This window comes from Rhinichthys klamathensis, unplaced genomic scaffold (assembly GCF_029890125.1).
Source record: "Rhinichthys klamathensis goyatoka isolate OS25496 unplaced genomic scaffold, OSU_Roscu_1.1 h1tg000783l_1, whole genome shotgun sequence".
Classification (NCBI taxonomy): Eukaryota; Metazoa; Chordata; class Actinopteri; order Cypriniformes; family Leuciscidae; genus Rhinichthys; species Rhinichthys klamathensis.
Window position 1 is genome coordinate 122,301 of NW_026607180.1, and position 288,358 is coordinate 410,658.

A 288,358-nucleotide genomic window follows, 5' to 3' on the forward strand; every position below is an offset into this window, starting at 1 on the left:
GGATAGCCTACCAGAAGATCTTGGATCAATGGGGACCGAACCTAGTGTAACTATCGAAGTGTTATTGGGATGCAGCAATAAGACTTTGACCTCAAAAGGCAAATAAGTGGTTCAACCCCAGAAAGGCTTTTGAGGAAAGGGTGAGGCAATTACAAGGAGACCTTGGAAAGGCGAACCCACTGCTTTTCTGCGCATGAGGTGTCGTGTCCCTACACAGTCATACCTGGAAAAAGGAAAACCCACGTAGTAAACGATATGAATCCACAACCAAATCAAAACTATACTGGCTCGGCCGTCGCCCAGTTAATCAAGGACCGCGGTGGTTGGTTAACCAATCTGCCAGCCACTGACAAGTATGCTAAGACTGGAAAATCCAAGAAGAACAAATATTTCTCCGTAGCCACTCACAACGTGAGAACGCTGAACGACACATATAACAAAGAAACCGACGTATGGATTACGCACAAAGTTGAAAGAATGATAGCACACTGCGAGAGGCGTAACATCGATATCGTTGCCATTCAAGAGCACCGTCTCAAAACATCCGACACGGTGGGTTACATTCACTACAAGCAAAATCATACCTGGACCCAGGCACATTCAAATTCATCTGGTAAATGTCACGGTGTCGCGATTTTGTACAACAACTTGATAGCTCAACCAATCGGCTCAATCACAGTTAAGTCCGAACGTTTGTTAGCGATACATTTGAAAGGGAATCCAAAGGTATGCTTAGTCTCAGTATACGCCCCAACAGATGATACCAACGACGACGTGAAAGATGCATTTTACAACGATCTCACTGAACTCATCGAGACTATTCCCCCACACACTATAACCGTCCTTGCAGGAGACTTTAATGCAAGAATCGGGAGAGACAGTCATATCTCAAATCCAAGAGTTGTCGGCAACCACTGCTATCATTCAGAATCAAACGACAATGGATTGAGGATGATCAGCATGTGTGAAATGGCGAGTCTACGCCCCGCCAACTCATGGTTTCCAAACAGACCGACCAGACTACGCACTTACAAAAGTCCAAAAAGCTAATTTTACCAGCTAGACCACATTTTATTCAGCACAAAGTGGTGGACTTCTGTCAAAAACTGTCGTGCATATAATACCTGCAACGTCGGCTCTGACCATAAAATTGTGTGCGCCAAGTTCGAGCTCTGCCTACGAAAATCGAAAGTTAAACCGGACAAGAGAAGCGCTTTCAACGTTGAAAAACTGAAAGACCCAGAACTGAAAAACGCGTTCAATGTGGAGGTTCGGAATCGATTTGAAGCACTCTTCGATGAAACAGCACGCCTAGACCCACCGGAATCCATAAAACAGCGAACCAACGCATTAGACTCTGCTCTTGTCGGAGCCTGTGAGAAAATTCTGGAGAAAAGGCCGAAATCCAAACAACCAAGCTGGATTAGCCCCAACACCATCAAGCTAATCAACAAAGAAGGAGATCTCAAGGCAAGATACAAGCACACACAAATTTCAAAAGACAAAGAAGAATGGCGTGAAAAGCAAAAAGAGGTTTCGAAAGCATTCGATATGGACAACGAGGCACATACCAAGTCTAAACTCGATGCCCTAGAGCAAGCAGTCAGCAAACACGAACATCGCAAAGTTTGGAAGCTTATCCATGACATCAGTGAAAAGCCCAAAGATGCTTCCTCTAGCAAAGTCAGAATGCTCAATGGTGACATTCCAATTTCAAACGATGATCTTTTAAAAGAATGGGCACACTACTTCTCAACACTCCTGAACAACAAGAGTTCCAAAATCAACCCGAACAACCGCCCACTTCCAACAGGGACATCCCAGGTATAAAATTGGGTAAAATAACAAGAGCAGAAATTGAGGACGCCATCACTACAATCAACCTTAACAAAACACCCGGCCCAGATTATGCCATGACAGCTGAAGTACTAAAAGACGGAGGTGAATTCGTGGTAAATCAACTACACAACATCTGCCAGTTGGTCTACGAACATCTCACAGCACCAACACAATGGACATCAAGCTTGATAAAGCCAATACCGAAGAAAGGTAACCCACAGCTCATGACGAACTATCGAGGAATCAGCCCAATGTCCATAGCAGTCAAAGTCTACAACGGAGTAATTCTCAATCGCATAAGAGGCCCGGTCGACAAACTGCTTAGAAACAACCGAGCAGGTTTCAGAACAGGCCGGGGATGTGCTCAACAGATCCACATCCTCCGTAGGATCATGGATGGAGCATGCGCACAAGACATCCCAATGTATACTACCTTTATCGACTTCAAGAAAGCGTTTGACTCAATTGATCGAGAGATGATGTTTGCCATCCCACGTCATTACGGAATTCCATTGGAAATTGTAAACGCAATCAGAACCATATATGACAAGTCGACAAGCCAAGTATACGTTGGAGGAGAGCGTTCAAAGTCCTTTGCAATCACAACAGGAGTTTTACAAGGAGACGTCCTTGCGCCGTACCTATTCATAATTGTCATCGACTATGTTTCAAAGCAGTCAGCAGGCGATTTCGGTTACCTAACACACAAGGGTACCCCAGCCCGATCGGAAAACGCACGGCCACAACGATCTTGTGCCAAAAAGAGAAAAGAGACAACAATCGAACGAAAACTCAATGACCTCGCATTCGCAGACGACATAGCGCTTCTCGAGAATGATCCAACCCGAGCACAACAACAGCTAACAGTAATGCAGCAAAATGCTTCTGCCGTCGGTCTCGAGATAAGCATTGAAAAAACCGTTCAAGTCCAACTAACCCTAACCCTAACCCATAAAGACCAATCTGTCAATTGATGGAAAGCCAAGTACTTGGGATCATACATAGTGTCGACCGAAAAAGATGTCAACAACCGTATAGCTTTAGCTTGGGTCGCATTCACGAAACTCAAGACCATTTTGAGATCGCCCAAGCGGCATGTAAAGTTCAAGATGCGCCTATTCCATGCATCGTGCATATCAGTGCTTCTTTACGGATGCGAATCATGGGCGCTCACTCAAGCCCTTGAAGAAAAGCTAAACATCTTTGCTAGAAAGTGCTACCGAATCATGCTGGGAATCAACCAAGCAGAGTCTCACATGACAAATGAACAACTATACAGCACGACAGGTCAACAGCTAATTAGTGACATCATCAGGAGAAGGCAGCACCAGTTCATCAGACACTGCCTTCGCATGGGAAACAATGAACTAGCGCAGATATATGTTCTTTACAAGTCGGAAGTCGCATCGAACCGGGGTGGTAGACCAAGAATATCATACAGGGATTACGTTTATCGGCACTACGAACATCTAGACCTAGATAAAGAACGACTGCACGAAGAGCTGACCAGCATGTCAAAAGAAAGAGGACTGTGGAGAAATATCGTCGCGCCTAAAAAGCCCGCCCGGTGATGTGATGATATTGTAGTGGCAATTTTAATGATATTCATTGATCTTTAGTAAAATATAGATGATTCAAAGAATGTCACATGTGTGTCTCACTTGTAGTGAGAGAAGATTCTGTTTATGTACCTGGGGAGGCAGAAGAGGGAGACACTCCAGAGAACAGACGAACAAGGACCTCTGACCTAGATGTCAGAAGGCCATTTTGGGTGCAGGGGGGCTTATTGGGCCAACTAGTGACGTCTATGGAAAACTACTGGGAGGAAGGCTCTGGGGGGAAGAAGGCCTTGAAACTAAGATAAAAGCTAGTTCAGTCTGTCTGGGGGGGGTGTCACTCTTCTGCACAGGGTAACAACTGTGTATTAGACTGCTCCTATTCTTGCAAGAATAAATTCTTCTATTTTATATAATTTGACTCTGAGTGTCTCTTACGCAGTGATGTTTGTTTGAGATGAACTTTTGCCACAACAGTTTTGGTGTCAGAAGTGATATTCCTTGGACGTGCCTCCTGGACCTGAGATCGGACGGTGTTTGGCCACCTGGACTAAGTAAGTTCCAGCTCTACCTCGTAAACTTGAGAGAGAGGGGCCGACCGATATCAGGGCCGGGAGAATCGACCACTGGAATCTAAAGAACCCGCAGGTGGCAACAGAAGCATCTCTGGTAAGAGACAGTTCAATTTATTTTCTTTTGGGTAAGTTAATTAAATTCAGTTTAATTGGGGAGAAGAGTGAAATTGAACCATATTGGCTGAAGGCTGTTTCTGTGGTACGTAATCTGAGATTAATTGAGATCTATATAGATCAAGAAATTTCAAACAGATACGAGGGAAATATCTGAGATTAATTGAGGTCTGTAACAGAACAAGAAATTTCAAGCAGATAAATAATCTGGGATTAAGTGAGAACTGTAACAGATCAAGAGATTTCAAACAGATAGGTACCCTGAAAATTAGTTGTTCCACGACGGAGCAAATTGTTTTTAGGTACTGAGGCTAATTAGGGGGAACCAGAATTTTTTTGGTAAACCATAATTAGGAGGGCACTAATAGTGCAACCCGACTGATTTGGGTTAAAAGAAAAGAATCAGATTTGTTGGGGACGCCTAACAGATTAAAGAAAACGCGCGTTGAAGATAAATCCACAGAGAACAGAGAAGCAGCCAGTATGGGGATGTCTCAAAAGCAAGCTTGCGAAATTTGATACACCGGTTTTCTGTAGAACTAGGAAAGTATGGGGGGAAATGTATATTTTAGATATTGGAAAAAACTGAGAAAATACCATGATTTTCCCAGGGAGGGAACACTGAGCACAAATAGACTAAGAGTGTGCGAGAATCAGTGGAACAGGGCAGCGGGACAAAAGGTTGTTGTGGCTGCGTTCAACATGTGTGTAAAAAATGTGAACAGATAATGGATTGTTCAGTTGAAGATAAAATGTCGAACTGCCAGGAGAAATAATGTTTTTTTTACTTCTTTATCCAGTAAATGGATGCATGACATTAGATGTCTATAGAACTTAAATTTATATGACAAGGATTGAAGTAGCAAGAAGCAATAAGGCTGTCTGTGTGAAATAGAGGGAACTGTGATATGAAGACTTGGTGGAAGAGGGAAGTGAAAAAACAAAAAAGGTTGGTGTGTGAGACATGTGTGTGTGGGGATTGTTCAAACAATCATGTACTGGTTAGATAATGAAGGAACTGGCATGTTTGAGAAAAGAAAGGAGAGGATAATGAAGGAACTGGCATGTAGGGAAAAGAAAGGAGAAATATAGTAGAAAACTATATGTGATGAAAATAGATAACAATATACATGACGTGTCTTTGTGCCCTCGATGTCGACCAATTCGACTATCGCGGGTGCAAAGGCACACGATTATATGATGCTGCCTCAGATCGGAGAGACGTTCGCGGGCTTTCTCTCCCCTGGGATCGCATTATCACATGCATTTTCAGCGGGTCAGGCTGGTACTGCGCTGTGCACCATGGCTGTGTTACAGGCATACTAGGCTGATTTTATGAAAGATTTAAACAGCCTGTCATTCAGACCGTGTTTGCTTGTCTGATTGATATTTGGCTGTATTTATTGCTGATGAATTAAATGAGAAATCAGATATTCAATGCAATATATCAAATCCTTGTATTAATATATTGTCTGGCTGTTCTTTGGTCACATTTAATTCTGAGGAATTAAATATTGAAAAATCCATCTAAAATGATGGATTTTGGGAGTACCGCCTCCGAGCACTTCTCTCATTATGATAAAGCGTGTGAGAGGTTACTCGAGGTGGTGACTCATGCTGCGGCCAGATTACAGCTAAACTGCCCTCCTTGAGGATCTCCATGACGTTAACTTGTGCATGGGGAAAACCTTATTCTTCGTGCATCTTTGTGCCCTCAACGTCAATCTATTAGACTATTGTGGGTGCAGGGGCATGTGGTTCACGATGATGCGCCAGTCCGAAGAGACGCTCGCGGGCTCTCTCTTCTCTGGGGCTCACATTATTTAAGGAGTCAGTACTCCCCAGTACTAGTCGTGTATAATAACATCCACGCCGGTGGGGGTCAGACTGGCTAATATGGCAGTGTTGCAGGCATATCAGGCTGATCTGATTAAAAAAAAGGGGGGCTCAAAGCAGAGTATGGCAAGTTGCGTACCCCCTCGTAAAGACTGGGGACCAGCTCGTCGCGCTCAACAGCCCTTTCGAAACCACTGTAACATCCTTGCCACCTCTGGTGATTCAGGGGGCAGCGGTTTCCAGCGAAATGTTGAATGTTCTTTTGTTTCCTGTTATCGCCCAGGACAAAAAACATTCAACATTCCCCTAACAGGAAGTATTAAAGAGACTTTGGCAGCGTAAAAGCTACTGCCGGGTATCTCTTTTTGTGACCTAAAGACAGTAAAAAAAGAGTTGCCCTCCTCGTTTCAACGGTGTGGTTCCCACTACCGTGAAACAGGAATAGGCGCATATGCTGTCACAAAAAATGGGGGACTGCATCCGTTTTTAGATCTTTTAGGCTGTTCCGTTAAAACGCTCAAGTTCAAGGTGCTAACTACAAGAAGATCGTGTTGTAAATTCAACATCGCGTTTGGATCTTCACGGTCGATCTTAAAAGACGCATATTTTCATATAGAAATATTGCCACAACACTGGAAGTTCCTGATGTTTGGTTTGGGGGGCGAAGCTTACCAATTCCGGGTCCTTCCATTCGACCTAGCCATGTTACATAGACGATTGGCTGATACTGGCCCAGTCTCAAGAGCTTGCGCTTCGACATCTAGATCGATCCCCGCTCATCTTCTCTATATGGGGCTGAGTTGCAACGCCAAGAAAAGCGTTCACTCTCCTCCCCAGAGGGTAACGTGCTTGGGGGTTAAATGGGACTCTTGTCACTATCGGGGGCACAACTGTCCCCCGCTTGTGTCAAGACCATTTTAAACACCCTAAAGCAGCATCTGGCTAGGTCAGGACATTACATAGGTCTCATGGCAGCTGCGTTCACAGGGATCCCTCTGGGCCTTTTGCCCATGAGACCACTTCAGTTGTGGCTCAAATAACTATACAATCCACTAGGGCAAATAAAGGCAAGAGCATGTGCTCCCAGGGGATCTGGGTAGGCATCATCTTGATTGGCAAATCAACTGTCTCAAGTTGATGGAATATGTATTTCTGGCCCCGAAATACTTTCTCCCTCAGTTGAGAGGCTGTCATGTCCTAGTGTGGGGAGACAACACAGCGGCAGTCTCTTACATAATCACCAGGGAGGTCTGCACTCATGCAATCTGAACAGAATAGCGAGGCAGATTTTCTCTGGGCCCAGGAGAAGTTCCTGTCACTCAGGGCAGTTTACATCCCTGGGCACCTGAATGTGGGAGCAGATTTACTGTCCAGACAGAAACTGCTGACGGGGAAATGGAAACTCCACCCAGAAGTAGTCAATCAGATCTGGACCAGATTTTACAAAGCGGAAGTGGACCTCTTCACCTCCCATCAGACAGCGCAATGTCCCCTCTACTTTTCTCTGAGTCACTCAGCCCCCCTGGGTCTGGATGCGATGGCACACACATGGCCCAAAATGCGCCTGTATGCGTTTCCTCCAGTGGCTCTGCTCCCGGGAGTTCTAGCCAGAGTTCGCCAGCAAGGGTCTTGTCTCTTACTGATTGCGCCGCGTTGACCGAACAGAGTATGGTTCTCGGAGATAATATCTCTCCTCAACGGCTTGCCATGGGCGATTCCGGAGAGGAGGGACCTTCTGTCCCAGGCGGAGGGCTTGATATTCCATTCCAGGCCCGACCTGTGGAACCTTCATGTTTGGCCCCTGATGGGTACCAACTGAGGGACACTGGGCTTTCGCCTGCTGTTATTGAGACCATTCTAAGTTCTAGGGCTTCCTCCACTAGAAAGAGTTATGCCAACAAATGGGGGGGTTTTGAAAGGTGGTGTGTTGTACATAATGCAGATCCGATCAACTGCCAGATTGCTTCAGTTCTGGATTTCCTGCAGGAAAAGTTATCAGCAGGCACATGCCCCTGCACTCTCAGGGTTATGTGGGCGCTCTTTCGGCTTGCCACGTCTTGGTGGACGGGGTGCCACTCGGGAGACATCCTCTGCTTGCTCGCTTCATTCGTGGGGCCAGACGACTGAGGCCTCCCGTTACAACCAAGATCCCTTCATGGGACTTAGCAATAGTCCTCGAGGGTCTGGTTGAGACCCCCTTTGAACCTCTAGAGTCAGCGTCTGACAAACTTCTGACTCTAAAAATGTTTTTTCTTATGGCTATAACCTCTCTAAAAAGAATCGGGGACATGCAGGCTCTGTCAATATCGCCATCCTGCTTAGACTTTGCCCCAGGAATGGTGAAAGTGATTTTGCATCCTCATCCTGATTACCTGCCTAAAGTAATGTTTTCGGCTGTACATCCGGTCACTCTTGAGGCATTCTGCCCTCCGCCGTTCACAACGCCAGAACAGGAGAGATCTCACAGACTGCGTCCAGTCCGTGCTCTTCAGACCTAGGTCCACCGCACCAGCCAGTGGCGTAAATCAGAGCAACTATTTGTTTGTTATGGGGGCAGTAACAGGGGTGCTGCCGCTACTAAACAGACCATGTCACATTGGGTCAGGGATGCTATTGCCCTTGCCTATGAGGTGCGCGGCCAAGCTTCGCTAACGGGTCTAAGGGCTCACTCCACCAGAGGGGTCGCCTCCTCTACTGCCTTGGCGAGGGGAGCCCCCTTACAACATGTTTGTGATGCGGCAGGCTGGTCCTCTTCGCACACATTCATAAGATTTTATAGTTTGGATGTTCATGCCACTCCGGACTCTCATGTCCTTGAGTCGACTTCACAAGCTAGTGTCTAGGGCCTTCTTGTGTTCTTGTGAGGACACCTACACAACCGTAAGGAGTCCAGACACCTTCAAGCACGGCGTCGTGGGTTTTCTCGTTCCCAATGCGCTAAGCAGCACAGCATCGATTGTAGCTTTTGAAAGGGAACGTTCCGAGTTACTTGACTGTAACCCAGTTCCCTGAAAAAGCGGAACGAGATGCTGCGCTACTTTGCCATGCTGATGATGTCACAGGACTGATCTTCAGACAAAATATCCTGACGATGCACCTGGGGCTCATCTAATTATAGCCTCGTGTCGCGGGTGCACGCCGATGATGTCACCGACCGAGGCTATATCACTTTGGGTCGATTAAATCGATGTGTTTACACCAGGGGTGACCCCGAATAGTCGAAGATTCGATGCTTCGATAGAAGGAGCCTGATTCGACTACCAATCTCACGATCGAATTTATGCAGATGTGTTATTAAACGAGGATTATGTCATTTTGGCTATATGAGTGTGCTCAATGTCTGATTTCACATAGAACTACTGGTTTTCTGTCAATACGTTAATATACAGCCTATTATGATAATGCTGTCAATAAAAATGTGCAAAGAAAGAAGCTTTTAATAAATATTTTTTAACGTGCTGTAACGTTTTCCCACACTCTTTGTTTGGGGTTTTTATATGCTGGGGTGCCAGACAGGATTTCTGTCATTAATTAAAGTTCACTTTAGGGAAACGTACAAAGATCTTGTGCATCTGTCTTGTTCTGTCACAAAACCCGACACTTAATGAGATAAAGATTATACACGCATACTCAATACAATAATACCCATAATAATCACTCTTAAATAGACCACCAACCATTCAATACGACAGGACACATAGAACTGCGTTCAAAGATGTATATTCAGCACAGCAGTGAAAGTGAAAAAACAAAAAACAGTTCATAAATTGTCCATCAGTAATCCCCACAGTAATCCACAGCAAAAATAGTTCACATAGTCAGTAGGAGGAAAAAAGAATAAAATTCCCCACTCAAAAACAGTCAAAGTTAAGTCAGGTCATGTCATGTCAGCGCTGGCTAAATTGTACTCACGACTCCTTTTCCCCTTAAGAGTCTGGTCCACATTTTCCCTGGCTTCTCAGACGTGAAGATATAGGCTCTAGGCTCCTCATCCGTCAATCCAGTTCATGTTTTGGAATTAGGCTACTCACTCGTTCGGTTTCCTCTGCAGTATCTCAACGACAATCAGCAGGTCACACAACGATGAGGATAATTTCCTGTTAGTAATCCATAACGCGATCTGCTTAGCACGCACGCCGACGATACACACTCTTACCGCGGATAAAACAAATAACAGCCGCGGGAGTCTTCTGAGGAGCTCCGCGAGGTACTCACTGCATCTCGATAGCCGGCGCCATGTTTTTATAAGCGATGCACGTCATCCAGATAACTAGGGGCTGGACTAAAGACAGCGCCATCTTGACTCGACACACAGGTTACAATGGCTGTAGTTACATAAAGGTACGATGACTGTAGTTTCATAAATGATGGAGATGTTTTGATTTTTGTAAATAATGAGCTCAATGTTATGTACAGATGAATAATGAGGAAATAAATGTAGAACAATTAAATTACAATTTATTTATTTATTTCCTGATGACATCGTCACACTCCCCCCTCCTTAAGAAAAGCCGGCCATTAGGGTAAGGCGTCAAATCAGATGTCTTCAAATGTCTTTCTCAGTAAATCCAAGAAACTCCTCCTCATCACTGTCCTCCTTAAAGATTTCTAGTAATGGACGATGTTGTGCTTCAAGTTCCTGTGCAGAGGGAAAGCAGGGTTTAAGCCTGGAGACGTGTGCCACTCTTAAGTCTTCTCCAGTGTCCTCCAGGACAATTTCATAGTTCAGAGGTCCTAATTTCCGAACTATCCTGTAGGGCCCTTGCCATTTTGGAGCAATTTTTGCTGAAAAAAACTTAACTGCCTTGGAATAAGGGTGAGTGCGCATCCATACTCTGTCCTTCTCCTCAAACACCACTTCTCTACGATTTTTGTCATAGTTACGCTTTTGACGTTGACGAGCGGAAAGTAGTTTCTTCTCAACGTACTCCTTCATTAGATTTAATTCTGTCAATTTTCCATAGCAAGAATCATCAGGAGACACATTTCGTGGTTGTAAGAGCACATCCATGGGCCCTCTGAGTGAGCGATTGAGATTCAACTCTGCTGGGGTTACTCCTGTGGACTCATGGACAGCAGAATTAAGAGCAAACCTGAACTCTGGTAGGAGCTTGTCCCAATGTTTATGATTGTCACTGACGTAGGAGGCCACCATTGTTTTTAGTGTACGATTCACCCTTTCAGTGAGATTGGTCTGGGGATGGTATGCAGTTGTCATTTTGTGTCCGATGTTCCAATTTTTACAGAGCTCCTGGAACACAGAGGAGACAAACTGTGATCCTCGATCAGACAAGATGTAATCTGGAACTCCCCATCGGGTAAGAATTTCTCTGACAAGTATTTGTGAGACAGTCTCAGCGGTGGCTTTGCGCAGACTAAAAAGCTCAACCCAACGAGAATAATAATCCACAAAAACGATCAGATAAACATTCCCAGATGAGCTCCTGGGGAATGGACCCATCAGATCCACTCCCAGCATTTCCCATGGACGTTGTACAATAGTTTGTTGTAAGGTGCCGGGAAGTCGACGACATTCAGGCTTGTAACGCTGACAAATGGGACAGTTTTGTACAAACTCTTTGACATCTTGGTTTAAGTTAGGCCAGTACACCAAAGCTTGCAATCTTTTGAATGTTTTGAATCTGCCAAGATGACCAGCAAGAGGGTCTTCATGAAGAGACTGGAGTAGTTGATATCGGAGAGCTTTTGGTATGTAAACTTGATACACAATTTTGTGTGGAAACTGGACGACTCTGTAGACTTTATCCTCTAATATGGAAAATTTTGTAGAGGAATTGACAATGATTTCTCCTGATTCTACTATTTGTTCGTACAGATGGTGAATATCTGAATCCGTCTGCTGTACTTTCCAGATGTCATGATCGGTGATTGGCAGATCTTCTGTTTCCTCGAATTTCACCTTTGATCTCAAAGATAGAGCAGTGGAACAACTCAAAAGGCCCGGTTCATTAATGTCCACAGGGGCTCGGGACAAAGCATCAGGAACCGTATTATACTTCCCCTTCCTGTACTCCACTGTGAAGTTGAATTCCTGGAGTCGAAGAGCCCACCGAATTAGACGAGTGTTAGGTTTCTGTGTTTTGAACACCCACATCAAGGAAGAATGATCAGTGACGACCGTGAAGAATTTTCCTTCCAAGTAATACCTCCATTTTTCAAGGGCCCACACGACTGCCAAACATTCTTGCTCGGTGGTCGTGTAATTTCTTTCTGCCGGATTTAAGGTACGACTGGCAAATGCCAGAACTTCCTCCGTGCCCAGTCCTGTTTGCTGCACAAGGACAGCTCCCAAGCCGACCTCACTTGCATCAGTGTAGATGACAAATGGCAGATTCAGATTAGGATGTCCCAACACAGGTGGAGACACAAGGAGCTGTTTTAGAGCTTGAAAAGAAAATTGACATTGCGAAGTCCAAAGGAATTTGGCACCTTTTCTTTTTAAGGCATTCAGGGGTTCGGCCACTTGAGAAAAGTTCGGTACAAACCGATGATACCAACCGGCCATGCCCAAAAATCTCTGGACTTCCTTCATGTTCTTTGGCACAGGAAATTCTTGGACTGCTCTGGTCTTTTCTGGATCGGCCTTAATTCCTGTAGCAGTCACAATGTGGCCAAGAAACTTCAGAGAAGTACGGAAGAAATGTGTTTTCTTCATATTAACAGTCAGGTTTGCGTCTTTGAGTTTATCCAAAACAGCCTGGATGTCCTGGAAGTGCTGTTCCATTGATGAAGAGTAGATAATTATATCGTCTAAATAGACGAAACAGTTCTTACGCTGTAGCTCTCCCAGGACTCTCTCCATCAACCGCTGGAAGGTCGCTGGTGCATTTTTGAGGCCAAAAGCCATGACCTTGAAATTAAATAGCCCCTGACTGCAAATGAAGCCAGTTTTATCTTGACTTTCCTCTTCCATACGAACCTGCCAATATCCACTGTTTAGGTCCAGGGTGGAAAAAACGACAGCACCACTCAAGGACTCAAGGATTTCTTGGATGGTAGGAAGCGGATAGGCATCTGATTGAGAGACTGAATTTACCTTTCGGTAGTCTACACAGAAACGATATCCTCCTGTTTTCTTAGGAATCAATACCACGGGAGAAGACCATGCTGAGGAGGAAGGCTCGATGACATCAGCAGCTAACATCTCATCAATGAGCTGTTTGATAACCTTCTGCTTCGTAGGAGAAACACGATAAGGCTTTTGTCTTATAGGAACATCTTGGGTAACATAAACTCTGTGTGTCAAAACACTTGTTTTACCCAAAACATCTGTGCAGACATCAGAATTCTGGTTGAGTTGTGTCAGAAAACGTTCCTTTCCCCTTTCATCTAGGCAGGTGTTTTGGCATGCTACATGCAGATGGTTTGGTTCTTCCTCTGTTGTACCAGGGGGAAGAGCAGAAAAAAGAGCAAGAGGAGAAGAATTATGCCAGTCATGGAAGTGATCATCATTTTTCAGAAAAGAATATTTTTGATCAGGATGAAACCAATAGACATTGTTCCGGATGTCCATTTGCAGTCCACTGAAGAAAAGATAATCTAAACCCAACACAACAGGAAAGGCAAGCATCTGTGGGGCAAGGACAACCACTGGTAAGGTGACTGTTAATGTTTGCACTGTAATTTGTACTTCACCCCATCCTAATGGTTGCCGAGCTCCTCCATCAGCCAGATAAATGGGACCCTCAGTCCAGGATCTGAGCTGTTGAGTATGATAACCCAGGGTTAACCACAGCTTTTCATTTAACAGTGTATATGAAGATCCTGTGTCAACCAAAGCTTGACCTTGCCAAGAGTCAATATTTACAGGAACAATCAACTGCTGTGGTAGAGATGCGGAGAATGGATGAGTAGGTGAGTATACAGACTCCATATGAGTGACAGTGCTAACAGTAGGATGATTATCATGGTTACCTTTAACAGGATGTGAACTTTGCTGACCTTTATAGTTTTTGTTCTTCGCAGGACCGCCCTGAGGACAAGAATTCGGAGCGTGAGGGCCCTTACACCGCCAACAGAAGGGAGATTTAGCAGAGTCCTGTGGTACTGAAGCGATTACTGGGTTATTCAACTGAACCGGAGCAGGGCTGGATACTCTGAGTTTCCAAGGTTTTTTCCGTTGTTCATATTGTAGCTGGTTTTCCTTGTCTTTTTCTAGCTGTTGTCCAAGACGGACTAAACCATCAACAGAGGTAACTCCATTACTTCGAAGTTGACTTGCCATCTGAGGATTGATGTTCTTCAAGATCAGCTTAATAACGTCATCCTCTTCAATTTGTGGCTTCCAGCGTTTGCAGAGAGCTCGGTACATATAAGCAAAATCTCTTATGCTCTCACCCTCCTGCTGTACACGTGTTCTTACTCTCTCTGCCAACTCATCCTCATAGTCTTCTGACAAGAACGCAGAAAGAAACTTAGATTCAAACTCCTGCCAAGTGTTTGTCTCAAGTCGAGCAACATCCCACCAGTCTCTCGCTGTTCCATGGAGCACATTCCTGAGTGTTGCTATTAATTCTTCATCAGAAAGAGGGTGGAGTGCCATGAAATCATAACATTTCTCCAAAAAGATCAAAGGATCATCACAGTCTTCTAGTCGACCAAAGCATGGGAACTGGATTTTCACAGGCTGTTTCCCCAAAAAACGTCCTCTACCTTCAGCAGTGGTAACCATTTCACTTGGGGGATTAAGATCAGAGTCACCCAGTCCACCTTGAAATGTTGAATGGAGTCGCTGTAATCTGGTATTCACCCCCGGCATTTCCACCATAGTAGAAGCAGATGGTGACGGAATTGTTGGTACAGAAACAGTTGCTTTCACTGAACTCTGCTGTGATAACTTGAGAGCTTCAATGTCTGTAGCCAATTGCTGAAAATGTTGCGTGCACTGGTGGAGTTCATTCTGTAAATCCCCATCGGAACTTCTCTGAGCTAGAAAGATGTTCATTTGTTGAGTATATTGATCAGTGGTCTTTTGTATAAGATCCAGAGTATTAGCCATTGGTTCCATGACTGTATTGAAATCCTTCAATACCTCTGCATGATGATTCTTTAGTCGCCAATGCAGCATGTTATTAAACTCTTTCCTGAAATGCTCAAACTGATTACTCATAAGCTGTTTTATTTCAGTAGTTTGTTTCACAGATGCAGTATCCACATTCAAAGTGAAAGTATCTATGGAATTTTTGAGCTCTCCAACTAGGTGTCTTTTAGACTCTGGTATTGTGTTCTGGTCATTTCACTCAATTGCTGAAGTGTCAGAGTGTCCATGAATCCAGTTAATCCTAATGAGGGCTGAGATGAAGGTGATATTGGGGGTCTGAGAGCAAAACTTCCAGTTAAGTCCATATCCAGCAGAGTATGTTGAGATGAAAGGGCCTGAAAACCTTCCAAGGTACTGCTAGGAAGAGAGGGTTGAATTCCATCTTGATCTAAAGCCATAACATCCATAAGATCATCTTTAAAGGCCTTGGGTGGAGTTTGGTTTTGATCACCCTCCATTTCATGGCAAGACCTGCTTGGAGAGGCAGCCATTTTGTTTGTAGGATTGGTTGTTTGCATGATGAAGGGTAGGTTGAGTGTATTTTCTTTCTCACAAGTTTTTAATATTTGGGTCCCATCTGGGGTGCCACTTTTATGTAACGTTTTCCCACACTCTTTGTTTGGGGTTTTTATATGCTGGGGTGCCAGACAGGATTTCTGTCATTAATTAAAGTTCACTTTAGGGAAACGTACAAAGATCTTGTGCATCTGTCTTGTTCTGTCACAAAACCCGACACTTAATGAGATAAAGATTATACGCGCATACTCAATACAATAATACCCATAATAATCACTCTTAAATAGACCACCAACCATTCAATACGACAGGACACATAGAACTGCGTTCAAAGATGTATATTCAGCACAGCAGTGAAAGTGAAAAAACAAAAAACAGTTCATAAATTGTCCATCAGTAATCCCCACAGTAATCCACAGCAAAAATAGTTCACATAGTCAGTAGGAGGAAAAAAGAATAAAATTCCCCACTCAAAAACAGTCAAAGTTAAGTCAGGTCATGTCATGTCAGCGCTGGCTAAATTGTACTCACGACTCCTTTTCCCCTTAAGAGTCTGGTCCACATTTTCCCTGGCTTCTCAGACGTGAAGATATAGGCTCTAGGCTCCTCATCCGTCAATCCAGTTCATGTTTTGGAATTAGGCTACTCACTCGTTCGGTTTCCTCTGCAGTATCTCAACGACAATCAGCAGGTCACACAACGATGAGGATAATTTCCTGTTAGTAATCCATAACGCGATCTGCTTAGCACGCACGCCGACGATACACACTCTTACCGCGGATAAAACAAATAACAGCCGCGGGAGTCTTCTGAGGAGCTCCGCGAGGTACTCACTGCATCTCGATAGCCGGCGCCATGTTTTTATAAGCGATGCACGTCATCCAGATAACTAGGGGCTGGACTAAAGACAGCGCCATCTTGACTCGACACACAGGTTACAATGGCTGTAGTTACATAAAGGTACGATGACTGTAGTTTCATAAATGATGGAGATGTTTTGATTTTTGTAAATAATGAGCTCAATGTTATGTACAGATGAATAATGAGGAAATAAATGTAGAACAATTAAATTACAATTTATTTATTTATTTCCTGATGACATCGTCACAGTGCGTGCAGCGTGAATAAATCCAAACACCCGTGACAGATTTAAGTTTCACTTTCGATCCGTGACCGACAGAGGAGCGTCTTGTCGGCAGGGATTTAAATCTTTAAAAATGTCTGGGATAAGAAAATCTAAAGATGCACACCATCAGAAAGGATATTCTCCAAGGCTGGATTTAGCATCAGGAAAACCATGATCGCACTTCTGCCGGCCAACGTTAACAGGTTGGTTTTCCTCGGGACGTTCTAAAACGCTTAACGTGAAAAAAGCTTTTAAAACGCTTAAATGGCACTTTTACGTGCTTAATGCACACAGTAGGCTACACACCTTAAGAAACCATTCCATGTGCAGATAAGCAGATGAACCCAGAATATGAACGCAGGCGTTTCTCCTATAGAAAGTCACGTAAAGCTTTTTCTTTAACGGTTTTCTATGGGAGGAAAATGCTTAACGTAGCCTATAATAAAACGCGTTGCGTTGGGCTCATCTGCTTTTCTGTAGGCTATGCTTTATTAACAAGGTGTGTACAGAATTTGATCTTTTAATATAACAGTTTTAGGACAAAGCCATTAAGCGTTTTTTTCACGTTAAGCGTTTTAGAATGTATTTTATCCGCGCACACAATTTGAAAAGACTCAAACGGACACAGGCCGAGTGAAAGACTGGATTTTGTTTTTTCGATCAGGTATGGGTACAAGTGATTTCAAAACATTTCAGCCGGTTCTAATTAGATTTTTAGATACTGTGAACACGTTTAGCTAAAAAGACTGCCGCTCCAGTTTAGCGTTTATTGTTGTTTCTGCAGTTAAAAGACAAAGTTGACAATCCTGGCCATACTTTCGTTATTTTAATAATTTCTTTATTTTTATTTTATTAATTGATCACTCAGGGTGATCTAATTTAACTGTTTGTGACTTGTGTTTTGAATATTTGTTCCCCTGCACTTTAGGCATTTTGCACACATTTGTTCTGCTTCTTGTGACTTGATTCTGACTTATTTCGTTTTGTATTTTTATTTATTATAAATGTATATTGTGTTCTTAATTGTTGATTATTTTTCAGTGCATCGATGTTGCGCTGTAGGCCTACTTAGAGCATGCTCGTACAGGCAATTCAGCCGATTTAATTTGATTTGCATGTGAAATGCAAGTCCTATCTGCAGTGTGGCCTTTCTGCAGTTATTTATGTTATTTCTTAGTTTTATTGATCCAAAATGTTTTTATACATTTTTTTCTATATCTTTGTGTGATGTTCTGTACATCGCGGCTTTAAAATGTTAAAGCCCCTTCCCCTTCCCCTCCCCAACACCACACACATGATTCGACTATTAGTCGACTATAGGCAGGACTTGACGAATCTGATTCGACTATGAAAATCCTTAGTCGGGGACACCCCTAGTTTACACACTATATTCACAGCGGGTCACGATTAAAGACGTTCCCCAATGCGCAAAGCAGCGCAGCATCTCGTTCCGCTTTTTCAGGGAACAGGGTTACAGTCAAGTAACCCGGAACGATTTCAAACTGTTATCAAAATTGCTGGCTTTAAGACTGAAACCCGTTCTTCTGACTATTATTTCAGTAGACCAAACAGGTTTTATTCGGAATCGTCACTTATTCTCTAATCTCAGTCAGCTTTTGAATATAATTTACAATCCTTCTCAGGCTAATACAGAAGAAGCTTTGATTTAGTTGGACGCTGAGAAAGCGTTTGATAGAGTGGTGTAAGGATTCAGGGCGGATCTAATCCGTGGGGAATTTGCATAAATTAATTAATAATTGGTAATTAATAATTATTCATACATGTTTGGATTAGATCAATCTTACATTGAATTTACTCTCCCTCTAAGGGAGGATCTATCACTTTACCTGCATGCATACGTGTATCCTTGCATTTTAACTACAAGTTGATTGCATAGATCACGTTTTACAGACAGGTAAAATTTAATTAGCTCAATTGTCAGATTAATATTGGGGGAATCCCACATATCATCTTACTTCATAGGATTTCAGGAAACGCAATTCTCTGGCCAGAAGAACTGGGTTTTCTGCCCTATAAACACATACTCTTTAAAAAGTATTTTTAATTTATAAAGCCGTAGCTTGATCTATTCATTTCAGAGACCTGGAGTATGAGCAGACACAGTAACATCAATCAAAATGAATATAATGGATTTAATAAAGGCATGACTACTTATGTATTTACTACGGTTACATGGGATATATGTATTTACAAACACATAGACAACAATGAACAATACAATAAGACATCAATGAACGAGAAATGCATAAAGTTTGGACAATGGATAACGTACACGCGTGAGCGAGTAAGAGAGAGAGGAAAGGGGATGGGGAGAGAGAGAACAGAGAAATTGGGAGAATTTCATTGGCAGGAAGACATTCACCTCTCCGATTACAACACGGAACATCATCTTAAAACTTCTTAGAAGCTCTATAAAGAGATTTATACTTGCAATCAACGTATGTTATGGTTTCTCTCTGTGCCGAAACATTCCTGTACGGCCCTGTCTGGCCGCGTGAGCTGAGTCCTTTTGGGTGTGAGGAAGCGTCACGTGGGTTGCGTGGCGCGCGTGTTGAACGGAGGTTTACAGTCTTTGTTGTAACATTTCCAAAGGGAAATAGTTCGGCTAAGTTCGTTTCACTTCGTGGAAGTGAACTGAGTCGGCTACGGAAAACAAAACTTTGACTAACAAAAAGGGAATAAAGATCTCTACGGGGAAATCACGCGGAGTTAACGTTGCATCTTTCCATGGCTTTGAAGAAGCGTGTGTGTCTCTCGGTCCGGCGCGTCACGTGGTCACGTGCGCGTGTTTCTCCTTCAAAGAGAGCGCGCGCTCGTTTAAAGGTCCCTCGTAGATGGATTTGCTGAAGAGATATGTCACAGGGTTTTCTTTTCAATCGTCGATTGGAATTAAACACAGAGACTTATCTACAACTGAAAAACACAAACTAAACTAGAAACAAATAAAAGAAAGGCGAAGAGCTCGCCCGGAGGCGAGACGTTACATCATGACACGGGAGGAAGAGAGCGAGCGAAGGGGGGAAGCGTCATTTATCACTTTCTGAGAAATCCAGCCTCTTCCTGTTGGCTTGGCCAATTAGAGGGTTGGAAGTTTACAGGCGGGACTTTGGGTTTATGGCCCTTTGTCTCCAGAGAGAGACATCTGAAACCCTAATCTCGTCGGTTGTTTAAGAGAAGAATCTTCACAATTCTTATAATACTAATGTGTCACAAAGTTTAGCAAAATGTAATGTCAATTAACAAATGGGGAACGAAGATTGGAGTTTATCGAGACCAAACTTGCCACAAATGGATTTGGTTAAACATTAGTTGGCAAAGTTTGAACATTATCCAATTAAGAGTTGTCGAGAAACATAGACCAAACCACAGAAAGGCAACTCATGAAATAGGGAACTTAGATACATCGTTCATACAATTCTCAAGTGGATATATAATAGCATATATATATGAATACAGGATTCATTTCTCCTCCTTGGTTAGAATTCAGAGAGAGAGAGAGAGAGACATACTTCTCTGACATTCCTGGTGCGGTCGTAAATGCTGTTATCTAAGGCCCCAGGCTCTGACAGCATGTTAAGTTTTGGTTCTTACTGTCCCCAAAAGCTGGTGCACATAGAATCATAACTTTTACTGTAATTTCTTGTATCTGATTAATTCCGCTGGATCATGAGAATTAAAACAAGACCAAGAACGACGTATAACAATACTGGGAATAGACAGTTAAATGTAAAAATGCATAATGATAAAGTCACAGTTATTCCAATGTGACATGGGCAAATGGACACACATAAAAACACATCAAATATATCTGGTTGAATGTCTTTTAAAGAAAAGAAGTTCCTTTGAGACATTCCAAAAATGTCATAAAATGTCTTAATGTCTTGTAAGCGGACACCACGCTCTGTCCTGAGTGTGGGTGTCAGCTGTGGGGGAGGTGTGCGTGTGTGTGTGTGTGTGTGTGTGTGTGTGTGTGTGTTTTTTCAAGTTCCAGGCCTTTTGGGGCTAAAGGCTTTGGGATTTTAGCACGAAGGTATTTAGTTATTCAGATTCACCCTGGCCCAGTCCTTACAGTCCCCCTTTTTGTCTGATGAAGTCCCTGTGTGGACTTAATCGGACAACAATCATCACAATGGACGGATGGCATGTGAATCATGACTCATGCAGCAGGTGGTTATTAGGGCTGAGGATTCAGCTCTATGAGGTTCGAAGCTGCCTCTGGCCTGGTCTCTGACTTGGCACCCCCTTTTTGCGGGTTTCGTCCGAAACCTTTCGTGAGCTTGGCTGAAGATGTTTGTATCTCGTTGAGTCTCCTGTATAGGATGAAGGTCCAGCCCAGTGTCAGGGTGTGTCTGACTACCATAGAGGTACACCGTGCAGTGTCGGCTGCGGTCCAGGCTTGGACAACAGGTGAGGTAGTCAGAATGGGTAGTAGAGACACAGCTTGGAGAGCTGTGTCGATAGGAGCAATGTCAATTAGCTGGGATCACCCCCCCTTTCGCAAACCACAACTCCCGTTCTGGAGTTAGGGTGAAAGTGTGGTACCTGGAGAAGGATGGGATTTCCAGTTTTAATTTGTACTCTTTGCATGGAAGATGGTATCATGCCAGGTCGTCAAGGTGAAGGATGGCACTTTCCGGTGCTTGGATTCACAGGCTCTAGTGGAGCGAGGTGACACAGGTGTCAGTGTCATTCTGGTCGTAAGTGAGTGCAGCTGTGCGCACAGGAGTGTTAGCGAGCCGCCTGTCACTTACACTCTCTGCTTGGGTCTTGATGCCTTGAGTGCGTAGCTTGGCTTCGGCAGGGCAGCGGGTGTCGCTGATCTGCAGCCCGCAGATTCCGTCAGTGTTGTCTCTGAGGAAAGGCTTGTTAGGGCAGAGATAGTGAATTTCTTTGGTCAATGTGCACACGTACGGGTTCGGAGCTTAGGACGGCTTTGTGTTGCTGTCGTTGCAGTCAACCCCGTCCGGCGTGTGGATCTTGATGTGAATGTTACTTTTCAAAATCTGACCTTGACAATGTTCTTGAGCCGGTAGATTCGGCTTGACTCTATGATGGGCAAGTTCAAGAGAAAACCCCCCAACTTCTCTGCTTGTAGTCGGCGCAGAGAGGGATGGCACTACCCAGAGAGTAGGAAAGGTGTATTTGTAAAGAGTCAGTTGGCGTGGTGATGGCGGACGCCAGCACGGTTTTCACGAGGCTTAAGGGTATCAGGTGCGGTGGAATTCTACCCCTGGCGAGGCTGTCGATGGAGGAGTTCACCCCCTGCAGCAGGTTTGTCATCAGGGCTGTTACCAGCTGAGTTTGGGCAAAGTCATTCTGGAAGACAGTAAACAGCTGTTTCATGGAGTGAGTGTTGGAGTGCATGGGGTTCAACGCTGTGAGTGTTTAAAGTTACCACAGTTCCCTTTAGTGTCTTGTCGATGGTCTGCAGGGATGCACTCTGTTGTGAGTGCTCGTGACAGTCATTTTCTCAAGTTGCTTGAGCATGTGTTCAACCACGGTCTCAGCGTGAGTGCGGGAGTCCTTTGTCCATCGGCACCTACCCAGCTGTATTGTGTTGTTACGCTGGGGTAGTGTGTTCTGTAGGCGTTGTAAGGATCAGGTGGCACATTCACTTTCTGAGTGCGGGTCCGGCAGAAAAGGAGTCCTGGTGCCAGACCTGGTGAGATGTCCGAGTGCGGTTGCCCTCTGGTTGGCTGGAGGCACAGCAGCATCCTGGTAAAAGTGAAAGGGAGAGAGAAAGAGAGAAAGGGAGGAAAAATTTCGCCGGTATGCCACTTGCTTCGGTGTCTTGCAAGTGTCTCTGGTGCTGCGGCGTGCAGCGGCATACATTGGCATTACCCCCCTTGTGCACTGTGGCATCACAAGCTGTGGCGCGGTGATGGCATCAGGTGCAGAACGCTGAATGTTGTTTAGTGCACGCAGCATGTGCTTGTCGACGCAGGTTGGCTGAAGGCACCGGTTGTCGGTGGGTGCAGACGGCGGTCGTGGGTGGTTGGAGGGGTAGAGAGGTGGTTGTCTCAAAGTTCATTTGGTTAGTCACAGTCTTTGGTGAGCTGAAAGGTGCAGGGTAGCAAGTTCACATCTCCATTTGGTGCTGAGGCTGTGCCTTTATGGCTGGCTGAGGGAGTTCTTGTGACCTCTGTGACCTGCCAGTTAGGTTCTCTTGACCTGTGTGACTGGAGGGGGAGGGGTTTTTGAACTTGAGCTCAGACATTCAGTTGTTTAGGGTCTATTAAAGGCTCAAAGCGATTTAACAGAACTTGGCCAATCAGAAGTGGGTACGTGATCGGTACACTGGGTGAACGGAAGCTACCTGTTTTGAGCCAAGTGTTGTTTTGGCTGTAGGATTGCACGTTCAGCTCACATGTTTGGGACTTGAGAGTTCGTTTTGATGCTCAGCTGTAGCACTGAGTCTTTCAGAGAGTTGGGCTGACATTAGCGTGGTGTTCGAGCTAGTGTCTAGCAGGCCTTAAAGGCTCAAATCAATGTCTCTGGTGGTGGTTGGGTAGAGTTTTCGTGCCACCCCCTTTTTGATTAGGCTTTACAGAAGTCTTGGCGTCTGGGCTGGTGTCGTGACTGATGAGCGGTTAGGCAGGGGCTCTGTGGCATTCTGGCACACTTGTTGTGAGTGATTAATGCGTGGCCCTAAAAGTTCAGAACTACTGCTTAATAGGTTCGTTAAGCATTTAGCATAAAGCTAAGTGTCTCTTGTGTCCTTATCTTAGCTGTGACTGTTAGGCTAAGTTTTGTGTGGTTCCGATGGTGCTTTCTTATTTAAATTCTGCTTATTGTCAATCCTCAGGACTCTAGTAGTGGTGTTGAAGGGTCACAAAACGAGTGCACTGGTTGAAATTAAGCCAAAATAACAAATAAGGGGGTCTGTTTCCTTTCTGGGCCCTATAGGAGATGGAACCACACTCGGACAAGAGAGGCCAAAAAAAAAAATTAAATCATATAGATGACCTAATAGACCAGGGAATAGCTGCTTGCTATTATTATCAAGGTCAAAGGAATGAAATAATTAATGAGGAAAATAAAATAAAAATTAAAGCAAAATGGAATAAAATGATCAAACACAGGAATGATCTGAAGTCGAGAATAATCAGTGGCATTAGTGACTAAACTTTGGATTTGCTTTGATCAACACTTTATAGTGGGTTGTAGCGGTTGCATGTTCAAAACCACCTCGTGTGTGTCCCTCCAAAGGTTTAGTCAACATGCAGATGAAAATTCCTATGGTTATACAAATTCTTCTGTAGTTAGTTACGCAGTTTACATGTAGTTAAACTTAAGTTTAATTAACAGGGGCTCTGCGAAGTTAGTCTTCAACGGTTAGCAAGGAGTATTCCTAAACCAGTGAAGGTGAACTTTAGCTAATAAGAATTGCAAACACGGAAAGTGGATAATTAGAAACCCTAACTGGTGTTGAGGAAAGTATTCTAGAATACTTTGCCCTGTGGAACACAGGCGGTGATTAAGGGTTCAAGTAAATGATGCTAGCTGCTAACTGTGGAAGTTATTTCGCTTAGCCTATGCTGTGCGGGAGCTAGGTTAGGTTAGCCTAGCCTAAGTTAGCTGGATGCTAGGCTAGATTTAGCTTAGCCACCCAGGCTGGTTTGTTTACAAAAGTGACATTACGAGTTAACACTTCCTGTGGCAAGTTGTTGTCATGGGAACCAGAGCATGTCAGAACAATTCAACAGTACTTGAAGAATGTCTGTACATTTTACATGAATCACACACGTTTTAACGGGTTAACAGGAGGCGCCTATACTTTGTTTTTCAAGAACTTGATGTTCCATTTAGTAAACTGCAGATGTGTTTTGGCATTTGCTAATTGTACTAATGGAACTTTGCTCTTTACTTTACATGACTTATTCTATTTGTTTACAAAGTAAGGAAATAGAATTGCTGCAAGTCAACGCTTGTCTAAGCGTATGTAGTTACGTTTCTTCTCGTGCATAAATGCTGATTTTTCAGCACGTGACTTGGTTTGATCGCTTAGTAGCTTTCTGCTTGTAGATGCAGCCAAAATTTAGGTGAATTACATCAATCTAGCAACACATTTTTTTTCTTTTTTTTTTCTGAGGGCCTTTACATCGTAGAAAGGGGAGCATCACCCGGGTCTACATAGATAACACTGTTCTGAGTTTTCTTTGTCAGAAACAGGTTTTAGTCATACCGCGATTTGGATTTCCTTTTAACCAAAGCGGAATGGATATCGGTACAGATTACAAGCTGCTGAGATGATACCTTTTTCACACAGACTTACGCTTTAATGCTGAAGTTAGTGATACCAGTTGAGAATCTAAGGCTCTTTTACTTGAAGTAGAGATGTCAATTCCAGCTATTGTTTTATCGGCATTTAGACAAGCCAGCGATCGAAACACGTATTGCACGTTTTGTTTTAGTTGGATCGCGATGATCAAGTGCACGCCCGTGGGTTAACGGTAGTTTAGAACTCAGGTGATTTTACTACACTCTGGCGTCAAGGTAACGTATACCCTATTTGGAGCTGGTGTTCTATGTAACTCTTCACTGTCACGGAACCTAATGTTTAGCGGTGCCGATTTACTCAACATCTAGAAACCGTTTGTTTCAAAAGAGTCGTGCATAGTCTGTCGGCCGTTGAGGCTTACATGTCCGTCTAAGATTCCTTTAAATCAGTAAAATTCTAATTTTACAGACGCAGAGTCTTGCAACTCTTTGAGCACACTTTCATCTACTTTTAAAAGTTTTATGTCCGATGTTGATCAAGGACCTTTTAGCTGAGTCTTGCACGGTGTTCGTGCAGTGTGTCTTCTGGTTTTGCAGTTCAGGAATTTGGGGTTTTAGGAATTCTTACTGAGGGGACCTTCACGCATCGTTGAGTGGGCATTGCGTGGGGGCAGAAGAACTATGGTGGCTGACGGGTTTTGGAGGGAAAGTTTCTTGAAACTTGTGTCCTCAGTCACAGGTTCGTTGTAAGTTCCACAGCAAACTCGTTCGGAGCCGGTGGTGGTAGCACAGGTTCTTCTAGGTCTGTGCTGCTGGGTGTCTGTGACGTGTGTTCACCGGTTGGAGACTGCAGGTGAAAAATCAATGTCCTGTAGATTGTCAGAGATGTGTGGAAGGCGGGCTTTTTCACCCCCCTTTTCAGCTCTTGTGCGTTGGCTGAAATGTGCGGACCGGTCAGGGGAAACTTGTGGTGTGTGTTTCCCCTTTTCAGGTCATGCTGCAGTCTAACAGAGTGTGGCGACTCTGTGTGATCGGTGCCAAGTTCGTGTTCGAGATCTTGTCTCTGTTGAACGGGCTTGTGGATGGTCGCACGGGCCTCTTTTGGGTTTTTCGCAGGCCGTGCGCTTTCGAGTCTCTTTCAGTTCGGTCTCTGCTCTTTGCAAGAGGCTTCACTTTGTCGGAGTTTCTCGTCGAGTTCCTCTCTGGTTCTTTTCTCTGACTATTCACTTCGGTCTGTGTCGATGAAGGTTAGCCAGGGCGGTTTGAAGTCTTTCCACTTCCTTCTTGTAGCTAGGGGTCGTTGTCATCCTCGGCTTGCATCCTTAGCGTTGCAACTTTGTGCTCCAGGGCGATGCGGCTCCTTTCGTGGAGACGTTCTTGTGTGATGAGCTGGCAAGTGAGGTTGACGTGTCTGACCGGTCTTTGTCGTGGGAGCTTTGGCTTGGTTTGTGCGCCGTCAGCTTGTCCACGTCTGCGATGCTCTTGGCTCGAGGCTCTGAGCCACTAGCGTCCTCGGGCAGGAAGTTAGCCGTCATGGCCGTCAGCCATGTGTCGAGGTTGTCCCAGCGGGTTGTGGGACCGGAACAAACTGGCTTCACTGTGGGCGAGAGGAACACAACACACGCAGAGAGACCAGTGCAATTTCGTTCTACGTTTAACGAGCTATAATACGGGCTATGCCGTGTATGAAAATTTTGGTTAACTGATGCAGACAGTTAAATCATTCGGTGGGACAATTTAGGTAGTTCAGTATGGGCCTGAATAAAATTTAACAGGGCGGTAGCTTAGTGGTCACCTGTTGATGCTAACGGCTTGGTTTGTCAAACTATTATTCAGCGTTCCTTGTTGTCTCAGATAGGCTCTGTCTTCTAGGTGAACTGAAAGGAACAGAGCACAACAGAAAAGAGCAGTGGCAAGATAACAAAGTTTGAAGTAACATGCAACCATTAAAGATGGAAAGTTCTGTAATGAAATGGCGTCAATAGTACACAGGAAGTGTTACAAGGGAAGAGGAGGCCTAAGCCTGCGGTTTGTGGCTCGGAGAGGAGAAGGGAGCCACACGCTTCAATGACCGGGGGAATTCATAGATTCTGTGGCCAATACTAAGTGGATGGGTTTAATACCTTTTTCTAGTTTGCCTGGGGTGAAATGAGGTCATTCCGCTCGAAGTCAGCATCGTGGTTGGTCCTTCTGTCGCCCCAAACACTTGGCAGCAGTGTCCCGGGCCTTTCGGTGCATCTGTACCTAGGTGCGCCCTTTCAAGCAACTTGACCTGGAACACAACCGGCGGTGCCGAATTGGTAATGTCGTGTTGCGGGCCGCACGAAGGGAAAGATACAGGAAAGTCTGAGACCCGTGCTCAGTCAGTGCTGGTGACGCAGATCAGACGAACCACCCGCCGGACCTCGAGCAGAGCTGACTGTCAAATTGCCACAGCCCGAGAGAGATTTCTACCTACAAACACAAAACAGGATGAAGAACAATTGAACCTCAACGTGAATTAAAGCTCTTTTATCTAAATCAAATTGAGTGTCTTTTTTTTTTTTTTTTTGAAAAATCAAAGGCAACGGCTTTACTAAAATTATGGTAAAAACAAAGGGAATTATGACAATGTTAATTATCAGAATAACCTAGTCTCCCTTCGGAGGAGAGTTTTAGAGCCGCAGGAAGAGCACAGGAGGAAGCAGGCTGTTTGGGCCACAAAGGGTTTTGGGCCACTTCCTCTTAGTGGTCAAGCTGGCTGACAGAGAACTTGATTTAAATTGCATTCAAACTGGTTTAAATACGATTCAAATCAAGCGTATTCATAGATGTTAAGTAACTTCTAGAACAGCAAGGAGACAGTTGTAATAAAATCAAATCAAAATTATTAAAAATAATTTGAAAAGGGAAATATAGAAAAAGCCATAAAACAATTCCCAACGGGCAATGAGACTTAATTCAAATTAACCTTGAAATCGGTTTGTTTCAAACCAAATTTGAATAAGTGTAGGAAATTAAGGGTTGGCCTTATATTTGATGATCACGACCACAGTGAGGTGTCAGTGGTAGTAACCAACATAAGATCAACTGGGAGAAAGCCATTTCAAAACAGAGCGGTCATCAGAAACTGCTAAGACATAATTTTGAATTTTTTTAAGTTCAAATGTGGTTTGAACCAAAATCCAAAACAAGTGCACACAGTCAAGGCAGGGAAAATCATGTTAGTAAACGAGGCTGTAAATTGCCATGCATTGAAAGTTAGAAACACGAGTTCAAAATCTCACTGGTAAACTTTGAAGTTGTGGGAAGAGAAAATTGAAGAAAAGACGCTTTACCGCTAGTGTCCACACGATGGCGCTATTGCGCTCATGGAGGGTAAAGTCAGGACGTGGAGGCCGTCTGATACTGGGAAACTCAAGGGCGCGCCCTAGCGTTTGGCAGTAGCATTGCAACCCGCCTGCTTTCACAAGTGACTGTCTCAGAGGACGTGCAAAGAATTACACGCCTCAATTGCTGCATCAATCCGAAATAGTGCGGAATTTAAATATCGACGGATTTCTTTCCGGTTCTATATTTCACAAAACGGCGTGGCAGGATTTTTCCTACACACACACATAGGGACAACAGGAATTACACGTCTGTCGTTCGGATACAAATACATTTATCAAATAGCATTTTATGATTTACAATGTTTTTTAGGTTTTGGATTTTTTTTCGATGCTATATTTCACACAAGTGTGTGGCAGGATTTCTTCGCTGCACTACACGTAAATTGTGGACAACAGGAATTAGGCATCTGTTTTTCGGATCCAAATAACATTTATCAAATAGCATATATGATGAAAAATGTTTTCAGTGTTGGATTTTTTTTTTTTTTTCGGTGCTATGTTTTACAAGCACATCTAGCAGGATTCGTCGCTGCGTTGTGCGAGAGAAAACAGGAATTATTCATCTGTTTTTCGACTCCCATAACATATGTCAAATAGCATTGATTAAAAATGTTTTCAGTTTTGGATTTTTATCGGTGCTATATTTATTGAACACGTTAGCAGGTTTTCTTCGCTGCGTCGTGCAAAAGGAAACAGGAATTATTCATCTGTTTTCGACTCCAAGCATATATCAAATAGCACTTGTGATAATATGCTTTTCGGTTTTTTACAATTGAGTAGCTAAGTCAATGTTTTAACCAGGAGTTTTTATCGTTAATCTAACGATTATAAAATAAGGCCTTTTTAAGAATAGTGAAAGAGCATCGATTCACTAAATCTTGTCTTCACCCTGACAGAAGAACATCGTTCGGACAGGGGAGTTTAACATTAAAAATGTCGTCGTTCAAAAGAGGTTTCTTCGTCTTTTGTGGGACAAATTTAATACTATGAACTGCAGTTTACTTTTAGTTATTAACAATGGCAAACGGAATGTCAGACATTATTTTGCAGCGGTGAGTTCGCATTGCGTTCGCTCACTCGAGGCGCACGTACAATATTAAATCACAATATAGACATAGATTGAAAACTGATTTTGCTCATAAAACAAGTTTAAAATGTGCCTAGCATTTTCTCCACCATTTGTAAGGATTCAGGGCGGATCTAATCCGTGGGGAATTTGCATAAATTAATTAATAATTGGTAATTAATAATTATTCATACATGTTTGGATTAGATCAATCTTACATTGAATTTACTCTCCCTCTAAGGGAGGATCTATCACTTTACCTGCATGCATACGTGTATCCTTGCATTTTAACTACAAGTTGATTGCATAGATCACGTTTTACAGACAGGTAAAATTTAATTAGCTCAATTGTCAGATTAATATTGGGGGAATCCCACATATCATCTTACTTCATAGGATTTCAGGAAACGCAATTCTCTGGCCAGAAGAACTGGGTTTTCTGCCCTATAAACACATACTCTTTAAAAAGTATTTTTAATTTATAAAGCCGTAGCTTGATCTATTCATTTCAGAGACCTGGAGTATGAGCAGACACAGTAACATCAATCAAAATGAATATAATGGATTTAATAAAGGCATGACTACTTATGTATTTACTACGGTTACATGGGATATATGTATTTACAAACACATAGACAACAATGAACAATACAATAAGACATCAATGAACGAGAAATGCATAAAGTTTGGACAATGGATAACGTACACGCGTGAGCGAGTAAGAGAGAGAGGAAAGGGGATGGGGAGAGAGAGAACAGAGAAATTGGGAGAATTTCATTGGCAGGAAGACATTCACCTCTCCGATTACAACACGGAACATCATCTTAAAACTTCTTAGAAGCTCTATAAAGAGATTTATACTTGCAATCAACGTATGTTATGGTTTCTCTCTGTGCCGAAACATTCCTGTACGGCCCTGTCTGGCCGCGTGAGCTGAGTCCTTTTGGGTGTGAGGAAGCGTCACGTGGGTTGCGTGGCGCGCGTGTTGAACGGAGGTTTACAGTCTTTGTTGTAACATTTCCAAAGGGAAATAGTTCGGCTAAGTTCGTTTCACTTCGTGGAAGTGAACTGAGTCGGCTACGGAAAACAAAACTTTGACTAACAAAAAGGGAATAAAGATCTCTACGGGGAAATCACGCGGAGTTAACGTTGCATCTTTCCATGGCTTTGAAGAAGCGTGTGTGTCTCTCGGTCCGGCGCGTCACGTGGTCACGTGCGCGTGTTTCTCCTTCAAAGAGAGCGCGCGCTCGTTTAAAGGTCCCTCGTAGATGGATTTGCTGAAGAGATATGTCACAGGGTTTTCTTTTCAATCGTCGATTGGAATTAAACACAGAGACTTATCTACAACTGAAAAACACAAACTAAACTAGAAACAAATAAAAGAAAGGCGAAGAGCTCGCCCGGAGGCGAGACGTTACATCATGACACGGGAGGAAGAGAGCGAGCGAAGGGGGGAAGCGTCATTTATCACTTTCTGAGAAATCCAGCCTCTTCCTGTTGGCTTGGCCAATTAGAGGGTTGGAAGTTTACAGGCGGGACTTTGGGTTTATGGCCCTTTGTCTCCAGAGAGAGACATCTGAAACCCTAATCTCGTCGGTTGTTTAAGAGAAGAATCTTCACAATTCTTATAATACTAATGTGTCACAAAGTTTAGCAAAATGTAATGTCAATTAACAAATGGGGAACGAAGATTGGAGTTTATCGAGACCAAACTTGCCACAAATGGATTTGGTTAAACATTAGTTGGCAAAGTTTGAACATTATCCAATTAAGAGTTGTCGAGAAACATAGACCAAACCACAGAAAGGCAACTCATGAAATAGGGAACTTAGATACATCGTTCATACAATTCTCAAGTGGATATATAATAGCATATATATATGAATACAGGATTCATTTCTCCTCCTTGGTTAGAATTCAGAGAGAGAGAGAGAGAGACATACTTCTCTGACATTCCTGGTGCGGTCGTAAATGCTGTTATCTAAGGCCCCAGGCTCTGACAGCATGTTAAGTTTTGGTTCTTACTGTCCCCAAAAGCTGGTGCACATAGAATCATAACTTTTACTGTAATTTCTTGTATCTGATTAATTCCGCTGGATCATGAGAATTAAAACAAGACCAAGAACGACGTATAACAATACTGGGAATAGACAGTTAAATGTAAAAATGCATAATGATAAAGTCACAGTTATTCCAATGTGACATGGGCAAATGGACACACATAAAAACACATCAAATATATCTGGTTGAATGTCTTTTAAAGAAAAGAAGTTCCTTTGAGACATTCCAAAAATGTCATAAAATGTCTTAATGTCTTGTAAGCGGACACCACGCTCTGTCCTGAGTGTGGGTGTCAGCTGTGGGGGAGGTGTGCGTGTGTGTGTGTGTGTGTGTGTGTGTGTGTGTGTGTGTGTGTGTTTTTTCAAGTTCCAGGCCTTTTGGGGCTAAAGGCTTTGGGATTTTAGCACGAAGGTATTTAGTTATTCAGATTCACCCTGGCCCAGTCCTTACAGTGGAGTGGAGCAATTTATTTTATACTTTGGATAAATTTGGTTTTGGAAAGAAATTTATTTTATGGATTAAGTTGCTTTTTTCCTCCCCACTGGCTGCAGTAAACGACAAACAACATTCAATCTGATTATTTCTGATTATATCGTTCCACAAGATGAGGATGTCCCTTAAGCCCTCTCTCCTTCGGTCTAACTGTGCCATTACGGGCATAGTTAGGAATTGTGTCAAGTTAAAAGTTTCTTTAAATGCGGATGATTTATCTTTATGTTTCTAATTTGTCTGTTTCCGTCCCTGCTGCCCTGGCCACTCTTCAATCCTATGGTCAAATTTCTGGTTATAAATTTAACTTAAAATTAAAATTAAAAGTGTAGTATTTCCCATTAAAACTTTAGCAAAGAATTTTCCTCTAAGTAGCCTACCTTTCAAAATCGCTTCATTTAGTTTCTCATGTCTTGGAATTCTTGTTACACATAAATATGTAGATCTATTCAAAGCAAATGCCTCGCGTGCATTTGGCTATCTACCCGCACATAAGGAAAATATTTATGTAAAAAGTATTTCACATGTACACACATTTCACATGTACACACACAAGCACAAACGTGTTTTCTCCACTGAAAAATGCGATGAGTTTAACAACACTCGCAGCATAAAGTATTAGTATTAGTCTATTATTTTTTTTTATATTCATATTTTTTGTCATATTAAACATTTGGTTAAGATCAAGCTTACAGTAGGCTACTTTTTCATTTCTTTAAATTTGTTCTGCCATGTCTGTGTAAATCAGTTGAGGCAGCAGACTAAAACTACTCTGTATTCTTCACATTATTTCAACAGCCAATAGGCTGCTATTTTAACCGTTGTCAAAAAAATGTATAATGTATAAACATTTACCCTCATGCTTTAAAATAATTTTGATGGGTCTTGAGATAGATTAAAGTCTAGGTGGGTCCTGGAATGGAAAAGTTTTGGAACCCCTGCTTTAGTACTTTCTCCCATTCTATCTTCTACCTCACCTTTTGCTAAGAATCTGAATTAAGACCACTCTTAAGATTTGGGCTCAAATACAGTCATAATTACAGTCATAATCAATCCATGCTCCTGTAGCCACTAATCATGTCTTTTCTCCCTCTCTGTTGGACAGTTCTTTTTTATTTTGGTCTAGTTGTGGCCTTAATACATTTCATGAATTATATATTGATGGCACGTTTGCTTCTTTTCAACAGCTTAGGGACAAATTTTCAATTCCGAAGCAGCATTTTTTCAGATACTTACAAGTTCGTAGTTTTGCTCGGGCTACATTTCCAGATGTTCCTCTCTTGCCTAATGATAATCCTTTTGAATAGTTTTTTCTTTACTCCGATTTGTACAATAAAAGGTCTAATCTCACAAATTTACTTTCAAATCCATAGTCTTTGTCCAGAGTCTATAGACACTATTAGGGCTCTTTGGCAAGAAGATGTGGAGGAGGAAATATATATGTGCCAGACACTCACGTATTCAGTGCAAAGTTGTGCATTGAGTTTATTATACAAAAGCTAGATTGACAATCCACGGAGACCCGTATGGTCTCGCAATGTCCTCGGGAATGTTGTGAGCCCATTGAAAATCCGGCGTGACAGAGTTAAGCCAACACAGACATACACACCAGAAAATACACAAAAAGCGTCTGGGGTTACGACTGTTACCCTTGTTCCCTTTCGAGGGAACTCGCACTGCGTCGATGACGACACTTTAGGGAACGAGCACTGCCTGTCCCAGTGTGAAGCTGAGCACAGGCACACTTAGGACGAGAGCACTAGAGTGCCTGGCGTAGAAGAAATGTCCAGGCTATAGAATCTGATAAAAGTATGAGGGGTGGCCCATCCTGCTGCATCGCACACTTCTTGGATCGGGGCCCCTGAAAGGAGGGCTCTAGAGGACGCCATGCTGGTTGAATGAGCCCTCATGACCAAAGGTGAAGGCAAGCTGCGCACCTGATAGGCCATACGACCCAGTTACTGATGGTCTGTTTGGACGCGGGAAGTCCCTTCTTGGGTGACCCGAAACACACAAGCAACTGGTCTGACTTCTGCCATGAAGAAGACTTCTCATTTCATAACATACATTTTAGTCTGGCACCAGTTTAACTAATAGTTACAATTAGGGATGGGCATCGTTAAGAAATGATCGATATCGATGTCATTGTCGAGTCTGCTTATCGATGCGATTCCTTATCGATTCCCATATCGATTCCTGTACCATTTGCTGAACACTTAAAGGGTGGCTTTGAGTTGTTGGCTTTGAATGTCTAATTTAAAGTGGTTTTAGAGAATGAAAACCAAGTGTGCAATATCTAGGGCCCTATGAAATCAGTTTTATTTTTTCCCAAATTCCGTTTTATTTTTTCCCAAATTCCGTTTTAATTTTTGGGAATTCATTTTTTTTTTACCCTTTACTGTTATTTTAGTCATAAAAAGAGTGTGCTTTTAAAGTTAATGATTAAAATGTATACAAATAAAATAGGAATGACCTTAAATTACAGTAATTTACTGAGTAGCCTTTTCAGGACAAATACTGCATGATGCCACATGACACTGCACTCTTCAAGTAACAACAAAATATGGTTATGAGCTTTAAACTGTCCAGTAAAATAAATTATATTAGTTTATATAAGTTTAAATAAAAGTCACACTCTGTCTCTCTCTCGCCCAGTGTCGCTCGCGGAGTTCGCTTCGCTTTTGTCCAGTCCGGCGCCTCATAGACAGACGCGGTGTGTGTGTGTGTGTGTGCGTGTATGTGAGAGAGACGCGTGAGTGATAGAGAGACGGAGGGAGAGCGGGGAAAGGAAATACAACGGAAAGAATACGCTGCGGGTTTTAAATAGCATAAAAAAAATGAACGAAACGCAATATGTGGCGGCCGGAGTTGATTTTGTGGCCGCAAATTAGTCTATGTGTGGGAAACACTGCATAAAAGTCACGTGCGAACTGCTCGGCTCTGTACTGAGGGCTTATAGCGTCGAGAAAGCAGAGCCGTGGAGAGGCGCTTCGCCATGCTTTCATTGTTTTGATGCCGTCATTGGAGCTGAAATGACGGGAGGGGTTGTGTCGCCCAGATTTGCTTCCCCCGGTCTGCATTTAAAATGAAGCTACACTCTCGATCGTTTACGTCTCGTAGCCATCGCGCTTTTGGGGGATTTAAAAATCCAGTCGCATACTGTAACGTCATGCCGCGACGCGGGAATGGATGGAACGGAACATTCGGAATCGTTAGTGGAATCGTTAACGTGTGGAAGTGTACGATTCCGATGGATCGGAACGTTTGGAACCGGTTCCAAACCAGAACCTGGAACCGATTCCCAAGCCTAGTTACAATGTAAAGTTTATGCAACAATAACATGCTACTATTAGTGTCTTACCTTAAAAATCGTTCTCATAATCAAATTGTGTTCTTCTAATTTTTCTGAGGTAAATCCAAGGTAAACAGCACAGCACAAACACAGTCTTCCAAACTCGATGAAAAGCAGAGCAGTACTGAAGTCGCTGATTCTTTGTTTTGAGGTGATGAGGGCGGTAACAGCTCTGCGTTCCTCCGCGTGGATCATTTGTATGTGAACAGCTCTTGTGCGCGTGGTCACATTAGCACTAATCAGCTCGGCCTGGAGAAACTGTACATGTCGTTGCTTTCATACGGATTACTTAAACAGAGAATATTTGTTTTTGATATGATTTAAATCATTTAAAAATGGAGACTTCAAGCTTTGTAAAGACATATGTTTCATGTCACAGTAACAAGCATTCGCTGAGTTATAGGTCATTTTCTGTCGCGTTTCAGGATGAACTTCACATTGAGAGAGACGGGAGAACGCGCATCATGTTTATTTTCTTTATTTTACGAAAAACACAACATTTTGTTTTTATTATTAGTGTACAAAAATAAAAGAAGACATTTAACAGTTTTGAATGACGTATAACACTTGCCTTAATGACAAAAATTATTTGAGTCTATTTTGCACTGATAAGAAAAAAAGCGAGACAATCGCGCCGGCGTGATAGCCGACCCCAGGGGGTTAAAATATTTAGCTCAAAGTCAGATATTCCACCATTTTAATTCATCAGAATTAAATGCAGCCATAATAACCAGACAGGTGGAACGCGAGATACGACCCATTCACAATACATATCGGCTTTCTTCCCTCGAGAAAAACGTCAATAGGCGTGAGGCTGAAACACCCGAAAGCTTCGGGATATTTCTCAATGAACACAGCCAGCACCCTCAAGAGCCAACCCTGCATGCCTCGCATCCAAACAGTGTCACACACCGATCGCGTGCGTCACCTCCCAAAGTTTAATCTTGGGCAGGAAGACACACGCTTTCAGCTGTGCTTATAGTAACAATTCAAGTTCCTACAGGACAAACAACACCAAATAGGACAGACAGTTGACACAGAGTGCTTGCTTCATCGCAGAAGCTGTTGTGTGCCGGCGTCCCTTTGTAGCTTCCGTGTATGCCGTCACACATTACGTCATGACGCAGCACCAATCAGGATTGGATTAGTTTCATTCATACTTCAGATGCGTTACAAAATGTCGTCATTGGCGCAGTGCGAGTTCCCTCGAAAGGGAACAATGACACGTCAGAGATCCAGGGTCCGCTGCACTCATGCGCACTCACAGGAACCCGCAAACGTAACCATATCACACATACAGCATTTTACACTCCTTGCATTAGCTGCCAGTCCATTACCGAATTGATTTCAAAATAATTTTATTCGTTTATAAAGCTCTTAATAATTTAGCCCCTAAATACCTCACCGATCTACTTTTTTCTCATAACCCATCCAGATCCCTTTGATCACAGAACTGTCACTTCCTGTTTGTTCCACGGTCTCGCCGGCGCCGCAGTGGAGATCAAGCTTTAGCATTATCCGCATAAGCTGTGGAATAATCTGCCACTGTCTGTTAGAACAGCTCCTACATCAGCCGAATTCAAATCTATGTTAAAAACGTATCTTTTCTCTCATGCTTTTAATTATTTTTAACTTTTACCCGTCTCGGTTTTATTTTTCTTTGTCGTTTTTATGTACAGCACTTTGGCAACCAAGGTTGATTTTAAATGTGCTTTATAAATAAACTGAATTGAATTTGAATTGAATTAAATATACAACCGTGTTGAATTTCAGCCCACTGAAATGCAAGCACTGCTAATGCAATGCATTTTGTTTAATTAATGCAGTTCATCATGCTTTTCTAAAGACATATGCCATTAATTTACTTCCATATTTTAACATCACTGGCTGGAGTAGCAGGTTTCCTGTTTTTTAGTGTAATTGCAGTCTTTCACTGAAGTATTACTGTACCTGTTACATACAGATACTTCGGTAACGCTTCCTTTTACAGTCCTGTTACCCATGTACATACTATGTACTTATTATAGTAATTACAATTACTGGGTAATAACTAGGTACTAACCCTGAACCTACCCCTAACCCATGTACTTACCTTATATTAGTCAGTACTTTCTAGGTAAGTACACTGTAAGTACGCGTAAGTACTGTACTGTAAAAGGAAGCGTTACCGATACTTCTTTGACCTTATTTGATCATTGTAAGAATAAAGTGATGTGAAATTAAAGATGGTGTAGAATATGTTATTCTCTAATTATTATGTTATTCGTTCATTTGTAAGTCACTTTGGATAAAAGCGTCTTCTAAATGAATAAATGTAATGTAAATGTAATGTAAATGTAAATGTTATGGTTCAGTATAAATATCTGGATGAAGATTCGTAAATCCTTCACATGTGTAGTTAGTTTCTGGATTATTTTCACTGTTGTCAACTTGGACACTATAAATTTGATTCTCATCAAACTATGCTTAATATCTTATAGAGTCACTACTAATGTAAACATTTATTTGTTAGTATGGCAAGAGATTAAACTGTCCCAATGGAGCTAAAAATAGAATATTATGTGTAGTAAAAAATTATTTTGCAGATTGAATGTTGGGCCAGATCTTTGAAACCCTGTGCTGAATAAAAAAGGTTTTTATACTTCAGTCTCAGTTTAGCTGCATTTTCTGCCTCATTTTTGTTTCTCTCTTGCATGATATAAATGCTACAGCTGAGAAAAAGCACACACACATACAGAAATGAGGACTGATGTGTCAGAATCTATTTATGCGGTGAATCCCTAGCAGTCTGTATTTCTGTCCACTGAGAAGACACACTCTCCCTCAGGTCTTGGTTGACATTAACATATCTCTTTTGGTAATTGATCATTCAGAAAATTGAATCTCCCAAAAGACCTGAAGTACTGAAACATGAAGAGCAATTAAGGAACAGAAATACTCATGTTATGATTGTTACAACAATCCACAGATGTATGGCAAGTTGTTTTAACATATAATTCCCCTTTACAATTCCAGATATCGTGCAATTTTGACTCGTCGTAATTGGCATTGAAGATATCGAGAATGCTATTTGGTAACACTTTATAATAACTACACGCTAATAATCATTAGTTAAGCATGAGTAAACAGTTAATTCTTCATTCATAAAGCATTAGTAGACATTAATAAGCAGTTTACAAAAACAGCTATAAATGCTTTGTTCTTGATTTAAAAGCATATCTATAATTTGTTTAATAATTTTATTTTCATTGTTTATTAATGATCAATTTATCATTTCTAAATGAAGAATTGCATTTTTTATAAACCAGTTATTTAAGAGTTTTCAGTGGTTCATAAGATTACTTAGAACGTGTAAGTAAATGATTAATAAACTGTTTAAATGTACATTCATACATCTTATTATTCAGACATATAGTGATGGTTACTTAGTGTGTTAATAAATGCTTTATTAACATGTATTTATGCTGTAATTCAGGGTCAATTTGGGTAGTTATAAAGCATTAAGTAGTGGTCAGTTAACTATGATTGTGAGCTCATCTAAAGTGAGAACTATTTATGCCTTGCAAAGCATTTATAAAGGAGATTTAAAGGCTGTTAAATATTTCTATGTTTTGTATCACTGTGTTGTGTTTGTTACATTTTACTGTTTAGAAGATTGATGAGCCTTTAAATCTCCTTTATAAATGCTTTACAAGGCATGAATAGTCCTCACTTTAGATGAGCTCACAAAATAGTTAACTGACCACTACTAAATGCTTTATAACTACCTGTATTTACTACATTTACTTACACTTTCTAAGTGATCTTATGAATGACTGACAACTCTTAAATAACTGGTTTGTAAATAATGCTATACTTCAATTAGAAATTATTAATTGATCATTAACAAAGTATGAAAATACAATTATTAAACGCATTATAGATATGCTTATAAATCAAGAAAAAAAAGCATCTATAGCTGTATTTATAAACTGCTTATTAATATCTATTAATGCTTTATGAATGATGAATTAACTGTTTACTCATGCGTAACAAATGATTAATAGCGTGCAGTTATTATAAAGTGTTACCTGCTATTTTGACTTGACATTCTTCCAGTGACATTCTTCAGAAAGTATTTTATGAAATTTACAAATGAGTTTTGATTGGTAGGAATTGTAAAAAAAAGGTATCTTTATAGCAACACTAAGTAAGATTTTTTACCTGTGAGTAATGTTTCCAAACTCGTTTCAGAGGTTCATTAAGTCGTAACGGTGAAAGGCACTTCTGGATTCGCTTTGCGGTCCTATATCTGCTATAACCACGCTATATAAGATTGCCAGATCGGGTCGCGTTTCTGTAGTTCTAATGAGACATAAGAAAACTACAAATTTGACTTGCTTTACGTCAAGCGTTACAATAGTCATTATTTCGTTTTTCTTTGTTTCTGATGTCGCAATACATCATACTTTCATGAAATCATGCAACACACTCTACCTTGTCTGTGGACATCGTTCATTCCAAAGCCGGCGCTGGATAAACAGCTAGCGAGTGTGCGACAGTAGGCTGCGCTCGGCTCAATTATTTACGACATCGGTAATGGACAATTCCGCTTCCAACCTGTAGGGCGACCGCAGAGGAAAAGTTACTTGGTGTTGCTTTAATTGATGTTGTATGTGGTGAGGGGTACGGTGGCCGAGACAGCTCAACGCGCTGCAACTGAAGCAAACACATGCAAATAGAGAAAAACGTGTGCAAATACAAAAAAACGCATGCAAATAGAAAAAAACACATGCAAATAGAAAAACACGCGTGCAAATAGAAAAAAACACCAGCAAATTAAAAAAAACATCTTCATCAGTTTCACAACACACGTGTGCTCCAAATAAGGAAACGCGCTGCAAAAGTTCACAACACAACCAAATACAGAAAACGCGCTGCAAATAACACAGACCACAACGGAAATGTTTCCAGGGGAACCAAATAAGTGACGAACCCGGCTGAGACGTGCTTATTGCTCGTGAGCTTCCCTATGCCATACTCCCTTCGAAGGGCAGATTGCAGAGCCCTTTTGGAGTGAGCAAGGCTCTAGTGTGCTGTTAGGCAGCCGTGTGGAACGCACTTGATGAAGGGAGCAACTAAAGACAACGTGGGATGTTCCCATGACAACGCAGCACGGCGTCCATCAGCTGGTCTTACGACAGAAATATGATGCTGTTAACATAACGGATGCAAATACATTTTTATTTTTAGTTTACAAAAAAAAGCTTTTAAAATATGCGTTATATATCTGTGTCTCAACTTTACAATTTTGGACCCTACATTACCTAACATTTCTTACGAAACTTTTCTTTATGAAAATGTAATAACATGAAACAATTTGTACAGTGTAACTGATGTATAGATAAATATCTTTCCTTCATGTTTTTCTTCTTTATCTTTTTTATTTATTCATTTTAGTTTCCAGCTCATTGTTCTTTTCTCATTTGTATTCTGATGACATTGAACATATTGTTAATACATTTTGTACATTGTATACAAGTTGTATGTCATAAAAAATTTAATCTCTGTATGTTTTGCACAAACAAATAAATAAATAAACAAATAAATAAAGTATAATTTTAAGCTGTAAGCACCAGCACGCATAGATTTATGGATATCTATGCCGGCACGTCCCAGCCGGGTTCGTCACTTATTTGGTTCCCCTGGAAACATTTCCGTTGTGCTCTGTGTTATTTGCAGCGCGTTTATGTATTTGGTGGTGTTGTGAGTATTTGGAGCACACGTGTGTTGTGAAACTGATGAAGATGTTTTCTTAATTTGCAGGTGTTTTTTTTATTTGCACGCGTTTTTTTTTATTTGCATGCGTTTTTTTCTATTTGCATGCGTTTTATTTTATTTGCATGTGTTTTTTTTCTATTTGCACGCGTTGTTTTCTATTTGCATGTGTTTTCTTCTATTTGCATGCGTTTTCTTCAGTTGCAGCGCGTTGAGCTCTCTCGGCCACCGTAGAGGGGGGCGTTTGTTCAGCGCAGTCAGCAACGGGAGATCGAAGCAGAAGATAAACGGTGAGTAATAGTTTATATGACCTGCACTTGACCTACTTACAGACAAGTCAAAATTACATTATATCTCAAATTACACCTTGAGATCTGGTCACACTTTACAATAGAGGTGCATTAATATTCATTCATGTTTAACTGATGCAGAGATAATCATGAGTAAATGAAGAACTAAGACAGTTATTAATGATAATAAAGAATATAATAAAGAGGTCTGATTTATAGATTAAGTCATATATTAATTGCTATTAATTAAATGTGTCATCATGGATTCATTTACTATCAACATCTAGTATTAACTAACAGAGTAAATTAATGTGTTAATGGCCACAATGAGTTGAAGCCATGGATTTCATCTTTATCTTATATCCACAATTTCATGTATGAACCTAAACCACATTGCGCACTCCATCAGGACAAACAGGGCATTATTGAATTTAAATAGGCCAACACAAACAAGCTAATGAACCACAGTTGGTTGAAATCAAATACTAATGAGTAGAAACACAATTAATTCTATAGAATCTGGGGCCACCTAGTGGCTGTGAGAATCATTACAAGCTGGAGCCTTACACAAGTATTGATAAAATCAGACTAGGCTTGTGCACAATTCTGAATTGAATTGAATTTGAATTGATGTCAAAAACAGGATCTAGAATTACAATTCGAATTTGAAATATAACTGCAAGCAGTGATTGCGGGGCCAAGCACCTTTTGACCATGTTTGACATATTTGGATTTAATTTGAAAACTTATTCAACTTACCAATTGTTCAAATCAAAATTCCCATTGTTAAACAGTTGCTACATATTAAATTATTAGAATTTCTTCAAAGCTATAACCTTTTTTTTTTTTACACAGCATGGTAGTCATAAACAGTGGTTTGTTCAAATTTTACGAAGACTTGAGTTGTTAAAGGTAAAACTGCAGCAATTGGCTCCAAATTACATAACATTACACAATGATTTGAAGTTGTATAACATGGGGCTTGAAACCACAACCGGAACGGCTCGGGGACATACAATCACAAGCTGCAGAGGAGATCCTTCAGTGTAAGAATCAGCACACAAAAGCAGGTTAACCAGATTAGCATGCTAAGCTACCTCAATGCTAATGTAGCTTATGACGTGGTACATCCAATCTTGGCAAAATAGATATCCTCGGATTCGGCATGACGCAAGGAATCGATAGACACCAATTTTATGATTTTGTGACAAACTGTTCACAAGTTACAGCCTCTGAACCAATGTTGGGTCGACCTCGTTAAGTTTGCGACATCATAACTTTTTTTTTTTCCAGTATAGCAAAAAAATCTGTTCAGTCATTTCTATGCGGCTCAGTCCGAAGATCATTTGAGCAAATGTTTGGACAAAATTGGACAAAATTTGAAGGAGGAGTAGCAAGAAAACTGTTTATCATTTGCTCCAATATGGTGGACAGTCACATTGTTGGAAAATGACAAATGAGATATCGTCTGAATCGGCATAAACCAAGGAACATAATGACATAAAGCAATCAAAATTTGAACAATGTTTTCAAAAGTTATAGGCATTTTTGCAAAAAAACTTATATCTCTGGAACAGTAGGTGGCGCTGTGTTCAATCTTCTCATGTCCCTTCAGGACATGGTGTCGATCATCCCTACCAAACTTTGTGCTGATATGTCAAATAGTTTAAAAGATATTGCAAATTATTACAAAATTCAAAATGGCTGACACGTGGAACATCCAATCCTGGCAAAATCGGTATCCACAGAATCGACATGACACGTGGAATCCATAGATACCACATTTATGATTTTCTGACAAACTGTTCAAAAGTTATTTGCCAAAATAGCTATTTTTCATATATCATGACCCATAGGTGGCGCTGTTCCCAACTTTGGCATGGACCCTCAGACCATGCTTCCGATGAAGCGTACCAATTTTCGTTTCGATTGATCAAACTTTGGCCGAGCTATAGCTTCTGAACCAATTTTGGGTCGACCTCGTTAAGTTTGCGACATCATAACTTTTTAACAAAGATGAATAAAAAAAATCTGTTCAGTTATTTCTGAGCAGCTAAGTTCAAATATCATTTTATCAAATGTTTGGACAAAATTGGACAAAACTTGAAGGAGGAGTAGGAAAAAAACTGATTACTGTACTTTTCAAAATGGCCACTACTGTAATGGGCGGAGTCTTAATGTACGATATTGATTGCAATCATCATAATGAGTGGATTCAGGTGTATTAAGTTTAATTTTTCTAGATCTAAGGGTTCAAAAGTTATAACCATTTCAATGTTGAATTTTTGAACTGGTGGTGGCGCTATAGAGTTGGTTCTAGAGACTCAAAATTTGGCTCAATTACTTTTCATGACCTTATCTATAAGTGTGCCAAATTTCATCATTTTCCTACTTACGGTTCATAGGGCTGCCATAGACTTCCATTTACGGAATAATAATAATAATAAGAAAACTTACAGATACAATAGGTGCCTCTGCACCTTCGGTGCTTGGCCCCTAATTAAAGGAAGCAGAATGGCAATTCAATAAAAAATTCAAAGCAATTCACATACATATTTTAAGTGAAGTGTTTAAAAATGAAGCTTTACAGTATATGTCAGATATGATTGCATTACATATTCTATAAATGATATTAGTTTGAACTACTTGTACAGATTACATTAAATGTTTTCCCCCAGCAATGAATGTTAAAAGCTCTAGTCACAGAACAAATAATTAAGTTTGATTTATTGTAATTGTAATTTAATTGACTCCATTTCCCAGAATTACTTTAGTAAATCTTTAGAAAAAAAACAAAAACAATTTGAGATAGACATTTGTTTATATATATATATATATATATATATTTAAAACAAAATGTATGCAGGGTTGAGGAGTGACTAGTTACGTGTAATGGAATTATGTTATTAAATTACAAAATGAATGTAATTGTATTTAGTTGTATGAGGTAAAATGTGTAATTCAATTAGTTACTAATCCAATTAAAAGGAAATTGCTTTACATTGATAAAGTAATCCAAACAACATTTATAATGGGTAACTTATAACAGTGAGCAATTACATTTCCAAAGTAACCTTCCTTAACACTAAATGTATGTAAGATTCAACACATTATTTCTGTTGTGTGACTGTGTGGAATTTCTTTGAATTGCCATGAATTTAATTCCACTTCCTGTCATTCCAATTCAAATTCAAATTCAACTTCCTGTGGGGCGGAGTCAGAATTCTGAAATTCTGAGTTTTGCACAAGCCTGAATCAGACCCAAAAACTCACAAACCAGGTTTCTACAATTCAGATGCATTTCATAAATCTTTATGTAACCCTAATGTTACAGAAAAGGGTTTTTCTCCCAGACTCATCTGATGTTTCCAAACTTTCTTCTTTTCTCTATGTACAGTGCGCCTATCTTCAAAGTGTGTGGTGTCAATAACCTCAAGGATAGATTCTGTTTACCAGCAAGCGGAGATGGGTTGCATCCTCATTGCATTGGGTTGCATCACGGTAAATTAAAGAACACCTTGCTGATTTCAATGACATGATGCTCATACAATCAAATCCTCCACCTGGTATTGCATCACTATAAGCTAGTGGTGCATATGGCATACCATTAAGGAGAAAGCTGACTGTAATATTAACCCTGCCAAACAGGGCAGTGATGCAATAAAGAAGCCACAGCACAGCAGCACTGGACCTTTTCTGAGGATGATTCAAACACGGAAGGATGACTGTATGGGCAAAGCTATCCAAGGAGAAAGATAAGATTTAACAAGTGTGGCGGGACGAGTAAAGACAGACACAGTGGGGGCGGCGTCAGGCCTCGGGGAGACTTTTATTTAACATAAACATAAAATATCTCAAAAGAGGAAAAGTGTTCAAATAAACAGGGGTTTCAGTGTCCTAGCCGTGCAGTTTTCTTCTATAAATCTACAACTGCATTATGTTTAATGCTATTATACAAGAAACAAGAAGAAGAAGAAAATCACGGCATTTGAATAAAAGTGTCAGTATCATGAAGGAATGAGCCTGGACTAATTCGTGTGGCCCATCATAAATCTCCCACAGCTTTTACTGCTGCCTTTCAACAACAAAAACTGAAAGGAAACAAGAAACACTGAAAAGTCATACTTTCTCTCTCCTAGCAGACACGTTGCATTAGAAATGTGTCCTATTCTTGGATTTCATTAGCTAGGATGGGCTTATATTCACCAAGAAATAAAGATTTCACCTTCTTAATCAGGAATGATAGCTTATTACCTTTATAACAGAACATTACCAAAGACTTCTGCTCTCTTCCATAAAAAAAAAAACAATAGCAGGCATTCAGCAGGGTTTTGAAGAATCGAATGTCCTTTTTTATTGTTCACTAAACAGGATTTTTTTTTTAAATCCATTAAATATTTTCCTTCCTTATATCTTCAAAATGTAGAACTAAAAAGAGTTCACACGTTTGTTTGCTCAGCTTTGACTGTGATATTTATCTCCAGTGAAAAACATATTAACGGCATTGCTTTGTAAAGCTCAGTTTTTCAACAAATGTATAAAATCCTCAGCCTTGTGAAATCACACATATTTATGCAAGCTTTCACTTTATTATACTGATTAAGTTTAAAGCAATGTTATTTGTTAAAAAAAGACTGCTGAACCGATTTTTACATTTCAGACTGAAACTTTAGGTCACATAAACAATCTGAGGTTTACAAAAAAACATTCAAGAATTATTTTTGAGACTTTTGTAGAGAGATTCAAGCTGATTCAAAAACAATTATTTGGAATGCAACCCTATGATATCAAAAGCAAGTTGAAAAATATTTGTCCTTTAACCAGGTTGAATGATAAAAAGTAGATGATTCTGGACTGTTCTGAAAATTACAGTTTTTGTTGATTACATCATTATGAATATATCCTCATTTTTCCTATCAGTTTTTTTTACTCTAGCTGCTCTTTTGGAAGCCTCTGAACATGGACAAACTCTTTGAAGTGTAAAATGTATTCTATCCATAGTCTTATATACAGTGCACAAGGTTCCTCAGATCCGTCCCTGGATAACCACTGCCCTGCAGAGTTGAACTAAAACCCTGATCAAACTCACCTATATGTAGTTCCCTTTCCAAAGGGAACTCGCACTGCGTCGATGACGCTTTGGGGAACGCCTCAGGCGTGCAACCCGGAAGTATATACGGGCGCCTTGCAAACATAACAATCACCTTTCATCTTCAGGGACTGTTCTGTCTGTAAGCCCTTGAGATTATGGTAAGAAAAAAGAAATGCACAGAGAAAGCTAAGTAATGCTTCCAGAAGTGTGCGGACCCATGCCCAAGATACTTGATGCCGGGTAACACACACGAACGTCTCGGTTACGGATGTAACCCTCGTTCCCTGAGTAGGGAACGGAGACGTTCCGTCGGATGGCGACGAATGGGGGTTTCGCTTAGAAAGCCTATCGACTTCGAGTATACAAAACGAGCCAATGGCAAACAAATGCCATGGGTCTGCGGAATTTGCATGGCGCAACTCCGCCCCACCTCGTGGGGATAAAAGGAGAAAGCCGGCAATATGCAGATATGTTTCTTCGCTGAGGAGCCAAGACTGAACTCGGCTGTTCCAGCGGTACAGCGGAAGTGGCAGGCAGACGGAACGTCTCCGTTCCCTACTCAGGGAACGAGGGTTACATCCGTAACCGAGACGTTCCCTTTCGTTGTCACTCCGAGTTCCGTCGGATGACGACGAATGGGGATACCAGTCTAATCACGCCACTTCTCAGCTGTCTTCCAGTGCCCTGCGTAAATCTGAGATCCCTGTCGTGAGACTAGCACGGACGAAGGACTCCTATTTAACACAGGAATACCAAGGTACACTGGGGAGCATATCCCAGGTCTTAGGGAAGTATGCGATTACTGCCAACCCAGAGGGGGGGACTTAGAAATACACATATGACCCGAGGGATGCATATGGGGAATCACTGGGGTATCCAGCCGCAGGTGGAATATTTCAACCCCAGGGGTGGCAAGGTGGCTTGCCAAGGGAAAGACACATGCTCAGAGAGGCTTACAGTGGGAATACACATGTGGGGGTAGCTCCGGGAGGTACCATGCACACGGGAGGCACCTAGCCGACGCGCAGACAAGAGACACTGGCGCCGACGTCAGGAGTGCTGGAGGAACTCAGGGCTTTCGGAGAAGCTCACCTGAGGAGAATATCGCACGTATCCAGTCCGTAGAGTGGAATGGCGAGCAAGCGAAGACACCTGAGCGGGTCCGGTACTAGCTGGTTGAAGCGAGTACATGAGAGGACACAGGCTCCACTCGGAGATTGTAGAATCTGGCGAATGTGTTAGGTGTCGCCCAGCCTGCAGCTCTGCAGATGTCTGTTAGCGAGGCGCCATGCGCTAGAGCCCAAGAGGATGCCACACTCCGGGTGGAGTGGGCAGTCACACCAAGGGGGCACGGTCGACCTTGCTGCTGGTATGCCAAAGCAATGGCGTACACTATCCAGTGAGACAGCCTTTGCTTGGAGAGAGCCTTTCCCTTCAGCTTCCCACCATAACAGACAAAGAGCTGGTCTGAGGTCCTGAAACACTGCGTTCTGTCTACATAGATGCGAAGAGCACGTACTGGACAGAGCAGTGCCAAGGCTGGGTCTGCCTCCTCCGGGGGCAGCGCTTGCAGGTTCACCACCTGGTCCCGGAAGGGAGTGGTAGGAACCTTGGGCACATATCCAGGCCGGGGTCTCAGGATCACGTGAGAGTACGCCGGCCCGAATTCCAGGCACGCTTCGTCAACGGAGAATGTGTGCAGGTCCCCTACCCTCTTGATGGAGGCCAATGCAGTCAGAAGCGCCGTCTTCATTGACAGGAAGTTAAGCTCGACTGACTGTAAAGGCTCAAAGGGAGCACTACGCAGGGCGGTTAAGACCACCGCGAGGTCCCAAGAGGGTACGAGAGGAGGGCGAGGAGGATTCAGTCTCCTCGCTCCTCTCAGGAACCTGACGATCAGGTCATGCTTCCCCACCGACTTACCTTCTATAAGATCATGCTGTGCGGCAATAGCGGCGACATAGACCTTGAGGGTGGAGGGAGACAGCCTTCGCTCCAACCCCTCTTGAAGGAAGGAAAGCACGACGTTGATCGAACATCTCCGGGGGTCTTCTCGGTGAGAAGAGCACCAGTTGACGAAGAGGTTCCACTTCAACGCGTAGACGTGTCTCGTGGACGACGCTCTAGCGGAAGTGATGGTAGCCACCACCGCTGGTGGTAGGGTACTCAAACCTGCCTCGTCCCGTCCAGGAGCCACACATGGAGGTTCCAAAGATCGGGACGAGGGTGCCATAGGGTGCCCCGTCCCTGAGAAAGTAGGTCCTTCCTCAGAGGTATGGGCCGAGGAGGTGCTGTCGCGAGGAGTACAAGTTCGGAGAACCAGGACCGGGTGGGCCAGTACGGCGCTACCAAGGTGACCTGCTCCTCGTCCTCCCTGACCTTGCGCAGGGTCTGCGCAAGGAGGCTCACTGGGGGAAACGCATATTTGCAGCCCCGCGGCCAGCTGTGCGCCAGTGCATCCGTGCCGAGCGTGCCCTCGGTCAGGGAATAATACAGGGCGCAATGGGTCGAGTCGTGAGAGGCAAACAGATCTATCTGTGCGTCCCCGAACTGGTCCCAAATCAGCTGAACCGACTGGGGATGGAGTCGCCAATCTCCCGGGAGGGGCTGAAACCGTGAGAGCTCGTCGGCTGCACAGTTCAGAGCTCCTGGAATATAGATGGCACGAAGCGACCTCAGATGCTTCTGACTCCAAAATAGGAGGTGGCGGGCGAGTTGCGACATACGGCGAGAGCGCAGACCACCTTGACGGTTGATGTACGCTACAGTCGCGGTATTGTCTGATCGGACTAGTACATGCTGGCCCGAGAGCACGGCTCGGAAGCGGCGCAGGGCGAGCTGTACAGCCAGCAACTCGAGGCAATTGACGTGCCAAAGGCGGTGGGGTCCTGTCCAGGAGCCCGCGGCAGCACGTCCATTGCACATGGCACCCCAGCCCGTGGCGGAGGCATCTGTTGTTACAACAACGTGCCGGGAAGCTCGTTCCAGGGGCACACCGGCCCGTAGAAAACTGAGGTTCGACCACGGGGTGAAGGTCTGACGGCAGGTCGGAGTAACTGGTACTCGGAGAGTGCCGTGTTGCCATGCCCACCTCGGGACTCGGTCGCGAAGCCAAAGCTGAAGCGGTCTCATATGAAGTAATCCGAGCGGTGTTGCCACGGCTGCGGATGCCATATGCCCCAGGAGCCTCTGAAAAAGTTTCAGTGGAACCGCACTCTTGCCCTCGAACTGTCTCAGGCAAGTCAGCAGTGACTGCGCGCGCTCGCTCGTAAGCTGCGCGGACATGGCGACCGAGTCGATCTCCATACCGAGAAAAGAGATCCTCTGCACGGGGCAAAGTTTGCTCTTCTCCCAGTTGACCCGAAGGCCCAGACGAGCTACATGGCGGAGCACCAAGTCCCTGTGTTCGCATAGCTGGTCTCGAGAGTGAGCTAGGATTAGCCAGTCGTCGAGATAGTTCAGAATGCGAACCCCGTGTTCCCGGAGGGGAACAAGGGCTGCCTCGACGACCTTCGTGAAGACGCGAGGAGACAGGGCTAGCCCGAATGGGAGAACTGCGTACTGATATGCCTGTCCCTCGAAAGCAAACCGCAGGAACGGTCTGTGTCGAGGGAGGATGGAGACATGAAAGTAGGCGTCCTTCAGGTCGATCGCTGCAAACCAATCCTGGTGCCGCACACATTCGAAAACGCGTTTGGCGGTGAGCATCCTGAACGGCAGCCTGTGAAGGGAGCGGTTCAGAACGCGCAGGTCCAGGATTGGCCGTAACCCACCGGTTTTCTTCGGGACAATGAAATACGGGCTGTAGAAGCCGGTCTTCATTTCGGCTGGAGGGACAGTCTCGATCGCACCCTTCGCCAGCAGGGTAGCAACCTCCGCTCTCATGATAGGGGCATTGCCACCGACCATAGTGGAGCGGACTCCCCTGAAGCGGGGAGGAGACCGCGCGAACTGAATCGCGTAGCCGAGCCTGATCGTTCGTGCGACCCAGCGGGACAGGTTGGGAAGCTCTAGCCAGGCTCCCAAGGACTGTACCAGCGGGGTCACGCGAACCACAGACTTCCCGTCGGTGGAGCAGCGAGGCGGTTTGGCTGACCCAGACGTGGACGGCATAGCGGCCCGATGTGAGGGTACAGTCATAGACCGCAGAGTCCTGACAGAGGAGACCAGGGAAGGACGAACGTTCCGCGGGGGTCTGCTCTGCCAGGGGTCTGGCGACAGAGGAGGATGAGAGCGGCACGGTCCGGGGACGGCGCGCACTGTCATCCGGCTCTGGGACAGAGGAGGACGAGGGGTGCACGGCCCGGGGGCGGCGCACCGTGTCGTCCGAGAACTCTGTGTGCTTAGAGATGGGAAGTCAGCTCTCTGGAAAAAGAGGTTCTCCCCCGGCCCTCCACCGGGGAAAGGAGTGGCCCTGCAACCACCTCCTGGAGAACTGCAACCCATCTCTGAGCTGCCCGTAACGGGAGCGCCGCTTTGCCCGGCATTTGGCAGGCTGCGGGGCTGGTACGGGCTGGGGCGCTTTCCTGCGACCACCTCCACGGCGCGGCCCGAAGCTGCTGGGGCCGGGCGGGAGGGGGCGAAAGTCGCAGGAGGGCGCGTTCGGCGGCAAGCTGACTGAGGCGTCTGAGCCGGCGGCAGCAGCTGGCCGCGGGGTCAGAACGTGTTTGGTAGCCTCAGTCTGCTTCTGGGCGGCCGAGAACTGTTGGGCAGAGTCCTCGGCCGCGCCGCCGAAGGGCCAGCCTGGGATATGGGGGAGTTGAGGAAGCGGGTTCGCTCAGCCTCGCGCATATCAACCAGGTTAACCCAGAAATGTCTGACCACACAAGTGGACATCACCTGACCCAGGGAGCGTGCGGTCACCTTCGTCACTCGTAGAGTGAGGTCGGTGGCGGCAGGCAGTCTCTTAGATGAGCCCTGAATCAGCCCTACCCTCGTGCATGTCATTGAGCACCCCGAAGGATGGCAATAACATGCAGTGAGACGGCAGCCTGTCCGCTGCTCTATAGGTCTTTGCCACCGGAGTAGACAAAAAACCCACAGGCATTGGAGGGGTGCTTAGGGTCGCCACGCCAGGTGGAGGCGCTGTGGGGGCACAGATGTGCTGCCACAGAACACTCCACGGGGGGAACCCCAGTGTACCCATGGCCGCGGCCTCTCGAGGGCAGAGAAGGTGGAAGAGGCTGCTGAGCAGTCGCGAAAGTCAAAGGAGACTCTCACGATCTCATAACCTCTTCATGCACATCCGGGTAGAAAGGATTTTGGGTTCGCCTCCCCAAAACCAATCATCAGCCTTGAGTGCTCGAGACATGGCAGAGTAATCCACACATGCCCGATACTCGCGGCGGCCCGGGAAGCATAGCTGTCAACTCTGGATCAGACTCGCTATGTTGCACACCCGAGAGTGGCAACATAGACGAGCCCTCACTTCCAAAGGACTCCAGCTCACCTTGTGACGCGGCGATAGACATGATTTCATCAGCCGGGGAACTGAATGAGATGCCGGCCCGCCGGCGTCCTCTGGACGCGGCTCTGACCAGCTAACTCATTCAGAACCGCGCGGGTTGCAATGTTAAAGAGAGGGGTGTGGACCACGGATATTAATCGGCGGTTTAGTTCCACACCGGCCATCTCAGGTCACCCTGGCCACCAGCCAAAGTATTCTCTCACGTGGAGAAAATAGATCGGGGTGTGGATGAGGGGACTCTCACTCAGTTGAGCTCATTGAGTCTTGACCGTTACATTGCGATGGTCATGTTCCCTTAAGAGAACGTGACGCATCCGCGAGCGCTGTTCGAACGTGATCGAAGCCCAAACATGTCAAAACAGCGCTCGTGCCCATCAGCTGAATCTATCAGACTACCGCACTCAGAAATGCACGGGCAGATCGTCTTTAAAAAGACGCGCCACGTGCACGCTCTTTTTGTGTGAGAAAAGCTTGCAGCAGTGCTGAAGCGCCCAGGGAGAAGCACACAGCTGTTCAGATCAGCAGGCAGGAATGTGAAACTCGCTGGAACACGCCATCACACCAACACCGACTGGAAGCTGCTCGTCTTGAAGATTCTCGAAGATAGTCAGAGAATAGACTGCAGGAGTGAAGAGAACATCTTGGCTCCGAAGCAAAAACATATCTGCATATTGCCGGCTTTCTCCTTTTATCCCCACGAGGTGGGGCGGAGTTGCGCCATGCAAATTCCGCAGACCCATGGCATTTGTTTGCCATTGGCTCGTTTTGCGAAACCCCCATTCGTCGTCATCCGACGGAACTCGGAGTGACAACGAAAGGGAACTGAGCGTTTTCCCTTGAGGGTTCCCAGATGGAGCTCGCCGATTGTCTTGAAAGGGGGATAACCCTCTCAGACGATTCGGTGAGCTGCAGGTGGAGGATTTATCTCCTCCTCTTAGCCCAACAGCGAGTGCTCTTCAGGATGAGCAGGAGATGGCTGATGAGGGTGATGTTCGTGGTCCGCCTGCGGTAGGCTTGATGATCTGTTTCTTCCTGGCCAAAAACCACCAGCCCAGGTGAGCCTTTCATTCCTTCCCGATCTTCATACTGAGATCGAGAGGGCATGGAAGAACCCATATTCTGCCCGTATCCACTGACATCAGCGGGCTAGTTTCGCTGATGTTGAGGGGATAGGAGAACATGGGTACGTGTCAATCCCGCCCATCGACGAGACGTTTGCGAACTATCTTGCATCTGGACGAGCATCGACACTGAGAGCTCCAACCCTGCTATCCAAACCTTTGAAAGCAACATCGCGTTTAAACGGCAGAGCATACACGGCAGCGGGTCAGGCCGGTCCTGCCCTGCACACCATGGTGGTGTTGCAGGCATACCAGGCCGATCTGCAGGGGGATCTCGACCAGGGGGCAGGGATGTCCCGAGGCAGTTGCTGAGCTGCGCCGCACCACAGATCTAGCACTCTGGGCCACCAAATAAACTGCTGCCGCGACCGGCCGGTTGATGGTGGAGATGGTGGCCACGGAGAGACATCTGTGGTTGAATCTGGCCGACATCGGGGAGAAAGAGAAGGGCTTTCTCCTCGATTCGCCGGTTTCGCCCTCCCAAATTTTCGGCATCTCCGTGGAGGCGGTGGTTGGAAAGTTCAGATAGGCGAAGGCGCGCTCAGCTGCATTTAGGACCTGTATACCGCTGAGATCCGCTTCCACACCCAGGCAAGCGGGAGGGCTGTAGACAGGGCCAGAGAGCCAGCGTCGCCTCTTGTGCGCCCCCTCCATGGAGGAGTAGGTCACAGAAGAGGCGGGACTCCCGCAAGAACAAGGATCTGAGGGAGATGATCCAGCACAAACTCACACAGCGTCGGTGATGGATCACCTCCCTCAGATCCCTGTTCTTGCGGGAGTCCCGCAAGAACAGAATGTATTTCTCTACAGACCATGTAATACATAGAACATGTATTTCTCTACAGACCATCGTTCCCTGTGTAGGGTTATGGGGTCATGTGACTGGTATAATGTAAGGTATGGTATTATTAGGGCCCTGAAATCCCCCTGTTAGGTGGCTAGAACGATGGAGAGAAGCACCAGTTATATGGGCTTCATGTATGAGTATGTGATGGTCTTCTTTTTTAGTGAATTCACGGGGTGTGCCAACGCTCATTATATATGTAAACTATGTTAACAGCTAGGCTTCCTCTCATTATGAGAGCATTTTGAGGCCGCCGCTCATTTCAACTGGAATGTTAGCGGAGCACTAAGTGGCAGAACGTCATTTAAAAAAATGGAAACGTTGAATGCTGCCACTTGGTTTATTGTATAAATACATCTGTTTTAGCCCTCAGGCTATTAGCCTCAGCAGGGTAGAGTAGTTCATCTCCTCTCTTAAATAATAATAAAAAAAATTATTAGAAAGTATATAGATTTCTTTCTAGAGACTGACACTGGAGCTTCAGATAGATCTTATGTCCGGCCCATGGGGCCGTCTAACATTTTCCTGAGTACATTGCTCCCTTGAGCTCTGTTTGGGTTTTCCATACAGGCTTAGCGGTGTTTGTAGCGTCTATAGGAGAAATCTTTCTCTTGAGGCTGTTGCTCCTCCGAGCCTCAGGTAGATCTATGCTTATAGGCTGGCCCTCACCAGCTGGCCTAGGCTATACTAGGGATAGTGGAGGCGGTCTGCTGAAGCATTTCTGCCTCTGGCCTTTCACTATGTGATTTTAGGCTGTTTAGCATCCCTAGATGTCAGCCTCCTCCCAAAAAGGAGACGTTCGGCCAAGGCCCGCCCCCTTTTCTGCATTCGGGGGTGAGAAGAGTAATGCAGGTTGGTGTAGAGGCATGATTGATAAAAACCTAGGGTTAGGCCTCCCCAGTACAATTGGTCTTTTTGGGCAGGGTTAGGCCATCTTTCGCTCTGCGATTGTTTTTAGATTGCCGGAACCCGCCGTGCAGAGCTAGCATTTTGGACTTGGGCCTCCAGAGTAGGCTCCACTCAGCTCGCTGAGCTACTGCTCAAGCGCTGGGATGAAGGTGGTTGGCTTGCAAGCAAGCCGCACTCTCCTAGCCTGGGCGCAGAAATATTTCTCTCACCTCTAGAGCCACTGGCATGCCCGCACCCTGTTAAATTCTCAGGGGCAGGTGGTTGGTACTTGATACAAGGTAGTTCTGAGAACTCCACTTTCAGCTCTGTATCACTCTACCTCACACCACTATGGCTCGGGTCGAGCAGAAAGTTCTAACCTTCACTTCATTTTGGTTTTCGAAGTATGCTCCCTTGAAGCCAGAGCATTTCCATGAGCTGACGCCCATGTGTATAGATGGTAGGCCCCTCAATCTGGGGCCTTCATTGAGGCAGGGTGGCATATGTTGTACTCCCCTTGCTTAAAGGGTGTTGCATTTTTGCTGAGTACACTGCCATGGGCAATATAGTTAGGTACCAGAATACTGTAGGGACTGTATAAACAGCTTATCTGCCAACGAAGACTGCGCTGTCAAGTAGTAGGCCTCAGCAGGCCTCCTTGATGGGCAGCCCCAAAAAGGGCTCTTTAGGCCAGCTTACCCCAGGTGGTTGGCCTTAGCAGTTTGGGCAGTAGACTCACTGTCGGGTAGTAGGCCTTAACAGGCCTCCTCGGAAGAGAGTCCCAACGTTGTGGGACATACATTAAAGCTGCAACCAGGTAGCCAGCCTCAAGAGGCCTCCTGTGGGTGGCCCCAATATTTGAGTTGGTGTAGTATGGTTCCCAACGGTTTTGTATTCGTAGTAGAATAGACTTGCTATCAGCTAGTAGGCCCTACCAGGCCTCCCTGAAAGCGAGTCCTCAGCAGAATGGTTGGGTGCCTGACAGCACTTGCGTGCTTCAGGCCGAGTAGGCCTCTCAAATCCTCAAATGAGTTTTCGAGTGACGGGGTATACCGCCAGCAGTGTTGACGGTCAGGCACTGGCCTTAGCAGGCCTCCCTGACCCTGAGCTTCAACATGGGGTGCTTGGCTGTTAAAATTCACTGGCCAATCAGACAATTGGCTTCAGTGTGCCTCTCTGGAGGCGAGCCCCGATTATGATCAGCCAAATAAGATTTGCCACTGTATGGTTGGCCGTTTAGGCCTCCCAGAAGGCAAACCCCCAACAGCGTGGGTAATTTTTGCAAGCTAGTAAGACCACTGTTAGGCGGTTGGCCTTATCAGGCCACCATGAAGCTCAGTCCCCAACCTTATACGTCTATGGCAATCAGTTTCTTACCAAAGAAAACTTTCAGGCGGCCGGCCTTAACAGGCCGCTCTGAGACTGAGCCCCAGGACTGGGCAGCTGGCCTTAGCAGGCCACCCTGGGACTGACACCCGGAGTTGGGGTTCATAGCAACCAGTTTTCTAGCTTGCTATGAGGTAGTAGGCCTCACCAGACCTCCCTGTAAGTGGTTTCTCAGCGATACAGCTAGTGGCCGCTTTCTATCCGTTCAGCTGGCCTTAGCAGGCAGCTTCTGAAGGCGAGCTTGTGCCCTGGCATGATTAAAGTGTTCACTTTCTGCTACTGGTCCCCTCTCGGAATCTCTTTTTTAGCCTACAGCCTGGTTTGCCTACCAGGCAGGCCATGTGCTCCCATCACTAAGGGTCACTATGAGTACTCGGCCTCCTGATTCTGGTCAGACGGTTGTAGGCCTCTCGTGAGGCCTCCTAGCTAGATCAGTGTCAGCTTGCAGTCTCTTTGGGTTGGATGCCTTATTTATAGGCAAGTGTCCAGAGGCTCTGTCTTCGGACAGACAGGAAGTTGGCTAGACTGAAATGTCCAATGTAAGTGACACCAGGTCAGGCCTTCCTGGTGGCATTTCGGGTGAGTATGTTCCTTTGAATAGTGATTGGCTGGCGCTCTTTCGGGTTCACTAGCCACATTCCCCAGAAGGGACCCCTTCTAATTTGAAGTTGTGGTCCTAGGCCTTTGAGCAGGCCTTTCATTAAACAAAGTTTATGGAGGTTTTCCTGTGAAGCATATAGCTTGGGCTATGACCATAGGGAATGCTGTCACTGACAGCCCAGTGTGACCTGAGGGTGAGTGGTTCTGGCATTTTATTTGAATTTTGCTGGTTCTGACCGTTGTCACTGCCAATGGGCATACACCCCCCTCAGCATGGTGGCGTTGGTATATCGTTCCCCAAAGCGTCAACAACGCAGTGCGAGTTCCCTTTCGAAAGGGAACGTCTAGGTTACGACTGTAACCTCCGTTCCCTGAGAACAGAGAACGAGACACTGTGTCTTTTCGCCATGCCTCGGGCCTGCCTGACAAACAGTCCCTTCAGACAAAAGGTGATTGTCATGTTTAAAAGGCGCCCTTATATACTTCCGGGTTGCACGTTAATCAAGTCAGCGGCTGTCGCCAGTCAATATGAATGCTGTGATTTGATAGTGATTTCAGACACCTGTCACGCCTGAGGTGTTCCCCAAAGCGTCATCGACGCAGTGTCTCGTTCCCTGTTCTCAGGGAGCAGAGGTTACAGTCGTAACCTAGACGTTTTCCAGAAACCAGCTTAAGTTGTTACAAATCAAATACAGTTTACTGGTCCAAGCCTCCACTCTGTTTCAATTGAGAAAACCATTTCAACAGCAATTTATGAGCACTTTCATTTATCCTGGTGTAGACTACAGTCCCGTGAAGTCTGAGACTTTCTGCTTCCCGTAGTGACACTTGCGCAGTTTAAATCAGACAAAGATTGCACTGCTTCAAGCCAGACAGCGATGGGTCTGAGCAGAACTGCATTGAGTCGAACGCACTCTTGATTAGCTTGCTCAGGTTTCTTTGATTAAGGTTGAAACTAAACTATGCAGGGCAGTGGTCAGATTGAAGGGACACTACAGTACACCTACCAAATCAAACCCTGGCACCACACTTTCGTTTCATTTGAGTGAGTCGACAAACCTGTTAAAGCCAACTAAAGAAATTTAGACCTTTCACATTGTCTTTACACCTGCAAAACAATAACAATTGTTGTGTTGGTGATTGTTTATAGGCCATGATCATTAAGGCTAGGAGAAAACCCTGCTTCCGTCAAGATTGCCGTACAGGTCTGCCAGCTTCTTGAAGCGTGGTCCACAGTTGCTGAGGTAGTCGTAACTCTGCTCTGAATCTGAACTGGGAGAATCCAGCGAGCTCAGAGACCCCGCCACCGAGCCGTTTCCCTCAAACGCATAGGTCTGAAGAGAATCATACGGTGGAGCTGACGGATCCACATCAGTCACTCTCAGTCTGTCCCAGATAAACTCTTGAAAGACAGTGTTGTCAGGAAGTGTTTTGTAAGATGTCATAGCTGAAGCTGAGTATGGGTTAACAGAGTTAACTGGAGTTACATTTTGTACCTTCGAATCACGTAAGACATTAAGATTACGCAGTGCAGCCATATCGAAAGCTTCTGTATCTTCTTCACCTCCTCCTTCATCATCATACTGAACGATGTTCTCCCGCACATCACGTTCATCCTCCAGGAAAAGAGGCACTTTTCGTCTGCGTTGCATCGCCACGATCAGAAGCATCAGAACTAGAGGAGAGACAGACATAAAGGTTCAGTGGTTGCACCAATACAATGGAACAAAATTCTGATACACTTATCTTTACTGGATTTCTTTTTTACTGAATGAACTGTTGACCTAGGACGAGCTATAGGATGGTGAAGCTTTGGGGGGTGTTGATGGACTTGATCTACTCCGTCTGTGTTTTTATCATCGTTCTGAATCCGATCTGAATGTAGTCTTTGACAAAAATGTGATTTTCTCAAATTTTTGCTCAAAATGTTGCTTTTTTTAAGAAACTTAGTCAAGTCACATCACATTTTATACAGCGCTTTTTACAATACAGATTGTTTCAAAGCAGCTTTACAGAGAAAACAGGAAAATGCAACAAAGTTTGTTTCCAGAAGAAAATAGCGTCACAGTCCAGTTTAAGTAAGTTCAGTGATGTTTCATTTTGTTGTAAAAAAGTTATTAATTTAGTTCATTTATATATATATATATATATATATATATATATAGCCGCTGTGGAGAAAACCGGGATGTCATTGTCCAGCTCAGTTCAGTTCTCATATAATGGTGTCAATGCAGGCAGATCAATATTATTGTTGAATATTAAATTGAATGTCCCCAACTAAGCAAGCCAATGGCAACAAAGGTGAAAAAGGTGAAAAAGGTGAAAAAGGCGACAGTGGCAAGGAACCAAAACTCGGGGGGCCAGTTCTCCTCTGGCCAATGAACAAACAGTGTATGATTATGATTCAGGCAGCATTATAGGTCAGAAATCAGATTGGAACAATCAGAATATTATTCAGTTCCATCTGGTTTAAGATCGGAGTCATCACGCCGGTATGGAGACGGGTTTGTTGAGGATCAGTGCCGATGGCTGTCGTGTCGATGAGGCAAATTTTTTCAAAAACACTGGCGTGGAAAGAGTTCATATAAATCAGATAGAATGTATAAGTAACATAAAACTGATCATAAAAAACACTATAGCATGTTTTACATTTTAATGGCAAAATAATGTAAAATGTTGCAGTAACAACTTATTAATTTATTAACTTTAAGATACCATACAGTTACAGTGAAAAATTAACTGATCTATGCAAAATTACATTAAAATAATCACCTTATAATAATAATTTACTGGAAAAAAATGTCAATTGACATTTCAAGTGATGATTTCTTAGCTGAATGAATAGAGCGCAAACTTTAAAACTGCAGTTTTGTAGTGTTGAAAGAAAGTGGAGTAGATTGTATATTTTTACAACTTAGATTAATGGCAAATTTGCAAAAACAACAAGATTGAGATGTTCACAAACCTGCTTTTGTTTGAACCATTTTTTTTTTGTTTCTCTGAAAAATTGTCAACTCTGTAAAGTTTGCCAGTTGAACTGAAAATGCAAACAAAGCAGTGTACCTTTATCTAAAAATGTATAATCACCCATTGGCGATCAGTTGTATAACTTGCTGATACCTGTCAACACCAGACATGATCATCAAAAGCAAATAGAAGCCATTATAATCAATCACGCTCTCTACACTGGATACAGTATATGGCTGTCCATTCAGTTTCTGATGTACTCTACTTATTTGAGTCTTCTGACAACAGGACAAATGGACAGAGTTGGGAAAGTTCACTTTCTACATGAACTAGTTCAAAGTTCAGTTCACAAATTTTAAAATGAACTAGTTCAGTTCATAGTTCATACTTCACAATTTTGAACTAATTTCACGGTTCCAAAAAATGAACTAGTTCATAGTTCTTTTTTTCCATATGTTGCTGCGAGCTATTTTAAAAAAAAATTGGCCACAACCCATATACAACCACTAGAGCAATTATTTTATCGGCGGGCAAAGTTTGCACAGAAATGTAAGATTTTTCCCATCCTCACCGACCTTGTCTTAAAACTGATCATACGATGCGAGGCCTCCTCGATGCTTTGTCGACTACATGCTGCTTCTTGTCTTGATGATGCATGCGGCGGCCGCGGTGCGACACTGGTGGCTTGAGTTGCCAGATTGGATGTTTTTTTCGCTACATATTAACCCTCTGGGGTCGGCGGTCTCGCCGGCGATACCAGCTCACTTTTTTCCTTATCGGTGCAAAAGAGACTCAAATTACTCTGTTGATTTTGATCTTACATATAAGTGTTGTACATCATTCGATCCTGTTAAGTTTGTATTTTTTTTGTGGAACCTCACAATAAAAACAAAGTGTTGTGCTTTTCGCCTAATAAAGAAAAATAAACATGATGCGCGTTCTGCGTTCTCTCTGCCAGTGAAGTCCATTCTGAAACGCGTCCGAAAAATGAACTGTAACTAAGTCAATATTTATCACAGAACCACGAGACATGTGTCTTTTTAAAGCTTGTATTCTCTTCTTTTAAATTAAGTAATTTATTAAAAAAAAAAATATTTCCAGTTTATGTAATCCGTTTGAAACCAAGGAGAGGTACAGTTTTTTCGTTCTCAGTTCATTATTTTTAATGAGCCGAGGCCGCCACGCCCCTAGCGCTTTTCACATGGTAAATAGGTGATCTAACGTTATGCATAGCACACGCCCAGCGATCAATGGCATAAAAACACGAAGTTTCTTCACTGATAGATTCATTGCATTTCGAGGATGGCACGGTACTCCGACAAAGAGGCCCTTCAGATGATTCTGGACAGCGAGGAAGAATTCACTTTACCTCAGAGGAAGATTATAACTCGGACGAGGAACGGCTGCATTTTGAAGAACGAATTGATCCCGCGCCGAGGATACAAGTTCAGAGTAAGTTGTTTAGTGTTTTATCATTTCTTTTCTGATCGTATAGAGCTCAAATGAATTTTCAGACTATATATTGCCTATAGCTTTTGACATCTTACAGAAAAGATTGCCTCACAATATCCCTAACATTCGCTCGTGTAAACTTTTTAAATGTGATATTACTCTCTAAACATATTTGTATATTAAATATATAGTTTTGATTAGCTTATGACACTGATTATCATGCCAAAATACTGCCTTATGCGTTATGTATTTTGTTTGCGAATAACTGCATGTTTAGGTATAGCCTATTGATTTAGTGAAATATATTTCAGCCTCCGGTAAAATATGTGATACTGTCTAAATACAATATATTTTTTATATAAAAATGTTGAGTTTTGGTTAGCCTATGACACTACTTATGCTAAAATAGTGCCTTATGCGTAATGTAGCCTATTTTGTTTGCGAATAACTGCTTAGGTTATATAACGAGAAATATATTTCAGGCTCCGGTAAAAGAGGTCTAAATACAATATATTTTTTATATAATTAAATGTTCACTTTTGGTTGGCATATGACACTATATCATGCGTAAATAACTGAATACAGGTGTAAATGTTTAAAATGTAGTGATGTGTCGTTCGCGAACGATCCGTTCATTGCGTGTAGGCCTATCACTAAATGCGTGCCGTCTATATGAGCCATCAACAGATATTTCACCGTCCCATGGCCCATCAACAGATATACACATACATTGTGCATCCATACCCATTAATTGTCCATCAGTTTACTTTGGATAATGTATGCTAACAGTTTTTTTTTTTAGTTTTTTTTTAGGAATGTGTCTGCATCATGCTCTCCTTCTCCAGCACCTCGCAGAGGGACACGCAGGTGTCGTTCAGTTCTCAGTGCGATCGAGAATCATACTGAGTAAGTGCACAGACGTAATATTTTACAGATGAAATTTAGCCTAATTGTGTTTACATCGTCATAATGTAGGCTACCTATTCTTGTGTGAAATAAATTTTTTTTAAAAATTATCCATGGCAATTAGTGATTGATAATGATAATAATACAGTTTATTTGATTGTGTTATCAGCATGCTCATGCTTTTTTCTTTTTTATAACAGATGTGACAATGAACACGTCCATCCACCAGTTCCGAAGAGAGCCAAGGCAAACAAGCAGGCAAGCAACAGGCAGTCCACTTTTTTATATATATAAAAAAATAAGTTTGGTCTTTTTATGTTTGTTTTTTTGAAAGGATGTGTTAAGTGATAGTAATGACTTTAAGTCTCCCACGCAGACAGCAGTGCTGACCAAAAACTGACGTAAGAAATTATATTGTTGCTTGTGAAAGAGTGGTCAGAATGATTTTCACTTCATTTTGAAGTAAAAATTCTAGCCTACAAGAATAGTAACTCAAAAGTCTTGTGGACAACTATTCAGTATGTGTTAAATGGCCTCATTGCTGTGACATTTTTTTCCCCAAAACGTACTAACCACGCATAAAACATTTTTTCCATAAAATGCAAACATGTACATCCATTTTGCTCACAAATTATTGTAGCAGAGTTTGTGCTGAATACAGCAAATTTATTTGTTGGCAAATGGTATGTTTTAAGTAGCTGAAATAAGCACAAATGTCAGGGCATGTCAAAACATCTCAAGGGCCCCAAAAACACCTCAGACCCCAGAGGGTTAAGGCCTGTTTACGGTGTGTTTTTGCCGGGTTTTCGCCTGGAAGGCTCTATTGAAATCTGGCACCCTATTGAACGAAGTTAAACTGAGAGAGCGTGCGTTCACAGACACCAGAATGAACGCGTTCACAGTAACGTTCATCAGGCAGTAATACAGTACGTTCACTTCACGTTCGCCCAAAATATGAACGAGTTCATGAACTATCGTTCAATGAACGCGTTCAGGCACAACACTGCAAATGGAAGAATGTTCACTTTGCTGAATTCCTTTTAAAAAGTTCATTTGTGTCTCTGTACAGACTTCAGAAGGACCCCAGCATCAGAAACAAGTGCAGTGATTTTCAGTGTGTTCCACAGCTTATTCTGATCAAGAACCACCCATGTAGACAGGAAGAGACTGTTTGATTGACATGTACAGGAAATTCAAACAGTGCTAAAAATACTTGTGGATTTTTTATAGAAACATTCTTCCTCAGGCGCCATTGCCATCTCACTCCTTTTGCCTCATCCCCTCTCATTGATTACAAAACTAAAATAATCTACAACAAAATGTCATCCAGCAGGGAGAGTGAAATATTGTTTAGTGAAAGCAATATTTGACTGTGGAACTTTTAGTGGAACCTGTGAAGCTTCTAGATAGTGAGGAATGTGGTGCATTCACACAGGCTCGAGCAGATCGAGGGTTCGAGATTCAGAATGTCACATATGAGATGAGTATGGAGACTATAGAGATAAAAACTATGGTCTAACTTTAACTGTATGCATCAGTTCTCTTTTTACAGTCGTTATTTATTACCTTGTTCATTAAAGTTAAAATTGTGTAAAAACTCTCCATTGAACTTGAAGAATCTTTCCCTGTCGCCTTCATTTGCATCCATGGTCCATTTTTACTGAGGAATTGATGTAATTAAATTGTGCAAACGATCCATCACATGCAAACAATAAGAAATGGGTGAATTTCCAGGCCTCACGTCTCTCTACCTCGAGTGTATACGATTAAAATGTACTGAGGCTAAGGGCCTTTTTCCCACACATTAGTGGAACTAGTTCTGAAACTAAAATCAGTTTCTTGTGGAACTATAACCCTTTCATTAATAAGCTGTTGCTAATGTTCCTAACCCTTCAGAATATTTATTTACTCCTCCTTGTGTTGCTCTAAATTCATATGACCTTTCTTTTTTGGAACACAAAAAAAAGTTTTTTTAATGACCTGCTCACGGTTCTATGGCAGTGAATGTTGACCTTCAAGCTGTAGAAAAGGATGAAGATGTTTTATAAAATAATCCTGTGTGACTCTTGCCCTATTTTCCAATCAAAACATACATCCTGATGCTAGTTGAGGATAAATGAGAAGAAAAGTAAACAGAAGAAATGTGGATGCGGATAGAACAGATAGTACAAATTGGTGACACGTAAGAAATAAAATGGTTGAAAATACGATAACAGTGGCACATTAGAAGAGGTTCTCCTGACTTGACACACCAACAGAGAATCCTGAAGGTGCCCTTGTTATTGGAGATTCTACCGTATCGTGTAAATAGAGAAGATGGCACAGTAACAAGAATTCATTCAAGGTAGTAAATAAAGGATCAGCGAAAGATTTACATTAGGAAAATAGGTGATGGAAATAATTGTTAGGTAGAGAGGCAATGAAAGAGTCAGCACTTATAATGAGACTGGAACACGAACTCATCCATGACCTGAAGCTCTGCAACAGGATGGATCTCATTATCAAAGATGAGTCTGATGCCACAGGGCATTACCCAATCTCCCTATACTTGCCAAAAGACATGAGATGGGAGACTCCTGAGAAAACCAGGTTGCTGCTGGAAGAGGTGTTAGTGAGGCCAGCAGGGGGCGCTCACCCTGTGCTCTGTGTGGGTCCTTACGCCCGTGACGGGGACACTATACTGTCAAAAGAGCACCGTCCTTTGGATGAGACGTTAAACCGAGGTCCTGACTCTCTGTGGTCATTAGAAATCCCAGGATGTCCTTCGAAAAAGAGTAGGGGTGTAACCCCGGCATCCTGGCCAAATTTGCCCTTTGGCCTCTGTCCATCATGGCCTCCAAATCATTCCCATACACTGATTGGCTTCATCACTGTATCCTCTCTACCAGTAAGCTGGTGTGTGGTGGGAGTTCTGGCGCAATATGGCTGCCGTTGCATCATCCAGGTGGGGCTGCACATTGGTGGTGGTTGAGGAGATTCCCCCTTCCATGTAAAGGTCTTTGAGTACTAGGGCTGAACGATTAATTGCATTTGCGATAATATCGCGATATGATGAAACGCGATTTTTAAATCGCAAAGGCTGCGATTACACTCTGGTCACGTGACACGCGAGAGAAAAGCAGTCTGCAGATGTAGCATCAACTTGGCACGCTACGCATATAGGCCTGGCATATACAGGAAAGAACAGTTTATGTTTGATTTATGTGATATTATGTTGTAATATATAATTAATATATAATGTATAATAATATATTCAGAGAATTTCAGAATCGAGTCTGAGCTTAGTTTTTAAACAGATGCGTGATGACGCTGCGTGTGCTTTAGAAACAGCCGTATTCTGCCTCTCTCTCTCTCTCTCTCTCTCTCTCTCTCTCTCTCTCTCACACACACACGAAACCGCTCGAACCTTTACGAAAAATAATCTTTCATAAAGTTCGGAAAGGTTTAGTTAAGCGAATTACAAGGACATTCGCGGGCTATATCGCACTGGTTGCCGCTTTGCTTGATGTTACTCTTGCAGTTCGCGGTCTCGCCCGCCGGAATTTTCCGAACAAATGCTCTACTAAGGCATTATTTATGTCTTTTGGAATGCAGTTGGCTTATATATTAAAAATATGAAAATCACTGAGAAGGCTGCTTTCAATTTAAAATACTCACGCGCGCTTTGTGAAGAGCGCTGGCGCATGCGGCTGTGAGCGACTCATTGGTTAATGTACTGGCATCTCAAAATGCTTTTATGATGCGAAATGAATGTAAACACGGTCAGTCAGTCATATCTTAAACCAACAGGACAAACCACATCTTATATTTCAAAAGGGATCTGTGCACTAGTGTGAATGCAGCTTATCGTATCTAAACTGAGAAGACAAATCACTCACAGCTCTTGAACGTTCAGACAGCCATACTTTTAAATACTGAAAGCACTCTTTGTTTATTGCTTGTAATATGTTTTTTTCCTCTTTATTTACTAGCTTTTTTATTTTGAAGCTATATTCGTTTATATAGCCCATTTAAAATTCTTAACATGTTTTTTTAATAATTATTTTAAAAAATACGTATAATTACACAAATAAAGTAGGGCTGTCAGATGATTAATCACGATTAATCACATCCAAAATAAAAGTTTGTATTACATAATATATGTGGGTGCACTGTGTATAATTATTTTGTATATATATAAATACACACTGTCACGGTATACAAACCACTGGTTCCTTCTTGTCTTGTGTTTATGTTGTTGTATGAAAGCACGTGTGTAGTGGGTGTGACTGAGTGACGTTCCTTGATCCGCTCCAGCTGTTCATCATCTCATCACCAGCTGCAGCCGATCTCATTCCTCTATATATACTCACCATTTTCTCATTCCCTTTGTCAGATCGTTGGTTGATGTCTCGTGTGTGTTCCTGTCCCGTTCTCCTGCCGTTTGCCTCGTCGTGTTGTTGTGGATTCGTTGTCTCGGTGTTGGATTGTTGTTTCGTGTCTTCACTGCACGGATTCCTCACCTCACGGATCGCACGTCACGGATTCTTCTCTGCACGGATTTCTCTTCACGGATTCTTCTCTGCACGGACTTCACATCACGGATTCTTCACTGGCCATCAAAGTCCCTGCGTCATCCGTCCACGCCCGTGTCATCATTCTGTGTTTGTGTTTACTGACCAATAAATCTTTGAGTACCTGCTTTTGCTTCCAGCCTCGTTTATAGATCATGACAGAACGATCTGACCAAGCTATGGAAGCAGCAGGAGGAGCACCCACCACGCTGGAGGATTTCGTCCACCTCAGCGTGAGAAGAATGGATGCCCAGGAGAGGATCCAGAGTGACACGGGTCGTGCGATACAAGCCTTGGTGACGCAGGTGTCCGAGCTCACCCGACAATTTCAACAGCTTCAGATGCCCGCTGCGCCCCCCACACCCGCTGTTCCTCCCACACCACCGGCGAATCCTGCATCAGCGGAGCCACGCCTACCGGCTCCTGAACCCTATGCGGGTGAGTCAGCTTACTGCCGTGCATTTTTAACGAGATGTTCCATGCACTTCGCTTTACAGCCCAGGACATTCCAGAACGAACAAGCCAAGGTGGCATTCGTGATAACTTTGCTGACGGGAAAGGCGGCGCTATGGGGAACAGCGGTGTGGGAGAATCAAGATCCTTGCTGTGCCTCGTTCCAGGCACTCTCAGCAGAGATGAGGCGGGTCTTCGACAGAGCCGTCGCTGGGAGAGAGGCCGCTAGGGTGTTGGCCGACCTCCGCCAGGGGGAGAGGCCGGTTTCGGACTATTCCATCGAGTTCCGCACCCTGGCGGCCGAATGCCATTGGAACGAGGAGGCGCAGTGGGATATGTTCCTGCATGGGTTGGCTGACCGCGTCCAGAGGGAGATCTACGCCCTGGACCTCCCCACGTCGCTGAACGGGTTGATCGAGCTGGCTCTTAGAGTGGACGCTAGACTGTGTAGAGCCGGAGGAAGAACTTCATCTTTCCGTCCACCGGGAGAGACTCCACGGTCCAGTGGCAGGGACGCGGTCGGCCCAGTCTTCGATCACGAACCCATGCAGGTGGGTCGAGCTCGGCTTTCCCGGGAGGAGAGGGAGAGGCGGAGGTCCCAGGGCCTTTGCCTATACTGCGGTGGCGCGGGACACTATGCCTACAGCTGCCCGGTAAAAGGCCAAGCCCGATAGTAAGTATGAGGCTACTATCGGGTGGGATCTCCGCCGAGAAGACCTCATCCACATCTACCCTCCTTCCGGTAAGACTGAGATGGTCAGTTCACCAACAGGACTGTCGGGCACTTCTGGACTCTGGGGCGGAAGGTAATTTTATGGATAGCACCTTTGCACACAGATGTCAGATTCCCCTCAAACCACTCACACAGAGGATTGCAGTACATGCCTTAAATGGTCAGGAACTTCCCACTATTTCTTTCATCACTGAGGACATCACTCTCATTACTTCAGGCAATCACTCAGAGACAATTTTTTTTTACATATTGGATTCACCCCTGGCACCCATCGTTCTCGGACATCCTTGGCTCATCCGTCACAACCCCCGAGTGGACTGGCATCAGAAAGCCGTGTTGGAGTGGAGCAAGGAATGTCATAAGTCTTGTCTCGTGTCTGCTTGTCCGTCTGTGCCTGTTTTTGTGTTTCAGGAGGAGGCAGGGGATTTGTCTAACGTGCCCGAGGAGTACCACGATCTGAAGGAAGTGTTCAGTAAGTCTCGGGCTGCTTCTCTTCCTCCGCATCGTCCCTATGACTGTGCTATAGATTTACTGCCAGGTAAGTCTCCGCCTAAGGGCAAACTATATTCGCTTTCTGTCCCGGAGAGGGAGGCTATGGAGAAATATATTTCTGATTCTCTGGCAACCAAGTTCATCCGCCCTTCCTCTTCTCCAGCGGGGGCGGGGTTCTTTTTTGTGGGGAAGAAGGATGGGTCTCTGCGACCTTGTATTGATTACCGGGGGTTGAATAACATCACGGTAAAGAATACTTATACTTTGCCGTTGATGTCTTCAGCCTTCGAGAGGTTGCAGGGAGCATCCATCTTCACGAAATTGGACTTGCGTAACGCTTATCATTTGGTTCGCATTAGGGAGGGGGATGAATGGAAGACTGCTTTTAATACCCCCAGGGGGCACTTTGAATACTTGGTCATGCCTTTCGGGCTGTCCAACTCCCCAGCAGTCTTCCAGGCACTCATCAATGACGTGTTGCGAGACATGATCGATCAGTTCATATATGTCTACCTGGATGACATATTGATATTTTCCTCGTCTCTCCAGGAACATGTGCAACACGTCCGACGAGTGCTTCAGAGGTTGTTGGAGAATGGGCTTTTTGTCAAGGCGGAGAAATGCGATTTTCATGCACAGTCTGTTCCTTTCCTAGGGTACATCGTTTCGTCTGAAGGAATGCGGGTGGACCCTGAGAAGGTTAAGGCTGTGGTAGAGTGGCCAAGCCCAGATTCCCGTAAGGCCCTACAGAGGTTTCTGGGGTTCGCCAATTTCTATCGGCGGTTTATTCGCAATTTCAGCCAACTAGCCGCGCCTCTGACTGCCTTGACCTCCCCCAGAACTCCGTTCAGGTGGTCAGATACAGCCGAGGCTGTATTTGCCAAACTCAAGAGCCGCTTTGTTTCAGCTCCCATCCTCGTTGCCCCTGATTCTTCACGGCAGTTCGTGGTGGAGGTCGATGCGTCAGAGGTGGGGGTAGGAGCAGTTCTGTCCCAACGCTCTTCTGCAGACGACAAGATGCATCCCTGCGCGTTTTTTTCTCATCGTTTGTCCCCAGCGGAACGCAATTACGACATTGGTAATAGGGAGCTGTTGGCAGTCAAGCTTGCGTTGGAGGAATGGCGTCATTGGTTGGAGGGTGCGGGGGTACCTTTTATCGTCTGGACCGATCACAAGAATCTAGAGTACATCAGAACCGCCAAAAGACTGAACTCCAGGCAGGCTCGGTGGGCACTTTTTTTCGGTCGTTTTGATTTTTCCCTCTCGTACCGCCCGGGTTCTAAGAACATCAAACCCGACTCTTTATCTCGCATTTTTGATCGTTCCGAACGCCCGTCTACTCCCGAGTGCATTTTACCGGAGACCCTATTTGTTTCCACACTCGTATGGGAGGTCGAATCGAAGGTCAAGACGGCCTTAGAAGGGGTAATGCCTCCGCCCGGTTGCCCACCGAATCGTTTATTTGTGCCGGAGGGATTACGGTCCGACGTTATCCAATGGGGTCATGGTTCCAACGTGGCTTGTCATCCAGGTGTTAATCGTACTAAGTTTTTAGTAAAGCAACGATTTTGGTGGCCTCTCATGGCTCGTGACATTCACAGTTTTGTTTTGGCTTGCTCGGTTTGTGCCACTGGTAAGACTTCCAATCGACCTCCAGATGGGCTCCTTCAACCGCTGCCTGTCCCTTCGAGACCCTGGTCCCATATCGCTCTAGATTTTATCACCGCCCTCCCGCCCTCCCAGGGTAACACAGTCGTTTTGACCGTGGTGGACCGGTTCTCGAAGGCGGCTCACTTTATTCCCTTACCCAAATTACCCTCAGCTAAGGAGACAGCGTTGACTGTCGTTGACCACGTCTTTCGCTTACATGGCCTCCCGATGGACGTGGTCTCCGACAGGGGACCCCAATTTGTGTCCAAATTTTGGAGAGAATTTTGTAAGTTACTGGGGGCGACGGTTAGTCTGTCCTCAGGGTTTCATCCCCAGAGCAATGGCCAAACCGAGAGAGCCAACCAAGATCTGGAGAGAGCGTTGCGATGTATGGTGTCCAAGAATCCTTCCTCCTGGAGCCAACAGCTGTCTATGGTGGAGTACGCCCACAATACATTACCAGTGTCGGCCACGGGCCTATCTCCGTTTGAGTGTAGCTTAGGTTACCAGCCACCTATTTTTCCCAGTCTGGAATCCGAGGTCGCGGTCCCCTCCGCCCACGCCTTAATCCAGAGGTGTCACCGCACTTGGACTAGAGCCCGTGAGACTTTACTCCAAGTGGGGGCGCGCACCAAGGCTAAGGCCGATCGCCACCGGTCAAAGCCTCCCGTATACGTCGTTGGTCAAAAAGTGTGGCTTTCTACCAGGAACATTCCACTCCGATCCGTCTCCAATAAACTTGCTCCCAAATTCATTGGCCCGTTCACTGTCACCAAGATCATTAGTCCGGTGGCAGTCCGCCTTAGTTTACCTCCAGCGTACAGGAGGGTACATCCCGTGTTTCATGTTTCCAAAATTAAGCCCGTATTTCATGCTCACATTAATCCGCCAGTCCCGGTTCCCCCACCGCCGCGTCTCGTAGATGGGGATACCACCTATTCGGTAAATCGCATTCTGGATTCTAGGCGGAGGGGGCGTGGGTTTCAGTACTTGGTGGACTGGGAAGGTTACGGTCCAGAGGAGAGAAGTTGGGTACCTGCCAGAGACATCCTGGATCATTCTCTGATCGATGATTTCAATCGACAGGTAAAGGAGGCTGGGAACGCCAGGAGGCGTTCCTAGGAGAGAGGGTACTGTCACGGTATACAAACCACTGGTTCCTTCTTGTCTTGTGTTTATGTTGTTGTATGAAAGCACGTGTGTAGTGGGTGTGACTGAGTGACGTTCCTTGATCCGCTCCAGCTGTTCATCATCTCATCACCAGCTGCAGCCGATCTCATTCCTCTATATATACTCACCATTTTCTCATTCCCTTTGTCAGATCGTTGGTTGATGTCTCGTGTGTGTTCCTGTCCCGTTCTCCTGCCGTTTGCCTCGTCGTGTTGTTGTGGATTCGTTGTCTCGGTGTTGGATTGTTGTTTCGTGTCTTCACTGCACGGATTCCTCACCTCACGGATCGCACGTCACGGATTCTTCTCTGCACGGATTTCTCTTCACGGATTCTTCTCTGCACGGACTTCACATCACGGATTCTTCACTGGCCATCAAAGTCCCTGCGTCATCCGTCCACGCCCGTGTCATCATTCTGTGTTTGTGTTTACTGACCAATAAATCTTTGAGTACCTGCTTTTGCTTCCAGCCTCGTTTATAGATCATGACACACACACATGCATGTATATTTAAGAAAAAAATATTATTTATATATTAAATATTTATATTTATATATAATATAAATTATATATAAATCTATATACAGTATATACATGAAAATATTTCTTAAATATATACAAGCATGTGTGTGTATTTATATATATAAAATAATTATACACAGTGCACCCACATATATTATGTAAAAAAAACTTTTATTTTGGATGTGATTAATCACGATTAATCATTTGACATAAAATAAAGTTTTTAACTGTTATTAATAATATTAATTACGAAAAAAAAGTATATCATGAGGTGCCTAAAGATTCCCATCCCTACTATACAATGATTTATTGCTTGTCTTTGTCGAATAAAACAGAAGATAAAGAACTTAAAAAGTCATCGCATATTAAATCGCAATCGCAATATTGGTTAAAAAAATCGCAATTAGATTATTTTCCAAAATCGTTCAGCCCTATTGAGTACCCAGAAAAGCGCTATATAAATGTAACTAATTATTATTATTATTATTATGAGTACTTCACAACTCAACCTCACAGCGCTTACAGTGTTTGGTTTCAAATTTAGGTTTGTCATGCAGGCTTACAGAATTGAGTACAGTAAAATGTTACTTTTACAAATTCTCAAAGCAATGGGCAGTTACTGAGGGAAGATTGCAGACATTAAAAAAGCAACACAAAAGGAGTACTTTTGCAGACGGCTGTCCTTTTACATACAACACAAGAAACGACCAAACTCTAAACAGGACAAACGGCTGAGCGATTCGCACTAGCTGACAAATGTTAGGACACACTCGACTGAATCTGTTTCTTATGATCTTAACCCTCTGGGGTCAGCAAACGCGCCGTCATTTTTGGTTATACAGACTTAAGAAATATGAAAAAATAAACTGTTGAATGTCTTCTTTTTATGTGTCCACTTACAATCGAAACAAAACATTGTGCTTTTGTAAAATAAAGAAAATAAACAGGGTGTGCTTTCTGCCTCTCCGTCTCCGTGAACTTTTTTTTTGGAGCACGTCTCTAAACTTAAACAGAACTCAGCGAATACTATTCACCCAGGCAGGGCCGTGCACAGACCTTTTGAGGGGCATGTGCTGAAACTGAAAAAGGGCACCCCCCTCCCTTTTTTTATATCAAGATTATTTAGTAAGCCTAAATAAAGAGGAAATGGTCACATCTTCATGACAAAAAAAAAAAAGAATAGTCTCAAAAGCTTTAAATTTATTCACTATTAATAACAACCATAATAATAATATTATAGATATACAAAGTTTTAGGGCTTCTTTAAACCTAATTACAACAGCAACCTTCTGTGAGCCATGCTTGAAGATGTTTATGACTTCACTGCGGCCATGAAGGTCTGAAAGTCTCTCCTCTGAGCAAAGGCTTTGGAGTTGGTTCTTATCCGGCTCAGGAACAGACGTGGCGTGAACAGTCTCTTTAATTAACCTAATTTTTTAAAAGAATCTGATTGCAAAGAAGAATTTGATGGCAAAAACTTGATACTGTGGAGGACCAATGTTGGTCTCTTGAAGGTCTCTTATTAATAAAATAAGCCAGCAATGAAAAAAATTATAAAATAGTTTGAAAAGTACAGTTGCAGTGAAAAGCATTTCTGAAGGATCACATGACACTGAAGAGTACTGACCTGGAGTAAAGATGCTGAAAATTCAGCTTTGACCACAGAAATAAATTAGGCTATATTTTAAAATATATTCAAATAGAAAACAGTTATTTTAAATTGTTTTTGCTTATTTTGGATCAAATAAATTAAGCCTTGGAGTGAATTAAATCATGAATTACATTCTGCATGATAAAATATAAAGATTTAACAGTGATCTTCTGTATTTTTTTTTTTTTTTTTAAGTTACTACTACAATATTACTGTAGTAAAACCATGTTTTACTACATTTATACATGTGATGATGACCGGAGAGTATAGAATAGCCTACTATATAGATTAAAAATTACATTGCGAATACGTGCATATTAACAGCCTTGAATTAACCTTAATTTAATATTATTACCATAACATGATTAAATGTTAATAGAACACATTTCTTAGAAATATATGTTACCTAGGCGACGAGGATCACTTTGTAGTTCCAGTACGAACAGCGCGGGGGCGCACCTTTGCTTATGATTTTCCTATGGAAACGGCTCCGGCGGCATCATTACATTTTCATCAACAGCTTACCAACTAGATTGTTATAGCTATATATAGGCGCACAGTTTTTCCTGTTGTAAAATACATTTGGTCAAAATCGCATTTTATAAAAAATGAAATGCTACTGTATGCACAGGCTGTTTAAGTGTAGGCTATGTATTGGCAATGACTATGGCAAATGCTAGCATAGCCCTCTCTCTCAGGTCCCACATATCTTAGTCAGACATCAAATAAATAAAATATGAGCTTTTATAGACAACGTGTTTAGTACTTATTCAAACAACAAGATCTTTGTTTACCCTTGCAAAACTTCGTTCAGCTGCTGTCTGCTGTGCGGCCGCTGCGGAGCTTCAGTTCATTCAGTCACGATAGAGTGGGCGGAGTTATCAGCTTTACTAACCGTTTGAGGATCGAACAAGATTTACACAAGCGCTTTTTAAGATCTTTCATTGGTTAAATATTTTTAAGACAGACAGATAGACTTAAAGGGTGACCAATAGCATTGATTTATTATAAAAAAATAAAATTAAAGTAAAAACACCACCACCAAAAAAAGGGCACTTCGGCAAAAGGGCATGTGCTCTGCACAGGTTGAGCCCTACCTGTGCACGTGCCTGCACCCAGGCATGAGCTATATATCTTTATAATCATTTAAGTGTGTACTTTTAAATGGTTTATTACATTTACATTTAAAGGTGAACTAAGTAACTTTTTTACCTTAACCGAACAGCTTTGGAGTCATTGTAATGTTTATATTACTGATTTCGTGTTGAATGGTGGTCGTCTCGCACCCCCCTGGTGCATGTAAGCCGCAAAACCACCCTTGCAACTTTGGGCCGGCGAGCTGCCGGCCTCAGTGTTAGGAAGTATCGTGTGATATCAGGTCTCGCGAGGTAACAAATTGCTTTACGGCAAAAAAACAGATCTGATAAAATTCTGATAAAATGAGCATCAAACAGAAATAACTTGGCGCCGTATACATGTGGTGTTGGGCGCGCGCAGCTCTTAAAGGGGCCATACCTTATTTCCACTCGTTACAGCGTCCATCCTACTGAACAGGTACCGGTGTACAGGGGAGGGGATCCGGCCGTGAGTGCGAGCCATCTCTGCGTGAGTGCTATTCACGACAGTACAAGTACTCCACAGCGACTCTAGGGGTCACTGTTTGACAAAAACGGAATTCCTACTTAGTGCTGCTTTAAGTGTTATACTTTTAAGTGTGTACTTTTAATTCATAACAAAAACAAATATTCTCTGTTTATGTAATCTATATGAAAAGAGAGAGATGTCAGTCGTTCTCATATCAGCTCATTATCTTTTAATTTGATCACGTCCACGGAGAACGCGCGCTATTCAAATGCAAATGATCTGAGGCGATCCATGCAAACGTGTCAACGCCCACATCAACTCGAGAAAACACAGCAAGTTTAATCAGATTACTGTACTTTACGTCGTCTTGCGAGGCTGTAAGGAATAATCAACGCATTCTCATCCCAAAGCGTAATATTTTGACTCTTTTGCCAAAGCGTCTATATCCAACGCATATGGCACCCTTTAGCGTCAATATAACACGCTTCGGTTTTGGGTAGGTTTAGGTCTGGGGTAGTGTTAGGGTTAGACCACTAGGAGGCGCCATATATCTGCGTCTCATATGACGCTAAAGGGTGCCATGTGCGTTGGATATAGACGCTTTGGCAAAAGAGTCAGTATATTACGCCTTGGGATGAGAACGGGCTCGAATAATCCTGGGATACATCAGAAGTGCTGGTTTAAATTCATTTCGAGGAGCGACGGATCAAGCTGATGTCGTAAGTTTTTTATTATTAAGTGCTTTGTTGTAATCGCGATATGGAATAGCCTATGTAAACCGCAAAAAGACCGTTTAAATATGAATCGCTTTCCGTGTGTGAATGAATGAACAGCTTTTACCAAACTATATTGCTATACTGAGATGAGTAAAAATTGACTGAAATATGTTGAAATAAAATGTCTTTGTTTAAGCAACTTAAACTGCAAATTAACATTTATATGCCCTAATTATATCATAAAAACAACACAATCTCATGAAAGTGCGTATCTAAAGCACGAATTTAATTTCTCGTACCATCTTACGCCAAAAATATTTTTTGCGTGCAAATGATACGCACTGTAAACCCCTTGGGTATGATTAGGTGTGTGGAATGCGTGTGTATTACACGCCATAAAGTGCGTATCATATGCACGCGTAAACTGCATATGCACGCAAAAACTACTTTTGGTACGAGAAATTAAATTTGTGTTATAGATACACACTTTCATGAGATCGCAACGATATGCCTATGTTACAGACGAAATATGAAAGACAACATTTCGTTGACTAGTTTTTGTTATAAACTTTTTACTGTAAAATAGACTACTGCCACATCAAATAAGCTTTTGTTTTTATAGTTATTATAGTGTTTGTTCCAATGTAGGCTTTATTCAAATTAATGAATCCTTGAAATACTAAGGTGTTTTTGGGGTCCTTGAGATGTTTTGACATGCACTGACATTTGTGCTTTTTTCAGTTGCTTATAAACATATTAATGGCAAAGGTGTAATTACACTCTATTTAGCACAAACAGGGCTACCATAATATATGAGCAACATGTATGTACAAGTTTGTATTTTTGAGAGAATAATGTTTATGCATGGTTATTGAAAAAACTAAAACTTAAAGTTTCTGAAATAAGGCCACAAAACACATACTAAATATGTGTCCACAAGACTTTTGACTAATGGATGTTGTCGCCTACAGTGTTTGGAATAACGCCATTTAAAAGAACGGCGTTAGGTAACGACGTTATTTTTTCAGTAACGGGTAATCTAACTAATTACTTTTCCCGTCGTTACAACGCCGTTAACGTTACTGGACGTTAAATGTGGTGCGTTACCATGGGCATCAGTTTGGTTTGAAATGTGCTGGGGACAGAGATTCGGAAGTGCATTTTCAGAAGTGCTGGGTATGAACTTGTCAAACTGTGCAGCCTCTCTGCTCAACCCGTAGATCTGGTGGTAGATCTTTTGCCAAGCGTGTCAGAGGTTACGGTTTCTAATCCGCACTTGTATATTTTTTTTTCTCTCATCAAAACTGAATATGTTCATCAGTGGTTACAGTCTATATCTATTACTTCGTTTAAAAGACGAGAATTCAAGCTTCATGCCTGTGTCCCTGTATTCCTGCTTGACTGAGTATTCGCTGAGTTACAGTTCATTTTCGGATGCGTTTCAGAATGGACTTCACTGACAGAGAGAACGCAGAACTCGCATCATGTTTTTTTTTCTTTATTTGGCGAAAAGCACAACACTTTGTTTTTATTGTGAGTATCCACAAAAAATATATAGACACTTAACAGGATCTAATGATGTACAACCCTTATATGTAAGATCAAAATCAACAGAGTATTTTGAGTCTCTTTTGCACTGATAATAAAAAAAGTGAGCTGGTATCGCCGGCGCAACCGCCGACCCCAGGGGGTTAAGTCTTCTAAAATAAAAAATAAGACTATTTTCCTTCCATCCTAGCTCTATGACACACGTGTGAAAACTTTTGTGTATACAGAGGGAAAGCAAATCTACAGTACAGGAGAAGACAACAGAGCTGAGAGTAACAGCACACACACGACACTAGATGAAGTGTGAGCAATCTTTTTCTAACAGCATGAGGGTAAAAAGATGTATAATAATTTTGGAGATCAGTTTCTACACTGTTGTGCTCTGGCAGTCTTACCCAGCAGTGTGATGATGCAGGCCAGTACAGCGAGCAGAGCTCCAGTGCTCAGACCCGCTGGGAGAGAGAAGGCCATGGATCCACACGCCTCAGGAACCCCGTCCACATCACACTGACACACGCGTACTGAGAGTGTATTGGTGCTGCTCAAGGCAGGGCTACCACTGTCCACGATCAGCACTGGTAACCAGTACAGAGACTGCTCTTGCCTCCGGAAACCAGCTCGCTTGGTCAGCACTGATGCGGTGTTATCTGAGAGGGACGGAAAAAGGTCAAGGGTAAGAATGTGAAATTAACTGTTAGACTCGTTAACATCTCAGAAGTGTTAGACTGGATCAAGACTGGTCACCTGACACCAAACCGAGGATTGAGAGATGAATGAATCTCTGAATGAAGGGATGGATGGATGAAGAGTTGGAAGATGGGAAAACACGATCACTTCATGAAAACTGTCTTTGCTTCATGAAAAAGAGAGGAAAATATGTATATAGAAAATATAAGCAAACATAAGACTCCACTCCACCTGCTTACGTTCAGCTTTGTGGACTCTTATTTTGATATTCTGTTCAGTTTCCTTTGGTTCCTGTTTCCCTGATCTGTTTAGTTTCCATGGTTTATGATTAGTTCCTCGTTTGTTCCTATGTTCTCCTGCACTGCTCATTATCCCCTGTGTATTTAAGTCATGAGTTTGGTTCTCTTCTTTGTCCGGTATTGTCTTGTCTTGTTTAAGTATGAGCTGTTACGTTATCCTTTGTTACTCATGTGCTTCCTGGATTGTTTCTTTTATTTGGATTAAAAGATTGCAGTGAATCCCTTCATCTGTTCATCATTACCTTGAACGATGACACAGCATTTAACAGCTCACTGATTATCAACTTTTGTCTGTGACACAAAGCTATTATTTAGCTGCAGAAGACGTGAAATATAACACACTAGTTGTATGGATTACTTTTATGATACTTTTAGAACACATATATAGTTCTTTGCAAACTTTAAAGCTTCCATTTACCATTATATGGAAGTGTGTCATGAGCTGGGTTTGTTCTCTCTCACTCTGGCTCTGCCTGTCTATTTTCCCACCTGTTCATCGTTGCAATTAGTGTTCGCTCTCTGTAACACCTGTTCTCACTCTAGTCTCATTACTTTCTCTCTACTTCTAGCGTTTGTTCCCCTTGTTCTTTGTTGGATTATTATGTGTGTATGTGAGTCATGCCTGTGCTATATGTTTTCTACATGAAGATTTACCTTGTGTTATCTTGTCTAGTTGTGCTCGTCTTGTGTGCTTTCTCTGCCCTGTCACCCTGCTGCTTGCGACCTTCTACCAGTCTACTCTCTGCGGCTTTGTGGCCTCTTACAAGGACTGTGTTACTGCCAGTGTTGTGCAAGTTACTTCCAAACTGTAATACATTATATATTACTTGTTACTGTTATTTAAAAGTAATTCATTACCTTACAATATTACTGTCTCAGAATTGTAATGCGTTACATTACTCCTGTATTACTTTTGAGTTACTTTCACCAAAATAACTATAAATGACTAGGGCTGTAAAGATATGCGATATGAAACCGAAATCGCGACACTCAGATCCACGAACCTGCAGAATCGCGACACACCTCTTCCAACTCCCAGCGTTATCCATACCGTCCAGATCCAATGCTACCACATCTTAAATTACTATTAGTATTATTTGAAGTTAACTTAACATTATAAAATACGTAGACCTACACCACAAAACTAGTTGAGGATAAATTATTTAAAATTTGGGAATTCCAGCGTTATGGACATGACATTTGCAGTCAAAACTTGAAATATAAATTCTCAGAAAATGCATTAATACCAAAATATTGAAACGTCTGTTTATCCATAGGCTCCTCCCTGAAAGGAGTCCAGACATTAGAAAAATATCAGTCTACACATGCGTTTTATATTTAATATTAGGGAAATAGACAGTCATACGTGACAAAAAAAATCTTTAGCTTTTAGGAGGCAACTATTTTTTTGTTGTTGTAATTCTGTGAATTACACTGCGCAAATCGGATGAAGAAGGGTTGGCTCTCCACAGAACATAAAATATTAATTTTATTTTATTTTCGTGTTCGCATTTATGAGGAAAAAACAATGTTACAGACGTGACAGTTCTCCATTACGGACGCGACCGCTGAAGAGGCACTAAAAGACTGCTTTAAAACTTTCACAGAGACCTTACACAGAAGACACAATTATTCGACATAATAATTCGTTTTGTATTAATTGTATCTTAATTTTAATCAATGTTTCATCAACCAATTACTTGGATTTAAATAATAAGTAGGCTAAATATAGCAGACAATTATAGATAGGCCTAATCACGACACGGAGGTGAACTGGAGCGCGTCTCATAAATGAACCGAAAATCAGCGTATAAGGTAGCCTATTCACGGACCTGAAAAATATATCTATATTTAAATGTCTACTTGTAAACAGAACAATTCAAAACAAAATAAAACAGACTCTGCTTATGAAATGAAATGTGCATTTCTCTCTGGTGCATTCACTATGCGAAGATCGCGAGTCAGCATCGTCAACTTCATCTTGACTTTATTAATAAACAATTAAAATGTCTCCTTGCTATATTTGACATTTTCATAATCATTGCTTTTGCTGGTTCTTTGTGACAGCTTTTAGGTGTTTTATTGGCAGCGCCGCCGCCCTTACATGAACGCGTCACCACCTAATCAAAAACATGATTGCGTGATGAAAACATGAAAAATACCACATAAACATAGCCTAACTGTTTAAAAAAAAGGAAACACAGAACGAATAGCCTAATGCGCATACGTCCATCTCGCGAATGTATAGTCTTCTTCATGCCATCTTCACCATTAACCGCTTTTCCACTGGCCAGCGTAAGCACAGAGGCCGAAATCATACTTCACGGCACTCCTGTAAAAAATAAATCGCTATACAAATATATCAGACGCTGCCATTTAGTCTTTATTTACAGACTTGGACACCACACGCGGCTATTGACTGACCACGAACAGGTAATTTAGCCTACTTGCATTTTTCATTCGTTAATGTCTCGCGGTCTTGCTGTTTTTTGTTTTGTTTTGTTTTTTACAATTAAAACTAAAAGTCTGTTGTAACGCAAGCCTTACTGAACATGTACCGAGTAAAATATTACTGAAAATTGATTAGTAATGCCTTACACTACTGCGTTACAGCAAAAAGTAATATGTTACTGTAATGCATTACTTTTGTAACGCGTTACTCCCAACACTGGTTACTGCCCAATGTGAATTACCAGCTCTGCAAACTATCACCAAGACAGGAGTCTTCCATTTCTGCTGACCTACTGTAAAGTATACTGACTTTGAGTTTATTCCAGTTCTGTGTCCTTGCATGACAGACTGCCTATAATTCTTCATTAAAGACTATTCCAAGAACTTGCCTTTGCACTTGGATCCTCTGTTTCTTCTGACAAAGTGATTGTAATTACACAGAAAAGAGTGGTTAAATACATTATTCAAAATCTAATCTGCCTTTGCACATCTTTATTAGCAGGTATGTGTTGGCAGGGCTGCAATTAGAGATTCGGCTTAACATGAAAATTGACCTCGGTATACATTAAAATTGTGTTCATATTTAAGGTATGAACTTAACCCTCTGGGGACCAGAAACGCGCCGGCGCGTTTTGCCGTTTTTTTTTCACATAGCAGAAAAATAGACTTAAAATACTCTGTTGATTTTGATCGTACATATAAGTGTTATACATCAATCGATCCTGTTAATTGTCTATTATTTTTCTGTATACTCACAATAAAAACAAAGTTTTGTGCTTTTTGTCAAATAAAGAAAAATAAACATGATGCGAGTTTTGCCTTCTCTCTGTCAGTGCAGTCCATTCTGAAACACGTCCGAAAAATTAACTCTAACTCTGCAAATACTTGTCATACAGGCACGAGAGATTTTTCTTTATGAAGCTTGAATTCTCTTCTTTTCAATGAAGTAATTTATATAAAAAACAAATATTCTCAGTTTATGTAATCTGTATGAAAAGAGAGTGCTGTCAGATTTTTTTCCCCCAGCTCATTACACTTCATTACGCGTTAATCTGACACGCCCACTGAGGACGCGCGCTATTCAAACGCAAATGTTGAGGCAAGCCATGACAATGCCCACATCAGCCGTTCCACCGCGGCGGTAAACTGTGGGGTGTATTTTCTGCCTTTTACTGCCAAGAGGCGCTACAATCATAGACTCTGAAAAGTGTTTGTTTATTCTCTCTAATGCGTAATCTGCCGCCGCACCGCGGCTCATTCAGAGTGATTGAAAGCTGGTAGCAGATGAATTCAACAAGTGGAACGTAGTTAAAATAATTCATAATCACAATACTGAAATTAGGGTACTGAAATGAAATTGAATAAATAATGAAAAAATAAAACATTGCAATAAAAACATTTACAGACGTACAGACGGTAGCTCAGTGGTTAACGCAACAACACGAGCTTCGAGGAGCTTCAATCGACCCGAGATCGAATCTCAATGTAGCATACATATTGTTAACCGATGTTGGCCAACAGCGTTTATATTTAACCTTCTTGATGCTTAAATAGCTAACTGTTTATAACTGTTTACTTATTTAAAGTCAAGAGTTTTGTTTTATTATTATAACATAAATTTGCTACATTCCTGGAACCGCAGCGCTGCACAAAGGACATAAACTGATGAAGGAAGATTGTCAGCCGATTGCATCAGAAAATGAAAATGAAGAAGCACGTCTTTAGTCTGCTAAATTATTGTGTAATGTAAAAGAACACTAAAATTACTTAAGTTTGAAACCAAGTTCGAACATTTCAAGGTTTAAATAAAGTGTCGGGACAGTTTTTTGCATTACTTTGCATCGGGTTTAGAGTTTATTTCTTTTGCGATGCAAAATAAGAAACACTAGGCTAATCTTATTCTTGCGACATTTTAAATTTGTATTGCCAAAGAAATGACAGCTATATTAAACAATTAAAACAGTAGGCCTACAAAACGAAAATTGTCCAAAGCAACATAATTAAATTAAAACATGCGTTTTTCTTTGCCTCTCTCGCACTGAATCTCTTTTTAACAAGTTTATTTAGTCTCCCTCGCTCTCCATATGAAAGAGGAACATTAACACCTAGGCCTATTGTCCTGCGCGCTCGATACAGCACTGAACTGTCCCTCCAACCCCCCACCGGCTATCGGAGTCTGAGGCTGATTTAACACAAAGAGAAGTCGCAATTTACACTTAAATCGCTATTCTAGACAGTGTTGATAATGAAGGAATTAAATGATTTAAGTTACATGTAGCCTAGTGATATTTCTGTCATAAAAGTTTATTACTAAATATTTCATTATTTCAGTAATTGATGAAATAAAACTGGTTTGGGCCAGCTTTTTCCAAGCAAAACTAAATATAATATGAAAAAACGCATGTTAATTTGTTGTCATGAACAAAATGTTCAACTCAATAGTAAATTCTACAGGGATCTTTGGATCCTTACAACCAGGCATGCAATTTGTGAATTAAGTTTTTTTCTATCTTTATTATTCAAATAAATATCGAACAACGGTGCTTCGTGGTAATGCTGCTAAATTAAATAACATGTATAGAATAATTATGAACTTAAATGAAACAATATCGCAACATTTCGACAAATACATTATTTGATCTGTTTTTACATTTTAATTCAGGGCGATTTAGCCTGCTAATTAGAGCGAGATTTTCACCCTTGTCTTGTCATTTTCTCATTGGGAAGCGCTTACATAGGCTACATGTTTGAGTAGATCCTCTGTACCTCTCGTTTTCATTATGGATTACATAATCAGATAACATTTATTAGCCTGAATATTTAGACATTTAAAGGCTTTAGACATAGCCGATTTCTTATAGTGACTGAGCTGAAGTGGCTTTCGGTTCATTTTTGTGACGCGCAGTTCCCGGAGACAGAGACGACAGATAAACTTTTGTCGTTAGCAAAAGTTCGAATAAAACCCGACTTTAGAAAAATGCATAGGGCCACTCGGCGTGGTCTGCCAAAACACTTAATTATAAACTTCAATATTTCATTCAAAATAATCTGAAAACGCTTTGTGAAATTTTGAAAAGCCGTGCATGCATTAAGGCCACTGGAACTAATGAACAACTGAAACGCTGATTTTGATTTTATTGTTTGTCGTTTAAACGTGCTTGTTGCATATCTCTATTTTATATTTGATATGGTCTATTGGTGAAGTAGCCTATAGCATTGATTACTGTGGAGGGAGGGGTGTGGGGATTCAAATAATTCAGCAGAAGCAGGGATGTTTAGACCAGAAGGAAATCCCAGTCCCCCCTGGCAAATCACACTTTACTTAAAACCATGTTTTTAAAAACTCTAGGTTGTAGGGAATCAAAAAAAAAATAATAATAGGCCTAATAAAAAAAAAATATATATATATAGGCTATATATATAAAATTACTTTTTTTACAGAACTGCTTTTGAAATTACGATTGGTACCCGATTGGTACAGATGCAAAGTCGTTCTGTTGGATACTATTGTTCCTAGTGTAAAATGGAAATGCATGGTAATTTTATTTTATAAATATAAGCAAAAAACTGTATGGTGTAACAGAGTTTTAGAGCTAGACAAATCTCTCTGCATTAATAAATATAAAATTTACAGTACACAATGTTTGTTCGAGATTCGAACCCGGGTCATCTTGATGATCGAACCGTCAGTTCTACCGCTCGGCTATTAATTTCCTCACTGAGAAATACCCAAACGTTTGTTTCTCACATGAGCGAGAAAACGTTTTGTCGTTAGCCTGTGAGTGTAGGCCTACTTTAGCCTACATGAATAAAAGTAGACCTTTTACAGTTTTAAAAGATGATATCTTATCTGTATGACCAACAATTACGCAGTAAGTTCTTTTAGCTGTTATGAGAAAAATAAATTCAAATGAATGCGCCGCCGCGTTTGTCAAACTCTAATTCAACATGCCAGAATAAAGCCAGATTTTAGAATAATGCATAGCCACTCGGCGTGGTGTGCCAAAATACCCTAATTATAAACTTCAATATTTCATTCAAAACCATCTCAAAACGGTTTGTGACATTTTAAAAAGCCGTGAATGTATTAAGGCCACTGGAACCAGGATCGTAACTGAAACGCGCTGCATGTCTCAATACAGGAGCAGAAGCGCTGGTTCAGATTGTATTGTTTGTTGTTTAAACGTGCATGTTGCATATTTAAAAATATTTGTTTAAAAATAAATGTTTGTTGTAGGCTTATTTGTAAATTACCATAACTTGTAGAATTTCATCCTTACTGTTAATTGACATTAGCCCCACTTACGTTTTGATAAATGTCCCTTTGCTCCACCTGGCGGTCATTTCGCGAGCGACTTTGAAATGCGACTGGTTTATTTTTATTGTATTGGTCTACTTTAAAAAATAATACTTTATAAGACATTTATGGGAAAAGACTATTTTCTTTTCAAGATGTTTCCAACTGTAACTTTGAACCAATTTTAAAACAATCTATTGTTTTATGTGAATGATTAGGAAGGATGATTTTCAGATCATTTTGAAGCAAAAACTCTAGGCGACAACGTACATTAGTCAAAAGTCTTGTGGACACATATTTAGTATGTTTTTTGTGTCCTTATTTCAAAAACTTAATTTTTTAGTTTTTTCAATAACCATGCATAAACAATATTCCCTCAAAAATACAAACATGTACATACATGTTGCTCACACATTATGGTAGACCTGTTTGTGCTAAATAGAGTGTAATTTCACCTGTGCCATTAATATGTTTATAAGCAACTGAAAAAAGCACACATGTCAGAGCATGTCAAAACATCTCAAGGACCCCAAAAACACCTTGGTCCCCAGAGGGTTAAATACAGTTCATATAAAACTTATTATTATTTTCTTTGCCAGCAAACAGAATTGCAAATAGTTCCCTTTCGTCAAACAAACAGTCTGCCCTCTCAAAAAAAACACACAAAGAAACACCCTGCAATTCTGTTTGGTGTCACAGGAATTACACAATTCACCTGTAACAGTCATGAAAATGTCAACATTTGAAATATCTCATTTTATGTTTATAAATGCTGCAGTGCTGCATCATACAAACAGTACCTGTAATTCTCTCTCATGGTTTGCAGAGTTTACCTTTATTATCTCTGAGGGTGAAGTTGTTATTATTGACGGCAGAGAAAGCGAAAGAGAAATAGAAACGATGGCCACTGGGAGGCTCGTCTTTATCCACAGCACTGATCGTCTGAATAACCTATCATCAGCCACAAGAAGACAAAAAGAGCTAGTTAAAACCTACAGCAAGGTTGAGTTTTTAAATGACAAAATTTAATATTATTACAATTTTTGACTGGAGAAGACACACGCCAAGAATTGATCCCCTTATGGTGGGCCGCCTCAGGGGAGGGTGTCTGGTGTTTAAAGAGCCGAAACACGAGGATTCTGAGGTACACCACTGAAGATGTGTCTTTGGAGGAATAGGTTTAGATAGTTGGTTTTATGATTGGCTTCTGGTTTTTGTCAATGATACATTTATCGTCATTAGGGATTAGGCTTGAGTTGGAATATTATGGTACCATTAGGTTTAAAATTCCCAGATCTACTCCTCATGGGAGGGAGACGTAATTGCGTGGAAAGACAGTATGTCACGTTATAAAAAGGCTCTAAAAGCAGCCAGGGCTGAGCATCTCCGCAAACTAATAGAAAATAACCAAAATAATCCAAGGTTTTTATTTAACACTGTGGCTAGACTAACAAATAAACAGACATCACCAGAGCAAAATATTCCGTTACAGTATAGTAGTAATGATTTTATGAATTTCTTCACTGAGAAAATAGAAAGCATCCGAAACACAATTGTAAATGTACAATCCTCTATGGTGTCTTATGATTCAGCCTCAATTATCGCCCCTCAAGAACAACTACACCGCTTTACAACTATAGGACAGGAAGAGCTAAATAAACTTATCATTGCATCTAAACCAACAACATGTCTATTAGATCCAATACCCACTAAACTACTAAAAAGAAGTGTTACCTGTAGTGGAAGAGCCTCTTCTCAATATTATTAACTCGTCTTTATTTTTAGGTCACGTTCCAAGAATATTCAAGCTGGCAGTAATAAAACTTCTCATTGAGGCCCTGTCCACACGGACACGGGTATTTTTATAACCGTGACTTTTTTTACGCGGTTCGGCCGTTCGTCCACACGAAAACGCACTGAAACCGAACATTTTTGAAAACCCCTGCCAGGGTGAGGATTTTCAGAAACGCCGGTTACAGTGTTGTCGTGTAGACAGTGAAACCAGGGTTTTTGCCTTGCGACGTCAGAGTGTGCGCCGTTATCCGCTGTGTTTGACGTCAGATTTGCGCTTCTGATTAGCCAACGTGGCTTTACGGTTAAGGTTTATATCGCCGCCTGCTGGCGTGGCATGCTCTTGACCGCGCTTGATAGCGTGTTTTTGCGTTTTCATGTAGACGGAGACCGAGCATGTGTGGACGGGAGTTTTTTTTAAAACGCTGTAGGAAAAACTCCGGTTATAAAAATACCCGTGTCCGTGTGGACAAGGCCTAAGAAACCGCAATTAGATCCAAATAACCTAGCAAATTACAGACCCATTTCAAATCTTCCATTTATGTCTAAAATACTAGAAAAAATTGTGTCTGCTCAATTGTGCTCTTTTGACACAATTGACCACAACATTCTTTTAAATAGACTAGAAAACTATGTTGGCATTAGTGGAATTGCATTAGCATGGATTAAATCATACTTATCTGACCGTTATCAGTTTTTAGCAGTAAATGAAGAGATGTCTTATCGATCACAAGTTCAGTATGGCGTACCACAAGGCTCAGTACTAGGACCGTTGCTGTTCACTCTGTACATGCTACCATTAGGAGATATCATTAGGAAACATGGAATTAGCCTTCACTGTTATGCCGATGATACTCAGCTCTATATTTCTTCAAAACCCAACGAAACTTACCAATTCACAAAATTAACGGAATGCATAGCTGATATTAAAAATGGGATGACTAGTAATTTCCTACTACTAAATTCTGAAAAAAACAGAGATTCTACTTATTGGACAAAAAACTTCCACACGTAATAACCTAGAATACTGTCTAACACTTGATGGCTGCTCTGTTAAGTCTTCGTTGTCGGTTAGGAACCTGGGTGTGCTTTTTGATACCAATCTTTCATTTGAAAGTCACGTATCTAGTATCTGTAAAACCGCATTTTTCCATCTTAAAAATATATCTAAATTACGCCATATGCTCTCATTGACAAATGCGGAACAATTAGTTCATGTGTTCATGACATCAATTATTATTATCTGACGTCTAATTATTTTTAACCCGAATGATATTTCTCTCATCCAACTCATAATTACTAATAATCAAAAAATTACTAACCATCAAAAGATAAGAAATTATTTTCCTTTTGTGCTAGACTCGAACCCCAGTCTTCCCGTTCCATCTTAACTCTCCTAGACCACTACCCCATACTAGCCTCTTCTTAATATTATTAACTCGTCTTTATCTTTAGGTCATGTTCCAAAAATATTCAAGCTGGCAGTAATAAAACCTCTCATTAAGAAACCGCAATTAGATCCAAATAACTTAGCAAATTACAGACCGATTTCAAATCTTCCATTTATGTCTAAAATACTAGAAAAGACTGTGTCCGCTCAATTGTGCTCTTTCATGCAAGAAAATGAGATATATGAAAAATTTCAGTCAGGATTCAGACCGCATCATAGCACAGAAACTGCGCTAGTTAAAATTACAAATGATTTACTTTTAGCTTCTGACCAAGGCTGTATCTCAATACTAGTTCTACTCGATCTTAGTGCTGCGTTTGACACTATCGATCATAAAATACTCTTGGATCGACTACAAAACTACACTGGTGTTCAAGGACAGGCATTAAGCTGGTTCAGATCGTATTTATCAGACCGTTACCATTTTGTTTGTTTAAATGGGGAAAAATCGAAGATAACGTCAGTAAACTATGGAGTGCCGCAAGGATCGGTGTTAGGCCCTCTGCTATTCTCAATATATATGCTGCCACTTGGTAATATTATAAGAAAACATGGAATTAATTTCCACTGTTATGCTGATGACACTCAATTATATTGAGTTATACAATTATACTTAGCCAGCAGCCATATCACCCTGTAGCCCAAGACTGGTTGCCCACTGAAGCTAAGCAGGGCTGAGCCTGGTTAGTACCTGGATGGGAGACCTTCTGAGAAAACCAGGTTGCTGCTGGAAGAGGTGTTAGTGAGGCCAGCAGGGGGTGCTCACCCTGTGGTCTGTGTGGGTCCTAATGCCCCAGTATAGTGATGGGGACACTACACTGTCAAAGAGCACCGTCCTTCGGATGAGACGTTAAACCGAGGTCCTGACTCTCTGTGGTCATTAAAAATCCCAGGATGTCTTTCGAAAGAGTAGGGGTGTAACCCCGGCATCCTGGCCAAATTTGCCCAGTGGCCTCTGTCCATCATGGCCTCCTAATCATCCCCATATATATATACACTGATTGGCTTCATCACTGTCTCCTCTCCACCAGTAAGCTGGTGTGTGGTGAGCGTACTGGCGCACTATGGCTGCCGTCGCATCATCCAAGTGGATGCTGCACATTGGTGGTGGTTGAGGAGATTCCCCCTTCCATGTGAAGCGCTTTGAGTGCCTAGAAAAGCGCTATATAAATGTAATGAATTAATTAATTAATTAATATATTTCATCACGGCCAGATGAAAACACTAACTCATCAAAATTGACAGAGTGTCTTAAAGATATAAAATGCTGGATGACGCATAATTTCCTGCTACTAAATCCAGATAAAACCGAGGTATTACTTGTTGGTCCAAAAAACTATCCACAAAACCACTTACAATACAACTTTAATATAGAAGGATGTCCTGTTACTTTATCCTCTACGGTAAAAGACCTGGGAGTTATACTAGACCACAACTTGTCTTTCGAAAATCATATTTCATATGTTACAAGAACGGCCTTTTTCCATCTTAGAAACATTGCTAAATTACGTAACATGCTATCTGTTTCCGATGCAGAAAAGTTAGTTCATGCATTCATGACCTCGAGACTAGATTACTGTAATGCTTTATTAGCCGGTTGTCCTGCATCCTCAATAAACAAGCTACAGTTAGTGCAAAATGCAGCCGCTAGAGTTCTTACTAGGTCAAGAAAATATGATCATATAACACCGATTCTATCATCTCTGCACTGGTTACCTATCAAGTTCCGTATCAATTACAAAGTACTATTTCTGACCTATAAAGCCCTAAATGGTTTAGCTCCTGTGTATTTAATGGACCTTCTATCGCCCTACAATCCATCGCGTTCTTTAAGATCACTAAATTCGAGGCTTCTAGTCATTCCTAGGATATCTAAGTCCACTAAAGGAGGGAGGGCGTTCTCACATTTAGCTCCTAAACTCTGGAATAGCCTTCCTGATATTGTTCGAGGCTCAGACTCGCTGTCCCAGTTTAAAACTAGATTAAAGACGCATCTTTTTAGCCAAGCATTTACATAATGCTTACCTTTTATTATACTGCTGAATCAGATCAAATGCATTTAATACTATAAAACTTGAAGAGACTGTAGGTTATCTGTATAGGTTGCATAGTATTTGCAGTTATTACGTTCCTGTGTATATTGCGTGAATGACGGGTGGTTGGGCAGATATTGTGTTGCGGTAGGTAGTATGCCATACGGAACCGTTGTCCACTGAAACTGCCTATTCACGCACCAGTGGGGCTCGACAGCCTTAGTCAACGGGTTGGCGCGTATGGTTGGGTTGCGGAGAGATTGTGAGATTGTGGTTAGGTCTCAGCAGCAGGAGGGATGTAGAGGTCAGTAAGCTGGGCTGAGTTGAGTGGGGGACGGAGGGGGGTGATTTTGGGACGCAAGAGTCACTGTCTTCATGTTTTGTCTTTTACGCCTGTGTTATGGAAATCATCATTATGAACAGCAGCTACGCTAATTATTTTCCCTTTGCTTTTCTGCTGTTATCTCGGGACGCGAGTCCCGAGAAAATGGCGTTCGTCAGCTCCAGTTTGTATCCAGCCTCTCACGGAGACTTCAGATGCTCCAATCACAAAGCCTATGAAGTGACGACTCAACACGGGCGATATGGACTCTCTATGGTGGACGGCACTGATCCTCAACAACTCGTCTTAAGACCGGCGTGCATACTTGGACTTCCAAAAAATACTCTAAATGTTCCGATCCAATCTGACTTGTAATGCTGCCCGAATCATGCACTGTTCTTCCGTTGGCCAGAGGAGAACTGGCCCCCCGACTGAGTCTGGTTTCTCCCAAGGTTTTTTTCTCCATTCTGTCACCTGATGGAGTTTTGGTTCCTTGCCACTGTTGCCTTGGATTTTGGCTTGCTTAGTTGGGGACATTTAACATTTAATATTCAATAATATTATTGATCTGCCTTACTTAAGGTGGACGTTGACGCAATTTCTTTTAGAAACAAACTTTGTTATATTGTTATATTGTTTTTGTTATATTGTTTTCATGTTATCACTGTGAAGCGCTTTGATACAATCTGTATTGTAAAAAGCGCTATATAAATAAAGGTGACTTGACTTGACTTGACTATCCCTGATATCCTAACATCCTTGACCCACCTATCCTCCCCGAGGAGTACAAAATTTTCAACCTGAATTTACTCTAAACCGGCGAACCCAGCCACAAGCCTGAGGGGTCATGGCCCAATAATCCCGGCCCAGCATCATACTCCCAAGAGAATCTTTCCTTTCTCCCAAACCCTCCTCAGCCATCCCTCATATTATCTCATTCCCTGTTTCACCCTCCTTATCAAATTTCTTCTATTTCCCTTCCCCCCAGGAGTACAAAATCTTCCATCTGAATTTACTCTGGACCAGCAAACCAAGCCACAATCCAAAGGGTCATGGCCCAATAATCCTGGCCAAGCATCATACTCCTAAGAGAATCTTCCCTTTCTCTCCCATTCTAACCCGCTTGATAATTTATCCTGTTCCCTATCTATCCCCCCATTTATTTATTTAATACTATTATTAATCATTCCTATCCAGGAGAACGAAATTTTCAATCTGAATTTTCTCTGAACCAGCAAACCAAGCCATAACCCAAAGAGCCACGGCTCGATAATCCTGGCCCAGCATCATACTCCCAAGAAAACCTCCTCTTTTCTAAATTCCTTCTATTATCTGACCCTTTATTCCTCCCACTCCCCCAACCCTTCTAATATAACTAAAAACCCTCCTCTACTGCCAGCCAGCTCTCTGGCCTGGGCTAGTGTTGAATTTCATGAGAAAAACGAAGTGAGGAAGGGCGGCGAGACTGCGTCGGCCCACTTCAGGAGCCAACTTGGCATCCTTTTCGCTCCCTCACTCAATTCTCACCCGGATCACCCGGTTCAAAACCAAGTGAGGCAGTGTTCCCCCAAATCGTGACGACCCAATACTTCAGTTTTCCACAGTCCCCCCCCCCCCCATTTCTGAAGGCACTGGCAAGGTTAGGATTGTGAAAAGACAACGCAGGAGTGCACTGACCGGCGCATGTTTTTTGAAATAACACATTTATTTTTCTTTATTTATTTTTCTTTATTAATCTTTTTAAATATATATTTTTTTATATAACTTTCTTATACCAAAACGTTCCTATTCCCTTCCCCCAATCCCTTCTCTTCTACCTCTCCATGGAACTACTCCGTGTTTTATATTGTCTTTCTTAGGTACCAAAACCACTCCCCGAAAAAAAGACATAATTCCCCTATCATTGCTCACAATCCTTTTTTAACCTTCACCGGTTCCTTATATTCAGCCCCTTGGGCCACCCTGTGTCCAGTTTCCTGATCCAAAACCTCTCCCTTTCCCGCCTCTTCTTCTTGTCAACTTTGTAAACTTTGTAACCCATGCCCCTGAAAGTGAGGTACCAAGTGTCCCTTACGCCCGATCCCCCTCTTAATCATGGACCTATGCCCCCACATCCTGGTAAGGATTGAGTTCCCAGTCTCACCCACGTATCTTATCCCGCAGTGGGAGCATCGAATTAAGTACATACAATTGTCTTGCTTTAGGGGAATCATCTGTTTCACCCTAAACACCCCCCGCTGTCTGCCCCTCACATACGTGTCCTTTTTCTTCCTAGGCAGTCCTCTGTTTGCTGGGGCCAACCTGATGTGGACCAGGAGATCCTTCAGATTCTTCCGCCTTTTGTATGCGGCTACCATTCTGTAATGTGTCCCCAGTGCCTTATCCTGGGAGAACCGTTCAAAACTTGTTCTCACCCCCCATGCCAGACCTTGAGCCATACGAGAAAAGGGGATAATCAAGGGGAGTGCCCGTTTCCCCTCCGTCTGAGGTCACCCACATCTCGTCCCTTCCTCCTTGGCCACTCCTCTTAAGAATTGACGCGAATACCCCCTTTGTTTTAGGGCGCCAACATTTTTTCGAACTGCCTCCACCGTGTCTTCTTCCCGAGTGCAGATTCTTCTGAATCTCTGGAGCTGTGCCTTTAAAATTCCTCTGAACACATGTGCATCATGATGGCTACCCCGGTGGAGCAAAGCATGTGTGTCAGTAGATTTAAAAAAAGACTTTTGAATCCAGGGTTAGGGTTAGGGTTAGGTAACTGTGTTTTGGAAGTCTTGTCCTTTAAAAATCGTAGTATCCAGGAAGTCAATTCTCTCCTGTCCCCATTCATATTTCACTTGGATGGATGGATGGATGGTGGTTGTTCAGGGTTGTTCACCCATAAAGGGGATTCCCCTTGTCCCCCCTCCCTCTTCTCCCTCAAAAAACACTGCGTTTCAAACTCCGTCCGGAACCGCTCCCCCGGTAGAGCCTCAATACCTCTCCCAGCGCTCTGGATGACTCGGTTGACCTGTAACAAGAAAGTTGTTTGTTTCTTAGGAAGGCATCTATTAAAATTGATCTGGGGAACATACACTTGCGCATTCGGGAATGTGGCCTCTGCTGCCCCCAGGGTTTTATGGATCAACCTCCCCAGGACCTCTGTGGATGTGTGATTCTTATCGTTGATGCCAAAGGACAATATCACCTTGGTGACTCCGTCACTCGTAGGGGTTTTATTCCTCAATATCTCATATGCATTCGACCAATGTGCCCCCGGATAACACACCACCTGCACCTTCCCATCCCACACCTTGGGCAATTTCCCCATATTAGAGTCCCCCAGTACCAGGATCTTTCTTATTGGTTCCAAGAACCAGTTCTTCAATTTATCTCCTCCATGATCCTGCCTCTAAAACATCCAATGCCTCGTTCCTCTGTCGTCTTCCTCCTGTAATCCTCCATCCTCCGGTTATCCTCTCTTCCTTTTACCTCCACTCGTCTCTCCTTCTTGTTGTTGTTCTCCCACTCCTCCTCCTTGAGTCTCACCACTCCCCACTACCTCATCCGTGGTAATCCATATAATGTCATCATCCTCTTCTCCCTAAAAAATTGGACACATACCATCCCTGATTTTATCCACTTATCCCCTGTCCCACTCATAAATCTAAGGTTTTAGGCACCCAGAACCTAATGGATTGCCTTAGTTTGTGCCGGCCGTTCCATACCTCTCCAACCTCATGTGTTATCCCATCCCTTTCTGGTACCTCCCTGGTGCTGGAACCTTCTCCCTCCTCCTGCTGCCCCAGGTTCCCAGCTGCTTCCGTACCCTGGTCCTAAATCATAAAACCCCATAAAACCCCCTTCCTCATTTACTAGAACCAGGATTATAATTTTAGTTTATTAGGCGCTCCAATCCGAGAGGTTATCTTATTTACGTGTGGATCGCTTCGTACCGCCACATTCCCATGTGTAGCCTATATAATGTTAAAGAAACAACTAAGAAATTTCATGTTGTTTTCAGGTTTCTGAAAATCGAATTATAATGCAATCTTCATGTACATCAATTTAAATCACAATAATTCTATGTAGCCATTTTTATTAGCATATTTAGCGTTTGATGACTACTCACTGCAATAATGTACACTGTAAAATCTTGCTGTAAAAAAAACGCCCAAATTCTGACAGTAACATACAATTTTACATTAAACCATTAATATACCATATAAAACAATCCATGCTGGGTAATAATATTTGTAGTTTGAGAAAATAGCCTACAGAAATATTCTGTGAATTAACAGCGGCTCTCAGAGGCTGGTGCAAAATCACACCCTAAACCCTCATTTACTATTCCCTACATTAGTTTACTAATATAGTCCCTAACCTTAACCCCAAACAGATTAAATTTTGGTCGCAATTTCGAGCCTTGATCTACCAGATCTACCATTCGATCCTCATTTAATACCCAGATACCTGGAGAAGGTGACAGAGAAGAGAATATAATTATCATAGTCGATCATCTCAAACATCTATCTGCTCTACTTACGAATATTTTATCAGGGAGCCAAACACGCAGTTCTAGTCCCCTTTTTTATGTTATTATTATTGTTATTATTATTATTCTCCTCTAATAACAATTCTCTGCACCCCAGCTCCCTCCTCAGAGGGGGAGGGAGGACATTTTAGGGAAATGGTTTGAATAAAAAGGGATGGCAGAGAGTAATGGGAAGAAGGAATGCAGAACGGGGGAAAACTTGAATAGCAGCCTCACATAAGCATTCTCCTCTTTTTCTGATGTATAAAGAAGCTTTTGATCTGAGTGTGGGTTACTCTCCTCGGAGGCGGTGCACAGGCGTCTACACTTGCCGTCCCATCCTCCAGAACTCGTACCAGACCTCAGACGGTCTAGGAGGAGCCTGCACTCGGCGAGGAATGAAGCTGAATGCGCCTCTCTAATTCTGTTCACTACCATCTCAACAGCAGCGCTGAACAGTCCAGCGGGCGAGACAGAATCTAGGAGGATCGCTTTGTCGTACTCCTTAATGCCCCACAAATTAAGCCACAGATGCCTCTCCACTGTCACCAGAGCAGCCATAGATCGTCCAAGGGAACGAGCCGCCTGGTAGTGCGGAGAGCTAAACCCGTGGCCATGCGCAGAGACCGCCTCAGGGATAACTGCACCTCCTGCACCAGCTCCATCAACCCTCGGTCTGCACCTGCGGGTTCTCCTGCATCGGCTCCATCAACCCTTGGCCTGCGCCTGTGGGTTCTCCAGCACCAGCTCCATCAACCCTCGGCCTGCGCCTGTGGGTTCTCCAGCACCAGCTCTATCAACCCTCGGTCTGCGCCTGTGGGTTCTCCAGCACCGGCTCCATCAACCCTCGGTCTGCGCCTGTGGGTTCTCCAGCACCAGCTCCATCAACCCTCGGTCTGCGCCTGTGGGTTCTCCAGCACCGGCTCCATCAACCCTCGCTCTGCACCTGCGGGTTCTCCTGCACCAGCTCCATCAACCCTCGGTCTGCGCCTGTGGGTTCTCCAGCACCGGCTCCATCAACCCTCGGTCTGCGCCTGTGGGTTCTCCAGCACCGGCTCCATCAACCCTCGGTCTGCACCTGCGGGTTCTCCTGCATCGGCTCCATCAACCCTCGGTCTGCGCCTGTGGGTTCTCCAGCACCAGCTCCATCAACCCTCGGTCTGCGCCTGTGGGTTCTCCAGCACCAGCTCCATCAACCCTCGGTCTGCGCCTGCGGGTTCTCCAGCACCGGCTCCATCAACCCTCGGTCTGCGCCTGCGGGTTCTCCAGCACCGGCTCCATCAACCCTCGGTCTGCGCCTGTGGGTTCTCCTGCATCGGCTCCATCAACCCTCGGTCTGCGCCTGTGGGTTCTCCTGCATCGGCTCCATCAACCCTCGGTCTGCGCCTGTGGGTTCTCCAGCACCGGCTCCATCAACCCTCGGTCTGCGCCTGTGGGTTCTCCAGCACCGGCTCCATCAACCCTCGGTCTGCGCCTGTGGGTTCTCCAGCACCAGCTCCATCAACCCTCGGTCTGCGCCTGTGGGTTCTCCAGCACCGGCTCCATCAACCCTCGGTCTGCGCCTGTGGGTTCTCGCCGTCCGCCTGTCCCCAGTGCTATATATGCTATATAAGTGGAATGCTATATAAGTTGTGTTTCTCTGCACTAATTTGACTATCTTGCCTGTTTGGATTTATTAAACTTTGTGTTGAAATGATATTCATCTTCTGTCTGCCTGATACACACACACTGTATGGTGTCAACTGTAGTAACTGGAGTAAATTGAATAGCTTTGCAAAGTCTAAAAATTATATTCTTTATCTGACTGATTTTATTTATTATTATATCTGACACTATCAATTAAAATTTTCTTCAGCTTTTTGTACTAAATCTTGTGTGAAATATGCCTTCATGAAAATTAACCATGCATCCATCCAGTTTTTAAAACAGCTTGTCTTTGAATCGATTCTTGGACTCAACCAATTCTGACCTGGAATCCAAGATGTCTGCATCTGTTTTCACTAACCATTTGCTTAAAAAAAAGAGTTTAAAATTTTAAGAGCTGAATATCTAATTTTTGTGGAAAGTGCTATTTAATATATGTTATGACCCATGTTTCTTGTTGAGGCAGGACAGTTTCAGGTATTTAGGTTTTGTGACATCATTTATCGTTCAAACTCAAAGTGGTTATTTGGCAGGAAATTTGAGGCTGATCTCAGAAGGAGAATCTTTTTAAGAAGATCTAAATCTTTATGTCTAAGACAAGAATCAATACTGTAATTAACTTATGAGGACATTGTCCTTTCACAAAGAGGATGCATGATTCAACCAACTTGGCACTGATTGAGATAATGCTGAACAAATTATAACACACGAGTCATTGCAGGACTGGGGATTTGGATGGCAGCAAAGACTCAGTCGCCAACAAAAGAAAAGAAAAAGAAAAAAGAGGTAGATGACATGTATCTACAAACAATTATGTACAAGTATTGTGGATTTAAAAGTTTCAATTGAATAGCAATACTTGAAACTGTAAAGCTTTATTAATTGTATATAGAGCCTAAGGCCCACATATAAGGTGCACTTCCTTTATTTATGGCATTAAAAGCACCCAATAAAAAGCATTACAAACAACAACAACAACAATAATAGTGGTCTGTATGTCTCTCAATGATAACATTTCCTTACCCATTACATGATATGCAATTTTGTACAGAGATATATCTAATTTAGGCTGAAATTTCTCATACAGTCCAATTCTAATGTCACATAAAGTAGTAATTAAACAAAATATCAAACATATACAAATCCTCTATTCCTTGCTATAAATAAGTTATTATTTACTGAGAGAAAATGCATTTGGAGAATCTGCACATCAGTGTTGATGGCTTGTCTCTATTCTACTCTGTGAATAGAGCTGAGAACACTTAGCATGAGAGAACTTGCCTGAGACAGACCATTATCACTGCAGATCAATGCATTCACAGTTTTTAGACTTGCATGCTTGATGCTGCAGTATTCTGAAGTAATGTCTTCATAATAATGTCTGAAGTAAGGGCTTCATATCATGCAAAATGTTCACTAAAATAAAAGAGCATACACTGACATATCTTAAAATATGTCAGTGCCATTGTTTTGTCTTAAGATTTTCTAAGGCATGTTTATAAAAGTTGCTTAAATGTCCTTATTAAACTAAGACCTAATCCTGGCTTAATCTAAACCCTGTCTGTGAAACCGGGCCTAGGCATCATACACTTGGCAAAAACTGAGAAAAACTGGACTTCACACAATAAACAACACTACCAGATTTTTAAGTTGGCCCAAACAAACTCAGGCAGAAACATGTGAAAATAAATCAGAGTCTATGTCCATCATTCCCTACACACTTTTCTGTGAAATCAATCAACTCTGACTGCTCAAAACCTGCAGACTGCCTCTGACTTTAGGCAACTAGCATTGACTTGCCCAGACTGTAAATCGGGGACAAAATGACCCATTATGAATTTTCATACAGATACATGATAGGCAGAATACATGACCACGTAATTTCGCAATCACATCTGAAATTTGACTGCAATATTCTAGAATGAGATTTTTGTTACATCACACTTGTTGTCGGAATGTTGTTGAATTTCCTTGTCATCACGTTTAATAGACTGTAAACATTTATTTTCCAGCTATATATAACCATCAGCATTCTATTATTTAATATAATGAAGTTTCATTCTCTATTTCTATTTTTAACAGAATTTTTTTAACTCTTTCCTCTGAAAACTGTAAATAATGTTTAATTGCATTTTTGGCAGAATATTTTTGGTGCACAAACTTTCGGTGGATCCCTAATTTTGTATTCTCTGTACAGTTTGAGTAACTGGACAGTATTACACAATACATTCTTAAATATTAGCATTCTAAACATCTGTAAAATAACTGTCAAATAGAACGTGTGAACAGTAACCCACCACACGAAGTGATTGAAAATGGAGAGGTAAATAAATGAATCACCACATAATTCTGTAAGAAATCAAGTGTTTGCCCTGTCTGACCAGTGTTTAGTTGTGCTTCAGTGAATGGAGTTTAAGTCTGGACTTTGACTGTGCCATTTCAAAACCTTTCTTGTTTTTCAAACATTCTGAGGTAGAATTACAGCAAGAAAATTATTTTAAATATAACGTACCAACTGCGCTTCAGATAATGGACAGACGGTGCTACATTGTTCATAAGAATTATCTTATACGGAGCAGAATTCACAGTTCTATCAAAAAGTTCCACTTTTGTTTCTGTTCATAGTGGCATGATGCACAATGTTTGACGAAAACAAAGACAAACCATACAATAACATCTGGACACATACAGTACAAAGCAAAATAACTAAACTGTGGACAGTCAACAAAGATTTTTTAACAGCTTGAATAGTAATTCAGTTCTTTACATGTGATGTAAAGAACAGATTGGTCACAAAAAATTATAAAAAAATTAGCTGTTAAAAAATTAAAAAATTAAATGTTTTCTGATGAGTGTCATTCAGTAAACAGCCTGGTATATGCTAAAATGTTCAGTGACAACAGATATAGTTTAACACAAAAAGCTAGTTTAACTACAAGCTTAAGGCAAATTCAATTAGCAAATTAAAAGTAGTTAGAATTTATGCAGGAAGAAGTGTCACATTAAACAGACACAGTAAAAGACAAAGCTTCCTTTTCCCATTAACACTGATTTAATGGCAAATTACAAAGATGCAAATGGTAAAGGGCGCCAAGCACCACAAAGTGCTAATTCACACACACACACACAGCACACACACACACACACACACACACACACACACACATGCACGCGCAAACACACTCTCACTCTCTCTCTCTCTCTCTCTCTCTCTCTCTCTCTCTCTCTCTCTCTCTCTCTCTCTCTCTCTCTCTCTCTCTCTCACACACACACACACACACTAAAAAACAGAAGTACAACCTTTGTATAATTGGGCCTTAATATGCTCTGAAAAGTGTGTCAGCGGAGCACGTATCTGTCAATTGCAGAGTTCTGACAGAAATTAAATTCTCCTGAACTGACAGAGACCATTAGACTTATTAATGCAAAATGCATGAAGCTCTCTTCCAGCAACCAAAATCTTCATTTCCATCAATTTTTATCACACTTAGCAGAGAGAGACAGAGAGCACTTCCCTTACATGACAGCCTGAGAGTGGACGTGGAAAAGGTGGTGTTCATTAGGACAAAATCAATGTGTGTGTGTGTGTGTGTGTGTGTGTGTGTGTGTGTGTGTGTGTGTGTGTGTGTGTGTGTGATAGAGTTATTAATCTGTTAAATGATAGAGAATGTATCTATAATTAATCATTAGCTTGATTAGCAAATGATTTGCTCTTATCATCCGATCGTGGTTGTATCTTTCTATTAGTGTTACTTGATCTTAGTGCTGCATTTGATACTATTGACCACAACATTCTTTTAAATAGAGATGTCTTATCCATCACAAGTTCAGTATGGTGTACCACATGGCTCAGTACTAGGACCGCTGCTGTTCACTCTGTACATGCTACACACACACACACACACACACTGTACATGCTACCCTTGGGAGATATCATTAGGAAGCATGGCATTAGTTTTCACTGTTATGCTGATGATACTCAGCTCTATATTTCTTCAAGCCCCGACGAAACTTACCAATTCACAAAATTAAAAACAGAGATTCTAATTATTGGACAAAAAACTTCCTCACGTAATAACCTGGAATACTGTCTAACACTTGATGGCTCTGTCAAGTCTTCGTCGTCGGTTAGGAACCTGGGTGTGTGTGTGTGTGTGTGTGCTCTTTGATACCAATCTTTAATTTGAAAGCCACGTTTCTAATATCTGTAAAAATTCTTCCATCTTAAAAATATATCTAAATTACGACATGTGCTTTCAATGACAAATGCGGAACAATCAGTTAATGCGTTCATGACCTCAAGGCTAGATTACTGTAATGCTCTACTGGGTGGTTGCCCTGCACGCTTAACCCTCTGGGGTCAGCTATCACGCCGGCGTGATCTGCTCGCTTTTTTTCTTATCAGTGCAAAACAAACTCAAAATACTCTGTTGATTTTGATCTTACATATAAGTGTTACACATCATTCAAAACTGTTAAATGTCTTCTTTTATTTGTGTACACTCATAATAAAAACAAAATGTTGTTTTTGTCAAATAAAGAAAATAAACATGATGCGCGTTCTCCCGTCTCTCTCAATGTGAAGTTCATTCTGAAACGCGACAGAAAATGACCTATAACTCAGCGAATGCTTGTCACTGTGCATGAAACATGTCTTTACGAAGCTTGAAGTATCCGTTTTTAAATGATGTAAACCATATCAAAAACAAATATTCTCTGTTTAAGTAATTCGTATGAAAGCAACGACATGTACAGTTTCTCCAGTTTGTCCTGCTAATGTGGCCACACCCACGTGCACAAGAGCTGTTCACATGCAAATGATCCACGCGGAGGAACGCAGAGCTGTTACCGCCCTCATCACCTCAAAACAAAGAATCAGCGACTTCAGTACTGCTCTGCTTTTTATCGAGTTTGGAAGACTGTGTTTGTGCTGTGCTGTTTACCTTGGATTTACCTCAGAAGAATTAGAAGAACACAATTTGATTATGAGAATGATTTTTAAGGTAAGACACAAAGTAGCATGTTATTGTTGCATAAACTTTACATTGTAGCTACTAGGTAAACTGGTGCCAGACTAAAATATATGTTATGAAATGTGATTGGAGTAAAAACATGAAGCATAATGCTAAATGTATATAGGCCTACATGTACGACACGAGAATCTTTTTATGTTCGATAATTAAACACAGCACGATATAACAGTAGGCTTGCATGAGTGTTTATTCATGGTGAATATTATAATGTTTAGACCTGTGTTTACTGTTAAATACTGTGTCTGTGGATATCTGCTCACACGTAGATATGTATAATATGGTAAGAATAATGTTTCATAGTTTGTAGTGGCTCGATCGCTTCAGTAAATGTTCTCTGCACGCGCTGTGAGTTTGAGTCACTCGCGCTGTGGGTTTGAAAAGCAAAACGCACCAAACATTAGGCTTCATGTTTTTACTCCAATCTCATTTCATAACGTCGTAACGTATGGAAACATTTGAAGTAACATGATAATCCATATATTTTTCTCTAGTGTAGTGTTACTGAAGTGTTCCTTTTTAACGGTTTATAGGCTGCCTGCTATCTAGGCTATTGTTAATATTTTATTTAGCCCTACACATATATGCCTACAAGGCACAACAAACTTGGTGTTCATATATATATAGCAGAGGTGGGAGACTCGAGCCATATGACTTGACTCGAGTCGCAATTTTCTGGACTTGAGACTTACTTGACTAGATCTCTGAAAAGACTCGACTTAACTTTAGACTTGCTCCTTGTGACTTTAGACTTGACTCGGACTTGTGCCTATTTACTTGAAATGACTTGTGGAAAAAAATTTTTTCCAATTATTGTGATTTTTTTATACGTCATAAGAGGGAGCGCGGGCGGTAATGCACTCACTCTGTGTGTGCGGGTTGAGGGAGAATAAAGCGATTCGCGGGACTCCCGCAAACTAGAAATATCTATGAATAAAACATAAAAACTAATACATTTTTATTCATCTGTTGCAGAAAAGCAATAAGAACAACTAAAACAAAATAGAAACGATTTACAGGCCAGATGTTTCTATTTATAACATGTTTGCAGCGATGAGCGATGTTGCCAATCACAGACATATGTGTTGATTTCTTGAACGCAATGGCCAATCAGAAGCATTTACGATAGACTCCCCTCACCGCTCAAAACGGACTTTTTGTTCAGTGCTGAATTCTGTATGCTGGCAAATCCTCGAATTATAACAAACAAAGTGTAGATATTATGAAAGATTCATTGATAATAACAGAGATGTGTGATATCGCGATGAACTGATGTCAGCTTTTTAGGAATTATTAAGGGAGCGCACAAGAAAAAAAGTCTTTTTGCGGGCGGGAGCGGGACAAAACATAAATGTTGCGGGCGGTAGAAAGTAATATAGAAAGTAGTTGAGAACGTCAGTTATAACGACCCACATATTAAAAAATAGTCGGGTTTAAATCATTTAAATTATTAGATTTGTTTTCTTAAAATTTCCATAAAATATTTTGTGTTATGGGATCAAATCACCTGGATATTTAGAGTAAGAACATACAAACTTTGGCATACAGTACTAATTTAGAATGCAATATCTTTTTATTTATTTTTTTACAAGATGGGAAAAGTTTTATTATTTCTTGTTTACTTGTGTTCATTTAATTTATTTTTATTTTAGAGCATTTAAAGTGCTTCTTAATGATATTTTATTTATTACACACAAGTTAATTTATTTATTTTTGTAACCCATCAGCCCTCTGTGTCTAAATAATTAATAAAAGTCCCAGAGTTAAAAAATGTGTAAAACTAGCCTGTGTGCGACTTGGTATGACTTGATGACTAAGTTGCGACTTGACTTGACTTGACAAAGAGTATGACTTGACTTGACTTGACTTGACCCTTACAACAGAATGACTTGACTTGACTTGGACTTGCAATGTTAAGACTTGGACTTGACTTGAGACTTGCATTTAGTGACTTACTCCCACCTCTGATATATAGTGTATGTATTTAGTAAATTTCATAATTTTTACCAGAAAAATCTAAAATGTATTCCCAAAATTGTGCAGCCCTATAGTTTCTCTTGATATCAGCATGTTCACAGGTGTTTTTTTTGTTTTTCTAAAAAAAAGTTTTTAAAGGGACCAGATGCCACTGATGAGTCCTGCTGACTTAAACATTCACATGAGTCTCTGTACATGAACACGGTAAAGTGAAAAATCAAACACCTTGGAGATGACAGGTATGTAGCCTACTATGTTTTAGGAATGGCACAAAGGTGTGTGACTGACCAAGTCTGTCTTTAGATCAGTGTGTTTACTAATGTGCTTTTTTGTCATTTGTTGTGTATCTTTGGATTATATTGTGTTGTAAATAAATCCAAACAATCTAAAAGCCATTCTTTTTAAAGTCTCTCCTCATTCTTTGTGCAAGGCTCCTCATAATGATATCACCCAATAGGGCCATTAGGGGAGGGTCTTTCTCAGGTGTGAAACACTAAATATTAATGGGTGGTTAACGCCTCCCCGCATAAAGCTTTCTTACACAAAACATGTCTTACAAATTTTAAATCAATATATTGTCTTATCTGAATGAGTAGTCAGGATGATTTTCACATAGTTTTGAAGCAAATATTCTAGGCCACGTGATACAATTTTCAAAAATCGTGTGAAGAAATAATTAGTATGGGTTTCATGACCTTATTTCAGTGACAATGTTTTTTAGTTTTTTCACAAACCACGCATGAACGTCATTATCTCAAAACTAAAAACTTTTACATACATGCTGCTGACATATTACTGTAGCAGAGTTTGTGCTGAATACAGTGTAATCAGACTTAAGCCATGAAAATGTCACAAGTAACAGAAAAAAAGCACAAATGTCAGAGCATGTCAGAACACCTCCAGGACCCAGAAAACACCTCAGACCCCAGAGGGTTAATAAACAAACTACAGCTGGTCCAAAATGCAGCAGCTCGAGTTCTTACCAGAACCAGAAAGTATGACCATATTAGCCCGGTTCTGCCAACACTGCAATGGCTCCCTATTAAACTGTCACATTTATGTTCAATTTAGCTCAGTTAGTTTATGTTTACGTTTATGGTGTATGTTGCTTTGCCTATTATCATTAAAACTTTTGTGTTGGAACTGTAATCTTCGTCTGCCTTCTTGCAACCTTCACAGAAACGTGAAGTGAAGAGCACTAGAGTGCCTGTCGTAGAATGCCACGTGAGGTGGAGGATGAAAGCCTGCAGAACCGTAGGCCGTGCCACATTAGATGGCACTTTAGGCACATAGCCCGGCCTGCGATTCAAGATACCCTTAATGTTGCCTGGAGAAAACTTCAGGCACCCATGAGATATAGAGAGCATCTGAAGGTCTCCTACTCTCCTCAGAGAAGTAATGGCTAATAAAAAAGCTACCTTGAGGGAAAGGTTCTTGGCCTCAGCCGACTCCAGAGGTTTTTCGATGGGGCCTCGACCAGCCCTTCGAGAACCACTGCCAGGTCCCATGTGGGAACTCTGGTACGAGCCGCAGGTCTCATCCTCCGAGCCCCACGGAGGAAACGTACGACCAGCTGATGTCTCCCCAGAGGCCCATCACCCAAAGGAGCCTGGAAAGCGGCAATGGCAGCCACGTACACCTTGAGAGACCAGCCAAGAAGCGATCTTGGAGGTGCTCCAGCACTGAAGCCAACCGGTCAAATGGTCTGGCCGTTTGATAGGTGAGTCAAAACCAGGAGTGGCATCCCTATATGCCAAACAGTTACAAAAGGATGGCCTTTTCAATTTTAAATGATGACTCTCACCCCCTGCACAGTGAGTTTCAGTTATTACCATCTGCGAGGAGGTATAAAGTCCCAAGGTGTAGAACGAAAAGATATAAGAGCAGCTTCGTACCAAATGCGATTAATAGGATTAACAAATTGTAGAGGTGGTCTTTCGGAAATGTTGTACTAGGGGTTTTATGATTTTAGAAAGATCATATGTAATGTTGTAAGAGCACTTTCTTGAGAGCACTTTACTAAGTATGTATGTGGTGAGCAGGACGGCCGAGGGACGTGAGAGAACGTCGCGAGGCCGGTGGTGCGATTGCTAATGAGCAGCACCTGGGAAGCACACCGGTCTCGCATCTCTCACGGAGGAGCGGAAGCATAAAGGAGGAGCGACGGAGTGGATGATCGAGACAGGAACAGGCCTGCTTTTGTTTGTGTTTTATTTTATTTTGGTAGCCAGCAGTCGTCCGTGAGGGGCTGCTGGCAGGTAGTTATATTTTATTTTGGGTAGCCAGCAGTTCCGTGAGGGACTGCTGGCAGGTATTGTGTTTATTTCATTTAAATAAAGTTTTAATTTGATTGTCCGCCGGTTCCCGCCTCCTTCTTCCCGAACATTGCTACAATGAGTATTTATTTTCTTGTCTTCATGTGTTGTGGAGTGTTCTGTGTTGTGTGTTTTTGTATTGGATGCCATAGAATGTCATTGCACTGTAAAACAAATGTACCTACAGGTACAATAAAAGTAACCTAACCTAAACCGGGCAGTTAACTGGGTCCACCTCACGCTCTACACCAAGTGGAAACACTTTCCACTTTAGGCCGTACAATGTCCTCGTGGAAGGAGCTCTGGAACTGAGTTTGGTTTCAACCACTCCAGCCGACAGGCCAGCCTCTAGGTACTGAGCCCCCTCAGGGGCCAGGTGAAAAGCTTCCACAGGTCTGGTCGAGGGTGCTTAATATTGAGCCCCCGGCCTGTGGAAGCAGGTCCCTCCTCAGAGGGATCTGCCAAGGCTGGCCTGCCAGAAGTGCTATGATGTCTGAAAACCATACTCAGGTCGGCCAGTACGGGGCTTCTAGAAGTAGGCTGATCCCGTCTCGACGGACCCTCTCCAGAACTCCCGGGAGCAGAGAAATCGGGGGGAAAGCGTACAGGCGTAGCCTCGGCCACGTCTGTACCATGGCATCTAAACCCAATGGGGCTGGATGAGTGAGAGAATACCACAGTGGACAGTGGGATGTCCCTCAAGACATGAACAAATCCACTTCCACTGGGCCGAACCTCACTCATATCGACTTCACCAGCTCGGTGTGAAGTCTCCATTCCCTGGGCCTCAGCCCCTGCCTCGACAGGATGTCTGCTCTCTGATTCTGGTCCCCTGGGACGTGCATTGCTCTGAGAGATAACAGTTTCCCCTGGGACCACAGGAGGATCTGATGCGCCAATCTGGATAGAGGGCGCAATCTCAGAACCCCCTGAAGAATCAAGTAGGAGACCACCGACACATTGTCTGCATGTTGACCCCTGAGGTCTGGGAGGAAGCTCCTCAGAGCCCTGCCTGACCGCGTCCCAGCCCGTGAGGGAGGCATCTGTCGAGACGGATTTCCGGCGACATGACGCTCCCAGTACGGGGCCTTGGGACAGAAACCAAGCTTTCTTCCACATAGATAGGGAACAAAGGCATCTGAGCGTAACCCTGATCATGCGGAATGAGACACCACACCCAGGAACATGGTTCTCTGGCTGGTGCCAACACGCTCTTTTTCGTGTTGAGTCTCAACCCCAGGCTCTGGATGTGGCAAGGACGACATCTCGATGCCTAATTGCCAGCTCTTGTGACAAATCAGCCAGTCACCCAAAAGCCTCAGCGGTGCTAGAGCTACATCCATGCATTTGGTAAATGTGCAAGGGGAGAGAGCTAGGCCGAATGGAAGAACCCGCTATTGGTACGCTTCGCCTCCGAAAGCGAACTTCAGGAACTTCCTCTGAGATGGAACGATGGATATGTGCAAGTATGCGTCCTTCAGATCTATCGTGACAAACCAATCCTCGGATTAAATTTGATTAACGATGGTGAGCATCTTGAACCTCAACCTCAGAGACCGATTCAAGTGCCTGAGATCTATTATTGGACGCAACCCCCCATCCTTCTTGGGAACTATGAAGTAGCGGCTGTAAAACCCGGACTCCCTGTCTGGCAGAGGAATACGTTCTATAGCCTCCTTTACCAGCAGGGAGTTTACTTCTTGTTCCAATACCTGACCCTTCTTTGGGTCGACTACAGTCCAGACCACCCCGTTGAACTTTGGTGGGTGGAAACTGAACTGCAGTCTGTACCCCAAGGGAACCAGCCAGAGACTGGCTTTGGGTATCGTTCGAGATTTGTTCTCGATCCCCTGAAGCGGCTCTCCGGCAGGGTTTGGTAGAAACGATTCTCGATGTGCGGGCGCGAGCGCTGCCTGGCCGCAAGCCTGTGGGGCAGACAGAGCAGCGTGCGTTCACTGGAAACCGATGTGTCCCGAAGCGCACTTACGGCGGGATACAGACAACGATTTCCTGAGGGCTCCCCAGATGGGAGGCTCTTTCGGTTTCGTTCTCGACACCCTGAAGCGGAAGACCGGCAGGGAATAATCGAAAACAGTTTCCGATGTGCGGACGCGCACAGTGCCTGGCCGCAAGCCCTTGTGGCGGACACTGCAGTGTGTATTCGCTGCAAACCGATGTGTCCCGAAACGCACTTGATGCTGGATACAAACATTGATTTCCTGAGGGCTCCGCGGAGGAGCGATTCTCGCTCATCCCTCCATGGGGAGGACAGCCCTGCTATTTTCATCTTGTTTTCGATACCCTGAAGCGGAGGACCGGCAGGGAAAAATTGAAAACGATTCTCGACGTTTGCTGCTCATCATTTTAATTCCTCAGAATTAAATGCAGCCATAAACACTGGATAATGGTAGGCTGAATTAAAATATCTAACTTCTTAAAGTAAGATAATATTCCATAATTGTAATTTCATAGAATTAAATGCAGCCATAATCACCAAACAATACTGTTTTAATATTATTTACAGTCTCGTAATCTACACGCTGCCTCGGCAAATGCGATATATTTGATATATACAATATATTTGGCTTTCATCCCTCGAGAAGAAAGTCAACAGGTGCGAGGCTGAAACATCCGACAGCGCACGGTTTATGTAGGCCTACGCGTCGAGATATTTCTCAATGAACACTGCCAGCACCCTCAGGAGCTGACTGTGAATGCCTCGCACTCACAGTATTATTTCACAGATTGTGTGTCCCTTTTATTGTAGACCCGTAATCTACTCGGCAAACGTGAGATTCGAGTCATTCACAATATATTTGGCTTTCATCTCTCGAGAAGAAAGTCAACGGGCGCGAGGCTGAAACACCCGAAAACGCATGGCTGTGTGCGTCGAGATATTTCTCAATGAACACAGCCAGCACCCTCAGGAGCTGACTGTGCAGGCCTCGCACCCACACAGAATCTTTATTGCAGAGTAGACCGAATCTACTCGCTTCCTCGACAAACGCAAGATCCGAGTCACTATAGATTCTGTATTGCAATGCAGACCTTAAATCTTCACGCTGCCTCGGCAAACGCGAGATCCCAGTCACAGAATCTTTATTGCTGAGTAGACCGAATCTATTCGCTGCCTCGACAAACGCGAGATCCGAGTCACTATAGATTCTGTATTGCAATTCTTATGGGACAAACAACACCAAATAGGACAGACAGTTTGACACAGAGCGCTTGCTGAAGAGCAAAAAGCTAACTCTGTTGTGTGCCGGCATCCCTTTGTAGCTTCCGTGTACGCCGTCACATGTTATGTCATGACGCAGCACCAATCAGGATTGGATTAGTTTCATTCATACTTCAGATGCGTTACGCTAAGTGTCGTAGTCAACGCAGTTCGAGTTCCCTCGAAAGGGAACATCGTATACATTTTTAAATATTGCTGATTACTTACAAAGCACTAAATGGTTTAGCTCCCCAGTACTTGAGCGAGCTCATAACGCATTATAGTCCTTCAATTAATTCAATTAGTCCTCCTGTAATTTTAGGCCACCAAAAAAGCTGTTGTCATGTAAATGAACAGCCTGAACACATTATAAGTTTTCTGTTTTCTGTTGAAAACAGTGTTGTGTAAGCGGCCCCTAAGATAATAACTAATGATTTTTTCAATGGAAATGAATGAATCAAAAACTTACTTAAACTGGACAATAACTAGAGCTGCTGTAAAGCCAAAACAATCTCTGTTCCATTATCACTTTCCAATTGTCAAGACCGGCTCAAAGCTGTGACAAATGAAATGAGGACAGAGAAAGGTTGGTAAGGTTGCAACCTAAAATATTTATTAACATATAAGTAGAAAAAAATATATAATATAAAAAAACAAGGTAATCAAATACAATTTTTTGTCAGACATATGATGTAAAAGTATTAGACAGAACAATACTCAAAAGTAATAACAAGGTCGAAGTAAACAAACAGAAGCCAAAACCAAGCACAAAACAACCGGGAGCAAGTGAGCACTCCCTCATACCAACTAACCCTGAGGTTTTATAGCAGAAGAACAGATGCACATCATTCTCCCGATTAGCCTCCTATCCAAACCCACCCGCCACACTATTATCTCTGTAAAGCTGCTTTGAAACAATCTGTATTGTAAAAAGCGCTATATAAATGAAGGGGACTTGCCTTGACTTGACTTGGTTCTTCAGTCATATTAATCCACTGTCACAAAACATCAAGTCTAGTATGAGCTCTAATTGTCTGGGACATTATGCTCCACTGTAGTTCCAGATTTAAGACATGTACTTTGACATGTACTTTTTACTTTGAAGATGATTTCACAGTACAATTGAAAGACTCAATAGTGCTCACCTCTGCTTCTACACAGCCTACTCTTTCAGATTTAGATTCTAAACTCAAAGCTGAGCCACTGACAAAATAGAAAGGAAGCCAAACACAAAATTGATATGATTAGTAGCAGATTTAAAAGAAAGCTTTTCTTTATTTGCTTTTATGAGCCAATGCAAATCCACATTAAATTAGCCTAACGGCCATTTCCTTAATAGTATAATTTTGCTTTTATCCATGTCCTTGTGGCTTTTCTCTCTTGCTGATTATCTTTTCCAAATGCCAAGAGCACCCAATTCAGGCATTTAGCTCCACAAAAGACTTTTGATAAATATTTGCTGTGTGATGCACGAATTGTGTGCCTCCTCTGACCTTCATTCACTGTCATTCATTCTTCTTTCTGTTTGACTGCATCTTGTCTATCCAAACCACATGAGGTGAATGTGAAACAGAGATACAAACACATTACACACACTTAATATATTATCTCACATTATGGTTGACTGTGTTGCTAACTAATTATTACTTTATAGCCCAGTTTCAAAGACAGGGCTTAGATTAAAGAAAAACATCACTGGTCTGCATCTACAAAACAATGGCACTGACATATTTTAAGATATGCTTTCAGTTAAAACGTTAGAACATGCATTTTAGTCTAGGACTAGGCTTAAGCCTTGTCTTTGAAACCAGACCAAAGTATTTTAACAATAATTAAAATATAAAATGTTTCCTTAGTCTTTCATGCTCTGTGTGTAGTGAGAGCACGTGTGTATAATCCGAGTAACACTGTAACACATTGTGTCAGGCTTCTTGTTTGGTGACAGAATCCTCACACTCCTGCTGTCTCATCACTGTGAGCATGCGGTTCTGAGTTCGCTCTTCCGTCCACGAGAGCATGGTGTTCGGATCCGGCACTTCTGTCTAGTTTGGTTTCGGTTCAGTGTCGGGGTTCGGACATGCATGCTCTGTATGTTTTTCTTCCATTGTGAGTGAACGGGATGGGCATTTGCTCATTCTCCGTGCGCTCTGGTCTCATTGTGTGAACGTGTGTTTTCGGGTTCGCTCGGGCCGTACGCTCTTCTGTCCGCATGTGTTGTTGTGTTCTGTGCAGCACGAAGCTCGTGGTTTTCCATCGGCCCCGTGCTTTCATGTACTCATGTTTTGTGTGGACAGGCAGTCGGTGAGAGCTCTCATTGGCTGCGTGTTCGTGTTGTGATTGTGTTAGCACATGGCTTGTCATGTTTGTTTCTATGTGCTATGTGCTCTCCTGTCGATTGTCTTAACCTCACCCCTATGTTACCTGATTATTGGTTTCTCATGTTACCCTCCTATGTTTTCTCCTTATATTCTCTGTCCTGTGCCAGCTGGTTCTCTATTGTTCCCATGTTGGGTTGCTTTGCCTGTTCCTGCCCAGTCCAGCTGCCAGTAGTGTTTCCCACCACAGGGAAGTTTTATGTTTGATTCTGTTTTATTTATATATATATATATTACAACTAAAAGCCCATAACACTCTGCATATTTGAGTCCCCGCTCATCCTTCACTACAACCTTGACAGATTGGTTATTACTATAGTCATCGTAATTAAATTCCATAATCAATTAATTTTATTTGTATTACCGTAAAGATGTATTGTTGCATTTTGACACCCCTAATAAACATGCACAGTGCTACACGTACCTGTCCAGGCGCAGCAGTTTCACACAGGAGTGTCTCGTACTCAATAGCAAACACCGGAGCGTTATCATTAATGTCCAAGACTGTGATCAGAGCGATTCCTCTGCCAACCTGAGACGGGTCCTCTGACACACACAAACACAGTTAGCATCAACAGCTATTCGCTAAGACATACAGACTCACCACATAGAAAGTGACTTTTGATTGGTGGTCTAAGACGGGTCAATAATATGATGTTATGTCTAGATCAGGGGTGTCCAATCCTGCTCCTGGAAGGCCAACATCCTGAACACTTTAGCTTGCCTTTCAGAACTCTGTTTGCATCATTGAATAATTTTCCTGCTATCCCTGTAAAGCTGACATGACTTGGCTTCAGCTTCTACCTGCTCCAACACACTTGCCTGGAGGTTTCCAGTGAGTCTGAAGAGCTCGATCAGCTGGTTGAGGTGTGTTTAATTAGGGTGGGAGCTGAACTCTGCAGGACAGGTTTCAACACCCCTAGTCTAGATCGTTATGATTTTCTGACAAATAAAGACTTCTGGAAATCAGAATTGTAGTTTTGTAATTTTGAATGGTTGACTATTCGCCAACCTGCAAACGAGTCCATTGGTGAAACCAGTTTTCGATTTATTTAGTGTTAACTTTATCTTGAGAATGTGTGAATTAACTTTTGGAGAACTTTCCAGTCTGATCTGTAACAAGGAATAATGTTAGTAATGACATTTAGTGAGTGTGGATGAGAGTCACATCAAGATTCTGTGGAGTGAGATACTTTCTCCTTGAAAGTGTTATTCTGCACGTGTGTCACCTCGTGGCATGACATCTCCATAATTAAACACAGAACAGTTGTGTAGACATGCCTTAGTCAGCAGCTCGGCTCATAGACCCTGAGCTACAGGCCACAATCAGTCCCAGAAGAACACATTCACATTCAAGTGCTTTATTGTCCTGCTCACGTGTGATTAGAGGAAGGGCATGTAGAGCACAAACGTGTTTTCAGTAGGTGAAGAACCAGCAATGCGGAGCTGATTTGAACCAAAAATAATTTGGTGATTCTTTATATACAGTATATATATATGCTGACTAAGGCATGTATACACAATTGTTCTGCTTTTAATTATGCAAATGTAGATTTTCAGACGTGGCTTATATTATACTCACGGTTCTCAGTGGCAAATATGGTGATGTTGTGGACTGAATTGAGTTCTCTGTCGAGAGGTTTGGCTGTGCTGATGACACCAGACAGAGCATCCACGTTGAAGAACCGCTCCAGGTCTGTGTTACGGTCTATGGAGTACCTGGACACACCAGTCACAAGTCTTTCAATAATAACACGGACAATAAACTAATCTTTATAGGCTTTCTTCTTTTCTTATTTATCATCACTGGCTCTAACCTGGAAAATAATTCACCCGGTTAACTGTAGCATGACTAAAAGTATTTTCAGATGCTTTTTTCCCCCCATTAATTTAAATTTAGCATATCCTCCAGTGTTGTTATTAAACAAGTACAGATATTAATCCATAGCCCAATCACTGATCTAGCTCAGTTTCCTTCAGTCATAGAGAGGCCATTCTCAAAAAGTTATCAAATAAGTGAGTAATTAATTTTTTTTGATGACATGACATGAAATGACAGATAATCATAACCAATCAAGCCTCAATCCCTCACAATAATACTTCAATTAGCAAATAATTGTATAGGATCACAGTGCTGGAGAGAAACAGCCAATTCAGGGGCTGCTCCTCCGAAGGCCGCATTTGAAGGCCGATTGCTTCACAGCGGCGCGACGAAGGTTGTCCCCATTCGAAGGATCCGTCTAATGCGGCCTACCGTCAGTGTTGCCAAGTCCGAGGTTTTCCTGCGGAATTGGGCTACTTTTAAAGGTGCAGGAATTCCGTTTTTGTCAAACAGCGACCCCTAGAGTCGCTGTGGAGTACTTGTACTGTCGTGAATAGCACTCACGCAGAGATGGCTCGCACTCACGGCCGGATCCCCTCCCCTGTACACCGGTACCTGTTCAGTAGGATGGACGCTGTAACGAGTGGAAATAAGGTATGGCCCCTTTAAGAGCTGCGCGCGCCCTGTTTAACTGTCGGCAGTCTGTATTGTATGTGCGCCTCGAACACCACATGTATACGGCGCCGGGTTATTTCTGTTTGATGCTCATTTTATCAGAATTTTATCAGATCTTTTTTGCCGTAAAGCAATTCGTTACATCACGAGACCTGATATCACGCGACACTTCCTGATGCTGCGGCCGGCGGCCCGCCGGCTCAAAGTTGCAAGTGTGTTTTTTCCACTCACATGCGATAGGGGGGTGCGAAACGACCACCATTCAACCCCAAAAGAGTAATATAACCATTCCAATGACTCGGAAGCTGTTCGGTTGAGGTAAAATACCTGGATAGTTCACCTTTAAGTTGTTGCCGCAGGTAAACATTTTTTTCCGCTGGTTGATTTCCATCCCCGTAAGTCCCCTTATTTAGGTAAAAAATCATTTCTGTGCATTTTTTTATTTTTGTAATGCAAGTTGTAACTTGTAAATGTAATAAAGAAATTATTCTGTACATTTATTTTTGTCATGTCAATTAATTTGTAGGTATCTTCCTGATGCTGCCGGCCGCAGCATCAGGAAGTGTCGCGTGATATCAGGTCTCGTGATGTAACGAATTGCTTTACGGCAATAAAGATCTGATAAAATTCTGATAAAAAATGAGCATCAAACTGAAATAACCCGGCGCCGTATACATGTGGTGTTCGAGGCGCACATACAATACAGACTGCCGACAGTTAAACAGGGTGCGCGCAGCTCTTAAAGGGGCCATACCTTAACAATATCTAATATCAAAATGTAATATCCATGTGTAAAAAGTCAGTTTTTCATTAAAAGTACAATATTTGCCTCTGAGATTAAGTGGAGTGGAATAACAATCTAAAGTGCTTCAAATTTATGGTTTAATCCAGAGTGAATTTATGTCGTTACATTCCACCACTGGTTATTTGGAAAATGAAACTAACAAAATGTATTTTCACCTTTACAAATTGTTGCTAGCTGTGTCCCTGGAGTTGTTCAATGGGACGGTCTGGTTGATCGCTTTATGTAAGTATATATAAATAAATAAAGTTATAACTGCCTAAAAACAAAACGGGGTTGAAAACCTATCTAAAAATGTTCACCATTTATGTACATAATAAAGTCTAAAAGAGTATAAACTAGCCTATGTAAAATCACATGCTGGTAACATAAGTCAACATTTATTGTATAATTTTTTCTTCATTTTTTTTTAATTAAAGTTTTTTTTTATCATTAGATACATTAGATTACTCGAATAAATTGAAACCCAATACTTATATTTAAAAGTGTAATCGGGCAGTCTGTCTCCGGCGCGCAATGCATTCTGGGGTGGGCAAGGCTGCGAAGGATCCTTCTGATGTATCCTGCATTCACGGGAAAAGAAGGATGCATTTGCAGGCCGCATTTTGAAGGAGCCTTTGAAGGACCTTCGCATTGGGACAGCCTTCGTCGCGCTGCGGTGACGCAATCGGCTATACTTTCCCCTTTATACGAGGCTCGGTGCGCCCTTCAAATTATGCAGCCCCTGAATTATGTGAAATATGTTGTCATACTGTTTTGATTTTTGTTTGTTCTTGGTTTTCACATGAAACATCTTTGAATGCAATACAAACTTTGTAAGAAATTATGATAATAAAGTGAAATCAAGTAAATGTGTTTAGCAGCCTCAGTCACAAAACCAATAAATAGACTAGACAGAAGTGACAGAACCCTGACACTACCCCTCCTCTTGGCTCAGGCAGGGCTAGAGTCCTGGCAGAAGGAGACCCATTGGTGGGAGATGGGAAGAGGAAGGTGCCATTGTCTGTGGAGTCCTCTGGTGGCTGGTTTGTTCTGTCAGGGTTTGGGTTGTTGAAAGTAGCGAGAACTTAAGTGCAGAGCAATGGGTTTTTAATAAGCACAAAATAAAACGAAAACAAACAAAGACAGGTACCAAGACTTCACAGACTGGACTTGGTATGAATAGGAAACACAAGGCTACGTTGGATGAGATTAGACAACAAGCCAGCACAGGACTGAAAACACAAGGAGAATAAAGAGGGAGAGAAAACAAAGCAGGTAACAAGGGAGGACAGGTGGGGCAAATGAACCAATAATCAGGTAACAAGATGGGCGGGGTAAGACAATCGACAGGAGAGCACATGGCACAAGGAAACCGCATGACAAACCATGTGCTCACAAAAACAAGACATGAAAGCATGCAGCTGATGTAAACACGAACCGCATGCTACACAGAACACGTCTCGCACATGAAACAAGGCACACAGACCAGACAAAACAGGAGTGTCCGGGCTCTGTCACAAAACCAAGAAATAGACTAGACGGAAGTGACAGAACCCTGACACCTGTTCGATCAACACTCACAACCAAACTTGAAAGTTCTTGCTCTTTACAATCTTTGGCTAAAACTAAATGGCTGAAAAGTTGACTTTTTATATATATATATATTTATAGACTTTTTTTGACATAACTTTTTATACATTTGATAATTCAATCAACCTTTTATCTGACCAAAAACAGAGAAGCTGTTTAGCACACTAATATAGACTCTACTTCATGTGTGGTTACAGGTGCTTTCTGACGTCCAATCAGTGTTATGTTTAGAACTGTATTGTATGTGGCTAAGAGGACAATAAGATGAACAGCGATATGAATCACATAGCACACAAATAAATTAAGAGTTTACCTGATGGCGCTGCTGGACGAGTCTGGGTCATGGGCTGAAACCGTCCCGATGACAGAACCAACCCTCGCTGCCTCCGACACCACCATTTTACTGATCCAGGCTGAGAAGACCGGCGGCTCGTTTACATCTTCTACTGTGACCTTTACAGCCGCAGAGTCACTGAAGGGCCCAAAGCTCAGAAACTGAGGGTCAATATTCCGATTAGTGGCTTCAATCTTCAGAGAAAAACTGCTCTTAGTTTCATAGTCCAAAGGCTGAGAGAGAGAGAGAGAACATTTAAAGACAGAATGAAAGACGACATGCTAAAAAGAACAAGGACAGAAGAAAAGCAACAAACACAGCAAAAATAAAATCTTAATCAGTGTATGATTTTGTATTTTCAGGAAAAAAAAAAAAAAATCTCAAGAATGTAGCACTCCGCCCAATCGACAGAGGCAACAAAAACTATAATGGTTACTGATCTAATTAATTAATTGGTTGTTAAAAAAAGATAACACATACTTAAATATGACACATATTTCCCAAAACAATATTAAATTGAAACAATCACAATCTGTACACAAAGAGTGGTGTTAAAAGCATATAGTTGTAACATAGTCCACTGGAGGCAAGTTTGTAGAGAACCCAAGTGCAGTTTATTTACAGACTGTGATCAAACATAAAACAAAGGCATGATATGGCATGAACAACACATAAACATGACAGGACCTTACCCACTGAGGTTACAGTGAAACAATATTTGACAAGGACACATGGCAAACATGAGGGCTTAAATACACAAGGACTAATGACTAGACAAAGGACACCTGTGAACAAGGAAAACAATGAACCAATGACAACATGACACATCAGACAAGGGAACACATGGCAGGATCACATGACTATAACAGGGAATCACATGACAACAGGAAACACGTGACATGACCAAAACAAGACGTGACATCCCCCCCCCCCCCCCCCCTCTCTCTATGGGTGGCTCCCGACGCCCAACAAACCAAAACATCAAAAGTTCAGGAGGATGGTGGAGCGGAGGCATTCTTGGGGGAGGGATGGCGGGCCAGGCCCGCGCAGGGGTACGGGACCAGGACATGGCAATGGTGGGCATGGGCCATGGAGCATGGGCGGAGCCGGCAGTGCAAGAAGCCAAGGCGGAGCTGGCCACAGAGGCACGGCCTCAGTAGTCCTAACCAGGGACCTACTGCCCCGCCAAAAAAAAATTCTTGGGACAAGACTCTGGCGTGGTGGCGGCCATCTTGGAACGAGACTCTGGCATGGGGGCGGCCATCTTGGAACGGGACGCTGGAACGGCGGCAGCCATCTTGGCCGAGGGCTCACGGGCTGGAGCCGATGTGTGTGCTGCCCACACACTCAAAATAGCCGTGGCGACTATGATGAGTTTTGTATCTTCGGTAGCTGACTCATGCACGGCGGCCATCTTGTCCGAAGACACAGGCTCGGTAGGCATGACGTGAAGAAGCTCAGACTTGGCGTGCACTGTGGGGTTGCAGGGCTCCTCGTCCGCAAAACCCACAGTAAAAGTTGAGCCGCTCAACAAAAGGGCATAGTCCATACATAAACATGACAGGACCTTACCCACTGAGGTTACAGTGAAACAATATTTGACACATGGCAAACATGAAAGATATGGAGATATGAAGATATGAAGATATGAAACTGCGCATCTTTCCTACGGTTATTATAATACCTAGCTTGTTTGGCTTGGCTCATCCTCATTCTATTCCTCACTCCCTCCATCAAGATCTTTTGTCTTTCTACCAGGGCATAAGCAGTTTGATCAGGTGAAGGTGGTTTGTGAATCAGACGCTCCAGTGGCCCTAGTATTTGCCTGCCCAGCATGAGCTCCGTGGGTGTCTTTCCGGTGGTCTCTTGCTGCGCTGTGTTAATGGCATAACGAAATTCCGGTATCCACTGGTCCCAGTTTTTATGTTGCTGACCCACATAAGCCGCAATCATCGTTTTTACTGTGCGGTTGATTCTTTCCGTCAGGTTTGCCTGTGGATGATAACTCGTGGTGAGTTTCTGCACACAGCCCCATGTCTTACATAACTCACTCAGAAGACCTGATGTAAACTGAGGACCCCTATCTGACACCAGGTATTTGGGTACCCCCCACCGTGTAAAGATCTCCTCTCGTAGGATTTTCACTACTTTCTGGGTCTTGCTGTCTCTTAGAGGGAACATTTCCACCCACTTTGTGAAATAATCAACAATGACAAGGAGGTACGTGTTCTGTCGTTTACTGGCGGGGAAGGGTCCCATTAGATCCACCCCCAACGTGTGTCCAGGTTCAGTGATCTGTGTACTCTGCATCAATCCAGAAGGTTTTGTATTGCTGGGTTTATATTTCTGGCAGATCTCACAGCTTTTGACGTATTGGCACACGTCCTTCCTAATGGACGGCCACCATGCCACGTCAAGAATCTTCAGCAGAGTTTTCAGCTGTCCGAGATGCCCTCCAAGTGGATTATCATGATAATAATGCAAGAATTCAGTGATTAACGTCTGGGGTACAATTAATTGATACTTCTCGCCATTATCCTTCAAAGGAACCTTACGGTACCACACACCTTGGAGATTCTCAAAGGCTATGGATTCTGCTTTGACTGATCGAGGTGGGATGTTAGAGTGCAGGTGAACGATGGTAGGGTCTAATTGTTGAGCTTTCATGATTTCTTCCAAAGAGTGAGGTAAGGTAATAGCAGGTGGTGAAGCAATGGAAAGGCAATGTGCCGAACCAACCTCAGGTATCTCCGGAACCCGAGACAAAGCGTCCGGTCCCATGTTGAGGCAACCTTTCCGGTGATGTACCTGAAAGTTGAATTGTTGCAGACGGAGTGTCCAGCGTGTTAAACGTGAGGAGGCTTTGGGGCAATTGAAAGCCCATGCTAGAGCCGCATGGTCAGTGAAGACGTCGAAGGGTCTTCCCTCTAGATAATGTCTCCACTTTTCGACCGCCCACACCACTGCCAGACATTCTTTTTCTGAAGTGCTGTAATTTTTCTCAGCTCCATTTAAGGTCCGTGAAGCATACGCCACCACCTTTTCACCCTCTTCCACCTGTTGTGTGAGGATGGCCCCCAGTCCTACCTCACTAGCGTCAGTATGAACTTGGAAGTCTTTGGAGGTGTCTGGTTGTATTAACACAGGTGAGTTTTGTAAAGCTAGCTTAAGAGCATCCATACTTGCTTGACATTCTGGGGTCCACTCCCACTTAACTCCTTTCTTTTTCAGATTGTTTAATGGAGCAGAAATGTCAGCAAAGTGTGCGATAAATTTATGATACCACCCAGCCAGGCCTAGAAACCGCTGCAAGGCTTTGAGGTCTTGCGGTGGAGGGAACTCTTCCACAGCACAGGTCTTCTCTCTGTCAATTTCAACTCCCCTCTCAGAGACTATATGGCCGAGGAACTTGAGTTGACGTTTGAAGAAGTGGCATTTTTTCATGTTCAACGTCAGGTTGGCCTGGGTAAGTCTATGGAGAACCATATTAAGATGGTGACTGTGTTCTTCTAGTGAGTTTGAATAGATGATGATGTCGTCAATATACACGAAGCAAATTTTCCCTCTCAAATCAGCCAGGACTCTCTCCATCAGACGCTGGAAGGTAGCAGCAGCATTTCTGAGCCCATACGGCATCGCCTTGAACTGAAATAGCCCCTTAGATGAGATAAAAGCAGTCTTTTCTTTACTCGGTGGCTCCATCTCTACCTGCCAGTACCCAGACTGCAGATCCAATGAGCTGAACCATGAGGCTCCTTCCAGTGATTCAAGGATGTCGTGAATTAACGGCATCGGATATGCGTCAGGCACTGTCTTGCTGTTCAGCCTCCTGTAATCCACACAGAACCTGTACGATCCGTCCGGTTTGGGGACCAGGACGACCGGGGAAGACCAAGGCGAGAAGGAGGGTTCAATGATCTTATCTCTCAGCATCTGATCTACTTGCTCTTCAATGATCTACTTCTTAAAAGGAGAAACTCTGTATGCCCGAGATTTGAGAGGTAAGTCTTCAGATAATGTGATTCGGTGTTGTACAATGGATGTCTTTCCCAGGTGGTTCGATGTTGCACGTGGCCAGGCTTGTTGCAACTTCCTCAATTCCTCCTGATTTCCAGAGTCCCAGGTCTTGACCTCAGGGAAAACACCCAGGAGTTCAGGAATTCTACCAGTGGAAGGTAAGGCATAATATAAATTTATTTTTGCTGTAATATGTGAAAGATCTTGATCAGACGTGATAGTTGGACCTGTTGGAATCTGTGATGGTAAAAAAGGGTAATAGGTGTATCCTCTCTCAGAGCTTAACCCATATCGGCCCCGTCCTACCTCCAGCACAGCTCCCATGGTCCTCAGGAAATCCAACCCGGCAATAAAAGGAAATGCAAGGTGAGTGTCTTTTAAGATATACGTATCCATACTGCAGTTTTGGTCATGCCATTGAATCCTGATCCTTTGCAGGTCTCTGGACTGGTGAATCGTTCCGTCAGCCATGATGAATTTCTGTGGGCTGGAGGACATGACGGATGGACCCTCTCCTTTCAATTGTTTCCACAGGTTTTCTTGCATTAAGGTGAAAGTGCTACCAGTGTCTAAAACCGCATTCACTTCTTTCCCATTCACCCTTACAGGCACCACCAGGAGAGCTGAAACTGGCTGGAACTGTGCTAGGGTTACTCCGGCCAGGTTAGGGTTAAAGGAACGTTCAGCAGATTTCTTGTAGGTCTTTTCTTTGCTGCTCTGGGAGTCGACTTTATGCCAGTATTCTTTAGCTCCCAGGTGGTCCTTTTCTACCATCGACCCCACCTTCACCAGTTGCTCAACCGTGTTGACGGTCCCCCTCATGCATCCCGCCACCCTTGGATTGATGTTATTCAGTATTCGATGTACTAATTCCTCCTCCGAGATCTCTGGCTTCCATTTCAGACATAGGGCTCGGTAGTCATATGCGAAGTCCCTCAGGCGTTGTCGTGGCAGCTGAACCATTGTTCTCAATTTTTCTTCCACTTCTGAGAGGTAATCATCAGGAAGAAAAGCCGCCATGAATGCCTTCTTGAAGGATTTCCAATCCGTTACCCTGAGCTTCTCCGCCTTCCACCAGCTCTGAGCGGGTCCCTTCAGCACCGTGCTCAAGGTTCCTATGAGTTCCGCAGTGGGAAGTGGACGGATCTCCAGGAAGTTCTCACATTGTTCCATGAAGTTAAGCACCTCCGCCGTCCCACAGGCGTCCCCAAACGACGGGAACTCGATGCGGATAGGAGGTCGGGCACAGAAGGAGGATGAACCAGACACTACTGTGGACGTAAGCACATTAGAGGGTCTAACATACCTAGGAGGTTGAATGTCATACGTATCATTGAGGGGCTTATGAGGGTGGATTTGCCCTCTGGGCACTAGCGCTGGTGCTCGTGATGACTGAACAGTGGAAAAGCGGGAAGGATCTGGAGAATATGCTTGCAATCTGGTGAGGGTGGGAGTACTAGTGATTTTCTGCTTTCTCAGCTGACTTTCCCATTTAGAATCCCTCCTCAGAAAGCAATCAGTAACCGCCTTTTCTAAGTTTTCCAGCGCATTCATAAAATAATCCTCCAACCCTGCCAAGCTAGTATCCACCGCCTGTCTGAAACTAGTTTCACGATTTAAGGTACTGTCCAATGCCTGTTTAAAATCATGTTCTATGGTTTGCAATTTTTGGTTTAGGGCCAATAAATCACCTTTACATTGAGCCATGTCTGTTTGTATTGCTTGTACCATTTCCACACTCTGGATACTTTCCTTATCATCATATTCATCACCCTCATCATGTTCATCATCAGAAATGTATAAAGAGCTAATCATTGATGTTATTTCAGCAGTGGGATTACGTCTATTCACAAAAGAACTGGGCATCACTTGAACATTAGTTACTTCCATATCTTTCTGGCCATCTTCAAAAGTAACTAAGTCATAAGCTGTATTTACAACTTCTGTAACGTTACCAGTATTTCCGACATCCATTTTGAGAAAAAAAAAAAAACAAAAAAAACAACAACAACCCAATAATAAAGGGTCCCCGTACGGGCCACCAATATGTAGCCTGGCCACATAGGGAATAATAATTGTATGGCTGTTTAGTATTAATGTTATACTTTGTAAGACAGCTGCATTAATATGATTATTTTTACCGGGCGTTGTTGCCCGCAAGTCTTTGTGTTATTGTGTTTTGGTTTTACTATATCGAGAGCTCGCGGAGCTCCAGGGAATCCCCGTGACGTCAGTCGCATCAGCTGGCTTAATGACTTTTACTTCCGGTTAAAAGGGCCGGAAGAGGGGCGTTCGAGAGCAACGCAACAATTTTGCTCTTGTGGAAATAGCGATCGATCGCACGACTGGAGAGGCTTGTCATAGACTGAGTAGGAAGGATTCCTTGTGGAAATAGGATTATTCAATTGGATTATTTCGCCTTGGATCACTACACCAGGACAGCGCTGTTCCTCTGCACGGGCACGGACTTTGGTCGGCTCACCGCGACTATGCGCAGTTGCGCACGAATTGTCTACGTATGCACGCGCGAGGTGTCTAGATTATGCGCATGACTTAAACGCTGGCAGACACAGCAGCAGTTGTAGGGAGGTAGGCTATATTGATCATGAAATCAGATTTTTTTTGTCTTTAATTATTCATTAATTCATATTAATTCATTCATTTATGTCACTTGTTTAAGTTATCTAAAAAAATATTTTTCGATTTTTCGACTCGATTGGGGGGCCCCCTGGTGGCCAAGGGGCCCCAAGCAGCTGCTTAGTTCGCTTATGCCTCGGGCCGGCCCTGCGTGTTTGTGGAAAAACTAAAAAAATTGTCACTGAAATAAGGTCATGAAATCCATACTGATTATTTCTTCACAAGACTTTTGAAAATTGTATCATGTAGCCTAGAATATTTGCTTCAAAACTATGTGAAAATCATCCACGTACGCATTCAGATAAAACAATATATTGATTTAAAATTTGTAAGACATGTTTTGTGTAAGAAAGCTTTATGCAAGGAGGCGTGAATCATCATGAATCATCATGAATGTGTTTCACACCTGAGAAAGACAAAAACCCTACCATAATGGCCCTATCAGGTGCTATCAGGCCCTATCATTATGAGGAACCTTGCGCAAAGAATGAGGAGAGATTTTAAAAAGAATGGCTTTTTGATTGTTTGGATTTATTTACAACACAATATAATCCAAAGATACACAACAAAGGACAAAAAAACACATTATTTGTCACGGCCTTGCCTGGCTCCTCCTCCTGGCTGTGTGCTGTGTCTGTCTCCTACAGGTGAGCTGGGCACAGGTGTTTGGAGTTGTGCTAATCAGTTCCTGGTCTGGGCCTTTAAAGACGCTTCAGATGAGACCGGGAGTAGAACCAGCCTCCGTTGCATTTCTCCCGCACCGTTTATGATTTTGTTTTGTTTATTCATTTCTGATTGCTTACATTTTTTTTTTAATCAAAGCCAACTTCAGTACTGGCTGAACAAAGTTTATTCTGTTAACATTCTATTAATAAATTAATAAATTTTCTTTAATAAATCTACTATATTCCTATTCCGTGTGTGTCCTTTCCCTACTTTGTTGCTTGCTTTGAGCCAGGCTCGTAACAGATTTGGGGATCTCGTCTGGGATTTTGAACCATCGATCGGTAAATATGCGTTGTTTTTTTTGTTTTGCATTTCTCAATTGGCTTTGAGTAGTTATATTGTAGGTCGTTTTGATTAGTGTGCCAAATTTGTAAACTGTATTCGGATCCTACGCTGATCCGGCGCAGTAAGGTTGATTGGGCATTTAACGCATGGTTATTGGGAAAGACACACGCGGATCAGTTAATTAGGTTTTGACATTTTTTTTTTGCAGTACGTCGGTGCGGGAGACAAAATTTGGTTCGTTTGTGCCTGGGCTTGTTTAAATACAGCCAGGTTATAGTATTAGGAGGTGGTTCATTGTTGGGTGGGTGCGGGCTGCGCTGTGTTTGCGAGACAAAAATTATTAATAACTAATTGATGGTGTAGTCATTGGAGCTTTACGAACCCCTGCTAAGTGCTTAACGCTTGTTTGTTATTTTAGTTATTTGTTTTTGTGCTATACCCTGGGCGGAGGACACAGTCGTGGATGCCTGCTTTAACGACATTTTGTCGGGGAAGTTAGTTCCCGCTGATATCGTTTATTAAAAATCTCTGTGCTTGGGGTATGCATGAAGTGGATCGAAGTGTGCAGGGCAGCTCCGTTTGTTTTGTCTCGTAGCTGCAGTGTGGTGGCCGCACTTACATTGATAAATGTGTTTAAAAAAATATATATATTTTTTAAAAAGACCTGTTGCTCTTGCCGTTTCGGATGTGCGCGCACGGTCTGAGTTCATCCACACAGAGATTAGGTCCAAACCTGAAAGGGGTGTGGCCTCCTCTAACTTGTCTGCGGACAGCCTTGTGGGATCTAGCCCGTATAGCGGGTCTGATGTAATTGAAGCCAATGTCAATGATTACTCTCCTTTCATTACAGATGGTTTAGTATCATTGGTGGGCAGTTCTGCAAAGGTGCCAGTTAAAATTCTTAGAGATACGGGGGCTTGTGAATCTTTTCTTCTAGAGTCTGTTTTGCCTCTTTCTAGTGAGTCCAGCATGGGTAATGTTTTGGTGAGGGGAATTGGGTTGCAGGTTGTAACTGTTCCTCTGCATAGGATTGAGCTACAGTCAGACCTGGTTCGGGGTGAAGTTGTCATTGCCGTGCACCATTCGTTGCCTATAGATGGTGTACATCTCATCTTGGGTAATAACTTGGCTGGAGAGCGTGTTTGGCGTGATGTACCACCTCCTGTGGTGGTTAAGAGTGTTCCATCTATCCCATCAGGTACTGATTGTAGCCTGCAGAGCTTACCTGAGGTGTTTACTGCCTGTGCAGTAACACGTGCCATGAACCGTGCCTCTGGAACTGAGGTTCTAGAAAAAATTTGTAAGCCTGATTTACAGCCTATTGTTTTGCCCGATTTGCCATCTTCCCTGTCATTTAGTGATTTTGTTGTAGCTCAGAAGGAGGATTCAACATTGAGTGAACTGTTTGCTGGGGTTTTGCCTGTTGAGGACCGATATAGTGCAGCGAGGGGTTATTTTGTTCAGGATGGGCTGTTGGTTCGTAAGTGGATGCCTCAGACTAAAGAGATGTTTGAGGATCCTGTTTTCCAGATAGTAGTGCCGGTGAAGTTTAGAGACTTGATACTACAGACGGCTCATGGTGATATAGCGGGCCATTTGGGTGTGCGGAAAACGTATGACAGACTTATGAAGTACTTCTATTGGCCTTGCCTAAAGAAGGATGTGGCATGCTTCATTAAGACCTGTCATACATGTAAGATAACGGGAAAGCCTAATCAGGTGATCAAGCCAGCTCCACTTTACCCTATTCCGGCTTTAAGGAACCCATTTGAGCATTTGCTAATCGACTATGTTGGACCATTGCCTCCATCGAAGTCGGGGTGTGTTTACCTTTTGACTGTGATGTGTCAGGCCACCCGTTACCCCGCTGCCTATGCGTTACGTACAATTTCTACCAAGTCGGTGGTGAAGGCGCTCTCTCAGTTTATTTCCATCTTCGGCATCCCTCAGATTATTCAGAGTGACAGAGGCTCTAATTTTACATCACGTATGTTTTCAGAAGTGCTTGAGCAGCTGCGTGTTAAACATCAGCTAAGTAGCGCTTATCACGCCCAGAGCCAAGGCGCTCTGGAGCGTTTTCACCAGACGCTCAAGTCACTGCTAAGAGGTTATTGTGTTCAGCTCAGTAAAGACTGGGAGGAAGGGCTTCCGTGGTTGTTGCTTGCAGCACGTGAGGTAACACAGGAAAGTACAGGTTTCTCACCTAATGATTTGGTGTTCGGCCTGTAGAGTATGAATGGAGAATCATGAATTCACTAATTCCGAACGCCATGCACACATTCCTGCGAACGGTTTCTAAATGCCCACAACCTATGACTCACCCAATCTAAATCAACTAGCGCCAACGAGTCTGAAGTTTAAATTGATTTCTGACACCTTTACAGCGTAACCGAGTCTCCCCAGATCTCCTCGTGCCAGCCCGATCCATTCGCGAGGCACGATCAAAGAAGACCGTTATCTCTATCACCCCTCCCCGGCGAGGGGGGGTGCCAGATGTTCAAATGAAGATACACACGCACTCACACAAACACACACACACGGATGCATTCCTGACAGTAAAATCCAAAAATGAGTGATTCTGAAATTTATATACGATGTATTTTTGTATGTTTGACTTTTATACTGTTGTATCAAGCCTAGCTAGGATTGTTAGTTTTGTAGTTGAACTCTAAGGGCTTCTATAAAGAATCTAAGAATATATATATTTGTATGCATGCCAAACTCAAACTTATTGATATCAAACGAAATGTCTCGACTTGCCTGAGCCAAATATATGTAAGAGGTTACTGTAAAACGTAGTCCACTATGTTTTTCCATCTTTGAAGTGAAATGTCCAAGCTTGCGACCTCATAAAACACGCAAATGAGGTCATCAAGGGGAAACAAAGAACTCCTTGCACGCCCAAATCGGTGAGGTGCGATTGGTCTGTTTTCCCAGGAGAAGGGGCGTGAACTTTCACTTTAAAAGATCGGGACACTGACCTCTCCTGGCTTTTTCTTCGTGTACTCTCCTGTTAGTGTTACTTTAAGCCTTGTCTTATTGTTTTAGTCTTTCGTCTTATTTGTCTTCGTTTTATTTTGCGTATAGCCAGTCTGTCCTTAGTGCGGTCCTCGAGATACCCACATGCGTTTCGTTAGTCTTCCAGCATCCCAGCGAAAGGACTATCTTCACGCATACAGAACTGCGTTAGAACTTTTAAAATCTCCCGCGACAACCACGCTTGGAGGAATCAAAGAAGCCCGCCTCCAATTCCCAGGACGCCACGAGCTTGCTCCCACACAGCGCTAACCAGGTCTGAATGCAAATTGTTCCATCTAAATTTAGACGCTCTGAAGTGTGTATTCTGAGGCTGTCTCTGAGGGCCTAACTGTGCTAGCAATTGTGTTTTTCCCTGTGTTTCTACCTTCTTTTCTTATTGTTTAAGTTCATTTTGTTTCATATATATCTTTGCTTTACATGTAGTGTAGTTCATTAAACCTCATTTATACTTTATTGCCTCTGTGTTGTTGTTGATCACATAACAAAGCCTCTTTAATATAAAGATCCTAGCTACAATCTGATAATTGTTAAGTGCACAAAACATTGTCAGTAAATTTAAGCTAAAATAAGACCACCAGCCATTGGTAACCTCTAGCGAAACAGCGCGGCGGACGTGCTGGCTTAACGAGGTATCAATCGCTGTGGTAATCTTAAAGATCAGCTATAGACCTCTGTGTAGGATGTATATTCACAATTCCTCATAATTCGTGGTGTTAATTGTGTATATATGCCCTGAACAGACGTGTATGCTGTACGACCCCTCGTTGGGTGATTTATCTATGCAAGGACTCGGCTCAAACTATATTCTATAATTTGTTGATCAGAGATTAATAACTGTTGAATATTTATCCCCAAAATCAAAATTGACTAAAGAGCTTATGACCCCGATTCCTTACAGGCCATAGAGTTCGTGGGCCTTTAGCTGTCCTGCAGGATAAGCTGAAGTGTCCTGAAAGTCCTCCTAACTTGTTGGAGTATGTGAACGGCTTCCGCCTGAAATTGTTCTTAGCTTGTGAGATGGCTGTAGAAAATCTGACTAAGACTCAGAAGAAAATGAAGAGTTGGTATGACCGCCGGGCTGAGCCGAGAGTGTTCAGTCCTGGAGATCAGGTTCTGGCGCTGTTGCCGATAGCCGGTTCTCCCTTTCTTGCTAGATACTCAGGTCCCTATACGGTAGTTCAGCAGGTGTCAGACCTGAATTATCTAGTTTCAACTCCTGACCGTAGGCGTTATACGCAACTCTGTCACATTAATCTTTTGAAACCTTATTACAGTAGGTCTTCGGTTTCTGGGGCAGCAGAGACTGGTGATCAGGTTAAGCCAGTTGCTTTGGCTGCAGTTGCTGGGATATCTAGCGTCTCTCCCCACATGGTGGCAGCGTGTGGTGATGAGGATGTGGTTAGCCCAGACGACTGTGTGCTCCAGCCTCGGTTGAAGAACTCAGAGAAGTTGTCTGATTTGGACACACTACTTGGGCATTTGTCCAAGGAGAGGGCATTAGCAGTTGAGTCGTTGATTTTTAACTTTCCTGCTTTATTTTCAGACACACCGTCGTGTACTCATTTGATCAAGCACGACATCGATGTGGGTGATTCTGAGCCGATAGGGCAGAGGTTCTATCGGGTGTCACTCGAGAAACAGCAGCACCTAGAGGCAGAGGTGAAGTATCTTCTGAATAATGGTTTGGCAGAACCCTCTTATTCTAGTTGGGCTTCGCCTTGCATTCTAGTTAGTAAACCTGATGGGACGTATAGATTTTGTACCGATTATCGGAAGTTAAATAACATCACAAAGCCAGATTCTTTTCCGCTCCCAAGGGTTGAAGACTGTGTTGACAGGGTAGGTTCGGCCAGGTTTGTAAGTAAGTTTGATTTACTTAAAGGCTACTATCAGGTTCCTTTGACACCTCGGGCTCAGGAGGTTTCAGCCTTCATAACGCCATCTGGCCTGTATTCGTACTCTGTGATGAGCTTTGGGTTACGAAATGCGCCCGCCACATTTCAGAGACTAATGAACCGCGTAGTCTCTGGTTTACAGGGCTGTGCTGTTTATTTGGACGATGTGGTTGTGTATAGTGACGGGTGGTCTGAACATCTTGAGCGTATCCATGCTCTTTTTAAACGGTTAGTTGAAGCTCGCCTCACTGTAAACCTCGCTAAGTGCGAGTTTGCCCATGCGACAGTTGTTTATTTGGGGAAGGTGGTGGGGCAGGGCCAGGTGAGGCCTGTGCACGCTAAGGTGGTGGCTATCGATAATTTCCCTATTCCAGCTACCAAACCTGAGCTCAGACGCTTTTTAGGAATGGTGGGGTATTATCGTGGGTTTTGTGATAACTTTTCCACTGTTGTTGCCCCATTGACTGACCTTTGGAAGGGACGTATTAAATTTGATTGGACTGCGATTTGTCAGGCCGCATTTGATAATGTGAAGTTGTTGTTAACATCTGCTCCTGTGTTAAGGGCTCCCCGCATGGACCAGTCATTCCAGATGCAGGTCGACGCTAGCCACGTGGGTGCTGGGGCCGTACTCCTGCAGGGAGATGAGCAAGGGGTAGACCGGCCAGTGTGTTTCTTTTCAAAAAAGTTTAACTGTCACCAGTTAAATTACTCGACCATCGAAAAAGAAACACTGGCTTTAATATGGGGATTACAACACTTTGATGTTTATTTAAGTGGGTTTACAATAATGAGAAAGAACAAAATTGCTTACCAAAGCTATGCAGACGACACACAGCTCTACTTAGCCCCATCGCCTAACGACTACAGCCCCATTGACTCCCTGTGCCAATGCATTGATGAAGTCAACAGTTGGATGTGCCAAAACTTTCTTCAGTTAAACAAAGGCAAAACTGAAGTTATTGCGTTTGGAAACAAAGATGAAGTTCTCAAGGTGAATGCATACCTTGACGCTAGGGGTCCAACAACTAAAAATCAAGTCAGGAATCTTGGTGTGTCTCTAGAGTCAGACCTTAGTTTCAGTAGTCATGTCAAAGCAATAACTAAATCAGCATACTATCATCTGAAAAATATTGCAAGAATTAGATACTTTGTTTCCAGTCAAGACTTAGAGAAACTTGTGCATGCTTTCATCACCAGCAGGGTGGATTATTGTAATGGACTCCTCACTGGCCTTCCTAAAAAGACCATAAGACAGTTGCAGCTCATACAGAACGCTGCTGCCAGGATTCTGAGCAGAACCAGAAAATATGAACATATCACACCAGTCCTCAGGTCTTTACACTGGCTCCCAGTTACATTTAGGATTGATTTTAAAGTATTATTACTGGTATATAAATCATTCAATGGGCTAGGACCTCAATATATTGCAGATATGCTCACTGAATATAAACCTAACAGATCACTCAGATCATTAGGATCACATCAGCTAGAAATACCAAGGGTTCACTCTAAGCATGGAGAGTCTGCTTTTAGCTATTATGCCAGCCGCAGCTGGAACCAGCTTCCAGAGGAGATCAGATGTGCTCCTACAGTAGTCACTTTCAAATCCAGACTCAAAACACATCTGTTTAGCTATGCATTTACTGAATGAGCACTGTGCCACTGTTCGTCCGACTGTTTTTACTGTACTGGTTTTGTCTTTGTTTGTTTTCTAATTTCTAATTTATTTATTTACTTATTTTTATAATCTCTGGAAGAGATTTTGAAGGAGAGCGGGAGAGTCTTCACTCCGATGAGGCGAGTGAAGGAGTAAGTTATACTGCTGTATAAGAAGTCGCTGAGAGCGTCGTTAAGGGTAACGGCAGCAGACAGCGCACACGAAGCGTGCTCTGTGGGGGCCCCGCTGGGCATTACTGGTGTAGCACCACCCCAGCAGAGTACGTCCCTGGGCTAGAGGTCCAGTGGCACCGTAAACCGGCTCAATCTCTTCCATCTCAGATAGGGGTGGACCAGTACTACTTTATTTGATTTTTTATTCTAAACTGTTTTAATTATTCTTATTTGTTTTGATTATTTTAATTTCTTCTATGTAAAGCACTTTGAATTGCCATTGTGTATGAAATGTGCTATATAAATAAACTTGCCTTGCCTTGCCTAAGTGGGGGTGCTGTTCCGGTTACCATTTATTCTGATTACAACCCACTAACGTTCTTATATTCTCTAAAGAGCCCAAGTCAGCGCCTTATGCGCTGGGTGTTATTTTTACAACCGTATAGCTTACTGATCCGGCACATTCGGGGTGTGGACAACGTCATGGCTGACGCTTTATCCCGTGCCCCGTGTGAGCCGGAGTGAGTCAGTGTCTTGTCCTGGCTGTCTCTCTCTCTTGTATCTCTTATCTCTTTCTCTGCCTAGTCTCCTTAAATTTGGCTTTCCAGGTACCGGGACTTGCTGGAGCCTTGGGTTTGAGGGAGGGATTGAGTTGAGGGGTGGGGGCCTGTTGGACTCAAGTGACCATTTTGCATCTGCTTTGCCGGCTTGGGAGGAGTGTCCAAGCCATAATTCCTAGACAAAGTTGAGTATTTTTTATTTTATTTTATATATCTGATGTTTATTCCTATATGGGGAAAGAAAAGGAGTGTGTAATTTTTCCAGAGTCTCTCTTTGAGAGGCCTCTGTCGTAAGGAGGGGGGTGTCACGGCCTTGCCTGGCTCCTCCTCCTGGCTGTGTGCTGTGTCTGTCTCCTACAGGTGAGCTGGGCACAGGTGTTTGGAGTTGTGCAAATCAGTTCCTGGTCTGGGCCTTTAAAGACGCTTCAGATGAGACCGGGAGTAGAACCAGCCTCCGTTGCATTTCTCCCGCACCGTTTATGATTTTGTTTTGTTTATTCATTTCTGATTGCTTACATTTTTATTTTTTTATCAAAGCCAACTTCAGTACTGGCTGAACAAAGTTTATTCTGTTAACATTCTATTAATTTAATAAATCTACTATATTCCTATTCCGTGTGTGGCCTTTCCCTACTCTGTTGCTTGCTTTGAGCCAGGCTCGTAACATATTGAACACTGCACACTGCATAAAATAATAATAAGACAAAAGAAATATATATATATATATTTTTTTTGTCCTCGCATTCTTTGGTACCCAGTGACACACCTGTGTGAAAGGCTCATTATGCAGCTCATTATGCGGCTCATTATGCAGGTCATTGTCTTCTCAGGTGTGAATCAGACCATTATTCATGATCATTCACGCAGGATGGTTTTCAGATAATTTTGAAGCAAAAACTCTAGGCGACAACATCCATTAGTCAAAAGTCTTGTGGACACATGTTTAGTATGTGTTTTGTGGCCTTATTTCAGAAACTTTAAGTTTTAGATTTTTCAATAACCATGCATAAACAATATTCTCTCAAAAATACAAACATGTACATACATGTTGCTCACATATTAGGACCCGAGTCTAAGTACTCCAGATAGACTTGAAAATTATGTTGGCATTAGTGGAATTGCACTAGCATGGATTAAATCATACTTATCTGACCGTTATCAGTTTGTAGCAGTAAATGAAGAGATGTCATATCGATCACAAGTTCAGTATGGCGTACCACAAGGCTCAGTATTAGGACCGCTGCTGTTCACTCTGTACATGCTACACACACACACACACACACACACACACTCTGTACATGCTACACACACACACACTCTGTACATGCTACCCTTGGGAGATATCATTGGGAAACATGGCATTAGTTTTCACTGTTATGCTGATGATACTCTGTAATAGATGCTCTCGCTGCCCACTGCTGGCTTCTTGCCTTGTGTGTGTGTATGTGTCATGTTTTTGTCTGTGTGTGTATGTGTCATGTTTTTGTCTGATGTTTCTTTGATTGTTGGCTTGCTGTGTTTCAATTGTACATTTTAACTTAATAGTATTTCTTACTAAATGTATTGTATATTGACAGAAATGTTTATTAATATGCACTGTCCCTGTAATAAATAAATAAATAAATAAATAAAATAAATACTTAGCTCTATATTCTTCATGCCCTGATGAAACTTATCAATCCAAAAAATTAACGTAATGCATAGCTAATATAAAAAACTGGATGACTAGTAATTTCCTACTACTTATGTCACGGTGTATGAATTCATTGTCTCTCTCTCGTCTTGCGTGCTGTTGTGTGTGTGTGTGTGTAATTGTGGGCGTGGTCACTGATCAGCAATGATCAGCAGCGCCAGCTGGCTTCAATCTGTTTTACCCTTTATATGTTCAGTAACTGGTGTCTCATGTTGTCAGATCGTTGTTCTCCCGGTGTGTTCCTGTTCCCGAGTATTGTTGGCCTCCTGTGGATTTCCCGGTTCGTCTTCGTTCTTCTTCGAGTTCCTTGCACTTCCACGGATTCTCTTCACTCACTGATCATCTTCACTTGACTGGGAGCACTGCACTGGTTGTTCACCGAGGTCCCTGCGTCACTCTACATCAGCGCTGGATCCTGCCCGATCCTCCTTTCCTCTCCAGCTGTGTTTTTGTGACTCTGACCAAACAGTTAAATACTTACCTCTGATAAAGCGTTTTTGCTATTGCATCTTTCTCCTGTGTTACGTAACAGAACGATCTGACCCATCATGGATGCAGCAGGCGCAAGAGACTGGGATGAGTTTGCCAATCGGAGCATTGCGCGTTTGGACCAGCAGGATGAGAGCATCAGCAACACAGGTCGGGCGGTCCAAGCGCTTGTGACGCAGGTGTCCGAGCTCACCCAACAACTTCAACATCTGAGAATTCCCACTGCGCCACCCACACCGCCCGTTCAACCCGTACCACCAGAGCCGCACCAGCAGCGGGAGCCACGCCTACCCATCCCCGAAGGATATTCAGGTGAACCTGAATTTTGCAGAGCTTTCCTGACCCGATGCTCTATGCATTTCTCATTGCAACCACTGACGTTTTTCCAGGAACAGAGTAAAGTGGCATTTGTTCTGACTTTACTGTCTGGCAAGGCGGCTCTCTGGGGAACGGCGGTGTGGGAGAATCAAGACCCATGCTGCGCCTCGTTCCAGGCACTCTCCGAAGAGATGAGAAGGGTCTTCGATCGTGCGGTGGCGGGTAGGGAGGCGGCCAGACTTCTCGCCGATCTCCGCCAGGGTAATGGCTTGGTGTCGGAATATTCCATCCGTTTCCGCACCCTGGCCGCAGAGTGCCGTTGGAACGAGGAGGCGCAGTGGGACTGTTTCCTGCATGGGTTGGCTGACCGTGTCCAGAGGGAAATTTATATGTTGGATCTGCCTCAGAATTTGAATGGACTCATTGAGCTAGCACTAAGAGTCGATGCTCGGCTGAGCAGGATGGGTCGGTTTCAGCAGAGTCATCAGTATCTGAGCACGGAGGATTCCCGGGTCGGCAGCAGGGACACGGTCAGCCCCATCCCCGATCCCAAGCCCATGCAGGTGGGTAGAGCTCGGCTTTCCCGGGAGGAGCGCGAGAGGCGGAGATCCCAGGGACTATGCCTATACTGTGGGAAGGCGGGCCATTTCATACAAGCCTGCCCAGTAAAAGATCAAGCCCGGTAGTAACTTTGAGGCTACTATCGGGTGGGATCTCCGCCGAGAAGACCTCATCACCATCATCATCTACCCTCCTCCCGGTAAGACTAAGGTGGCCAACCTGCACACACGACACCAAGGCATTACTGGATTCTGGGGTGGAAGGTAATTTTATGGATTTTGGACTGGCAAAGAAACTTTCTATTCCCATTTCTCCACTCGAGCACCAGATCTCCGTTCATGCCCTCAATGGCCAACTCCTCCCCGACATCTCTCACACTACTGAATCCATCACTCTCATCACATCCGGCAATCACATTGAGACTATAAAATTCCTCCTCATGGACTCACCACTCGCACCAGTTGTACTTGGTCATCCGTGGCTCACTTTGCACAATCCCAGAGTTGATTGGGGCCACAATTCAGTCTCTACATGGAGTAATAAGTGTCATGAGTCTTGTCTCGTATCTGCGTGTTCGTCTGTACCTGTTTCTGTGTTCCAGGAGGAGGCAGTGAATTTGTCTAACCTGCCCGAGGAGTACCAGGACCTGAGAGAAGTGTTCAGTAAGTCTCGAGCTGCTTCTCTTCCTCCTCATCGTCCCTATGACTGTGCTATAGACTTAGGGCCTGGTAAGTCTCCGCCTAAGGGCAAATTATATTCACTTTCTGTTCCAGAGAGGGAGGCTATGGAGAAATATATTTCTGATTCTCTAGCATCCAGATTCATTCGCCCTTCTTCATCTCCAGCTGGGGCGGGGTTCTTTTTTGTGGGGAAGAAGGATGGGTCTCTGCGACCGTGTATTGATTACCAAGGGTTGAACAACATCACGGTAAAGAATACTTATCCTTTGCCGTTGATGTCTTCAGCCTTCGAGCGATTGCAGGGAGCATCCATCTTCACAAAATTGGATTTACGTAACGCTTATCATTTGGTCCGCATAAGGAAGGGTGATGAATGGAAGATCGCGTTTAATACCCCTAGGGGGCACTTTGAATATTTGGTTATGCCGTTCGGGCTGTCCAACTCCCCAGCGGTCTTCCAGGCACTCGTCAATGACGTGCTGAGAGATATGGTCGACCAGTTCATATATGTTTACCTGGATGACATATTGATTTTTTCATCTTCTCTCCAGGAACACGTTCAGCACGTCAGACGAGTGCTTCAGAGGTTACTAGAGAATGGGCTTTTTGTCAAGGCAGAGAAATGCGTTTTTCATGCACAGTCTGTTCCTTTCCTAGGGTTCATCGTCTCGTCTGAGGGAATGCGTATGGATCCTGACAAGGTTAAGGCTGTGATTGATTGGCCTAGTCCAGATTCCCGTAAGGCCCTGCAGAGGTTTCTGGGATTTGCCAATTTCTATCGGCGTTTTATTCGCAACTTCAGCCAACTAGCCGCGCCTCTGACTGCCTTGACCTCCCCCAGAACGACGTTCAGGTGGTCCGATACAGCCGAGGCTGTGTTCGCCAAACTTAAGAGCCGCTTTGTTTCGGCTCCCATCCTCGTTACCCCTGATCCATCACGTCAGTTCGTGGTGGAGGTCGACGCGTCAGAGGTGGGGGTAGTAGTAGTTCTTTCCCAACGTTCTTCCACAGACGACAGGATGCACTAGAGTTCTCAACGGGTCGGGTCGGGTCGGGTCGGGTCGGCCCGACAAACCCGACGGGACCCGCGGGTTCGGGCCGGGTTCGGGTCGAAAATATTTGCAAATGACTCGGGTCGGGTCGGACCTCGGGCTTAATCTTTTGAATTGTACAGTAAAAAAAAAAAAAATTATTATTCATCGCTGCTGTTCACTGTAAAGAAAGTCTGGCTGCTGCGTGCAACGTGCATCGCGACGCGAGGGCAGACCTGACGCCGCTGCGTGCACGCCTTTAGCCCGGAGAAGAAGATGGAGTTGGTGAAAAGTAAACTTGCCGCAGATGAAATCACCGTCGACCAGGGGCGGCGCGACACGTTGTGTGATTATCTCGGCAGTTTAGGACATCGCACAAGATTTGCGTCAATACAGAAAACATTTAATCACTGGATCGTTTTTTTTGTTTATTGAAATGTGGTTTATGTCAGCTGGATGGGCGGAACGTGGGAGACGTGAGAGTGCGCGCGCGCGCGGCCGGGGCTCTCTCTCTCTGCGTCAAGCGCAGCAGTCATTCTATTCTACATACATCACTCACCGATCAAAAGGGTGGCGTCGGGCCGTGGGCCGGGTTCGGGCAGATAATTCATGTTGATGTGTCGGGTTACATCGGGTCCGGGCTTTAAAAGCCACGGGCCGGGTCGGGTCGGGTTGTAATTTTCAGGCCCGTTGAGAACTCTAGGATGCACCCCTGCGCGTTTTTATCCCATCGTTTATCACCTGCTGAGCGTAATTATGACATTGGTAACAGAGAGTTGTTGGCAGTCAAGTTAGCGCTGGAAGAATGGCGTCACTGGTTAGAAGGCTCAGGGGTACCTTTTATCGTATGGACTGATCATAAGAATCTGGAATATATCAGAACCGCCAAAAGACTCAACTCTAGGCGGGCTCGGTGGGCACTTTTTTTCGGACGTTTTGACTTTTCTCTCTCGTACCGCCAGGGTTCCAAAAACATCAAACCCGATTCTTTATCTCGTATTTTTGACCAATCCGAACGCCCGTCTACTCCCGAGTGTATTTTACCTGAGACATTAGTGGTCTCCACTCTCAGATGGGAGGTCGAGTCGAAGGTCATGAAGGCCTTAGAAGGGGTAACGCCTCCGCCTGATTGCCCACCGAATCGGTTGTTTGTGCTAGAGGAGTGTCGGTCCAACGTTATTCAGTGGGGGCATTGTTCCAGTGTGGCTTGTCATCCAGGAGTTAATCGTACCAGTTATTTGGTCAGGCAACAATTCTGGTGGCCACTTATGGCTCGTGACATCCGCAGTTTTGTTTTGGCTTGCTCTGTTTGTGCCATTGGTAAATCCTCCAATCGACCCCCAGATGGGTTACTCCAACCGCTGTCTGTCCCTTCGAGACCCTGGTCCCACATCGCACTAGATTTTATTACCGCCCTCCCGCCCTCCCAGGGCAAGACGGTCGTTTTGACTGTCGTGGACCGGTTCTCGAAGGCGGCTCATTTTATTCCCTTGCCCAAATTACCCTCTGCCAAGGAGACAGCGGTAACTGTCGTTGATCACGTCTTTCCCTTACATGGCCTTCCGACAGACGTGGTTTCTGACAGGGGTCCCAATTTGTGTCCAAATTTTGGCAAGAATTTTGTAAGTTACTGGGAGCGACTGTCAGTCTTTCTTCGGGGTTCCATCCCCAAAGCAATGGTCAAACTGAGAGAGCCAACCAAGATTTGGAGAGAGTGTTGCGATGTTTGGTTTCCAAGAATCCTTCCTCCTGGTGTCAACAATTGTCTATGGTGGAGTACGCCCACAATTCGTTACCAGTGTCATCCACGGGCCTCACTCCGTTTGAATATAGTTTAGGTTACCAGCAACCAGTTTTTGCCAGTACGGAATCCGAGGTCGCGGTCCCCTCCGCCCACGCCTTCGTCCAGAGGTGCCGCCACACTTGGATGAGAGCCCGTGAGACTCTTCTCCAAGTGGGGGCGCGCACTAAGGCTAAGGCCGATCGCCACCGGTCGAAGCCTCTCGTATACGTCGTGGGTCAAAAAGTGTGGCTTTCTACTAAGAATATTCCTCTCCGATCCGTATCTAATAAACTTGCTCCCAAATTTATCGGCCCGTTTCCTGTCACCAAAATCATTAGTCCGGTGGCAGTCCGACTCAAACTTCCTCCTGCGTACAGGAGAATTCATCCCGCCTTCCATGTGTCTAAGATTAAACCTGTGTTTCATGCACGCATTAATCCGCCAGTCCCGGTTCCTCCCCCGCCCCGTCTCGTAGATGGGGAACCAACTTATTCGGTTAACCGTATTCTGGACTCGAGACGGAGGGGACGCGGATTTCAGTACCTGGTGGACTGGGAAGGTTACGGTCCGGAGGAGAGAAGTTGGGTTCCTGCTAGAGACATTCTGGATCACTCCCTTATCGATGATTACAATCGACAGGTAAGTCCGTCTGGGAACGCCAGGAGGCGTTCTTAGAGGAGGGGGTACTGTCACGGTGTATGAATTCATTGTCTCTCTCTCGTCTTGCGTGCTGTTGTGTGTGTGTGTGTGTGTAATTGTGGGCGTGGTCACTGATCAGCAATGATCAGCAGCGCCAGCTGGCTTCAATCTGTTTTACCCTTTATATGTTCAGTAACTGGTGTCTCATGTTGTCAGATCGTTGTTCTCCCGGTGTGTTCCTGTCCCCGAGTATTGTTGGCCTCCTGTGGATTTCCCTGTTCGTCGAAGGTTCTTCTTCGAGTTCCTTGCACTTCCACGGATTCTCTTCACTCACGGATCATCTTCACTGGACTGGGAGCACTGCACTGGTTGTTCACCGAGGTCCCTGCGTCACTCTACATCAGCGCTGGATCCTGCCCGATCCTCCTTTCCTCTCCAGCTGTGTTTTTGTGACTCTGACCAAACAGTTAAATACTTACCTCTAATAAAGCGTTTTTGCTATTGCATCTTTCTCCTGTGTTACGTAACAACTTAATTCTGAAAAAACAGAGGTTCTTATTATTGGACAAAAAACTTCCTCACGTAATAACCTAGAATACTGTCTAACACTTGATGGCTGCTCTGTCAAATCCTCGTCATCGGTTAGGAACCTGGGTGTGCTCTTTGATACCAATCTTTCATTTGAAAGTCAAGTATCTAGTATCTGTAAAACCATAGTTCATGCGTTCATGACCTCAAGGCTAGATTATTGTAATGCTCTACTGGGTGGTTGCCTTGCACGCTTAATAAATAAACTACAGCTGGTTCAAAATGCAGCCGCTAGAGTTCTTACCAGAACCAGGAAGTATGACCATATTAGCCCGGTTCTGTCAACACTGCATTGGCTCCCTATTTAAACATAACGTATAAATTTTAAAATATTGCTGATTACTTACAAAGCACTAAATGGTTTAGCTCCCCAGTACTTGAGCGAGCTCTTAACGCATTATAGTCCTTCACGTCTATTGCGATCTCAAAACTCCGGCCAGTTGATAATACCTAGAATATCAAAATCGACTGCAGGCGGTAGATCCTTTTCCTATTTAGCACCAAAACTCTGGAACAGTCTTCCTAACATTGTCCGGGAAGCAGACACACTCTGTCAGTTCAAATCTAGACTAAAGGCAAGGCAAGGCAAGGCAAGGCAAGGCAAGTTTATTTATATAGCACATTTCATACACAATGGTAATTCAAAGTGCTTTACATAGGAGAAAATAAAATAATCAAAACAAATAAGAATAATTAAAACAGTTTAGAATAAAGAATAAAATAAAGTACAGTAAAAACAGTCGGACGAACAGTGGCACAGTGCTCGTTCAGTAAATGCATAGCTAAACAGATGTGTTTTGAGTCTGGATTTGAATGTGACTACTGTAGGAGCACATCTGATCTCCTCTGGAAGCTGGTTCCAGCTGCGGCTGGCATAATAGCTAAAAGCAGACTCTCCGTGCTTAGAGTGAACCCTTGGTATTTCTAGCTGATGTGATCCTAATGATCTGAGTGATCTGTTTGGTTTATATTCAGTGAGCATATCTGCAATATATTGAGGTCCTAGGCCATTGAATGATTTATATACCAGTAATAATACTTTAAAGTCAATCCTAAATGTAACTGGGAGCCAGTGTAAAGACCTGAGGACTGGTGTGATATGTTCATATTTTCTGGTCCTGCTCAGAATCCTGGCAGCAGCGTTCTGTATGAGCTGCAACTGTCTTATGGTCTTTTTAGGAAGGCCAGTGAGGAGTCCATTACAATAATCCACCCTGCTGGTGATGAAAGCATGCACAAGTTTCTCTAAGTCTTGACTGGAAACAAAGCATCTAATTCTTGCAATATTTTTCAGATGATAGTATGCTGATTTAGTTATTGCTTTGACATGACTACTGAAACTAAGGTCTGACTCTAGAGACACACCCAGATTCCTGACTTGATTTTTAGTTGTTAGACCCCTAGCGTGAAGGTATGCGTTCACCTTGAGAACTTCATCTTTGTTTCCAAACGCAATGACTTCAGTTTTGTCTTTGTTTAACTGAAGAAAGTTTTGGCACATCCAACCATTTACTTCATCAATGCATTGGCACAGGGAGTCAATGGGGCTGTAGTCGTTAGGCGATAGGGCTAAGTAGAGCTGTGTGTCGTCTGCATAGCTGTGGTAAGAGATTCGGTTCTTTCTCATTATTTGGCTCATTGGGAGCATATACAGGTTGAATAGGAGTGGTGCAAGAATTGAGCCTTGAGGGACTCCGCATGTCATGGATGTCCACTCAGACTTATGGTCTCCTATACTCACATAATAACCTCTCCCTTCTAAGTATGACCTGAACCATTTTAGGACTGTCCCAGAAAGCCCCACCCAGTTTTCCAGCCTGTCAAGAAGTATGTTGTGATCGACAGTGTCAAATGCAGCACTGAGGTCGAGTAGTACCAGCACTGATAATTTGTCTGTATCAGTATTTAAGCGAATATCGTTTATTATCTTTATGAGAGCTGTCTCTGTGCTGTGATGCGATTGGAAACCAGATTGAAAATTGTCAAAGTATCCATTCAAGCTAAAGAATTTGTTCAGCTGATTGAAGACAACTTTTTCAATGATCTTGCCTATGAAAGGAAGATTTGAGATCGGTCTATAGTTGCTTAAGATGGTCTTATCCAGATTGCTCTTTTTCAGGAGGGGCTTGACAACTGCAGTTTTCAGGGAGTTTGGAAAACTACCAGAGAGAAGTGAGGCATTTACCACTTCTAGGAGATCTGCTTCTAAGCTGTTTAACACACTTTTGAAAAAAGATGTGGGAAGTGCGTCAAGGGCGCAGGTTGATGTTTTAAGGTGCTGTACGGTTTCTTCCAAAATTTTGCCATCAATTTCTTCGAAAACAGACATAGTAACTACTTTCTCAGGTTGTGGTCTGATCTGTTTGACCCCAGCGCACCTTAAGGAAGAGCTGGTCACCTTTCTGATATTATTGATTTTCTCAGAGAAGAAAGAAGCAAACTCACTGCACTTGCTGTCTGAGAGCATTTCACTGGGAATCTGGCTTGGGGGGTTTGTCAGTCTCTCTACAGTAGCAAAAAGAGTGCGTGTGTTGTTTAAGTTGCTGTTTATAATATTCGAGAAGAAAGTCTGTCTAGCTTTGCCTAGTTCCATATTAAAAGCATGGATGCTGTCTTTGTAGATGTTATAATGGACTACAAGTTTTGTCTTCCGCCACATGCGCTCTGCTCTTCTGCATTGTCTTTTCATGTTTTGCACAGCTGTTGAGCTTCTCCAAGGTGCTTTTTGTCTACCACTATTTTTCCTGACTTTCACAGGAGCAATGTCATCAATTAAACTTTAAATTTTTGAGTTAAAAGATTCAAGGAGAAAATCAACAGAGTCAGCAGATATGCTTGGTTTTAAAGATATAGCCTTCATAAATAGCACACTAATGTTCTCATTTAAGCATCTCTTCTTGACAGACACAGATCTAGCTTCAATGGCAGGAGTGATCAATATATCAAAGAAAATACAGAAATGATCAGACAGTGCTACATCCTTAATAACAATCGATGAGATGTTTAGACCCTTACTGATAAGTAAATCTAGAGTGTGTCCACGATTATGTGTGGGTCCATGTACATGCTGAGTCAGATCAAAATTTTTGAAAACAGTTTTGATTTCTTTTGCCATATTGGTTTCTGCATTATCTATGTGAATGTTAAAATCTCCAGCAATGGCAAAACAGTCAAACTCAGAGGAAATTGTTGATAACAGTTCTGTAAAGTCCTCAGCAAAGACTGGAGAGTATTTTGGAGGCCTGTAAATAATGATAAGTAAAATACGTGGAGCACCTTTTAACACAATACGCAGATATTCGAAAGACGGGTAATTCCCAAATGATATTTGCTTACATTGATAGACATCTTTAAAAAGAGCAGCTAAGCCCCCGCCTCTCTTACCCGCTCTGCAAACACTCATAAAAGTAAAGTTACGAGGGGATGATTCATTGAGGACTGTTGTACTGCTGCTGTCTTCTAGCCAAGTTTCATTTAGAAACATAAAGTCCAGGTTATTTGTGGTTATTAAGTCGTTGACTAGAAGTGATTTATTTTTAAGTGAGCGGATGTTTAAAAGTGCTAACTTGACAGTCTTACTTTTTGTCCCCACAGCGATCTTAGTTTGGCGTGTAATAGGCACCAGATTAGATGGGTTTGCTGTACGGCTTTTGAAGGCCTTAGATTTTCTATCATGTAATTGAACAGCAATAGAGAAAGATACAGGCACACTGGGTTCCCGCTTGTTTTGTAAACATTTCAGAAAGTTACTGTTATCATAGCGGGGACCCGACACATATCACTGAGAGTTGGTATCAGTTGTTTTTGGTTCACCGCGAGCCGCTGGAGGATGGTGTGGGCCCTGGCGCTGTGGCAGAGGCCGAAGAGCTCTCACAGGAGGAGGAGGAGGAGGGCGAGCTGGGCCCGCAGGCTTTGGTGGTTGTGGGGCCTGCCGTTTTTTGGTTGACATCTGGGGGCTTGCAGCAAAAGAGTGGGATAGTTTGGTTCCAGCATACACCAGTTGTTCCATTTTCTCTGAGAAGCACAGAAGTGGAGATGCTGGAGAGAGGGATAACGTGTCTGGTGAGAGGGGCTGTTGTTCTGGTGTTATCGGAGGCTGTAATATGCTGTCCTGTATTCCCTGGCTGTTTTCCAGAAAGTCGTCCTTGGGTGCTGAATCTTCTAGCAGTTCTAGTATGTCACAGTCTGTTTGTGGTGAGCTCTGTGGGCAGGGCTCAGCTGAGATTGTGTTCGTGAGCAGAGGTTGTTGTGGCTGAGTGGTGTTATCATTGTCCTTGTGTGATGTGTCGGCCGCATGTCCATTCAGGTGCAGAAGTGAAGTCCTGTGGTCATTCATACTGTGTCCAGGTGTGTGTGTGCCATTCAGGTTGAGTGGATTGGCACACACTGCAGAAGGATGATGGAGGGAGAAGTAGATATTGTCCTTTAGCACTCTTGAGCCAAGTTTGTTTGGGTGGAGCCCATCCTGTTGAAACAGTTGCCTCTGACTCCAGAAAAGATTGAAGTTGTCAATGAACTTCACTCCTTTTATATTGCAGGTTTTTTTGCAGCCATGTGTTAAGCCCAAGCAACCGTGAAAACCTGTTTGTTCCTCTTGCTGGGAGTGGTCCACTGATGAATGTCTGAACTTTCAGTCTTTTAAGTGTTTCAAAAAGTTCCTTGAAATCCTTCTTAAGGAGTTCTGACTGCTCTTTATGAATATCATTCTTCCCCACATGAACAATGAGTCGATTTGCAGTCTTATGTTTCATCAGAATGTTCTGAAGTTCCCTGTTTACATCAGAAGTCGTTGCTTGTGGAAGGCAGCATGTAGTTGTGTCCCTGCTAATAATGTTTCTGATTATCGAGTCACCCACTATCAGAGTGCTGGGCTCAGCTGCGCTCTGAGCTGAGTGCCGCTGTCTGCTCGACCTTGAGCGCCAGTTAGCATTAGTGTTAGCTACTGGCTTATTCATTCTGTATTCGATTACTTTCATCACATTCAGGGATTCCTCATTCATTAATACTTCAAATCTGTTCTCAAGATGTATAGGCGGTGGTAGGAGACCAGTGTTTGCAATCCTTGTCAGAGCCGTATCTGGGGTAGAGGATGCTACTGCGGCAATGTGTGATGCTCGTGACAATCTGATGTCTCGAGTGCCTTTGGGTCTCGCTCCCTGTTTGTGCCATCGATTTGTAAGTCGATCGGCTTGTTTCTCTACACTTAGTATGGCCTGTATTGGAGCACTAGATTCATGGGACTCACCGGCTGTATGCTGAGGGCGTCCATGATGAAGCTCTGTTGTGTGTTCCGTCTGGTTTGGTGGTCCCAAAAGTAACTTTGTTTCAAGAACTGCAATCCTTTGTAAAAGTCTCTGCCAGTTAGTGCAGCAAGTAGATTCCAGAAGAGGCATTTTCTCTTATCCTTATGAATGTAGGCAGTTGTGTTTTCTCTTCCCCGGAATGTAAGCTTTCAGTGGGAGGCTGGTCGGAGAAAAGAATTCTGCTTTTTTCTAGTAATCAAGCGTTTGAGCACTGTGCTGATTTGCTGAAGTTAAAATTAGGTGATAAAAGGAAATAAAATATAAAAATATAAACGATAGAGCAATAAAAAATATAAAAGCGATAGAGCAAAGCGCGAAGCAGTAAGCAAGAGCGTCCGAACAGTAGCTGAGCAGGAGCATAGACCATAAAAGCATAAAAACACATCTCTTTGGCCTAGCATACACATAACACACTATAGAATTCTATAATTCAATGTTAGGCTGCATAGTTTAGACCAGCCGGAACCGGGAACACTTCCCATAAATCCTGATGTACTCGTTACATCATAAGAAGGATGGCGTCTACGTTAATATTAGTCTCTTTGTTTATTCCGAGGTTTACCACAGTCCGATGGATCCAGGCCGTATCCAGATCTGATGAAGGACCTGCGCCTGGACGCGACGACAACGCAGTACTGAAGACGCGACAAAAATTTCTGTATTATCAATTTTTAAGACCAGACAAGTAGTTTGTTGAGGGTTGATTTGTGAATAAGGACTACACGCCTGCGCACATATATATTCAAACGCACATACCTATGGACTGAACACGTGATGCGCATGTGCGCACCGTCTGCGTTTCGCGGGTTTACGTTTTTGAGGTTTGCGCAGAGATAACGAATAATCGTTTGCACCTTCGAACCTATTTCAGGGAGTACGTTCTCGAGACACCAGGCACTGTTTTGTGCGGATGGGCGGCTGGAGCGCGTTAAGAGTTTTTCTGTTAGAGCGGTGTCGTGTTAGTGGCCCCTAAGTTAATAACTAATGATCTTCGCAACGGTAGTGAATCAATCAAAACTAACTTTAGCTGAACAATAACTTTATCCTAATGCTGTTCTAAAGCCTAAACAATCTGTTACAGTCATTTCTATTATAACTGTAAAGCTGCTTTGAAACAATCCATACTGTTAAAAGCGCTTTATAAATGAAGGTGACTTGACTTGACTCTTCACAATATTGCGCATATAGTAACAGTGTGTTCCTTGTCCCAATCAACCCAAACTCCTATTGCAATAATGACCTGAATAAAAAAGTTCATTCATGTATTAAAGCTGCCGTCGGCAACATTTTTTTGATCATATTCAGTGAAATCGACACTATAATCTGACAGAACAACATAAATAAAGTGGTTTTAGAAAAAACCCCGAGCTTCTAACTCCACCTGGAGCTTGTTATTTGTTTTGCAAAAATCCACAGCTCCCTGTTCATCATGTCCAATCAGCGCAGGGGGGTGTGAGATCTGACTGTCAATCACAGATCGGGCACACGCCACCCCTCGCGCACGTTACAATCACATGCACACGCCTGAAGTTCGCAGAAGTTCGCGCAGTAACGAAGAGTGATGGCGGAAAATCAAGTAAGCTCATTTAGAGTATAAATGACGTTAGCAATTGCAATCTATCGGTACATTAGCAAGGACAGCATACCTTCAAATACTCCATGGTGTTGATGGATGCTGATGAGACGGGCGCGTTCCAGGGCTCTCAAGTTTTGAAGACAGGTAAGAGTGACACCCAGCCGACGGGGGGTTGGATACATTTTTGTCATTGGTTGTTGCGTTAAATCTTACCCAGATACAATAGTGCTATTTTCTGATTGGCTATTGTGTAGCTCGACGAACAACACCAGAGGAAACGCGCTTGATTCATGCCGGTTCCACAGTGAGAGCGGTGCGGCCAGGGTTTTGGGCGCTGCGGCATATTAAATATATTACAAATAGTTTTTCAGCGTGAGAAATACAATGTGTGGCGGGAGAGCGTGACAAAAGACCGAAATGAGTGACTGTCACGCTCAATGCGTGACACTTGAGAGCCCTGGCGTTCACTGAAAATCTGGTGCACACGCACTGACGAGCATGAACTGGGTGGGAGGGTATCCGTTGATAGTGGGGGAGGGGCATGAGAGTTGTAAACATTCAAAATTTTCCTAAATCCACTCAATCTGCCAGACTTGCCGACTGGAGCTTTAATTGCTGTGTCCGTAAATGGTGTGATACAGTGGTTCTCCACCCTGTTCCTGGAGCACAACACTGCACATTCTGAATGTCTGACACACACATTGAAGGTCTTGAAGTTGCTCGGGTTTTTTTGGGGGGGGGTTACACTAGTGATGCGCGGGCCGACTCGTAACCCGCCTATATTAAATATTTGGGAATATCTATTTTCGTATTTTATTAGGTTATTTGATAAGGTTACAATACGAATGCCATAGCAACTTAACTTCCGTGAGGTCCCCAAACCTTTGGCGTCACGTGACACGTCACGAAAGTGGCGCACCAAGCAGCTCCGCAGCTCCCGCCGCCAGCCACGACAACAACAACAACGGAGAAATAAAAGTGAAGATGGAAGACGAGGTGCGGGAGAAATTGAGGTCGGGAATTTACCTGATTAAATTGAAAAGAAAAATAAGGTTAGGCTGCTAAATCTAATGTTTGGGAGCTGTTCTCAGAAATAGTTGCAGCAGGAGACAACAGTAGTATCGGCTAGGTGAAGTGCAACTCGTGTGAAAAATATACAAACAGTAGCGCCACAAAACGGGCACTTCCAGCATGTCGAGACATATTTGTGGGGGGTCTAAGAAATAAAAAATGGTTTAGCCTATTAGATGAATACAAATGCTGCTTTGTAAATGTTGAAAATGTTTATTAGTATCTTATTGATATGACCTGATTTATGATTCATATTCATAATCATCTCTTGTTGCCAGTTTACAGGGGGATGTTTCCAAGCACTTTCAGGCTGAAATAAAGGCTGTTTTCATTTACATTACAATGCCTAGTATGTCTATTTAACGGTCGCGGGTGCGGGGCGGAGCGGGTTGTAAAGATAGATACAGTGGTGCGGTGCGGGCTGGGGCGGGCCAAATAATTTCATAAAAGCGGGACCCACGGGTTGGAAAAAAAGCCGACCCGCGCATCACTAGTTTACACCACAAAAATCATCTGCTTAAACACAACCCATTCTCACTCCCAAGACATCTAATTTGTGCAGTGCTGGGGGTCCCCAGGACCAGGGATGGGAACCACTTATAGAACCACGTCTCTACTTCTCCTATACCAAGGGTTCTCAACTCTGGCCCCGAGATTCACAAGCTAATCAAGGTCTTCAGGATTGCTAGGAAGTTACAGGCAGGTGTGTTTGATTAGGGTTGGAGGTAAACTCTGCAGAAGAGTGAATCTCGAGGGCCAGAGTGGAGAACCCCTGTCCTATACATATACACATAGTCCACACGACAAAATAACTGAATTTACACAAATCATCCCGTTCAAATTCTTTGCCTCAGTAAATTCCTCCTCCCAAACATTTTGATAGCAAATATGCTCATCCAAAATTTTGAACAGATTTAATTTAGACTTTTGTCTTAAATATAGAAATGGATCAATACACATCAGAGTACATAAAATATGCTCAATGGAAGCTCAAACATGCTTGCATATGACACCAGAACTAATGCTGTTTTTTCTTGCACATCAAGGAAATACAGTTGAGCTTCCATTTACCATATTTGATGCGACTCAGTTTGTGTGCGTTATGTGCTGGGTGTCAGTGAAGTGGGAAAAGAGCCAGAATCCACTTTGACAGTCTTGAACACAAAGTGTTGTGGGATGCGGATATCCTGCAAGATGGTCCTTACAATCTGGAACATGCAGACAAGGCCTTGAAGTAGGCGCAGAAGGTCCTTAACCCTCTGGGGACCAGAAACGCGCCGGCGCGTTTTGCTCGTTTTTTTTCACATAGCAGAAAAATAGACTTAAAGTACTACCATAATTTCTGTTCATATAGAGTTAAGAAATATGAGAAAATAATCTGTTAAATGTCTACTTTTTTATGTGCCCACATACAATCGAAATAAAATATTGTGCTTTTGTAAAATAAAGAAAATAAACAGGGTGTGCGTTCTGCCTCTCCGTCACCGTGAACTTTTTTTCTGGAGCACGTCTCTAATCTTCAACACAACTCAGCTAATACTATTCACCCAGCCATAAGCAATATATCTTTTAAATCATTTGAGTTTGTACTTTTAAATGATCCGATTCAAAACTAAAATAAATATTCTCCGTTTATGTCATCTATATAAAAAGAGAGACGTGTCAGCTGTTCTAATTATCTTTCTCTCAGCTCATTATCTCTGGTAATGTGACACGCCCACGGAGAGCACGCGCTATTCAAACGCAAATATGTGAAGCAACACATTGAGACGCGTTAACGCCCATAAACTCTGAAAACACTATATTTTTTAGTCAGATTAATCTACTGTCGTCTTGCGCGGCTATATGAGGAACAATCCTGGGACATTTACCACAGAACAAGTGCTGGTTTATTTTCACTTCGAGGATGAGCAACAGATCAGCTGAGAAGAAAGTGTTTTATGCAAGTGCTTTGTTCTAATCGCGATATAGAATAACGTTAGTGTCTGTAAACGGAAAAATAGCATACTGTTTTTAAATGTGAATCATGTTTGTGTGTGTGTGTGTGTGTGTGTGTGTGTGTGTGTGTGTGTGTGTGTGTGTGTGTGTGTGTGTGAATGAATGAATTAATGAATGAATGAATGAACGCACAGATACACACTGTTACAGACTAAATAAAAGACAACATTTCGACTAGTTTTGGATAAAGTTTTTACTCTAAAATAGACATCAAATAAGCTTTTGTTAGGAGTTTCTGCTCATATGTTAAATATATAGTATGTTTTGTCAATAAACTAATCAACTAAGATGTTAAAGTGTTTGTTCCAATGCAAGCTATATCAAAATAATGAATCCTCAACTTTGAAATATGTATGATCAAACTAAGACATTTATGGAAAAAGACAATTTTCTTTTCAAGATGTTTCAAACTCTAACTTTGAACTGAAATAAAACCATGTCTATATGGTGAAGGGTGTGTGATAGAAGTGTCCAGACGTATGCACCCTGTATTTTAAAGAAGAACATTTAATTATTTGCGATACATTATTCATTCACAAAGAATTCAAGGACATTATTCATGTCCCTAAAGGTTGGAGTATTCCTCATTTTTTAAATTAAGGCATTAAGATTTTTTTTCCCTCTTTTTAGTCAACTTTAGCATGGGTGTGTTCACTTATTCTAAGCAGTGTGCGTGTGTGTGTGTGTGTGTGTGTGTGTGTGTGTGTGTGTGTGTGTGTGTGTGTGTGTGTGTGTGTGTGTTTGTGTGTGTGTGTGTGTGTGTGTGTGTGTGTGTATGTATGTGTGTGTGTGTGTGTGTGTTGTAAATAAATCCAAACAATCTAAAAGCCATTCTTTTTTAAATCTCCTCATTCTTTGTGCAAGGCTCCTGATAATGATAGGGCCTGATAGCACCTAATAGGGCCATTATGGGAGGGTCTTTGTCTTTCTCAGGTGTGACATGCCACACATATTAATGAGAGATCACGCCTCCTCGCATAAAGCTTTCTCAAACAAAACACGTCATTAAAAATATAAAAGACTTTATTGACTTATCTGAATGAGTAGTCAGGATGATTCTCACATAGTTTTGGAGCAAATATTCTAGACTATGTGATACAATTTTCAAAAGTCTTGTGAAGAAATAATCAATATGTGTTTTGGGGTCTTATTTCAGCAACTTTCATTTTTATTTTTTTCAATAACCACGCATAAACTTTATTCTCTTAAAAATACAAACACAGTGTTCTCTTACGAGAGGTTCTCTCGTATTGCGTAAGTTTAGCTTACGCTACGGGAAAGATTCATCTTCTCGAGATATTGAAGCAAAAAAATTATCCTTAATTTTGTATTCATTGTCAACGCAGTGCAGCAGTTAGCAGACCTAGAGCAGGCCATCTCGCGTGCTCATTGGCTGCCCTGCTGGCATCTGCTGCAGCCTACCAGTGAGCCCCGCGTGACGTCGCGCCCAATGAAGGGCGCTCGCGCCTTCATAGCGTCACAGCCCGCCAGAATGGGCGTGGCTTAGCGTATAAAAGAAGGGGCTGTAGGCTGACTTCCCTGATTTTTCGACTCTTCAGCGAGCTCTCCGCATCGCTGGATCAGAGAGAAGCCACCGCCGCCGTCGAACAGCGAACAGCCAGCTTAGGACAGCGCTGAGGAAGCCGGCCGTCTTCGCCACCTTCAGCCATCCGTGCGAGCTACGCTATCCGGCGACGTATCCTTTTTACTCTGTTGTATTCTCTTCTAGCTTACTCCTAAAAGAGCGCGAGTGTCTTTTTAAAGATGCCTCGCATTTCCTGCGGCTCGTGTAGGGCCCCGGAGACAGCCGGAACCTGTGGCCACTGCGACGCGCTCGCCGGAGAATCTCCCTCGAGCCTCGCTCTCGCCTTCCCCGCCTCTCTTCACCGACGCGCAGCTGCCGCTCACGAGCCTCACTGCCGTCGCGTCTGAGGATGAGGTTGAGGGACACGCCACAAGGGACTGCTGTTCTAACCGCGGCTAGCTTCCTTTACGTTACAAGGAAGCTACCGCGCCCACCATAGAAGCAGTCACTCCGCCCTTTGTGGGACCGCGCAGTGATAAGCGCCGTTCCCAAAGGCAGCCGGAACCTGTAGCCACAGCGACGCGCTCGCCGGAAAGCCTCCCTCGAGCCTCGCTTTTCACCTTCCCCGCCTCCCTTCACCGACGCGCAGCTGCCGCTCACGAGCCTCACTGCCGTCGCGTCTGAGGATGAGGTCGAGGGACACGCTATGGACTGCTGTTCTAACCGCGGCTAGCCTCCTTTACGTTACAAGGAAGCTGCCACGCGCGCTCTTATCTGCTCGCGCTACTTAAGCTTTCGTAGTTTCCCCCGTGGCTCAGTGGCTAAACTCAAAGCTTTTGCGCCAGAGACCCGTGTTCGATCCCAGCTCTCGCAGCAGAAAAAATGTATGCAGCTCTCCTCTATGAGCTCGCGACCAGCTTTCTTACGAACAGAAAGCGAGCGCATGCGTCACCGGCGAAGGAAGGAGAGAGTGTGGTTTTTTGTCCCGCCGAGGCCTGACAAACCCCCTCTTTTTCTCAAACATTTTCCAGCTCCTCCTAGTTCGTGCGGCTGGTAATGTCTATACTGCAGTAGAGAGCCTGTTATAACACGCACGCCTGCAGACAATGCCGACACGCACACGAAAACTGTGATGACGCTCTCTCTCTTATCTGCTCGCGCCAACTAAAGCTTACGATGTTTCCCCTGTGGCTCACTGGTTAAACCCTAAGCTTTCGCGCCAGAGACCCGTGTTCGATTCCCGGCTCTCGCAGCAGAAAAAAATTATGCAGCTCTCCTCTCTGAGCTCGCGACCAGCTTTCTTACGTACAGAGAGCGAGCGCGCGCCCCCGAGCGCATGCGTCACCGGCGAAAGAAGGAGAGAGTGTGGTTTTTTGTCCCGCCGAGGCCTGACAAACCCCCTCTTTTTTCTCAAACATTTTCCAGCTCCTCCTAGTTCGAGCGGCTGGTAATGTCTATACTGCAGTAGAGAGCCTGTTATAACACGCACGCCTGCGGACAATGCCGACACGCACACGAAAACTGTGATGACGCTCTCTTTTTTATCTGATCGCGCCAACTAAAGCTTATGTTGTTTCCCCTGTGGCTCAGGGGCTAAACCTTAAGCTTTTGCCCCGGACACCCGTGTTCGATTCCGGCTCCCGCAGCAGATAAAATGTATGCGGCTCTCCTCAGCGAGCCGCCGTATTCAAGTTTATTTCCCTGTCAGTCCCCTTCAATCAGGCTACTGCAGTGGTCCATTTAGCAGCCAACGAGCCGGCTCATTTGCCCTCTCGCATGCACACATACGCCGTTTTCACGGCGACCCAGAGAAAATCTCAAAAGAGTATAATGTCTGGTCCGGCTCACGCCGTTGGTGTTTTAAGTGTAGTGAAAGTGCCCACGCCCCAGTGTTCACCCCTACACACAAGCACATCAAATCTCGTGTCACTCACAGAGCACACTCTCATAAAGCGCAGAAAGGCCGCTCGAGTGTTGAATATAAGGAATGTGTCCACAGGTCTGTGCCCACTATCTGCCCGCTCTGTTACACGGTCAATAAAACAGGTTATGAATGTAAGTCTCGTGCCCGCCGGAGAGCATTCACGCTTACTGACACACACCTCCCCCCGGGCGCCGCCTGCGCGTTTAAATGTTATCACAAAACGCAGGGCATTGATAAGACGCTCCCCATCCGTTATGATCGGGGCGTCAAATACACTTGTAAGTCTCGTGCCCGCGCACACGCGCTCACGCTTACAGAAAGCTTTTCCACCCAAAGCGCTGCTTGCGCGTCAAAAAGTGAGAATAAAATGTTCCCCATCCCTTATGATTGGGACACCTCACATAAATCAGACGGTCTCGGCTTTCAGCGAGAAGCCATTGCCCAGAACTGAGAGCGCGCGCGCTGCGCTTTCGGCTCCGGCTCAGTTTCACAAGCCCGCAAATGGCGGCGATCTGAACCCGGAGGCCATTCGCCCCCTAGCGGCTCACATAGCTGCGTGGGAAACTATCCCAGGGATTTCAGAATGGGTTCTGAGCACAATAAGCAGGGCTATACACTTCAATTCATTCGCCGTCCCCAGCGCTTTCGAGCCCGGACCGCGACGATAGTGAATGCGGAAGTAGCACACCTACTTCACGCAGAAATAGCAAAGCTGCTGTGCAAAGGGGCTATAGAAAAGGTGCCGCCTTCTCTGAGCGAGTCAGGCTTTTACAGCCGTTATTTTCTCGTACCCAAGAAGGACGGAGCCTTCAGACCTATCCTAGATCTGAGACATTTGAACAAAGTGCTTGTGAAAAGACTGTTCAAAATGCTTACGACCAGGAAAAACCTCGCGCACGTTCGCCCGAGGGACTGGTTTATTTCTCTAGATCTGAAGGATGCCTATTTTCAGATTCAGATAATACCCCGTCACAGGCAATTTTTGAGATTCGCCTTCGAAGGTCAGGTATATCAATACACCGTCCTGCCGTTCGGCCTGTCTCTGGCACCCCGTGCATTTACGAATGCATGGACGCGGCGCTCGCCCCCCTGAGAAGTCAGGGGCTGTGAATAATGAACTATCTGGACGATTGGCTGATTTTGGCACAGTCAGAGACAGAGCTGCTATCTCACAGAACAGTGCTTCTCAGTCACCTGGAAAGCTTGGGTCTCACGGTCAACTGGACCAAGAGCTCATTACTACCCAGCCAGTCAATTTCCTTTTTAGGAATAGAACTGGACTCGGTGACCATGTCGGCTCGTCTATCGGCACAGCGCGCGCTCCGTGTTCGCCACCTAGCCGCGTCTTTCCAGAAGGACAGCTTTCTCCCTTTGAAAACATTTTAAAGGATGCTGGGCTGTATGGCATCAGCTGCAGCGGTGCTCCAGCTGGGCCTACTGCACATGCGCCCGCTCCAACGCTGGTTGAATGCTCGCCCGTCCCGCCGAGCTTGGGTTTCTGGCGGTCAGAAAATCAGAGTGACTAAGACCTGCATAGCGGCTCTGCAGCCCTGGTTAGTGGCCGACTGGTACCAGCTGGGAGTGATGATGGGAACCATCTCTTATCGGAAAGTCATTTCGACAGACGCGTCCAACTGGGGTTGGGGCGCGCTGTTCGAGGGCAGACCGGTCTTCGGCCAGTGGTCAGACCAAGAGAGGTGTTTTCACATAAACTGTCTGGAGATGATAGCGGTCGAGAATGCGCTGAAGCGCTTCCTCCCGTTCATACAGGACCAACATGTTATTGTCCGCTCGGACAACATGTCTGTGGTATCCTATGTAAACCGTCAGGGCGGTGTCAGATCCAGAAATCTCTGCAATCTGACAGAACGCCTCCTTATTTGGTCTCAGATGCACCTGCGCTCGCTGAGGGCGGCGCATGTGCCTAGCCATTTGAACGACGGCCCAGACAAACTGTCCAGGGACAACGTTCCCCCAGGGGAATGGTCCCTGGGCCCCCAAACGGTCCAGAAACTGTGGCGCCTATTCGGCAGGGCGGAAGTCGACCTATTTGCGTCAAAAGACAACGCTCAATGCCCGACGTTCTTCTCGAAGGACGAGGACGCGCTGGCCCAGGTTGGCCCAGCCTCCGGCTATATGCTTTCCCTCCGGTCTCTCTGTTACCACAGGTGATCAAGAGAATCAGGGAAACGCGCCACTCGGTGCTCCTTATAGCCCCGCGTTGGGAGAATCAGATTTGGTTCCCGGAGCTAGCACGGCTGTCACATACAGCTCCGTGGCCGATTCCGGTGAGGGCAGATCTCCTCTCTCAGGCTCGCGGCACGATCTGGCATCCCCATCCAGAGCGCTGGTCTCTGCACGCATGGTTGATCAACGGGTACTCGTTGCCCTGCCAGAAGGAGTAATGAACACGATCGCGCAGTCTAGAGCCCCTTCCACGAGAAGGCTCTACGCGTCTAAATGGTCGGTGTTCTCTGGATGGTGCACCGACAGAGGTCTGGACCCGCGGACATGCGGGGTGGCGCATCTGCTCTCCTTCCTACAAGAGCTGTTGGATAAGGGAAGGTCCCCATCCACACTCAAAGTATACGTGGCGGCCGTGGCAGCGTTCGCAGAATCGACGCACGGCCAGTCATTAGGAAGACATGAGTTGGTCATCCGCTTCCTTAGAGGAGCTAGGAGGATGAACCCGCCGCGCCCCCCGTCGGTTCCCATGTGGGATCTTTCACTGGTCCTAGAGGCCCTGAAAGCTTTTTCCCTTCGAACCACTAAACTCCGTGGGGTTGAAATATCTATCACTGAAAACCATCTTTCTGACTGCACTGTCGTCAGTAAAACGTGTGGGGGACCTGCATGCGCTGTCTGTCAGCGCATCGTGTCTTGAGTTCGGGCCGTATGACTCTAAAGTCATCCTCAGACCTAGACATGGCTACGTTCCTAAAGTGATGGGCACTCCGTTCAGAGCGCAAGTTATCTCGTTGTCAGCTCTGCCAGCATCTGACAGCGAAAGTGATGTGAACCTCCTCTGCCCTGTCAGAGTGCTGAGGTTTTACATTACGCGGTCCGCCTTATTCAGGCGTTCGGAACAGCTGTTTGTTTCGTTCGGTGGGCGCACCAAGGGTCTCGCCTCCTCGAAACAGAGCCTGTCCAGATGGATAGTGGGCGCTATAGCAGCCGCTTACGCGTCAAAAGGTCTGCAATGCCCTCTGGGCATCAGGGCTCATTCCACGAGAGGCGTGGCCTCTTCGTGGGCATGGTCCAGTGGAATTTCTATCCATGACATATGTGTAGCGGCGGGCTGGAGCTCCCCGTCTACCTCTGTCAGGTTTTATAACCTAGAAGTTCCTGCCTTGCAGGCTAAACTGTTGTCAGTTAAAAGAGAGGTGTATTCTGCCCAGACCTCCTGCTCAGATCACTCTCACATGACTCAGCTCTCCTAGTTGAGCTGCACTAAGTAGGGTATGTGCCATGTGCCTATACAGACCGGCGCGCTGCTCTGTATTCCCTATGTGTGCGTATGTACAAGTGATGGCCCGCGTGGCTGGCCACCTTATTCTCCACCTTACAGGGTTCCCCTGAAAGTTCGGGGTCTCATGGTGGAGAGGCGCGCACGCTTGGCGCGCACGGCGTTGACAAAGTGTTCCCGTAGCGTAAGCTAAACTTACGCAATACGAGAGAACCTCTCGTAAGAGAACGATACTCGGTTACTAACGTAACCTCGGTTCTCTCTAGAGAGGGAACGAGTATTGCGTAACCGGCCGTGCTCGCGCCACGAGCGACTTCGCTTCAGTTGTCGAAAAACCAGGGAAGTCAGCCTACAGCCCCTTCTTTTATACGCTAAGCCACGCCCATTCTGGCGGGCTGTGACGCTATGAAGGCGCGAGCGCCCTTCATTGGGCGTGACGTCACGCGGGGCTCACTGGTAGGCTGCAGCAGATGCCAGCAGGGCAGCCAATGAGCACGCGAGATGGCCTGCTCTAGGTCTGCTAGCTGCTGCACTGCGTTGACAATGAATACAAAATTAAGGATAATTTTTTGGCTTCAATATCTCAAGAAGATGAATCTTTCCCGTAGCGTAAGCTAAACTTACGCAATACTCGTTCCCTCTCTAGAGAGAACCGAGGTTACGTTAGTAACCGAGTATCGTTTCCCCTACCATTGTTTTGAAATCCAGTCATAAAAAATAAATTTACTGTATAACGCGGAATTTCATGGAATTTGTCAATCTTTTGAGGAATAAATAGAAAGCAGTTCAGTATACACTTGAAATCAAATCGCGATGTAGACAAGTGTGTGTGGATATTAAACCACAAAGACAATTTAAATACGAATCCTGCTTGTTCTGTGTGAATGAATGGTGCAGCCGACGCGCAGTTTCATTTACCCCACACACACACACACACACACACACTGAAGCACGTGTGACGCTTGCGCTGTTTTTTGCCTATATGAAGACACAAATGCATGAACTTCCTCTCCAGGCTCTAGATCCACTCCGAAAGTCACTTCGTGATCATTTAACCGCTTCATTTGAGAAAAACTATCATTATGACATAAACACACAAACTCAAAAGGTCTTCACGGCAACCCGTCAAAATAAAAGTTCGGTTTAACCTGACAGAAATATATTACCGTTGTAGAGTAGAATTTAGATATGTCCCAATGTAATAATACTAACACTAATCCAAATAAATTATCATCAAAACTGAATTTAAGGAATAATCCATGTTTTAATTTTAACAGTAAAGCTCATTGTGCAGCACGTTATTTGTTAAAAAGTTTATGATTAAAATTGATGATAAATGATAAAATTTGTGTTTTATGTCTTCATTTTATTACCAGAAAAAACACAACACAGAATTAGTGTGACATTTTTTTTAATTTTTTTTTTTTTAAATGTTGTATACGTTTAATGATTCATAATACACTATTTCAATTAATTAGACATGCTTTTTGATTGCTAAAAAATTTACACCACGTATCCGTAACACGCCCGCTCCGCAACACTAGCAGTCCACCCCCCCCCCCCCCCCCCCCCCTGAAAAAAAATCCTAGGGGAAACACTGAAACATGTACATACATGTTGCTCACATATCATGGTAGCCCCGTTTGTGCTTTATAGAGTGAATTTACACTTTTGCCATTAACATGTTTATAAATAACTGAAAAAACCACAAATGTCAGTGCATGTCAAAACATCCCAAGGGCCCCAAAAACACCCTGGTCCCCAGAGGGTTAACAATCTAGAACAACCTGGTTGCAAATGTGTCTGTAATGTTTTCTGCCTAACTGGGCCAGAGACACGGAACTTGGTCAAGGGTACTGTATCCCTTTTCTAAAGAAGAGATTGCAATTTGGCAATCTTTATGATGTGCAATGATTGGCTGTTGGCATCAGAGGTGTAGCCCACCCTTCTTTCCCCCGTGGAACTAATTTGCATAATCTAAAGCACACACAGAGTCTTTATCTATCTATGCATTAATCACTTCCCAAACCACCAAACCTCCAAAACCCATTTGGAGTCCAGTCACTGCTGTTGCGTGGCACGTAAAGGATCAAGCTTCATCTGGCAGTTGTCCTCGTAGCCTTATTTGACGGCGCTGGACATTTGTTTGTGTTAGCCCACCAAGATCCAATCAAAATGCAGTCAGAGCGGGACAACACCATAACACTGGCTCCTAGATTGCTCTAGAACAGGGGTGTGAAAGGGACTTTCCTGCAGACTTCAGTGCCAACCTGCTCCAACACACCTGGCTGTGGTTTTCAAGTAATCCTGAACGCTTTGGTCAGCGGATTCAGGTGTGTTTGTTGAGGGTTGGAGCTGAACTCGGCAGGAAGGTAGTTCAGTCAAATTTCATTTTCAAAAAATGTCTAAAGACACATATTTTTCGTCAGCACCTGACCAATTAATACTAGCACTTAGCTTTTCTATTCTATTCCATACTATTCTATTTGTTTTGTTTTTTATAAAAACAAAACAAAAAAACCTTGCTATGTGTACTGTGCTAGACTAACTGAGACTTGTTACAGCACTTGTATACTGTTGCCCTCTTGTTGGTCTGATTGCTTCTATTGTTCTCCTCATTTGCATGTCGCTTTGGATAAAAGCGTCTGCTAAATTATTAAATGTAAATGTACGTTTTTATTTGTTTCTCCAGACCCAGAAGTGAGGAACCCTGCATACCACCATAATTAGTTGACTACAGACATATTAACAAAGAACAACAATCTAATTTAATGTTTACTCCAAATGGCCAGTCTTTCCCTATGAAGGCCCGTATGATCTCACCCTCTGCAGAAAGATGACTCCCTCCTGAGTCTCCTCGTCTGTGGTGACGTTGAACACACCGGGTGCATCTCCATCTATTATGCGGTAGTCCATCTCCGCATTGAAGCCGATATCAGCATCTGCGGCTTTCAGTTTGGCCACCACTGATGAGACCGGCAGAGATTCCAGCACTGAGAACTGATACGACTCTAGAGGCAGAGAGATGTTCAACATTAGCACTCTAAACTCATCCAAACCTGTTATGAACCTGCCAATGTCCAGGTCAGAAATCAAAGGAAAGGAATTAGAAATGTGATTTTGTTTGATGAAAATATAAGCAAATTAATTAATTTACATTCATTTTAGGATCATTATGATTTTGTATTTTTTCATGAAAATTAAGCACATTTTCCTGCAATCCACTTAACTATATTTTTAGCCTAATGATATATCTGTCACAGGAAGTTGTAGGAGGGCAGACGAAAAGTAAGAATAAAGTTCCAATATGAAGTTTAATGAGGGTAATACAAATAACACTCAGACAGGCAGGGCAACACACACTAAATGTAACGTAGATCGAACAAAGGGAACTTAAATACACATGGTGATTAACCAAAAAATGAACAGTTGTGATGATAGAGTTAGAGTTGTCACAGATGAATGGTGGGAAAATCAAGCAAAGGAACACATGTGATTAGAGAATACAAACTAAAAGTCCATGAAAACTAAACAAACTGAACATAAGTGTGACAATATCATTGTAATATTTGTAGGAATACAATATTAGTAATAATATAATACAACAAAATTACTGTTATTGCATAGTTATTTATTGTCCTGGTGTGTATTTATTGTTTGATTATTAAAATACAGTTGAAAAAGGTACGTATTTTCAATGATTTGGAGCGATAGTGAAGCAAACAACAAAACTATAGCATTACTACACGCAAGCTCCTGCAACACGGGAATATAGATACAGAAATGAGAATTTAGGAATAAAATGAGAAAATGTTTAATCCTAATAGGCATGATTTTCTTCATCCAAAATATGATTTCTTATTTTTTTCTTTTTGTTTTAGGGTGAAATGTGTCTGTTTTCGTGAGCCTGACCCAAAATGAAGAAGGCTAAAAAACAACAATATATAGGGACAAAAATGCCATTATTTTATACCTCCATTACTTTAGCTTAATAGAGGTATATAATGTGGCGGAGCGCATTATATAGAGCGCATGTGGCGGAAGACAAAACTTGTAGTCCATTATAACATCTACAAAGACAGCATCCATGCTTTTAATATGGAACTAGGCAAAGCTAGACAGACTTTCTTCTCGAATATTATAAACAGCAACTTAAACAACACACGCACTCTTTTTGCTACTATAGAGAGACTGACAAACCCCCAAGCCAGATTCCCAGTGAAATGCTCTCAGACAGCAAGTGCAGTGAGTTTGCTTCTTTCTTCTCTGAGAAAATCAATAATATCAGAAAGGTGATCAGCTCATCATTGAGTTGCGCTGGGGTCAAACAGATCAGACCACTACCTGAGAAAGTAGTTACTATGTCTGTTTTCGAAGAAATTGATGACAAAATTTTGGAAGAAACCGTACAGCACCTTAAAACATCAACCTGCGCCCTTGACACACTTCCCACATCTTTTTTCAAAAGTGTGTTAAACAGTTTAGAAGCAGATCTCCTAGAAGTGGTAAATGCCTCACTTCTCTCTGGTAGTTTTCCAAACTCCCTGAAAACTGCAGTTGTCAAGCCCCTCCTGAAAAAGAGCAATCTGGATAGGACCATCTTAAGCAACTATAGACCGATCTCAAATCTTCCTTTCATAGGCAAGATCATTGAAAAAGTTGTCTTCAATCAGCTGAACAAATTCCTAAGCTTGAATGGATACTTTGACAATTTTCAATCTGGTTTCCGATCGCATCACAGCACAGAGACAGCTCTCATAAAGATAATAAACGATATTCGCTTAAATACTGATACAGACAAATTATCAGTGCTGGTACTACTCGACCTCAGTGCTGCATTTGACACTGTCGATCACAACATACTTCTTGACAGGCTGGAAAACTGGGTGGGGCTTTCTGGGACAGTCCTAAAATGGTTCAGGTCATACTTAGAAGGGAGAGGTTATTATGTGAGTATAGGAGACCATAAGTCTGAGTGGACATCCATGACTTGCGGAGTCCCTCAAGGCTCAATTCTTGCACCACTCCTATTCAACCTGTATATGCTCCCAATGAGCCAAATAATGAGAAAGAACCGAATCTCTTACCACAGCTATGCAGACGACACACAGCTCTACTTAGCCCTATCACCTAACGACTACAGCCCCATTGACTCCCTGTGCCAATGCATTGATGAAGTAAATGGTTGGATGTGCCAAAACTTTCTTCAGTTAAACAAAGACAAAACTGAAGTCATTGCGTTTGGAAACAAAGATGAAGTTCTCAAGGTGAATGCATACCTTGACGCTAGGGGTCTAACAACTAAAAATCAAGTCAGGAATCTTGGTGTGTCTCTAGAGTCAGACCTTAGTTTCAGTAGTCATGTCAAAGCAATAACTAAATCAGCATACTATCATCTGAAAAATATTGCAAGAATTAGATGCTTTGTTTCCAGTCAAGACTTAGAGAAACTTGTGCATGCTTTCATCACCAGCAGGGTGGATTATTGTAATGGACTCCTCACTGGCCTTCCTAAAAAGACCATAAGACAGTTGCAGCTCATACAGAACGCTGCTGCCAGGATCCTGAGCAGGACCAGAAAATATGAACATATCACAGAAGTCCTCAGGTCTTTACACTGGCTCCCAGTTACATTTAGGATTGACTTTAAAGTATTATTACTGGTATATAAATCATTCAATGGCCTAGGACCTCAATATATTGCAGATATGCTCACTGAATATAAACCAAACAGATCACTCAGATCATTAGGATCACATCAGCTAGAAATACCAAGGGTTCACTCTAAGCATGGAGAGTCTGCTTTTAGCTATTATGCCAGCCGCAGCTGGAACCAGCTTCCAGAGGAGATCAGATGTGCTCCTACAGTAGTCACATTCAAATCCAGACTCAAAACACATCTGTTTAGCTGTGCATTTACTGAATGAGCACTGTGCCACTGTTCGTCTGACTGTTTTTACTGTACTTTATTTTATTCTTTATTCTAAACTGTTTTAATTATTCTTATTTGTTTTGATTATTTTATTTTCTCCTATGTAAAGCACTTTGAATTACCATTGTGTATGAAATGTGCTATATAAATAAACTTGCCTTGCCTTGCCTTGCTGACATATCCAGAGGAATATCTGTTAAGTTTTACCAACCAGTTTTTCTCTTTTCAGTAGCACATCTAATGCCTTTTTTTATTTGAATTTTCAATAAGGGCAAGAATATCTGCAGGTCAGTTTAATCACACAATCTCAGGTTTCCCTCAGATCTATTATGGAATGCTGATGTTGAGACTCATGAAATGATGAGCGTCATTAGATGTCTCTGTGTCTGTATTATCATGTCTCCCTCATGGAGAACTGGCGTGTAAATCTCTGTAATGACTTTTTAATTTGCCATGGAATAGAAGCTTCTAGCAAACCAAACCTTGTCAAACCTTCACTCCTCTTTTCCTCCCTGTGATTGCTTATCCCTCCATCCGTCACATGGATGTTCAGTTAGTTATCGTTAGTCACTATGGTTTCTAATTAGTTAGGTCTTGTCAGCTGTTCCTGTTTAGTGACCTTATTTGCAGAGATGGGGACTCGAGTTTGAGACTCGGACTCGAGTGCGACTTAAGTCCCACACACAGTGACTTCAGACTCGACTTGAGACTCGTCCTCGAAAGACTTCAGACTCGACTCGGACTCGAGCTGCGGGACTCGTGAACAATGTTTATTTTTAGGAAACGTCTGATTAGCTCGCTGTTACCCCCCTCCCTCCGTTACCTATAACCTGCCTACGTAACCACGTACTACGTGGCCTATTGCTGGCAGCGCGCGCGCGACCACACATGAGAGGATAACAAACAAAAAAGTTCGACTGCAACGGCCGCTGCTGTGCCATTCATCGTTAGCTTTGGGTTCAAAAACTTCAAACAAGACGCGCTAAAAAGAAGCGCTCAATGCAAAATATGCAGTATCACGATAAAAGATTCTGGCTCAACTACATCTAATTTTATCAGGCGTCTGAAAACGCACCCTGATAGGTGAGTAAACATGTTTAGCTCACCATTGACCATCTAACGTTACCGTTAGCTTGCTTATTGCTTTAGCTACCTAACGTTACGGGAGGTTAACTCCGATTGTCTTCCTTATGAAATATGAATGAGCGTTTGTTTAATTGCCAAACTTGTGGTGGTCGATTAAGTTAACGTAATGTTAATCATTTACGTGCCGCTGGCTGCCCGTTGTCTACAAACAGGTTACAGGATTATTGTTGTTTATGTAACGTTACAGTTTCATTTAGTTATAACGTTACACTGGTTTGAGAGTCTGGGATGTGTTGACTTACAGTATATAAGCTATGATTAGTTGCATAGGCAGTGCAGCCAGAAGAAGCCAGAAATGTTTTGTGGCCCATACCTAGTGTGTTAAGAGAAGAGAAGGTTAACCAGTCTGATCTCACCCTTTGGATTTTTTTTATTTCTAAACATTTTGTTCTTAACAAGTTACATGCCATAAGTTGGTCAGTTGCTTCACATTTACACTAAAGATTTTGAGCATTTGAATGTTTTGGAAGTGCACTGTAGTGTTAATTTCATTTGGACGCAATAGTTTATTTGCATTTAGCTACACTGATGTTTTGCACTAAATAGGAGTGTGTCAGTTTTAGTGTTGTGAGTTATATCATTTTCTATATTTGGTCTTATGTCTTGGTATGTTCAAGCTACAAGGCAAAATAAAGAAATTAACTAAAAGTAAAGCATTCTTGGTGTTTTTGTCATGTTGCAATAGCCTGTTTACACTGATTATATACCAAAATCAAAGCTGATACTGTATACTAATAGATAAAGGAGTCATAATAACATATGGTACCACTTTATTTTGATAGTCCACTTTATACATTCGACTAACTATAAGTAACTTTGCAGCTGCATGTCAACTAACTCTCATTAGAGTATTAGTAGGCTTAGTATCTGCTAATTATGTATTATAATATCTTATTTTGTTGGTTCCCCAACAGATATTCTACTGACTATAAGTAACTTGGCAACTACAAGTCAACTTGTTCTCCAAACCCACATCATAACCTGACAGTCTACTACAGTCAACGAATACTCTAATGAGAGTTAGTTGACATGTAGTTGAAAATGTACATGGTTAGTAGAATGTCTAAAGTGGACTATCGAAATAAAGTGTAACCTAACATATTACATGCTTTGAATTCCTTATATAAAGTTATGCAGTGTTCTAAGCAACCTGGATGGGTCGCTGTACGTGATGCAACGCTTATAACCACAAGAGACTTGAGACTTGACTTGGACTCTAGCTCAAAGACTTGAGACTTGACTTGGACTCTAGCTCAGAGACTTGAGACTTGACTTGGACTCTAGCTCAGAGACTTGTGAGCATCTCTGCTTATTTGCTTTGTGTATTTATACTCCCTTGTTGGTTATTGTTTGTGTATGATAGATGCTGTTACTGTCTATCTCCTGTCTGTGGATTAAACCTGGTCTATAATGTTAATCTGCCTTCGTCGTGTGACACCATCTACCTATCCTTTTGTTTTTAATTCACATTCCTCTTTTTTTCTCAGACCTCTCTTTTTCACATTGTCTCACAAACATTGCTCTTCTTATTCTAAGTTTGTTTGACTTCTGTCTGGCCTGGTTAGACTCATTTTCTTCGTAGAGGAAGTTATTTCTAGGTTTAACATGTTAGCCTTTCTATTGATGAGCTCTGAAGTTGCGTGTATTGTGAATGAAGTGCCGCACACATTTTGGAGCGTCTCTGCTTGTTTGCAATGCAAAGGTAAATAAAGAAGAACTGGTTTATTGAATAAGTACAGCGTTTTCTTTACTGAAGAAATACTATATGGCTGATATTTTATGTATTTAAGGAGCGGAGAAGAGTTTCTTAGTCTAGCATTTGTCGTCGAGTCACAGCTAATACTGTCTTCAATGTGGTGTGTGGCTTAGGGAGCCCAAAGAATTTTTTTTTTTTTTAAATCAATTTATTCTATGTCACAATATGAGGTAAATTAGGCCCTGGTTATGAGCCAATTTCCTAAAAAAGAGAGTAGCACATGTCCTGGAGAGACAGACTCTGAGTCTCTTCAACAGGTCAGATCTAACCTGGCCAGTTCAGTTTGTTTGACTTACTGCTGTCTTAGGAAGTCACCAATGATCTATTGATTCGGGAGCAGTAAAGGTCAGCTTCCGTTGACACTCTCTCTTCCCATCACAAAAGGTTTAATCCACACAGACATGTGTGGTAACATTGGTCAGTCTCCTGCATTTTAATTCTAGCTAAATTGACGAGAGTTTAAAGACGCCTACTAACAGCCATTTAAAAAGATCACAGACAGCACAGAGTTATCAGTTCAGACATTCCTCACCAACCCAACAAAACATTAGCTAATGTGTAGAACAATCAGTGTAGGAGTCAATGAGGCATTCGAGTAGCTGAACATGCAACAAACACTAGCAAACAAAAACTGATCTGAAATATCACAAAGATTTGATCAAAATAGTTGTTGCTTTTACTTGAATTAGTATCACAATCAAGTAAAAGCACAATTTTTAATTGTTAGTGTCACAATTTTTTATTAAATTATTAAACATTTATTTGTGTTTCAGCATCCAATTTACTAAACAAATTATACAAATCAGGTAACAACCCAAAGATGGCCTCGAACTCCCAATGCGCACAAGGCCATTTCCCAGCTTGCAGGGCGGTTGTGTGATTCGGTAGAGTAAGAACTGGACCATCATGACCTGATCTGGAACACTTGTTAGACCCTATGCAACCGAAGCGCCTCAGTTGCTCTATTGCATGAGCTTGACTGCACTGAACGCTTGAGCACAGCTTAATTAATGCTCTCATGGTGGGTGGGAAAAGTACATTTTAACTGATGCTTATTAATCTGGCTTTTACGACAAACAAAGGAGTGTCTTCCCAGAAAATAATGATAAATGACCAGTGTTTGGAGTACCGTGCTACAAAGCAATTGTATGTACAATTACTGACTTAATTTCAATTGCTACTTTGTTATTTGGTTAATGCATAGAAAATTAATATTTTTTACTAGGAACACATTTAAAGCGTAAATTCTGTTAATGCGTGTCTAATTACTTTTCAAAAAGATGAACTAGACTCCACAATGACATGCTTGCAATTTAGACAGCTTTTTTTATTATAAGAGCTTATCCTATTGTTGCCTTGATCCTACAGAATTAGTACTGATCTCGAAACTTCCCTTTCTGTCAAAAATATTAGAAAAGGCAGAATCCTCACAACTATGTTCCTTTTTTAGAAAGAAATGGAATCTGCGAGGATTCACTCTGTACATGCTACCCTCACACACACACACACACACACACACACACACACACACACACACACACACGCACACACGCACACACACACTGTACATGCTACCCTTAGGAGATATCATTAGGAAGCATGGCATTAGCCTTCACTGTTATGCCGATGATACTCAGCTCTATATTTCTTCACGCCCCGACGAAACTTACCAACTCACAAAATTTACGGAATGCATAGATGACAATTTATATTTATATTATATTTATATTTACATCAATTATAAAAAATTAGATGACTAGTAATATCCTACTTAATTAAAAAAAAAAACAGACTTCCAAAAGATTGGACCAAAAACCTCTGCACGTAATAACCTAGAATACTGTCTAACACTTGATGGATGTTCTGTCAAATCTTTGTCGTCGGTTAGGAACCTGTGTGTGTGTGTGTGTGTGTGTGTGTGTGTGTGTGTGTGTGTGTGTGTGTGTGTGTGCTCTTTGATACCAATCTTTCATTTGTAAGCCACGTTTCTAGCATCTGTAAAACCACATTCTTCCATCTTAGAAATATATCAAAATTACGACATGTGCTTTCAATGACAAATTGGGGAAGGCTGCATAAATTAGGTCAGCAGGAACCTTCCTTTAACACCCGATGCACTCAATACATCATAAGAAGAATGGCATCAAGACTAAAAATTAGTCTCTCTCTTTATCCCAAAGTTGACCGTACTCCGGGCCGTAGCCAAGATCAGATGGAAGACCTTTGACACGACCACAAGTGTCAGCAGAGGTTGTGTGAACTAGACTCTCCCCTGTGAAGGTCTCATCCACACGACACACCACATACGCTGTACAGATGAAAACGTTATCAAAATGTTTCCCGTTCACACGCATTCTTATAAACGACTAAAAACGCGGTATAATGCTGCCAGACAAGTAATTGGCAATGTCACTTTGTAAAGAAAGACTGCGCACATATGCATTCTAACGCTCATGCCTATAGACTAAACACGTAATTCGCATGTTCATGCCGTCACTGTTTCACAGAAACACGGTTTTTAAGTTTACACGAAGATGATAACGGTATCGCTTTCAAAACCCATTTTCAAAAACTTGCACTTTGAATCCTAAGTTTGTGTTTTCAGGCCACCAAAACGCTTTTGTCGTGTAAATGAACGACCAGAACGCATTAAAAGATTTCTGTTTTCAGTTGAAAATGGTGTTGTGTAAGCAGCCCTAAGTTAATAGCTAATGATTCTTACAAAGAAAATGAATCTATTAAAAACCTTACTCACGCTAGACAATGACTTTCTTCTAGAGCTGCTGTACAGCCAAAACAATATCTGTTGCATTCATTTCCTATTATCTCTGTAAAGCTGCTTTAAAACAATCTGTTTTGTAAAAAAGCGCTATATACAGTAAAGGAAGGTGACTTGACTTGTTGCATCACACAACTCGCTTTCAGTATAAACACAAAGCACTAGACTTTTCCAACACAAAGCACTTTTCCAAAGCACTAGATCTGCTGTAGCTTGACGACCAGCTCATCATTTTCATATATATATATACAGTATATATATATATTGATTTATAGGAGTTTGAAATGTAAAGGGCATTTGGTACCTGGTTAAGACTGTGTATTGTGCATGAATATATGTTTCACACTGAAAAACCACATGCTAAAGTGGAGCAACTGTGTTTCTTTTTATGAGGAAAATTAGATCATATTCCCTTTCCCCAACCAGCAGATGTCCTCAGCTATCAGAGGTCAGACATGTTCTGCTCTTACTGTGAGAGAAGCGCGGAGGGTTATCATTGACGTCGGTGAGCGTGACCGTCACAGAGGTGCTGCCGGACAGTCCTCCCATCTGACCCACCATGTCCTTGGCCTGAATGATCAGCACGTACTGGTCACGCGTCTCTCGGTCCATGTTGGGCAGGGCTGTCCGTATAATGCCTGAGGGAGACATAGCCTTTATTTAGTCTCTAGGAATATACACTGATGTGCAAAGAAAACATGTATTTCAATCTAAAACATATCTTGATTACATAAATCAACCACAGCGGGAATTTGTTTGCCATTCTGTTGTAATGCTGTTTGAACATTTGTGGTGCTCCTACATAAACCAATAATGGATTGATATTTTTCAATAACATTTTTTGTAAAAAAAAAGTGTGCATAAAATAAAACAATAAAAATATGTATCGCTGAAATATGGTTTAGACAATTCTCTACAGAAGATTTTTATAAAACTTGGCTGAGAATCCATCTGGTCCTTTCCTCTGACTGGTAGATGTCTACAGATCACCAGAGGTGGGACAACTAACCCAAAAATATACTTGAGTAAAAGTACAAGTGCTTATAGAAATAATGTAATGTAGAAGAATAATGCAAGTAGAAGCAAAAGTGATAATGTTAATGATTATTTGAGTAAGAGTGACAAGGTATCCAATGAAAAGACTATTGAAGTAGCAAGTTACTAGTTACTTCGGATCTGACTCAGAGTCAATGAAGCATGTATTACAGTAGGGATGTTTTGTCCGGATTATGTCCTCGCATGCGTTTTGCCAAATGTTTGATCTTTGAAAAGAATCGACTCAATAGGGTGATCCATTCGCTCCATCCAAAGGAGACTGTGCATTTGCATTAAGAATAAAGTAGCGACAGGAATGTCACCTAATGTAACTAAGAAATTATAGTAAGTATATTTTTACATTTATAACATATGAAAGCACTATATAAATGCTTCATTCATTCATTCATTCATTCAAGTATATTTTTATCATTAGAAAGGTACCTGAGTAAGACTGAAATTACTCACCTTTAAATGTACTCTTAAAAGTATTTTTTTTACAAAAATGTACTTAAGTAAATGTATACTAGAATAAATTGTTGCGCTCCAAGTAGACAAAAAACCCTTTTGCATCAGGTGCGCAGAGCCAAGGGAATACTTGGAACTGGGAAACAAACAGGAAGGTTGAACTGAGTGAGATTGTGACAATATATACACTCACCGGCCACTTTATTAGGTACACCTGTCCAACTGCTCGTTAACACTTAATTTCTAAGCAGCCAATCACATGGCGGCAACTCAGTGCATTTAGGCATGTAGACATGGTCAAGACAATCTCCTGCAGTTCAAACCGAGCATCAGTATGGGGAAGAAAGTTGATTTGAGTGACTTTGAACGTGGCATGATTGTTGGTGCCAGAAGGGCTGGTCTGAGTATTTCAGAAACTGCTAATCTACTGGGATTTTCACGCACAACTATCTCTAGGGTTTACAGAGAATGGTCCGAAAAAGAAAAAACATCCAGTGAGCGGCAGTTCTGTGGGCGGAAATGCCTTGTTGATGCCAGAGGTCAGAGGAGAATGGCCAGACTGGTTCGAGCTGATAGAAGGGCAACAGTGACTGAAATAACCACTCGTTACAACCGAGGTATGCAGCAAAGCATTTGTGAAGCCACAACACGCACAACCTTGAGGCGGATGGGCTACAACAGCAGAAGACTCCACCGGGTACCACTCATCTCCACTACAAATAGGAAAAAGAGGCTACAATTTGCAAGAGCTCACCAAAATTGAACAGTTGAAGACTGGAAAAATGTTGCCATGTCTGATGAGTCTCGATTTCTGTTGAGACATTCAGATGTTAGAGTCAGAATTTGGCGTAAACAGAATGAGAACATGGAACCATCATGCCTTGTTACCACTGTGCAGGCTGGTGGTGGTGGTGTAATGGTGTGGGGGATGTTTTCCTGGCACACTTTAGGCCCCTTAGTGCCAATTGGGCATCGTTTAAATGCCACGGCCTACCTGAGCATTGTTTCTGACCATGTCCATCCCTTTATGGCCACCATGTACCCATCCTCTGATGGCTACTTCCACCATGTCACAAAGCTCTAATCATTTCAAATTGGTTTCTTGAACATGACAATGAGTTCACTGTACTAAAATGGCCTCCACAGTCACCAGATCTCAACCCAATAGAGCATCTTTGGGATGTGGTGGAACGGGAGATTCGCATCATGGATGTGCAGCCGACAAATCTGCGGCAACTGTGTGATGCCATCATGTCAATATGGACCAAACTCCCTGAGGAATGCTTCCAGCACCTTGTTGAATCTATGCCACGAAGAATTGAGGCAGTTCTGAAGGCAAAAGGGGGTCCAACCCGTTACTAGCATGGGGTACCTAATAAAGTGGCCGGTGAGTGTATATATACAATTTTAAATTCACAAATGTCTTCATTTACAGTGCCAGATTATTCCATTGGAAGTTGCATCTTTATTGTTTATTAATCAAATGTACAGGTCAGGATGTTTGAATAATTAAGTATTAAAACCCCAACTAATATTTTACTTTTCATTTATCTGCAACCGAGAAAATAATCAGATATTGTGATCAGACAGACTGATTTTATATATGTGTGTGTGTGTGTGTGTGTGTGTGTAACAGTTATGTATTTAACAGTTACATCACTACCCATAAAAGGCTTTTCCTCGAAATAAACAAAATAATAAAACATTAAATACGCCAAACAATGAGGCAGGGTAATCTATTATACCAGTTGTTATCAACTGCGCACAAAGTTGTGAACCACTGTATTATACTATACTGCAATATAGTAGAGGAATAGGAACTTTGGGTGTAATAATTGATTGAGACCAAAAATATTAAACATTTTAATGTTAATGTCTATACCACATTGTACTGCACTTATGCACTACATGCACTTTTTTATATAAATGGTATTTTCAAATTGAAATGCCTGGTAAAAGAAATGATCATCATTTTGCCAAATTTGGATGGCAAAAAAGGTTCACCACTAAATTCCAACAAGCCATGGTAAATGTGGCCACATCTTTTGACTCTGTATTTTGCTCAATATCAACTTCAGACGTTATGAATGAGTGATGAGATGGTGTCAGTAATGGCATATTGTATTGATTATGTCTAAAGTGCAGTTGATCTGAAAGTGAACTAAAATGATTTGGCGCCATTTCAGCAGGCTACATATCAAATTAAATAAATTTCTTAACTTAAATGAGTTCTATTCTGCTTTTTGCTGTTAGATCAAGAGAAAGCTCCAGTTCTCCTCTATATCAGTGTTTCTGAACTCCTGAAACGCCTCCATTGTATCTTGAGTTTCTTCCGGGAATAAACACGTCACAATATTCCTCATTATAATAATTCATACGCAGATTAAAGGGGCGGGACATTTCCCAAACACACTCGAAGCGCTCGACCAATCACAACACACTGATCCAGCCGACCAATCAGAGCACAGTGTGCTTTTCAGAAGGAGGGGCTTCATAGAGACAGGAAGTAAACAGAGCGTTACTGACAGACTGGGAAGAGAGGAGCCGCAACAATGGAGAATATGAGGAAATAATCAACATTCAAGCAGGAAAACCTGTTCTAGTAGAGCCTGAAAACAACATCAAGAGTTTGGAAAAGGGCATAATAGGTTCTCTTTAATGTCAAAATGGCATAGACAGTTAACTGTGCAAAATAATTGTGCAAGATTCGAATAGCGCAGATGTTGTGATTGTTTGTGTGGAGGCTCACAACATCTGAACAGCATTATGTACGCCTGGCCCAAGATGAAGCTCATGGCCGTGATTAGCTTGAAAGAGAGAGAAAAAGCCAGTCTAATACCTAAAAAGCATTAACAACACATATGCTGCGTTTGTGTCACATCTACCCATGTCTCAGGAACATTATAAAACTCCTCAGATGTGGGACTTCAGCTGAATCAAAAGGAAAAAGTTTATGACAGATGAACAATGCATCAGATATAGCAGCAAATAACATGCACACGTGTTGGTTAACACCACAGGCATCAGAGAATAATGAGACCGGTCGACACGTTCCTCTCCCCTCAGGAAAGAGAAAACTAACAAGCAGAGCTACAGCCTCCTGTCTGAGATTCATACCAGAGTGCTTTGCAGGTGGCAGCCGGAGAGCAGAAGGATGCTGGGTAATGAGACTGCAGCAGGTATGAACACACACACACACACACACACACACACACACACACACACACACACACACACACACACACACACACACACACAGAGAGAGAGAGAATCACCCTCTCAGTGAATCAACAGTCAGTGTTTCAGTCATATATACTGATGTAGTTTAGTGTTTGCTAAGGCAAGGATCCCTATTACTTTTGTTCACATTTAGGGTTAGACAGAAATGCTGAATATATTCAGCAGACTGCAGAGCACATTAAACTAGAATTCTATTTATTGATTTTAGCTCAGCTTTTAATACAATGAAGATACACATTTTCTTGCAGAGACTAAATGAAGTTGTATGTAACAAAGTTCGGGAGGAGCATGTTCAGGTAATCAACCAATCAACTCAAGAGGAAGCCGGTATAAATAAAGCTTTTCCTCACCTCCTGTCTCACGACAAGTCTCTCAGCATCCCTCCACCACCCCATCACCTCACACTCGGCTGGGTTTACCCCAGTATAGGGGGACTACTCTGGGTTCGAGCTCGGAGCCCTCCCCCGGACAACAAGCCAAATACGCATTAATATTACATTTGATTTCATGTATGTGTGAACTCGTGAATTGATTTAAGAGTTAATGGTAGCCTCATGATGGATCAGAAATGTTCTGTGTAAAAGTCTATAGCCCTGATGTACTAAAGGCTTGTCTATATAAAAGGATTGTGGGTTTCATGTGCGCAAAACAGTGTGTCCTGTCTTCTTTTTTGTGGTTGAATCTTGGATTTTTTGTTGGATGAATCTGTATTTTGAATGAGCTCCTCATTCACACGCAAAACACAAGGTGGTGCCAATGCAAATTGAGTCATTTGCTCCCTCAAAATTACTTATTAAACCTAAAGGTGTTCACTTATGGCAGGTTTGGTTTGATTAAAACGAACTCTGGTGCGATTGTTCTATTAGTGCGGTTCAATATGAACACGTGTGAACGCTGCCATCTGAACCCTGGTGCCACCAAACAAGCAAACCAAGACTCCTGAGAAGATTTCAAACCCCTTTCAAACTAACTCAAGTGCGGTTCAACTGAAATATGAACGCAACATGGACCAGAGAAATCTAAACGAACCAAAAACAGGACATGATGTCATAAAATGCGACCCTAAAAAGGACAGAATGCTCAAGCATACCTGTTTTTTATGTTTTTTCCTGCTTTGATACCAATCTTTTATTTGAAAGCTAGATGTTTGTAGTATTTGTTAAAACACATTTTTTAACACATAGATTATATGCACTCAATGACAGATGCGGAACAGTTAGTTCATGCGTTCATGACATCAAGACTAGATTATTGTAATGCTCTACTGGGTGGTTGCCCTGCACGCTTAATAAACAAACTCCAGCTGGTCCGAAACGCAGCCGCTCGAGTTCTTACCAGAACCAGGAAGTATGACCACATTAGCCCGATTCTGTCAACACTGCATTGTTCCTATTAAACATCGTATAAATTATAAAATATTGCTGATTACTTACAAAGCACTAAATGGTTTAGCTCCGCAGTACTTGAGTGAGCTCTTAACGCATTATAGTCCTTCACGTCTATTGCGATCTCAAAACTCCGGCCAGTTGATAATACCTAGAACATCTAAATCGACTGCTGGCGGGAGATCCTTTTCCTATTTAGCACCAAAACTCTGGAACAGTCTTCCTAACATTGTCCGGGAAGCAGACACACTCTGTTTAAATCAGTTTAAATCTAGACTAAAAACACATCTCTTTAACCCTCTGGGGTCGGCGGTCGCGCCGGTTCGATTACCTCGCTTTTTTTCTTATCAGTGCAAAAGAGACTCAAATAACTCAGTCGATTTTTGTCATACAGGTAAGTGTTATACATCATTCAAAACTGTTAAATGTCTTCTTTTATTTGTGTACACTCATAATAAAAAACGTGAATGTGATACAATTTTCAAAAGTCTTGAAGAAATAATCAGTATGGGTTTCATGACCTTATTTTAGTGACAATTTTTGTTTTTTCACAAACCACACATAAATGCAATTTTCTCAAAACTACAAACTTTTACATACATGCTGCTCACATATTATTGTAGCAGAGTTTGTGCTGAATACAGTGTAATCAGACTTTAGCCATGAAAATGTCACAAGTAACAGTCAGCCGGATCCGGGCCGTATCCAGATCAGATGGAGGACTAGAGCTGTCGCGATAACCACAATATTGTAGTACCGCGCTACTGACAAGCCAACCGCAGAGGAATACAACCGCAATAATGTGTGTTTTCTTTTTTCATAAGGCTATACCCTTCTTGTTTTGAACTTCGTGCATGTGTATTGTATGTTAAATAAGTTAATAATAATAACAAGACTATGTTTATCATGGTGATTTGTACAGAGGCTTCGTGGATTTGCACTTAACAAGCCTACACAGACAGTGAATGAGAGAGATCGACTGAGCGCGTGCGATTATCTGCGTCTGTCTTTGAGGTCAAGTCATATACAGTATATTCGTTAAAAGGCAGTGGCGGGCCGTGCATTTCACACCTAGGCCTTCAGTGGTGTCCTACCTGAATTAATAACTTTTAATAGTGTAGCAGCGCACAGACTCTCTATAATTGTTGTGAAATTGCGGTTTTTATTTTGCACCGGCAGTTATAGGGTCAATGCGGTGAGTTCGGAACAGGTCGGGTAGAGAGAAACGAGCGAGGGAGTTCGGCTTGTGCGTTTGTGTACAGTGGTTCTTGCGCTCCGATTATAAGTTCAGAAACGGAGCCTCCCTTGTCTTGTCCTTCAAGGGTTATAATAGTCCCTTGTCAGACGTTACAATAGTTTGAATGTTTGAAAAAAATATATCACATTCGATCATTACAAGACAAATTAAGAAGAAAATCATATTCACCACGGAAAAAACGGGGGCAAAAAAGCATTATAGCCTACTCACCAAAACTGTTACTGATTATTTTTTACACAAAATCCATCCTAATTTCTTTCTTTAAAAATACTTAAATTACTTTATTGTACAGGCTATCTGTGCGTTTCAGTTCCAACAATAAGTCTTTTCTATCGAGGCTATTGCTGAGAGTGGAGTCTGTTCCGTCGTCTGGGCTGAGAGTCTGCTCGACAGAAGCAGTGGACACACACTGGGACAGTCACCGCAGAACATGATGCTGTGTACAGCTGACCCGTGCTCTCAGCGGGACTTCTGCCTTCAAAACCATTCATGACATACATTACTGTAGGGTGACCACCATCAAACAAACCAAATGTGGGACGATTACTAAGTTTGTGTGGGACAATGTGGGACATGTTACCAACACTAGAACATAACCTGAAACTGTTATATAATGTCTAACTTATATCTATCCTGCCTTTCAGCTGATAAACATACTTTGTTCTTTAGTCCCTTCCAGAAAACACCATTACATCATGTCACACAGGTCGAGGGGAGGAATGCTCGGATGACCAACCGCCCCCCCCCTCTCTTACTGAGTCACCACCGTGGGGAGCCGACACCACAGGCACACAACAGAGGTGTCACGGTATACAAATCCATTTGCTTCCTTCTCGTCTCGTGTTATTGTTGTTGCATGAAAGCACGTGTGTGGTGGGCGTGAGTGAGTGTGTGTCATTCCTTGATCCGCTCCAGCTGATCATCATCTCATCACCAGCTGCAGCTGATCTCATTCACTATTTATGCTCACAGTGTTCTCATCTTCATTGTCAGATCGTTGTTGGATGTGTCCGTGTTCCAGTCTTGTGTTCCTGAGTCTCTCGTCGTGTGTACCTGTGGATTTCGTCTTGTTCGTGGATTATCGTCGGTTGGGGATTATCACCGCTTGTGGATCGTTTCTCATCTGTCTTCACCGCACCACTTGGGATTCACCACGCTGACCATCGACGTCCCTGTGTCATCCTCCACGCCCGTGTCTTTCTGTTTGGACTTCCACATAATAAAGAGTTATTACCTGCTATTGCTTCCTGTTATTCGTAAAGTCATGACAGAACGATCTGACGCAACCATGGAAGCAGCGGGTACGTCAACATTTAGTTTGGAGGACTTTGTGCAACACAGTATGAGAAGAATGGATTCGCAGGAGAAGAATCTGAATGACACGGGTCGTGCGGTTCAAACTTTGGTGACACAGGTGTCCGAGCTGACCCAGCAGATTCTACTTCTTCGAGCTCCCGCTGCGCCGCCCACACCAGCCGTTCCCCCCATTCCACCTGAGATCCCAGCGCACAGCGAACCACGCCTACCTGTTCCAGAGAGCTACGCGGGTGAGTCTGCATACTGTAGAGCATTCCTGACCAGATGTGCCATGCATTTTGCTCTACAGCCCAGAACATTTCAAAATGAGCAGGCGAAAGTGGCGTTTGTGTTGACTCTACTTACCGGTAAAGCAGCGCTGTGGGGGACGGCGGTGTGGGAGAATCAAGATCCCTGCTGTGCCTCGTTCCCGGCACTCTCCGCGGAGATGAGACGGGTATTCAATCGTGCCTTCGCGGGGAGAGAGGCCGCTAGGGTGCTGGCCGACCTCCGTCAAGGTGAGAGGTCGGTCTCGGATTTTTCGATCGAGTTCCGAACCCTGGCGGCCGAATGTCAGTGGAACGAGGAGGCGCAGTGGGACATGTTCCTGCATGGGTTGGCTGACCGTGTCCAGAGGGAGATCTACGCCCTGGACCTACCAACATCTCTCAACGGCCTCATCGAACTGGCTCTACGGGTGGACGCTCGGCTGGCTAGGGTCGGGAGCAGAGCTTTGTCCACCCGTTCTACAGGAGGAGTCGAGGAACAACGGTCCAGCGGCAGGGACACGGTCAGCCCAGTCTTCGATCACGAACCCATGCAGGTGGGTCGAGCTCGGCTTTCCAGGGAGGAGAAGGAAAGGCGGAGATCCCAGGGCCTTTGCCTATACTGTGGAGGCACGGGACACTTCGCTTACAACTGCCCGGTAAAAGGCCAAGCCCGATAGTAAGCATGAGGCTACTATCGGGTGGGATCTCCGCCAAGACCTCATCCACATCTACTCTCCTTCCTGTAAGACTGAGATGGTCAGCTCACCAGCACGATTGTCGAGCACTTTTGGATTCCGGGGCTGAAGGTAACTTCATGGACAGCACTTTTGCACACAGATTTCAGATTCCCCTCAAACCACTCACACAAAGGATTGATGTTCACGCACTCAACGGCCAAGAACTCCCCACCATTTCATTTATCACGGAAAACATTACCCTCATCACTTCAGGCAATCACTCCGAGACTATTAGTTTTTACATTCTGGATTCACCCCTGGCACCCATTGTTCTTGGACATCCCTGGCTCATCCATCACAACCCCCGAGTGGACTGGCAACATAAAACTATACTGGAGTGGAGCAAGGAATGTCATAAGTCTTGTCTCGTGTCTGCTTGTCCGTCTGTGCCTGTTTGTGTGTTTCAGGAGGAGGTAGGGGATTTGTCTAACGTGCCCGAGGAGTACCACGATCTGAAGGAAGTGTTCAGTAAGTCTCGTGCTGCTTCTCTTCCTCCTCATCGTCCCTATGACTGTGCCATAGATTTAATGCCAGGTAAGTCTCCGCCTAAAGGCAAGCTATACTCACTTTCTGTTCCTGAAAGGGAGGCTATGGAGAAATATATTTCTGATTCTCTGGCAACCAAGTTCATCCGCCCTTCCTCTTCTCCAGCGGGGGCGGGGTTCTTTTTTGTGGGGAAGAAGGACGGGTCTCTGCGACCTTGTATTGATTACCGGGGGTTGAATAACATCACGGTAAAGAATACTTATCCTTTGCCGTTGATGTCTTCAGCTTTCGAGAGGTTGCAGGGAGCGTCCGTCTTCACGAAATTGGACTTGCGTAACGTTTATCATTTGGTTCGCATCAGGGAGGGGGATGAGTGGAAGACTGCTTTTAACACCCCCAGGGGGCACTTTGAATATTTGGTCATGCCTTTTGGGCTGTCCAACGCTCCAGCAGTCTTCCAGGCACTGGTCAATGACGTGTTACGAGACATGATAGATCAGTTCATATATGTTTACCTGGATGACATATTGATATTTTCCTCGTCTCTCCAGGAACATATGCAACACGTCCGACGAGTGCTTCAGAGGTTGTTAGAGAACGGGCTTTTTGTCAAGGCGGAGAAATGCGATTTTCATGCACAGTCTGTTCCTTTCTTAGGATACATCATCTCGTCTGAGGGAATGCGTGTGGACCCTGAGAAGGTTAAGGCTGTGGTAGAATGGCCAAGTCCAGATTCCCGTAAGGCCCTACAGAGGTTTCTGGGGTTCGCCAATTTCTATCGACGTTTCATTCGTAATTTCAGCCAGCTAGCCGCACCTCTGACTGCCTTGACCTCCCCCAGCACTCCGTTCAGGTGGTCAGATACAGCCGAGGCTGTATTTGCCAAACTCAAGAGCCGCTTTGTTTCAGCTCCCATCCTCGTTGCCCCTGACTATTCACGGCAGTTCGTGGTGGAGGTTCGATGCGTCAGAGGTGAGGGTAGGAGCAGTCCTGTCCCAGCGTTCTCCCACAGACGACAGGATGCATCCTTGCGCGTTTTTTTCCCATCGGTTATCCTCAGCTGAACGCAATTACGACATTGGTAACAGGGAGTTGTTGGCAGTCAAGTTAACGTTGGAGGAATGGCGTCATTGGTTAGAGGGCTCTGGGGTACCCTTTATAGTCTGGACTGATCACAAGAATTTAGAATACATCAGAACTGCCAAAAGATTGAACTCCAGGCAGGCTCGGTGGGCACTTTTTTTCGGACGTTTTGATTTTTCTCTCTCGTACCGCCCGGGGTCTAAAAACATCAAACCCGACTCTTTATCTCGCATTTTTGATCCTTCCGAACGCCCGTCTACTCCCGAGTGCATTTTACCGGAGAGTCTATTTGTCTCCACACTCGTATGGGAGGTCGAATCGAAGGTCAAGACGGCCTTAGAACGCCTCCGCCCGGTTGCCCACTGAATCGCTTATTCGTGCCGGAGGGATTAAGGTCTGACGTCATTCAGTGGGGTCATTGCTCCAACGTGGCTTGTCATCCAGGAGTTTATCGTACTAAGTTTCTAGTCAAGCAACGATTCTGGTGGCCACTCATGGCTCGTGACATTCACAATTTTGTTTTGGCTTGTTCGGTTTGTGCCACTGGTAAAACTTCCAATCGACCCCCAGATGGGCTCCTTCAACCGCTGCCAGTTCCTTCGAGACCCTGGTCCCATATCGCTCTCGATTTTATCACCGCCCTCCCACCCTCCCAGGGTAACACAGTCGTTTTGACCGTGGTGGACCGGTTCTCGAAGGCGGCTCATTTCATTCCCTTACCCAAATTACCCTCAGCTAAGGAGACAGCGTTGACAGTCATTGACCACGTCTTTCGTTTACATGGCCTCCCGATGGACGTGGTCTCTGACAGAGGACCCCAGTTTGTGTCCAAATTTTGGCAAGAATTTTGTAAATTACTGGGGGCGACGGTTAGTTTATCCTCAGGGTTTCATCCCCAGAGCAATGGTCAAACCGAGAGAGCCAACCAAGATCTGGAAAGGGTGTTGCGATGTTTAGTTTCCAAGAATCCTTCCTCATGGAGCCAGCAACTTTCCATGGTGGAGTACGCCCACAACACGTTACCAGTGTCGGCCACGGGCCTATCTCCGTTTGAATGTAGTTTAGGTTACCAGCCACCTATTTTTCCCAGTCTGGAATCCGAAGTCGCGGTTCCCTCCGCACACGCCTTAATCCAGAGGTGTCACCGCACTTGGACTAGAGCCCGTGAGACTTTACTCCAAGTGGGGGCGCGCACCAAGGCGAGGGCCGATCGCCACCGGTCTAAGCCTCCCATATACGTCGTCGGTCAAAAAGTGTGGCTTTCTACTAAGAACATTCCTCTCCGTTCCGTCTCTAATAAGCTTGCTCCCAAATTTATTGGCCCATTCTCTGTCACCAAGATCATTAGTCCGGTGGCAGTCCGCCTTAGTTTACCTCCAGCGTACAGGAGGGTACACCCCGTTTTTCACGTTTCCAAAATTAAGCCTGTGTTTCGTTCACACATTAATCCGCCAGTCCCGGTTCCCCCCCCCCCGCCGCGTCTCATAAATGGGGATACCACCTATTCGGTTAATCGTATTCTGGATTCGAGGCGGAGGGGACGCGGATTTCAGTACTTGGTGGACTGGGAAGGTTACGGTCCGGAGGAGAGAAGTTGGGTACCTGCTAGAGACATTCTGGATCACTCTCTGATCGATGATTACAATCGACAGGTAAGGAGTTCTGAGAACGTCAGGAGGCGTTCTTAGGAGAAGGGGTACTGTCACGGTATACAAATCCATTTGCTTCCTTCTCGTCTCGTGTTATTGTTGTTGCATGAAAGCACGTGTGTGGTGGGCGTGAGTGAGTGTGTGTCATTCCTTGATCCGCTCCAGCTGATCATCATCTCATCACCAGCTGCAGCTGATCTCATTCACTATTTATGCTCACAGTGTTCTCATCTCCATTGTCAGATCGTTGTTGGATGTGTCCGTGTTCCAGTCTTGTGTTCCTGAGTCTCTCGTCGTGTGTACCTGTGGATTTCGTCTTGTTCGTGGATTATCGTCGGTTGGGGATTATCACCGCTTGTGGATCGTTTCTCATCTGTCTTCACCGCACCACTTGGGATTCACCACGCTGACCATCGACGTCCCTGTGTCATCCTCCACGCCCGTGTCTTTCTGTTTGGACTTCCACATAATAAAGAGTTATTACCTGCTATTGCTTCCTGTTATTCGTAAAGTCATGACAAGAGGACTACGGAGACACAGGTAAGTTTCAAAGGAGGAACAATCTTTATTGAACGATAAAACAAGGGGCATCAATTGGATAGCCTTCACTGTCCTCTAGATATCCTTCTGTCACGGGCGGGCGTGTTGCAACGGTCACGGTGTCCCCTGGGCGGCAATTTGGGGACTCCGTTCACAGGGGGGCGAGCCAGCGAATCACTAGACGGCTCCACCAACGATGCTGCATGCTTCTGGACTCAAACAGTAAGTAGAACAGGTAAGGATATTCACAGTACCGAGAACTCTCATCGGCACACCGTAATGGAACAATGGTTTGAAAGCTTACTTTTTCCCAGCAGTGCTGCCGACTTCCGAACTCGGGCAATAAGTATAGCAGGTAAGGACTCTTCACAGCGCACGGTACTCTTCGGTCCACAGGAGGAAGACAGTGAGTTAAAGGTTTGCTTCGCCCATGATGCTGCGTCCTTCTGGACTCAAACGGTAAGTAGAACAGGTGAGGATCTTCACAATACAAAATACTCTCTTCAATGTGCAGCAGGAAGACAATGGATTAAACAGGGTACTTTACCAGTGATGCTGTATACCTCTGGACTCGGACAGTAAGTAGAACAGGTAAGGCTCCTCACAGTACACAGTACTCTCTTCAGCTCGCAGTAAGGAGACAGTGAATTAAAAGGTTGCTTCCCAAATGATGCAGTGTACTTCTGGACTCAACAGTAAGTAGAACAGGTAAGGCTCCTCACAGTACACAGTACTCTCTTCAGCTCGCAGTAAGGAGACAGTGAATTAAAAGGTTGCTTCCCAAATGATGCAGTGTACTTCTGGACTCAACAGTAAGTAGAGCAGGTCAGGATCTTCGCAGTACAATGTACTCTCTTCGGTACACAGCAGGAAGACAATGAATTAAAATGGTACGTTACCAGTGATGCTGTAGGTTTCTGGGCTCAAACAGTAAGTAGAACGGGTAAAAATCTTCACAGTACAATGTACTCTCTTCAGTGCACAGTAAGGAGACAATGGGTTAAAAAGGGTACGTTACCAGTGATGCTGCATGCCTCTGAACTCAACAGTAAGTGGAACAGGTAAGGATCTGCACAGTACTCTCTTCGATTCACAGTAAGGAGACAGTGGGTTAAAAGATCGTTTCTCCAGTGATGCAGTAGGCTTCTGGGCTCAAAACAGTAAATAACAATTAAGGACCTTCACAGTACAGAGTACCCTCTTCAGTGCAGCTGTATCACACTGGACTTCCAATGGGGAGCAGATATAGTAACTTTCCACAAACGTGTAAATGGGGCTAGGGCCACTTCTCAGCAAAGGCACAGCACACTTGTGTTCACTTCAATTCCACAGCCACAAATCAATGTGTATCAATAAGGCAAAAGCACTGCAATTCACTCACACATTAAGGCTGGTCAGAGGCCCCACTCCGTTTGTTGCGCTCGCTCCACGAGGGATTTCTCTCTCAATTCCTCCTCAACACACTCTGAAACACATAGCTCTTCCGACAATCAGATCCCCATTTACTGCATCCTCTTCCAGCAATTTAAACACTCATAAGATGAAATCAGTTCACTTATCTCTTCTCTCTCCTTCCACAGCACCAATCCAGACGATAGCTCAGTCCAGCAGACTTCCCACAAACGATCACTCTGATCCAGCAAACTCAAATGGCGATCTCCACACCACAACGGTTTTCCTGAGGAAGCTTGTATCCAACACTGCTCCAAGTCAACCCTTTAGGCTCTTCAACACTTCCAACTCACTGAGCAACGCCAACCCACTGAACATCAACGACCCCACAGAACATCAACGACCAACACTCTCTGAATGGTCCCTTTTTATCCTGGCTTGCGTAACAGGAAGCCTGTGTGAGCGCCGCTTCTCTCTCTCTCACACCTGCAATGCATTAGCGCTAATCAGTGCGGGCATGTTTACATCACCGGAGTGGGGCGTGTTGCACACAATACCTTCCCCTGGGAAACTTAGGACTCTCAAGGGGGTTCCGCTTGCCGAGCGATTTTGTCACCCGTGACGCATCACAATGTAACATAACATGTCTTTATTTTACATTTCATTAAATTCAACATCTCTGAGCCCAAAGGCAGCAGGCATCATGCAGATAACTATTTTTGAAACAGTTCTGACCAAGTCCAACTAAAATCCAAGAAAATAAATAATGAAAAAATAAAATATAAAACAACATGAAATAAGTTAATTGACAGTCTTATATATGAAGAATATATTAAACCAAAAACTTTCATATTTTTAGAAAGGATGTGAATTAAAACAACCACAGCAGGTAACAAGTTGATAAAAACTTGGCTGAAATAGAAAAGCTTTTACATAGACTGCAAAACACTCTTTCGGTGTCCCCTTAATTCTATCGGCCTCACCAAGGTATAGGTCCTAGCCCAGTCTTTACTAAAAGAACATTTTCTCTTTTTTGTTGCCAATATGACGCCTTGTAAAATTAAAAAATTAATTTACAGAATTATGAAGACAAGATTTCTAACCAGTATGCACTGCTTCAAGTCAGACACGGTCGGTCCACATAAAGTTGAACACACCTAATGAAAGTAGTTGAAGGATAACTGGTAGTTAACTGATTTGAAGCGCCGCTGCACAGACCGATGACATCAAAGTACCGCGAGAGCGATATGTAAACATGCTCTAGACAATCCCACAGTTCTTTAATGTCATACAACGTTCAGTCTGTGCAGCGACACTTCAAGTCCAACACACCGATTGTATTCCTATAGGAACATGGATCAGCTGACTGACGTGGCCTGAACTGATGCTACGCTGGATTTCTCTAATCATTTACTCACCCTCATGCCATCCCAGATGTATATGGAGTGGAGGAAGCATTTGAGAGAACACGTTTGAAGTACTCTGAACTGGCAATCAAAGCTGCGCAAAATATCTGGAAGGTGAGGATTGTCCCAGTGGAAGCGGGAACCAGGGGTTAGTGTTAGGGTTAGGGTTAGACTGTGGATTAAAGCAAGGGCATCCACTGGGCCCTTATGGGGTTATGAAGACTGGGGGTATGGAGTTATGAAGACTGTGGGGTATGGAGTTATGAAGACTGGGGGCGTATGGGGTTATGAAGACTGGGGGGTATGGTGTTATGAAGACTGGGGGCGTATGGGGTTATGAAGACTGGGGGGTATGGGGTTATGAAGACTGGGGGGTATGGTGTTATGAAGACTGGGGGCGTATGGGGTTATGAAGACTGGGGGATATGGGGTTATGAAGACTGGGGGGTATGGGGTTATGAAGACTGGGGGGTATGGTGTTATGAAGACTGGGGGCGTATGGGGTTATGAAGACTGGGGGGTATGGGGTTATGAAGACTGGGGGGGGTATGGGGTTATGAAGACTGGGGGGTATGGGGTTATGAAGACTGGGGGCGTATGGGGTTATGAAGACTGGGGGATATGGGGTTATGAAGACTGGGGGGTATGGGGTTATGAAGACTGGGGGGTATGGTGTTATGAAGACTGGGGGCGTATGGGGTTATGAGGACTGGGGGGTATGGAGTTATGAAGACTGGGGGCGTATGGGGTTATGAAGACTGGGGGGTATGGTGTTATGAAGACTGGGGGCGTATGGGGTTATGAAGACTGGGGGGTATGGGGTTATGAAGACTGGGGGCGTATGGGGTTATGAAGACTGGGGGGTATGGGGTTATGAAGACTGGGGGGTATGGGGTTATGAAGACTGGGGGGTATGGTGTTATGAAGACTGGGGGCGTATGGTGTTATGAAGACTGGGGGGTATGGGGTTATGAAGACTGGGGGATATAGGGTTATGAAGACTGGGGGGTATGGAGTTATGAAGACTGGGGGGTATGGTGTTATGAAGACTGGGGGCGTATGGGGTTATGAAGACTGGGGGGTATGGGGTTATGAAGACTGGGGGGTATGGTGTTATGAAGACTGGGGGTATGGGGTTATGAAGACTGGGGGGTATGGGGTTATGAAGACTGGGGGGTATGGGGTTATGAAGACTGGGGCGTATGGGGTTATGAAGACTGGGGGGTATGGAGTTATGAAGACTGGGGGGTATGAAGTTATGAAGACTGGGGGGTATGGAGTTATGAAGACTGGGGGGTATGAAGTTATGAAGACTGGGGCGTATGGGGTTATGAAGACTGGGGGGTATGGGTTTATGAAGACTGGGGCGTATGGGGTTATGAAGACTGGGGGGTATGGGGTTATGAAGACTGGGGGGTATGGGGTTATGAAGACTGGGGGGTATGGGGTTATGAAGACTGGGGGGTATGGGGTTATGAAGACTGGGGGGTATGGGGTTATGAAGACTGGGGGGTATGGGGTTATGAAGACTGGGGGGTATGGAGTTATGAAGACTGGGGGGTATGGAGTTATGAAGACTGGGGGGTATGGGGTTATGAAGACTGGGGGGTATGGAGTTAAGAAGACTGGGGCGTATGGGGTTATGAAGACTGGGGGGTATGGAGTTAAGAAGACTGGGGCGTATGGGGTTATGAAGACTGGGGGGTATGGGGTTATGAAGACTGGGGGGGTGGGGGGTTTGGGGTTATGAAGACTGGGGGGTATGGGGTTATGAAGACTGGGGGGTATGGAGTTAAGAAGACTGGGGCGTATGGGGTTATGAAGACTGGGGCGTATGGGGTTATGAAGACTGGGGCGTATGGGGTTATGAAGACTGGGGCGTATGGGGTTATGAAGACTGGGAGGTATGGGGTTATGAAGACTGGGGGGTATGGGGTTATGAAGACTGGGGGGGGGTATGGGGTTATGAAGACTGGGGGGTATGGGGTTATGAAGACTGGGGGGTATGGAGTTAAGAAGACTGGGGGGTATGGAGTTAAGAAGACTGGGGCGTATGGGGTTATGAAGACTGGGGATATGGGGTTATGAAGACTGGGGCGTATGGGGTTATGAAGACTGGGGCGTATGGGGTTATGAAGACTGGGAGGTATGGGGTTATGAAGACTGGGGCGTATGGGGTTATGAAGACTGGGAGGTATGGGGTTATGAAGACTGGGGGGTATGGAGTTTTGAAGACTGGGGCGTATGGGGTTATGAAGACTGGGGCGTATGGGGTTATGAAGACTGGGGCGTATGGGGTTATGAAGACTGGGGCGTATGGGGTTATGAAGACTGGGGTGTGGGGCGTATGGGGTTATGAAGACTGGGGCGTATGGGGTTATGAAGACTGGGAGGTATGGGGTTATGAAGACTGGGGCGTGGGGCGTATGGGGTTATGAAGACTGGGGCGTATGGGGTTATGAAGACTGGGAGGTATGGGGTTATGAAGACTGGGGGGTATGGGGTTATGAAGACTGGGGGGGGGTATGGGGTTATGAAGACTGGGGGGTATGGGGTTATGAAGACTGGGGGGTATGGGGTTATGAAGACTGGGGGGTATGGAGTTAAGAAGACTGGGGGGTATGGAGTTAAGAAGACTGGGGCGTATGGGGTTATGAAGACTGGGGATATGGGGTTATGAAGACTGGGGCGTATGGGGTTATGAAGACTGGGGCGTATGGGGTTATGAAGACTGGGAGGTATGGGGTTATGAAGACTGGGGCGTATGGGGTTATGAAGACTGGGAGGTATGGGGTTATGAAGACTGGGGGGTATGGAGTTATGAAGACTGGGGCGTATGGGGTTATGAAGACTGGGGCGTATGGGGTTATGAAGACTGGGGCGTATGGGGTTTTGAAGACTGGGGCGTATGGGGTTATGAAGACTGGGGTGTGGGGCGTATGGGGTTATGAAGACTGGGGCGTATGGGGTTATGAAGACTGGGAGGTATGGGGTTATGAAGACTGGGGCGTGGGGCGTATGGGGTTATGAAGACTGGGGCGTATGGGGTTATGAAGACTGGGGCGTATGGGGTTATGAAGACTGGGGGGTATGGAGTTATGAAGACTGGGGCGTATGGGGTTATGAAGACTGGGAGGTATGGGGTTATGAAGACTGGGGGGTATGGAGTTATGAAGACTGGGGCGTATGGGCTTATGAAGACTGGGGGGTATGGAGATGAGGGGGTGTACCTGGGATGCCCTCTGGAGCTGCGGTGGGTTCATCAGCGAAAGGGTCATGAAGAAGGTGCTCACCTTAGGACTATTATATTCCTACCCTCCCTTACAACTCAAATCTCACTGCTGGCATCAGGTAGGCCAACTCTGCACAGGGATTAGAACATCAAGTCCTATTAGCTCTATTACAGTGGAACACAAACTGAGATTTTTAGAAAAATATTCCATCTCTGTGAGTAATACCTAATAGAACTTTTTAAACTATAGAGCATCGCTTCCAGCCAACCGTGTTATGGAAGCGTGTTGTGAAACTGAGCTCTGCATCACTTCACGCACAAGATTCACAACGTAATTACAACATGCTTCACAACGTTTTGTTACTCACAACATGGAAGTGGCAGGAAGTGATTCTTTATAATAAAATAAACAATAAAATATTAGTATTTTTCTCACACACAGAAGACAATGATTCATCAACCGGGCTCGTATGGATTCCTGTTGTGTTTGTTTGGATGGTTTTTGAAGTGTCAGCTTTGAGAGTCCCGTACACTTGCATTATATGGACTCACAGAGGTTTTTTTCCACAGAACAATGAAAGTCATATACATCTTGGACGGCATGAGAGTGAGTAAATTATGAGAGAATATACATTTTTGGGTGGAATATCTATTTAATTGATCTATTTATACTTAATATCTATTTAAGCTTAGGATATGGACCTGCCCAATTCATTGAGTCTTAACTCATCATGTCAGAAAGCTTGCCAACCCCTGACATAAAATATAACACACATCACACAAGTCATATGCTCCAAAAATGAAGCATAAAAGTAGCCCGTATGTTCAAAAATAGTGTCGAAAAGTCCCACATTTCTACAAATATTTAATGTCAACTATTCAGATATATTTATGAGATAAATGTAAAGTTACCTGTCTTGGGCTCCACAGAGAAGTAAGGTTGTCCATGTATAATGCTGTACACAACTCTGGCGCTGTTGCCGTAAGTGGGATCGTCAGCATCTGTCGCTGTCACCTGAACCACCGTCGTGCCTGTGCAGAACATACGCAACACAACACGCTAGTGAGCATCAGGAAACAATGTAGCTGAAGGGAACAGGATGTGATGTGAGTTGCACCATGGCAATGCTGTGTCTTACGGTGGCCCAGTAGTGCACAACACAACGAAATTTAAAAAGGAAACAATCACAACACAACAGAAACAAGCCACAACACAACGAAATTTAAAAAGAAAACATCAGTTCACAACACAACGAAATCAAGTCACAACATAACTGAGTCCGAACTTTGCATATTTGATATTGAGATCCGTCCTGTGAGTTTGTTCTACTGCTGCGTATGTTGAATAAAACTAAAAGCCTGTGAGTTCACCAAGTTGTCTGCTCAATATATCATGAGAGTTATATCAATTTCGTTTTGTTGTGCACTACTGGGCCACTATAGTGTCTTGAGTGAAAGTGACATTAAAAAAGACTCATGCCAAAACTGAGAACAGATTCAGTCCAGATAAACCCCATCGCCAACCTGAAGCAAGCTGAACCACCAACGGGAAAGCAGAGTGTTTTGGTAATAGCAGGTAAAAGTGCTGCACCCAATAAAAAATAGCATGTATTGTATTTTACTAAATTAATTGACCATGAAAAGAAAACAAGACACAAAGCTTTAACTATCTAGAAAAATAATTGGGCTTATCTAGGCAGAGATATCTGGACTGGACTAGGATCATTTTGCACAATAAACAAAAGCCACTTCAAGCAAGATCTGCTAAAAACTGGAAGCGTTTGTTGAACATGAGCCACACAATTAGAGCAAGCTAATATTCATTTTGTTATTTTCACCGTCATACAGTCTATCTCAAACGAAACACATTGCATGGGTCAAAGTCAATGACATTTCGCATGGAAGTAAACAGTATGAAAACGTCACAGAGAAAAGATGAGGTATTGTTCCATATTGATCTGGCCTTAATGTAACATATTACACTGTCTGAACTAAGAGCTTAAAGTCATAGAATTGCTGCAGAGGGGAGTACTGATCCTTTTAACCTGATTACTACATAAAGCAAATCATAAAAACAAACTTTAGGAATGTACAATAAATCCAACAACAGATTTTTTTACGCATTCACTGCCTTGTATGTAAACCACAAACACACACACACACATACACACACACCTTTTATTTATCCATCAGCGGTGCCATACTTACAACAATCTGAAGTGTTATTTGATTCTGTCCAGTGTGCTATAAATTCAGCTGGAATGTTTTTTTGTTGGCTTGAGTTGAAGCCTCTGCAGCTGAATGTCTAATCTCTCTCTGAGCTGAAATTTGACTGTTATGATCACTATATCTGATTTTCTTATGATCACTAGTTTGGTTTCTGTTTTCTGTACACAAGAATCAACACAAAAGCCAAATTGTGAGAGTGTGATATATTGTGTCTAGGAAATGAGCGAAACACTGAATTCTCAATGTTCTGTAGAATGTGAAGTAATTTATTTATATCTATCTATCTATCTATCTATCTATCTATCTATCTATCTATCTATCTATCTATCTATCTATCTATCTATCTATCTATCTATCTATCTATCTCTGTCTATCTATCTATCTATCTATCTATCTATCTATCTATCTATCTATCTATCTCTGTCTATCTATCTATCTATCTATCTATCTATCTATCTATCTATCTATCTATCTATCTATCTATCTATCTATCTATCTATCTATCTATCTATCTATCTGTGTGTTGGTCATCAGGTAATACTCCTGAGGTTTTTTTTTTAGGCCTGCATCCCCTCAGATTCACCTTTAGTTTTTGATATCAAATACCAGAGTTATTGCAACAGGAGGTTTCTGTCATGCATTGATGTTATGCTTCGGTGCAGGACTTGCATGTGCCATCAGTGCCTAATACGCCTGTCATGTGACTGATCCACACACACTGAATACGCCTGTCATGTGACTGATCCACACACACTGAATACGCCTGTCATGTGACTGATCCACACACACTAGGTGTGTTCGACATCGGCTGCGGCTGGATGTAACCGATCGGCGAGAGTAGCCGCGTGCAGGCGGGGAGGAGCTGCAAACGGAGACGTGAAGTCGGACACATTCTGGTTCCCGTAGTGACCGCTCACGTGGTGTTTGCATACTTTACCACAGCCGAAGTGAAATAAATGCAATATTTGCCAAATACACAGATATGTCAGACACATTTTCATTCAATACTTTAATGCTTCATACAGCATCTGTTTGAACAAGAATAAAGTTCAAAATAAGCCTATATCAATGTAGTGGAGTGAACGTTTTTTAATCAGTTTTATACTGATAAACATGACTATAACATCGCGACTACATGAAAAGACTGTTTACTGTTATACAAAACTGATTTGTGAGCTTTAGTAGAACAAGGTGTGAGAATAAACACGAAACGCACGTGATCGTTGTCATGCGGTGAATCCGGCCAATCGTGGAACAGCTGTGTCGTCATCAGAGCTCGTGCAGCCCAGAGCAGCTGCTCTTGAGAAGCTGCGCTGGCTGAGTCCTCCGGCTACTCTCGAAACACTCTCGCGGTACTTCGATGGCATACGTCACAGTCACGTGGCGTCGGCGCTGCATCAAGTCGGACAAAATTTCTAACCGGCATGCACTGTTTCAAGTCAGCCGCCGATCGGTCTGCGCAGAGCTGCATGAAGTCGAACAAGCCTACACTGAATACGCCTGTCATGTGACTGATCCACACACACTGAATACGCCTGTAATGTGACTGATTCACACACACTGAATACGCCTGTCATGTGACTGATCCACACACACTGAATACGCCTGTCATGTGACTGATCCACACACACTGAATACGCCTGTAATGTGACTGATTCACACACACTGAATACGCCTGTCATGTGACTGATCCACACACACTGAATACGCCTGTCATGTGACTGATCCACACACACTGAATACGCCTGTCATGTGACTGATCCACACACACTGAATACGCCTGTCATGTGACTGATCCACACACACTGAATATGCCTGTCATGTGACTGATCCACACACACTGAATACGCCTGTCATGTGACTGATCCACACACACTGAATACGCCTGTCATGTGACTGATCCACACACACTGAATACGCCTGTCATGTGACTGATCCACACACACTGAATATGCCTGTCATGTGACTGATCCACACACACTGAATACGCCTGTCATGTGACTGATCCACACACACTGAATACGCCTGTCATGTGACTGATCCACACACACTGAATACGCCTGTCATGTGACTGATCCACACACACTGAATACGCCTGTCATGTGACTGATCCACACACACTAGGCTTGTTCGACTTCATGCAGCTCGGCGCGGACCGATCGGCGGCAGACTTGAAGCAGTGCATGCCGGTTAGAAATGTTGTCCGACTTGATACAGCGCCGACGCCACGTGACTGTGACGTATGGCATCAAAGTACCGCGAGAGCGATTCGAGAGCAGCCGGAGAACTCAGCCAGCGCAGCTTCTGAAGAGCGGCTGCTCGGGGCTGCACGAGCTCTGATGACGACACAGCTGTTCCACGATTGGCCGGATTCAACGCATGACAACGATCACGTGCGTTTCGTGTTTATTCTCACACCTTTAGTTCCACTAAAGCTCACAAATCTTTTTTTTTTTAATTACAGTAAACACTCTTTTCATGTAGTCGCGATTTATTGTGTTATGTTTATCAAAATAAAACTGATTAAAAAACGTTGATTCCACTTCATTGATAGTAGGCCTAGCTGTAGGCTTATGTTGAACTTTATTCTTGTTCAAACAAACGCTGTATGAAGCAGTACATAAAGTATTGAATGAAAATGTCTCTGAAACATCTGTGTATTTGGCAAATATTGCATTTATTTCACTTCAGCTGTGCTAAAGTATACAAACACCACGTGAGCGGTCACTACGGGAACCAGAAAGTGTCCGACTTCACGTCTCCGTTTGCAGCTCCTCCCCGCCTGCACGCGGCTACTCTCGCCGATCGCTTACATCCAGCCGCAGCCGATGTCGAACACACCTATCGAATACGCCTGTCATGTGACTGATCCACACACTGAATACGCCTGTCATGTGACTGATCCACACACACTGAATTCGCCTGTCATGTGACTGATCCACACACTGAATTCGCCTGTCATGTGACTGATCCACACACTGAATACGCCTGTCATGTGACTGATCCACACACTGAATACGCCTGTCATGTGACTGATCCACACACTGAATACGCCTGTCATGTGACTGATCCACACACTGAATACGCCTGTCATGTGACTGATCCACACACTGAATACGCCTGTCATGTGACTGATCCACACACTGAATACGCCTGTCATGTGACTGATCCACACACTGAATTCGCCTGTCATGTGACTGATCCACACACTGAATACGCCTGTCATGTGACTGATCCACACACTGAATACGCCTGTCATGTGACTGATCCACACACTGAATACGCCTGTCATGTGACTGATCCACACACTGAATACGCCTGTCATGTGACTGATTCACACACACTGAATACGCCTGTAATGTGACTGATCCACACACACTGAATACGCCTGTAATGTGACTGATCCACACACACTGAATACGTCTGTCATGTGACTGATCCACACACACTGAATACGTCTGTCATGTGACTGATCCACACACACTGAATACGCTTGTCATGTGACTGATTCACACACACTGAATACGCCTGTCATGTGACTGATCCACACACACTGAATACGCCTGTCATGTGACTGATTCACACACACTGAATACGCCTGTCATGTGACTGATCCACACACACTGAATACGCCTGTCATGTGACTGATCCACACACACTGAATACGCCTGTCATGTGACTGATCCACACACACTGAATACGTCTGTCATGTGACTGATCCACACACACTGAATACGCCTGTCATGTGACTGATCCACACACACTGAATACGCCTGTCATGTGACTGATCCACACACACTGAATACGCCTGTCATGTGACTGATCCACACACACTGAATACGCCTGTCATGTGACGTCATGTGACTGATCCACACACACTGAATACGCCTGTCATGTGACTGATCCACACACACTGAATACGCCTGTCATGTGACTGATCCACACACACTGAATACGCCTGTCATGTGACTGATCCACACACACTGAATACGCCTGTCATGTGACTGATCCACACACACTGAATACGCCTGTCATGTGACTGATCCACACACACTGAATACGCCTGTCATGTGACTGATCCACACACACTGAATACGCCTGTCATGTGACTGATCCACACACACTGAATACGCCTGTCATGTGACTGATCCACACACACTGAATACGCCTGTCATGTGACTGATCCACACACACTGAATACGCCTTTCATGTGACTGATCCACACACACTGAATACACCTGTCATGTGACTGATCCACACACACTGAATACGCCTGTCATGTGACTGATTCACACACACTGAATACGCCTGTCATGTGACTGATCCACACACACTGAATACGCCTGTCATGTGACTGATCCACACACACTGAATACGCCTGTCATGTGACTGATCCACACACACTGAATACGCCTGTCATGTGACTGATCCACACACACTAGGTGTGTTCGACATCGGCTGCGGCTGGATGTAAGCGATCGGCGAGAGTAGCCGCGTGCAGGCGGGGAGGAGCTGCAAACGGAGACGTGAAGTCGGACACTTTCTGGTTCCCGTAGTGACCGCTCACGTGGTGTTTGTATACTTTACCACAGCTGAAGTGAAATAAATGCAATATTTGCCAAATACACAGATGTTTCAGAGACATTTTCATTCAATACTTTATGTACTGCTTCATACAGCGTTGGTTTGAACAAGAATAAAGTTCAACATAAGCCTACAGCTAGGCCTACTATCAATGAAGTGGAATCAACGTTTTTTAATCAGTTTTATTTTGATAAACATAACACAATAAATCGCGACTACATGAAAAGAGTGTTTACTGTAATTAAAAAAAACTGATTTGTGAGCTTTAGTGGAACTAAAGGTGTGAGAATAAACACGAAACGCACGTGATCGTTGTCATGCGGTGAATCCGGCCAATCGTGGAACAGCTGTGTCGTCATCAGAGCTCGTGCAGCCCAGAGCAGCCGCTCTTCAGAAGCTGCGCTGGCTGAGTTCTCCGGCTACTCTCGAATCGCTCTCGCGGTACTTTGATGGCATACGTCACAGTCACGTGGCGTCGGCGCTGTATCAAGTCGGACAACATTTCTAACCGGCATGCACTGCTTCAAGTCTGCCGCCGATCGGTCTGCGCAGAGCTGCATGAAGTCGAACAAGCCTATTGAATACGCCTGTCATGTGACTGATTCACACACACTGAATACGCCTGTCATGTGACTGATCCACACACACTGAATACGCCTGTCATGTGACTGATCCACACACACTGAATACGCCTGTCATGTGACTGATCCACACACACTGAATACGCCTGTCATGTGACTGATCCACACACACTGAATACGCCTGTAATGTGACTGATCCACACACACTGAATACGCCTGTCATGTGACTGATCCACACACACTGAATACGCCTGTCATGTGACTGATTCACACACACTGAATACGCCTGTCATGTGACTGATCCACACACACTGAATACGCCTGTCATGTGACTGATCCACACACACTGAATACGCCTGTCATGTGACTGATCCACACACACTGAATACGCCTGTCATGTGACTGATCCACACACACTGAATACGCCTGTCATGTGACTGATCCACACACACTGAATACGCCTGTCATGTGACTGATCCACACACACTGAATACGCCTGTCATGTGACTGATCCACACACACTGAATACGCCTGTCATGTGACTGATTCACACACACTGAATACGCCTGTCATGTGACTCATCCACACACACTGAATACGCCTGTCATGTGACTGATCCACACACACTGAATACGCCTGTCATGTGACTGATCCACACACACTGAATACGCCTGTAATGTGACTGATCCACACACACTGAATACGCCTGTCATGTGACTGATCCACACACACTGAATACGCCTGTCATGTGACTGATCCACACACACTGAATACGCCTGTCATGTGACTGATCCACACACACTGAATACGCCTGTCATGTGACTGATCCACACACACTGAATACGCCTGTCATGTGACTGATCCACACACACTGAATACGCCTGTCATGTGACTGATTCACACACACTGAATACGCCTGTCATGTGACTGATCCACACACACTGAATACGCCTGTCATGTGACTGATCCACACACACTGAATACGCCTGTCATGTGACTGATCCACACACACTGAATACGCCTGTCATGTGACTGATCCACACACACTGAATACGCCTGTCATGTGACTGATCCACACACACTGAATACGCCTGTCATGTGACTGATCCACACACACTGAATACGCCTGTCATGTGACTGATCCACACACACTGAATACGCCTGTCATGTGACTGATTCACACACACTGAATACGCCTGTCATGTGACTCATCCACACACACTGAATACGCCTGTCATGTGACTGATCCACACACACTGAATACGCCTGTCATGTGACTGATCCACACACACTGAATACGCCTGTAATGTGACTGATCCACACACACTGAATACGCCTGTCATGTGACTGATCCACACACACTGAATACGCCTGTCATGTGACTGATCCACACACACTGAATACGCCTGTCATGTGACTGATCCACACACACTGAATACGCCTGTCATGTGACTGATCCACACACACTGAATACGCCTGTAATGTGACTGATCCACACACACTGAATACGCCTGTCATGTGACTGATCCACACACACTGAATACGCCTGTAATGTGACTGATCCACACACACTGAATACGCCTGTCATGTGACTGATCCACACACACTGAATACGCCTGTCATGTGACTGATCCACACACACTGAATACGCCTGTCATGTGACTGATTCACACACACTGAATACGCCTGTCATGTGACTCATCCACACACACTGAATACGCCTGTCATGTGACTGATCCACACACACTGAATACGCCTGTCATGTGACTGATCCACACACACTGAATACGCCTGTCATGTGACTGATTCACACACACTGAATACGCCTGTCATGTGACTGATCCACACACACTGAATACGCCTGTCATGTGACTGATCCACACACACTGAATACGCCTGTCATGTGACTGATCCACACACACTAGGCTTGTTCGACTTCATGCAGCTCTGCGCAGACCGATCGGCGGCAGACTTGAAGCAGTGCATGCCGGTTAGAAATGTTGTCCGACTTGATACAGCGCCGACGCCACGTGACTGTGACGTATGCCATCAAAGTACCGCGAGAGCGATTCGAGAGTAGCCGGAGAACTCAGCCAGCGCAGCTTCTGAAGAGCGGCTGCTCTGGGCTGCACGAGCTCTGATGACGACACAGCTGTTCCACGATTGGCCGGATTCACCGCATGACAACGATCACGTGCGTTTCGTGTTTATTCTCACACCTTTAGTTCCACTAAAGCTCACAAATCAGTTTTTTATAACAGTAAACACTCTTTTCATGTAGTCGTGAATGATGTTAGGCTATATTGTGTTATGTTTATCAAAATAAAAGTGATTAAAAAACGTCGACTGCACTTCATTGATAGTGGCTATTTTGAACTTTATTCTTGTTCAAACAGATGCAGTATGAAGCAGTACAGTCATAAAGTATTGAATGAAAATGTGTCTGAAACATCTGTGCATTTGGCAAATATTGAATTTATTTCACTTCAGCTGTGGTAAAGTATACGAACACCACGTGAGCGGTCACTACGGGAACCAGAAAGTGTCCGACTTCACGTCTCCGTTTGCAGCTCCTCCCCGCCTGCACGCGGCTACTCTCGCCGATCGCTTACATCCAGCCGCAGCCGATGTCGAACACACCTATCGAATACGCCTGTCATGTGACTGATCCACACACACTGAATACGCCTGTCATGTGACTGATCCACACACACTGAATACGCCTGTCATGTGACTGATCCACACACACTGAATACGCCTGTCATGTGACTGATTCACACACACTGAATACGCCTGTCATGTGACTGATTCACACACACTGAATACACCTGTCATGTGACTGATCCACACACACTGAATACGCCTGTCATGTGACTGATCCACACACACTGAATACGCCTGTCATGTGACTGATCCACACACACTGAATACGCCTGTCATGTGACTGATCCACACACACTGAATACGCCTGTACTGTGACTGATTCACACACACTGAATACGCCTGTAATGTGACTGATCCACACACACTGAATACGCCTGTCATGTGACTGATCCACACACACACTGAATACGCCTGTCATGTGACTGATCCACACACACTGAATACGCCTGTCATGTGACTGATCCACACACACTGAATACGCCTGTAATGTGACTGATCCACACACACTGAATACGCCTGTAATGTGACTGATCCACACACACTGAATCCGCTTGTCATGTGACTGATTCACACACACTGAATACGCCTGTCATGTGACTGATCCACACACACTGAATACGCCTGTCATGTGACTGATCCACACACACTGAATACGCCTGTAATGTGACTGATCCACACACACTGAATACGCCTGTCATGTGACTGATCCACACACACACTAGGTGTGTTCGACATCGGCTGCGGCTGGATGTAACTGATCGGCGAGAGTAGCCGCGTGCAGGCGGGGAGGAGCTGCAAACGGAGATGTGAAGTCGGACACTTTCTGGTTCCCGTAGTGACTGCTCACGTGGTGTTTGTATACTTTAGCACAGCTGAAGTGAAATAAATGCAATATTTGCCAAATACACAGATGTTTCAGAGACATTTTCATTCAATACTTTATGTACTGCTTCATACAGCGTTTGTTTGAACAAGAATAAAGTTCAACATAAGCCTACAGCTACTATCAATGAAGTGGAATCAACGTTTTTTAATCAGTTTTATTTTGATAAACATAACACAATACATCGCGACTACATGAAAAGAGTGTTTACTGTTATAAAAAAAACTGATTTGTGAGCTTTAGTGGAACTAAAGGTGTGAGAATAAACCGAATAAACACGAAACGCACGTGATCGTTGTCATGCGGTGAATCCGGCCAATCGTGGAACAGCTGTGTCGTCATCAGAGCTCGTGCAGCCCCGAGCAGCCGCTCTTCAGAAGCTGCGCTGGCTGAGTTCTCCGGCTACTCTCGAATCGCTCTCGCGGTACTTTGATGGCATACGTCACAGTCACGTGGCGTCGGCGCTGTATCAAGTCGGACAAAATTTCTAACCGGCATGCACTGCTTCAAGTCTGCCGCCGATCGGTCTGCGCAGAGCTGCATGAAGTCGAACAAGCCTACTGAATACGCTTGTCATGTGACTGATTCACACACACTGAATACGCCCGTAATGTGACTGATTCACACACACTGAATACGCCTGTCATGTGACTGATCCACACACACTGAATACGCCTGTCATGTGACTGATTCACACACACTGAATACGCCTGTAATGTGACTGATTCACACACACTGAATACGCTTGTCATGTGACTGATCCACACACACTGAATACGCCTGTAATGTGACTGATCCACACACACTGAATACGCCTGTCATGTGACTGATCCACACACACTGAATACGCCTGTAATGTGACTGATCCACACACACTGAATACGCCTGTCATGTGACTGATCCACACACACACTGAATACGCTTGTCATGTGACTGATTCACACACACTGAATACGCCCGTAATGTGACTGATTCACACACACTGAATACGCCTGTCATGTGACTGATCCACACACACTGAATACGCCTGTCATGTGACTGATTCACACACACTGAATACGCTTGTCATGTGACTGATCCACACACACTGAATACGCCTGTAATGTGACTGATCCACACACACTGAATACGCCTGTAATGTGACTGATCCACACACACTGAATACGCCTGTAATGTGACTGATCCACACACACTGAATACGCCTGTAATGTGACTGATCCACACACACTGAATACGCCTGTCATGTGACTGATTCACACACACTGAATACGCCTGTCATGTGACTGATTCACACACACTGAATACGCCTGTCATGTGACTGATCCACACACACTGAATACGCCTGTCATGTGACTGATCCACACACACTGAATATGCCTGTCATGTGACTGATCCACACACACTGAATATGCCTGTCATGTGACTGATCCACACACACTGAATACGCCTGTCATGTGACTGATCCACACACACTGAATACGCCTATCATGTGACTGATCCACACACACTGAATACGCCTATCATGTGTCTGCTCCACACACACTGAATACGCCTGTCATGTGACTGATCCACACACACTGAATACGCCTGTCATGTGACTGATCCACACACACTGAATACGCCTGTCATGTGACTGATCCACACACACTAGGCTTGTTCGACTTCATGCAGCTCTGCGCAGACCGATCGGCGGCAGACTTGAAGCAGTGCATGCCGGTTAGAAATGTTGTCCGACTTGATACAGCGCCGACGCCACGTGACTGTGACGTATGCCATCAAAGTACCGCGAGAGCGATTCGAGAGTAGCCGGAGAACTCAGCCAGCGCAGCTTCTGAAGAGCAGCTGCTCTGGGCTGCACGAGCTGTGATGACGACACAGCTGTTCCACGATTGGCCGGATTCACCGCATGACAACGATCACGTGCGTTTCGTGTTTATTCTCACACCTTTAGTTCCACTAAAGCTCACAAATCAGTTTTTTTTAATTACAGTAAACACTCTTTTCATGTAGTCGCGATTTATTGTGTTATGTTTATCAAAATAAAACTGATTAAAAAACGTTGATTCCACTTCATTGATAGTAGGCCTAGCTGTAGGCTTATGTTGAACTTTATTCTTGTTCAAACCAACGCTGTATGAAGCAGTACATAAAGTATTGAATGAAAATGTCTCTGAAACATCTGTGTATTTGGCAAATATTGCATTTATTTCACTTCAGCTGTGGTAAAGTATACAAACACCACGTGAGCGGTCACTACGGGAACCAGAAAGTGTCCGACTTCACGTCTCCGTTTGCAGCTCCTCCCCGCCTGCACGCGGCTACTCTCGCCGATCGCTTACATCCAGCCGCAGCCGATGTCGAACACACCTACTGAATACGCCTGTCATGTGACTGATCCACACACACTGAATACGCCTGTCATGTGACTGATTCACACACACTGAATACGCCTGTCATGTGACTGATCCACACACACTGAATACGCCTGTCATGTGACTGATCCACACACACTGAATACGCCTGTCATGTGACTGATCCACACACACTGAATACGCCTGTCATGTGACTGATTCACACACACTGAATACGCCTGTCATGTGACTGATCCACACACACTGAATACGCCTGTCATGTGACTGATTCACACACACTGAATACGCCTGTCATGTGACTGATCCACACACACTGAATACGCCTGTCATGTGACTGATTCACACACACTGAATACGCCTGTCATGTGACTGATCCACACACACTGAATACGCCTGTCATGTGACTGATCCACACACACTGAATACGCCTGTCATGTGACTGATTCACACACACTGAATACGCCTGTCATGTGACTGATTCACACACACTGAATACGCCTGTAATGTGACTGATCCACACACACTGAATACGCCTGTAATGTGACTGATTCACACACACTGAATACGCCTGTAATGTGACTGATCCACACACACTGAATACGCCTGTCATGTGACTGATCCACACACACTGAATACGCCTGTCATGTGACTGATCCACACACACTGAATACGCCTGTAATGTGACTGATCCACACACACTGAATACGCCTGTCATGTGACTGATCCACACACACTGAATACGCCTGTCATGTTACTGATCCACACACACTGAATACGCCTGTCATGTGACTGATTCACACACACTGAATACGCCTGTCATGTGACTGATTCACACACACTGAATACGCCTGTAATGTGACTGATCCACACACACTGAATACGCCTGTAATGTGACTGATTCACACACACTGAATACGCCTGTAATGTGACTGATCCACACACACTGAATACGCCTGTCATGTGACTGATCCACACACACTGAATACGCCTGTAATGTGACTGATCCACACACACTGAATACGCCTGTAATGTGACTGATTCACACACACTGAATACGCCTGTCATGTGACTGATCCACACACACTGAATACGCCTGTCATGTGACTGATCCACACACACTGAATACGCCTGTCATGTGACTGATTCACACACACTGAATACGCCTGTCATGTGACTGATTCACACACACTGAATACGCCTGTAATGTGACTGATCCACACACACTGAATACGCCTGTAATGTGACTGATTCACACACACTGAATACGCCTGTAATGTGACTGATCCACACACACTGAATACGCCTGTCATGTGACTGATCCACACACACTGAATACGCCTGTCATGTGACTGATCCACACACACTGAATACGCCTGTAATGTGACTGATCCACACACACTGAATACGCCTGTCATGTGACTGATCCACACACACTGAATACGCCTGTCATGTGACTGATCCACACACACTGAATACGCCTGTCATGTGACTGATTCACACACACTGAATACGCCTGTCATGTGACTGATTCACACACACTGAATACGCCTGTAATGTGACTGATCCACACACACTGAATACGCCTGTAATGTGACTGATTCACACACACTGAATACGCCTGTAATGTGACTGATCCACACACACTGAATACGCCTGTAATGTGACTGATCCACACACACTGTCACTCCAACCTAACCTGGAAGTTTAATCTATGAGTCCCGTTCTGACAGGGTCCTCAGGCGAGGAGCATTCAGCTTCCGAATCCTTCAGGAGATCTCCTGGGCCCTGAGACATCAGCTTCTGCCTCCATGTTTCATTTTAGTGACTGTGTGTTTCTCTCTTGCTCCCGCTCTCATTTGTCATGTTCTTGTGCTTCGGAAAGCTCTTGCTTATTTTCATTGGCAGTTTTCAAGATTTGACACACATTCAGTGGCGCACTGCATCTTGGGAGTAAAAGCACACAATTCTGTGCCTTAAAATATTGAGAAAACAGGCAAAAGCTTATCATCTTCTTAACTCACAGGAGTTTTGTAATAATCTCATTCTGTAAAGGAGTTTCTTTAGTTGGTGTCTAAAGAACAGCCCAATTCACCTCTCCTTGTTCTAACGTGATGTTTTCCATTTAGAACAAAGGCTTAGACATTTTTTTAAACTAGCAATGGCAGATACTGAATCTGTGAAGTAGTTTCCACACACACAAGAGATTTTTGCTACAGCCCTTGTGTGTCAAATAATTGCAGTCTTTGAGAGCAGAAGAGACTTGCTTTACAAACATTTTAAATAATCATACCGATCCCAAACTTTTGAATGGTAGTTCTTGGCAATTTTGAAATGTATTTTTATATGTATTCTTCTAAGAAAGTAATCATAAGCTTTTGAAGATGAGCAAAGATTAGTTAAATGAACGTACCGAGAGGAGACATTTCGGGCACTCGTGAGGCGTACGGCCCGTCCAGGAACTTGGGCTCGTTGTCATTGATGTCCTGGACCTTCACGAGGAACTGAGACTCGTCCTCTAGCGGACGGCTAGTTTGGCGGTCGACCGCTTGCGCACGCAGCGTGTAATAACCCTGTTCCTCTCGGTCCAGGCGTTTGGTAGCATGGATGTCTCCTGTATTCTCATCGATAGTGAAGACTGAAGACGCTCCCTCCCCTGTCAACACGTACCTGACATTTCCATCACCCTTATCCACATCTGAATGCAGCTGTGAAAAAACACACACAACACAGACTTATAGACAACCAGAACACACACTACAGCTGTTTCACGAGTTCACATCTACATATAATTATTATGCGTACTTGGCGTGCTGTCCGGGTGGAGGGCTCCGAGCTCGGAAATTCTGCCCGAACCCAGAGTACTCCCCCCGTTGGTAAGAGTAGATGGAACTAAAGTGAGGAGATGGGGTGGAGGTGGGATGCTAATAAACTGTCAAGGAACAAAGGTGGGTTCCGCTGTTATTTATCTTGTCCTGAGTTGATTACTGATTGATCTCCACTTGTGCTGATTGGGGTAATTATCTGCACCTGCTCCTCCCGAACCTTGTTAAAATAAAACATCATTTAATGCTCGGACATTTAGATGTGAATAAATGTATTACAGCTTTTAAACAAAACAGTACAATAAAATACAGTGAAGTTATAATAAACCTAAATTACTATTTCAGCACAACTTTTAAACTTTTTGAATTTCACTTTTGAAGTTTTCTTAGCATGTACACACCTGGAACTGCAGTCTAGCAATTTTGTGAATTTTTATCCATGTGCAAAAATAAAGTGCTCAGTGCATTTAAGAAGAATACTGACCGTCATGGGGAAATCTCAGAGTCAAAATAAGATTCACCGGTGTTTTGCCAGATGAGAAGTTTATTCTATGTATCATCTTTTTACTATTTTAATTCATTTTACTCTAATTCATTTTATAACTGTATCATTTATCTCCTTTAATTCATTTTACAACTGCTTTAATTCCCCCTTTTGTGTCTATTTTCTATGCAAAGCTCTATGAATTGCTATAGTGTGATTATTATAATTCCTTTCTATGTAAAGCTTTTGAATAACTGTTTGAATTTTCCTTGCTTTTATTTTGTGATTATTTCCTCTCTATGTAAAGCAATTTGAATTGCCATAGTGTATGAAATGTGCTATATAAATAAACTTGCCTTGCCTTGCCTAAAAGTAACAAACATTTCAGTCATGGAGGAACTTCCTCAGTGTTTTACAGCATTTATTTAAATCTTTGTGATCATGTCATTTGTTTTGAAAAAGTGTGCAAGATCCTCTACCTTTTCTTAATTTTGTAATAAGAGCCACCCTTTCTGCTGCCAGTTGGTGGTGCTATGACTGTGAAGAACAATATCCACATCCATGTGATCATCCATGACCAATCATACACCGCCTACAAGACATGTGACACTTCCACTTTCCTTTCTTTCCATAAATGTTTTGCCTTGCCATGGTAAAACCAGTTGAGATATCAAAAATCCATTTGCAGTTTTTATCATCTTGAATGTCTTGGCATAATGTTGACCAAGAATAGCATAAATCTCCTTGGAGGGGTGAATAAAAAAAATTCAAAGCCGGCAATTTTCCAAAAATCCACATTAAATCCAAATTGTCTGACTTTTTATTGGGCGGAGCGGAGGAAATGACCTTAATTTGGTAAAGTTGTCCAGCATGAGAGCAATACATGTACTGAATATACACTCACCTAAAGGATTATTAGGAACACCTGTTCAATTTCTCATAAATGCAATTATCTAACCAACCAATCACATGGCAGTTGCTTCAATGCATTTAGGGGTGTGGTCCTGGTCAAGACAATCTCCTGAACTCCAAACTGAATGTCAGAATGGGAAAGAAAGGTGATTTAAGCAATTTTGAGCGTGGCATGGTTGTTGGTGCCAGACGGGCCGGTCTGAGTATTTCACAATCTGCTCAGTTACTGGGATTTTCACGCACAACCATTTCTAGGGTTTACAAAGAATGGTGTGAAAAGGGAAAAACATCCAGTATGCGGCAGTCCTGTGGGCGAAAATGCCTTGTTGATGCTAGAGGTCAGAGGAGAATGGGCCGACTGATTCAAGCTGATAGAAGAGCAACTTTGACTGAAATAACCACTCGTTACAACCGAGGTATGCAGCAAAGCATTTGTGAAGCCACAACACGCACAACCTTGAGGCGGATGGGCTACAACAGCAGAAGACCTCACCGGGTACCACTCATCTCCACTACAAATAGGAAAAAGAGGCTACAGTTTGCAAGAGCTCACCAAAATTGGACAGTTGAAGACTGGAAAAATGTTGCCTGGTCTGATGATTCTCGATTTCTGTTGAGACATTCAGATGGTAGAGTCAGAATTTGGCGTAAACAGAATGAGAACATGGAACCATCATGCCTTATTACCACTGTGCAGGCTGGTGGTGGTGGTGTAATGGTGTGGGGGATGTTTTCTTGGCACACTTTAGGCCCCTTAGTGCCAATTGGGCATCGTTTAAATGCCACGGCCTACCTGAGCATTGTTTCTGACCATGTCCATCCCTTTATGGCCACCATGTACCCATCCTCTGATGGCTACTTCCAGCAGGATAATGCACCATGTCACAAAGCTCCAATCATTTCAAATTGGTTTCTTGAACATGACAATGAGTTCACTGTACTAAAATGGCCCCCACAGTCACCAGATCTCAACCCAATAGAGCATCTTTGGGATGTGGTGGAACGGGAGCTTCGTGCCCTGGATGTGCATCCCACAAATCTCCATCAACTGCAAGATGCTATCCTATCAATATGGGCCAATATTTCTAAAGAATGCTTTCAGCACCTTGTTGAATCAATGCCACGTAGAATTAAGGCAGTTCTGAAGGCAAAAGGGGGTCAAACACAGTATTAGTTTGGTGTTCCTAATAATCCTTTAGGTGAGTGTATGTACCACTTAGTGTAAATTACCTCTGCCTCAACGCTAATTAGCTACGTATCACTTAATGCAAGTTGCAATAAGTTGTTCCAAAATAATACATAAAGTATTTTATTTTCATAATTATGCTTAAAGCTACAATATGTCATTTTTTTCGCCGCTAGGGTTCGCTAACCTCTAACAATAACAAAGGTGTAGATCGATGACGCAGTGATAAGCGGAATCATGGAACTTGCCGTCATGCTGATGGATCTAATAATGTTTATGGATGAGTGAAAACATTCATGTTTTTTAACATGACTGCGGTGTGAAGCAGAGCACGATTGCTAATGAGAGACAGATATCAGCGCCACACGCAAGTCCCGCGGATATAAAGGGATGAGGACATTTCATTCTTCCGAACTACCCGCAAGTGCTGTATTAATACTCACACAGGTCAGTTTATTTGACGAATTAAACTTGTGAGGTAACGCAGAGCTGCTTCACTTGGTCTAACGTTACACTATCACACTAAACTGCATTTGAGTGTGTTATAATGTTGTGTTAATGTTGAGTGTGTTATAAAATTATAATGTTATTCTATGTGTTAGTTTGTTGGCTATATGAGACTAGCAGTAAGCTAGATCAACATTAGAATAACATACTGATCATATTCTAACATTTCATCATGTTGAGCTATATAACATTGATTCGTTTTATGTACATTTGCTCACCTGTCTAATAAAGTACATACAAGATACAAGAGCGGCGTCTCTGTCAAGTCCAAGTTTGTCGTGAAGCTCTTGGCATCTCAAAAACGCCACGCTGATATTGATCCTCGTTTTAGTTCTCCTTTTGTCCTAAAGTCTGCTTGCCATGATCCATAATGTTTGAACGAAACAACAACAGTGTGCCGTTTACATTACGCAGTTGTCCACATCTGTTGCCATGGTTACTATGGCAGTACGAGCGGACACCGGGGAGAACGCGGATATTACATCATTGACAGGCAACAAGTCAAGTCAAGTCAAGTCAAATATATTTATAAAGCGCTTTTCACAATACAGATTGTATCAAAGCTGCTTCACAGTATCAATCAAAACAACTTAACAGTGTTTGTTTATTACTGGAAAAAGACATCCAAGTTTGGTAGAGCTGATCAGTGGTATGATGGGTCATTTAATTTGAATATCCCCAACTGAGAAAGCCAAAGGCAACAGTGGCAAGGAACCGAAAAACTCCATCAAGTGACCCGATGGTGTCCTAAAACTCCATCAGATGACCCAATGGAGAAAAAAAAACCTTGGGAGAACCCAGGCTCAGTCGGGGCCAGTTCTCCTCTGGCGTTTATGAAGTAGAGGCCGAATTTACAGTAACTGTAAGATAAAAAAATTATATGAATGCCTGGCTAAATAGATGCGTCTTTAGTCTAGTTTTAAACTGGGAGAACGAGTCTGAGCAACGAACAATATCAGGAAGGCTATTCCAGAGCTTCGGAGCTAAATGTGAAAATGCTCTCCCTCCTTTGGTGGATCTGGATATCCTAGGAATGACCAGAAGCCTCGAATTTAGTGATCTTAAAGAACGCGATGGATTGTAGGGCGATAGAAGATCCGTTAAATAGACTGGAGCTAAACCATTTAGAGCTTTATAAGTCAAACGCAATACCTTGTAATTAATACGGAACTTTATAGGTAACCAATGAAGTGATGATAGAATCGGTGTGATATGATCATATTTTATTTTTTTATTATTTTTTATTATATATTTTATTGATTTTACACAAACAATAAACAAACAAGCCCAGCTATTACCAACATACAAAACAGAAAAAAAAAAAGAAAAAAAAAAGAATTCACACATAAATTGCACATCACATGTTACATCACATAATCTACATTATTGTTTACAACAAAACACATACATAAAAAAATAATAATAATAATAATAAAAAAAAAAAATAATAAAAAAAAAGAATTTATGGCTTATTGGTGAAAACAAAATGTGGTCTCCCATCCTGCAGCAAACCAGCAAGATCACCAGGAAGGTAGTCAAGAAAAGGTTGCCAAACATTATAAAACAAATTGGCATTGCCCCTTAATATGGCACTGAGGCGTTGCAAAGGAAAAACCTTAAATATTTCTCTGTACCACTGTGTGACCGAGGGAGGTTTTTCCTCAATCCACTGGAATAAAACACAACGCCTTGCTAGAAGTAAGAGTTTACCCATTAACAACAGTTGCCCTGCAGATAGAGAGAGCTGCTCTAAATGTAGATTCAGAAGGAACAAGACTGGTTCTGATTTAACTGTTTTGTGAAAAATTGAACTTAGCTCCTGAGAAATATTCCTCCAATACCTGAGTATTAAGGGACATTGCCAAATACAATGATAGTAGGTCCCTATTTCCTTCTTACACTTCCTACAGAGGGGAGAAACTTGAGGGTTGATCTTGTTTAGAAAATGAGGAGTGCGCTGCAATCTATGCAATATCCTGTACTGACTTTCTCGAAGTCTATTACACATAAACATTTTCTTAACAGATTTAAATGCATCTGACCAGATATGAATATCAAGATCAATCTCCAAATCCTTCTCCCATGACTCCCTGCTTTTGTTAACATTGGCGCAATTTAGAGAGTACAGTTTTCCATAAAAGAGTGAGATAAATTTTCTGTTATTGGAAGCAATTGAATTAAAAGTAAGGAGGAAGTCATCAATTGGACTCTCTATTGATTGGTCTGTTGAGAGTACAAGATCGGACTGTACAAAATGTCTAACCTGAAGAAAACCAAAAAAGTGGTTGTGTGGTATTTGGTATTTATTTTGAAGTTGTGAAAATGACATAAAATTACTGTTTTCAAATAAATTACCCACGAATCGTAGCCCCTTTGAGTACCAAAAATTGAAAATACTTTTCCCCACACCAGGAGGAAAAGCTTTATTTTGGGTTATAGGTTGTAATGCTAATGAAAAGCCTCTCCGACCAACATGTTTAGTGATATCACGCCAAGTCTTTAGAGTGTTAAGCATGATGGGATTATTTTTAACCTCTGCCATGACTTCACCTTTGTTAATTGAAATAAGACTGATGGGGGAAAAGGGGCGCAGCACCAGGCATCCACCAGGGTTCCCTCCTGGTGGAGAAAATGATTGAGCCAGCCTGATATTATGCGTGCATGACAGGCCCAGTTATAATACAAAAAATTGGGAAGGGCTTGACCCCCTCTGTTAATGGGTAATTGTAAAGTTTTCATCTTTAGTCTAGGTCTCTTTCCGTGCCATATGAAATTTGAGAGAGCTCTTTCTATACCTAAAGATGCCCTTCTAGTGATCCTAAGTGGTAACATTTGCATTGGATATAATATTCTGGGAAGCACGTTCATCTTTATCAGGCTGATCCTGCCCATCCATGACAGAGGGAGATCGAACCATCTTTCGAGATCACATTTAACTGCTGTCAAAGTTGGCTTAAAATTCAATTTATACAATTCTTCAATTTTAGCTGATACTCTGACGCCCAGGTAAACAAAGCCAGCACTCGACCATCTAAATGGAAAATTAACAAGGGTTGCACGATCTCCAAAGTCACCCAGTGGTAGGGCCTCTGATTTGTCATAGTTAATTTTGTACCCTGAGATTTGACCAAATTGACCTATAATTGCTACCAAAATGGGTATAGAGTTCTCTGGTTTGGTGATAAACAGTAATATGTCATCAGCATAAAGCGATATTTTGTGTTCAATGTCTCCTAAAGTTACACCGGACAGTCCATTGTGATTCCTAATAGTCTCAGCAAGTGGTTCGAGAGCAAGTGCAAATAAAAGCGGTGAGAGGGGACAACCCTGACGTGTACCTCTACTCAAGGGAAAAATGTCAGACACCGAGCCGTTTACCATAACCCGGGCGGCAGGAGACCTGTATAGAAGCTTAACCCACTGAATAAAATCCGAGCCCAGCCCAAATTTATCAAGAACATCAAAAAGGTACTCCCACTCCACCCGGTCAAACGCTTTTTCTGCGTCTAATGAGACCGCCAGGACCCTCTTCTTTGTACTATGCGAAAATTGTATTATGTTTAGGAGCCTTCGAACATTAGAGACAGAATATCTATTTTTGACAAATCCAGTCTGGTCTGGTCTAACTAGGACAGGTAGCATATCCTCCAGTCTTCTAGCCAGGAGTTTTGATAGTATTTTGCAATCAACACCAAGCAAACTTATTGGTCTATAAGACCTGCAGCAATCAGAAGGCTTATCTTTTTTTAAAATCAGAGAGATGTGGGCCAGATTTAAAGTTGGTGGAAGCGCGCCTCTTTCAAACGATTCAGTAAACATGTTAGTCAGGGGTCCAACCACCAGCTTAATCATCTTTTTATAAAATTCAGGCCCGAATCCATCCGGACCCGGGGCTTTCCCACTCTGAAGTGATTTAATGGTCTCTGTAACTTCTTGTGCTGTAATTGGTCTACATAAGTCATTTCTACAATCTTCAGTTAAAGTGGGAAGATGTATTATATCAAAAAATCTTTTCCTCTGCTCTGAAGTGTTTTGGCATTCGGAGGAATATAGTTCCTGATAAAAATCCTTAAAAATTTTGCACATGGTTTTGGTTTCGAAATGCTCTGTGCCTTTACTATTCCTAAGCGATGGTATAACATGAGGCCCTGTCTGGCCCTTGGCTAATCGAGCCAGGAGTCTCCCAGGTTTATTGCCAGATTCGAATAATCTATGCTTTGCAAAAAAGATGGCAGATTCTGCTTTTTGAGACAAAAGCTGGTCTAGGGCAGATCGGGCTGCTTCTATTTTTTTAAGTATAGATAATGAGGCTGTGGTCTTAAAGTCCCTATCCAGAACTATAATTTGTTGCTCAAGTTCTATTTGTTTTGCCATTATACTTTTTCTCTTTGCAGCAGTATAGGAAATTATGGCTCCCCTCAGGAAGGCCTTGCCTGTTTCCCATAGAGTAGACGCAGAGATCTCAGGTGACTCATTTGTTGAAATGAAAAGGTCCCATTGAGATTCCAAATATGTTAAAAATGCAGGGTCACTTAGAAGAGAAGTATTTAAACGCCAATGTCTAGATAGGGGGTTATAGTAAGGTGGCATGAGTACTATAGAGACCGATGAATGGTCTGAGAGGACACATGGATTAATAGAGCAGGCTATAGTCTTGTCCAGTGTTAACCTCGAGACAAAAAAATAATCAATTCTTGAAAAAGAATGATGAGGGCGAGAGAAAAATGTGAAGTCTTTATCTTGTGGGTTAATTACCCTCCATACATCAAATAAAACCAGATCTGAACAAAGCCCCTTTGTAGCTTGGGCCATTTTGGTGGTGGGTAGAGTTTTAGGTGGGCTGTGGTCCATTTCTGGGGCCAAAGCGCAGTTAAAATCTCCTCCAAGTATGACATTTGGAGGGCAAATTGAGGAAATATCAGCCAGTAATTTTGAATAAAACGAGCTGTCAAATGTATTGGGGGCATAGACGCTTCCTATGAGAACACGTTCTCCATACAGACACCCAGTAACAGCAACATACCTTCCTTCAGTATCTTGTATGACTTTATCAAGTGTAAATGTAAGATTTTTATGGATAAGTATTGCTACTCCTCTGCTCTTTGAGTTAAATGAAGAATAATAAATTTGACCAACCGAGTCCCGCTTTAACTTCAAGTGTTCCAGATCAGTGAGGTGGGTCTCTTGTAATAGCGCCACTTGTACCTTATCTTTTTTGAGCATGGAGAGAATTTTCCGCCGCTTCACCACATGATTGATACCTTTGACATTTAGTGTAATAATTTTTGTGTTACTCATGGCGTGGACTACTTATCGAGTAGCAAGTGATAGTGATCCATTTAGGGTAGATAAAACATAATGTAAGAAAAAAAAAAAGAAAAAAAAAAAGAAAGAAAAGAAAAAAAACATATTGCAGTTCACACTTATTAGACAGATACACTGTGCTGGGATAAACATGCCCATTTCCAACAAATGGGAGAACGTCAGAACTATGAGAAACAAGAAAAAAAAATATATATATATATAATATAAGCAAGAACAAAAAGCTACCCAATGGGTAGTGTTGTAAGAGCACATGCTGCTGAAAGGAGTAATCGCTTCTGGAAAACAAAACAGTTTCCATATCTCACTCCCACCCCCACAACATAAAGTTAGCAAGCACATTATTATTCTGATCAGTCAGATCGGCAAAAAGCTCCTGTAGCTACAATATTACCAGTAACATCAAATCCCTCGTTTCTTAATAGAGGACGAAACATAGTTGAGCCAACTCGGCTCTGAACCCATTTAGATTCTCATGCAAACTGTTTTAGTTTGCTGTAATAATAGTTTTAGAATATATAGTCTTCTGTATATATATAATAAAACTTACTCAGTCCTTAGCGAACCAGCAGATGAGAATCACAGACCGGAGTCATCTTCGGACTCTATTCCAGCGTATTGAGAAAGTTTTCTGCAGCTCTCCGTGTTTCAAATTTGTGTTCCGTACCGTTGTGGTTCACGGTGAGTGTAGCCGGGAATCGCATGCTGAAACGGATACCTTTGTCAATGAGGGCTTGACATACGCTATTGAAGGCGCGACGTCTCTCTCGAACCGCGGTAGACAGGTCTTGGTGAATAAAGATCTTCTTGCCTTCGTATTCCAGGTTCAGCTTCGCCCTCAGTGCTGCCATTATCCTGGGTTTGTCTCTGGAGTTGTGAAGCTTAATAATCACCGGACGTGGGCGCGCTCCCCGTGGTCCCAAGCTGCGGTGTGCCCGGTCAATCTTAATACGGCTTTTAGTACCGGGGCTACCCTCTAAGCCGAGTACAGTCGGGAGCCAAGATTCAAAGAACTGTATAGGACGTTTCCCCTCCGTGCCCTCTTCCAGATTGAGGACACGGATATTGTCCCGCCTGCTCCGGTTCTCCATATCATCCATGCTATCTGCCATTATCTTAATTTTCTTCTCTGCTTCGGCGACTTTTAGCTCCAGCCCGGCCACTGTGTCTTCCACGTCCGAAACTCGCTGCTCCGCCGCGGTGATGCGTTTGGACTGGCTCTCCAAAGTTGAGGAGATTTTTTCTAGAGTCTCTGAGAATTTAGAGAGCTTTTCGTCCATGGCATTAGTAAAACTTTGGGTTACCTCGCGGATCAGAGTCGTGGTGTCCACAATAGGCAGAGGCCCATCGTCATGTAATGGAGAGTCGCTAGCTAAGCTAGCATTAGCAGCTGAAGTATTTGTCAGCTTTCGTGACTGAATTTTCGTCTGTTTCGACATGGTTGATCACCAGCACAGTTAACTTGTTTGTTGCCACTTATGTAGTTGCTATTTTAAGCTAAGAGGGGTGTAGTAAGTTGCAGGAAGTCTAGTTAATGTTGTGTGGGAGCGGGAGCTCAGCGAAAACACGTCTTCAGCCAGTCATAGTCACGTGCCCTCATCCGATCATATTTTCTTGATCTAGTAAGAACTCTAGCGGCTGCATTTTGGACTAACTGTAGCTTGTTTATTGAAGATGCAGGACAACCAGATTTATAAAGCATTACAGTAATCTAGTCTAGAGGTCATGAATGCATGAACTAACTTTTCTGCATCAGAGACTGATAGCATATTACGTTGCTTAGCAATGTTTCTAAGGTGGAAAAAGGCTGTTTTTGTAACATATGAAATATGCTTTTCAAAAGACAGGTTGCAGTCTAATGTAACACCCAGGTCTTTTACTGTAGCGGATAAAGTAACAGGGCATCCTAATATGTTAAAGTCGTGCTGTGAAAGGTTTTGTGGACGGTTTTTAGAACCGATAAGTATTAACTCTGTCTTGTCTGGATTTAATAAAAGAAAATTACGCGTCATCCAATCTTTTATATCTTTAACACAATCTGTCAATTTGGATAATTTAGCGTATTCATCTGGCCGTGATGAAATATATATTTGAGTGTCATCGGCATAACAATGGAAACTAATTCCATGTTTCCTTAGAATATTACCAAGTGGCAGCATATATATTGAGAATAATAAAGGGCCTAACACAGATCCCTGCGGCACTCCATAGTTTGCCGAAGTTATGATCGATTTTTCTCCATTTAAGTAGACGAAATGGTAGCGTTCAGATAAGTATGACCTGAACCAGCTTAATGCTTGTCCTTGAACACCAGTGCAATTTTGTAGTCGATCTAAGAGTATTGTGTGATCTATAGTATCGAACGCAGCACTAAGATCAAGTAAAACTAGTACTGAGATACAGCCTTGGTCCGAAGCTAAAAGTAAATCATTTGTGATTCTAACAAGCGCAGTTTCAGTGCTATGATGTGGCCTGAATCCAGACTGAAACTTTTCATAGATGTCGTTTTCTTGCAAGAAAGAGCCGAGTTGAACGGACACAACTTTTTCTAATATTTTTGACATGAATGGAAGATTTGAGATGGGTCTGTAATTTGCTAGGTTATTTGGATCTAATTGTGGTTTCTTAATAAGAGGTTTTATAACTGCCAGCTTGAACGTTCTTGGAACATGACCTAATGATAAAGATGAGTTAACCCTCTGGGGTCTGAGGTGTTTTCGGGGTCCTTGAGATGTTTTGGCATGCTCTGACATTTGTGCTTTTTTCAGTTGCTTATAAACATATTAATGGCACAGGTGAAATTACACTCTATATAGCACACACAGGGCTACCATAATATGTGAGCAACATGTATGTACATGTTTGTATTTTTGAGAGAATATTGTTTATGCGTGGTTATTGAAAAAAATTAAAAATAAAGTTTCTAATATAAGGCCACAAATAACATACTAAATATCTGTCCACAAGACTTTTGACTAGTGGATGTTGTCGCCTAGAGTATTTGCTTCAAATTGATCTGAAAATCATTCTGCCTAATCATTCACATAAAACAATAGATTGTTTTAAATTGTGAAAAACATTTTTTTGTTTGCAAAGGCAATATGCGGATGGGCGGATCGGCCCAACCCCCTCATGAATAATTAGGCAGTTCTCACCTGAGCAGACTGCATACTAATGAGCCTTTCATTCAGGGGTGTCACACAAGAAAGAATGCAAGGACAATATATATATAAATAAATAAATATTTATATACACACACACACACACATATATATATATATATATATATATATATATGTGTGTGTGTGTGTATATAAATATTTATTTATTTATATATATATTGTCCTTGCATTCTTTCTTGTGTGACATTCTTGTGTGACATTCTTTCTTGTGTATATATATTTATATACACACACACACACACACACACACACACACACATATATATATATATATATGTGTGTGTGTGTATATAAATATTTATTTATTTATATATATATTGTCCTTGCATTCTTTCTTGTGTGACACCCCTGAATGAAAGGCTCATTAGTATATATATATATATATACATATATATATATATATATATACAAACAATCAAAATATAAATGAAAGCCAAAAGCACATTTTTAGTCACACCTTTTAGCCATCCACATACCATTTTTAGCCATCCACCGCGGTAAAAATAAACCAGTCTCATTTCAAAGTCGTTCGCGAAATGACCGCCAGGTGGCGCAAAGGGACATTTAGCAAAACGTAAGTGGGGCTAATGTCTATTAACAGTAGCCTAAGGATGAAATACTACAAGTTATGGTAATTTCAAAATAAGCCTATACAAATTGTTGGTCATACAGATAAGATATAATCTTTTAAAACTGTAAAAGGCTAAAGTAGGCCTACACTCTCACAGGCTAAAGACAAAACGTTTTCTCGCTCATGTGAGAATCAAACGTTTGGATATTTCTCAGTAACAAAATTCATAGCCGAGCGGTAGAACTTACGGTTCATCATCAAGATGACACAGGTTCAAATCCCGCACATACATGGTCTGCTGTAAATTTTATATTTATTATTGCAGAGAGATTTGTCTAGCTCTAAAACTCTGTTACACCATACAGTTTTTTTTTTATATAGGCTATATATATATATATTTTTTTTTATTCCAGGCTCTCACGCCACACCCCCGATTTCTCACGCTGAAGTGTCAACCCGGTCGGTCAAATTCCTGAAAGATATAGTTTATCTATAGATCTACCTGTTGAGCCACTCGTGATCGACTAGTTATACCGCGAATTAGTTAAAATATCCCGTAATCTATCTAGAGCGAGCGTGCATGCGAGACAGATATTGTGCTCCAAACCTTGCGCGCATGGCAGAGAGGTCTGTTCCCTACAACCTAGAGTTTTTAAAAACATGGTTTTAAGTAAAGTGTGATTTGCCAGGGGGGACTGGGATTTCCTTCTGGTCTAAACATCCCTGCTTCTGCTGAATTATTTTAATCCCCACACCCCTCCCTCCACAGCTAATCAATGATATAGGCTACTTCACCAATATCAAATATATAAAATAGAGATATGCAACAGGCACGTTTAAACGACAAACAATAAAATCAAAGCCAGCGTTTCAGTTGTTCATTAGTTCCAGTGGCCTTAATGCATGCACGGCTTTTCAAAATTTCACAAAGCGTGTTGAGATTATTTTGAATGAAATATTGAAGTTTATAATTAAGTGTTTTGGCACACCACGCCGAGTGGCCCTATGCATTTTTCTAAAGTCGGGTTTTATTCTGGCATGGTGAGTTAGTGTTCGACAAACGCGGCGGCCCGTTCATTTAGATTAATTTATTTATCTCATTATTACAGCTAAAATAACTTAATAGGCGACTCCGTAATTTTTTGGTCATACAGATAAGAGTAGAGTAGCTTACATCGTTCAAAACTGTAAACTTGTATTCATATTAGGCTAACGACAAAAACAGTATAGGCTATCTGTCGTCTCTGTCTCCGGGAACTGCGCGTCACAAAAATGAACCGAAAGCCACTTCAGCTCAGTCACGATAAGAAATCGGCTATGTCTAAAGAATTTAAATGTCTAAATATTTAGGCTAATAAATGTTATCTGATTATGTAGGCTAATCCATATGAAAACGAGAGGTACAGAGGATCTACTCAAACATGCGCTTCCCAATGAGAAAATGACAACAAGGGTGAAAATCTCGCTCTAATTAAATGTAGGCTAAATCGCCCTGAATTAAAATGTAAAAACATAATAATGTATTTGTCGAAATGTTGCGATATTGTTTCATTTAAGTTCATATTTATTCTATAAATGTTATTTAATTTAGCAGCATTACCACGAAGCACCGTGTTTCGATATTTATTTGAATACAAAATAAAATAAAAACTTAATTCACAAATTGCATGCCTGGTTGTAAGGATCCAAAGATCCCTGTAGACTTTAATATTAAGTTGAACATTTTGTTCATGACAACAAATTAACAAGCGTTTTTTCAGATTATATTTAGTTTTGCTTGGAAAAAGCTGGCCCAAACCAGTTTTATTTCATTAATTATTGAAATAATGAAATATTTAGTAATAAACTTTTATGACAGAAATATCACTAGGCTACATGTAACTTAAATCATTTAATTCCTTCATTATCAACACTGTCTAGAATAGCGATTTAAGTGTGAATTGCGACTTCTCTTTGTGTTAAGTCAGCCTCAGACTCCGATAGCCTGTGGGGGGTTGGAGGGACAGTTGCTGGACAAAGGTGTTAATGTTCCTCTTTCATATGGAGAGTGTCGGATAGCCAGCCTGATGAGCAGGCAAAATTATTGTAAGGATAAATCTGTGTCCAAATGTAGGCCCCATATCTTATTAAATTATAAATATTGTAGTTTATTTATTGTAGCCTATTTTAAGTTTTTTTTCACACAAAATTTCAATTGAAGTTATTGTAAGGTGAATTCAACAAGGCATGCTGTGTCTTTGAAGCAACAATTAAAGGCTAAATAATTATCATGCATTGATCATATCATGCATGCGCAGCGAGGGAGACTAAATAAACTTGTTAAAAAGAGATCCAGCGCGAGAGAGGCAAAGAAAAACGCATGTTTTTAATTTAATTTTCGTTTTGTACTGTTTTAATTGTTTAATTTAGCTGTAATTTCTTTGGCAATACAAATTTAAAATGTCGCAATAATAAGATTAGCCTAGTGTTTCTTATTTTGCATCGCAAAAGAAATAAACTCTAAACCCGATGCAACCCTGTTTTAAATAAAAAAAACTGTCCCGACACTTTATTTAAACCTTGAAATGTTCGAACTTGGTGTCAAACTTAAGTAATTTTAGTGGTCTTTTACATTACACAATAATTTAGCAGACTAAAGACGAGCTTCTTCTTTTTCATTTTCTGACGCAATCGGCTGACAATCTTCCTTCATCAGTTTTTGTCGTTTGTGCAGCGCTGCGGTTCTACAGGAATCCCAGCAAACATTGGTCCGACGGCAACGTCGTGTCCCTGGCCAAAAATAGTTGCGGCCAGGACGTCATAAATCAGTAAAAAATGTAACACAGGACATTTCCTAAAAATGCATTCAGATACATTTGTACATGTCTACAGTTGCATGTATAATTGTTATTTTAACTTTTAGCTTGTGTAGTTATGTTTAGTGTATCGGGTGAGAGGACGTCACCTGGCGACGTCTTTTACACGTGCATTTATAGTCCATCATGACCCTCTATGAAATCCTTGTTAAATATGCAAAAGCTGCGCTTAATCCTCGCATGGTTAATACTGCAATAATTAATGTAGTTGCCCATAAAGTTTTTAAGAGGTTGTGAAGAAGACGTCCACTGGCGTCCTTTACACGTCTAGTCAGGCTGTGAATACTATACGTCCACTGGCGTCTTTTGCACGTCTAGTCTAGCAAGACAGAAAAAAATTATCAGGATTTATAATTCTTTATAAAATACACGATTTATATACAAATTAATATATATTTACTTTATCTTGTTTTTATAAATTATAATCACAAAATGCACAGTATAGTCAAGTGATTGCAAAGCCACTGCATTTTAGTCATTATTTTAACCTGTTGTACCTGATGTATTCGTTGTTATTTTTTTATGGAATGTACAGTATATACATGTAAAACAGAAATATACCCGGTCACCATTTATGTCTGAGTTGGATGTAATTACCCAAACCCTCTGCCCAAACCATTAACTGTGCTGCCAAGATGTAGTAACAAAAGATCTCGCGATATTACAAAATCCTGCGATGGGATTATCTCGCGAGATGTTAACGCGTTCTCCCCATAGATTCTGGAACTTTGAACAAACACGAGGAGAGGAGGGAGTTGTGTCGATATTATTAAAAATCTACTGTTGGGTAAGTACATTTTGTATTAGATTAACGTGCTTGAGTTTTACTTGTGTGACATGAATGAACCGAAAGAAATTATGCCCACATTGTCAACTGAAATTTACTGAGTTTGGCTAAAATTAGCCAGTAGGCTAAAAGTAACTTTGAACGTATACAACAACGGTAACGTTATACCAAGTATATTGTTTAATGATACAGTCATTACTGTAACTTATTAATGTAGCCTTTTGAGAGTTTCTTTCAGAAAGTAAATTATCTGAAATGGAATGAAATGTTTAGCTGGATTTTAACATGTATGTTTTCAGTAACTGCTTTAAAAATAAAAGCAGAACATATTTTATACAATAAAATAAAATGTAATGCATGTTGATTACCTTTTTCTAATGTGTCATTCATGATTCATTCATCTTGTTCCATGTTTTTTTTTAATTTAGCTGTAGACCATAAAAATATTTTGAAAATAAGTGCATATCATTTCCCTCAAATTTTAATTTTATAATAATTTTATTTATTTAAATATATATATATATTCTCTTCCCTTAGATGCTGTGAAGAGGTGGAGCCCAAATGCTACAGACTCTGAAATTGATGCAGCAATGGCAGAACACCTGAAACACGAACAGCTGGTGGATACAAAAACTGAGCCAAACAATGTGTTTTTAAACGGATAGTTTCCCCAAAAATGAAAATTGTCATCATTTACTCAACCTCATGTTTCAAACCTGTATACCTTTCTTCATTGAATTTTCATTTTTGGGTGAACTATCCCTTTATATAATAATTCAGTATTTTGTAATTGGTATTTTAGTTTGGTTAACAAATGTTAAACATTGAAAAAATATTAAGATACATTTTGGCTGTTCAAGATCAATAAAATGTGCTAAATCAGAACATGCTTCTTTTTTTCTTATGTCCACAAATAATGTGTTCTTGTTTGTGATGTACACGTGATTAAAACGTTTTATTGACGGTCAGGTCTGACTAGACCAATTTTGGACCTTTTTAGAACCTTTGTCAAGATGTGTAAACTTCAAGACTTGATTGCCTTTCACGATGTTACACAATATGTGTGTGATTATTTTAAATGCAGGCTTATATACACTTAAATTATGCAGCAACACATTTAAACACACAAATGACAACGCATTTAGACGTCCAGGGACGCGCTGAAGAGACGTGGAATTCACGGCCAGATGACGTCAAAGACGTCGGTTCAACTTTCATTTTGGAACTATTTTTCAACCATGACGGGACGTGTCGGACGGACGTCTTTTCAACGGTCATTACACGTCCAAATGTTTGCTGGGATGTAGCAAATTTATGTTGTAATGATAATTAAACAAAACTCTTGACTTTAAATAAGTAAACAGTTATAAACAGTTAGCTATTTAAGCATCAAGGTGGGAAAATATAAACGCTGTAGGGCAACATCGATTAACAACATGTATGCTACATTGAGATTCGATCTCGGGTCGATTGAAGCTCCTCGAAGCTCGTGTTGTTGCGTTAACCACTGAGCTGTCTTCTGTACGCTGTTTAAGTTGTAAAGCCTCATTGATGTAGCCTAAATGTTTTTATTGCAATGTTTTATGTTGAAATGTTTTCATTATTTATTCAATTTCATTTCAGTAGCCTAATTTCAGTATTGTGATTATGAATTATTTTAACTACGTTTCACTTGTTGAATTCATCTGCTACCAGCTTTCAATCGCTCTGAATCAGCGCGGTGCGGCAGCAGATTACGCATTAGAGAGAATAAACCGAAATAAACTAACACTTTTCATAGTCTATGATTGTAGCGCCTCTTAGCGGTAAAAGGCAGCAAATACACCACACATTTTACCGCTGCGGTGGAACGGCTGATGTGGGCATTGTCATGGCTTGCCTCGACATTTGCGTTTGAATAGCGCGCGTCCTCCGTGGGCGTGTCAGATTAACGCGTAATGAAGTGTAATGAGCTGGGGAAAAAAATACTGACAGCACTCTCTTTTCATACAGATTGCATAAACTGAGAATATTTGTTTTTTATATAAATTACTTCATTTAAAAGAAGAGAATTTAAGCTTCATAAAGAAAAACCTCTCGTGCCTGTATGACAAGTAATCGCGGAGTTACAGTTAATCTTAGGACGCGTTTCAGAATGGACTTCACTGACAGAGAGAACGCAGAACTCGCATCATGTTTGTTTTTCTTTATTTGGTGAAAAGCACAACACTTTGTTTTTATTGTGAGTATCCACAAAAAAAATAGAAACTTAACAGGATCGATTGATGTATAACATTTGCCAGTATGACAAAAATCGACTGAGTTATTTGAGTCTCTTTTGCACTGATAAGAAAAAAAGCGAGCAGATCACGCCGGCGTGATTGCAGACCCCAGAGGGTTAATAATATTGAGAAGAGGCTCTTCCACTATAGGTAACACTTCTTTCAATAGTTTAGTTGGTATAGGATCTAATAAACATGTTGTTGTTTTAGATGAAGTGATACGTTTATTTAACTCTTTTTGTTCTATGGTTGTAAAGCATTGTAATTGTTCTTGCGGGGTGATAATTGCGGCTGAATTATAAGGCGCGAGCAAAGATTGAGCGTTTACGATTGTGATTCTGATGCTTTCAATTTTCTCGGTGAAGAAGTTCATGAAATCATTACTACTAAACTGTAACGAGGTATTTTGTTCAGACGACGTCTGTTTATTTGTTAGTCTAGCCACGGTATTAAATAAAAACCTTGGATTATTTCGGTTGTTTTCTATTAGTTTGCTGAGGTGCTCAGCCCTGGCCGTTTTAAGGGCCTTTTTATAACGTGACATACTGTCTTTCCACGCGATTCTAAAGACCTCTAAATTATTTTTTTTCCATTTACGCTCTAAATTACGGGTTTCTCTCTTTAAAACATACGTAGTATTATTGTACCATGGTGCTATACTTTTTTCTCTGACCTTTTTTAATCTAATGGGTGCAACAATATCCAATGTTCTAGAGAGAATGGAGCTCATAGTGCTAGTTAATTCGTCTAGTTCATCTGTTTGTTTGGGTTCAGGCAGCAGCTGAGTCAGATCAGGTAAGCTATTTGAGAAATGATCTATGGTGGATGGAAGAATTGTTCTGCCTGGTCGATAACGTGGCGCAGCATGACATATTTCAGCAGTACGTAATATGCAAGTTACCATGTAATTGTTACGGTTGGTGTAGGCAGAGGAAGACGAGGAGATCAGGATTTCCAAAAACAATAGACTTTACTTAAATAAAGCAAAACAACAAACGGATACAGACAGGCAGACGGGCAGAGGATAACACACCTAACATCAACGTTACATAAACGAGAACCGACAAGGAGTGAGGGAGAACACAGGGTTTACATACACAGAGAACAGATTAGGGAAACAAGGCACAGCTGGGGCAAATGAACTAGACACAGGTGAATAAACTAAACACTAACGAGGAGCGGGAAACTGGAAACAGGACTGAACCAAATACACAAAGAACGGGGGAAACACAGGACATACATGTAACATTAGCTCCCCCTCCTGCAAGGCGCGTCCTCGCGCCGAGTAACATCAATAAGGGTGGGGGGGTGGGCGCCCTGGAGGCTGACGAGGGAGTGGCCTACCCGGAGCAGGAAGCCTCCAGGGCGGAGTAGGACATGCAGGAGGCCAGGGCGGAGCAGGACGTGCAGGAGGCCAGGGCGGAGCAGGACGTGCAGGAGGCCAGGGCGGAGCAGGACGTGCAGGAGGCCAGGGTGGAGACTTTCCCTCGGGTGGCCAGGGTGGAGACTTTCCCTCGGGTGGCCAGGGTGGAGAGGCCACTTCAGGTGGCCAGGGTGGAGAGGCCACTTCAGGTGGCCAGGGTGGAGAGGCCACTTCAGGTGGCCAGGGTGGAGAGGCCACTTCAGGTGGCCAGGGTGGCTTATATCCCCCCCCCAAAATTTTCTTGGGGGGAGTGACGGGTTCAGAGACAGGCTTGGGGGAACTGGACGGGACCAGCGGAGAAGGCACGGGAGGACTGGACGGGACCAGCGGAGAAGGCTCGGGAGGACTGGACGGGACCAGCAGAGAAGGCTCGGGAGGACTGGACGGGACCAGCGGAGAAGGCTCGGGAGGACTGGACGGGACCAGCGGAGAAGGCTCTGGCTCGGCAGGCGCGCAGGGAAGCTCCGGCTCGGCAGGCGTGCGGGGAAGCTCCGGCTCGGCAGGCGTGCAGGGAAGCTCTGGCTCGGCAGGCGTGCAGGGAAGCTCTGGCTCGGCAGGGCTGCAGGGAAGCTCAGGCTCGGCAGGGCTGCAGGGAAGCTCAGGCTCGGCAGGGCTGCAGGGAAGCTCAGGCTCGGCAGGGCTGCAGGGAAGCTCAGGCTCGGCAGGGCTGCAGGGAAGCTCAGGCTCGGCAGGGCTGCAGGGAAGCTCAGGCTCGGCAGGGCTGCAGGGAAGCTCAGGCTCGGCAGGGCTGCAGGGAAGCTCAGGCTCGGCAGGGCTGCAGGGAAGCTCAGGCTCGGCAGGGCTGCAGGGAAGCTCAGGCTCGGCAGGGCTGGACGTGACCAGCTGTGCGGGCTTGGCTGGGCTGGACGGAACCAGCGATGAGGGCTTGGCTGGGCTGGACGGAACCAGCGGTGCGGGCTTGGCTGGGCTGGACGGAACCAGTGGTGCGGGCTTGGCTGGGCTGGATGGAACCGGCTGTGAAGGCTCGGCTGGGCTGGACGGAACCAGCGGAGAAGGCTCGGGAGGACTGGATGCATGGGCCAGAACTGATGTGTGTGTAGCCCACACACACAAAATCGCCGCAGACATCACCATCAATGCAGTCTCCTCTTGAGTGGACTTACGTGTGGTGTGCTTAGTCTCTGGCGGATAGGCGTGCTCCAGTAGTGAAGGCGGCTCAGGCTCTGGCGGGCAGGCGACGGGCTCAGGCTCTGGCGGGCAGGCGACGGGCTCAGGCTCTGGCGGGCAGGCGACGGGCTCAGGCTCTGGCGGGCAGGCGACGGGCTCAGGCTCTGGCGGGCAGGCGACGGGCTCAGGCTCTGGTGGGCAGGCGACGGGCTCAGGCTCTGGCGGGCAGGCGACGGGCTCAGGTTCTGGCGGGCAGGCGACGGGCTCAGGCTCTGGGGGGCAGGCGACGGGCTCAGGCTCTGGCGGGCAGGCGACGGGCTCAGGCTCTGGCGGGCAGGCGACGGGCTCACTACTGGACGGGATCGGCGGAGAAGGCTCTGGAACGATGCCCCATTTGGCAGCATGTGCTGACATCAACGGGGGATCGGCCATGCTGGAAACCAGTCCCGATTTCCCATAGACCGATCTGGGGGCTGGACTGATAGTGGGCGTGACGTAGAGAAACTCTGGAAGGGTGCTGGCGAGATCCTCTTCTCCAGAGCATACTGTGAATGTAGAATTACAGCACACCAGCACCCATTCCACAAAGGCGGCAAAATCATCCCGTGGACCTTCTCCGGACAACTGCGCTCTGCACGAGCCGTTTAGACTCACCAGATAGAATGTGCAGAGGCAGTAGTCCGGGTAGTGAGTCAAATACGCCGTCTCAAGAAAGGTCTGGGTGTGGTCCTCCAAAGTTTGATCCCCCTGTTCGAGACATAGGAGGCGAACAGCGGGGATAGTCATCTTACGGTCGGTTCTTCTGTTACGGTTGGTGTAGGCAGAGGAAGACGAGGAGATCAGGATTTCCAAAAACAATAGACTTTACTTAAATAAAGCAAAACAACAAACGGATACAGACAGGCAGACGGGCAGAGGATAACACACCTAACATCAACGTTACATAAACGAGAACCGACAAGGAGTGAGGGAGAACACAGGGTTTACATACACAGAGAACAGATTAGGGAAACAAGGCACAGCTGGGGCAAATGAACTAGACACAGGTGAATAAACTAAACACTAACGAGGAGCGGGAAACTGGAAACAGGACTGAACCAAATACACAAAGAACGGGGGAAACACAGGACATACATGTAACAGTAATGGTCCGTGACATCATCACTTTGTGGAATGATATCTATATCGGTTGGATCAGTTCCATATGATATAATTAAATCGAGTGTATGATTTAGACGATGAGTTGGTCCGGTGACGTTTTGCTTGACCCCGAAGGAGTTTAATAAATCTGTGAACGCAGCCCCTAACGCATCATTTGAATTATCTACGTGTATGTTAAAATCTCCAACAATTATTGCTTTATCGACGTTGACCAATAGATCTGATAGAAAGTCTGCAAACTCTTTTAGGAAATCGGTGTGAGGCCCTGGAGGTCTATATACGGTAGCCAATGCTAGAGATAATAGGGATTTTTTTCTTACATCTAAGAGCGTAACATTTAGCACAAGTAATTCAAACGAATTAAACCTATGACGAGTTTTCTGAGTAACATTAAGGATATCTCTGTAGATTGTTGCAACACCGCCGCCACGACCGATCAGACGGGGCTCATGCTTATAACAGTATCCTGGCGGAGTAGACTCATTTAGACCGAAATAATCATTTGGTTTAAGCCAGGTAACCGCCTTATGTGTGAGCGATCTAATGTTTAGAAGACCTAGCTTTAGAAATTGTTTTTGTTCACTAATAGCGAGATTTTTTGGTTTAATAACAATTACATTTTTTCTTGATCCCGCGGTAGATTTATTATTTGATCTCAGTAAACGAGGAATAGACACAGTTTCTATCCAATGTTCTACACTAGTATTAATATCAATTAAATTGGTGCAGTAGAGACTGTGATTTGGATTTTTGGTTACTAGTCAAACGGTATTTAACCCTCTGGGGACCAAGGGGTTTTTGGCGCCCTTGGGATGTTTTGACATGCACTGACATTTGTGCTTTTTTCAGTTATTTATAAACATGTTAATGGCAACGGTGTAAATTCACTCTATATAGCACAAACGGGGCTACCATAATATTTGAGCAACATGCATATACATGTTTGTATTTTTGAGAGAATATTATTTATGCATGGTTATTGAAAAACTTAAAAATAAAAGATTCTGAAATAAGGCCGCAAAACACATATTGATTATTTCTTCACAAGACTTTTGAAAATTGTAGCACCTAGTCTAGAATATTTGCTCCAAAACTATGTGAGAATCATCCTGACTACTCATTCAGATAAGTCAATAAAGTATTTTAGAATGCGTATGACGTGTTTTGTTTGAGAAAGCTTTATGTGAAGGGGCATGATCTCTCATTAATATGTATGGCATTTCACACCTGAGAAGGACAAAGACCCTCCCATAATGGCCCTATTAGGTGCTATCATTACGAGGAGCCTTGCACAAAGAATGAGGAGACTTAAAAAAAGAATGGCTTTTAGATTGTTTGGATTTATTTACAACACAACATAATCCAAAGATACACAACAAAGGACTGGTTTCTGGTTAAAATTGCTTTTTAATTATATATATACACACACACACACACACACACACACACACTGCTTAGAATAAGTAAAAACACCCATGCTAAAGTTGACTAAAAAGAGGAATGAAAAATCTTAATGCCTTAATTTTAAAAATGAGGAAAACTCCAACCTTTAGGGACATGAATAATGTCCCTGAATTCTTTGTGAATGAATAATGTATCGCAAATAATTAAATGTTCTTCTTTAAAACACAGGGTGCATACGTCTGGACACTTCTATCACACACCCTTCACCATATAGTCATGGTTTTATTTCAGTTCAAAGTTAGAGTTGGAAACATCTTAAAAAGAAAATAGTCTTTTTCCATAAATGTCTTAGTTTGATCATACATATTTCAAAGTTGAGGATTCATTATTTTGATATAGCTTGCATTGGAACAATCATCTTAGTTGATTAGTTTATTGACAAAACATAAGCTTATTTGATGTCTTTATTTTGAAGCTTATCTGAAGCTTATTTGATGCTTATTTGATTTGAAAAACTTTATCCAAAACTAGTCAAAGAAATGTTCTTTTATTTCATCTGTAACAGTGCGTATCTGTGCGTTCATTCATTCATTCATTCATTCATTCATTCACACACACACACACACACACACACACACACACACACACACAGAAACATGATTCACATTTGAACAGTATGCTATTTTTCCGTTTACAGACACTAACGTTATTCTATATCGCGATTAGAACAAAGCACAAGCATAAAATACTTACACTTGTCAGCTGAATCTGTTGCTCCTCCTCGAAGTGAAAATAAACCAGCACTTCTGTGGTAAATGTCCCAGGATTATTCCTCATAGCCGCGCAAGGCAAATCTTAATCTGACTAAAAAATATAGTGTGTTTACAGAGTTTAGCATTTGCCTGGGGGCGTTTATCTATTTTGCATATGGCCTCAACACATTATCTTATGAATAGCGCGCTCTGCGAGTGGGTGTGAACAAATTAACGATAATGAGCTGAGACAGGAGAAACTGTACTTCTCTTTAGTTTCATACAAATTACACTGCAGGAGAATATTTGTTTTGAATGTGAATTGTTTTATTTAAAAGTAGAAATTTAAAGCGTTCTTTAGACGTATGTTTCATGTTTGTGTGATAAGTATTAGCTGAGTTTCCGTTAACTTTCCAGACATGTTTCAGAAAGATTTTTGCGGAGACAGAGTGAGCTGAAAGCGCACCCTGTTTATTTTATTTATTAAAAAAAAAACACAAGGTTTTGATGTTAATGTGAGTGTACACAAAAAAAGAAGACCCTCTATAGTTTATAATCATGTATTGATTTTATTTATATGACCATAAATGACGGAGTATTTTAAGTCTATGTTGCTGCTATGTGAAAAAAAAACAGCAAAACGCGCGGGCGCGTTCTTGGTCCCCAGAGGGTTAACATCTTGGAGATGTTATCCGACAGAAGATCTGCCCCGATTCTACTTGGGTGCAAGCCATCAGCGCGGAAGAACCTCGGTCGCTCCCAAAACAGATTCCAATTATTTACAAAGAGTATTTTCTTCTCATTCCACCATGACAATAACCATTCATTTAGCGCGAATAATCTACTGAACTTTTCATGCCCTTGTCGGTACGTAGGAAGCGGTCCAGACACAATAATCGATGTTTCAGGCGATGTTCTGCGTACCGTATCGATAAGGCTCCTGAAGTCTTTCTTCAGAACCTCCGTCTGTCGCAGCCTAGTGACGTTAGCTCCCGCGTGCAGCACCACAGCTCCGGCGCGCTCGTCACCATTCAAGATCTCAGTTACCCGCGCAGTGATATCGAGAACACGAGCACCAGGAAAGTAATGACTGTGCACCTTACTTTTACCTAACGTAGCGTGGATGATCACAGCATCGCGTTCTGTTTCACGAAGAGGGGAGAAGCGGTTCTGGGTGGAGATCTCGAAAACCGGGAGGGGCGAAAAGATTCTTGTCCTGGCACGCGGCTTCCGCGGAACCACCCAGGCTTCGTGGTGGTGTGTTGGAGCCGGGGTGATTGAAACCATGGCTGATCGTGACCTGGAGGCTCGGGACCAATGCTGAGAAACGCACGGAGTAGACGTGGTCAGCGTCAGCGGGTTACTAACGTTAATCACTGATCCGTGTGCATCAGCGCGTGATGTTTCAAGAGCTAAACGCCGGTCTCTCAGCTCAGCTTGTCTCTCTAGAAGGTCACGGATCTGTTTTTCTACAGCCTCTAATTCAGACTGCACCGCGAGCAAATCAGATGACAAGGGACGGGCACTATTTAAAATTGTGAATTTCTCTGAATTTACAGATTCTTGGAAACATTTAGGATAATGTAAGTACACAATTGAATGAAATATATAACACTGTGCAAGTTTTTTTGGATATTTTGATACAAAATTCTTACATATTGTACCTTTAAGTGTACTTTTTATCAAGGGATATCTGCAACTACAACTCTGTGTCTTAACCAGGTGAGATGTGGCAAGATTCCAGCAACAAGCTGTTTGTCTGACCACACCGTAGGTGAAAATAGATTGTGATGCAACACAATCACAGAAGACAGCCGATGAGAACTCATCTCTCTGTTGGCACTCAAACACACTGCAGATAAAGAGTTCTCATTTTCAATGAGAAGAGATCCTCTGTCTGTCCTCTCAGCCACAGGTCAAGATAAGTGAAGTTCCTCCAAATGTTTTTCTTTGCTACTGTCACCTAATGGACTTTGACTTGCTCAATTCAGGTTTAAAAAGACAATTAATAATTTGTAATATTATTGATTTAACTGCACTGGTTAGAACAAAATTTAAACAGAATTGAGATGGATCTTTACAACATTGACTTTTAACTTTTTAAATGAAAATAACACTGAGCTATGTTGAGCTGAATAATGACACTATTTTCTTTTGTAAAGTTGTTTTACAGCTATAATCAAATATTTCAGAACTGATTCATTTTACAACATTATCACTTATTTTCCCTTTTATTCATGTGAAGCTGCTTTGAAACAATCTATATTGTATAAAGTACTTAATAAATAAATGTGACCTTCTCCAAAACAACTACAGCAGCCACTAAAGTTCTGCTATTCCAGGCCTCAGTAGCTGATCCAGAACTCACCTCATTCTACTCTGTTTCCACATTTCGGGCCCTATTTTAACGATCTGAAACGCAAGTGTCAAAGCGCAAAGCGCAAGTAACTTTGTGGGCGGATCCCGGCGCTGTTGCTATTTTCCCGGCGGGATAAATGCCTCTTGCGCCAGGCGCAAATCTAAAAGGGGTTGGTCTGAAGTAGCTTCATTATTCATAGGTGTGGTTTGGGCGTAACGTGAAATAAACCAATCAGAGCGTCATCTCACATTCCCTTTAAGAGCAGGCGCGCTTGTTCTAAAGCGGATTCCTATTATAACGGCGGATTTGCCAGGCGCGCGACAGGAGCGGTTCACAGCCGAGGAGAGCAGCGTTCTCGTCAGGGCCGTAAGACACAGAGAAGTGACATTGGGGATGGAGAAACCCACCCAAATTAACTTCTGTTAAACAGCCGTATGATAATTTGGGTAAATGTGTAAGCTACATGTATGCTTTTATAATAAATTGTCTATCTATCTATCTATCGTAATAATGTATGATTTGCAAAAATGAAAACTGCTGCTTAGATGAGAGAATCAACATGTATGCGCGTTGTGCACACGCTACATTGATTATGGTCAAGCATGTGCCCTTAAAATAGCTTGATGAACAACGCGCAACGCGCCACTTACTTTAGACTAAGTTTTTTCTGGTCAGTGGCGCAATTGTTTTGTAGAACAGCAAAATAGCATGAGGGAAAGTTTGCGCCGGAACACGCCTCCTCTTTGCGCTGAACCGTCCCGGGGAGCGCAAGTGTATTTCTTAGTTAACCGACGTGCGTCTGTGGAGGGAAAAGTCCGCTTTGCGCGGGTGCAAAATAGGAATGATACATGCGTCAGTGTACAAAGTCATTTGCGCCGGGAGCAAGATAGGGCCCTTCATCCTAATCCCTAGTGAGCAGACTCTAACACAAGGCCGCCTCATTTCCCACACACCCTACATACCTTTCCACTCCTCTTTAGATATTTGCAGATCATAGCTTGAGGATTCTTCTGCAATCGGTCTCAACTCTTTGGTTTCCGTGTATTTTCCATCCTCCTGTCTCAGCAACCAGCACAGATCCCAAAGCACATGCCTCATCTTCAGCACCTTCTACAGTCCCAGATGGCCTGCCAGATAATACTCTCACTTCCACAGCATCGGCTCCATTTCCTTCTCACGCAGCAGCCCTGAACCCTAACCCTAACCCTGGACCCTAATCCTGGACCCTAATCCTAATCCTAACCCTGGACCCTAACCCTGGACCCTAATCCTAACCCTGGACCCTAACCCTGGACCCTAATCCTGGACCCTAACCCTGGACCCTAATCCTAACCCTGGACCCTAACCCTGGAACCTCCACCATTCTTTATACAAAATCGCTCTCTAATCCAATCAGCTGCTGACATTGGTCTTCTTTTTCTGCTCACATCAGTATCCACTGATAAATTATGATAATGCTGCTACAAATATGGACATCTGACCATAAATCTCTCCATCCCCCAAAAAGAGTCCATCCCGCTTATCAACGAATGTAAAGAACTGTTTGCTTGCCATTCTCGCTCTGTCTGCACAGCGTATGTGAACGCACGGATGATGTCTGATGTCTGACGTCTGCGTGAACAGACCTGCAGACAAGTGTGCAACGACTTCAATAACTTCGGCTGCATTACACAACGGTGTCGCTTCCTCCACATATGCAACTTTTACACTAAATGAAAATGGATGCCACTGGTACCCCTTCCAAAACAAGAAAAGAAAAGACGACCAGGTCTATCATGTTTTCTGTTTCTTCTTGTCCTGGGGGAAGGCAATGTCATTTTCCATTATTCAGTAAACAGTAAAATAGCTGCATTGTTTGGGTCCATAAAATACTGCCTTATATAATTTCTACAAGCATCCTTTCAATATCCATATTAAAGCTAAAAAACAATCAGAAGGTAGAGTATTGTTTATGCTTAGAAATGCATCTAACCCTATAAAATAAAATGTGCTACAGAGATGTTGTCTAGCTAAGACAAGAAACAAGGTAATTTATAAATATTTCAAAACCACTACAGAGATGAATTCCTACTTTTAATGTTTTCTGACTCGACCTGACTCTCCTGAGAGAAATCTAGTGATGATCTGAGTTTCATTACATTACTCATTGTAATGTCCAACATACTCATTGTAATTTATCAATTCAAGCCGGTGCACTGACTTTTGGGAGTTGAAAATCAGCCAATCAGATTGGAGCTTTTGCCATTTTTGAGTGCGATATACATCAGATGGTCAGTAAACGGTGCATGGTCATTTCCATGGGTCTGAGTGAAAGCTCTTATTTGTTGTGTGCTAAACCCAATTGAAGGTAAGTGATGGTAAGGCAGGTTAGCAGCTTTGGGAGCATCAGTCAGCTCGGCACAGTCAACCATGTGTATCATACATTGACAGTAGCATCTAGAGACGGGCCCTTTACAAATGCAAATGTGAAAATATCTTCAGACAGCTTTGCTGAGGATAAGACAAGCTTCAGTGCTCACAGACCAATCAGCTTCCCATCAAAGTCACAACTGATTCTTACATTTCTGATTATAGATTTTCTGGAGCGCGGGAAGACTTCACATTTGTGTCCAATCACACTATCACAGAGAAAACGCTATAGAGGGATGTCAGGTATAGACAAATGCTAAATGTGTGATGTAAAAAAAGAGCCATTAATATAGCCATTGCTTAAATTAAATTAAATTAAATTAAAACAGCAGATGTGGAAGTGATTTAATTCTTAAAGTAATACTTTGACATCAGCAGAAAGTGTCAAACAGTCTGAACTACAACTACATAATGATCTGCACATTTAAACATCAAATAGAACTGGAACATGAATTTATACTGAACTAAATGATTTTTGATAAAAGCAAACGTTGAAACCTCAAGTGTAAACAAGCTATTTTTATTTAATTAATAAAGCACCAATTAAAACAGCAGACGTGGAAGCGGTTTTAGGAGCCGCTACCGAGAACACATTCAGCGTAATCCTAGGGACTATCAAAGGGTTGTGATTGGACGATAGGCTCGAAACCATTTGAATGATTAAAACATGAGAAGTAGTATTTTATCCTCAATTCTAAAACCAAGATGCAAACCTCCCGGCGTCTGATGCAAACCTCCGTTACCTGCAATAATCCTGAGCAATAGAAGAATTCTAGAAGCTAGAGCCAGCTTTGAGTATCGGGATGCTGGTACTTACTGAAACTGGGCTTCGACTGAAGAAGCCAAGCTCGCTGAAAGAGGAACGAGGCTTTTCTCTAATTCAGGCAGATAGATCTGTCAACTCGGGGAAGAGCAAAGGCGGTGACATCTGCGTGTTTGCAATTGACCGATGGTGTAGCCATTCAACAGTAAAGTCCACAGTATTTAATCCAGACATTGAACTTTTATGTTTAAGTTTGAGACCTTTATATCTGCCAAGAGAGTTTGGGAACATTGTGATCAGTGTTGTTTATGTCCCTCCATCGGGTGAAGCGGCAAACATCATTAGAGACTGTTTTCAAGCCCAACTTCAACATACACCAGGAGCGCCGGGTTTCCACAAATTCACACTTACAAATAAGTCAGATAGAATAATGGTATGTGTATTTGGTGTGCTGTCTGAGGAGAGGCTCCGAGCTCGGTGTTTGGCCCTAACCCAGAGTTTTCCCCACGATTCCTGGCTGTGATAGGAACCAGCCAAGAGTGAGGAGTCGGGGTGAAGGAGGGATGCTGAAAACTGTTGAGGACTTTAGGTGAGTCGAACGTGTATATATATATATAGGCTTCCTCTCATGCTGATAGGATAGATGTGCTAATTGATGTGGTAATAAATAAATATAAAGCATTTCTTTGCAATCAACTCAGAAAAATATTTTTGTCCTTGCTGCTTTCACAGAATTTTGAAACTTTGATAAGATTATTTCATTAGACAGCATTCTTCCATTGACATTCCTGATATCATCATTTAACCAAGGGACTGACTTGGATTTAGCATGTTTCTTCCTCGGAGGAGCAAAATCATTTAAGATCTTTACAGAAGTGGAATTAACCCTCTGGGGTCGGCAAATGCGCCGGCGCGTTTTGCTCGATTTTTTTCACAAAGCAGCAAAATATACTTAAAATACTCCGTCATTTTTGGTCATACAGACTTAAGAAATATGAAAAAATAAACAGTTGAATGTCTTCTTTTTATGTGTCCACTTACAATCGAAACAAAACATTGTGCTTTTGTAAATTAAAGAAAATAAACAGGGTGTGCTTTCTGCCTCTCCGTCTCCGTGAACTTTTTTTTGGAGCACGTCTCTAAACTTAAACAGAACTCAGCGAATACTATTCACCCAGGCATGAGCAATATATGTTTATGATCATTTAAGTGTGTACTTTTAAATGGTCTAATTCATAACAAAAACAAATATTCTCTGTTTATGTAATCTATATGAAAAGAGAGAGATGTCAGTCGTTCTCATATCAGCTCATTATCTTTTAATTTGATCACGCCCACGGAGAGCGCGCGCTATTCAAACACAAATGATCTGAGGCGATCCATGCAAACGTGTCAACGCCCACATCAACTAGAGAAAACAGCAAGTTTAATCAGATTACAGTACTTTACGTCGTCTTGCGAGGCTGTGAGGAATAATCCTGGGATACATCACTGGTTTAAATTCATTTCGAGGAGCAACGGATCAAGCTGATGTAGTACGTTTTTTATTATTAAGTGCTTTGTTGTAATCGCGATATGGAATAGCCTATGTAAACAGCAAAAATACTGTTTAAATATGAATAGGATAGGTGTGTGCAGTGCGTGTGTATTACACGGTATAAAGTGCGTATCATATGCACGCGTAAACTGCGTATGCACGCATAAACTATTTTTGGTACAAGAAATTAAATTTGTGCTATAGATACGCACTTTCATGAGATCACAACGATATGCCTATGTTACAGACGAAATATGAAAGACAACATTTCGTTGACTAGTTTTTGTTATAAACTTTTTACTGTAAAATAGACTACTGCCACATCAAATAAGCTTTTGTTTTTATAGTTATTATAGTGTTTGTTCCAATGTAGGCTTTATTCAAATGAATGAATCCTTGAAATACGTATGATAAGATGTATACTTTAGTTTTTACAAAGAAAGATTACACTTGAAATATTGTTACAATTTTAATTGTTGTTGTAATTGTAACCTTTTTAATAAAATAGCAAATAATATATTTACAAGGTAGATGTAAACAAAATCTTAAAAGCTCAATATAAGTGTCATGAACAACCAGAGACAGTTAGATCCATACGCAGCGTGGGTTTATTTAACAGAATGGTCAGACAGGCAAGGGTCACAGACAGCAAACACAGCATAGGAGACAAGGCAATACTCAGGATCAGAAACCAGGCGAGATGACAAAGGCAGGCGGCAGACGAGACGGAATCCGGGAAACAGGCAATGGGTCAGATACACAGACTGGAACAGACTAGACAATGATAACAAACTTGGAAAACTAGGAAACGCTCGGAAATGTACACAACAGTGAAACAAGACTTCGCAAAGGGTAATAGTGAGAGTGGGGTATAAATGAGTGTGGAGCTGAGTGTGGAACTAGATGCAGGTGTGAGAGTGATCAATGGAAACAGGTGTGCGCGTAATCAGTCCAGGGTGTGTCCGTGAACAGTCCAGGGAAAGGCAGTGCAGAAGTGGAGCGCCCTCTCGTGACACTAGAGGGCAATCCAGCCGAACTTCATCACAATAAGCCTTCTCTTTAAATTATTTTTATTGTGTTTTATTAGTGACAAATTTGGGGAGAGGATACATATCCAAAACTTTCTGAAAATACAGTATGTGAATTAACTACACAATTACTAGAAATGTTTACCTTGGATATTATACAATTTGCAAGCAAAAAGACAAGTGGAAAAATACAGATTTTTTCCGAGATGTTTCCAACTGTGAACCAATTTTGTAGTATATATATATATATATATACACACGTATACTGTATATATATATATATATATATATATATATATATTGTCCTTGCATTCTTTCCTGTGGCTCAGTGACACACCTGTGTGAAAGGCTTATTATGCAGGTCATTGTCTTCTTAGGTGTGAATCACGCCCCCACGCATATTGCCTTTCCAAACAAAAAGTGTTTTACAAAATTTAAATCAATGTATTGTTTTATGTAAATGATTAGGTTTTGTTTTGTGGCCTTATTTCAGAAACTTTCATTTTTTGTTTTTTCAATAACCATGCATAAACAGTATTCTCTCAAAAATACAAACATGTACATACATGTTGCTCACAAATTATGGTAGCCCTGTTTGTGCTAAATAGAGTGTAATTAAACCTTTGCCATTAATATGTTTATAAGCAACTGAAAAAAGCACAAATGTCAGGACATGTCAAAACATCTCAAGGACCCCAAAAACACCTTGTGGCCTAGAGTTTTTGCTTCAAAATGATCTGAAAATCATCCTGTCTAATCATTCACATAACACCATAGATTATTTTAAATTGTGAAAAACATTTTTTGTTAGCCAAGGCAATATGCGAATGGGCGTGAACTGCCCAACCCCATTGTGAATAATTAGGTGGTTGAGAAGACAAAGACGACCCGCATATTAATGAGCCTTTCATTCAGGTGTGTCACACAAGAAAGAATGCAAGGACAATTCACACACACATACATACACATATATATATATATATATATATATATATATATATATATATATATATATATATATATATATATATATATATATATAAAATTAAAATATAAATGAAAGTCAAAAGCACATTTTTAGTCATACCTGGAAACAAATCCTGTTCAAATAGGTTATATGCGCCATTCTACAGAATTGGTTCAAAGTTAGAGTTGGAAAAGAAAATTGTCTTTTTCCATAAATGTCTTAGTAGGCCAATACATTTTATCATACATATTTCAAAGTTAAGGATTCATTATTTTGATATAGCTTGCATTGGAACAAACACCATTCTTAGTTGATTAGTTTATTGACAAAACATACTATATATTTAACATATGAGCAGAAACTGCTAACAAAAGCTTATTTGATGTCTATTTTAGAGTTAAAACTTTATAATCTATCCAAAACTAGTCACACACACACACACACACACACACACACACACACACACACACACACACACACACAGAAACATGATTCAAATATAAACAGTAGGCTATTTTTGCGTTTACAGACACTAACGTTATTATATATCGCGATTAGAACAAAGCACAAGAATAAAAACACTTACAGCCCAGCTCGCTCCTCGAAGTGAAAATAAACCAGCACTTGTTCTGAGGTAGGTAAATGTCCCAGGATTATTCCTCACAGCCGCGCAAGACCACAGTACATTAATCTGACTAAATATAGTGTGTTTACCGAGTTAATGTGGGCGTTGTCACGGATTCCCCCAACGACACACCCCAGCCAGCTTCAACCCAACACACCTGGTCCCGATCGCAATCACCGGAGTTCTGATTTACCTCACCTGCACCTTCATCACTTCACTCACCACGCCAGCTCTGCATATAAACCCCAGTCAGTCTACAACTCACTGTCAGGTCTCGTCTTTTGACGCCAGTGACTCTCCGGTTCCAAACTCTTCTGTCTGGTTCCAAGAATACTCAGTATACTCTACGCAAGTATTGTTCTTCTACACTAACCTCTCAGTGTGTGTGTGTATATTCCAAGCAGCCTCTGTGTGCAGTGGTTCTCCAGGATTCTCCAAACCGCCACTCTGTGTTCTCCAGTGTAATTCTCGGATCTCTATCAGGACTCCAGTGGTCAGCTATTTCCAGTATCTACGAGACGGCATCAAGTTCAAGTCTTCTCCCTGTGTTCCCCTGTGTGGATCTCGAAGCTCTTCCTGTATTCAGGAGTTGCATACAGTGTCTAAAATAAAACCTGTTAACGCCATTCTCTGTGTCTTCATCCTTGCAGTAGTGTGACAGGCGTTTACACGTCTCAATGTGTTGCTTCAGATCATTAGCGTTTGAATAGCACGCGCTCTCCGTGGGCGTGTCACATTAGCGGAATAATGAGATGCGAGAACGATAATGAGAACGGCTGACACATCTCTCTTTTCATAGAGATTACATAAACAGAGAATATTTATTTTAGTTTTAAATTAGATAATTTAAAAGTACAAACTTAAATGATCATAAACATATATTGCTCATGTCTGGGTGAAAGTAGAAGTAGAAGTAGAAAGTTTTTTATTTTCATTGCCCAAGAAATGAACAACGAAAATTTAGCAGCAATTCATCTAGTACACATAAATATAACTTTAGAAGGCAAAGCAAGAATGTACTTCGTAAAAACAAAATAAAAAATAAATAAAGATAATAACACACAAGACAAAATAGAACATTTTGTACACTGAAATGTAAACATTTTCCACATGGACCATATTGTGAATGTGTGTGTGTGTGTGTGTGTGTTTATGCGCATGTATGTGTGTACGGGTGGGAAACAGTTAGTGACCATGTGTGTTCAGTATGGTGATGGCTTGTGGAAAGAAGCTATTCTTGAGTCTATTTGTTCTGGTCTTGATTGACCTGTAGCACCTGCCAGAGGGCAACAGCTCAAACAGGGGGTAGGCTGGATGGAAATAGTCTTTGGTGATGGCCTTTGCTCTATTGAGGCAGCGGGATGAGTAGATGTCCTTTAGGGAGGGAAGGGTGCAGCCGATGATTCGCTGTGCGGTATTTATCACTCTCTGGAGCTTCTTCCGTTCTGCCTCTGTGCAGTGAGAAAACCATACCGTAATGCAGTACGTTAGAATGCTCTCGACGGTGGAGTGTTAAAAAGTCACTAGCAGCTCCTTTCCAACGTTGTTCCTCCTGAGGACTCTCAGGAAGTGCAGACGTTGCTGTGCTTTTTTAAAGACAACAATGGTGTTTATTTTCCAGGAGAGATCGGCAGAGATTACAGTGCCCAAAAAGGTGAAAGCGTGGACCCTCTCCACGCAGTCTCCATTGAGGAAAAGAGGTCTCAGGTCTGCCCAGTGCTTCCTGAAGTCCAGGATAATTTCTTTGGTTTTTGTGGTGTTTATAGTCAAGTTGTTTTCCAGGCACCACTTGGACAATTCCAAAACCTCGTCCCTGTAGGCTGACTCGTCACTCTCCGAGATCAACCCCACCACCGTTGTGTCATCCGCAAACTTCAGTATGGTATTACTGTTGTGGATGGGTCTGCAATCGGCAGTGTAAAGGATGTAGAGCAGCGAACTCAACACACAACCTTGTGGGGAACCCGTGCTCAATAAATAAGTAGAGGAGCGGTTGTCTCCAAGTTTAACTGACTGTGGTCTGTTTGTGAGAAAATCTTTAATCCATGAACAGGTGAGTGGGTGGAATCCCAGATCAGACAATTTGCTGATCAGGATGTCGGGGACGATAGTGTTGAAGGCTGAGCTATAATCAACAAAGAGCATCCTGACATGGCTCTCTCTATGCTCCAGGTGGCTCAGCGCCGTATGTAGAGTGATGGCAATAGCGTCCTCAGTTGCCCTATTTGCCTTGTAGGCGAATTGATAAGGGTCAGACGAGGGAGGGAGGCAATCTTTGATGTGACCCAAGACTAACCGTTCCAAGCATTTAGTGATGATTGGTGTAAGTGCCACCGGACGGTAGTCGTTGAGGCTGGTTATATTTTAATTTTTGGGTACAGGGATGATAGTAGTCGACTTTAGGCAGGCTGGGATAGTAGCCTGTGCCAGGGAAAGGTTGAAAATGCTGGTGAACACCTTTGAGAGCTGGTCAGCACAGGCCTTGAGCACTTTCCCAAGTACTCCGTCCGGTCCTGCTGCTTTCCTGGGGTTCACCCTGCTGAGCACCTCTTTCACATCCTGAATCTGCACAGTCAAAGGTTGAAAACTGAAAGCTGGTTGGGGCTGAGGTGGTATGACTGCAGACTGTCGGAGTGGGATCTCAAAGCGTGCAAAAAAGGTATTCAGTTCTTCCACCAGTGCGATGCTTGAGTCCACAGCTGTGTTAGTCTGTCCCCTGAAGTTGGTGATCTGCTGAATACCCTGCCATACCTGCCGAGTGTTGTTATTAGAAAGATGACTTTCTATTTTCCTCCTGTAGTCAGCTTTAGCTACCCTGATCCCTCTCTTCAGGTCAGCTCTGGCAGTGCTGTATAATGCTTGATTTCCTGACCTGAAGGCGATATTGCGGTTTTTGAGTAATGATTTGACTTGGCTGGTCATCCAGGGCTTCTGATTTGGGAATACCCGGATGCGTTTGACCACTGTGACATTCTCCGTGCAGTACTTGATGTATGATAGTACAGCCTCTGTATATACTGCCAGGTCGTTGTGTTCAAAAACACTCCAATCAGTGTATGTGAAACAGTCCATTAGCTTAGGAAGTGCATCTTCTGGCCAGATAGTGATAGTCTTTGTCAATGGGGTTGTTCTTCGTATAAGAGGTTTGTAAACAGGGGGGAGGAGCAAAGAGAGGTGGTCGGAGTGGCCTAAATGCGGAAGTTGTGTGGTTTTGTATGCATGTTTTATGTTTGTATAAACATGATCTAATGTATTTCCCCCTCTAGTTGAACATTTTACATACTGGTAAAATTTAGGCAAAAAGGACTTTAAATTTGCCTAATTAAAATCACCCGCAATAATGTGTACCCCGTCAGGATGAGACTTCTGTTGTTTGTTTATGTTATTTGACAGCAGCGAGAGAGCAGTGCTAACGTTAGCATCGGGAGGAATGTACACAGCCGTAATTATCACTACTGTTAGTTCTCTAGGCAGAAAAAAAGGACGGCATTTAACAGAGAGGGACTCTAGGTCCGGTGAACAGTGCTTATGTATGGTCAAGTTGTCTCTAGACCATTTGTCATGTACATAAATACACAGACTGGATGCTTTGCTCCGATCGTAGCGATACATAGAGCGCCCAGCTAGCTGTATGGCTCCGTCAGGGATCTGCGGGTGAAGCCAGGTCTCTGATATGATTGAAACACAACAGGCGCGGATGTAGCGATTTCCTTCGGTGAGTAAGTTCAATTCATCCATTTTGTTGGCTAGCGATCTTGCGTTGGTGAGGAACATACTCGGAAGTGGAGGCTTGTGGGGATCTTTCCTCAGTCTCGCAAGAAGACCGGACCGGCATCCTCGCTTCTGCCTCCTCTCCCTCCGCCGTCTTCGACGCCTGCCAACACCGATAAAAAACTCCTGTCTACTATAGCATAACATGAACAGTATTCGCTGAGTTTTGTTTAAGTTTAGAGACGTGCTCCAGAAAAAAAGTTCACGGACATGGAGAGGCAGAACGCACACCCTTTTTTTTTTCTTTATTTTACAAAAGCACAATATTTTATTTCGATTGTAGGTGGGCACATAAAAAAGTAGACATTTAATATCTCTTAACTCTGTATGACCAGAAATGATGGAGTAGTTTAAGTCTATTTTTCTGCTATGTGAAAAAAATCTGCCAAAACGCACCGGTGCGTTTGCCGTCCCCAGAGGGTTAACTCAAGCATTAGCTCAGTTCCTTGAACAATGCGCTTTGTGTCAAAATATGTTTGCATGCTCTGAAGTTGTCTGAGGGTTGTCATTACATATGATTATCCAGGAAATATCTATCTGCTGCCTTTCATCTAATCTCAGTCTTTGGCATGATGCCATTGCTAACAGGCTTGCCTAAGGGACGCCAGCGCCGAAAAATCATATAAATGCAAATGACACATTCGCCTGTGGAAATATCCACTCTCTCACCTTCCTTCTTTTCATGTTCAGTTTTTGTCCCTCGTTCTGTTTCTGTCTGAAGTGGTTTAGTTGTCAACTTTCAGCTCTATCATTTCACAAGAAAACAGGAGAAAATGTCACAGATATGCCCTTACAGGAGAGAGAATGGGAAAAGAGCTTTTGTGTTCTGCTTCAGAATACTTTGAAGAAAAAGTGCATTCATGTTCTCCATTTGTGATTCAACTTCAACAAACAATGCATGTATTACACTATGATGAAATGTGCCAACTAGTATGGTTCGTACCGCTGGCAATGGCAAAAGTCCATGATGCAAAGCTGTTTCAATAGAGGTAGTGAAGATGAGAAGAACAGCCTAAATAAACACCCCGAAGAGTAAAACACACCACATTCTGTGTGTCTCCCTCATCCTGCAGACTCGACTGATGCGCTGATGAGTGAATCAGGTGTGTTTGATGATGGAGACACACGGCATTTGCACTGGGAACAAGGACAGGTTTAAGAAGCACTGACGATGCCTCATCATTTAAAAAACCCACTTTATTTATATTTGAAAACAAAAGCCACTAACATTTGATTGATATCTCTTTAAAATCTGCAAGAGATGTTTTTTCCCCCAACTGTTTGACACCATGGTAACAGGTGGTGACAGCTGTCAATCATATCAACGAAAGACCAGAAGGTCAGCATTAATAGACTTTTCAGTTTACTAAAGGGCAAAAGGTTCCAGAAATAAAAGTGCAAAAAGAATGTAATATTGTAAGATTTATGCCCGTTCTCTGTGTGCTGTGAAGTCTACTCCGTAATACCGCTACTACATTACTCTCTACTGAAATTAATACCCATAACGCAGCAAATATTGCATTAGTGCAGCACAAAGAGAATAAAAAAATACCACTACATGTTTGTATAGCACTTGACTGAACTTATTCATGATTCTAAACACTAAACTTTTGTGGTGATTATTTAAAAAAAAAACAAGACTTCCATGTGAGGAACGAGTGAAGAGTTCTTACCTTGCCCACATACAGCGGCTCCGTCCCGGTGTATTCCTCAAGCACAAAGAACTGATTCCAAACCCAGTTGCGTTTCTGTCTCTGCATGGCGTCGCGTGAGTGTGTGGGGTGTTTGTAGGGTCGGTCAGGCGTCATGTCAGGGGTCGTGTCAGGGGTCGTGTCAGGGGTCGTGTCAGCAGACCAGCTCGTGTTCTGAACAGCGAGGAGCCAGACGGCACAACACACAAGACGGCCACAAACACTCATCTGGGGCAATGTGAAGGATCAGCACACGGGAGTGAAGGATCAGCACACAGGAGTGAAGGATCAGCACACGGGAGTGAAGGATCAGCACACAGGAGTGAAGGATCAGCACACAGGAGTGAAGGATCAGCACACGGGAGTGAAGGATCAGCACACAGGAGTGAAGGATCAGCACACGGGAGTGAAGGATCAGCACACGGGAGTGAAGGATCAGCACACGGGAGTGAAGGATCAGCACACGGGAGTGAAGGATCAGCACACGGGAGTGAAGGATCAGCACACGGGAGTGAAGGATCAGCACACAGGAGTGAAGGATCAGCACACGGGAGTGAAGGATCAGCACACGGGAGTGAAGGATCAGCACACGGGAGTGAAGGATCAGCACACGGGAGTGAAGGATCAGCACACGGGATGGATCAGAGACTGAACAAAAATACAAAGTTCTGAAATATCACCAATGCAGATAATGAAATGACAAACCCTTGCAGTTTGTGGATTTTCCAAAGTTGTTGATGCACAAAACCTAGAAATCCCTGAAGTGATTACAGTGATGTCATTTCTGATGGTTCAGGAGGAGTTTCTGATGCCTGTCAGAGAAAGAGAAAGATAAAACAAGGGTGAGAGGATTTGCCTTCAACTATTGTAGACTTTCTGAAGAAGAGTTGTTGCAGCAAATCCCCATGTCCAAACAGAGGGTATGTCTTGCTATGTTTTTTAGGGCTCCACACAAAATTGTAAAAAAAAAAAGGTATGTAAAAATGTATTCTATTAATTGAAAGTAATAATCATTATTACAATTATAAAGAGCAATAATCAACAATAATGATTTTCTCATAATACTGCAGCCCTACACTGTAATAATGTTTTTTATTAATTTTATAATTTATATACTTTATAGACTATAGTATATTTGCATACATATTTATATACACACTATATTTATATTATGCAGAGTTATATGATTATCTGAGTGATTGTTTTATATCGACTAATCCAGGTTATTGTCATGATCTCACGTGTCTTGTGTTTTGTAGGACTTTTATGTTTAAGTGTATTCTTAGTTCCCATTGTTTCAGTGTTCACTTCCTGTGTTTGGTTCCTGTTTTGCCTTGTACCTTGTTTGTTGTCATAGTTACCCTCATTAGTTCCCATGACATCTAATCACCAACACCTGTCCCTCATCAGCCCCTTGTTAACCTGTCTATTTAAACCTATGTGCTTCAGCTGTTGGTTGTTGTTGGTTGTTCCTGTATGTGTGTTCCTGTTCTTGCTCTCCTGCCTGCTCTATGTGGATTATGCTCTTGATCTTGGATTATCTGTGTTTATGTTTTATTAATAAACCTCTGTTCCCTTTCAAAAGCTACAATTGATGCTGCGCTGCTTAGCTGCTTAAAGTCAAAAAAGAAAAGAAATGAGTCAACAGCAAAGTAAGCGTTGTGTTCCTCCATGCTCCCGTCCTATGTCTGAGCTGGACACACATGATTACTGCTTTGTTTGTTTGGGGGAGTAGCACGCGGTTCTGGCGTTAGAGAAAGGCGAGTGCGAGCATTGTGAACTGTTCACAGTGAAAATGCTGTGTGCTCGTCTGAACTATTTCCAGACCGCACCCACATTATCATCGTGGGGCTCCCACATGGATCTGTGTGATGAGCAAGAGACGGGTCCTTCCCTACCTCTTGCTGTATCACCAAATCCACACGTTCCCTCGCGTGATCCAGGAGCGCACTCCGGTGCTTCTTCGGCTCGCGCGGGGGACGATGATTTGTCTCTTGGGTCTGAGGACTGTGAGCGGCCGTCTTCTGAGCATTCCTCTCGTGAAAATAAATCTGTCGAGGAACTGCTCAAGGTGGTCACTCGCGCGGTGGCCAGGCTGCAGCTTGACTGGCCTCGCGATCAAGAGCCCCCCAAACAATCTAAGCTAGAGGATAGGTTTCTGTCCGGTGGCAGGGGGGAGGGACCAAAACATCAGTCTCTCTCCATCTTCGAGGACCTCCATGACAAGTTGTCTAAGTCATGGAGTAAACCATATTCTTCCCATGTCTTTTTGCCCTCGACGTCGACTTTTTCAGCTATCATGGGTGCAAAGTCAGGGGGGTATGGGGAGATGCCGCAGGTAGAAGAGACGCTCGCGAGCTATCTCTCGCCTGCTTCGGCATCTTCCACTAAGAAACCTACCCTCCCCACGAAACCATGTAAAATAACATCAGCATTAGTGGGTAAAGCTTATCAAGCTGCAGATCAGGCTGGTGCTGCGCTGCACACTATGGCAGTGTTACAGGCGTACCAGGCTGACCTATTGAAGGTTTTGAGTGCGGGCAGCACTATAGATGAGGAGTCTTTCTCGGAGCTGTGGAGAGCCACAGATCTGTCTCTTCATGCGACCCGTGCCATCAGCCGTTCGATGTCTGCTTTGGTCAGCACGGAGAGGCACCTGTGGCTTAATCTAACAGGAATAAAAGATAAAGACCGGGTGTTCCTGTTAGATTCCCCAGTCTCGCCCTCTGGCCTGTTTGGCGACTCTGTCAACACAGTCCTCAGCAGGTTCAGAGAGGTTAAAAAACACGAGGAAGCTTTTGTACAGTTTCTTCCTCGCCGCACTCATAGGGAGGGGTCATCGGCCACCCAACCTCTCCCCGGTCCTTCAAGAGCCCGGGAGGTGAAGAAGCAGAGCGTCCAATCTTAGATCTTCAAGGCTTAAACCATACAGTCAAAGCGCTCATGTTTAAGATGTTAACCGTAAAGACGGTCGTGTAGCAAATCCAACATCAAGATTGGTTCGTCACGATCGATCTGAAGGACGCATATTTTCACATACAAATATTGCCACAACACAGGAAGTTCCTGAGGTTCGCTTTCGGGGGCGAAGCATACCAATTTCGGGTTCTTCCATTTGGCCTAGCCGTGTCACCCCGCACGTACACAAAATGCATGGATGCAGCACTGGCTCCATTACGACTCCAGGGCATTCGCATTTTGAATTACATTGACGATTGGTTAATACTAACACAATCGCAAGAGAGGGCGCTTCAACACAGAGACATTGTGTTAGCTCATCTAGTTTCTCTAGGGTTGAGACTCAATGCCAAGAAAAGGTTTCTTTCTCCTGCCCAGAGAATGACTTATCTCGGGATTGTTTGGGATTCGATCACGATGCGGGCACAACTGTCTCCCGCTCGAATTGAGACCATTCGACATCCTATGAGCAAAGTCAGGCTAGGCCAAGTTCGCACTGTTCATCAGTACCAAAGAATGTTAGGTTTCATGGCTTCAGCATCCACTGTGAATCCTCTGGGGATGTTGCACATGAGACCGTTTCAGTTGTGGCTAAAAGCCAGGGGATTTCATCCAAGGGCCAATCCTCAAAGGCACATAAAAGTGACGCGCCACGGGCTTCGTACACTATCCTTGCGGCTCAGACCCCGGTTCCTCGCCTTGGGTCCCACTCTAGGGGCGCCGTGTTGTCGCAGATTGTTAACGACCGACGCCTCCCTGGCGGGCTGGGGAGCGGTCTTAAGTGGTCGTCCAGCTCAAGGGGAATGGGAGGGTCATCAACTCGATTGGCACATCAACTGCCTCGAGCTGATGGCTGTATTTCTGGCCCTGAAATACTTTCTCCCTCAGTTGAGAGGCTTTACAAAGCGGAGGTGGACCTCTTCACCTCCCATCAGACAGCGCAATGTCCCCTCTACTTTTCTCTGAGTCACTCAGCCCCCCTGGGTCTGGATGCGATGGCGCACACATGGCCCAAAATGCGCCTGTATGCGTTTCCTCCAGTGGCTCTGCTCCCGGGAGTTCTAGCCAGAGTTCGCCAACAAGGATCTTGTTTCTTACTGATTGCGCCGCGTTGGCCAAACAGAGTATGGTTCTCGGAGATAATATCTCTCCTCAACAGCTCGCCATGGGCGATTCCGGAGAGGAGGGACCTTCTGTCCCAGGCATAGGGCACGATATTCCATCCCAGGCCCGACCTATGGAACCTTCATGTTTGGCCCCTGATGGGTACCAACTGAGGGACACTGGGCTTTCAATGTTATTGAAACCATTTTGAATGCTAGGGCTTCCTCCACTAGAAAGAGTTATGCAAATAAATGGAGTGTCTTTGAAAGGTGGTGTACGGCACATAATGCAAAGGGGGTCTGGTTGAGACCCCCTTTGAACCTCTAGAGTCAGCGTCTGACAAACTTCTGACCTTAAAGATGGTTTTTCTTATTGCTATAACCTCTCTAAAAAGAATCGGGGACATGCAGGCTCTGTCAATATCGCCATCCTGCTTAGACTTTGCCCCAGGAATGGTGAAAGTGATTTTGCAACCTCATCCTGATTACCTGCCTAAGGTACCTTTCTCGGCTGTACATTCGGTCACTCTTGAGGCTTTCTGCCCTCCGCCGTTCACGACGCCAGAACAGGAGAGATCTCATAGACTGTGTCCAGTCCGTGCTCTTCAGACTTACGTCCACCGCACCAGCCAGTGGCGTAAATCAGAGCAACTGTTTGTTTGTTATGGGGGCAGTAACAGAGGCGCTGCTGCCACCAAACAGACCATGTCACATTGGGTCAGGGATGCTATTGCCCTTGCCTATGAGGCGCGCGGCCAAGCTTCGCCAACGGGTCTAAGGGCTCACTCCACCAGAGGGGTCGCCTCCTCTACTGCCTTGGCGAGGGGAGCCCCCTTACAACATGTTTGTGATGCGGCAGGCTGGTCCTCTCCGCACACATTCATAAGATTTTATAGTTTGGATGTTCATGCCACTCCGGACTCTCATGTCCTTGAGTCGACTTCACAAGCTAGTGTCTAGGGCCTTCTTGTGTTCTTGTGAGCACACCTGCACAACCGTAGGGGTCCAGACACCTTCATGGTGGCGTGGGTATTCACGTTTCCAATGCGCTAAGCAGCACAGCATCGATTGTAGCTTTTGAAAGGGAACTTGACTGTAACCCTGTTCTCTGAAAAAGCGGAAAGAGATGCTGCTCTGCTCTGCCGTGCTGATGATGTCACAGGATTGATCTTCAGAAAAAATTGATCCTGACGATGCACCTGTGGCTCATCTATTTATAGCCTTGCGTTGATGACCGAGGCTATTGCGTCATCGACCGAGGCTATATTACCTCCGGGTCAATTCTATTGACGTGTTTTCACTCAATATTCACAGCTGGTCACGATTAAAGACGTTCCCAATGCGCTAAGCAGCGCAGCATCTCGTTCCGCTTTTTCAGGGAACAGGGTTACAGTCAAGTAACCTGAACCGTTCATGCGTTTGGATTCTCGCTTCGTCTCATGCCTGCTCACACATTATAGTTATATAGGATGCCAAGTCTACTTACAGGTGAGACATTTTAAACCATTAAAGGTGTTTTCCTGTAATTTGTCATCCTTCTGTAGAATGCTATAACAAATGCTTTTCTTATTAAAATAGCACAATAACATATAATTTAATGTGAAGAAGAATGTATATTAGGGGTGTAACTAGGGATGGGCATCGTTAAGAAATGATCGATATCGATGCCATTGTCGAGTCTGCTTATCGATGCGATTCCTTATCGATTCCCATATCGATTCCTGTACCATTTGCTGAACACTTAAAGGGTGGCTTTGAGAGTTGTTGGCTTTGAATGTCTAATTTAACAGACTGATCTCATGAAATGGCGTATGTATGACACGCCAATTCGTATTTCCATTTTTGGCGTGCTATCAACACGCATAATCGCTTTTCAGCGTGTTTATCAACGCCTTTGACTTAACGTTATATTACTGTATTATGTACATATAAATATATGACCTACCCCAACCCCGTCCCTAAACCTACCCGTCACTGGGGTTAATACAATTTATGAGTCTTCTCCTACCATCCTAGGAAAAGAAATATCGCTCCACAGATGTAATATATTGATTTTGCTTCGTTTCGCTCGGACATTTAACGGCGTACACATACACGCGGAATCACTCGGACGTTTAATGGCGTAGACATACACGCAAAAGATTTCGGCGTGGACATACACGCGGATAGCTCAAAATGCGTATAGATAACACGCCACTTGAATTGAAAGTGGCGTGTATGTTTACGCAAAGTCATGATGTCATGTTGAATTTAAAGTGGTTTTAGAGAATGAAAACCAAGTGTGCAATATCTAGGGCCCTATGAAATCAGTTTTATTTTTTCCCAAGTGTGAAAAAGAGTGTGCTTTTAAAGTTAATGATTAAAATGTATACAAATAAAATAGGAATGACCTTAAATTACAGACATTTACTGAGTAGCCTTTTCAGGACAAATACTGCATGATGCCACATGACACTGCACTCTTAAAGTAACAACAAAATATGGTTATGAGCTTTAAACTGTCCAGTAAAATAAATTATATTAGTTTATATAAGTTTAAATAAAAGTCACACTCTGTCTCTCTCTCGCCCAGTGTCGCTCGTGGAGTTCGCTTCGCTTTTGTCCAGTCCGGCGCCTCATAGACAGACGCGGTGTGTGTGTGTGTGTGTGTGTGTGCGTGTATGTGAGAGAGACGCGTGAGTGATAGAGAGACGGAGGGAGAGCGGGGAAAGGAAATACAACGGAAAGAATACGCTGCGTGTTTTAAATAGCATAAAAAAATGAACGAAACGCAATATGTGGCGGCCGGAGTTGATTTTGTGGCCGCGAATTAGTCTATGTGTGGGAAACACTGCATAAAAGTCACGTGCGAACTGCTCGGCTCGGTACTGAGGGCTTATAGCGTCGAGAAAGCAGAGCCGTGGAGAGGCGCTTCGCCATGCTTTCATTGTTTTGATGCCGTCATTGGAGCTGAAATGACGGGAGGATTTGTGTCGCCCAGATTTGCTTCCCCCGGTCTGCATTTAAAATGAAGCCACACTCTCGATCGTTTACGTCTCGTAGCAATCGCGCTTTTGGGGGATTTAAAAATCCAGTCGCATGATGTAACGTCATGCCGCGACGCGGGAATGGATGGAACGGAACATTCGGAATCGTTGATGGAATCGTTAGTAGTGTGGAAGTGTACGATTACGATGGATCGGAACGTTTGGAACCGGTTCCAAACCGGAACCTGGAACCGATTCCCAAGCCTAGGTGTAGCGATACACGTATTCATATTGAACAGGATCTTCATGGGCTCCTGCAACACGGCCTCTGCTCCAGTGATAAAAGCTTTCTTTACTCAGCGCTTCTGTGCCTCAGTGTAGGGAATCAGGGAATCAGGGAATCAGGGAATCAGGGAATCAGGGAATCAGGGAATCAGGGATGCAGTGCTTCAGCTAGGGGTGTAACGATACACGTATTCGTATTGAACCGTTCGGTACGAGGCTTTCGGCTCGGTTTTCGGTACGCATTTTCAAACCAAATGGTTCGTTGGACCATTTTTCCTGCCGACCAAAATTTTGTTATTTCAAATGTTGACGCGTCGCGCGTGGCAAGCGCGCTCATAATGTAAGAGACGCTGGCGTGACCACAACATTGCCCAACATCAAATGGCAAATGTAATGTAAGCGGAACGAAACTGAGCCACTCGTTATTGTGTGGTTGACGGACCGTTTATCAGTTTGGACCAATGCAGCGCGAGCCGATCTTGATCGATTAAGTAGCACTGTTCCTACACCGCGAGATCCAGTAAAGAAAGCATTTGAATTCGCCACTGAAGTAATAACATCGCTGCGAGATCTAGTGAGAAACATTCACATTTCTCTGTTATTAACGGATCAAACAGCGCTGATGTGGAAACCAGGAGAAACATTGTGCGATGAATGAACTATCCAGTGTCCACAGATCAGCAACATCACCATGGGTTTCTGTAGTAACACTACTAACTGTAACCATGGAAGTTTGGCAGGAATAGTAGGCTATAATGCTTTCAAGTAACATTACGTCGGTTTTATTTCGACATTATGAATACAATTTCTGCCCTCAAATGTTAATCTGAACTAAAATAAACCTTTGTTTATAACTACTACAATATTACATTTCATTTTGTCCAGGAGCTGTTTTGTTTTATATGCTCCTAAGAAAAGTCAAGTATAGCTCCATCATTGCTCAAAGTAAAAAAAAATCATACTTTATGATGTTAGTTTTAATAAAAATATAATTAAAAAAATGTAAATCAAGGAAATTTTATCTGGCATTTCTTTCTTTTTGCTGTATCGAAAACATACCGAACCGTGACACAAGTGTATCGTATCGAACCGTGAATTTCGTGAACCGTTACACCTCTAATGTATATGCATAAGTACATATATGCACATATGCCAGAGGCGGCCTTTGCAATTGGGAGGCCTGTTTCAAGAAATATTGTATGCAATTCGACTGCAAATACTTTTATTATCTGTTATATTTAACTCATATTTCATACTTAATAGTCTATTTATATTCTATCAACTGCTATCCACGCAACGACCGAAACAAAATCAACATTCAATCTCCATCAATTCAGTTTTCCCCTCAAATAGCAGCTTTGACAGTTTATTGACAGGCCTTGAAGAGCAAAGAAATTAAATAGGAAGTTTAATAGGAATTAGTAATGCATTATGAATAGGCTAGGTACATCAAGAGGAAATATTTTACACTCCGAATTTGACATTTATAACTTGGCTTTCCAATGACCAAGAGCTGCAAAAGCTCTGACAAGCGTAACTACAGTATATCCTTATTAAGCAGCGATCTCACGATGCCGTGTTCATCTGGGCAAGTGTGGACAGACTTTCTTGCAGCATCATGGGCCGCAGGAATTATTCTTATCAGCTGCGTGTGCCCGATATAAATAAATGAAATGATGGGGGAAAATAAAATGAAACTAAAATTGCCAGTAGGTGGCGGCAAATCATTGTCGTTATATGCGAGTCATTCAGTCAGTCAAAAAAATCCATTAAAAAACGTCTGATTCATTCAGGGACAAAGCTATTGTGACTGACTTGTAGCCCATCATGTATCTAACCATCCAAGAGCAGATTTGGCGTTAAGAGCTGGAAAGACCGCCGTAACTGGCAACTCCACAGAGAATGGATATGTTTACGCACAACTTTTGTTTCAATCAGACTGAATTCATTTCGATTGATGAATCTGAATGTATTGTAGTTTACATGAACGCTAAACGTGATCGGGTTAATGTGTGCATTTATATGTCACAAGCTTCAAATCGAAATAATTATTTTGACATACCGCACGAATATACAGAGTTTCCCCTGTTTGCGCTTAATAACCATTCTCCTACATTGGTTCTTTATTTGTTTTAAACAGCAGACTTAATATTTATCAATTTCTGGTCATAATTTGGAGACTATGAACATATGAACCGTTGTGCTGTGCTGCTTATATTTATCACGCAGTAGAAATGCGTCGTCTGCTGATGAGAATCTGAAACAGGGACTGGGACGTTGTCTTGCTCCACTTCACAGACGCAGTGAAAGGAGAATTATAGAATGACGGGACACTCATTTATATGACACCTAATTTAACAGGAACAACAGCTCGTTCAGCGCGTCATACGTCGTTCTTTCAGTTTCGGTTTGCAATCGATCAAGTGTTATGTTCTCTCGTTTGGATTAGAAAAGGAATAAACCACCCCTTTCAAGCCGATCACTATTATTTGTAATAGAGCTGACACTTTGAGTTTTTAATGGGTTATGTACTTGTTTTTGAAATATCTGTAGTGACAGCATGATCATATCACCGTATTATTTACCGCCATGCGAGCCACAAATGAAAGCTTGGCGAGCCACAGGAGGTAACACTGATCTAACTAATCTTTTATTTTCCTCGCAGTGGGTTATGGGGTGATATGCTATAAAATGATTGCAGGCCAAATGAATTGTTATATTAATTTAATAATAAAAGTAGTAGTAATAATAATAATAATTTAATAGATTTATTTGAAATGCCAAATCCTATGGATAAGGTCGATAGCTGATGCTTTTATCCCAGGAGCCTCCAACACACCCCGCCTCCTACGCCAATGAGCACAGGCCGACCTCCTGATTATGTTCAATCATGCTGCCCCTTATTGCCAAATCATACACAACCACATCACATAGACTAGATCTATTAATATTATTATAGTCCAGCGGCTGCAACCGGAGAAGATATTATAATATATGTATATATATATCACAATGATGAATAATGTGATAAATCGGCCAGTTGCAGAAAATACACTCAGAAAATATGCTCAGATGATTTATGAGCCATGAGTGTTATTAGCCTTCTTGATTTTCAGCAATCTAATTCTATCACATGTCCCCCAATTTCATTTTGTCTTTTCTTGAATTTTCTCTCTTTTGGATGATTCTTTTCTATCGCTTCTGTTTCATCCATACGATCCACCGCTCCAATATTTGACAGTATTATAAAGGGAGAATCAGCACCTGTGCCTTTGGTGTCACAATAATCACCTCAGAGAGAGAGAGAGAGAGAGAGAGAGAGAGAGGGGGGGGCTCCACTCAGTGATCAGAGCTACTGTACACTAGATGGGACAGACATCCAACAGAAGCCCTACACACACAATCCTGCAAACTCATTCTGAAACTACAAAGGAAAACACCCAATAATGCAAATAGGCCAAAATTAGGCAGATTCCCATTAATAATTAATATGCAAAAAAGATCCCTCAAATTCTGGATGATTACAAACCCAAGAACCGAACCCCGGAAAAAGTCCCTCTGAGACTTCCTAACCCGACTAACTCTACTAACACTAACCAGTCTCAGACCAGCACTGCCGCTCTCACACACACATCAGAATAAACCAGATTATCAAACAGTCCAAAAATACATATCTGGAACATTGGGATCAGGAAACTAAAACACAAAGTAAATTACAATTCTATCAAACTCTGAAATCAAATAATGATTAGAAGAATATCTCCAGAGTGTCAGAGACGGATCCTGAGTCTCGCCATGGAGAAGGACAGAGATCGAGAGATCGAGAGATCGAGACTCTTCCTTCTTCACCGTCACAAATACAGTTCAATCAGAGACCTCGACTTAAATTAATGAAGACCTTTACAGCCATGACTGAAATAGAACAGATAAAGATAATATTAGGTGAGGGACAGACAGAGATGTGTGGGTAATGTGTGTGTCTGACCTCAGTGTGTTTCCCTACTGTCCACCACAGTGACTGTGTGTGTGTGTGTGTGTATACAGCCATGCCAATTTAGCAATTTGAATTTAAGAGAGAGAGAGAGAGAGAGAGAGAGAGAGAGCATAACTCTGTCTGAGACACAATAAATGCATTTGAAAGGACTATAAAAAACAAAACTTCTACAGAGAAGATAAAGAATTATGACGTCTCTTTAAGAGCATTCATCATACTTCACAGTTTTTCGCATCCTATCATTCTTTTTGTTTTTCTTTATGCTGTTAGTGAAGCTAAAATATCAAGGAAATGTTACTGAAGATTCACAGTCGTCTCATTCAATCAGCACTTTCAAAATCTCACAGTGGTTTGTCTGTGATTTTCCTCACGAATTTATTCGGTTTTATTCTTTTTATGGCTAATAATTGTATTTAAAAAAAAATCTTAATCAAAATTGACAGAAAAAACACTTAGAATTTCTATTTAAAATAAATGCTGTTCTTTTGAACGTTTTATTCATCAAAGAATCCTGAAAAATTAAATACATGACGATTTCCACACAAATCTGAAGCATTAAAAACCCACAGACTGTCGGTATTCATTACTGGATTGGTTGTCCATGTTGAATATTACATATATATTCAATATTAAACACATACAAAAAATCATTAGAATTATTCGCATTATGTATCAAATAAGATCTTAATGAATAAAACTAAATTCCTACAACTAATGCAGTTCCTTTCAGGGGCATCATACTTTTTTATTGGTAGAAAAGATTTTAAGCAAACAATATAATATGTAATATATTCTTATAATATATAATATAAATATCTTCATTTTGCTCATGTAAGATGTGTCAGTCCAGCGGACAAAAGACCTGCATATACTTTTTATAACAAACTAAGAAATTATTGCATCTAAATTTGAGTCTTTGAGAAGCAAGCATTTTTTTGTATTACTATTATATATTAGTATTGTTATTATTTGGAAGTTGTATTCAAAGTCATTATGCAAAATGTATGCCTAAGTCTGGATATGGTTTTTACTATCTAAAAAAGGTTAAAAAGGCAAGATTTTTATATATAATAACTTCTGACAGTCCCTTAAAGTAAGATATAGACTAACAAAATGTTCGCATTTAAATAGTTACAATTTGCATATTTTAATATTCATATTGTATGTTCATGAACTACTGATCGTGTGTGTTTGTAAATGACTTAATAATTTAAGACATTTTACTACAATATATAATAATAATAATAAAAGTAATCTTAATAAAGCCTACTGTGAAACCAATACATGCTCATTATTAAACATAAGTGTCCCACATAAACTATAGTATCAAACCCCAGAGAAACAGTGAAATAAACCAACCATAAATAAAGCATATTCTCATCTGAGTGTTCTGAACTATGAGCACATCTGAAAACCTCTGAGCTGAAGATCATGAAGTCTGATCGCTACTGTCTGCTGATCGTGTAATAAGAAGAAGACAGTTTAAAGCCATATATTCTCTGGATGTTGTTTTCTGGATGTAAATGTCCGTCAGCAGGACCGTGATAACAACTCCTTCACAGACACAAGTGAACACTCACCTGATGTGACTGTAGAGAAACTGAAGTTCTCGCTTCGATATGATCGTGTGGACGCGACGAGCTCGAGTAAAGAAAGCCGACAGAGAGTCCGAGAGTCCGAGAGTCTGAGAGACAGAGAGACAGAGAGACTGAGAGACTGATATTCAGAGAGTCTGAGAGACTGATATCCAGAGAGTCTGAGAGACTGATATTCAGAGAGACAGAGAGTCCGAGTCCAGTCCTGTCGAGCGTTGATGCTGCGCGACGCGTGAATGAGCGCGATGAGACGCGTCTCTCCGGAGAGATCAGGAGAGCAGAGGTGTGTGTGTGTGTGTGTGTGTGTGTGTGTGTGTGTGTGTGTGTGTGAACATGGTTATTGTAGTTTAAGTCTAGTCTAGTCTAAATGTGAACATGCATTTCTTCATCTCACTTGCACAAACACAGATTCGGTATTCCTTAAATTAAATAAAACAGTGAAATTAAAACACTGAATATTACGCAAACTAGCAATAATTCAATATTAAATTACACAAATACACTTTATGATATTTATAAGGAGAGTTCACCCAAAAATGTAAATTCTGTCATCATTTACTCTCACTTATGTTGTTCCAAGCCTGTGTGTGTTTCTCTCTTCTGTTGAACACACAATATGTTTGTAATTAAACAGTTGACGGCAGCCATTGACTTCCATAGTAGGAAAAAAATGCTGTGGAAGTCAATGGCTGCCGTCAACATTTGATTACCAACATTCTTTAAAATATCTTCTTTTGTGTTCAACAAAAAATAAACTCATACAGGTTTGGAACAACATAAGTCTGAGTAAATGGCAGAATTTTCATTTTTGGGTGAACTATTGTCTTTGCTGACCTTGAATGATCCAATTCAACCATACTAATAAGCAAAACTGTCCCTGCGTCTCAATGTCAAGTCAAGTCACCTTTATTTATATAGCGCTTTTTACAATACAGATTTTCAAAGCAGCTTCACAGTGATAACATGAAAATAATACAACAAGTTTGTTTCTAGAAGAAAATTGCATCATCGTCCACCTGAAGTAAGGCAGATCAATAATATAGTTCAATATTAAATGTCCTCAACTGAGCAGCCGAAAGCCAAAGCAACAGAGGAACCGAAACTCCATCAGGGACAGAATGGAGAAACCCTCGGGAGAACCCAGACTCAGTCTCTCAGTTCTCCTCCGGCCAACGAGCGAACCGTGTGTGATCATAATCAGGCAGCATTACAGGTCAGAGGTCAGATTGGATCAGAACATTCACAATATTTATCCAGTTCCTCTGGTTGGAGGTCGTAGTCACGCCGGTATGGAGACGAGTTTGTTGAGGTGTCCATGACAGGGCTGATGAGGCTGACACTGCAGGGATGTGTTGTGGACGTGTCCAGGCGCAGGTCCACCGTCTGATCTGGATACGGCCGGGATCCGGCTGACTTCAGTAAACCTCGGAATAAATGGGAAGACTAACATTAGCGTAGATGCCATTCTTCTTATGATGTAGCGAGTACATCGAGTGTTGTAGGAAGTGTTCCCGGTTCCGGCTGACCTAATCTATGCAGACTAATAATCATTTAACTGATTTGAATAATAGAAATGTATAATGTTCTATGTGTATGCTAGGTCAAAGAGATGTGTTTTTAGTCTAGCTTTGAACTGACAGAGTGTGTCTGCTTCCCGGACAATGGTAGGAAGACTGTTCCAGAGTTTTGGTGCTAAATAGGAAAAGGATCTACCGCCAGCAGTCGATTTAGATATTCTAGGTATTATCAACTGGCCGGAGTTTTGAGATCGCAATAGACGTGAAGGACTATAATGCGTTAAGAGCTCGCTCAAGCACTGGGAGCTAAACCATTTAGTGCTTTGTAAGTAATCAACAATATTTTAAAATTTATACAATGTTTAATAGGGAGCCAATGCAGTGTTGACAGAACCGGGCTAATATGGTCATACTTCCTGGTTCTGGTGAGAACTTGAGCGGCTGCGTTTTGGACCAGCTGGAGTTTGTTTATTAAGCCACTGTCCACACTATCCAATGTCACAAGCCAATGTCAACACTATCCATCCTAAACAGTATGTAAGATTGAAATCAGTGTGTCCCAAAGCGTAGTATGTCGAACAGAGTATGCCAGAAGTCCCCGGATGGTCAACTATTTCTGGTGGATATTCGAAGTGTGGATCCGTGTTCACTATGGCTGCGTTCCAGTCCAAAATTGTCTTGCTCTTCACTCGCTAAGTTCCCTCCGTCTCATTCACTCGGATGTACGTCATTCCTTACGTTGCACGAGTGCCCACTACTGGCGGAACCTTTGGTTAGGCTGAACTGGAACGTGCTAAGCCCTTGATCACTTAGAATCCACTATGGGGTTGATTTATTATTTATTTATTTTGCTTACGAAATTGTTTAATGCAGCATTCTATATGTATATAGGTGTGTTCGAGTTGTTTAAATTACAAAAAAATAAATATATCATAGAGTTGTTTGTGGTGGGGTAAATTAAACGCAATATGTATTGATGTCACAATCGTGTTGCATTGTGGTATATGGAGCTGCCCTAAGTGTACATATGAAGTAGACTCGCTCCTTCGGTCAAAATCGAGTAAGCGAGGGTCCTTCCATATAAACTTCCCTGGTTCACTTCATGAAGTGGAACGCACTTCACAATGGCGGCAGGGATTCCCCCGAGGGGAAGTGCTTAGGGAATTTCGCAAGTGCGTGTCTAAAAGTGGACTGGAACACAGCCCTCAACGGCTAATATAACCCATGATCCATTGCGCTAAAAGTGTTAAAAAACTACAAAACATGCCGGATATGCTGACGGTGAGAAGTTTATATAAAGGTTTGAGTGACTAATCAAAGTTTAACCTGATACAAAAATATTTGTTTAATGTTATCCGTGTTTCATCTGCAATAACAATGTTGACTTTTCTAAAGATCCGTTTGGCCATTAACTTTTAAATGCATCATTATGCATTAATATGAGGAGAGTCTCTGCATGAATGACCCGCAAATGCAGATCAACGATACAGTAGGAAATAAATGTGTAGGATTTTAACAGTGACAAGATGATTGACAGGCCAGTTTACTGTGACAGAATGCGACAGAGAGCAACCGTTATAGACGCAATTGTATGACGTGATAGTTTGTCCCAAAGCTTGTCTACTTTTTGCTACACACTCAAAAGGAGCTACTTTTTTCCCACAACTGGGTGAGTAGTTGCTCATTATCATTTAAAGAGACATGCACAGAAACGAGTCGCTGTGAACAGAGCTGTTTTTGAGGAGGTAAAAATGGTGTTGTTTTACACAACCATTGAGGAATTTTAACCAAAGTATGTTACAAACTTTACATCAAGACCCTAAAGAATCATACCAACTTGTGGAAAATGGGCATCCGACGACCCCTTTAACCAGCTGCTCGATTCCCCAGACGACCGTCCCGGCCACACAGCTACTAGGCAAAACTGTCTCTGTGGTCGAGGCGTTCTCTGACGAGCCGAACTGATGGGAGAGGGGTCCGGTTTCACATTTTTAGAACCGGGTCTGTAGGAGATAGAAAAGTCGAAACGGCCAAAGAAAAGGGCCGGAGTGGCCATCGGGAGAATTCCCGGTGGGCCGCTCGTAAATTGAGCTGGTAGAAGGTCTACCACCTCGACATAAAGGCAGTTTCACACAGGACATGGAAAGCGCAAGTTATAGTTTATTTTCAATGAGAGGCACACAGCGGCAAATCGCAGGCTATTCTAGTAGCGGCGACGACAGTCCAAGCAGTGCTCGTACACCTGAAATCCCGTGGCTTGTGTGTGCACAGCTCTTCGCAGTGGTTATTATAAATATTATTATTAGGCTTATATAGCATATATATTATGCAAGCCTTAAGACAAGCCACATGAAAATGCATGTTATATTACTGCGTGACTGATAATTGAATTAACTAATCACACAACTTTACTTTGTATTTAAAGCAGTGCATCAGTTTATGCTATGCATTAATGTATTTATCTCATGTCACCAGACAGTTTCTCTCTTACACACACTTACCCAGAGAGAAAGTGAATCCACATAGCCCTCTCTCCCATGTAAAGAATAGATAGTTGTAAAATAAAAGTTTACATTCTTGGTTTATATATGTTCTTTCTTGTTTGATGTTTTTTCCTGTCAAAATAACGGGAAACATTTTGAATTATCTATCTGTTTTTAAAAGTAAATGAGTTAAACTTTTTTGTGAGGGAATAAAATCCTCCCTTCTAAATAAAAAAAAGTCATCAAGACAATATCAAGGTTTTTATACATATGTGTAACATGACATTTTATTGATGAGCACAGACTAAGCCAGTGGATCTCAAATTGTGCTGGAGTATCGCCAGCCCTGAACACTTTGTATGTCTTCCTATATCTGACACATCCATTTCAGGTCTTGCAGTCTCTAGTAATGAGCTCATGAGTGGAATCAGGTGTGATAGATGTGAGAGAATGTGCAGGCCTGGTGGAACACCAACACAGGTTTGAGAACCACTGCTCTAAGCCATATTGCTGTCTGATATTCATTTTAATTTATTTCACTTTTTAATTTGGATGTGCAATATTTTTCAGAAGTGCTTATTAATAAGTTTGATTCTAGAATGTTTGCTAAAAAAGTTTAGTATGTAAGTTTAAACATGAGTTTAAAAAAGGGGTGTCTTGTAGTGGCTGGTCTTGGCCATTAAAGTCATGGGCTGAAAATGGGTCCCACACCGGCCCTGCTGCCGGGCATTTAATTCTTGACTGAACGAATATACTTGAGATTTATGTGATCAGTCCAGACTACGAACAGAAGGGTTTCCCCCTATAGCCATTGGCGCCACTCTCCCAGATCCAACCGGATGGCCAGAAGTTCCCGGTTGCCAATATCATAATTGTGTTCTGCTGGCGAGAGCCGATGAGAAAAGAACCATCTCGTCGAGTGAAGAGCGCTGCGAAAACACCACGCCCACGCCCACGTCACACGCATCTACTCTAACGATGAATTGTCTCTTGGGGTCAGTAGTAATAAGAATAGGTGAGGTGGTGAATAACTCTGAGGTGATCAAATGCAATCTGGGCCTCCGACCAGACAAAGTGAGACTTAATAAAAAAGACAGTTCTCTAAGAGATGCTGTAATACACGGTGGACGTTTTGACGAGCCCGAACGGTAAAACCCGATATTCAAAGTGCCCAAGGGGAGTGTTAAGCGATGTCTTCCACTCGTTTCCCTCCTTTATGCATACTAAATGATACGCATTGCGGAGATCCAACTTTGTGAAAATCTTTGCTCTCTGCAAGATCTCGAAGACTGATGACATTAGTAGTAAAGGGTACTGGTTCTTTATAGTAATGTCGTTCAAGCCACAATAATCCATCCAGGGATGCAAAGAGCCGTCCTTTTTCTCGAAGATGAACCCCGCTCCAGCGGGAGAGGAGGACGGGACAATGGTTTCAATTCAATTCACATTTATTTGTATAGCGCTTTTCACAATACACATAATTTCAAAGCAGCTCCACAGAAAGTCCATTTTACAATTTAGAGTACCAGTGATGAGAGAGTGTTTCGTGCTCGGCAAGGACAGAGAATACAATCTCCCGCAAGGTGGTGTAGTGCCCGGGAGAACATCAATGATGCAGTCATTGAAGCGGCTGGACAAAAAACCAGAGAACCCAAGAGCAGATCAGTTTAAACTGTATTTTTTGGACAAAAAATCTAAGTAAAAGGAAACAATATTTAATCCGGTAGCCAAGCCACAGAGCAAGGGTGGAAGATATAACGTAGTCCAAGGACAGACAAGGGTCAGCAACGGGTAGACAGTCCAACAAGGCAACAATGCACGAGGGCAAGACAGGAGAGTGGTCAAGAGGCAAGCAGGATCAGAACCAGAAAACGACACAGTCCATCGAGCAGAGCAGAGAATAATCCAGGTACAGGTACAGGTAATGGTCCAATAACAGAATGGTCTGCATGGGCTCAGGTTCGGGACCAGCCTCAGATGAGACAGCCTCAGATGTGACCACACCCAGAGCGCAGCGCAAACAGCTGGTCAAGGAGAAGTGCCCCAGTGCCCGCTCCGTGACCCCTCCAGTGCCCGCACAATGCCCGCCCAGTGCCCCCCCCCCCAGTGCCTCCCCAAGCGCCCACCCAGTGCCTCCCCAGTGCCTCCCCAGCGCCCCCCCCCCAGTGCCCCCCCAGCGCCCCCCCAGTGCCCCCCCCCAGCGCCCCCCCAGCGCCCCCCCCAGCGGCCCCCCAGCGCCCCCCCCAGCGGCCCCCCAGCGCCCCCCAGCGCCCCCCAGCGCCCCCCCAGTGCCTCCACAGTGCCTCCCCAGCGCCTCCCCAGTGCCTCCCCAGCGCCCCCCCAGTGCCTCCCCAGCGCCCCCCCAGTGCCTCCCCAGCGCCCCCCCAGTGCCTCCCCAGCGCCCCCCCAGTGCCTCCCCAGCGCCCGCCCCCCAGCGCCCCCCCAGTGCCTCCCCAGCGCCCCCCCAGTGCCTCCCCAGCGCCCCCCCAGTGCCTCCCCAGCGCCCCCCCAGTGCCTCCCCAGCGCCCCCCCAGTGCCTCCCCAGCGCCCCCCCCCCAGTGCCTCCCCCCCAGTGCCTCCCCAGCGCCCGCCCAGTGCCTCCCCAGCGCCCCCCCCCCAGTGCCCCCCAGCGCCCCCCCAGCGCCCCCCCAGCACCCCCCAGCGCCCCCCCAGTGCCTCCCCAGCGCCCCCCCCCCCAGTGCCCCCCAGCGCCCCCCCAGTGCCTCCCCAGTGCCCCCCCAGTGCCCCCCCAGCGCCCATCCAGTGCCCCCCTGGTGGCATCGGCTGGTCCTGATGGAGGTGATGAAACCACGTGGTTGAATCCATGACCTAGGCAGCCGAATTCTCCACGGCGTTAGATAACTCCTCCTCGGGTCTGCCCAGCACAGCTCCCTGCACTTCGACTGCGGAGAGAACGGGTGACTCCTTCGCTGGGTCCATGCTGGCCAGATGATTCTGTCAGGAGAAACCCAAGGCAGGTACAGAAATAAACTATTGCTTGAAGAGAACAAAGTTCGTCTGCCATACACCTGGACTCTTAGTGGACGCAGATCTGGAAACACCTCGGGGTCAGTAAACTTGTCAGGTAGTGTCAGGAGTCGAAGGACCCGGGATTGGAGGCAAGCATGAGAGAGAGAAGCCCAGTCCCTGTTCGGCAGAACCAGCACCACAGACAGAGATTGGTATAGAGTCCACAGACTGGGTAGAGAACAGGTATGACATGCACAACAGGACAGGACTATACTGTAATATATACAGGACTTTAATGTAAAGTAGCAAAGAGAATCAGGGTAAAGAAAGAACAGGTGCGGTGACCATCAGCTCGAGCGCCGATTGCGATAATGAACAGCTGAGTCCAAGTAGCTGTAATGAGAGAACAGAGAGAGAGAGAGAGAGAGAAGCAAGGAGAAAATCAAACCCAACTCATGACAACTAAGGCTGCGTTTACACTTGGCATTAACATGCGATGACCGTGATCCGATCAAGCAGATCGGATCATTAGCCAATCAGGACATGGTGCGTTTATATTTGTTCACATTAAGCAGCCTCTGTATCTGGATAACCGATCGGATTTCTGTTTCCCGCATAATATTTAAATCAGGTCTGTGGCACGACACCAGATTAATAAAGATTATACAAATTAAACAACATCCCAATTGCTTTCACTCACTAAATTTACGTTCATATGCAATCTCCATTAATTAGATCAAATAATATTTTTTTGAAAGAAGGAATACTTCCAGAGTTGATCTTACAAAAATAACTGGGTTGATCATGTTAAACAAGTCACATCATCGATCATCTGGGTTTAAGGTTGCGTGCAATGACTATATTGACAGAAATGGGAGATTGATAAACATGCTGAAACAATAAAAACATTCAACATTTAAAACATTAAACAATTCCGATTCCGATTATTCCTCTGGCAAGTGCAGCTCTTCATTAAGATCTCATGACTGACTGTGAGTGTACAGGCGATCGCCTCGTTCAGATAATGTTGCACAATTAAAATGAAAAATGACACACATAAATAAACTGTTTTAAAGATTGACGTTTATTGTTCAAGTAAGTTTAATTTCGTGTCTAAACTGCGTCTGGCCATTACTTTCTGACAGTCACGCGGGGAGACTGGGCGGGGATTTAAATGACGTCCACCTGTGAATGCAGACACGATGGCTGGATTGCGTTTACATTACACTGAGATCCGATCACAATGCGTCCTCGACTCCCTCCGAACCGGGACACGCTGATCGGATAACATTCCGATCAGATGTGCGTTTACACTTGTCTTTTCAATGTGTATGTGGACAACATCCAGATACAGGTCGCATGTTAATGCCAAGTGTAAACGCAGCCTAAGTAATGCAATTAGTTTCATTTTTCGGTACATTTAGTTTTTATGGTTATCAGCTGTGTCTTATTTAGTTAATTGTTATCTCCTTCATATATACTCCCTGTTCTGTTCAGTCCTCTGTCCGTTATTGTCTTTCCTAATGTGTTTATCTCCAGTCTGTTCTCCTTTGTTCATCAATATAGCTTTTGACTATTCCCTTCTCGTGCGTGTTGCCTGCTACTCCGACACGTTACACACAAGCTGTAATCATGTTCATGTCTGTTTAACTGAATGCATGACGTTAACTAACCACATAACTTATAATGTCTTATCGCTGTAAATCATTGCCATATGGACATTATTCCGCTCTGACTGATAACACAATACTTCATAAACCGTAACACTGAAACAAGCATTTTCTGTGAAGCTGCTTTGAAACTATGTATTGTGAAGAGCGCTATGCAAGTAAACTTCATCTGAATATGCATAAGTAGTGTGTGTGTCTCATGGGAAAACGTGCCGCCGTGCTTCAGTACTTCTGTCAGGTCCATAAAGTCAAGAACACACAGACAAAATAATTAAGAATTATTTGAATAGATTGCAAACAGGTTGATGTTCCTGAATTGAAATTTGGCGGTATGGCTCTGTTCAGGGAGTCCTCTGACCTTTCATGAGCACCATGAAATAGCAGAGAGTCAGAGGACAGCAGCAGCAGCATTAGGGAACGCTCACACAGTTTTAGACTGTGAGAGCTAGAATATCCCCCCAAACAAAACCACACCTGGCAATCCTCTGTGATACAGAGGATGATTATTTAACCACATGAGCTATTCCCCCCAAAACAAAACTGAGTGTCTCGAACGGTGTCGACTGAGCCGCCCTAATTTAGCGATTTATAATAGTAAAATATTAATTAATTACTGAAATGACTAATCAAGACCGCAATAGCTAAAACATGCTGTTACCTAGATTATCTGTATTTAAACTGTTTGACAGTCTACAGTGTAAGCTCTATGGATAGATGACTAATCCACCTCTGAGAACGAGCTAGATGAATAAATTAACAGCTGATAGCGCATTCAGGGGCGTTAACTGAGCAGAGCGCGAGCAAAATGATGATCAAATGTGTTTTATTAACGAAACAAATCAGAGACTTGAGCTCATGGCTTCTGGTCGTCAAGAATATCCCGAACATCGAGACGGAGGTATCGTTCGTAAGCAGCAGAAACCACCGCCCCATAGCTTAAAGGGTTAAACCGGAGCGAGTACGTGTCGCCGCCGTAGTTGTTGCACGATGCGTAGGAATGAGCTGTATACGGTCCGAAAAGGCAGTCCGCAGAAGTGAATTCCTATCACAGCAAGCTGTTTGAATCTGCGCTGCATAGTGGTAAAAGCCAGCGTGAGCAACGCGATCAGTTGCCAATGACAACAGATAACGCACGTAGCCAACATGATCGCATAAGCATTTTTATGAAAACGATTAGTTAGATAAGCCCAAATGCCACACGGATAGCATTAACAAGAAGGATGTTGCCAACACACTGATAGCTTTTAGCAATGAATATTAAAAAGGAACTTAGCTTCGTGAAGATTTTCAGAGATGAATGGAGAATGAATCACGTCGAGTCCTGTGTCAATATTTGCAGCAGAAGCGAGCAGCGAGCGAGCAGCAAGCATGTATGAGCAAGGTGAATGAGCTTTAAATAGGGCGCCTTGTTTGAGCTTTGGCCATTGAACAGCGAGGGGAGTTAACCAGCTAATGCGGCTCAGCTGGAGCAGATCAGCTGACGGGACAGTGTTGATAGCAAATAGCATAAGCAGCTGCTTGACTACCTGGCCTGCCAGAACTGACGCTGACGCTCAATTTCTGGTTGAAAAAGCCACACGCGTTTCTTCACTGTCTCACACAAACAGAAACACACATGCTGATGATTTGGCAAAGGTTTCATGACTTTTTCAGCCACACTTTTCCTCCCTGCTGTCCTCCTTCACAATCTTTCTCTCTCTCCAACATGTATCCTTCTTTCTGGCTCCTCTGGCCTCAAACCAGGGCAAACTGCTGTATTCATTCTGGTGATGTTCTCACCTCATTTAACTTAATTTGTTCAAACACATTGAAGCAATTTAATAAAAGCAACTGTTTAGTTGAAGAAAATTACCTCAGTCTGTTCCAGTGTGTTTAAACATTTAATAATAGAGTAATCATAGCAAACATCAGATGTGCTTCTAAAATCTTCATGGTGAGAGTTGAACGCACCTTAACCTCCGGCTGCATGAGATTATTTGATAAACAATGTCAAGCCAGAGGTAAAAAAAAGTCAATGATAGAGTTATATCTGATTCTCTATTTCTAAAACATAGATGAGTACATTTGGAAATGGTTGAGACTACACTCACCGGCCACTTTATTAGGTACCCCATGCTAGTAACGGGTTGGACCCCCTTTTGCCTTCAGAACTGCCTCAATTCTTCGTGGCATAGATTCAACAAGGTGCTGGAAGCATTCCTCAGGGACTTTGGTCCATATTGACATGATGGCATCACACAGTTGCCGCAGATTTGTCGGCTGCACATCCATGATGCGAATCTCCCGTTCCACCACATCCCAAAGATGCTCTATTGGGTTGAGATCTGGTGACTGTGGAGGCCATTTTAGTACAGTGAACTCATTGTCATGTTCAAGAAACCAATTTGAAATGATTAGAGCTTTGTGACATGGTGGAAGTAGCCATCAGAGGATGGGTACATGGTGGCCATAAAGGGATGGACATGGTCAGAAACAATGCTCAGGTAGGCCGTGGCATTTAAACGATGCCCAATTGGCACTAAGGGGCCTAAAGTGTGCCAGGAAAACATCCCCCACACCATTACACCACCACCACCAGCCTGCACAGTGGTAACAAGGCATGATGGTTCCATGTTCTCATTCTGTTTACGCCAAATTCTGACTCTAACATCTGAATGTCTCAACAGAAATCGAGACTCATCAGACCAGGCAACATTTTTCCAGTCTTCAACTGTTCAATTTTGGTGAGCTCTTGCAAATTGTAGCCTCTTTTTCCTATTTGTAGTGGAGATGAGTGGTACCCGGTGGGGTCTTCTGCTGTTGTAGCCCATCCGCCTCAAGGTTGTGCGTGTTGTGGCTTCACAAATGCTTTGCTGCATACCTCGGTTGTAACGAGTGGTTATTTCAGTCACTGTTGCCCTTCTATCAGCTCGAACCAGTCTGGCCATTCTCCTCTGACCTCTGGCATCAACAAGGCATTTCCGCCCACAGAACTGCCGCTCACTGGATGTTTTTTCTTTTTCGGACCATTCTCTGTAAACCCTAGAGATGGTTGTGCGTGAAAATCCCAGTAGATTAGCAGTTTCTGAAATACTCAGACCAGCCCTTCTGGCACCAACAATCATGCCACGTTCAAAGTCACTCAAATCAACTTTCTTCCCCATACTGATGCTCGGTTTGAACTGCAGGAGATTGTCTTGACCATGTCTACATGCCTAAATGCACTGAGTTGCCGCCATGTGATTGGCTGCTTAGAAATTAAGTGTTAACGAGCAGTTGGACAGGTGTACCTAATACAGTGGCCGGTGAGTGTATAGCATAGTACCCTAATGAAAGAGACGTGGAGGGAAGTATAAAATCTTTTAATAGTCTAATCATCATTCTGACACTTCAGTGTGAATATTGAGCCTTGATCACTATTCATTACTGCCACTGATTACAGCTGAGCTTTTACAGAGGATTGGAAATCAATTTGTTGCAGCAATAATTATTTAGTGAAATGCATTTATTCCCCTGAGATTAGAGTGTGCATTGACTTCCTGGAAGGATACCGCTTTGCTTTCTATGACTTTAAAACGCTTTAAAATGACTTTCTAGACTTTCTAGACTTTGCTTTCTAGACTTTAAAATGCTCAGAAGAACAGAAAACTGTTGTGATTTGAAGTTGGTGCAAACATCTCGGGTTACGACTGTAACCCTTGTTCCCTGAGAAAGGAAACGAGAACTGCGTTGATATGACACTTTGGGGAACCGCCTCTTAGCGTAACGCGTCTGAAGTATGAATGAAACTAGTCCAATCCTATTGGTGTTGCGTGATGACGTAGAGTGTGACGGTACACCCCCAAGCTACAAATGGACGCCGTCATACAACAGTGTTAGCTTCACGATGAAGCAAGTAGCTCCCAGGCAGGAGGAGGCGTGATGGAGGGACACAGTTCTCATTCCCTTACTCAGGGAACAAGGGTTACAGTCGTAACCCGAGACGTTCCCTTTCGAGGGAACTCGAACTGCGTCGATATGACACTTTGTGGAACCAGTACCCACTATGCCACAACTACACCTGCCTATCCCAGTGTGAAGCTGTCTCAGGCACAACTAGGACAAGAGCACTCGTGCACCAGGTGTCGATGGGAGGTTCAGACTATAAAATCTTGTGAATGTGTGCGGAGTGGCCCTGCCAGCCGCATCACATATCTCATGAATTGGTACCCCTGAAAGGAGGGCTCTAGTCTAGAGGACGCCACGTTTTTCTTAAACATTCTTCATAACTCTGTATTACAGTCATAATGTTAAATTGGGTACCATTAGTCTTTTGCATCTTTACTTCAACTGTCCACCTTCCTGTCTGTATATAGGCCTAGTGTTGTTTTTTGTCTCTGTTTTTGTTTGTATTTCAAAATGTAATGCGATATGCAACTGCAATCGCTCAGACTGGGCAAATGTCTATTGTCCATTCATGTGTGAACTGTTTGTTTTTTTGTACTGTTATTGTGAAGCGTCCTTGAGCTTGGGAAAGGCGCTATATAAATTAAACATTATTATTATTATTATTATGCCTCTGGTAGAGTGAGCCCTCACAGCCAAAGGTGAAGGCAAACTGGGAAATAGCCTGAACAATCCAGTTACTGATGGTCTGCTTGGATGCGGGAAGCCCTTTCCTGGTCGACCCGAAACACACCAGCAACTGGTCCGCCTTTCTCAACTGAGAAGATCTCTGAACATATATATCAAGTGCTCTAACAGGGCAGAGCAGATGAAGACTACCCTCCTCCCTGTAGAACCGTCGACCTTGCCAAATTAGAAGGCACCTTCGGGATGTAGCCCGGTCTAGGGTGCAAGATGGCCTTAACTCTCCCAGGAGCAAACTCCAGGCACTGAGGAGATATGGAGTGCGCCTGGAGATCTCCTACTCTCTTGAGAGAAGTAATGGCAAAGAGAAAGACCACCTTAAGTGACAGGTTCTTAGCCTCATCCAACTCCAGTGGTTCGAAGGGGGCCTCAACCAACCCTTCGAGAACCACTGCCAGGTCCCATGTGGGAACTCTGGTCCGAGTTGCAGGTCTCATCCTCCGAGCCCCACGGAGGAAATGTACGACCAGCTGATATCTTCCCAGAGGCCCATCACCCAGAGGAGTGTGGAAAGCCGCAATAGCAGCCACGTACACCTTGAGTGTGGATGGGATAAGGCCAGCAGAGAAGCGATCTTGGAGGAACTCCAGCACTGAAGCCCCCGGGCAGTTAACTGGGTCCACCTCACGCTCTCTACACCAAACGGTGAAAACATTCAATTTTAGGCCGTACAATTTCCTTGTGGAGGGAGCTCTAGAGCTGAGTATGGTCTATACTAATCCAGCCGACAGGCCAGCCTCTAGGTACTGTGCCCCCTCAGGGGCCAGACCCAAAGCTACCACAGCTCTGGGCGAGGGTGGAATATTGAGCCCTCTGCCTGTGTCATGGGAATCTCCCATGGAGGGCCATCCAGGAGCGATATTATATCTGAGAACCAAACTCGGGCCGGCCACAACGGGGCTACTAACAGTAGGCTGGCCCCATCACTACGGACCCTCTCTAGAACTGCGTACAGACGCAGCCTCGGCCACATCTGCACCATGGCATCCAACCCCAGCGGGGCTGGATGTGTGAGGGAGAACCACAGTGGACAGTGTGTCGTCCCTCGAGATGCAAACAGATCCCCAAGCTCTTTGAGGGGGAGCTCTAGAGGCGACCTGCCGGTATGAGGAGCTTGATGACGGCTGAGGCTGCCCACCGGCGGCAGCCTTCCTGGACCTCGAGTGGTGAGGGATATATTGCCTGAAAGCTGCGCTCTGTTTCTTTGCTTCCTGGAACTTGTCGATGACCGTATTAACCGTGTCGCCGAACAGGCCAGTTGTAGAAACGGGGCGTCAAGAAGGAAGGCCCTATCTTTCTCTTAAATGCCAGAAAGATTGAGCCACAGATGCCTCTCCGTGGTTACCAGAGCTGCCATGGAGCGGCCTATGAAATGGGCCGTCTCCTAGGTAACCCGGAGAGACAGATCTGTGGCTCTGCGCAGTTCGGCAATATCATCTGGGGTTGGACCCTCGCTTTCATCGAGGTCCCTTAACAGGTCGGCCTGGTACACCTGCAAAATAGCCATGGTGTGCAGGCTCGCACCAGCCGGACCCGCCGCCATATATGCTCTGCCCAGTAAGCCAGATGTCATGCGACAGGCTTTAGAAGGCAGCGCCGGGGCTCTGAGAGATGATGCTGCGTCAGGGGCTAAATAGCTGGCCAAAGGTTCTTCGACATGCGGCATCATCCATAGCCGTTCTCCTTAACCCCCACGATGTTACTATAATCTAACACCAGGGGATTAGACAGGCGCGCTGAAAATGGCCTGTTCCATGACTTACACAACTCATTGTGAAAGTCTGGAAAGACCGGTAAAGCCCGGCGTGGAGGCTGTGATGTGTTCTGCAGAAAGCGCTCATCAAGCTTACTTGCAGCCCGCGCTTCTTCTTGCCACGGGGCGGGCTTCCGCACGGGGAAGGAGGGGATCCGAGCTATCAGACGAGGATCGAGAAAGTGCCGAATCAGTCTCGATCGCGTCCGCTAGCTCTCTCTGCGAGCCCCACAATCTGAGCCACCGCACCGCCTCGGCGGACGCAGGACCCGAACCGCGGGGAGCGCGAGCCCGGACGGCTTCATCAAATATAGCCAGGCGGGAGCGCAGCACTCTGATGGATAGTACTTCACAGTGGCCGCAAGCAGCCCCCCCGAGGACTGCCCTGGCATGCTGCGCTCCCAAACAGTAAACACGCATCTCGTGAGTGTCCCCACCCGTAATATAACGAGGGCAGGGGTGCACACACTGATGAAACTGCTCGCTTGCCATCTCTTTGTAATATATGTATTAGACAAACAACATCAAATAAACGTTTCACACAACAGAGAGTGCTTGCTGAAGAGCGAAAGCTAATGTTGTTGTGTGACGGCGTCCCTTTGTAGCTTGCGGGTGTGCCGTCACACTCTACCAATAGGATTGGACTACTTTCATTCATATTTCAGACGCGTTGCCCTAAGGGGAGTTTCCCAAAAGTGTCATATCGACGCAGTTCGAGTTCCCTCAAAAGGGAACATTAGTTCATTTAAGGGATCATGACACGAGAAACCAAATTTGCCTCGATCTTTTGACATATACACTCACCGGCCACTTTATTAGGTACCCCATGCTAGTAACGGGTTGGACCCCCTTTTGCCTTCAGAACTGCCTCAATTCTTCGTGGCATAGATTCAACAAGGTGCTGGAAGCATTCCTCAGGGAGTTTGGTCCATATTGACATGATGGCATCACACAGTTGCCGCAGATTTGTCGGCTGCACATCCATGATGCGAATCTCCCGTTCCACCACATCCCAAAGATGCTCTATTGGGTTGAGATCTGGTGACTGTGGAGGCCATTTTAGTACAGTGAACTCATTGTCATGTTCAAGAAACCAATTTGAAATGATTAGAGCTTTGTGACATGGTGGAAGTAGCCATCAGAGGATGGGTACATGGTGGCCATAAAGGGATGGACATGGTCAGAAACAATGCTCAGGTAGGCCGTGGCATTTAAACGATGCCCAATTGGCACTAAGGGGCCTAAAGTGTGCCAGGAAAACATCCCCCACACCATTACACCACCACCACCAGCCTGCACAGTGGTAACAAGGCATGATGGTCCCATGTTCTGATTCTGTTTACGCCAAATTCTGACTCTAACATCTGAATGTCTCAACAGAAATCGAGACTCATCAGACCAGGCAACATTTTTCCAGTCTTCAACTGTTCAATTTTGGTGAGCTCTTGCTAATTGTAGCCTCTTTTTCCTATTTGTAGTGGAGATGAGTGGTACCCGGTGGAGTCTTCTGCTGTTGTAGCCCATCCGCCTCAAGGTTGTGCGTGTTGTGGCTTCACAAATGCTTTGCTGCATACCTCGGTTGTAACGAGTGGTTATTTCAGTCACTGTTGCCCTTCTATCAGCTCGAACCAGTCTGGCCATTCTCCTCTGACCTCTGGCATCAACAAGGCATTTCCGCCCACAGAACTGCCGCTCACTGGATGTTTTTTCTTTTTCGGACCATTCTCTGTAAACCCTAGAGATGGTTGTGCGTGAAAATCCCAGTAGATTAGCAGTTTCTGAAATACTCAGACCAGCCCTTCTGGCACCAACAATCATGCCACGTTCAAAGTCACTCAAATCAACTTTCTTCCCCATACTGATGCTCGGTTTGAACTGCAGGAGATTGTCTTGACCATGTCTACATGCCTAAATGCACTGAGTTGCCGCCATGTGATTGGCTGCTTAGAAATTAAGTGTTAACGAGCAGTTGGACAGGTGTACCTAATAAAGTGGCCGGTGAGTGTATGACATCTTTGTACCATTAAAACACCCTGCAAGTTTCAGAGCTTAAAATATCCTCCTCATTATAAACAAAGCATTCATTTAATCAAGCTCCAAAAACAGCTCGTTTTGATATTGTGGGATTTGTGACATCACATGGGCAAATACATTTGCATATGCCCGCCTCCATAGTGAGACGTCGACCAATAGTTATACATCATCACACCACAGGCCCCGCCCACTGGAGTTCAGTCAAGTAACAGCTGACGTCTGTCAACACATGAGCATAAAAAAACAATATAACCCATTATAATCACTGACGCTGTCTACACTGATACACTATACGGCTGCGACTGAAACTTAGGCAGTGACTTCTGAGGTTGTGTGACAGGTTAATGATCTACAGCAAAACAGAGAGAGCTTTGGTGAAAACTATGTTTATATTTAGTTAGTACAATAGTGATTTCTCATTAAAAATGACATCAAAAGTGGAATACGTTGGTCAAATGTATATTTACACACAAACTGAGCAACAACCGCAACTTTCAGATGCCTTATATCTTTTAGCTCAACTATTGCTGCGTCCCAGTTTGCCTACTTATACTACGCCCTAAGAGTATGTACTTGTTTTGTGAAGAAAGAAACACATTCGTTTGAGTGTGTACCAGAAGAGTATTTGGGACAAACTATCACGTCATAAGGTTGTGTCTTTAACGAACGATCTGTCGCATATTTACACACACCCTGTCACTGTAAACTGAGCTGTCAATCATCTTCTCACAGTGAACATCCTCCGCATTAGATTTCATTTCATTTCCTGCCGTATCAGAGAGAAAAGAAGAAGACGTTGATGTGCCAGTCGTGGCTCTTTCATGCAGACTCTCCTCTTGAAATTAGTACACGGCTTAGACTAACTAACTGTACCTGTGTGTAAGACTCCAATTAAATTATTAGGTAATTATTCCCTGACGAATAAATCTCTCACGGATTTAAACTGTGTCTTTATGAACCGTTGAACCTGCGATCCTGATTATTCAGTTTACCTGTAGTTTGGAAGAGAAAGAACTATCCTGTGATACTTTACCTGTTTGCCCTCGACGCCATCAGTGCATCGGAAGTTTTCTATGTACCTTGTGATATCTTCAGGAAGTATTGCATATATAAATATAAAAATATACTGAATATGGCATGAAACACATTTTTTATACCCTCAGGATTTTCGGAGAATCTGGTGAAGCATGATGTTTCCTGACTCATTTGATAGATGACTTCTAACACAACATTAAACTGAGATTGGAAAGATCAGCTCTGTTAAAGAAACGCACAACACTCTTTCCTTCCAGAGCTCATAATTCAGCCGTTCGGCTCAGAATATGACTGTTAACCATCCATCTATCTGCCATCAAGAGCTGTTCAACAAACACCCTTCCATCTAAACATACGTTTGCGTTACAAAAGAACATCGAGGCCAAATTTGATGAATGACACTGTCGGAAGCCACAAAATCTGCAGGAGAAACCAATCAATAAATCCGCCGCATACTCTCAGACTCTTCATATTCTGACTGACTTACGGGTAATAAATGAGAAAACAGCAGTGAGCATGAAGTCCTCGTGACGGAAAGCGAACGCTCTGTGTCTGAACAGAGTCTCCGAGTCGATCCGCCCTCCTCGGTTTCAGACACATCTCATCTGAGATTCCCCAGCAGAAGAACCGGAGGCGTGTTGCTCTTTCAGTCCAGCTAAGACAGAAAGAATCACATAACTGTCTCATTTAGCCTGTTTAAGAGTAAAAAGACTATGAATATTTATCTTTGAGTTTAGAAAAACAGATGGAGAAAATCGAATTGAAAATAAAAAAGGTGTATAAACACAAGAGACAATCTAGATGAAGAAGCATTTCAATTGATTTTCAAAACAGTGAAATAAAAATGCATTTGTGCACTTGATTCAGATATTAGATTGATCAGGTACAATTTCTGTGGTTTTAAAGTCTATAACATATATAACATCATGATCATTAGTGTTGGTGATGGATCTGGATCTGAGCAGAAATCATGATAGAGCAGAGACGACACACACACACACACGAGACAGTGGAAATTAATGTGGAATATCAATTTCCTGCCATTAACGACGAGCCCCACTTCAGGCCGGCTGGGTTTAATTAGGCCATCAATAGCAGAGAAGCACTAATGGTGCGCGAGACTCGGCCTCACAGACTCTACTGTTCTTTATCATGTTCCATTCATCAAAGAAAGAACACGAGGGCGAGCAAATGATCACCAAATCTTTTAAGTTTTTAGATTTAGCAAACAATACGGTATATATGGTCCATCTACATTCAGCATTTGCTTTTATCCAAAACAACTTTTAAATGCAAACAATTACAAGCTATTAATTATAATCTGCAACATCAGTGTCTCAAAAGCTGAGAGAAGACCAGTTTCGATGTTGATCTTGTCTGATGAAACTCTGTTCAGGTTAATCTACATCCGGCCGGGATCAACAGTTCGTCAGAAACTGCTCATATTTCCTTTTCATGCTTGTGGAGTCTCTATGTAAAAAATGCAAAGAACTCAAATGATTAAAATCCTAGATTAAAATAGTCCATCAGTTCCATCGATTAAGTTCATTGCTGCCACTCAATGTCCCAAACCGTTTTATGTTCATATGGCCTCAAAATGAAACGGCATAAGAGAAAAGGAACCAAACAATTCACAATCTAATAAGAAAAAGGGTGATTTCATCCAACCTTCCTGGTAGATTTTCCAGCACAACAAACCGTTTTCTTTTAATTAGCACTCATGAATTAAGTAAAGGGGGAGGACATGTTCCCGCCACCGCCTGTCTCGTTCCAGACTTTTAATTGGCTCGACTTGATGGGATCTTCTGATAAGCACAAACAATGCACTCGAGTGATTGGCAGCTCATCTGTTGCCATGTAATTAGCAAGAGAGCAGCGTCGATCGTCACAGGCACAAATGTGTGCGCTTTAATCACGCTTTCTGCTTCTTTATTGCATAGAAACACAATCCAGAGAAGCGTTTGTTCAGCAGACGCTCCTGATAAACGTAATAACAGCACCTGTGCCTGTTAATGTGGAAGAGGAGCTGCAGGAACGCTTCTGGATCAGTTCTTATAATAAACAGACGGAAGTATGAACGGCCTGGTCTCATCAACACACAAGTATTAATATGTAACTTTCAAACACACAAAACCCACAAGAGTTCCCACTCTTTTTCAGCAAACATTTTCCAGGACATTTTCAATTTTGCTACGGTGGAAAGAAAAGACAAGGATCACTGATGATTACTCTAAAGTAATATGCACACACAGTTTCTGCCAATCTCATGTTAAACTCCACAATTCAGTACTACATGTAGCGTGGTGGTGGGAATAAACGGTTGGAAAGACCAAATCGTATAGTGGTAAATAAATAACAAGCTGACTACGCCACCCCTCTTCAGAGAGAGGGGAAATAACTACCCAATGTAAATAGGGCACACAGGTTCGTTACCATGAGGGCAAAGAGACGTGGACATCAGTACAAAAGTTCATTTATTAAGTTCACATCAATAGGTAAAACTTTCTGGTCACTGTAAGGCAGAATGTCACACGCACATGACTCGTACCACACTGTTCATCCACACACACGATAAACGAGAAAATAAAATAAAATAAATAACTGTTAAGATGGCTGAGGCTCACCCGTAGTGGGGTAGGCTAGCTAAGTATCTAATTCAAAAGCCACACGCGCACACACGCACGCCCAGTGAGGTATAAGTGGTTACAAGCGGCAAACCACACCAAGTGCTTGAAGTACCACCACCAGAAGGCAAGAAAAGCTAGAATAAAATAAACAAAAACAAGATTAATGAATACACTAAACAAATGATACTAGACACAACTAATAACAAAATTCAGAGTGGTTGGTGATACCAAACACTCACCACAAAGGAACACTAATTTGTAGACAAAACAAGTTCACAAATCACAGGGCAACAAAGTTGCAACTTAACACATTGCACAATAATCAACATCCAAACTAACCAAAAACAAAGTAAAGAAACATACAACTTAACACACAGGCAGCCAATGATAAGATGACTGAAGGGCGAGCCCACGTACACCACTTCGGCACCTGCAGCGGTGAACAGATCGATGGTGGTAGCGGTGAAGACATGCAACAAACACAGCAACACAGCAACACAGCAGCCAGTCTAAATGGATTTTATGCAGAAAACGATCAGCCCAACGTCCACATTAAGACGGAGCATCTTCAAAGGAATCAATATCCTGCTAAAAACATCAGACATCAGTTGATTAGCTCAGTTAAATATTAGTTGAAACTTTAAAAGAATAACTTTACATACCAGTTGATCATCACGGAATTGTATAAGCGTATGGTTGCTCACAGCAGCGTACACATAAAAACAAACCAAACTGAAAGAAAGAGCACTTAGGTTATCGCAAGCTGCACAAGTCTACATTGTGTAACGGAGGCCAGCTAGTAGTTGCTGTGCGAGTAAACCTCACTCATCTCAAAAAGGCTCTCTAGCGACAGATGCTAGAGGCTGCAGTCTTTAGCCTCCTTGTTAGAGCGCCTGACTCTCACGCCGGAGACCCGGGTTCGAGGCCCGCACAGAGCGGGGCGAGTAGGACCCGGGTGGAGGGGTTACAATTGCAAACCTTTACCTATAGCCTACCTGGGGCACCGGAACAGCCTGCACATCTCCGCGGCGCTGCCAACCAAACACGGCCAGCATTGAATGGCGGCGCGCCTGCAACAAGGGGCGGAGCTAACAATGACACATGACCAGGTGGCACTAACAGTCTTTAAATAGGCCAGGGACAGCGGCCGATCCCATATGGAAAAGGTTTGCTAAAAACATCTGTGATTCTTATATGTTCCAACAGAATATTGTAAGGGACATATATGCTGCAAAATCCACATATATAAATTGCATAATATTAATGTATTTTTAATCATATATGTCATATACTGTATGTCCTACGTACAAAAGCCATATAGATTTTATTGATGTAAAAACGTAGGAAAATAATGCTAATTTAATATTCATGTCCAGCATATATCTTAAAGTATTAAAGTATTAGCTCACTTTCAAACTCACCCTGATGTCATCCAAGATATCCATGTCTCTCTTTCTGAAATTTTTTATACACAGAATGGACTTCAATGGCAACCAAATATTCAAATGTTCAAAGAAGTTTCAAAAGTTTCAAATGTATATATATATATATATATATATATATATTTTAGAAAATGACCGATCGTTTCACTAGATAAGACCCTTATTTCTCGACTGGGATCGTGTCGAGACTTTGAAGCTACATTGAGACATTTGAACCTTCTTTGAACATTTGAATATTTGGTTACCATTGAAGTCCATTCTGTGTAGAAAAATCCTGGAATGTTTTCCTCAAAAACCTTAATTTATTTTCGACTGAAGAAAGAAAGACATGGATATCTTTGATGACATCAGGGTGAGTAAATTATCAGAATTAAATTTTTTTTTTTTTTTTTTTGAAAGTGAACTAATAAAACACAGTGCAGTTTACCAATCAGTGTAAGGCTGCAGTTCACTCATGCTCTTGCTCTTATCTTGTGGAGCCCTAAGAGAAGCCCTATGCCTAGTCAATCATGGTCATACTGTATAATCAACATTAGATGAAACACAATATTTAAAACTACACACACAAGCACACGTTTTAATTACAAAAATGATTTAGAGTGTATTCAAGATACAGTTGAATATTTTACATATCAATAGTTTTTTATTTTAAATTCTGCATCACCAGATTTCATTTTCATTTGTGACAATTTCTCTAAACTTTATCACAGTACTAATAGTATACTATTCTTAACCCAAACATAAAACTTTCCTTAATGTCGAAGTGATTCTTATGCATATCACCACCAGAGTTCATGTCACATATACAAAAATATATTCCAGCCAATTTTCAACATTTTATTCACTGTTCTAGAAACATATTTGACTCAACTTTGTTAATTTGCCGCACCTCTGATCTAAATAACACTGTGATGAGTCACATCCGGGACATTTACGCGCTGAGCGCGACGAAACGAGCAGAGACTTTTTTCACAGACGCCATTTTCTTTGATTCGCGATGCAAGGCATACGATGAGGGAAAACGCATGGATTAAGTGTTTTATCGCATTTATATATGCATTTTATAACGTCTTATTGTTTTATAACAATGTGTATGTGCTGTGCACGGCTAAACCGCTCTCAGGGGGGCATTTCCGTTGACGCGCGATGCAGAGCAGACCAGGATGGGTTTGCTTTTTAACAGTAAAACGGCGAAAGTAAGTGTTTTATCTAATTTACAATATGTATTTTATAATATATTGATTTATAGCGATATTTAAATGTTTTGCGCGCTTAAACGAGCCGAAACTTTTCTCAAAGGCGACGATCTTCTTTGACTCAAGACGGAGCCGACGACGAGGAGGTTTGCTTGTAACGTTAACAGGAAAAACACCGAAAGTAAGTGTTTTTAACCTAATTTACAACATGTATTTCATGGCATTATATTGTTTTGTAACGATATGTATGTGATGTGCGCGCCTAAACCTTTCTCACAGACTAGGCCCACAGACGACTAGGCCTGCATCTTCTTTGAGTCGTGACGCAGTGCTGACACGGAGTTTGCTTTTAACAGTAAAAACATATAGTAAGTGTTTTAACTCATTACAATACGTGTTTTATGACAATATTTGTGAAGTGCAAATATTAAAAGTATGTATTTATCCTCAAACTATCTTTTACTCTCGTTTACCAGCACACCTAGTACAAGTTAACTGAAAAACAGAAGTACAACACAGACTGCAGACCAACAATGCACGTGAAATTGTCACTTTATTTCCTTTTTTGGAGGACCAATTTTCAGAGAATGGGTAACTAATTCTTTCAGATTAATATTTATGCAAAATGTACTTATCAGAATAACTTTTGATTGATGTTTGGTGGTTATGCTTTCATGTTTAAATGTATTGATTTAGCTATTTGTGTTTGCTAGGAGCATTTCTATGATGCACTGAGTGGCTAAGGCTAAACCAGGCTTGGTGTTTAAAGACTGTACAGACTAGAACCTGGTGATGTTAAGATTTAACAGATAACATGAGAGAATCATGGGCACAAACATAAAAAAATAATCATAGCTTTGTTGCTATTTGGTATAACTAGATTTTCTGTGTTTCTTAACACTCATTTTGAATTTGTCCAGTCAAATTACTTTACAAAAGTCATTTTTATTTTTTACTTAAAATTAGTTTTCAAACCAATTGTTTTCATGATTTGACAAAAATTCGTCGACGTCATATTTTTTTGTCGACGCTTCTTTATTTATTTATGTATTTATTTTTTTGCACCGTTCCCGGCGGTACAGCTCGCCACACACACGTGGGAGACCGGAATATTGCAGAATCGGGGACGAAACAGCAACCTCTTCACAGAATTCACAACAAAGCCATGCAAAAGTCCCAACAAAAGAAAAAGTCCTAAAAAAACCAGCTCGCACTAAATCATCGAAGGTATGGGAAAACTTCAAATTTAGTCCCAAACGTAAAGGTGTCGTTATTTGCGCTCTTTGTCAAATGGAGTTGACATCCCAAGTCTCCCGCATAGTGATAGCGGCTCCCTGATGACCGCAAATTAGTTAAAATCTCCCGGAATCTAGAGCTCGCGAGCTCCAAACCGTGTAGCGCGCGCAGCGAGGGAGAGAGCGAGAGACCTTGCGCGTGTGTGTGCAAGTGTGCGTGTGTGCCTTATGAAGCGCATGTAAACCCCACCCCCGTCAACAAAACCGAAAAATCAGTCCGGATGTTTTTTATGAGCACTGAAAACATTAAAATGAGCATCACATCCAAGTGTGATAGGGCTCATTTGAGTAGCCTACCAAACATTTTACAGTGTAGATACTCTGTAAGAACCAGATCAAAATTGTTGTGCATTGAATGTGCACTCCTGCAATTTCCATGTTACAAAAAAGAATCGTTCAATTAGTCGTTAGATTAGTCGACTAATCGATAAAATAATCGACAGACTAATCGTTTAATTAATAATCGTTTACCCCAGCCCTAAGGTAGATGTTTTCTTGCTGTTTAGACTCCACTGATTGGGAAATATCTGCCCATCACCTGTCCAACATCACAGCCACAAAAAGGGAACACAGATTCTTCCGGCGGCTGACTATTAGTGAGATTTCTTAAGGTGGGTGTCTTAATTTATTCTTAAAGGGTAACTAAACCCCTGCTCAGAGCCTGACTCCACCCACTGGCAATATTTGAAAAATGCTGGAAAAGTGGGCAGAGCCCAGCAGAGATAGAGGGGACGAGCCGAGGGCGGGGCTGAGCGGGGGGCGTGCACCTGAGACCCGCAGTGACGGATTGATTGACAGCTGCTGTCAGACTCTAAAATGGAGAGTGACGCAAGTAGCTTTGCAACAGAGCGGTCAATTGAAGTCGAGGACTTTTCTCCCCCAGCTTCACCTGAAGTGGAGGAGGGTGAATTGTCTGTGGACACAGGGCCATATCAATTCGAGCCGCTGGCTCAAACTGCGGTCTTAACTCCCGCATCGCGATCGGCATCTGATGAGTTTTGTCGAGTTGATGTCAATAGCGCGCGCTCTCTGTAGGCATATTCATATTCTGTCGCTATGTGAAAAAATCCAGCAAAATGCGCAGTCGGTTTGTCGACCAGAGGATTAACTTGAGCCTAACCATAAATTGTGATTAAAACATACATGCTCACTCACATCAAGACGCGACTGCGGTGGTGGAGTCCGTGCAGGAGGAGCAGCGTGTGGAGAAGCCCATTTCCACCTCTACTGCATTACCATCCTGACCACTGTACTAAATACAGATAAATCTAACGTTACGCTAACTTGAAGCTATCCTAACTGATGCAATACTATACTACTAACTAACTATGCTTCTAACAATACTACACTAACAACTATGCTAATTAACTACATAGGCTACACGAAATAATCTAAATAACTATATAAATGCTATGCTAAATAGATGCTAAAACACTCTATCCTGATCGTTTTAAATACTCGCAATTCCAGCTCCTGACTCACAGTGGTTTTGACGAAACAAGATGGTTTTTATACTGCCATGGGCGTGGAGAGCTGGAACCTGCTTACGTCACCAACAACCGCTTGCGTCACGAACCACCGCAAACATCCAATAGGAAAATTCAACTGAATCAAAAATTCAAATTCAAATCTGAGAGCTTCCTGCCCCTCCATTGACAGTCTATGCAACTACCACTTTCAAGCCCTATAAAGGTACATCATTATGCTGCATTCACACCAGACGCGAATAGCTCGTCAAATTCGCGCCTACCGCGTCTAGTTATACACGCTTGATGATTGATGTTAGATGTTTGAACTTTTTCCAACATAAACTTGCTGTATTTATAAAACACAAATTGTATTAATTGTAATCAGTCTGATTTTGTGTTGTGTTGTCTAGAGAACCAGCACTCCAGGATTTTTCGAGAAAGTTGGATCTGCGCAGCCATTCCTGCTCTATGAAACTCTACTGTTAGCAACTGGACACAACTGATCCACTCATATCCTGCAACTGATCCACTCGTATCCTGCAACTGATCCACTCGTATCCTGCAACTGATCCACTCGTATCCTGCAACTGATCCACTCGTATCCTGCAACTGATCCACTCGTATCCTGCAACTGATCCACTCGTATCCTGCAACTGATCCACTCGTATCCTGCAACTGATCCACTCGTATCCTGCAACTGATCCACTCGTGTCCTGCAACTGATCCACTCGTATCCTGCAACCGATCCACTCGTATCCTGCAACTGATCCACTCGTGTCCTGCAACTGATCCACTCGTATCCTGCAACTGATCCACTCGTATCCTGCAACTGATCCACTCGTATCCTGCAACTGATCCACTCGTATCCTGCAACTGATCCACTCGTGTCCTGCAACTGATCCACTCGTGTCCTGCAACTGATCCACTCGTGTCCTGCAACTGATCCACTCGTGTCCTGCAACTGATCCACTCGTATCCTGCAACTGATCCACTCGTATCCTGCAACTGATCCACTCGTATCCTGCAACTGATCCACTCGTATCCTGCAACTGATCCACTCGTATCCTGCAACTGATCCACTCGTATCCTGCAACTGATCCACTCGTATCCTGCAACTGATCCACTCGTATCCTGCAACTGATCCACTCGTGTCCTGCAACTGATCCACTCGTATCCTGCAACTGATCCACTCGTATCCTGCAACCGATCCACTCGTATCCTGCAACTGATCCACTCGTATCCTGCAACTGATCCACTCGTATCCTGCAACTGATCCACTCGTATCCTGCAACTGATCCACTCGTATCCTGCAACCGATCCACTCGTATCCTGCAACTGATCCACTCGTATCCTGCAACTGATCCACTCGTATCCTGCAACTGATCCACTCGTATCCTGCAACTGATCCACTCGTGTCCTGCAACTGATCCACTCGTATCCTGCAACTGATCCACTCGTATCCTGCAACCGATCCACTCGTATCCTGCAACTGATCCACTCGTATCCTGCAACTGATCCACTCGTATCCTGCAACTGATCCACTCGTATCCTGCAACTGATCCACTCGTATCCTGCAACTGATCCACTCGTATCCTGCAACTGATCCACTCGTGTCCTGCAACTGATCCACTCGTATCCTGCAACTGATCCACTCGTGTCCTGCAACTGATCCACTCGTATCCTGCAACTGATCCACTCGTATCCTTCAACTGATCCACTCGTGTCCTGCAACTGATCCACTCGTATCCTGCAACTGATCCACTCGTATCCTGCAACTGATCCACTCGTGTCCTGCAACTGATCCACTCGTATCCTTCAACTGATCCACTCGTGTCCTGCAACCGATCCACTCGTATCCTGCAACCGATCCACTCGTATCCTGCAACTGATCCACTCGTATCCTGCAACTGATCCACTCGTATCCTGCAACTGATCCACTCGTATCCTGCAACTGATCCACTCGTATCCTGCAACTGATCCACTCGTATCCTGCAACTGATCCACTCGTATCCTGCAACTGATCCACTCGTATCCTGCAACTGATCCACTCGTATCCTGCAACTGATCCACTCGTATCCTTCAACTGATCCACTCGTGTCCTGCAACTGATCCACTCGTATCCTGCAACTGATCCACTCGTATCCTGCAACTGATCCACTCGTGTCCTGCAACTGATCCACTCGTATCCTGCAACTGATCCACTCGTATCCTGCAACTGATCCACTCGTATCCTGCAACTGATCCACTCGTATCCTTCAACTGATCCACTCGTGTCCTGCAACTGATCCACTCGTATCCTTCAACTGATCCACTCGTGTCCTGCAACTGATCCACTCGTATCCTGCAACTGATCCACTCGTATCCTTCAACTGATCCACTCGTGTCCTGCAACTGATCCACTCGTATCCTGCAACTGATCCACTCATATCCTGCAACTGATCCACTCGTGTCCTGCAACTGATCCACTCGTATCCTGCAACTGATCCACTCGTATCCTGCAACTGATCCACTCGTATCCTGCAACTGATCCACTCGTATCCTGCAACTGATCCACTCGTATCGTGCAACTGATCCACTCGTATCCTGCAACTGATCCACTCGTATCCTTCAACTGATCCACTCGTATCCTGCAACTGATCCACTCGTATCCTTCAACTGATCCACTCGTATCCTCGTATCCACTCGTAAAACCACTGTTTGCATTTTGCCTTTATTTTTTACTTTACAATGAACAGAATTCTGCTATAATCCCAGACTAAGGTTACAATTTAACTTTCTGGATTGTTTTGAAATAAAGTTTTGAAAGAGTAATATAGAGTGATGTGTTTATTTCAAAGTGAATTTATTCTTTTCAGATTAAATTTGTCAGTTTATTTTACAGTTCTTTAAAGTAGGTAATGCAGAACCCTAATAAGAAAAACTGGTAACTCCTTTAGTGTTGTTTTTCTTTGTAAAAAGGTGTTCTGTCAACACCAGGATGGTGTAATACTCGACTCCTAAGGCTGAGAAGAATTCCATGATGAATGATTTTCATCTTCTTTTAAAGTGTTCGGTCGACACCAGAACAGTGTAGAATTGTAACTCTGCCAGTGTTTGCCACAAAGCTGCACCCAGCTCTGTAACAGTGTTGTTGTTCTCTGCATTGGTGGTAGTCATATTTTACTTATTTTACTCTTAGTGTTCATATTGTAACACTGTGTCAGTGTTGCGAGAGGAAACGCTTTTGAAAGTGTTGAGATTTCCAGATTTAAAATTTACTGTCCACATCCTGAAGGAAAATGACCAGTCCTCATAAAGGTCAGAGATATTTTGACACTACATCCTCCAACCAGCTTCTGCACTGTACAATTTCCAAATTTCATATAAGTGATGTAGGTCATCTAAACATGTAATCTGTATGACACACTTTATATAACACGTATAAAAAAATGACACAAAATGTGTATAAATCCTATAGGACTTTAATTTGACTAGCATATGATTCAATATAAGAACTTTAAATGATTTGTATATGAATTTAAGTTATTTTCTACTAATACCATATACGATTGCATATGTTTGTCATGTAAAACTCATATGATTCAATATAAGAACTTTAAATGATTTGTATATGAATATCGGGTGTTTTCTACTAATACCATACACTATTGCATACTTTTGTCATGTACAATTCATATAAGACTTTAACAGTATTCATATATGACGCAAAAATCCCCTATAAGTTGTATGTGTGCTATTTAGTATGAAAGGGGCCATAATCGGTCTGATTTTGTATAGGACATGTATTGGTCTTACATGAAACACATAAGGTAATTCTGTCCAATTTAAGTAAGGAAGATATATGGTTGCTGTATATGAACCATGCAGGTTTTTTTCAAATGGGATAGGCTGCCACATCTATCACTCATGTGACAGCCACAAATAACAGGGCGGGGTCTAACCCGCTCTGCCACATATAGTGCACCGTATTTGTAACATGTTTTCAGCCATACATTTCTAACATTTATAATGTGTTTACACAGACTTTAAGGAATTACGTGTATATGTTTTGTCAGCTGTCCTCACTGTTCTGTTTCCTCTATGGGAAAATCAGACGAAGTGACGCACCGTGACAAGATTCCTCTATATAGACTCATATTGTCATGGTCGTTCTGAAGATGTTTTTCTGAACCTTTGTTTTTGCACAATACGCCTCTATACAGCACAACTGGGACTCACTTTCCCTGTGGTTCATTTTGGGTTTTCAACATTCTTCAACACAGAATTCATAGGTTGTGTGAAGAATCTCAGCATTATAGTTTTTGATTTGGACAGTAAACAGTAAAGTATTGAGTGGACCTGAACAGAAGCATATAAACGATTAATAACCTCTGATCTTACAGGTTTGTACAGAAATCTTAAACATTCCTCTATGGAGAAAATGAATGGGATTTTTAGTTATTGTACATGTTGATAGTTTTCACATGATGTTATAGGAACGACCTGGAGGGAAAAACAAGGCTTTCCTCCGCTGACCGCCTGTCATAGTGATATTATAAGACCAAATTCAGTACACACCTTATTAATAAAACATTCTAGTGCAGGAGAGCGGGTGAACCCAGAATATGAACACCACAGTTTCTCGGTAAGCAGTTTCCCATAGAATATTCCCGAGAAAGTTATTGCGTTGTGTTCATATTCTGGCCTCATCTGCTCGTATATGCATCATCAAAAAGGTGTATTGAATTTGATCTTTTTTTCTCCTAGTGATTAAAGATGATAAAGATGTTATTGAGGGATTTTGATTTATTTCCGCAGAGGCACAAGACAGATGTTTCATAACCACAGTTACATGAATCCCAACGCTGTCGTAATCCTCCACCTGTGTCTAATGACATCAGTCCCGGAAGAAGGCAGAGACGGCTGAGGAGAAGCCTCACAAACACCAGCCATAACTTCAGTCTGAGGCGAGAAACCCATCACTGACAGAAGCTGTTCTCCTCAGATACCGAGCTTCTGTAACTATATACCAATATGGAGATCAGGAACTGATAGAAACGAGGCTTTACACAATCATTCATCTGATGTCATCATATTCACTTTGAAGGGAAAATACAATTAATGTACATTGCTTTAGTTTTTAATGTGATTTTTGGAGATTCTTATATTTGTACTCCCACATTGATATCATTAAAAACCAAGTCCTCTGAGGAGAAAATAACAGATTTACACTTCCACAGCCCAACGCTCGTGTTCGGTTTGACTAAACACTATTAGCACAGTGTGATAATCGGTTTACGTCCATATTCTGTATCACTCAGACATGTCAATGTCCAAAGACAGCCGAGAGACTCTTCAGCTCCTTCAGCACCAGTGTACCCCCCGACCGTGAGTTAGTTTACCAGTTTACCACAGAGATCAGCTGGTGTTTGCTTGGAGCTGAACTGCCTCAAGACCCTCATAGTCGAAGAAGGAACTGGTGTGACGGCATTACCAACTAAATCAGGCCAAAACGGCGTTTGTTTAGAGGTCATTTCTGGAGTTTGAAACATTTTGTCAAAGTGAACTTTCAGGAAAAGTTTGTTCTGGCTGATAAACGCCTCTGAGCTCCCATTGGTCCGTGTGGTGATGATGTAATAGGTGGGTGTGGCTCTGAGGCTCCGCCTTCTCTGAGGTGTTAATCTGTTCAGTCGTCGCGAGTAAAATCAAACACACTGAAAGAGACTCTGACACTGTTGTCATGTTTGATTCTGTAAAACTGCTGTTTTAAAGCATCTGTTGCATAAAGTGCTGTATAAATTACATTAAATCATCATCATACATTAGATCAGTTGCAGTGATGTAGATCCCGTTCCTGTGCCTGAACCCTCCTGTGACCTGTGGCCGGTGGTGGAGATCCGAGTCCTCCAGAGATCACACACACCACGGCTGAGGAGGTGTGTGTGTCATTACAGCAGGTGTCGTGAGGCTTGTGTTTGATAATGACAGCTTGTATTTAAACAGCTGTCACTCTCCTGTCGAGAGGTGGGAAGTGTTCGTTTCCGAGCCTCTGAAGATGCATCTGTTCTGCATAAACTTAACCTAGCTTTCCAAACGAGTTGCCGAAGTTTGTTTGCTGTTCCAGGGCTCAGTTATTGTGTTTAGTTTTCTGATGTCGCTGAAGTACTTTTAAAAGTCTAATGAGCATGAATGGAAATCAGCAGAGGCTTCATTATTTTCTGACACAGGAACTGCTTTTTCTCTATTGAGGTGTTAAGATGGTGACCTGGAGGCTTGTGCTCTGCATCTTATATAGATTATTTACATTATAAATATTCACAAATCATGGTTGTTGTACTGTAATAGATAAATCACAGTCATTTTTACTGCAACACAAGCCTAGAAATCTAGACGCACCCTAGCGGCAGCAAAAAGTATTTTGCAGCAAAGTGTGGTCTAGCAACTCTCCGTTGGCATTCGAGCTGGAAAAACCAAACTCTGGTCAGGCCAATCACATCGTGTATAGAGTTGGTGGGCGGGCTTAACATAATGACGGCAGAGTTGTGACGGTTATCCCGCGTGATTTCCATAGGTGATTTGAATTCCCTGCTACTTGAAAACAAAGAAGATGCTGCTGGCGAACAGCGGCCTTTCGAATCGGCTTTGGGCGCAACTCTGGAGGACTTGGAGTTAAGAGAACGTCACTTAAGTCATTCTTAAAAAAGGAAGATGTGTTCGGAGTTTTGACGACCAGATACGGCAAAAGTTTAATACACCAACTAGCTGGTTCACTGGTGGAAAAAC

General features: G+C 43.1%; 1 protein-coding gene and 1 long non-coding RNA gene across 3 annotated transcripts; one reads left to right on the forward strand and one right to left on the reverse strand.

Moving 5' to 3' along the window:
• Positions 1–57,176: 57,176 nt before the first annotated feature.
• Positions 57,177–243,437, reverse strand: LOC130077869 (cadherin-7-like). 2 transcript variants are annotated; one of them, XM_056243261.1, is made up of 12 exons: positions 243,302–243,436; positions 242,579–242,824; positions 203,100–203,394; positions 188,289–188,408; positions 168,371–168,538; positions 159,111–159,298; positions 116,630–116,883; positions 113,028–113,164; positions 111,870–111,991; positions 85,612–85,729; positions 77,440–77,691; positions 57,177–58,323 (listed from the first exon to the last, which is right to left on the reverse strand). In XM_056243261.1, exons 2-12 carry the CDS (start codon positions 242,822–242,824, stop codon positions 57,815–57,817), a joined length of 2,409 nt encoding a protein of 802 aa, XP_056099236.1. In that variant the 5' UTR covers positions 243,302–243,436; the 3' UTR covers positions 57,177–57,814. The 2 variants fall into 2 exon arrangements, with proteins under 2 accessions (XP_056099236.1, XP_056099237.1); XM_056243262.1 differs by lacking the exons at positions 57,177–58,323; positions 77,440–77,691 and adding an exon at positions 77,795–77,897 and having other exon boundaries at positions 243,302–243,437.
• On the forward strand, positions 61,021–62,232 carry LOC130077870 (uncharacterized). The gene is made up of 3 exons (XR_008805837.1): positions 61,021–61,067; positions 61,881–61,973; positions 62,174–62,232. It is a non-coding gene; the product is annotated as an uncharacterized LOC130077870 (long non-coding RNA).
• Positions 243,438–288,358: the final 44,921 nt, after the last annotated feature.

Coding starts and splice junctions, on each gene's coding strand:
- LOC130077869 (XM_056243261.1), bottom strand. CDS start 242,824: ATGAGTGTTTGTGGCCGTCTTGTGTGTTGTGCCGTCTGGCTCCTCGCT. Junction 116,884..159,110: donor GAGTCATCTTTCTGCAGAGG/GTGAGATCATAC, acceptor TCTCTCTCTCAG/CCTTTGGACTATGAAACTAA. Junction 111,992..113,027: donor CATATTTGCCACTGAGAACC/GTGAGTATAATA, acceptor TGTGTGTGTCAG/AGGACCCGTCTCAGGTTGGC.